Source organism: Filicampus tigris, chromosome 6 (genome assembly GCF_054856515.1).
Source record: "Filicampus tigris isolate MCC_2025a chromosome 6, RoL_Ftig_1.0, whole genome shotgun sequence".
NCBI classification, from domain to species: domain Eukaryota; kingdom Metazoa; phylum Chordata; class Actinopteri; order Syngnathiformes; family Syngnathidae; genus Filicampus; species Filicampus tigris.
The window spans coordinates 20,966,927-21,222,622 of record NC_141222.1 but is presented as its reverse complement, the minus strand read 5'-3'; the positions used below and the strand labels follow the sequence as shown (position 1 = coordinate 21,222,622).

General features: G+C 40.0%; 14 protein-coding genes across 37 annotated transcripts; 6 read left to right on the top strand and 8 right to left on the bottom strand.

The window, feature by feature from the left end:
• Positions 1 to 352: 352 nt before the first annotated feature.
• slc25a4 (solute carrier family 25 member 4) lies at positions 353 to 6,090 on the bottom strand. Of its 2 annotated transcripts, none has more exons than XM_086034749.1 (4): positions 4,879 to 4,987; positions 3,315 to 3,801; positions 1,039 to 1,179; positions 353 to 868 (listed from the first exon to the last, which is right to left on the bottom strand). In XM_086034749.1, the coding sequence occupies exons 1-4, from the start codon at positions 4,909 to 4,911 to the stop codon at positions 711 to 713; spliced, it is 819 nt and encodes a 272-aa protein (XP_085890875.1). In that variant the 5' UTR covers positions 4,912 to 4,987; the 3' UTR covers positions 353 to 710. The 2 variants fall into 2 exon arrangements, with proteins under 2 accessions (XP_085890875.1, XP_085890874.1); XM_086034748.1 differs by lacking the exon at positions 4,879 to 4,987 and adding an exon at positions 5,775 to 6,090 and having other exon boundaries at positions 375 to 868.
• Positions 6,091 to 14,489: 8,399 nt separating this feature from the next.
• acsl1a (acyl-CoA synthetase long chain family member 1a) lies at positions 14,490 to 60,091 on the top strand. Of its 7 annotated transcripts, none has more exons than XM_086034731.1 (22): positions 14,490 to 14,508; positions 18,508 to 18,713; positions 51,085 to 51,291; positions 52,580 to 52,694; positions 52,773 to 52,837; positions 52,926 to 53,027; positions 54,049 to 54,148; positions 54,239 to 54,414; positions 54,582 to 54,614; positions 54,750 to 54,801; positions 54,874 to 54,947; positions 55,311 to 55,388; positions 55,717 to 55,851; positions 55,947 to 56,081; positions 56,735 to 56,830; positions 56,900 to 56,972; positions 57,069 to 57,157; positions 57,788 to 57,904; positions 57,995 to 58,138; positions 58,216 to 58,317; positions 58,430 to 58,501; positions 59,350 to 60,091. In XM_086034731.1, the coding sequence occupies exons 3-22, from the start codon at positions 51,097 to 51,099 to the stop codon at positions 59,488 to 59,490; spliced, it is 2,094 nt and encodes a 697-aa protein (XP_085890857.1). In that variant the 5' UTR covers positions 14,490 to 14,508; positions 18,508 to 18,713; positions 51,085 to 51,096; the 3' UTR covers positions 59,491 to 60,091. The 7 variants fall into 7 exon arrangements, with proteins under 7 accessions (XP_085890857.1, XP_085890856.1, XP_085890861.1 ...); XM_086034730.1 differs by lacking the exon at positions 14,490 to 14,508 and adding an exon at positions 18,194 to 18,298; XM_086034735.1 differs by lacking the exons at positions 14,490 to 14,508; positions 55,311 to 55,388 and adding exons at positions 18,194 to 18,298; positions 55,172 to 55,249.
• On the bottom strand, positions 30,381 to 33,175 carry helt (helt bHLH transcription factor). 2 transcript variants are annotated; one of them, XM_086034747.1, is made up of 5 exons: positions 33,073 to 33,175; positions 32,753 to 32,830; positions 32,245 to 32,349; positions 32,055 to 32,151; positions 30,381 to 30,998 (listed from the first exon to the last, which is right to left on the bottom strand). In XM_086034747.1, exons 2-5 carry the CDS (start codon positions 32,777 to 32,779, stop codon positions 30,484 to 30,486), a joined length of 744 nt encoding a protein of 247 aa, XP_085890873.1. In that variant the 5' UTR covers positions 32,780 to 32,830; positions 33,073 to 33,175; the 3' UTR covers positions 30,381 to 30,483. The 2 variants fall into 2 exon arrangements, with proteins under 2 accessions (XP_085890873.1, XP_085890872.1); XM_086034746.1 differs by lacking the exon at positions 33,073 to 33,175 and having other exon boundaries at positions 32,753 to 33,034.
• On the bottom strand, positions 32,753 to 69,141 carry primpol (primase and polymerase (DNA-directed)). 8 transcript variants are annotated; one of them, XR_015087322.1, is made up of 16 exons: positions 68,953 to 69,141; positions 67,188 to 67,447; positions 67,012 to 67,106; positions 66,275 to 66,413; positions 65,377 to 65,524; positions 65,244 to 65,298; positions 64,910 to 65,037; positions 63,723 to 63,885; positions 63,545 to 63,645; positions 63,377 to 63,463; positions 62,723 to 62,831; positions 62,567 to 62,643; positions 62,409 to 62,455; positions 60,104 to 60,333; positions 41,810 to 41,954; positions 41,378 to 41,701 (listed from the first exon to the last, which is right to left on the bottom strand). XR_015087322.1 is itself a non-coding variant. In XM_086034739.1 (16 exons), exons 4-16 carry the CDS (start codon positions 67,359 to 67,361, stop codon positions 60,112 to 60,114), a joined length of 1,545 nt encoding a protein of 514 aa, XP_085890865.1. In that variant the 5' UTR covers positions 67,362 to 67,447; positions 67,527 to 67,587; positions 68,317 to 68,405; positions 68,953 to 69,141; the 3' UTR covers positions 55,513 to 60,111. The 8 variants fall into 8 exon arrangements, 7 of the variants coding, with proteins under 7 accessions (XP_085890864.1, XP_085890863.1, XP_085890865.1 ...); XM_086034739.1 differs by lacking the exons at positions 41,378 to 41,701; positions 41,810 to 41,954 and adding exons at positions 67,527 to 67,587; positions 68,317 to 68,405 and having other exon boundaries at positions 55,513 to 60,333; XM_086034738.1 differs by lacking the exons at positions 41,378 to 41,701; positions 41,810 to 41,954 and adding an exon at positions 32,753 to 32,830.
• A 1,392-nt stretch (positions 69,142 to 70,533) lies between these two features.
• On the top strand, positions 70,534 to 74,366 carry LOC147146210 (T-cell ecto-ADP-ribosyltransferase 1-like). Of its 4 annotated transcripts, none has more exons than XM_086032235.1 (5): positions 70,534 to 70,687; positions 71,003 to 71,144; positions 71,331 to 71,403; positions 72,515 to 73,191; positions 74,094 to 74,366. In XM_086032235.1, the coding sequence occupies exons 3-5, from the start codon at positions 71,350 to 71,352 to the stop codon at positions 74,170 to 74,172; spliced, it is 810 nt and encodes a 269-aa protein (XP_085888361.1). In that variant the 5' UTR covers positions 70,534 to 70,687; positions 71,003 to 71,144; positions 71,331 to 71,349; the 3' UTR covers positions 74,173 to 74,366. The 4 variants fall into 4 exon arrangements, with proteins under 4 accessions (XP_085888361.1, XP_085888362.1, XP_085888360.1 ...); XM_086032236.1 differs by having other exon boundaries at positions 71,003 to 71,179; XM_086032234.1 differs by lacking the exons at positions 70,534 to 70,687; positions 71,003 to 71,144; positions 71,331 to 71,403 and having other exon boundaries at positions 72,313 to 73,138.
• LOC147146209 (neuromedin-K receptor-like) lies at positions 73,821 to 80,816 on the bottom strand. The gene is made up of 5 exons (XM_086032230.1): positions 79,502 to 80,816; positions 78,484 to 78,672; positions 78,249 to 78,399; positions 76,995 to 77,191; positions 73,821 to 76,897 (listed from the first exon to the last, which is right to left on the bottom strand). The coding sequence occupies exons 1-5, from the start codon at positions 79,876 to 79,878 to the stop codon at positions 76,669 to 76,671; spliced, it is 1,143 nt and encodes a 380-aa protein (XP_085888356.1). The 5' UTR covers positions 79,879 to 80,816; the 3' UTR covers positions 73,821 to 76,668.
• A 2,284-nt stretch (positions 80,817 to 83,100) lies between these two features.
• LOC147146208 (N-acyl-aromatic-L-amino acid amidohydrolase (carboxylate-forming) B-like) lies at positions 83,101 to 90,607 on the top strand. Its single transcript, XM_086032232.1, has 7 exons — positions 83,101 to 83,274; positions 85,919 to 86,145; positions 86,728 to 86,920; positions 87,094 to 87,187; positions 87,386 to 87,493; positions 88,707 to 88,819; positions 88,931 to 90,607. The coding sequence occupies exons 2-7, from the start codon at positions 85,919 to 85,921 to the stop codon at positions 89,123 to 89,125; spliced, it is 930 nt and encodes a 309-aa protein (XP_085888358.1). The 5' UTR covers positions 83,101 to 83,274; the 3' UTR covers positions 89,126 to 90,607.
• On the bottom strand, positions 90,604 to 96,344 carry cldnd1b (claudin domain containing 1b). Its single transcript, XM_086032237.1, has 5 exons — positions 96,230 to 96,344; positions 94,536 to 94,862; positions 93,658 to 93,762; positions 92,808 to 92,945; positions 90,604 to 91,442 (listed from the first exon to the last, which is right to left on the bottom strand). The coding sequence occupies exons 2-5, from the start codon at positions 94,819 to 94,821 to the stop codon at positions 91,222 to 91,224; spliced, it is 750 nt and encodes a 249-aa protein (XP_085888363.1). The 5' UTR covers positions 94,822 to 94,862; positions 96,230 to 96,344; the 3' UTR covers positions 90,604 to 91,221.
• Positions 96,345 to 97,201: 857 nt separating this feature from the next.
• glb1 (galactosidase, beta 1) lies at positions 97,202 to 119,358 on the bottom strand. Of its 3 annotated transcripts, none has more exons than XM_086032228.1 (16): positions 119,217 to 119,358; positions 104,982 to 105,151; positions 104,669 to 104,819; positions 103,784 to 103,844; positions 103,607 to 103,701; positions 103,300 to 103,480; positions 103,173 to 103,231; positions 102,576 to 102,697; positions 101,674 to 101,714; positions 101,489 to 101,601; positions 101,339 to 101,413; positions 100,337 to 100,426; positions 99,425 to 99,538; positions 99,009 to 99,140; positions 97,809 to 98,048; positions 97,202 to 97,695 (listed from the first exon to the last, which is right to left on the bottom strand). In XM_086032228.1, exons 2-16 carry the CDS (start codon positions 105,011 to 105,013, stop codon positions 97,444 to 97,446), a joined length of 1,758 nt encoding a protein of 585 aa, XP_085888354.1. In that variant the 5' UTR covers positions 105,014 to 105,151; positions 119,217 to 119,358; the 3' UTR covers positions 97,202 to 97,443. The 3 variants fall into 3 exon arrangements, with proteins under 3 accessions (XP_085888354.1, XP_085888355.1, XP_085888353.1); XM_086032229.1 differs by lacking the exon at positions 119,217 to 119,358 and adding an exon at positions 111,104 to 111,149; XM_086032227.1 differs by lacking the exon at positions 119,217 to 119,358 and adding an exon at positions 106,416 to 106,621.
• ccdc86 (coiled-coil domain containing 86) lies at positions 106,740 to 109,699 on the top strand. The gene is made up of 4 exons (XM_086032231.1): positions 106,740 to 107,655; positions 108,493 to 108,622; positions 108,717 to 108,791; positions 109,301 to 109,699. Exons 1-4 carry the CDS (start codon positions 106,910 to 106,912, stop codon positions 109,469 to 109,471), a joined length of 1,122 nt encoding a protein of 373 aa, XP_085888357.1. The 5' UTR covers positions 106,740 to 106,909; the 3' UTR covers positions 109,472 to 109,699.
• Positions 112,717 to 117,684, top strand: LOC147146205 (uncharacterized). The gene is made up of 3 exons (XM_086034779.1): positions 112,717 to 112,847; positions 113,899 to 113,967; positions 114,044 to 117,684. The coding sequence occupies exons 2-3, from the start codon at positions 113,931 to 113,933 to the stop codon at positions 117,379 to 117,381; spliced, it is 3,375 nt and encodes a 1,124-aa protein (XP_085890905.1). The 5' UTR covers positions 112,717 to 112,847; positions 113,899 to 113,930; the 3' UTR covers positions 117,382 to 117,684.
• Positions 119,359 to 119,651: 293 nt separating the features above from the next.
• rnf24 (ring finger protein 24) lies at positions 119,652 to 183,950 on the bottom strand. 3 transcript variants are annotated; one of them, XM_086033113.1, is made up of 9 exons: positions 183,713 to 183,950; positions 178,337 to 178,435; positions 168,415 to 168,679; positions 156,676 to 156,772; positions 132,901 to 133,050; positions 129,769 to 129,811; positions 128,877 to 128,918; positions 126,072 to 126,151; positions 119,652 to 124,285 (listed from the first exon to the last, which is right to left on the bottom strand). In XM_086033113.1, exons 5-9 carry the CDS (start codon positions 133,041 to 133,043, stop codon positions 124,144 to 124,146), a joined length of 450 nt encoding a protein of 149 aa, XP_085889239.1. In that variant the 5' UTR covers positions 133,044 to 133,050; positions 156,676 to 156,772; positions 168,415 to 168,679; positions 178,337 to 178,435; positions 183,713 to 183,950; the 3' UTR covers positions 119,652 to 124,143. The 3 variants fall into 3 exon arrangements, with proteins under 3 accessions (XP_085889239.1, XP_085889240.1, XP_085889238.1); XM_086033114.1 differs by lacking the exons at positions 178,337 to 178,435; positions 183,713 to 183,950 and having other exon boundaries at positions 168,415 to 168,690; XM_086033112.1 differs by lacking the exons at positions 156,676 to 156,772; positions 168,415 to 168,679; positions 178,337 to 178,435; positions 183,713 to 183,950 and adding an exon at positions 142,051 to 142,702.
• On the top strand, positions 161,957 to 182,922 carry smox (spermine oxidase). Of its 2 annotated transcripts, none has more exons than XM_086033110.1 (7): positions 161,957 to 162,080; positions 168,486 to 168,720; positions 169,871 to 170,097; positions 172,415 to 172,588; positions 173,671 to 174,406; positions 182,058 to 182,218; positions 182,676 to 182,922. In XM_086033110.1, exons 2-7 carry the CDS (start codon positions 168,513 to 168,515, stop codon positions 182,820 to 182,822), a joined length of 1,653 nt encoding a protein of 550 aa, XP_085889236.1. In that variant the 5' UTR covers positions 161,957 to 162,080; positions 168,486 to 168,512; the 3' UTR covers positions 182,823 to 182,922. The 2 variants fall into 2 exon arrangements, with proteins under 2 accessions (XP_085889236.1, XP_085889237.1); XM_086033111.1 differs by lacking the exon at positions 182,676 to 182,922 and adding an exon at positions 180,132 to 180,216 and having other exon boundaries at positions 182,058 to 182,209.
• A 446-nt stretch (positions 183,951 to 184,396) lies between the features above and the next one.
• On the bottom strand, positions 184,397 to 231,828 carry fbxo41 (F-box protein 41). Its single transcript, XM_086033951.1, has 14 exons — positions 231,720 to 231,828; positions 217,878 to 218,616; positions 215,948 to 216,177; positions 208,481 to 208,685; positions 204,050 to 204,123; positions 201,690 to 202,075; positions 197,056 to 197,294; positions 195,957 to 196,072; positions 195,624 to 195,776; positions 194,679 to 194,774; positions 194,469 to 194,587; positions 193,432 to 193,590; positions 192,013 to 192,128; positions 184,397 to 191,236 (listed from the first exon to the last, which is right to left on the bottom strand). Exons 2-14 carry the CDS (start codon positions 218,424 to 218,426, stop codon positions 191,174 to 191,176), a joined length of 2,505 nt encoding a protein of 834 aa, XP_085890077.1. The 5' UTR covers positions 218,427 to 218,616; positions 231,720 to 231,828; the 3' UTR covers positions 184,397 to 191,173.
• Between the last annotated feature and the right edge of the window lie 23,868 nt (positions 231,829 to 255,696).

The window sequence follows — 255,696 nt, the reverse complement described above, 5'->3', positions numbered from 1 at the left end:
GATAGCTAAATGTAATTGGCATATTTGAAAAAACACAATCAAATGTAGAAAATGTAGATGTAATTGTATTATTAAATTAAATACTAAGGCCTTTTTAAGACTGCTAGCCAAAATCCGATCCGGTCACAAAGCACGTGAAGTCCGATTTTTGTGAGACTGAAGCCACATTCGGGCGGTAGTTTCATATTTGTCTTAACAGCCCAAAAATCTGATTTGAAGAAGAAATGGACTTGAATCAGATATGAGATATGAATAGCCTTAATCATAAATTAACATTTGAATTAAATTTTATATTTAAAAATGTAAATGCCACTTTTTATTCGTTTGACAGCAAGCTAAATAAGGTCATATTTCCAAAAGCAAAGTGTTCATGTAATTAAAATTAAATGTACATTTAAAATATAAATAACACTTACTGTATTCATTTGACAGCAGGTTGTCATGGCAACAAATGGTGAGAAACTGCAAATCTTTATTCTTGTGACATTTGCTAGTTACAGTTGGCCTTAACTTGGCACTCCGTGGCCACTTTATTAGGTACACCTACACAATCCAATCACTTGCAACGTATTGTATTGTGCAAGTGTACCTAATGTTGTGATCGCGGAGTTTTATGTACAGAATCTTTTCGGGGCTGCCACGCGTGGAAAGACCTCAATTTAAGACTAGCGAGCATCCTGGAGGGTTTCTATGGTGACGCGGCGGTGGGCCTATGTGTACTTCTTGATCTCGTCGTACAGCACAAGCACGAAAGCTCCGCCCATGCCTCTGATCACGTTGGACCAAGCGCCCTTGAAGAAGGCTTTGGAACCTTCATCCTTGAGGATCTTCCTCCAGCAATCCATTGTGCCCTTGTACATGATGTCAGCTGCACGACATGAAATAACAGCAGTCGTTTATGTTATACTCAAAAGTAGGCGTTAGAACCTTAAAACAGCCACTGGGCTCCTTTTCATGTCATACACAAAACAATTTGAAAATGATTACATTCTACTCATGTTGTCTCGCTGACACAATTTCAGTTAGCGACTAGCTCACCTCCTTTGCGACCAGACTGCATCATCATACGACGTCTGACGGTGTCGAAGGGGTACGACACCAGGCCGGCCGCGGCCGTCACTGTCTGGGCGATCATCCAGCTGACCACGATGTGTGTGTTCTTAGGATCGGGAAGCATTCCTGTTGGCGGGACGGAATTATTTGCTTAATCACCACATAGCCTCAAAATCGAAAATGCTACCTTTACATAGATATGAATGCTTATTTTTGATCCAGAGAGGTTTATTTTACTTACCGTGGTTGCAATTTGCAGCAATGTAAAAGTGCACTATACTGTATCATAGGAGAGCTGTTTCTAATATACTCCTTGCCACGTGACCCCCGCAACTCACTCCCACCCCTTACAAAAACACATCTATTTAAAGCGGAAGTCAACCCAAACATTTTTTTCAAGAATATGTTCTATGCAGGCCCACTAGTTGAAACAAGGCAATATGATTAATATGAAATACGAGTTAAGTCGCAAAATCCATCCGTCGCAAAATCCATCCGTTAGCCATCTCTGGGGCATCATGCCACGCTCGCAAGGACTTATGGTAACTGCCCCGTGGGCCAATGATTTTTTTTTACTTATGTTAACCACGCCCACAAGAGTGTATGGTAAATTAGAAGCTGGTAAAGACAGTCATTATAGTGATGTTAATCCATACAAAATCGATGTTAATCTTGCTTAAACTTGTTTTGATGTATTGTTTATATTAGTTTATATTTTGTCACTTCTGTCGACTGAAAATGACATCACAACTGCTCAGGGCTTAGATAACGACCAATCACAGCTCACCTGTTTTCTGAAACTGAGCTATGATTGGTCGTTATCTGAGCCCTGCGGGTGTGTGATGTCATTTTCAGTCGACAGAAGTGACAAAATGGCCGCCCCCAGAGATGGCTAAAAACGGGTGAATTTTGTTGCTTAATTCATATCCCAGAAACACAATATTAATCAGAATGCTGTGTTTCAACTAGTGGGCCTGCATAGAACATTCTTAAAAAAACTGCATTACATTGTGTTTTTCTTTGAACTATTATTAACCATTGTTTTAACTGGGGTTGTGCATCCCTCCAATAAGATATGATTCAATACGTATCTCGATACATGGGGTGCAACACGATTCAAGGGCGGTTTGATTTGAAAGTGGAACAATTTGATTCGTTATGGCTCAGTTTGAGAGGGTATGATGCAATGACTTTTTTTTTGTCGTCATTTTACATACATTTGAATCAAGTACCGTAAATGTGACATTTTCCTTATAAGATATATCGCTCCAATGAAAGACAATTTCATACGTATTTCAAAGATTCGATTCGATGCACTCGCATCTTTTAAATCAAAAAGTGATTTCCCAGTTTTTGTTACACCCCCACTTTGAACTTTCTACTCTTGAAGTTTTTAACTATTGTTTTATTGATGTACAGCGCCCCTGAGGGTCTCCAAAGGCGCTTCCCCATAGTAATATTTTTGTTCCCTTAGATACAGGAAGGTAAAGTCTGATCAAAACTACAAAACTAAGCTATTTTTGTTTTATAAGGGAAGGTTTTTTTTTTTTTATACTTAAAGAAATGTTAGTCTGCTTAATGACCACTGTTAAGGTGTCCATGAGGCAATTTTACATGAATTAGTAATTTACCACTCTATAGCACAATTATGCAAAGTTGTTACCCTCTAACAGACAATTGTAATTGCACGACCGAGCGAGGGAGTGGTACGCTAAATTATTTATTATTATTATTATTTTTATCTAACAAAGCAGTGAAGTGGTGATTTACAAATTAGTGTAGTTATGCTACCTAGCAGTGAAGTGCTACTTTAGTCTGTACCTACACAACCCAGTGAAGTCTACATTACAAATGAGTGTAATTGCAAGACCTGAAGTGCTAAATTACAAATGAGTGTAGTTGTCCCATCTTGCCATGACCATAATTGCCTAGGCAGCATATCTATAAGAAATTGTAATTAACCTTTTGACCACTAGGTAGAACATTTTAATTTGCTAAATTGACTCAACTTAAAACCCAAAAGGTGTCCACTGGGATACATTGTGTGGTTCTTTTTTTAGTCAGGTTGCGCTAGCGACTCTTTTTAGAAGCGGCTATTCTATCCCGTCGATAAACCGATAATCGGTTAAAATTTGATTTTGCATTACGGAGCACAATACGCATGTGAGGTTAGGGAGGAAAAATGATCCCTGCGAATCTTCGAGGCACAGCTTCAGTCAGCTATGTGAAGCGCTGCAGAGACCCTGTGTAATTTTCCTTGCCTTTAGCTGTGTCAAAGCAGCCGAAGTACGCGGCCCTGTAGATGATGATGCCCTGCACGGACACGTTGAATCCCTGGTAGAGCCCCTTGAGGCCGTCCGTCTTGAAGATCTTAGTGATACAGTTCCCCAGGCCGGTGAACTCCCTCTCGGCCGCGCCTTTGCCGATGTCGGCGGCCAGTCGCGTCCTGGCAAAGTCCAGGGGGTAGACGAAGCACAGCGAGGTGGCGCCGGCCGCGCCGCCCGACGCCAGGTTGCCGGCAAAGTAGCGCCAGAACTGTGTCTTCTGGTCCACGCCACCCAGGAAGATCTTCTTGTACTTGTCTTTGAAGGCAAAGTTGAGGGCCTGGGTGGGGAAGTATCGGATGACATTGGCCAGGTTGCCCCTCCAGAAGGACAGAAAGCCTTGCTCCTTTGGGATCCGCACCACACAGTCCATGATGCCCTTGTACTGCATCTCAGCTGTGATCTGCTTACTGGCATGCTGGACCTGCACAAACAACAAATAGCAGTATGATAAATGTAATATTGCTTATTCTAATCCAGACTAATTTATTGCTTGTTTGTTTCAGCGTACATGGGAAGAGGACCTTGAAAAAAGTAATCACATGAAATCGCAATTGGAATATCGAGGGCCAAAAAATTGCAATTGTGCTAATGTTCTTATTCGTTCAGCCCGACTCCACGCTATGAGCTCCTGTAATCCTGTAACATAGATCACACTCAAATGTTGCTGTTGTCCAAATCCAAATTAGTGTTGAAGTTCCAACACCCCAGGGACTGTCCAATTTGGAAATGGGGTGACCTCTTCTGGGGGGGTTTCTCACATTCTCCAGAGCTAGCAATTGCACCACAAAAAAAAAAAAAAGTAAGTATTTTGATGAAAGAATGCGCTATTTTGCAGTGAAGTGGTAAATTACAAATGAATGTAGTCTTTTGTCATAGATAAAACAGACTTGCAGTAGACTAGAACAGGCTGAAACATGCGGCAATGTGGCGGCCATGTTAGCAGGAGAAAAAGAATCCCTTCAAATATAATTGTAAGTAATGACGTTAGCTTAGCATCGCCGAAGGAACGCAGCATGTCATAATGGACATGTTCATACTGTATCTGTTGTTTTTACAGGAGCCATTGTGTACATGTCCCTAGACCATTACACAGATGTTTTTATTGGGGAAAGCCCATACCTTTGGCATCTAATTGTAACGGAGGTGAGAAAGGAAAAGCGCTAACATCATGGCTTATGAACTCCTTCCAGATGCACGCCGTTATCTTCCCCCAAGCAGCAACAAGGTCAGTTTGGATAAACTTGAAACCTTTTCAAACTGCTTTTTTAAAAATTAAATATGTTTTTATTTTCAGGCCACAGAAAGAAAAACATGTACAGATCCATACTCTAATTGACAATGTGTGCTGCCACTATGAGTGCAAATGCTATTTTTTGCAGTTGCCCCCGCTCCATTTCCTATAGAGAAAAATATGACATAGTATAAGTACGTTATTGGCGTTATGTATTTTGATTCTTCATCTTACAAAGACATTTTGAATACGTGCATGCTTCCAAACCGTTTGGTCCCTTTCAGTCGCCGCTGCTCGCATGCATGCTTGGACAGGAAGAACAAGTCCTCCACCACTTTTGGGATGACAAAAAGAAACACGGTGAGCTCAGTACAACATCACTGACCTCTATTTGTCACCTCCTGTCAGTGCAACGGCCGAGTGTCCCAATATTTTTGTCCACGTCGTAGAGTCTTCACCACTGTCACTCGAGAACCGTCTAAGTATGAAGTTTCAGCTCGCCAGTTAAATTTAGCTCTTCACTTTCGATGCTTATGCTTTAGTCGGGTTCTAAGTTCAAGTATTAAACTTTGGCTCACAGACGTGTAAGACGGGCCCTTCAATGGGGACGCATACAAATTAATGTTTGGCACCGTGAGCGCCAACAATGCTCTGCGTTTAAAAAATAAAAAGTCAGGGCTCCATATTTACACGTATGAAGTTCGCAAGTTTTACACACAAATTAAAATTTGGCAGCCGATATTGCTCGATTCACCTTTACGCACGTATTACGCACACAAACGTTGATTCGCTTCAGAAGCTGTTCTTGTTCGATTCACTAACTTTTAAAAAAGATTGGATCATGATTTCAATCGTTGTTCCTACTCGATTCTCTTGACTTTTACGCACGCAAAACGCCTAAAATACGGTTGATATATCCTCCTTATTGACACGCATGACGCACATTTTGGCTTACGTCATCTACTTGTACGCACGGGAAGAACATTATTTCACTAGTACACTTGCTCTGCCAACATTACGCACCAAAATTTGGTCGATTCATTTCAGCACCTGCTCCATTCTGACGCGCATATAGACGCATGTCACCTCGTTCCACACATTTTCACGCTTGCTCTTTTGCGCACCACGCCGAAGCAGCGTAGTGATCGTGATATTTTCATTACCTGTAGTAAGAGTTTGACTCTTTCAATGGGTGCCACGGCCGTCTTGGAGATGGCGGCGGCCACGCCACCGGCCAAGAAGTCTTTCAGGAAACTGATCACCGCGTCCGACATGGCTGCACGCTTTCAACAAACACACGCGGCTCCTCCAGGAAAACCCGACGTCGCGGCTCCAAGTGGACGTTGCGCCCCCCACGCGTGTCCTAATATATGAGGGGATGTCGTGTATCGCGAGAATTAGGAGGTGATGGATCTGCTGCCCGTCGAACCCGCACACGAGGCTGAATAAATATCCGAGGTTGAAGTTCGCGAGGAAGTTTAACGACGTGCTCACATCAAAGGGACGTTTAAAGGACACGCGAGGGTATAAAAGTCACGTTCACTTAATACGTGCAAATAATCTTCAACATGCAAGAGCTGTTCGAAAACAGACAACACTTTATGTATTGTCTTTAAGTCTGTAGAGTTGGGAATATTTAGTGCGTTTTAATATTTTAGAAAATGTCTAAGATGTATTATGTATAGCTTTATATTTTGTATATAACCGACCTTTTAATGTAGATAGAGAAATAGAACATACATTCACAAATATAATTAAACAGTACAGGCAATTGAAAAGCGTGAAAAACGTGTCTGTCTGTCTCCAAAGACTAAGTCTGTGTGTTTTTTCTATGGCTTTTAGTAGGGACGTGACAAGAACATTTTAATATTTTTTTCCCAGAAAGGTCAATACCACTGGAAAGAGTTCAAATAAAGGAACAAAATTGTGTTTAAATTTTGTCACCATGTTAAGAATTAAGGAAGTCATTTGCCTTGTTGCCCGCCTGCTGATGCGGTTCTCTGCCTTCTTCTTTCCGGCTGAGTTGCACCCGCAGGCGAGTTCAATTAAGTCCCCGAACATGAGGACCGCATTCACCGCGACACTGCTCGTTACCTTATTTCTCCTTTGCACCTGTATAGGTGAGCAAATTGTCACTTTATTTACTTCAGAAATAAAAATGGCTTTTTGGCTTCAATTTGCTTTCTTTACTGTCCCTTTAAAGTTTTGCGTACCTAAATCAGCCTTTTTATTTTTTTATTAAAGTTTACCGTCTATCGTCAGCAAAAGGGGTGTCCATCAGTGACGGACAGACAGACAGACCAGTCGGTTGTTCAAACGGAATGCCCACCTCTGCTTATTACTGTCTTGGCCGCCCACCCGCATGAGGCCATGTGTGATTCTACAACCTTAACTGAAGTCAACGAATATGTGTGCCAAGGGTGTCATGGATAAGATGCCGAGCCAGGAGGAAAGGTGATCACAAGGCAACACAACGGCCAAGCTCAAGTCACCTATCTAATCATTAACACTAGATGCTTGTTCTGTAATGAGCGTGCGTCTGTGGTTCTAAAAAGGCTTCACATCCATAAAATCCAAAATCATTCAAAGATTTTCATAGGTTGAAGTGGCCACAAGCGGTGATGTCCACATTAAGTTTGGTGACAATTGACTGCCGTTTTTGGACATTAAGCTCTTTTACGCGAAGTGTTTTTGACTAATTGAGGATTGCTGACTGAGCCTGCTGTCAAAGGGAGGCCTCTAACGACTACACTTCAAGTTAAATACAATGTCACGTTAGTCAATTTATTAAACTTGTTTATGTTACAATCTGCAGTATATTAACCCATTACCTGATGAAACAAATGAATAAAAATGTAATAACTCAATTTTTAATAGAGGGACTATACTAAATAAATACCACAAAATTACCGGTAAATATTACCGGACTCTTATATGATTATGTCAATGCGGTGTGGAAAGCGCATCAGACCGAAATGCTTTTCACTAGACAGCCACAAGGTGGAACTGTTTACCAGTCCTTGAATTTCCCACATTAGCCAGTTGGCGTCACTGAAGAGCTAAGAGGCAACTCTCAAACAGCCGCTTTTACTGGGTGACACGTTAATACAAATAACACAACTCTTTATTCGGCCTTGGCGTGGAGGAGAAGCCCACTCGGATTGGAGAAACTCCCCCTACCCACCCCCTCCGTTATTTCCCCCCCCCGTCCCCCCGCCACGAGGTCAGAGTTGAAGCTCAGATGGCAGACACAGAAGGTTTGGTGGGGATTGAGCGTCCCTCTCACGTGAGCTCTTCACGCAGCCGGGCGGGCAGCAGGCTTGCTTGCACCTGCTTCTTGCCTCTCATCTTGCGGCTTATTCCTAAACTCTCTCCACTTGTTGTACATCCAACATCATCAACAATTTATCTGATCTCATTAAAATGTCCAGCACCGTCAATTTAGCAGCTACAGTATCATCGCTGAGGAGCAGTCACACATAAGAGTGTAGATAAAAAAGACTACACACAAAGTCTACACACCCCTGGACAAATTTGTGATGTAAATGTCAAGACAAGTGATTTCAAAACAGTTTCCGCCGTTCATCAAAAAGCCGACTAGAACGATAATTTTATTTCGGGTTAATCAGAGGTATTTCAAATGGTAGCAAATGTGTTCTGACCCGCTTTTATAACAAGTTTAAATGTGTTGTATCTGTACACTTGTGCAACCACATTATCTCAGGTGTTTATTTTGAAGTCCCTTTGAAAATATTTCTCTATTTTTTTTCACTTAGGTCACATCTGACATTTGAGCAGGGGTGAGTAAACTTTTTATATCTACTTTATGTTTTTATTGTGATGCCTGATTCTTTTAATTCTAATATTTGAACAAATTATATCATTAAAATGTTGAACATCTGTTCAGTATATTAAGGGTGTCCACGCAACCACTTTTCATATTCCCTAAATTCCCAGCTTTTTGTCTGTACTCCACATTTACCAAGTCATCATTTCTAAATTACAGATTTTATTGTTTTAAGATAATCCTTCAACATTTCCCCCCCAATTCAAAGCATTCCAACTTCAAACTATTTGTTTCAATAAGGATGTCTACGGAACTAGTTTTCATTCCCTAAATGCAGCCTTTTTCTTTTTTTTAATATTCCACATTTTCTAAGGAAAAATTCCCAAATGAAGAGACATTTTACATACAAACCTCCTCCTTCCGGATTTCTCAATCAATTCAAACCATAACTTCAAATTGTTCAGCTCATTTGCTTTCCATTCTTAGGTTACTATGACATTTTTTCACATTTTTCAAGACAAATTTCCCTAATTAATAAAGATTTTTTACTAACCCAAATCTTGCAGACTAATAACTTGATTCAAACCATTTTAACTTCAAAATCTTAAGCCGATTCAGGAGATCTTGGGAGCTATTTTTCAGATCTGTACCTGTCAAAATTACACATTTTTACATAAAAAAAAAAATCCCCAATTAATTGACATTTTACATATGTATCTCCTTTCACATTTACCTTGCGATTGAATCCATTCCAACTTTTACGATTTTCCTTATGTTAGCACATAGCTATACTGCTAGTGAAATATTGTTGTTCATAAATACAGGGCAAGATATACAATTCTCTTTAATTGCGCTGATTTTAGCTCATTTTATTAATACTACAAAGCCACTCTTTTTCCAAATTCATATACTCTACATTTCCTACCTTTCACTTTTATTTACAGCATTTCAATTGTTGTTGTTTTTAAAAAAAAGTAATAAAAAAGCACGATAGACACACAGTGTGTGTGTGTGGGTGTGTGATGAAGATTTTGGGTTGGGGTAAAAAAAAAAAAAAAGAAAGTCATTGCTTGATAAGATCTGTCAGTTTGAGGGAGGGGGATCACGGAGGGGATTTGCATTTTGAGTATGAAGAGCTGCAGGTGTCAGACAGTTAGAAAACACCCCACGACCCTCATCAACATTCACTGAAAGCGCCGCACATCCACTACAGCCACTACTACGACACATGTATAAGGCAACAAAGTGAGCGTGTGCGCGTGCATTTGTGTGCGTCTACTCAGAAGGATTACTGGTTGCAACTTCAAAGTGCGCATGGAGCGCATTTAGAAACGCATTTGTTTGTGTGCGACTTCTGAGGTGCGCATTTTGAAATTGTCAATATTTCTCTTTTTTTTTTTGACATTTGTGTTGAGAATTGCTACCTAGAACTTGTACTCCCTGAGCCGACCCCACGCTGCCTAGCCCATGTGATAATGTGTGACGTCATTGGTTTCAACTAGATATGTGTGCAAAGGGTGCAGATGGATTGGAAGATGCCAAGCCAGGAGAAAATGTCACGGCGACACAACAGCCTAACTAGAATCAACGACCTAAATACCTGTGCCAAAAAGGCCTAATCCAACAATAACATGTACTTTGTAATCTCCTCAAGTGATGTCATCACATCTAATTTCATCTCATCATGCGTCATCTAATTTTGGCTCATTTCAACTGATCACATCCAAATCTGTTTCATCTGATTTGATCGTCATCTCCATTTATAAACTACGTCACTTCATTTGAATTTGTCTCATGGCGCCTCTTCCTCTCCGATCTTGATTTCTCTCATTTCGTATTGCGCCATCTACTTTGTAATTTCATTTTATTTGGTCAAAAGTAACATCTCTTCTGTTCTCCTCTCAACCCAATGTATCCAATCACAGCTCATTTTTTGGAATGAATATCAATTTATGTCATCTAATCTCATCATTACGTAGTAGGCCCTTGGTCTCTTAAAGGATTTGGCAGCGGATTATATTTGACATATCAAAGCAAATTCAGCACTGGTTGGATTTTCTTTATTTCTCTACGAAATTCAGGATCTGGAGGAAGACTCCCAACCAACTGTGCTAATGTCATTGTTTGGTATCTTCTGCTTCAGCTTCCTCTGTAGAATTTCTATCCCATATCTTGAACACTCTCGGCTTGTTTATCGCGCCGCAACGCTCAATCCCACGGCTCTTTGAAGACGACTCGTGCACATGGCCTCAAATCCAAGAGGCAGGCGGGGAGGCTGACTGGAGCTGGAGCTCAGGGCCAAGGAGATTATTTGATTATTTCTCTTCTCTTGGCCTCTTTCCATGCAACCCCAAAGAAGCCGTGCGCAGACAAGGCGTGTGTACCTTTGACACAAGATTCAAACCTCCACCGTATGAGGGCGGTGCCACGGGCAGAGCAGCTAAGGTGCCGGCACGCACGCACGCACGCACGCACACACACATGCACACACTCAGAAATCCCCATGACCAATCAGGAAGAGTTGGAGACACACAGTCAGTGGGGGGACAGATTGATGGACATGCAGGCAGGAGTGGGGGTGGAGGGAGGGACTGAAAGAGGAAGTCGGTGAGAAACCAGGATGAAAAGAAGACAAGAAGATTCAAGGGAATTCTTTTGGATTTTTGCTTTTTAGAAATGATAACTGGGAGACAAAATCTTGAGCTGAGGGGTTTGATTTGGATGAGGGTGTGGGTTTGGTTTTGGTTTAAGGATGGGGTTATGGTTTGGTTAAGGGTTAGGGTTAACCCTAATCCTTGAGTGAATCTAAAACCATCCCTAACCCCTATTGCTAATTTTGGAATAAATATTGACATTATCATCATCGGTATTGAAGAATATACTAACCTTGCACTTTAGCACCCACGAATCAAGTCAATTTCATTTATGGAGTGCAAATTCACAACACAATATCAAGGCACTTAACACATTTAGCAGATCAAGAGCCACGCTCTTCGTACAATTGTATACTGTGGTTTTAAGAAGTCTACACACCCCTGCTCAAACGAAAGGTTATTGTGATATAAAAATAAGAGCAAAATAAAATGTTTTCATGGGGGGGGTAAAATAAACAACTGAGATAATGTGGTTGCATAAGTGTGCACACCCTCTTATAACTGGGCGTGTGGCTGTGATCAGAATTAACCAATCACATTCAGATTCATGTTAAATCGGAGCCGGTCTATTAGCTTTTCATGACGATAAATAGTTGGGTTTTTTCTAGTTTACTTGAACAGGATTTAGGTCACAATTATGGTGGAAAACTTTTGCAATACTTTTTCTTAGCCTCCATTTTTTTTTTTTTTTATGTCGCAAAAACATGGCATTTGAACAGGGGTGTGTGGACTTTTTATATCCACTGTATTGTAGATGACCTGGTGACAGAGGCAAGGGAAAAGTGCGATGGAGGGACAGAGCAGATAGATGGAGGACATATACAGACAGAAAACAGGATAGCGGGGTTGAGCGACCGGGGGAGGGACAAGAGAACCATGGGCACAACAACACTCGTATCAGCAACTGTAATAGTCCCATGATGACAGCAACCACAACACTCCGCTCCCTATTCACTTACCTTCAACACTCCTTACACATGCATTTTCTTTTTAGAACTTAGTTTTGCTATTACATTGCCGTTATGTGATCAGTTTACTAGTCCGTGTGTAATCTGAAAGGAACCGCTCAATCAAGTCGAGGTGATGCAATCACTACTTTTCACAAGTCAAACTTTTCCAAAGGTGCAATCAACAAGGGCTTAAAAAAAAAAAAAAAGAAAAAGTCTTCCAGTCCCTTTTGTGGTCCAATTTGTCAGTTTGTCAGGGTTCAAAAGTCTCTCTTTACACAGCAGCTCCGTGACACTGTGTAAGCACGTACGCACACCAACACCACTAAATTGGATGAATTAGACAAAGTCAACGCTGCTCACAGTCCATCTTCAGGATAACAAGATCAGTCCCAACAGGAGAGAAAGGTGGAATCAATGCGTGCCTGTCAGACTCGAGAAACAAAAAGTGTGGCTTGTAAATACACTTAACGGGCAATTTATTAGGTACACTTGCTCATTAATGAGATCCATTAAAACAGCTGAGTGGAAAGTTCTACCTTTAGAACCTATATTTTTTTTAAGTACTCAGTTTTGATTCACACTGTCAGAGTGGTATTCATTAAAAATATGTTGAGGCTATAAAAAAAAAACGTACTTTGCAACGTTATGATGGTAATAAACAAAAACAGTATTATGAGAGCTTTTAGACATAATTCATTCAGACGTTTTTAAAAATGGAACTCGGCATGTAATAAAAATAATTGTTAAACCCAACGTCAACATAGACGCAAATACATACTTTACGAAGTTACTAAGTACTCAACGTATAATAGATATATTGTTTTTTGAAAAGTAACCAAAGCAACTCAAAATGTAAATAAGCAAATGTTTTTAAGTGTTACTAAAGTAACATACATAATTATTTTTTTGTTAAATTTGCTAAAGAAAAGCAGCATAATAATACTGTAAATACATCTCTCTTTTAAAAAAAAAATATTAACGTAACTCAAGGTATAATTTAATAAATATTTTGTTTCTGCAAAGGTTCTTGAAGTAATTTAACATAGTAAATATTAAGGTAAAAACACATTTTATTTTTGAAAATGTAGTAACTCAAAATATAAAGAAAAGCATAAATGAAGGTTATGTTTTTGAAACAAATGAGAAAAAAGGAGAAAGAAAAAGTCATTCACATATAATAAATGTGTATTTGAATTAAAGTAACCACATGTAATAACAACAACAAAAAGAATGAATGGTATATAATTTTTAAAAAGGTTATTTAAGTAGCTCAGCAAATGCTTTGTTTTGAGGAAAAAGATTCATCAACAAATTGAAAAACAATTAAAAACAAATAAATTTGCTCTGAAAGTGCTAAATTAAGAAAATGCAGTTAAAATTGGGGAATTTCAAACATGGAACTATTACCTTTGTAAAAGAGGGACTAAATGAATGAACTAACACATAATAAATAAATACATATTTTGTATTATTATTTTTAATGTGACCTAAGCCAGTAAACATACAATAAATACATGTATTACTTCTTCACAAGTTAAGAAAAAAATAAAAAAATCATCATTAAAAAGTTGCATAAGTACTGTTGAATATAAAAGCAGATATACAATATTTATGCGCTACTTTTCATCACCAAGCAGAATCAAATCCGGTGAGCGTTATTATTTTTGTGTACACCTACCTGCTGCTACATCTCTTGAGTTTGTGCAGGTGTATCTTAAATTGACTTCACTCTTTGGAAACATCTAAAGAAATCATTGTAATTTACATATTCCAGATGGAAAAAAAAAAAAAAAACCATCTAAATTGCTTCAATTATGATGAAAGCCTTGTACCAAGTGACCATTTGCATGTGATTAGCAACAATTAGCGGCTATGAAAGTTGCTCCCCCCGCCCCCTCCCGAACAAAACCTCACTTGTTCCCTGCTGATGTTTCCGTCCTCTTCACCTCACGTCTATTTTCTTTTCACACAAGCGCCTTCGAACACTTAGCAAGAAGAATTCCTGCGAGTAATCCGGTGGAGTGCTCATAGATTTGCAGCCCCCTCAAGGTGATGGGCCCTTCTTGCGGAGTGAGTGAGGGACATTCGAGGTATTCTTCAGGAGCCCTCTCCAACGGCTCGGGACCACTCAAGAATGCATGGTGGACACTCTGGACGAGGTGAAGTAATCTCATGCGGAGGGAGTTCGTAACGGGGCCACACTTGTTGAGGGTATAACCCACACTGGCTTCTTTTGTGCTGCTATTTAAATGCGCGCGGGGAGATGTCCTATTTTCTCTTTTCTATTTTCTCGACGTTACAAGTGGCAACCAACAAGCATTTCAATAAAGAAACTCAAGTAAAAGGGAATGTTTCAAACACTATGACTGTCACAAAAGCAGCACACTGGACATGATCTTATGACAAGTTTTGTTTCATGCAACAATATATTTTCATGTACAGGAGTATCTTGACGTCCGAGTGACCCAAGCCCGAGATGAAACTTCGCATAGCAAGTGGCAGAAAGGTGAACATTTCTTCAAAAAAGAGGCAAAGTGTTTGCCTCAAGCGCTTTATTGACACTTCCCGTTGAAGTTTACTGTCAAACTAAACCTAAAACAGACAAAATTGCATCTTGATAATTTTTTATTATTTGATTTATTTGGAGAGTTTGCTTGTTTAAAAAAATGTCACGGATGAGCAAATGAAACTAGCGTCATGTCACCGTGTTATAACTAGGGATTAATGATTAATCGAAATCAAATCAAAACCGTGATGTACAGGGACCGGGCCGGCTCGTGAATAGCCAAAATATGTATATAATCGACGTACATTGAAATTCAGTGGCAAAAAAGTGTATAAGCCCTCCCAAATTCTTTAAAAATGCAGATTCAATATACTTATATTTTCCACAAAAAAGTGTGGGGGGTATATATATTGAAAAATCGGCACATCTGAAACTGCAGTATTATTAGTCATTATTCACGGAGGATAAAGAATATATGCCTGCGATTAGTGTATTGTTATATTCTCGGTTGCTCCACCTTTTGAATTGTTCGCTATCTGCCAGATTGCTGCTTATATCTCAAATTTTCACCCTCAAGACAAAGCAAAAAAAAAATAAAAATCGTCCGAATCACAGTTTGTATCTCGAAAAATTTGGAAGGTATGTCACTCATATCTCATACCAACATTGTTTGCTATATTGTTTAAACATATACTGTTAATTATAACAATATTAGTGGTTTTACTGTTTTATTCAATATTCCACTCAATTATAATGAGAACATTTAATGAACATGCGAATTGAAAAAATGTGATTTAATTTCCAATTTTCTTCTGATTCTCCAACTTCTTAGTCGTTTCACTTAATCCAACAATCACAAGGTTGCGGAGCTGTTCCGCGCCATGACTAACGTGATACTGATCAATAAATGTCACGTATGTCAAAGCACAAAGGTGATGTCTTCATACATGTCCGCGTGTTTATTAAAATATACCGTGAAAACCTTAAAAGTCTAGCAGGCGGCCTGATAAATCAATTTGCGTCCCTGGACAATGCATCGCTGACCCTTTGATTGAGGGATCAGCCGCCGTTTGTGCGTCCATCTTGTGTTGATGGCCGGAGAGAAGGCCCGATTGACCCCGTGACCCCGTGTGTGTGTTTATGCCCTGCGCTCCCCTTGGCGGGTTAATGAGCGCCGGCTGCTGGGGGCATGCGGGGCCTGGACTAAGTGAGACGGCCTGGTGACTGCCCTCCGCAGCCTCACTGTGGACGTTACCGTGTCCGTCCTCATTTGGACGACGTAAAGAATGCCATAAAAAGTCTACGCACCTCTGTTCAAATGCCATTTTTTTGTGATTATAATCAAATAATACCAAAATAAATCATTTCAAAACTTTTTTACACCACTGCTGTGATCTACGCAATATGGTTGCATAAGTGTGCACACCCACTGATAAATGGGACGTGACTGTGGTCAGAATTAGCCAATCACATTCAAAGTAAATGGGAGGCAGCGCACACCTGTTAGCATTTAAAACACCTCTGATTAATCCCAAATAGAGTTCAGATGTTCTAGTAGGCTTTTTCTAACTTTTTTTTGTGTTCCAGACAAAGTCTGAAGGTTTTTTTGCTAACACAAATTGCTATTTAGAACTGTTCACAATTCCCTGCATCTTGAGTAAGGTCCTGATTCCAAATGAAGAAAAACATCTCAAAAGCATGATGCAGCCAATACAAAGATCCACTGTTGGTATGGTGTGATGAGCAGTGTTATGTTGCACCAAAAACACCCTTGAAATGAATGTTGTCATCATTCAAGTTTTCAAAACATAACTAGCGATGGCTTAAAAAAGGAGAAAAACTTGGTTTTGTTTTAAAAACAACAGTATAGTTAAATTACATTCCAAGGAAAAAAATATTTCCAGAATGTTATCATTATTATTACTTTTTTTTAAATTTGTTAACGTTGGTTGATTTTGTTTGTTATCATTTTAATTAAAACTAAAATAAAATGTACTTTTTATTTATTAACATATTGTATATCATTTAAATCAAATTGTAAAACTTTCCAAAAAACTTGCTAAAGTAAATCAGCCTATCATACATTGAATATGTAAATGCATTATTTTGACTTTTTTGAGTGAAGCGAGTCACTCAAATGAATTAGACGTCAAATTAATTCATAGTAGTGATTGTATTCTCTTTTTAAAATTGGCAAATTCATTGTAATACCGTAGTTTGCCTTTCTCGGGTAACTGTTCGTCAGTAACCGAAACAAAAACAACTCTCACTACGATGCAGTAACAAGTAAACATTATTACCTCACATACTGTATGTCACTATGATTAACACTAACTATTAACACTTACACTCTCGGGTGTATCATAACAGTCTCAATACATAATGTCTACCGTTTTTCTTAATTGCAATACGGCCTCCGCGCATTATTAGATCAACACACAGCAGACACACCACATTCCCTACTCCCCCCCCCCCCCCCCTCCCTCCCTCCCTCCCTCCCTTCCTCCTGTGCCAGTGTGGACGTTGGTTAACGTGAAGAGGGGTAATGAATTTTAAACTGCAAGAGTAACAGCTCCCAGACATGCGGTTTCAGTGTGCGAGCAAGGAGGCGAGTGGGTGGGCGTGTGTGCGTTTGGGATTTGTGTCTATGTATCTGTGAATGTGAGTGTGTGTGTGTGTGTGTATGGAGGATAAAGACCTTGCAAACGGGCCTGGCTTAGCTGACAGGTGACAAGGGTGCTAGTGAAAGGGGATTTTGTAATACCAACAGTGGGCAAGCGAGGAAGGGACGTGTGAAAAGGGAGAAAAAGAAGACTTTTCTTGAGCCGCCGAAGGAGCAGAGAAAGGAGGCCCGGAGGCTTTTGCAAGGCCCTAATCAAACCGCTCCACCGTCTAGCGCGCTCATTTTCATTCAAAACCTCCAAATGCTCAAATGACGGCAATGGGATTGATCCCGTGTGTCAGCGCCTGTGTGGTATTTCCTTTCTCCGCTTTTTCCGCCCCATCCTCAACTTTGACATATCAGTCAAGCCGCCCTACAATACGCAATACAAGCCACACACGGTCTAATGGTTAGAAAGTGACGCTTAAATGTAGTTTGGCAGCACGTTTGCCATTAAGGGGACTTGCTGAAACACAACACGACCTCACCATCAATCACTCATGTAACTTACGTGAAAATCACCATATTTGGTCACATAAGCAGGAGTGCACTATTTTCACTACGAGGAAGTTGAATTGCAAAAATGATGACAATGATAAAAGGTTTATAATACACTCTTAAATCTGCTGGATCTAAGTAACCCAAATTTGCTGAAAAGCTAACGCTAAAGCTAGCAAAAGGGACTGAGTCAATGCTGGTTTAGCTGTGCAGCCCCTGCACATTGGATTGAGGATTTGACACAGAAGATTTGGATCCAACAAGGGGTAAAAACTACTCAAATTGATCAATAAAGTTACCAAGAATTAGTTAGCAAGCTATCAGTATAGCTTTGGTTAAAAATAATACACATTTTATTACTTATACTTTGGAAGAAAAAGAAGGAAGAGAAGGAGAAGGAAGAGAAGGAGAAGGAGAAGAAGAAGAAGGAGAAGAAGAAGAAGAAGAGGGAGAAGAAAAAGAAGAAAAAGAAGAAGAAGGAGAAGAAGAAGAAGAAGAAGGAGAAGAAGAAGAAGAAGAGGGAGAAGAAGAGGGAGAAGAAGAAGAAGAAGAAGAAGAAGAAGAAGAAGAAGAATTCTTCAAAAAAGAGGCCAAGTGCTTGTCAAAAAGCTGTTTGTTGCCACTCCTGGTGTAAGTTTACTACAAAACTAAACATTGTGTATTTAACCAAACCACATAACTTTATCTTACCAAAGACTGGTAGCTTAATGTTATTACAGCAAATTGACATGAGAGGCCTAATGAAACTATCAACAGTGTTGCAGTTCTGGCAATATTTACGTGGGCGCTCGCCGTGCGTGATGTAAACAAACGTCTCTCCAACATTCTACTCTATACAGTACAACAGTGTTAACAGTGGAGATTCCTGGGCCATCAAAGCCACACCTACCCAGGCTTCGAACCTGCGCCGCCACCATGTCACCGGCGCGGGAGTGGAGCGCTCATCCTCCTAACTAACGTACACTCCCGAAGACCAAGATGGCATCTGTTACACTCACCCCAGGAAAGCCTCACTCTAATCCGGGTCACGGCACAAACTCGACAGGTGAGAAAACCGAAACGTGCAAAACTGAGAATTGGTGACAAAATAGACCTTACTCATAAGGTGGCCCCGTTTTGGCGGCCAGTGAGCGCAACGATCAAAACACTTGTTACAGCGATATTTGAAAGTGAACAAACAATTAAAACATTTTTTTTTAACATTTATATATTTATTTACATTAGTTTGTACTGGCCCCGAGTTTTAGAATATGTTGACGGCTGGATGGCTCAGTGGGTAATACCACTGACTTTGGACACAGGTACACAATAAATATTAAGGAAATAAAAATAATCCAAATTAGGTCAAAAAGTAAATGACCCAACTTTTTGGGCTTATTCATTCAAACCCCAAAATTGGACCAAATGAATAACCTATAAAACAACAACAGCAGCAAAAATGGGTTGTTTTGTACAAACCCCCAAAATTGCCTTGCCAAATTTTGGGGGTTTTATAGAAAAACCCCCCATTGGTAACCCGTAAACGTAAAAAAAAAAAAACACAAAAGAAAAAGAGGCTGTTTTGTGGGTTTTTCATTTGACAGGTTAATTAAATAACCCCAAAAGTTAGGTCTGTCCCTTCTTGATCCAATTTGGGTTATTTTTGACCCAACTGTTTTCAGATCAAATGTTTTTTAACCGTAGCTATACTGATAACTTGGTAACCAATTTCTTGGTAGCTTTAAAGCGGAAATCAACCCAAACCTATTTTTTTCAAGAACATGTTCTATGCAAGCCCACTAGTTGAAACAAGGCATTCTGATAAATATTGCGTTTGTGGAATAAGCATTAATCCGCCTGTTTTTGGCCATCTCCGGGGGCGGCCATTTTGTCACTTCTATCTACTGAAAATGACATCACAACTACCAATCACGACTCATCTTTAGAAAACAGGCGAGCTGTGATTGGTCGTTCCCTGAGCCCCGGGTAGTTGTGATGTCATTTTCAGTCGACAAAAATGACAAAATGACCGCTCCCTGAGATGGCTAAAAACGGGTGGATTTTGCTGCTTAACTCATATTCCACAAACGTAAAATTAATCAGAATGCCGTGTTTCAACTAGTGGGCCTGCTGGGTACATATTCTTGAAAAAAATGTGTTTGGGTTGATTTCCCCCCTTTAACTCATGATTATGGGTGTTTTTTAACCCCTTTTTGAAAATCTCAACCCAATGCGCTGGGTATAAATAGCCCAACATTGTCTCGGTCCCTTCCTATTTCATCTAATTTTAGTTATGTTTGACCCAGCAGTTCTGAGAGTATAGATTTGTTTAATATATAGAACCGTGAATGAAGAACCGAGTAACTGAGTTAACTCGGGTTAAATGGCCCTGCTGTGCCCTAGTTGGTCTAAAGGGAACATTTACTCAGTCAAACAGTGACACCCCCACACCTCCTTCGCGCAGCCTTGTCACCCAGTGCCGGTGAAAAGGAGAGCAGCGAGTGCAGATTAATCATGGAATGACTGAGTATTTGTGTGGTCCTGCTATGGAAGGACGGGGAGAGACCAAGAGAGGTGGGCTCCATCTCAGCGAGTCAGTGTGTGGGAACCACATAGGGAGAAATCCCCGGCTGATCCCGAGCAAGACACTTTGTTTTTTTTTCTCCCTTTGCGATCCCACCCCTTCTTTCCTTCGCTTTACTATGTATCCATTTTTGGGGGGGTTGGAGGTGGTTTCATTTTTATTCATAGGGTGGAGGCAAGGGTGTCCAAAAAGCAGGGGGCAGCGTATGTGTGTGGATGTAGTAGGTGCGAGACCGCTAACAATAGCAGCAGTGTTGTTTGGCGACTTGCAATCCAGGATTTTTGGACATTCTTCCCATGTCAGTATAATCACTACTGGGAGGTAGCTCCATTAGGGATTACCATATCATTAATAGCAGCCATGACTTTTGTTCAAAGGCCACTTGTGTAATGTTGCCTTGCGGACGACGCCTAATCCGCTGAGCCGCAGCTGTAGGAAAGCGCCAGGGCCCCAGTCGCCGAGGTCCTCCCGCCGTCACACGGGAGACGCGCCGTCATCTCCATGTCCATGCCAGGCGCTCAAAGACACGCACAAGCGAGCGTCAAATACAAAGTTCCTCCCACAGAGGAAAGAGAAACATCCATTTGACACTTTGCAACTGATCCCTCATTCTCCTAAAGGCAACCGCCACCCCCACCACCCCTCTCCTTGACCCCCTCCCACGAATCCCCAGCTCTCTTCTCAGATGGTGGGCCAGATTAGGAGGGCGAACAATAACAGTTTTCAATGTAAAAATGTGCATCTTGTTAGTGCTTTTTTTTTTACTCGTCTCCACATCGCGGAGACGGCGAGAGAAAAGGAGTTAGCAGCCATTCACAAAGTTATCTGTGCGTGTCTTCTCCACACATGCCCCGGGACTTGTTGTGCAGTGATAATCCCACCCCGGCTCCCCCCACCAGATGCATTGTAAAATGGGGACTCTCCGGTTTACATCATCACTGGAAAAGGTTGTTTGCAAATTGACAATAATGTCATTGTTTGTTGCTTTGTTTGTTCGTTTCACTCCAATAGAACAAACCGTTCATTCTTTTGCCAAGCCGCATTTGATTTTCTAAATGGGAAGGAACAAAAAGTTAGTGTAGGTAAAATTGTAAAATGCGATTGACTGACAACTAGGGCTGTCCCGATTTTTGCGTTAATTAAACTTAAATTTGTGTCTTTTTTTTTTAACTACAAATCTAATAACATACATATTGAAAAACTCAAAGTGTGTATGGCGATTAAATTTTTTGTCATTGCTTTATTGTACTGAAACTTTTTTAAGCCATTAATCCACTACAGATTGGTTTGTATTTTGCAACAAAATAAACAAAGAAATGAACAAAAATAATTTGTTCTAGGGTTATCACCAGCATAAAACATCTATCGACTTCAAGGGCAATTTTTTAATTTGAATTTCACTGTAAAACAATGGAACATTTGACCTTAATTTTGACAGCTCATTTCACATCTAGCCGCTGGCCCTGCGGCTAGCGCTAGCAGCTAATGTTAGCAATCTCGTTGCACTGCCTGGAATTCATCACCTCAACAGCATCTAAAACAGGCACGAAAAGAAAAATTTAGGTCATTTGAATATTTACGTTATCACATCAGTATAAAAAGAAGTTAATCATCGTCAATAGTAAAAATATTGAAACACAGCAGCAACCACCTCTTCAACCAAACCACAAAAGTCAAAGAAAACATTCCTTCGTCCCCCTACTCTGATCCTGGCTAAAGTGACGTTACGAATGAGACGATCTGTCAACTTCTGCAAAGGATCAGTTCATGTTACAAAGCTGTGGCAAAAAAATAAAAAATAAAAAATCTTTTTGTACACAACATATGTGTTTATATAATATACAGTATTTGTGTATTGCACAGACATATTTAAGGTAGTATTAATGTAATGTTTACATTGTAGACAATGGGCGGTGTGCCTTATGAAAGGATCCAACAGTGGTTGGCAGAGTAAAACGAAGGCGTTGCCAAGTAAAGGGCGCAGCATGTGCTCGCCTCTCCACAAGTCTTTGTTTGTATTGCTAATAGCTACCAATGCTAGTGTAACAAAAACAACAACACCCCTTTTGTGTATGTGCTGGCTGTGCGCAGAAGCTGAGCTTCTGTGAGGATTCTTGAGGCTCACTCACTACTAAACATTTTCACACGTAAAATGAGTACACATTTTGAACCCTGCCCGCCAAAAAGAACGAAATGTAATTAGTATAAAAAACATGTTGGTTAAAGTTTAAACATTATTGTCTGTGTTGATTTATTTTGAGTGGGCAGTGAATTTTATACTGTTTTACGAGTTGTACACTACTAAGAAAATGGATAATTGGGCTTAATTTTGACATTTTCACTCGGGGGTGTACTTACTTTTCTTGCTAGCGGGTTAGACATCAATGACTGTGTGTAGAGTTATTTTGAGGGGGGAGTAAATTTACAATGTTTTGCGATCAGTTTGCCCCATGTAAAGGTCTACTAAAATATTTGTACTCCCTTTTGCGAGATCCTGTTTTCACAGTCATGATGCCCCTCTGAGTGAAGCCATAACGCCGATGTGGCCCGTGACCAAAATGAGTTTGGCACCCCTGCTCTACACTCTTGATTGCCCGGGTGATGTGCGTGACTTTCACAGGGTCGCCCTTGCATGTGTCGTGGTGCAACATGTTGTCATGTCCGACACGGGCTGCCTGCTGAGAGGGCCGCAAGTCAGGTCAGCGGGGGGGGGGGGGGGGGGTGTCTTTGACCGCTTCCCCCCACCATCCACCACGACCATCACTGCCAAAAAACAGCATTCCTTATCTTTTAACGTTACATTTGTTTATTTTTCCGCCGCTCAGTGTGAGCATACGTTACCGTCTTCTTTTCCTTCCGTCCATTGATGGAACGGAATCCTCCCTCTCAATTAAAGCGCAACACTTAGCGGCAGTCACACAGAAACATTTATAAGCTGCATCTTTCACTGGGGTTCATTCAGTCACTTGACTGCCAATCTTACTTGTCTCCCCTCCGGACTGGTGACTCACAGGGTGACCTCAGGGGGCGACCCGCCAAGCCCCCGGGGGCGCCCCCTAGACAAGGATATATACGCCGAACCAGCCGTCAACCGGCCGCACAAAAGAGGTGGCCGTGGCACTTTTGGCCTCTCGCTAGCCCAGCCAAGCGCACGGGGAGCACATTAGGACCCCAGGGTTTTATTTTCCCTTTGGCCCACTCGGCCGTTGCGTTGAGTATGTCAGGTGCCTGACCACACCGCACACACAAATTGTACACGGCCATTCAGTGCAGCAAAGACTTTCAAGTTTCATTCTGCCGATTGACGCTGTCACACTTCATATGCTCTTCTCACCACTGAAGCGTGATGTTTTTTTTTTTTTTTTAAAGGGAGTCGACATAAGCAGGGATTCCTAACTCTTTCATACGTATTTACGTATTACACGCGTACATATGTCTAATTTCTTTCTTTTATGCTAACTTTTAAAAAATTTGACAAAAAAACGATCAACATTTGATTGAAATGTACACGTTCGGTTGTAATGTCAAATATGACATTTAGCATTTAGGAGTTAGCATAGCTCCATTTTCACTGGCTCAAAGATACTTGGACAAAGTGAGGTCATCGCGTTCAGTTTTTTTTCAATACGACTCAAATAGTGACACGTAAAAATGATGTAAAGACGACTAATATTGCAAAACATACAGTATGCATATACATATCGTCGCTGTCCTTTGAAAAACACTTATGTCCAAATTTGGGGGAAAAAAAATATGCGATGTCTGTAATGCGGAAACACCATTCATGTAAAAATAAGAACATTGAAAAAAAAAGTGTTTTTCACAGGGCAGCGACGATATGTAATTTTATTCTTTACTTTTATTGCATAAATTTTTAAGAGTTGTAGTTGACGTAAAATGTCCTAAATACATTTTTCAACTGATTGATTGGTTTCCATGTCTGTTTTCATGAGAATTTGTAGAATTTTGTAGAAAAAGTCATTTAAGATCAAGTATAATGTGCAAAAAAAGACTTTGCAAACATTTATAACACTCATACCTGACCTAACCCCCAAATTATGCCTTGTATTTTTTTCATGTCTGTTCTCATGAGAATTTAGTAGGATTGTGCACAAAATAGTGGCAGAACTAATTAGCAGATTTTTAAAAACATATTATATTTGAAAGTTAAAAAGATTTTATTGTTAATCAATTTTATACCAAAATTGTTCTATCAAAATTATACAACCTAATCACAAATTATTGAAAATCTGGAATAATTTTTGTTTGATGGTGTTGTAATTGACATGTCTGTTCTCATGGTAACTTAGTGCACAAAAAGTCATGCGCACTACAGTATAATTAGCAGAAAATACTTTCTTTGGACTTTTTGCACAAGTTTAAATGTGTCATTATGAATTCATTTTATGAAAATTATCATCTCGAACCCTGAATTATTGTAATCGTGGTATTTTGTTTTATAAGAAAAAAACATTTTGTGGTATTTTTAATTGATGTTTCAATTCTCAACATGTCATGCGAACTACACCAAAATGACTAGGAAACAGACTTACTGTTCCGCAATTTTATGAAAACTACTTGCCATAACTAACAAAATATTGAAATTATGCCATGTATGTTTTTCACTTAAAAACTACCATTTTTTGCGGTATGTTTGTATATTATCATCAAACGACTGCAAAACGGTCCAAATGGCACACGCAGGTGGGCCAAAGATGCCTGTGCAAAATATTTTGGGCAATTTCTTACTCAAGTTCTCAATGCAGTGCATGTTTGACTTTAACTGTGAAGGGGGCAACTACTAAGTTTAATTTGAATACATTTTACAAGTTGGACTTGAATGTAAAAAACAGTAACATTAAACTTTAATATGAATGCTTTTGCAATGTGTTCTGGTTCGCATTGTAGACATGCACAGGCTTTCGCTACTGCAACTTACTTTTGCAACATGAATAAATTATTGATGTAATGGCATTAGGCTTGAAGAAAAAAGGTCTCAATTCATAAATTATGGAGCCATCCTGTGAAATTACTCACAAGGCCTTGTCATGTATTCGCTTCTCCTTCTTCTTCATCTGCACACAGGAAGACCAACAAATGCGTGGCTCTTTTGTTTAAACACCATGCCAAATCACCTGATTTTCTTCGTAATGTCACACTGTGCGTGCAGCTGACAAAAGTGGGCCTTATTGTCTCGCGTCGACATACGCAAACGCACCCTCGCAAAATTCGCTTTTTCAACCTTTTGTCTCGACAAAAACAAAGGAGCGCACTTTGGCTTGGCAAATGACGCCTTAATTGTGCAAAGTTAACAAGATCGCTCTGTTTTTGTTCCTCATGAATAACAAAGCCCACGGGACACTTTTTGGGCATCTTTGTGTTGCCTTCAAACCGGGGATTCTTAAACTGTGGCGCGGCCACCGTTGGGGGTGCTCGAGCACTCTCCTATGGGTGCGACAGGATGGTCTGCTTGCAAAGTACATTTACATTGTTTTTTTTTTATAACTTTATAACTATGCAATAATCAAATTTGAGAAAAAAAATGCGAATAAATGCTCAACATGAATTCAAGACAATAATTTTAAAAAATATGTAAAATACTAATTTATTTTAAAATTCAGAAAAACAAAGATTCAAAATTAATATATTAAATGTAAAAAATGACCCAAAAATAGAATAAAAATAAATAAATACAATTAAAAATTGATTAAATATAAAAATTGTGAAATAAATAAATAAATATTTAAAAATATAACACAAAGTAAAAATAATAGAATATCAAATTAAATTAAAAAATAAAAAAGAGATATTTTAAAATGAGAAAAAAAAATTAAAATTAAAAACATGAACTTTTTTTTTAAAGACATGATTAAAAAATACATCAAAAACAAAGATGCCAAACTGAAAAACCCTGAAATACCTGGGTCAAATTTTTTTTTTCAAATTACTGGCGCTCTCAAGTTTCTAAATATAGTAAAGCTTTGACCTCACACGTTTGCCATTTAAACAAAACACTTTGTTTTGACTTTTTTAGGAGGAGTGTGAGGGGTGTGCCAGCTCTGCTCCGGGGATAACGCAGGGGGTGCGCGGCTTAAAACATTTGGCAAAGGCTGCTTGAAATCATGGCTCCTTGTTCCCATACAAACAAGAAAGAGGAATAAATGCGAGGGCGTGACAGAGACGAGCGTCCACAGTGGGACATTTCGTACAGTATTCAACATGTGTTCATTGATACCAGAAGATGCCTTTGACCCCCCTCCTGTAAGACACCGCCACTTGTATGGCCCCATTCACTTCTGCCTCCGATATCTTGCTCCTAAATAGAGGTAGTGTTGAATCGGGGGCAACTTGGATGGATTTGCATAATCTGATGGCATGGCGGTGGGATTGCCGAGCGCTTGCCAAGTACAAAACAGGTGACGAAGACTCTAACGCAGCGTGGCCCCCTGGCATCAAATTTTTTTAAGTCATTTAAATGATCTGCTTGGTTCACTTGTAACAAAACAAATGTGGGTTGTTGTTTTTTTGTGCTTAAAGGTGCATGTCAGCACAGGGAGGTGACCAGTGTGTTGTTGTTGTTGTTGCCAACAGGGCCTCATTCATTCATTCGTTCATTCATTAACGTCTGCACTGCTCTTACAGTGAGCACGGTGCCAAGCAAGGCTTCTCTTCTGATGGGAAAACTGTTGCTCGTGTGCCTGCCAAGTTTTGGCATTATTAGCCCAAGAGGGGGGAGAGGAGGTGGAGGGGGGAGGTGGCATCGGGGGGATGCGGGGGGGAATGGGCGGGGGAGGTGTGTTAGATAGGGCTATCTAGTGTGGGAATGATCTCTATCCTCTATCCGATCCCGCCACCCCCCCCCCCCACCCCCTTTTTTTTGCTCCCCCGTGTTAAGCCTCAGATCGGATTGTGAGGTGCGTAAAGGCGGCCAATGCGATGCCGATGTTGCGCTCCGATTAACTGTTGGACTTCTCACAGCTTGCATATGTCCAAACAAAAACATCTTTGTACTCACAATGATGCGGGCAACATGAAGTACTACACTAGATAGTTGTGTGGCTGTGAGAGGGATTTGGAGGACGTTTCTATTGAAAAAAACTGGGCGGGAAATCAGAAAAGTGGAATTTTTTGTAAACAACGCCCAGGTCAATTCCTTTGTTTTTGTTGTATGTTGAAGACATTTTGGTTTCATTTTGGTGAATATGAGGTAAAAGTTTAGAATTCCAGCTTTTATTTTGGTATTTACATCAAGATGTGTTGGACAACTCAGGACAGAGCACATTTTGTTGGAAGCCTGAACATCAGCTTATGACGTTATCAGAGTCATAGCGTTCAGTTAGTTAACGTTAATTGAAGTAAAATGAATAAACCGCCTTTCATCTTAAATCGTGCTTCATTCGACTTTATTTTAGCATGTGTCTAACCTATAAAATCAAAACATTAATGTACAATACATTTGATATTATTTATAGTAATACAGATTAATTCATTGCTCTTGCTTGTTAAAAAATATATAAGAGGGACCTTGAAAAAAAAAAAAGAAATCCCATTGTTAAGGGGGGGAAGAAAAAAAAATCACATAGACTATTTTTCAAAATTGTTTGGCCCCAGCGTGCAAAGCATTTATTTTATTTGAGCGTGCAACTAGAAGTTTTTTGGTCAAATATTTTCCACACGCTTGAGGCAATATTGATTTGAAATAGCTACACGCGAATGAAATTGGTTAATCGCTGTACTTTCAAAAAATTCTCATCAAAGAAAAAATCGAAATAGTACGAGTTGAACCGGTTGCGGTATCAATACCAAAGCCAAACGCGGCGCGGCCGTGCGACAGCGCCTCCGTTTACATGACAATAAATGCAATTTCTTTTTATCCGTTCTCACTTTATTATTATTCATGTGATGTGTGTGAGGCTTTTTCGTGTGGATGAACATGCCGAGTCCCCCGCCTCACTTTGTGATTTTGGTCACCATTCATCCGCATGCATGGCCACTGTCTTCTTTTGGGGTTGGGGGGGGCCTACTTAATGCCGCTTAACGTGTTTTATTCAAGCATCCAGGCGAATGATGCAAGTTTATTCATATGCATCCATCACTGAGCCAGCCACCCCGAAATCATTCTTGTGTACACATATCAGCATGTGTAAACAATAACCTCCTTTTATGTCTTTTATTAATATTGAATGTGTCTCGAGATGCCACATGGGGAGATGTGGACTGTTTCATGTCTTCAAAAAAGAAAGAGAACAAGAAAAAGAATTTTCTTGTAGTTTCCTGAAGAGAGAAACTTTGATTTCATGGTGTTGATGACGTTTCTTCGCAGTCATTCAAGGATGAAGCATGATTGTTCGCCTTTCAGTCATCACTCACAATGAGGCGGCTCTCCTTTAGCTGTTTAAAGCCTTTTTAACATCTAAACGCCGCGCATACAACTTTGTTAAGAGAGCTGAGAAGAAATGTGTTATTTCTCTTCCCGGGGCCATTTCTGTACTAACTAAAGTGGAGACACTTCGCTTCACTGTTTGGTCATTGAAATATTGAGATGAAATACTGACATTGCTGATGTGACGCTTTCTTGTGCATTACTATCAAAACCATCGCTGTGTGAGGTGGACATGACATTATGCAAGAAGTAACATGACTCAAAAGAATAAGAATCATTGAAACAAACTAATGGTCACTTTTGAGTGACACTGGCATATGAATCCTACAATACAGTATTTGTATTTTACTTATTGTGTGTGTTGTGGTGTACAAGGGTACCGCATCACAGCATGAGCTGCTTCTACACTGCTGGGTTAAAAAATAACCCAATAGTGGAAATGAAATGAAAAATAACACAATAGTGTTTTTTAAACAGCCCAATATGATTTATTTTTTAACCCATATTGTGTTGTTTTTACATAACCCATATTGGGTTATTCTAAAATAACCCAGTGTCGGTTCATTTTAACCCATATTGGGTTACTTTTTTAACACGACTTTTTTTTCAAATAACCAATATTGGGTTACACCCTGCGCTAGGTTAAAAATTGGACAAAACAACCCAGAAAGTTGGATTAAATTGACCCAAGTTAGCAAGTCGGTCCAATGTTTGACCCGCAGCTATTTTAAGGTTGTAACCCAATATTGGGTATTCAAAAAAAAAAATTGACAATAAAAAAATAACCCAATATGGGTTAAAAGTAACCCTCCTCTGGGCAAAAACAAAAAACAAAACAATATGGGTTTATTTTTTAAAATAGGTTATGTTAAGAAATAACCCACTATGGGTTCGAAATAAATCATATTGGGCTATTTGTGTGTGTTATTTTTAACACGTACGGGGTTATAACCCAGCAGTTGCACGTGCCGCCCCATCATGAAAATGTAGACGAAAAATGAACCTCTTGCAGTCTTATTATAAGTGGTCTGATATGTCTGATAAGTCACTTAATTAAAATGTGTTTTATTTCCTTCATTTTATACTTTTTTTATTTTTATACTTTTTATTTATTTTTTAAAAATTGTATTTCATTTCCCACACACTGCACACAAATGCGAAATATATATTTTTTTTTTCTTCAAAGTCACTGTTCTGCGCTTATTAACACTGCACCTCATTCCAGACTTGCACTGGCCAAAAAAATAAAGCCCTCAGTCTCAACTCTGCCCAACGCAACTTACTACACCATAGATCAGTCTCTCACAGTGGAAGAAAGGATTCAAACACTGAAATTTTATAATGAGCTCAAATAGTCTTTTTAAACCGTCAAACAACACCACTTAACTAATTCATCTATTTTTTTTCTTCTCATATTTACATGATTGTTGTTGTTTTTTTTGTTATTGTTGTTGGGATGTCTATGTCGTACTTTGAGTTTGTCTTTTTTGTTGTTGGTTGTTCATGTAGTATTAGTGGACAGTTCTTGATTTCGCTCATGGGATGAACAATCCTATCTATCTATCCATCCGTCCGTCCGTCCGTCCGTCCGTCTGTCTAGCCTGCTAGCTAGCTATCATTTGTACAGCTATCATGTGTACAAAAATGCCAAAGTACCATCCATCCATCCGACTGTGTAGCCTGCTAGCTAGCTATCATTTGTACAGCTATCATGTGTACAAAAATGCCAAAGTAACAATACATTTTCCCCAAAAAAATTTATTCACATCATGTACACTTTACAAGTTCCATCTCATCCTCCACATTGATATAAATAAAACTACAACAAGGCAACAAGTGTGTGTGTGTGTGTGTGTGTGTTAGTGTGTGTTACATGGCGTGTTGCGCACTGTGCAAAGCGAACGTGTTGTGGTGCGCGTGGCCGAGCAAGTTGAAGTAGTGATGATGCTCGAGTCCTTGCACCGGCGACAAGTAGCCAGCGTGCTGCTGCGCATGCGCCGCACTTAACGCCACGGCGGGCGGGTACGAGATGGCCGGCCCGCGGGACGAGCCGTGCCAGGTCAAGTGTCCCGGCGGACTCTGCTGCTGCTGGTGTTGCTGGTGCTGGTGCTGGTACAGCGTGGCCTCCGTGGGGCTGTGTAGGCTCGGGTGCTCCGGGGACGAGTGCAGCTGGTGGCCCAGGTAGTCCGACGCCTCGGGGCCGGCGGAACCGAACACGGGCTCGGTGACCGCGCGCGATTTGGACTGCAGGAAGGCAAGGATGCGCGCGTACTTGATGTCTTTGGTCTCGGCTCGGTCTTCTGTGGTCAGATAGTGGACCAGGTTCTTCATGCACTCGTGGTAGCCGTAATGGAAGTAGTTGGCGAACTCGTTCAGCAATTCGCCTGCAGTGACGCACACACAACAACTTTATTATTAAAACTATCTCGTCAGATGTTCCGATGCGTAATAATGGACGTGGAAATGTAAATTCAAATTCACTTTGTTGCCATTTTCAGTTTTTTTTGTCCCGCATTCTGCATACTGACTGTGATATTTTGGTGCGTAAAAGTCGTTTACCAGCTCAACGTATGTAAAATGTAGCGTTTTTATTACATCCTTATGTGGTCAATTATTTTCTGTGCTTTGTATTCCACGTACAACGTTTATCAAGAGTGGTCTATTTGCGGGCATTCGTGGTAGCCGAAGTGAAAGTAGTTAACGAACTGAACCCGCATCGAGTTGGATATTCTGATGCGTGAAGGTAGCAGTGGAATAATTTAACCCAAATTAAAAAAAAACGACAGCCCACCCTTCTAATATATCCTCTCGTTCTACTTTTTAATAAATGTATGACTGTTTTCTCAAGTTTCGATCCTGTCCATGCAATATCTCCTCTAAAACACTGCAGAAATATTTTAGAATCAAATTGTCATACTTTGGTACATTGAAAAAAATCGTGTTGAATTTAGTCAATTTTATCTCATCAAGTGGTTGCAGGAAGTAAGCGCATCTGGATCTAGGGGAATCTTTCATTTGTCATTTTAATTATTATTATTATTTTTGACATGCGACCGTAGCAGTCACACCCGGTCACTTCATTAGGTACTCCTGCACATGCATGACAACGTTGATCCACTATAAAAAAAAGAACCCCCCCCCCAAAAAAAAGACTTTAAAAAGATTATTTGAGTTATTAGTTTAACATCGTTTCTTGTTGTATATTTTTACTTTGCTCTCAGCATGAAGTGCAAAATATACAGCCACAATAAACATATTGTTCAAATGAATACGTCTCTGAAAAAACTGATTATAATCTACTTAGTTCTCTTTTTTTTTCCTTGGTTGTGCTGTGTTCGTGCATATTCAATAAAACTAAGTTACGACAACTAACGTGCATGTTAGTGCTGTCTTATTTGTCATTTTGAAACTAAAACGCCCCCATCGAGTTTTCTACTCACCCTTTTCTCTCCCTCTTGGGAAATCTGCAGAGTGGAGAGCCCTCAAATACTGAACTGTCATTTCCAATATCTCAGCCTTCTCCAGCTTCCCAGAGTTCTTTAGGGGGAAGGAAATGACATTATAACATGCAAATATTATAACCAAAATATCAATTTACACCTGTGATCAAATCGTCATCATCATCAATACCTGCTTGGCCAGCGCCATCGGTACAGTTTTCCCCAGTTCGTTTAGGCAGCGATTGATACGATCCCGTCTTCGTTTCTCAATCACTTTGTGAGAAATGGGCGTTCTCTGCAAACATAGACATGAGTGAACCAACACATCTTTAATGAAAGGTGTTCTTAGTTCAAAACAGAGAACGACATCCACTTGGGAGAGGAACGAAAACGCAGCGATATGCGCGCCAGGCTGCGTTACGCACAGCTTCCGGCAGATTTTCTGCTTCAATTACGTCATCAAAACACAAGTAGACTCCAGTGGGTGGATGAATAAAGTATATTTAGCACATTTCAAGGGATTTGTAGTTGAATGTGGTGATGTAATCTGTAAATACGTCAGCGTGTTGTTTGAACGACGCGATGGAGTTGCGCACACAAAAGCGTCAGTTGAGCGCCATAAAAATAGGTGGAGACAAAGTTCAAGTAATACACATTTTTTCAACATGACATTCAAAAGGAGAGTGGCACGTGCTTACCTTTCGTTCCTTCATTTTGGATGCCATAGAGAGGAAAATCTTGTTGTTTTTAAAAGGTCTTCCAAGGTGCAGTTGCAGCTTGCAGACAGACGCGATTGCCGTGGAAAGAAGAACGAAATGTAAGCAGTAGAAAACAAGGCAACCCCTTATAAAGGGGCTCATCCAGGGGGGATTCACGCTAAAATGTAAATTATTCCACGCAGGGATTAGATGGGGGACCATGCGTGCACGCTGGGCTAAATGTGCGTTTAGGATCAGTTGGAGAAACAGTTTGGGGGGGAAGAAAAAAAAAGAAGACGAGGTGGGCTAGGGGGGCTAACCTGGCTTTGTTAACCCACGTGGCTGCTTGAAAGCCACGTGATTCGTCGTGGGATCCTATTTGCATTGTCGAGGGTGAGGCGGGAAACCTTGGAGCGAGAGAGGGAGGCTTTTGACGCACGTGCACGAGCGCGCGGCCAAAAACAACCAAACAAGAAAGAGAAAGAAAAGAAAGAGAAGAAGTCGTCTGGGTTTTCCTCACACGACGGCCTGTTTAGTCGTCTTTCGTGTCCCCCACACACTCTCTCTCTCTCTTTCACACACACCCACGCACACGCACACACTCCCAGTGTCATGTACGGCCTGTCCACTGCCATTAGACTAATTAAGTAAGCTTTTAATAGGCTGTTCCGCCAAGTTTAGGGAAGACCTTTTTTGGACACCCCCTTAGCGTCACACGATTTACTCTCGTGTTGTTGTTGTTTGGACCTTTTTCTTTTATTTTTCTGCCTGTTCTTTTCTTTCTGTGGCGAGGGCAGGTGCACGCATGCTTGCCTTGCGGGGGCCTGCTGGCACACGAGCGTGGTCCGCGTCAAGGCGCACGCGAGGAGCCGCCACTGGAGACCCCTTTTTGGAGGGGGCTCAATTTGTATCCTATTATCCTATAAGAAAATGTCTATTCAGTGCCATGAATAGTTTCATTGGCCTAAATTTTAATAATGCTCTGCGAAGAAAGGGAGAAATAAAGAAGAATGCAGCTGGTGCGAGCGCGCATTATCCGCCGTCACCTGCGAGATGGATAGCCTGGAGACCCCTATTCATTTGCCTAATTTCGGTCAACTTAACAAACTTTGGGAGAAATTATACTGCCATTGTTGCGAGGGGTGAGGCCTTCTGATCGAATTAACAGCGTGTTTTGATCCGGTAAATGTCATTAGAAAGCGAGAAACAATCGCGTTTCAAGGCGCCCGGGGAATGCGCCAACGCGGGGACGCCGAGGCGCAAAGTGCACAAAGGCGGCTGCTGAAGGCCCTCGAAGTTTTTCCCCTCTCCAAACAAAGGGCATTATTTTATACTTGAATACATTTCGTACAACAATTGGCTGTTTGCTTCAAACATATCTGCAGCAGCAAGGTTAACAACAGGTTTATTGTGTGCGTGCACCCGGACGGCTCTCATGCGCCAAAACAAGGCGGCTCGCATGCAGTCTCGCCTTTTCACGGAGCTTTTCATGCCCAAAAAAAACAAAACAAAACAAAAAAAAAAACTTCGCCCGCCAAGCCGCTTGTCTATATTTGATCCCGCGAGCGATGTCAAAGAATTAAAATAAAAAAAGATTGAAAAAGAGCATGGGGAGGTTGTGAAAGAAAAGCCTCAGCAGACGTCTGAAGAGTTTTGGAGAGAGCTTCTTTTCGGGGAGCACCATGGAGAGAAAGGCGCGAGCGAGCGCGAAGAGGGCATAAAATCCAATTACTTGACTGTGCACTTGTTTAAAAACACCATTTTCCCTTTCTTTTAATGTGTTTGTACTTGTTGCACCCGTGTGTGTGCCGCACAACTTGAAGCTTCTGCTCGCTTTGGTGGAAAACGCCAAAGCACTAACGCGCCCCCAGTTTCGTGTGGCGTTGTCACCGCAACACTTTGATGATCACTTAGTGAACTATTGTATAGTAAACTAAAAAAAAAAAAAAAAAAAAAAAAAAAAAAAGGAATTTCCCCAAGGTATATTTTACAAGGACCGCAGCTGTAAAACCATTTGGAACTGCCATGCGCTGCCATATTTACAAATGAAGTTAGTCAATGTATTGAAAGTTTATTTATCCCTCTTTTAAGAATTAATACTCATAAAAAATGAAAAATACATTCTTTTTTAATACTGATATAATGTAACTGTGATAAAAGCAGCTCCCCTATAATAGCTGCCAGTTGACACAGAAGTTAATTGGAACGTAATGACACATTTTTAAGAGTGATTTTCTCATCTTGCAATGCACCATTGGTCTATTATCTCACAAAAGCATAAAACAATTTCTCAAACTATAAAATCGGCATACAAGCACAATGACAACGTGGCCAAAACATTAAGAGTGATATCCCAATAAATAAATCATGTCACCTTTGCACTATTACGTAGAAAAATATGCTACGGATGAAATCTAACATTTGTTGGGGGTGACGCCGGAGAACAACCTAATAGTGCGATGTAAGAGTAATTGCACCACTACTACAGTAGGTGGCAGTGGTGCTCCCATTGTCAGCGTGTGCGCAAGGCACTCTAAAAACAGGAGCCGAGTTGTCCTATCATAGTTCCAACCCCCCTACAAAAAAAAAAAACATTTGCACGTGCTCATTGTAGCCATTAATCCGAACTTCCTCATTTTCAATAAAAGAAAATAGCATTTTATTCGTTTTTGTTTTGTAAGTTGTAAAGTTGTCTACATTACGTTTTTTCTTTTAGATTACTAAGGTAGGATACAATGATATGAAGGGCTGTACTTAATTTTTAGACAGAACGTATTTATAGCCACGGTGGAGAGTTGGAAGGGCGTGAAATGTTTTCTTCTTTCTAGCGGGGGAGTAGCAGAAAATAATTTCGAAGCACTGGTGTAAGGTGATAAAGTAGGGGAAAGACACGGACTTGATTGCACAATATGTTGAAATAGTTGATATGGTTATCACATCCATACATGATAAAAACACTTACAGGAGAATTTTAATGGAAGTCTCCATGCAAGCTGTTGGGTGACGGACTAACAGAGTAGTGTGTGTATGTGTGTGTGTGTGTGTGTGTGTTGTCTGGCGTTGCTCCATGACCCGTGGTGACCCCTGCCCCCCTTCACGCCACACACACACTCGTCATTCTTTGGCTCGGTGCGCCACCCTCCGCCTGAAGAGAGTCACGCCACACAGTCCCCATTGAGCACAGCACAGACAAGCACGAAATGGCAACTTTACACGCTTCATGAAGATTAGAATTCAGTCTATGCCACGAGTGTACCAAAAAAAGATGTTCTATGTGGTTATTATCACAGGATTAGTTTGCTTTCATTGCATTTTTGACGGAATCCATCAGTATCAAAGGACTGAAGAAACAATGTCAACGACATTAATTAATGTGTTAAAAGAAAGATCGTGATATGATGCTGTTTCGTACAAGTAAATAAGAATTCAATAGGAAAGTAATTTATTTCAGTATGTCAAGTTAAAAAGTGAAACTCATGTTGATTCATTCAACAGGAAAATATTTCAGATTGGCCATTTGGTTTCTATAGTCTTGTTTTGTTGTGGCTTATGTCATCTAATTTTTCGGGACAGTGAATTTGTTTTTCTTTTTTTTTTTTTTTAGCTGTAAGCTATAACCCTAAAATTAAAGAAATGAAATATTTCACTCCATGTTGAATGAATTTATAAAACATATGGGATTCACTTTTTAAATTGAACTATTGAAATACATTTTGCACAATATTCTAATCTATTTAGATGCACCATACACGCAGTAACTACTCTTGCTCAAACTCTTGTTTATAATTGTGGCTGCATGGCAGTCCTTTCCTACTGCATTACATCACACTGCGTACATGTTTCTAATATTCTGACCTGCTCATATTTGCTCAATATGACATCAATCTGGATGAAAATGCTGGTTTATTTTACAGTTATGTCAATTTGTCCAAACACTTTTAAGCCCTAAATGATAGCGCTCAACAGAAAATGGTGCTGACTCCCGAGTGGTAACTTAACATTTTATTATATTGCTTCATTTCAAATAAACTGTGGTGGTGTATGAAGGCAAATATTATGGAAAGTCTTTCACTGTCCAAATATTGCAGGATAGAACTTGTGATGGATAAATACAGCTGATGGATGGATACTGAAAAGAGACGTTCAAGTGTTCATTGACGACAATGCTCATTTTGCGCCAATTTCAAAATACAATGGACAAATTCTGGTAGAAAAAAAATAAAAATACAGAGTGATAGAGTGGTGCAGGAAGTGTTGAGGCATATACGGCAAACCGTTTAAGTGTTTATTGGATATCCTTGATGGCCATCTTAATGTGGAAGTCAACGCAAACATTTAAAAAAAAAAAAAGTTCTATGCAAGCCCACTAGTTGAAACAAGGCATTCTGATAAATATTGCGTTTGTGGAATAAGTGTTAATCCACTCGTTTTTAGCCATCTCTGGGGCCGGCCATTTTGTCACTTCTGTCGACTGAAAATGACATCACAACTGCTCACAACGACCAATCACGGCTGAGATTCAGAAAACGGGTCAGCCGTGATTGGTCGTTGTGAGCAGTTGTGATGTCATTTTCAGTTGACAGAAATGACAAAATGGCCGCCTCCTGAGATGGCTTAAAAGAGGTGGATTTTGCTGCTTAACTCATATTCCACAAACGCAATATTAGTTACAATGCCGTGTTTCAACTAGTGGGCCTGCTGGGAACATATTCTTGAAAAAAATGTTTGGGTTGACTTCTGCTTTAATGGGCTATTTAGGACAGCTTTGGCAAACTAGTATGACAGCTACTCAATGCTCATTTACAACGCAAAACTGCACTAGTTGACATCCACACACTACGCAAGTAGCAACTACTGGTGAAGCATTCCATGTTAAGTAATAGAGTTTGTGTGGTTTCACTGCTAGTACATTATGCAATTGCCAACTAATGCACAGTTTTGCCTCACTAGTAACGTGTAGTCCTACTGCAGTAGTATGCCAAAGCTGTCCTATCAATGAGGACAAAGAGCATACTAGTTCATGGACCTTAACCCGTTATAGCGCACTCATTGAAATACTATGACAGTAAAAAAATTAACTTTAGTGTGTTATCCGGGGCCATAACCAGAGTTAGAATAAATCTTTAAAAAACAAAATAATTAATCATATTAATAATTAATTAATAATTCAGATCACAGTCATGTGATCTGCGATGTGGGGTGATCTCTTCTGAATGGTTGAGTGAGGGCCACATGGTTCTTGACCTCACTGAGGTACAAGAGGGTGACCATTTGCAAAGGGTGCGGAAATGACCAAAAATAGTCACTTGGCCTGTAAATGGTTAAGATGGATATCGACTAAATGCTCACATGGCTTTATGGAAAACCATTTGAGCATTTAGTCCATATCAATGCTCTCAAATAAGTGCTCAGACCGTACTAGTACATGGAGATCACGGACAGCAAATAAATCTGTGGTGTCCAAACTACGGCCAACTGCGGCCCACAACTGGTGCAATTTTAATTGGCCCACATCGAATTCCAAAAATATGAATTGAATTGAATACGTCCCACATATGAAACTTGCGCTTGAACGCATTGCACTTCTTAGTTTCAACACTACTGTCTTGAACAAGGCAGTTCCCCGCCAAACATGAAAATTCAAAAGCAAAATACCAACAACGACCAAAAATGAAACACAAACGGACGATTGCGAGGGCAGGAAATTTCAGATATGGTAGGGAAATGAATTTTTCTTCACAGAAGATGTCTTTTTGACTTGCAACACAACTCTTGCAGTGATGAAAAAGGAAAATGTCATGTTGACACTTTGAAACAAAACATACAACTAGGGCTGCTCGATTAAGCAATTTTGAACCGTAACCGAATTTTCTGGATAAAACAATGTTAAAAACGTTCAAATCGGCACGTTCAATTTTGTTATTTTTAGTGTATCTAAGTGTAGCCCATTTGTACTTTCTGTATTGTATTGTTTGTACATTCTCTTCGTATTTGTACTTTCTGTTACTCTTCTCTTCGTATTAAGATCTCTGTTTTCCGGTGGTTACTTCCGTGTTTTTCATGTGGTCACGTGAGCAGCGCGTTCAATCCAATTGCTCAAGTGCGGAAACGTCCGTTGGCCGAGGAGAAGTTGACACACGTGGGGGATTGTTTGCTGCATGAGCCGACTGCTGAGTGAGGAAGTGAAGTGAAGTGGAGCGTATGCTCAACTGACGGATTTGGGCAGGTCGATGGGGAGCTAGGAGCCCAGGATTGAAACTTGGAAATTGCCTGGAATAGAACTGAACCATTCTGAACCATCCCTGCTCTGGTCGGGCTGGTAGGAGGCTGCATTTTAGCCTGCCGAGACCCTTCATTGAATTTAAATTGACTGGCATTTTGAGTTCAAAGAAGGAAAAAATAAGTTTAAATAAAAGACATTCAAAATACTTCATTTTTCATATTTTTTTTTATTTTACAAAGAAATCATAATCGTATTCGTAAAATCGCGTTTGAGAGAAAATAATCAGGATTTTCTTGTTAGGCAAAATCGAACAGCCCTACCTTCACTTCTTACACCGGTGTTGAAAGAGAAGACAAAGTTAGGAGAATGACAGCAAGTTTGCAAGGTTAACAACAGTATGTATTTAACAGTCTTTATAGAAAACCATTTCAGCATTTGTTGGCTGTCAAGGATATACCGTTCAAGGTCATGCTAGTCGCAGCCAGCACAACCTTTGTTCTCGTACAAGGACTTAAAGCTGGATATCAAATAAATGCTCAAATGGCGTTCAATGCCTTCTGATTGCTTCCTGGTTCTTTCCTCCTTCCTTGTTGTGGTCGCAGTTGTGGTCTGATGTGGTATGTGACGATGTTATGAAGTGGGCCTTCGCTCAAGTTCAGACAAGTCCAACATGAAGCATCTCTACATCTACATTGCTATGAATGATACTTGAGGAATCTGCACGTGAGCATCAAACAAAAGAACGGAAGCGATTAACAAGAGAACTACTCACACTATGCTAAATGTTTCCATCTTTCAAAACAGTTCCGCTTTTTGTAATATTTTGCATATCTATAGACACTTGACAGTAAAAATATCAAAAGTAGCATTCAGGATGATGTAGTTCACTTCTACACCCTGGCAAACAGCAAGCAAAATAACAATCGTTTTTACATACAAATCATCTGTCAGTGTCATTTTTTTTTTTGCATCAACTCCGAACGATGTCATTGTGCTAAATTAGCGCGTCAAAATGTGACTTGTGAGTCAACTTAGTAGGTAAGTATTTATTTAACGGTAGATGAGGGTCACGTGTTTGACAGGAGAGAATGCAAAGTTTAAGGGGTAAAAACTAAAGAACACAGCAAATACACAAACATAAAAGGTTTATGAGCAAGTTTATCAAAATGGATCGTTAGAAGCATTATATGGTGTGCCTTAAAGTGGGCGGCAAGTGGAGCGCTTCATGACGAGCCTCACCAATAGCAGCTTTCCTCTCAACTTTCTAGCAACCGCGTGAAGTAACGCGGTTTCTGATTGGCTGATTTGCTATGATTTTAACCAGTAGCGTCTTCTTTCTGAAGCGTCATTTTAAAGATTGTGCGGCTTTCAGTCTGTCACGGGTCAGTACAAATATTTATCCGGGTAAGTGCAATGTTTATCGTTTTTTCTAAACTTGCTTTGCCGAAGTACTAGTTGTCTTGTGTACCGGAACTATGTTATGCTCTCCTCTTTTCATGCTCTTTGGTCTTACGGTTCTCAACATGTCAAAAAGTCTTTATTTCGTTTTTTCTTCGTGAACTTGTGCTCTCGTTGTTTACGCTGTCATGACGGCGTCCGCATGTCGAGATCATCGCTACGCATTAAACACCGCGTGGAATTGAATCTAGTCGAGGAAAAGATGAGTTGGATGACCATGCATGAAAGAATTACGACTCCTTCCACAAGTTTTGTTATAGCGCTTTGAAAATGATGAGCAGTCATGGGCTCGTTCTGTGTCGGGTCAGCCCAGTTGCCAGGCAACCGTAAAACTGTAAAAGCTGCATGCAATTCAGCAGCAACGCACTGTATTAAATCACGACAGCTGTATTAACTTGGGAAGCTTTTTTTGTGATGCAGATACAAGAAAATTCGGGTGCAACGCTTGGTTTATGTTTCAAAAATGAAAACATAGCATGGAAAAATGTATATCAAATCCACACACAGTGGCAATGGATGTTGAATGTGCAAAGTAAACAATATAGGACATAATACCATATGGTACTCATCTAGTGTGTTCACTGATCTATTTGTATTTAGCAAGAATATATATGTTAGGTTTATTGTGATTTCAGTGCAACATTGGTCTATGGGAAGAAGTAGAAGCTGTCTCTGAGTCTCGTTTTTTTCGGGTCCTGATGCACCTGCTAGGCAACAGGTCAGGTGGGTGGAGTGCACTCTAAAAACAGTTGGCTTAAAAGTAACACAGTTTTGGATAAAAAAAAAAAGGACAGATCCACTAATTGCGTCAATTTGGCCCACCTTGCATTTTTTTGTTCAAAACATGTATGTGAGGCTGGTGGTGGTAGGACCCAGAAGGAGACATAAAAGTAACAAACGTTATTAAAGAATCAACAGTAACAAAGAAACTGAAGACCGGGCGTGGCAGCGGCTGAGTGCTCAAGACTTGGGGCTGTGAAAGAACAAAGAAAGGAGTCCAAACAAAGCGCTTGGGGAAACCCGGGAAAGAACTCTCAAAATTAACTGAAAATCACTAGTACACGCTAGGAGTAACATCGAAGTGCAAAAGATATATTAAACCCAGCACAAGGAAACAACTCGAGATAATGATTTGCCAACACCTGTTCTTGGGAAGTGACAAGACGTTCTGGAGAGGAGTGGAAATCTGACCGGAAGCTAAATATTGGATGTGATGAGTGATGGGGCAACAGCTGTGAGGAGCTCGGCACACCTATGCACACCCAGCCCTGAAAACAAAAACTTGCACAGGAAAGAGAACTACTTCAAAATAAAACGGCATAGCAAACAATTCACAACAGTACCCCCTCATCAAGAGGCAGCACCTGGGGCCCTACCAGGCTTGTGAGGGGAATTCTGCGTCCCGAAAGAGGCCAGGGTCCAGAATGAGCGAAGGAGACACCCACGAACGCTCCCCAGAACCTAAGCCTCCCGGTCCACGAGGTACTTGAAGCCTCGACCACGGCGGCGGACATCTAAAATCTTTCGGATGATATAGGCCGGATGATTGTCAATGAGAAGGGGGACACATCAGAAGGGTGGCAGGAGGCAAAAATGAAGTGTTAATATAAAGGATTTAATTAAAGGAAAACAAAGAGGCAAACAAGGCACTGGGAAAACAAAAATGCCTAAAGCGGAAGTCAACCGAAACATATTTTTTTTCCAGAATATGTTCCCGGCAGGCCCACTAGTTGAAACACGGCATTCTGATTAATTTTGCGTTTGTGGAATATAAGTTAAGCAGCAAAATGCACTCGTTTTTAGACATCTACGGGGGCGGCCATTTTGTCCTCGTGATTGGTCATTGTGAGCAGTTGTGATGTCATTTTCAGTCAACGGAAGACAAAATGGCCGCCCCCCCCAGAGAGAGCTAAAAACGAGTGGATTAACACAATTCCACAAACACAATATTTATCAGATTGCTCTGTATCAACTAATAGGCTTGCATAGAACATATTCTTGAAAAAAAAAAAATGTTTGCGCTGACTTCCACTTTAAGTCCAAAAACAAAAACGATCAAAGAAACTAAAACGCTCGGAAAAAGGACTCCGATTTACTGACGAGACAACAGACAATTGACAAATCCCAACAAACCGACAAAGACTGAAAGAAAGCAGGCAACTAAATACAGATAAGTTGACGAGACAACGAGGAAGACCTGGACAAGACACATAGGATAGGAGGGAGCTGATTGGCTAACACCTGGGACTGGGATGACAAGCACAGGTGGACAACCCAACAAGAGACAAAGGAACAAAAGGAAAAACATGAAACGAAACCCAAAAGACAGATTATGACAAAACAGCTCAATTTTCAAGGTTGTTTTGTACAAAACTACCAATTTTTGGGTCTAATTGACCCAAGTATTGGATGGGTCCATTTGTGACCCAAAGTTGTGTTATTTTTAACCCAACTGTTTTCAGAGTGTAGGTGTTGTCACTTGTGATGGAAATGCTATCCTGATATCCTTATCTACGGAGTCCCTTGAGGTGACATGGCAGAAATAAATAATAATGCAATCATTGCGTATAGGCGAGGGCACACACGTCACTTTAGATGCGCCGTATTTATCAGATGTTACGCTAGCTTGGTCAAACTTACAGATTTGACTAGAGATTGAAGTAGATACTTGTGTAAAATAGACTGGTAAAAGAAGGTATGATTCAATTGTTTTATAAAGTAAAATAAATGAATTTTTTAGTCAATTATATACAAAGGCTTTTTACTGACTTAGCACAATAGAAAAAAACAACCAGGTATTGAGTGTTACTAAAACACTAAATGATATCAGAACTTTTTTTTTAAACTTACAAACAATTAAAAAAAAAAAAAAGGAATCACGTTACATTGCATGTTATTTCAGAGCTGGCTAGCACTGGTTTGACTTTTATGCTATCAAAACCAAAATGTGCTCCCATATTGCTTAGCTGCAATTGTGAACCAAGGTACAAAAAAATGTTGAACAAACTAAAGATAATACCTAAAAACATAAATTTACCAGTATTTGTTTTTGCAGATTATTTTTTCAACACCAGAAACAGGTGATTTTTAGGCTGGCACGCTCTCAACAATGGTTGACTTTACCACTCTATTTGTATCTTTATTTACATCATGTCGTCATCCGCGGAGGTTGAAAAAAGTGACAAGCCCATTTTGACACCTTAAGGAGAGAAAAGTAAGCTTAACTACTCAAACACAGACACCTAAAAAACGAAATCTACTTAGTTACGTTACTAACAAAGTATTCTACTTTGTTACTTTACACCACTGCTATATGCTAAGCGAAGTGGCTGGTAGCTTGATTTGACTTCATGTTGCGTTTGATGTCTGTTGGCTTGATTAGACTTCATGCTCAGTTTAATTTTTGTAAACAGTATCAGGTTTTGGGTATCCAAAGTATTTGAAGTAAGTTAGGTACCTGCTAGATGAGACTTTATTCTGGGCTAGTGAGTAGTAGCATGATGCGGCTTTATGTTAAGCTAGTTATCGGCTAGATAATACTTTATTCAAGTAGCTTCTTGAAACCTAATTCTTAGTGGTCTTTTAGGTTAGGCTACGCTAAGCTAATTGGCTAATTGCTTGACTGTAGTTGTTGCTCACACAGGTGTCTGTTGGCTTGTTGTGACCTTATCCTAAGATCAATTCCTGGTAGACTAACCAGGCTTTATGTTAAGATAGTGATCTAGATAAAACTTTCTGCTAAGTGACTGGTCGTGGTGGGATGAGATGTAATTCAGTTATAAACATTTTTGGATAGAGGCCGTGTGAATATAACAGCAGAAGTTTTCATTAGTTTGTGACTCATTTTCAAACTGTATGTAAGTGATTGGCTGCATGCAAAGCAAAGCTGAAGCGATATGGAGAGGGCGGGACAGACTAGTTACCAAGAAGATTGAATTATCTTTCTGGGGAATACAGATGTTGCTTTTAATGTGGTTGTTTCTCGAGTTCTTATCTGCAAATACTCGCTACCGGTTTTGACACGTTGTGATCACACGCAGATCTAGCTGCTGTTTACACAGTAGGTAACAGTAGCGGTAGGACAGGGACAGAACGAATTTAGCCTGGAGTCAGGAGTCAGAAAAGTCACCTAAATTGAATTAAAAGAATCATGTGACAGTGCCTCTATGGAGAGTGGCGCCTGCATGGAGAATCAGGAAGAAGTTACCCCAAGCAGTTTTACACCATCGGATCATTATGTTATTTATTCACACTATTAGATAACACACAGCACAGTCTTTGTCATCAGTCCATTGGCTGTTTCGTGGTCATTTGAGTGCATGCAGTGATACATACGAGCTTGTCTTATAAATGTCACAGTTGTTGCTTTAAGTGGATTAGGGTGGACAGGGACATTTCTGGATGATGTCTGTGTCTATTAGGGCAACAGTAAAAAGGAAAAAAAAAAACAAAAACACTAGAATCTTTTGAGAATAAGTCTTGTACGCTTGGCACTGTATATGTGGATTTTGATTTGACTGCTGATCATGAACTAAAAAAACAAAAACCCTTAAAATTAAAGGTTTTTTTTTTTTCTTCCCAAAAAAAGTACTTTATTTGACATTACTTTTAAGACGAAAGTCATATTTTCAAAATAAAAAGTTGCACTTTTGTATGTTTTTAGACAAAAATATATGGGTGTTGTTTTGCTTTTCTAACACTTGCGGGGTTTCATTCAATTTTCAGGCCCTCCTTAGATGTATTATATATATATTTATATATTTGCACTTTTACTTGTAAATTAAAGACCAGAAAAACCAAGACTTAATTTTGTCATTATGGCCATTTTCTGTGTACTCTCTTGCAGAGCTGGACATCGTCTACCCTTCACTAAATTCCCGTCTGCATATTTAGCATCCCGCCGTGTCCAAGTCCACCCCTCGTCGGAGACAGCCAATCAGTGTCGAGCACTTAATTTACATGTCACGCGCAGGCGCCGCACAAGCATTCATGCCGCTAAATACAGAAAAAAAAAAAAAATCAAATAAAAACAACAGGCACACATGCACAGCGTGAATCGGTGAAATAACAATATGGGGGACCAACGGGTATACAACACTGTTTTATTTATTTATTTATTTGGCTGCGTGTCAGGAGTGTATAAATATGCAAGAAGGGAAGGCAACGGTTAGATGATGATCTCGATCTCTTGTATGTATGGACAGGGCCTGATTCACTTGTTCCTTCGTATTACTTGATATTTATACGTCGGGCTCACGCGCTACCCTCATCGAAATGAATGCTTCAAGCAGTTTTGAGGCATTTCCCAGTGTAATGTGACTTAGCGCCAGAGTTGTCTCTTTGACCTCATGCGCACTGATGCTGTGTTGGTAGCAAATGACAAACGCCCGCCCGACCGCCAGCCCGCCCGCCCTTTGGCCCACTTAACAAATCTCGTCCTCCCCCTCCAAGCCCGTATGCCAAGTGTCTTTCTCCTCTCTGGCCATGTGACTGGAGGTGTACAATTTCATGTAGGAGGTCCTGACCCGCAGCGTGAGCATGCCGCCGCCAGTGAGAACTGTTGCGGTGAGGCTACAGTAAACCGCTGCCTCGCAGCTGACGTGCAGCGATACCAATTCCCCCCCCCACTCTCTTCTCCACGCTGCATATGACACATGGCATATGATTTGTTATTTGTAGTCAACAAGCAGCGTGAGGATTCAGTGACAGCAAGGCCCGCCAAACTGGTTTTCCCCACCACAGCTTTATACAAAACTGATGGGATAACTTGGGATGAAGTCAGAAGAAAAAAAAAGTACTAAGCAAACACTACCTTATTTACTCAATACAAAATTGAGTTTGGAAGTGAAGATAGTTTCCAGCTTTTTGGGGCGACATAAAATGGTGGAGCAAGCCAAATGTTGGGTAAGGCAGAACAAACGCAATTCTGACAGAACATTACAAAAATAAATAAAAATAAAAGAACACAGTTTGAGTGATTTATCCTTTTGAGATGGTTTCTGTTAAGTCGTTTTTGCATTGTTTAGCTAACCGTGAGTGGGTTTTTTTTGCGCCGGCTAACTCCTGTCGCATAGGTGCCTTCTCTTTGTCCCATAAGAGAGCTTTACTGACCCATAAGTCAGGGGGTGCCCGTTGCGTCATTCGCGATCGACAAGTAGCTCGCGAAGGGGTTGTCGGTCCGTGGCAAAGCGTGGCGTTATCGTAATCGCTGCCAGCCTTCCCTGTTTTATGCGATTGATATAAGCATTTGTGGGCCATTGATAAAAACATTAAGTGCAAGTACCGTTCCAACATGACTGATAGCGCCTGTCTGGATTCCAGCCCTGGCTGTTTCCAAGTAAATAAGATGTACACTAGTCGTGTTGTGCAATACGGTTCATGGAGTTACGCAAGGAACGCCAAAATAAGTTTTACATATAATGGTGGGGTATTTGAATGTCTTGTGTTCAAAACAAAAGTGGGAAAGCAAAAATCGGGTCCCCCCCCAAAAAAATCATGTTATTTTTGTGTTTTTTTTTTTTAAAAGAGCAAATAACCACCAATTAACCCTTTCGTGCATAACGGTTACTACAGTGGACAGCTATTTAAAAGTTGCTTTCGCCTATATTATTAATGAATCAAAATTTTCAAAAATATTTGTAACCCTTTCATGCATTCATTATGATTTAATGTTATTTAAAATATAAATATATTTTTTTTGGTTGAATTAATATAGGCGAAAGCAACTTTTCAATAGCTGTCCACCGTAGTGACCACTTTGCATGGAAGGGTTAATTAGGTCGGATCTTGTAGAATGCAGCCATATGACATCAGCCTTCCCCCGCAAATCTACCCAGACAGTAGTTTTGACCCCCCCGCCCTGTTTCCTCTTTGTCATATGACCTGTCAAACAACCCACCGCATGCGCATGTGTTTCAATGTCGCAACTTCCTGTCTCGTGTTGGAAACGCACGTTTGCGCATGAGCTGAGCCCATCTTCATGCGTTGCGTCGTTTCCTATGACCCGACTGCCCTGCTGTCCCCTCTCCCCCACTTTCTGCTCGAGCCCGTGTGGGTGGGGGATGGCTCCATGGGGTGACCCGCAAAGGCGATCTGTCATTGGCTCGCCGTCCTCCCGGGCCAAGTATGGAGAGTGGAGGTGTCGGCCGTTGGCAAAGTACCTTTTGCCTCCAATAACGCTCGGCCAAGAATGACACTGATGGAATGTGCTCGCAAACTGTAGGTCAGGGTACAATGACACAGTGACTTTCATATTGGCGAGAGATGAACTCAAAGGTCTAAAACTTTTTCCACATACATAATATCAGCATTTCTCGAAATCTGCGATAGTGAGCGCTTCTCCTTTGCCCTCCTTTGCCAAAAGAATCCGTCCAATCGCGCAGGTGGGCCGTATCAAGATGCTGATCACACACCTTGATCAGTGCACAGGCGCACTGCCCACAATAAAAGGCCACTCTGATAAATATGACATATGGCATAAAATTCATTGTGCAGTATAATTTCACCCGTAGATGGTAGACTGTATATATTGCGGTAAGGTGCGTCGATTTCAGTATGGGTCGAACTGTTTCTGAATGGGTACCTACAGTAAAGGCATGCTAGCAGGTATTTGTGTTCTTAACGCAAAACAGTCAAGAATGCTACTTCAAAAAGATTGATTGTACACAACTGTAATTATAGCAAAAAATAAAGATAAAAGCAGTGTGACAATACAATGTAAAATTTGAAATGAAACATGACTGCAGTGGAAAACACCGCTAACCCTTGTTCCTTCACTTTGCTCAAATAAATACATTTACCATTAAAGTGAAAAGCAAAATCAATACATAAAACTAGGGGTGTCCAGAGCCGATCACATGATTGGAAATTGGGGCGATCACGGGATTCTTGGCATTTTGGCTGAAAAAGATCCACTTTTTATTTATTTATTTTTTTTAAATAGCCCGTTAGCCCGTTTATTGTGTTTCCCATTATTATGGCAAAGTTATGTGGTTTGAGATACACAATATGTATTTCTCTTTGTTTTACATTTAGTTTGACAGTAGGCTTCAGATGGGGGAGGTAACAAACAGCTTGAAGCCTGTTTTTTTTTTGTTTTTTTTTTGAGGGGGGAATTCCTCACTATCTGTCTAACGGCTGCTTGGTCAAAAAGTCAGTTGAGTTCAGCGCCACCATCGAGCACTTGAATCTCGAGTAAAGGCAGATTTAGGCCAAACAATCTGGAAAAAAATTGAGAACGTTTTTGTTTTTGTGCACGGATTATCTCAGGCCTTTATTTTGGACCTTATTGGCACAATTTGTTGTGTTCTCAAAGCAAAGTCAGGAACAAACAAGGTTGTTATAGAGGCGGCTGTACAGAACGAGAAAGAAATCCATCTTATGCTGGTCCTCGGAAGGTTGGGCAGTGACGTTGGTCGCGTGTGTGCGTTTCTGTTTGGGAGGGGAGCTAGGGGGCGTGTTTGCGCTATTCTTAGTGTGAGAACCTCAGAGGTCTATTAGAAGTCACCGAGTCCTCCCTCGTAGAAACCACTGAAGTTCTGGAAAGAGTTGTTACCTCTCATTCACTACACCTCGCGGACGTGTGAGTACGGTGATTGATTTTGTTGCCGTGTTGAAGCGCATATGGCCAATGAATGAAGCTGTGATCCGACTCTTGTCAGTAATTGTGGTGTTTGTTTTTGAATTGTCCTAAATATAACACACAACTTGGGAGAGAGGACATTACTTGCTATTTAATTTATTGAGGTATGAGCTGAAATGCTATCAGACAAAAAAAAAAAAAAGAAAAAAAAAAAAAAGGTAAACATGACTTTTTCCCAGCACGCACTGGTCCCATTGGTCACGATAGCAGCGTTTAATTATAGAAGTAGGTGAGAAGTCAATTGTTTCTACCGAGGCTGTTCATTTACCCCTTAGCATGTGATGTAACAGTGGGTTGTCCAAGACATTCGTACGCTACCGTGGAAAATTTTGGGGGTCTGTTAGAAATGGCATTATTTATGAAAGAAAAGCGCAGTTTGTTTTCAGTCAAGATAACATTAAATTAAGCAGAAATATAGTACATTGTTCATGTTAAAAAAAAATTCTTTGAAAAATTTGGATATTTATCAGACAATTCCAGTACCTGGATTTGATTCCAGGTTGTAAGTTTGTAACGATTCTCAATTATTATTATTTTTTTGATAAAAAAAAAAAAAAAAAAAGCATGGTTTAAACAAAGGCGCGAACAGTTATTTTTGTGATGAAATCGTTTGAACTTCTCCGTTTTTTCATTTCAGAATCTTTAAGAACTTTACTGTAAATTTCTCAATTGGCTGTTTTTAACCAGTATATTAGTATCAAACCTATGAAATTGAATTTTTCACAAGAGAGCATTATTTCTGCGAACATCAAATAAATGCAATACAAAAATGCAGCAGGAGGATGAGGGGGACGCAAAGAAAATCTAAGCAGTCTACAAAAGCATGTTGAATGTAAACTAAATATTAGCTGGCAATTTGCATGAGCGTGTTGAGCCACGCTTTTAGTTCCGGTTGAACTTGTTGCCACAGTATTTGCATTTGGCACATTTTTCTGGTTTACTGAACCAATTCTGACTTGGGTGTGGTACCAGGTGACGGGTGGAACCAAAGTTCCAGGCACCGCAGGAAGGTGGGACACCATCAACTCTTTTCCGTGTATCTCCACTTCTAATCTCTGACGAGCAGTATCGATTAGCGCAATTTGCGAGTTTGAAGTACACACTCCCTGTATGGTGTTCCGGTCCCACTTGATTTTCGATGCCCAACACTACCCCTAACCTTAACTGTACGCTGGTAGCCCTTTGCAATTCCACCTGGCAGTTTTACCTGAACGAAAGGTGCACCAAAGTCAATTTGATGCTGTACTTGAACCATTTGGAGTATCGGCGTAGTTTTGGTCTCTTTTTGAAGAGAACAATTTTTCGGAATCTTTTTAAGAGCTAATGGCACTGAATTATGGAAGTTTGAATACATAGAAAACCGTGGGCCGGCCTTCTTTTATGTATTATATTAAAACGATTCTGACAGTTGAGGAGAAAAATTCAAAGTGTTGCCTTCAAAAAGAGACCAAAACTATGCCGATACTCCAAATGATTCAAGTACAGCATCAAATTGACTATGGTGTACCTTTCGTTCAGGTAAAACTGCCAGGTGGAATTGCAAAGGGTTTTAACAGTGTTTTTACACATTTTTGAACGGTAGTATATCAAGACTGACAGAAATGATTTCTTTCATGCATCTTTATGTTGGATTATCCTTACCTCAGGCTCATCCAATTTGCATCTGTAATGAGGCGTGCTTATAAACTGCAGTTCAAAGTGTAGTTGGACTGAACTATACAGTAAAATTGTGATTTAATTTCTGAGCAAATCTTGCCTTTGTACACATTTTGTGCAAGTGTTGGAGTAACAGTTTGAACTCTAAAAACTTAAGGCAAAAGGTGAGGCTTACTCAAGGGCAAATCTTGTGAGGGCAGCCCAGCCATACAATATTTACTGGAGATAATGGTGAGCATTCATTACAATTTGCTTTAGAGACGCCGTTTTATTTTGAAAATATCCGCATTGCATTCAAAACAGTCTTTGAAATTTGCGAAACAGTTGAAATGCAAATGTTTCTCTAAACTGCAGTGCAAAACAGCCATGCAGGCTCAGGAAGTCCTGAGACAGCTGCGGCTCCCGGAGCTGGACGACCTGCGGCAGTACATACGTGGACTTACCACCAACACGCTGTTGGGCATGGGCGCCGTCGCCGCATTCACCACCTACTGGCTCTCCACCCGGCCACGAGCCCTCCAGCCGCTATGCGACCTCACCATGCAGTCCGTGGAAATGCAAGTATGTGCCGGTAGTCTCTTTTCCCAGCACGAGTTACAATCAAGCCACAATAGAGGTGTCAAAATCAAAATGATCAATCGACAAATCGTTACTTATCAAATTAATCGACAACTATTTGAATAATCGAGTAGCCATTGTTCAACGTGAAATTGTCCCAACTCTGATGTCACCCTCTCAACGGTAATTAATCTGGGAGGTCGGTAGTCCATGACAGCAGACTGATTATTTTGGGGTTTAATCAAAGTAAGACATTTGCAAACATCTGCTTTTACTTTTGGTGAGTACAACATCAATCCCTCTTGTGCGATATTGCTTATTTGTTTGGTTGTATTTTTAACACCAAGCAATAGCAAATAGCTATTTTCTTGATAAATAGTGATTAAAAAAAAAAGTTTTCTGCAAAGTAATATTTAAAGTAACATTTTATCGGACAGAATAATCGATTCTAAAAATAGTAGCAGCCGTAAACTACAATGAAACAAATGGTGCCGTCTTGCGTGTTGGAAAGTGTGATAAAAATCCAAAGTAGTCCTGTTTGGTCATTTATACATGCATACTACATTAGAGATGGACCGATATGCTTTTTTCAGGGCCGATACCGATATCGATTATTAGTAGTCAAGGAGGCCGATAACCGATATTTGGAGCCGATATTCATTTTTAGTGAAAAGGAAAACATTGGCAAATCTAAAGAAAAATGTACTCCTAACTTTGTTGTAACCTCTTTAAGCATGTTTATTGAACAATGTTTCAGATTTGCAGAATGGTGATTTAGAAAAAAAAAAAAAAAACATTATTACAATACATTTTTGACAGTATACATCTCTTGTTATAAAATTCTAACAAAACGTTTGGGGAGCGCCCAGGATGGTCAGCATGTCTTAAAAAGGATAAAGCAAAACTTAAAACAATAGCTCCATGTAGTTTTCCACAAGAAATAAAAATGTCAAAATGACAGAAATGTTAACCTTTCGCATAATCTTTGTTTTGATTTCCACAGTTTTAAATTGATTTATTATCTCCCAGCAGAATTTTAAAAAAGGCCGATGCCAATATTCGTCAAAAAGCCAAATATCGGTGCCGATAATCCCCATAGTACATAACAATTTTAATTCATTAATAGTAACTATGGCATCACCGAAACTTTTAATCATACAAATTGCCAAAGAACGCGAAAGCAAAATAATCCTGCAGAGCTGTTGCTGTGCACGGCAAAACTGGGGTAGACTACTACATTCCCCCCCCCCCGCATTCATCCCACATGGAGGTTGTGTTTTCTCTCGGCCAGAGTGAAGAACACGCGAGAAGGTCGGCGCTCAACAACAGCGACGAATACATGACGTGCTACTACAGCGATGCGAGGACGATATACGACGGGTTTCTACGAGGGCTCAGAGTGTCAAGTGAGTTGTCTTAGCAGCTAAACGCATTGATCGCCGATCGGACCGGCCCGTAAATATAAGCGCCGCTTCCCCTCATAGATAACGGACCGTGTTTAGGAGCGAGAAAACCAAACCAGCCTTACGAGTGGCAGTCCTACAGAGAGGTGAGGTATCTGCCATTAGGATGCAATCCGAGTCGGAACGAGTCAACGTTAATTCCAGAACTTTGTTTTTTGTTTCCGTGCGGCAAAGGTTGCAGAGCGGGCCGAGAACGTGGGCTCCGCCTTGCTTCACAAGGGTCACTCTCATTCGGGAGACAAGTTCATTGGGATCTTTGCCCAAAACAGACCAGAGGTAAACATGCGCCCACGTTGTTCGCCTTGAATGTAAACCACAGAAAAGTGGAGCCTTCCTTTATTGGTGAACCGCCAGTTTGTTCATTTCGACGACTTGGTCAAGCTGCGCTGAGCAGACGGGGTAGAAACAACCGAAGCACGTGGCTCATTTGCATAAGACACGCAAAGCTGACTCCGCAGTACATTCTTGTGGGGGGTGATGCTTAGCCGACACAAATGCTTGTGAGAAATATCCGGAGTTGTCTATGCTATCGCTTGGTAGCCTCTCTGCTGGTATAGCACAAAAAAAAAAAAAAAAGTTTTTAATTGACTTTTTTAATAGTATGTGTAGGGGATTGGTTATGAGGCTGAAGGGGATGCATGTTGCCGTTCCCAAAGAAGATCATCATTATTTCAGTCTTCGTACTTTGTGTGAAATGTTTGCCGGTGCGCCGGGAGAGTTTTTCTCTCAATACATTTTGGGAACCGCTGCTTTGGATGAGCTCAAGGTTTGAACTTGAACTCTGGATTTTTGTGTGACATTTGAAAAGTTCAGTTGAACCCCAAATTGTCATTTCAGAGGCATTCAAATTTAGAGGTTCCACTGTACTACAGTCAACGATCAGAAGCTTTCACCCACATTTATAAGCTAAATTCTAATATTTGCTCCATGAAATTCTATTCATGTATTCCCGGCAGTCTATTCTCTTCATGTCGCAGTTTTCCTCTTGGCTGCACTGCTTCCAGTATATGCATTGGGATGTTAGATTTTTTTTTTTTTTTTTTCGGGGGGGGGGGGGGTCCAATCACATTTTAGCATCCACTTGCTGCCAAGTCATTCAAATCTGACAAGCGCCTTCATAATCAGGTGTTATGGATGATATAACTTAAACTATATGAGCAACGGGTTCAACTAGCAAAACATCTGTCGTGATCGGCACTCGTGATTTTTTTTTTTTCCTTTACAATTTTACATTCCTGCAAAGTAGTTGGGCTTTTTTGTCATTATCACACAACTGATCACGTTGTTTTTACTGTAGTGGACCATTTCCGAGTTGGCTTGTTACACATACTCCCTCGTAACCGTTCCGCTGTACGACACACTCGGCGCAGAGGCCATCGCTTTCATCGTCGATAAAGGTACATTCAGTATCTCTGCGATGCCAGCGGCGTGCGACCTGGGGCGGGGGGCAACGACGATGGCGATCTTATTTGCCACGTGTTCTCCAGCCGCCATCAGCACGGTGATCTGCGACGTGCCCGAAAAAGCCCGGATGATTCTCGACTGTTTCAAAGAGAAACAGCGAACGGTGAAGACGATCGTGGTGATGGAGCCGTTCGATGGCCAACTGGTGGCCCGGGGACAAACGTGCGGAGTCGAGGTTGTGAGCCTGAAGGAGTTTGAGGTTAGAATATATTTGACTAATGTAGTCTCTTTTTTGTGCCCAACAACTTTGCACTGTCATTTGGATATGAGTTTGTTTGAGAGAAGTCATTGTGGCCATTCTAAGATGAGACTGAGACTTTGCAAATTTGACATTTTTCCTCAGTGTGCATTTTCACTGTTTTGCAGGACTTGGGTAGAGCCAACTACCATGAGCCCGTGGTGAGTGCAATGGGGGGGGGGGGGGGGGGAAATCCAGTTTAAAGGGAAACTGATTATTAGCAACCCATATTGTAACAAAGACTAGAATCTGTGCCTGTTCGGTTCGGGTTTTTATCTTGCGTAACATGATTACAGCCACCGAAACCAGAGGACCTTGCGCTTATCTGCTTCACATCTGGAACTACAGGTAAATACGGAAAACGATTGTATCCATAACATTTTATTTTTTTTTAAGATATTAATACTTTTGTGTTTTCAGGAAACCCTAAGGGTGCAATTCTCACCCACGGAAATGTCATCTCAAACACTGCATCCTTTCTTAAAATAACAGAGGTAAACATGTTGTTTCACTGATATGAGGAGTGGGGATGAATCAAGCGTTCGATTATTTTCAAATCCATCCCCGGACTACAAATGTGAGCAAGATGGTACCTGGTTACTTTGACCTGCTCCTTCGCCTCCTCTCCCGTAGATCATCTACAATATATGCTTCTTTTTTTTTTTTACGCCCCCCCCCCCCTTTTTCATCTTCACTCTTCTTCTGTGTATGGCATCAGGGCAAAATCCAGGCCACTCCCAAAGATGTGCACATCTCCTTCCTCCCATTGGCCCACATGTTAGAGAGAGTGGTGCAGGTATGCCAAGCCCCCGTTCACTAACAATGACATGCATGTGTTTTGTGTGTATTCTTGACAGGTGCACTGCATGTTGGACTGCCGTGATGTTCTCATATCCTATCTGCCCTTAGCTCATATGCTTGAGAGAGTCATTCAGGTATGCCACTTACAGCTCACACATATTTCATCACGAAAACAAACGTTTAATTTGAAGTTGGTGGAGTAAGTATGCCGATCTGCTTCCTTCCTCACTTTTACAACAGTGCGGTTGTGTTTATTAACGCTAATATTCACTGGTTTGGATTCTTAAGATTCGGACTGTATGCTGGAATTTTTTAAGTTACCCACTAAGGTCATACTACTAGCCAAAAACCTTCACAATTGTGCTTGACTGCTTTTTCCTACACTTAACTCTCGAATCACTTCAAGAGCAACGTATGACACCTGTCTGGATGAAGCTAACCGCTTTAAACTTGCTCCATCAGGGCGTCATCCTCATTCAAGGTGCTCGTATCGGATTCTTCCAAGGCGACATTCGGCTCTTGATGGACGACCTGAAAGAACTGCGGCCGACGTTTTTCCCCGTGGTGCCACGTCTCCTAAACCGCATGTTTGATAAGGTCAGTCCACGTTTCGGATTTTCTTGTGTTTTGTTTTTAATCGGACCGGACACTTGCAATAGAAGCTCTTACGCAAAAACGTTTCCTCTTTGCAGATATTTAGCCAAGCCAACACGCCGCTAAAAAGATGGATGCTCGATTTGGCTTTCCGGAGGAAGCTTTCGGAGCTGAATAGCGGCGTGGTCAGGAGGGACAGTATATGGGATAAGCTTATCTTCAAAAAAGTACAGGTAAAAGGCAAAATACAGTAGCGACCCACTTCAATTTGGTGGTTACGTTCCAGATCATAAGTGAAACCCCCAATATAGAAATAGTCTATTTAAATGCTGTGTAGACATGTTTTTATAGCATTTACAAAACTTTTTTTTTTCAATGCCTTAAACACAATTATTATGTATCTATAGTAATACAAACACATAATATACTGGGAGCAAAAGCAATAGATAACACAAATATATTGTACCGATCCCTCAATGTGTTTACAGTAAACAATCCCGTTTCTTCCAAACGATCAAACTCATCATGTCACAATATACATCATTAATCATGTCCAAAGATGTACATTCTAAAACACAGGATGACAGCAGATGACAATTTTCTACAAAAATGTAGGCCGTGCTGAAATGCAATACAAGTACTTCCTGGTTTTTTTTCCTGTTTAAATTTACGCCCCAACCTAAACAGGTGTGCTGCCACCTAGTGGTCGACAAAGGAATTACACCGGATATAAACAAGAGTTTGACCAAAATGGTTTAATTTACTGAAAATAAAAAATCCTCGAACGTTTATTATTGCTAAATTGAGTGATAAGTCAAGTCACATGACACGTAGGCATGGCACAAGTGTGAGGTTTAGTGTTTCTGACATTCACGTCCTTTGGCAGGCGAGCCTGGGTGGACGTGTGCGGCTGATGCTTACAGGAGCTGCGCCCGTGTCACCCTCCGTACTCACTTTCCTACGAGTTGCACTGGGGTGTCAGGTGATACGCATAACAACAGCACCTCTTCAATTTCCTATTATTGTCAGTGACACTCTCATTTTTCCTCAGTTTTATGAAGGCTATGGCCAGACAGAATGCACAGCAGGATGCACCATGTCGATGCCTGGTGACTGGACAGCTGGTAACTACCTATTGAGAATCCCCCCCCGTCCAGGGCAATGAACATGATCGGTTCTAGAGGCAAGTAATAGTAGTGTGTATTTTATACTATTTCTAGGTCACGTCGGACCTCCTCTGCCCTGCAGCGGCATCAAACTGGTAGATGTGGCAGACATGAACTACTTTGCAGCCAACAACGAAGGAGAGGTTAGAAGTCAACACAATCCATTCTTAACGGCGGTTGAATTTCAATTTGTGCAACTTCAAAACACTTTCTACTGAGTTTTTGAATCAGATTGATTTTTTTTTTTTTTTTTTTAAAACATGTATCCATCCAGCGATGTTCTATAGCCATATTCTATAAGGCTTGTCCTCGCTAGATTTACTTTTGGAAAGATTTTACCATACCGCTTCAAAAATACACTAACTTAATTTGCCTCCTTTTAGACACAGCATTTTGTATTCTAACCCAAATTTCATCAAAAACATTTATTTTTGCAAATCAAATTAAGTGGCACTGAACGTTATTAATCAATATGTGTTAAATATTGCGCTAAAACCTCCTGGCTAGCTCGCCACTTTAGTAAAATGTACGTGGGACAGAATACTTGCGTAACCTTTCAGCCACAATACTAATATTGAGCAACATGCATGCTAACTAGTGTCAGAAGACTATTTGGCTCACTGAGTTTTTTTCAAGGTTATTGTTAAGGTGCGGCAGGCCTTCTAAATCAAACTGTGAGTATAATGTCGCGTTTTTGATGCTCTCTCGGGCTTGTGTAATGTTGTGACTGCTAATCAACGTTAAAATGCTGTCCTCCTCTAATCCGTTGTTAGGTTTGTGTCAAAGGACCAAATGTCTTCCTGGGATACCTGGGAGACCCCGAGAAAACGGCGGAGGCCATCGACAAAGACGGATGGCTCCGCACGGGGGACATTGGCAAATGGCTTCCAGTAAGCGCAGGACTTTTGAGATGTCCGCATGGAAGGAGGAGGATGACGAAGGTTCCCTTTCATAATAGCGTCTTACTTCATTTCTGCCAGAACGGCACTCTGAAGATCATCGACAGGAAGAAGCACATCTTCAAGCTGGCTCAAGGAGAATACATCGCCCCGGAGAAAATCGAGAACATTTACACGCGCAGTGACCCGGTGGCGCAGATATTCGTGCACGGTGACAGCTTACAGGCGAGTGGTTCTTCATTCTTCCGAAACAAAACAAACACAATTTGTTATGTTGACTTGATCTTGTTGTATTTGGAAAGGCGTGCTTGGTGGCGATCGTGGTGCCTGATCCTGACTTTTTACCCATTTGGATCAAGAGACAAGGCATCAGTGGCTCCTATTTGGAGTTGTGCAAGAGCAATGTGAGTTTATTTTGACAACAGACTTCATATAAATGTTATTTTGCCGACACAATACCCAAAACACTCCACCCCACTTTCTGCGCACGCTAACGTTTGCCGTGATTGCTGGCAGGACGTTAAGAATGCCATTTTGGAGGACATCCAGAGGCTGGGCAAAGAAGCTGGACTCAAGTCTTTTGAACAGGTGATCTGTGCAATTTTCAGTTGTTGATTGTTTTGGTAATCAAGAATTTTAAGGTAGAAATGTATTTCAATAGTTCAATTAAAAAAACGTAGCTATTTCATACAGACTTATTAAACCGGGAAAAAATGTTTCAGAAGGACAATTCCTGCATTGCAAATACTTGTATGTTTCTGATGTAATGTTTATTCTAATTTCTTCAGAATTGTAGGTTATTAATTGTAATCTGTAATCATCAAAATAAAAAATAACATAAATCATCAAATATTCCGGTTTATTAAATCACCAATGAATCCAGGCAGTATTCATAGCACTGGACCCTTTCCACATTTTGCTTAGTCTTATTTTTTATAATATAAAAAAATAGGAATATTTTTTCCAACTCAAAATTCTATGCACAACACCCCATTATGAAACCATGAAAGATGTAATGTTGAAAAAAAGGAATAAATAAGGAATCACGTCTGTAATTATTAAAAAAAAAAAAAAAAAAGTAAAAACAGTAAAAATTGGCAACATTTTTCAGGTTGTCAGCATGCTGTGTGTGGAATTTCGAGGGGAACAAATGAAATTAAATCATTTCGGAGTCAGGATGTATCACGAAATGTGGAAAAAGTGAAGCTGAAAAGTTTCTGGATGCACTTTATACCATCAAATTTCACCTAGAAAAAATTATCTGGTGAAAAATTACATTTTCCACGATATCCTAATTTGAGATGTACCTGTGCATCAACAGAGGTCATTTCAAAATGTATATTGGATTAAGTATAATTTAAGATCCCCTCTCTGTGTTTAAATCAAATAATTGACTTATCAATATAGCCTTAACATTTTTCTCCCCCCCCCACCAGGTGAGAGACATTGCGTTACATTCGGAGATGTTCTCTGTGCAGAACGGCCTGCTGACACCAACACTCAAGGCTAAGCGAGCAGAACTTCGGACTCATTTTAGAATGCAGATAGATAAACTTTATGCTGGCGTTAAGGTCTAAGCAGATGTAAGTGGAAGGTTACAATTGAATGGGAACATGTTTGCCAGTGACAATCGGGACATATTTTGTTGGTTGGAGCTCAGTTTCAAAAGCGTACCGTTGTTCTTTGTAACACAAAGCGTCCCTCAACAGGGTACCAAATCAGGCGAGTGGTTTTATTTAAGTGTTGGTTTTATTTAATGCACAAGTGTAAACTGGAGGTCTCAAAAGTTTTGTCATGTGAGTGGATATTTAAACGAAGTCATTTCATGTGAATAATATTTGAATGGTGCCTATAACAAAAAAAAAAAAATCATATTATTAAATATTGTTTGAATATATTTGCATTCCCCCGTTTTTCAACCATGTAGCCTGGTGAGTTTTACGCAGGTGGGGTGTGGTTTGTTTATGTGAACACTTCACTTGGGAGCACCAAATAAGCAGCACTTTTAATCCTGCCTTTGTCACATTACTCAGTTTAAAGGTGACTCGTGATATTTGGAATTGAGACCCTGCCAGTTCAAACCATATTGTGTTTGTATAATAATGTATAAAAGACTTTTGTGCCGAGTTGTGAGTAAAATTGTGACTTGAGATTTCAATAAAGTGCATCTGTAACTTCTCTTGGACTCACGTCATCTTCTACCGCGACTGGAAATCTTGCACGCAGCCGAGCAGCAGCTCATCGGAGATTTCGCTGCTGGTCAGCTCAAAGTCGTTGAGGCAGTCCGAGAATTCCTGGTCATCCTCAGTGCCTCCTCCCCACAAGACCGCCGATTCATGATTTTGAGCCGGCTGCTTTGGTGCTTGGCTGGGTTCAATGTTGCCTGCCTCGTCCATCACGTAGGCCTGGTCCTCCTCATCCTGTCAGGGAACACGGGACAAAATATGAACGGTCAGAATGCTGAAAATATGAGAATGATGTGATATTTTCTGGGAAGTAAAAGATGACATTTCTTACACTAGTAATCAGGCATTCATATGAACATTTACCGGTAGTCCCTTGGACAACTCTTGATAATTGAAGTACAGCGGTGCCTTGCGATACAAGTTTAATTTGTTCCGTGACCGTGCAAAAAACACATCTCAAACCATAATTCCCCACTGAAATGAATGAAAATACCATTAATTTACCCCCCCAAAAATGTTTTTTTTTTTTACCATATGCAAAATAATCCCTTTAGAATATATATATTTTTAAATAATTTAAAGAGAAACAGTTTGCAGAGCATCATGACTGAATCATGCAATCCCAATTAATTGCAATATTACTACTACTGTGACTCCGACACAGTTATAGGTCGTTTTTCATAGAGGATAAAGAACGTATGCCTGTGAGTATTGTTATATTACCGGTCTAGATGTGCTATTCAACCATCAGTTCAAATATCCCTTGCTTAAAGGCTTCTAAAACAGCCACAGATGCTAACTTAGCATGTGGATGGCATTTCTCATTAAGGTAACATTTATTTTTAATTTAAATAAGTAATTCTCTTATATTTAAGAGTGACAGTGGCATTAAACATCTTGAAGCCTATTTTTGAATGAAAGGTTCACTATTTGCCAATTGTTAATTACTGTGAAGTGAGTTGAACGGCGGTAACTGCCACCACAGAGTGCTCCTATCTCAAGTTTGTACTCATAAGTCAAAGCAAAAACAATCGTCCGAATGACAGGTCGTATCACGAAAAAATCAAAAGTAGGGTCACAATACAATAGAATTGTATTTATATAGCGCATTTCACAACAGCTACAGCTGTAGCAAAGCACTTTACATACAACAACAAAATAATGCAAGTAATTAAATTCTATTTTATAGTTGACTGTTCTCAATGATTTTGAATGATTAATAGTACATTCATAATTGACATTTATGATAATTACTTATAATTCTATAAATTCTACCAGCAACCCAAGTGAGAATATGCAATACAGTGGTACCTCGACTTACAAAATAAATTGGTTCTGGAAGAAATTTCTTCAGTAGAAAATGTTCTAAGTAGAGAAGCGTTTTCCATGTAAATACCCTAATCCGTTCCAAGCCCCCCCAATATTCAGACATAAATGTTTTATAAAGCATAAAAATGCATCAAAAGATGTAACAAATACATGTTACGATTAGATTACTGCACAATAAATGAGAGTTGTGCATAATGGAAAAAAAACTAAGAATAAGAGTAAAGAATAAAAATGATGGTCGTTTTAATTGCTGTCCTCATCGCTTTTTGCCCTCTTTGGTCCATGTTCTCTCTCAGAAGTGCTTTTTGCCTGGCATTTTGTAAAGATCTGATTTAATAACGTGGCGACTGTCGATACATTACGGTCATATTCTTTGACGAGATCAACCAAATGCATTCCTTTTTCATACTTTTCTATTATCTCTTGCTTTGTTTGTATGGACAAAAAAACAGATTTTTCTCCTTTTTTTCTTTTCCTAGTTTCTAATTCACGTAAAACTATGGGAACACCTCATGGCCCGAGGGACGAATGACGAGGACGCTGCATAGACATGTCTATCATATATCTATCTATCTATCTCCCTGTCTATCTCCACACATAGACACATACGGTAGAGGTCCCTCTTAGCCAATGGGATGCCAGGAAGATGCTCGGTAATAGCCAATGGCAGAGCAGCTATGAGTATGTTGCGTTCAGGAAAGTCCGGAGCTGCGAGTTGCACCCCATACTTTTACCTTTCGTATGCTGAAATTTCTTTCGTAACAAGAGGCAATATTTTCCTGTTGAGGCGTTTCATAACTTTTACATTTCGTATGAAGAGACGTTCGTAAGTAGAGGTACCACTGTACATAAAACAGATGCTTGGACGTATAAATTCAAGAATTATCATTGCAGTCATCATTTTGAAATTCAGCTTGAATAATAATGAATGGCTATTGGAATCATGTCTTGCAGATGTCAAAAATGGAACGTTTACTAACCAGCATCAAGATGTAACTGATGCAGATCTCCTGTGGCAATGGGTAACCTGAAACATGATTACAATTGTATTAATTAAATAATTATGCCATCGTGGTAGCCGCATTCATTCATTTCTAAAAACGGAAAAATATGTGTACTGTACTGCCATGCAACCTACTTGAGGATCTGAAGTTCCTGCACTCGGGATCATGACACTTCTGGTACCACACTTCCTCCTTGAGATCCACCACAATCCTGCACACGGAGAAGTGACAAATCAGAGCGGCCTCTCATGGGCAGACGGGTTATCGGGGACGTTAGTGACTAAACGCACATGATGTTGTTGCTTTTGTGAAAGCGACCCACGTTGTCACACCAACGGTACTTTGCGATGTCATAGACTAGCAGCTGCTCTGTAGCAAAGAAGCTCCACCGTCTGATGTCTGTCGAGATAATAGATGGTCAATGCAAGGACAAAAATAGACCACAGGAACAGGTACATCAAAAAATAAATAAATCAATAATTAAGTCCTTCAAGTAGTGAAAGAATTGTTTCAAAACTTTTATTCTAGGTACAATTTTATTTAACTTTTATGTCCAATACATTTTAATTGAACCATTATGCTGAATTTTTTTCTTATATTCAAACTGTGTCAAACTTTGTAATGTTACAATGGCTTGCAATAATAATAAATATCCTTTGTATAAATGACACCTTTTTTAATGAACATCTTATTCATACTACACTACTGAATTGTAATGGCAGTCATGATGGTGGTGCTTGGGAACTGAATTAGTCTGTTCCAGGGTCAATTTATCATTACATAAAACCTTAATCCAATGTACAAACTTTGTTACATTTTACTGTCACACAAGAGTAAAAAGCAGCAAGTATGCCAGAGCTGTGAGTCGCCACAGATGGAAAAAAAAAAAAAAATTGTCAAGTATTCTGATGATGAATAGGATTAAAATGGGGAATCATATTTACTTCCTTGTATGGCCTCTCCCCTCACCACCGTCAAAACAAAGTCGTCCACTTCTCGGTGAGGAGAAGTCAGGCAGCCCGAGAGCAAACCTGTCAAAATAAAAATGGTCCATTGTGGGTCAACGAAACACGAATATTGTGACGCCACAGCATGACTCCACTTGTCCTCACCTGGTTCAAATGGTAAACCATGCTGGCTCTGAACCCGACACGCGGACCGACACGCCTGAGCGTCTGGGACTTCCCACGTTAGAATTCTCTGGCCTGTGAAGCTGATCGCAAATACCAATAAGAACGGCCGTTGAGTGTTGCAGTTGATTTGGTTTACAGTAAATAGATTTCAACATACCTCACGTTGCACACTAAAGACGCCAAGAAGACACTTTCCTCTGCAGAAACACCCTTGGTGGCTTTGGCGATGAACTTGTTATCGTCCGCCAAGGAGAAGGCAGCATTCTTCCCCACTTTGGATGACTTGTAAAGACGGAAATTTCTGTTCTTGGTGTAGACTCCTGTTGGGTGTCATTGAAAGAAAAACACATTCGGTAGTACCTTGACATAAGAGTGGTCCATCTTAGGAGTCGCTTGGTTGATTTTTTTTTCTTTAAAGAGGTCAACCCAAACATTTTTTTTTTTCAAGTATATGTTCTATGCAAGCCCACTAGTTGAAACAAGGCATTCTGATAAATATTGCGTTTGTGGAATAAGAGTTAATCCACCTGTTTTTAGCCCTCTCTGGGGGCGGCCATTTTGCCACTTCTGTCGACTGAAAATGACATCACAACTGCTCAGGGCTCAGGTAACGACCAATCACGGCTGACCTGTTTTCTGAAGCTGAGCCGTGATTGGTCGTTATCTGAGCCCTGTGCAAGTTGACAGAAGTGGCAAAATGGCCACCCCCATAGAGGGCTAAAAACAGGTGGATTTTGCTTCTAAACTCATATTCCAGAAACGCAATATTAATCAGAATGCCGTGTGGGCCGGCTGGGAACATATTCTTGAAAAAAATATGTTTGGGATGATTTCCTCTTTAATTGCATGGGGAAAAAAATGCTCCAACAAGGGCAAAATGGTGTTTAGTAAACTCATAACAAGTAGCAGCAAGTAAAAAATTCTTCTAAAAAGCTTCGTCTGATGGAAGTCTGCTAAGCTTAATGCTAAGGCACGATGCAAAATGCCTTAGACAGGCTAACAAATCTAGCATCTATATCACAATGTTATAACACTTTACGCAATGCATATTTGAACACAAACAGTGCAGCAACCCATGTAGATTGACAATGTAACAGTACTCACTGGCATATATTATTTAGCCTCAGCAAATAAAAAGTCTAATATTACTGAAGCTTCCCGAGCGGTTGTGACAGTCTTCTTCATGTATATAAGTATGTGTGTGTTATACTGCCTCTGGGGGCCAAGGCACGCACACCAGAGAGAGCAGCACAATAAATGCATGAATTAAATGTGTAGAAACAAACACACATTATTATATTATTATTATACAGAGAGAGACAGAGAAAACATGGTGTGTCTTACCGAGGTCAACAAACAGAGCATGGTGGCCATCCTTGTTTTTCACGTGTAGGAAGCTGAGGTCAGTGTCTTCAGTTTTCTGTCTTTTGGCCTGTGAACTTTCACTTGTCGGCTCAGCATGCCTTCTGCTGCTATAAAAGGACACTGTGATGACTGCAAATGATAATGAATGGTCCTTGTTTTACAATGGCACCAACATACCGAGAATTTTTCATACATTCACTGACATTATGACTTTACGTATGTTAGCCAAGGTTGGCGATATCCGACGGTGGGGAACATAAGGTTCAAAACTAAGGACCCCTTGTACATAACTTCACTAAATTGAAGTACACACCCTTCTTCGGTGCATCCATCGAGGACAGGTTGAAGAATGGCATGAATGAAGGCACCTGGAAGCAACAATAACATCATTTCACGTATACCGCATACAGCCGATGATGACAGCCAGCGTACTGCGGCCAACATACCGACATGAATGTTGTCTTTGAAAACCGCATTTTGGAGATTGAAGATGAGATGACGACTGAACTTGTCATCCGTGCTGGAGTCCAGACTGAGGATGTTTGTCGTACAGCATTCGACCCCATAAACATTCTTCAGCTTTTGACAAACATACTGTCAACCAAGAAAGACACATTTGAAAAAATTATGGGTGATACACACTTTTGCATATGAAATTAGAAATACCTCTATGTAAAACACAACACACAAATGTGCTGTACTAAACTGAACACTCAGACATTCAAAATTGAGCATTGTTATCTTTATAATTGTTGATAAAGATCTTGTATTGGATCGCTTTACAGGTAGCCAAAATGTTGTGGCAGGTGAGCGTGTATGGATTAAGAAATGTTCATTTTCCAGATTTTAAAAAGAAAAAAAAAAAAGAAAAAGAAGAAAAAAGCAATGTCTGAGACTATAAGAAGCCATCCACCCATTAGGGGGAAAGAAACGACATATACTGTCGGTGCATCTCAATAAATGGCAAAACTATGATAATGTCATCAATTTCAGTAGTTCAATTCAAAAAGTGAAACAAGTATATTATATATGGTAGATTAATTAAACACAGGGAGTAAAAATATTTAATGATTTTATTATTTATCATTTTGATGATTACAGCACAAAGCTAACAAAAACCCCAAATCCACCATCTCGACAAATTACATTATTACATAATCATTCATTTTTAAAATGGAAATTGGCCAGGAACCAGCCTTTTTATTAAATCTGTATAAAAACATGATCAGAGTTTGACTTTTTTAATTGAACTACTCAAACGAATAAACTTCAACGATAATCTGATTTACTGAGAATTATTAACCGACACGCTTAATAATAAATATATGTTCAGAAATAGCCAACCTGGATCAACGTGGCCACCATCTTTTTGCCATCGGCCTCTCTGTTGGAGGGCTTGTGGAACTCCAAGTCAAAGTACAGTTTGCATACAGTGCCCTCTGGTATCACCTCGTAGCAGTGCATCAAAGACTGCGTGTAGGTCCTGAGGGCGAAATGTAAAAAAAAAAATAAAGAATCAACCATGACTTGTATTCCAATGGAAAATGAAAATTCAAAAACGTTGACTTAATAAGAAGACATGATGGACGTTTTTGAGAGAAATATCATACACGTCAATCGGACACTTCTAATTTATTTGTCCAAGCCACGCAGAGCCGCAACATAAGGATGAAAGAGCCGCAGAGCCGTGGGTTGACAACCCCTGGTTTAGCTTAATGCTAACAAAAATGAAAAATGAATTTAAATAATAAACCTGTTTCACATTTTTTAAATGAATTACTGTAAGAAACCTTTCCACCATGTTCATATTTATTGAGATCCATCTATATATGCAGTAGGGCGATCACTAACAAATTTTTTTTGAATCAATTATCTTATCAATTATTCCATCGATTACTTGGGGAATCAACAACAAATATCTGTGCAGAAACACGGAACATTGGATCCGGTCATCATAAATGTGGTTTTGAAATGATTCATTATAGTTTCCAGGCATGCATTTTGTGTGGACCAATTTTTGTGGTCAACACAACCGAGTTGTTCGACTTCTTCCCCAGCCCTAATAAGCAGGACATCTTTACCTGTAGTAGTGCCAGAGTTCATTGTAACTGGTCACCAGGAATATCCTTTGACCCTGAGGAGCCTTCTCCTTTTCCAATGCAAAGACATGCACAGGCTGAGGAACAAATGGACAAGATAGAAACCTCCTGTTTAATACGGCTGAGACCAAGAGGCTGATTCTATAAAGTACCGGTACCTCCTTGCAGCTCTGAGCAAAGGCGATGGCCACACTTTGGCGGTGGAACAGTTTCCAGACAGAGGAAGGCTGGCACGGCCAAAGCCGTGGCTTGTAGCGCGGGATCACGGGATTGTGATGGAAGGTCTCGGCCAACTGCTCCACCTTCTTTAGACGCTCGCCCCACTTCTTCATGCTCGCTGGCGTATTCCTCCAGCTCTAGGAACGCTGCCGACGCATCTCCAGAAGGAACTCTAGGTGGGGACAAGCGACACTTTAACCTGCAAACATAAATCCTGACTCTTAAAATAATGTCCATGACAGACCAAAGACAAATGTTGTTGTTTTTTTTACTCTCACCTATGTTTTTGTATTTATATCCATTGCTGTGCTGTTCTCATTCGATATATGAATATTCCAACTACAGAACGAAGAAACAAAGCTGAAGTCTTGAATCTTAAAATTAGCTTTGTATTTCGTAATGGTCTTGACAATGGACCTGATATTGGGTTCAGTTGTAAGTAATTTTCACGTTGTCTGATGGTACCACGGTGCGTTACCTTGCCATTGACCTTCGAACCGTCTGAAAATGCCTTACTTGTTCACTAAGTTGAGGGACCGCTACACAGATAGCTATATAGAGCAATAAATCATTTTCACATGTGTTTTGTTATGGTCCAGTTGAATAGGTACCTAACATACCTAGCTTCAAACATGGTGCTTACGGCAACTTGCTTTGGGGCTGCTTTTTTCAGCTGGAACAGGGGCTTTAGTCAAGGAAGAGGGAATTATTAACGGTTCAAAACCACAGTCAGTGTTAGCATAAAACCTATATAGGCTTCTGCTCAAAAGCAAAAAAAAAGCCTACTAGAGCATCTGAAATGTATTTGAGATTAATCAGTCACACTTTAGATGGTGGCAGGTGTGTGCTGACTCCCATTTAACATGGGTTTGAATGTGATTGGTTAATTTCGAAACAGCCACATCCCCAGTTACAGTATAAGAAGGTGTGCACACTTGTGCAACCACATTCATTTTATTGATTTATTTTTAAATTTCCCTCTAATAAGGGTGTAATGTTTTTTTTTCTTTCAGTTGAGTTGTACAGGTTATAGGTCACAGTGGTTGAAAATCTTTTGAAATGATTTACCTTTTATATCATAAAAACCTGGCATTGAAACAGGGCTGTGTAGACTATAGACAAACTTTATTGCCATTGGGGGTAATTTAGTTGTCCTCCTAAAAACACACATATACAGTACATAAAAAATATTACCTACAAAAACAGAGGCTAAGAATAAAAATTTAAAAAAATATTCACCAAAACATTTTAACAAAGGCAAATAGATATGTTCATTTTTTGTGTTAAAAGGTGTTGCACTGCATCATATCTCTGTGTACCTTTTGGATCTCTGCGGTAATTTAGCAAATTACCTGTGCAATAATAAACAGCGTTGTTAAATAAATCTCTCTCTGACGGTGTCAAACTGGGAATGACGTCATACTTGAATATAAAATGGAATTATACAATACAATTTTATTTATAGAGCGCATTTCATAACAGATAGAACTGTGCGTCGCAATGACCACATTAGCAACCTTAATTACCAAAAATTAAAAAAAGCGCCCTGAAATAACATTTGACGACCAACAGCGGCCAGTAACACAGCGACGTTGTATTTTAGGTTTGACATTTAGCACCAAACTACTGACACAAGTTATGTCCTTATGTTGTGGTTGCCGTTATGTCACACATTGACCGTAAATGCCTGTTAAGATAACTTACCAGTGGTTACGGTCCACTTGACAGTCTGACAGTAGGAAAATTGATATTAAGAACTGCACGAGTGTTTGATATTAGCTGTTGTGACATGAGTTTTTGGGAGTGAGTAGGGGAAAAGACGTAACGTCAAAGATATAACAACAAACGCCGACCATTTTTGTTTTAGATTTTGGCGCGGCTGTAACCGGAATTACGTCACCGTTTATCCGAGTAACGTCTGAATAAATAAAAGCTATCACTACAAAATAAGAGAGATTCTTTCAATTTATGACCTATGATTCCTCAGTACAGTATACAGTACTATTTTCGTTGAAAAAAAAAAATCAATGAAGCTTGAGTTAGATGAGACATGAAATGCAGACAATATTGATTAGAATGCAGTTAAAATATTTCTTTGATTAGTAAAAATGCTATGACAAATAACACCGATCAACACATATTTATTATCCCTACATCTTCTGAACTGCCTTTCTTTTCTTAAATCAGAGATGCAAGTAACATTTTCTGCATTAAATTTTTCTGCTGATTCCAAATCCGCCGTATTTTTTTCTCAAACACACAGGTTATCAATAACCATAATATAACATGTAATATTGTCAAATATTTAGTAATATCTATGAATTAAAACAATAATAAACAACAGATCGATTCAATTTAGTTGAAATAAAATCAAGCAAGTTGGACACTAGTTACGTGAGAAACCTGGCTGTAACAAATTTAACACATTTCTTCAATTTGTTAAAAATAATACTATTACGCTAAAATAACAATACTTTTCTCCACACATAGATCAGAAGAAAAAAACTAGGAATGATATAATGAAACTCAAAATAAATATATAAAATAATAATAAACAATTAATAGGACTATGTGTCATATATAGTGAAAATAAAATCAAGTTGGACACTTTAGTTGCATGAGTGTAGGCAATGTAAATCCACTGAATATTGAAAATATTTAAAAAATTGCCTACCTCTCATGAGTTACGGCTCATATTACAAAATAACAGCCAACTACTCTTTACAAAAAATAATGATCAAATCTTATTAACAAACTCATAAATTAATAAACGTTGGAATAATCTAATAAAATAATGCACTTGAATGTATACAATAATAATAATAAACAACAAATAGCATTAGGCTGAAAACCTAAGTCCTAAATAGCATTAGGCTGAAAACCTAAGTCCAATGTAAATCTAATGAATCTGTAGGGTTTTTTTTTTAAATCTCTAATAATTATATCATATTACTACCAGTACCTAATAATTTATTATTTACTTTTATCTGATTTTTTTGTATTTTTAAATAAACGAATAACAAAATTACAATACATTCTTCAGATAATGGATGGATGGATTCAATTAACATCCTCAAAATTAACCTAAAACCTTGAGAATAACGATAATATCAGAGTATAACATACAGTATGTAAAATAATGAAATGTACAGCATATCAAATTAAAAAAAAATGTATCAAACATATACTGTACATGCTTGCATGAGGCGTCGATGGGGTATTGTCAGTGCAGCCGTGACCCCCCGCTCCTCCCACACACAGAAAAGTTGGGCGTCAAAGTGCACAAAATGTGAAGCTCAGCAGGCCTGTGCTGTGCTGCGGTAGCCACAGAAGGAAGGAAGTGTATTGGAGGTCAGGAGACGAAAACTCGCAAAAGGAGGAATCATCCCTTTGTCAGGCTTCATCTCAAGGGAAAAATATCATTCTGCAATCTCATCAGGTGAGTGCAGTGTCTCAACAGTTTGAATGTCTTTATCTTTTGCATTGACTGTAAATGATTTATGGACAGTACGTTCAATGTTTTCCGATGGAATAAGGGGCCAGTGTAAATATTTATTGCTTAAAATGAAGTGTAAAGAAATGTGCATTAAGTCAAAGATATATCTAGTAAGGAAAGACAAAAAAGTGGAAAATAGTAGTTTGGAATCTGAGAATCATTTTCAGCTATAGTGCAGGTTGCCATTGTTCACATAAGCCAGTAGCTCCGGCAAAGGAGACATAACTGCTCCTAATGGCATGTTATTTCCTTCCACAGGAAAGGAAAAAGGAGTTGCCTCGGGTGATAAGGTTTTTTTTTTTTCACTTCCATCCACACTGTTTTAGCAGAGAGATCCAGCCCCCTTTTTACTCTACATGTACTTGATTTTGTGATTCTATACCTTTACGTTCTCATCGAGGTGAGCTTCTTTGCACATTTCTACCCATCGCTGCAGTAAGTGTACACGAGCTGACGTGATCAATGTTGTGCGATGCTCAAGAGGGCTGATAAGAGTCGCCTGAGCTCACTTTGAAGGAATTTGAGCAAAAAGCCAAGTCGAGCGGTGATCACACTTCCAGAAAATACATTGTCTTCTTTTGTGCAGATACTAAAAAGAAGAGAAGATGACAGGCGTGAAGAAAGAATTCCTGGTGGTCTTTACAGTGCTGTACACCATGGTGAGTTGCAAAAGAGGACATTCATTTCAGTTTCATTTGGTCAAAATGTACAAAATACTCACTCGTTCCCACACAGAAAGTGAAGCAGGGAAACTTTATTCCCATCACATTATGACTTCATAAATTATTAAAATAAATGGGTTTTTTTTCAGCCTCCCCCCTAATATTACGTTATTTTATCATCAAATCATTAGTTTAATATGAGTAACATTCCAATTTTGTTCTCATAGTATTTTTTGTGGTGAAATATTTTTAAATCTTGTAAAACGGGCTTTTTTGGGTATTGGGTTTTGGATTATGACTTTATTCAACTAAAACACAAAAACAGTATACTTTATATGGAAATATTTTAACATAATTATGATAATTTCAAAACATGACTTTTTATGGTATTACCGTGGTGTATTGCGATATGGGTAATTTGAATTTTCAATACACAAGCTGTCAACCAAATTACATTGCCTTAACAACGGACCACTATCTTTATGCTAACATACTGTATAATAGAAAACACTGTTGACATGCAGACAGTTGGCATCAAGTGTCACTTTTTCACAACACTTTAAAGCGAAATCAACCCAAACACATTTTTTTCAAGAATATGTTCCCAGCAGGCCCACTCGCTGAAACACGGCATTCTGATTAATATTGTGTTTGTGGAATGCACCCCTTTTTAGCCATCTCAGGGGGCGGCCATTTTGTCACTTCTATTGACTGAAGATGACATCACAACTGCTCAGGGCTCAGGTAACGACCAATCGCAGCTCAGATTCAGAAAACAGGTCAGCCGTGATTGCTCGTTACCTGACCCTTGAGCGGTTGTGATGTCATTTTCAGCCGACAGAAGTGACAAAATGGCCGCCCCCGAGATTATTCTCTTATTCTTATTTTAACTAGTGGGCTTGTATAGAACATATTCTTGAAAACATATGTTTGGGCCTGACCTCCGCTTTAAGTAATGCGCGTTTGCAAACAAATGATGGAACAGCAAGATACTCACAGAAATACATATACATTATACAGCAGTGACCCCTGGTGGCCAAGGCAGGCATACCAGAGGAAGCCGCACAATGAACAAAATATGAGTGCTTATGTTCACTTTCCTTGTAAGGTGAGTGCAGCGAAACGACTGGACATGGCGCCGAACGCTGTGGACAACTTATACAAGGGCTGTCGCGAAGACACCATGGAGAAATTAATCCGTTCCGATGTGCTCCAACAAGAGCTGAGCAAAGATATTGGCTTCAAGGCAGCGTGGAGCGACAAGTGTTCCACGCTCCTCCCGGGAGGCGTGAAGGAACACACCGCCGCCCTCTTGGCCTTTGCTAACGGCGGCCAAACGTTCAAGAAAGCCTTCAACGACGCGGTGGAGACCATGGGCGTCAACGCCAGCACCTACAAGGACCACTTCCACTATAAGTCCCTGCACTTCCTGCTCACCGACGTCATGAATCTGGTGGAACCGAAGACGTGTAAAAATGTTTACCGAATGACTGAAACTCATTACGAAGTGGAAAAGGGCGCCACGGTGAGATTCGGACGATTCACCACGGTCCAGTCGGACGTGTCCATGAAGGAGGATGTGGAGGACGGCGTCTATTTCAACATCACCACGTGCTTCTTTGTCAGCCTGGAGGGCTTCTGCGGCCTCACCAAGGACATGGCCATCTTGTCCCCCGCCGAGGAGTTCACGGTGGAGGACGTCAAGCAAGGAGGCGATGGCGACTACACTGAGGTCATTCTGAAACACTACAAACTCACGTCCACTCACGACTGTTACACATCACGGTAAGGCCGGGGAAATGCATACACATTGCAATGAATGTACAGTGGAACCTCCATTCAACGGATCCTGAACCAACAAACAGAAAATAGCGTCCAGTCCACTCAAAATGCCCCATCTAAGGTAGCCGTTTAAGGCATGCAGTTCCAGAATTGCCGCTAATTGGCCACAGCGCCAGTAAATGGCACTAGACTAGTCTGTAGACTAGAGCAGGCTAAAACACGCGTCAATTGGTGGCCATGTTGGCAGGGGCGACTTTCCCACCAAAAGCAGTTGTGTCTAAATTCATAGGCTGGGTCCTCCGTTGGCCCAATTTCTCGGCCACATGCCGTAACTTGACCGCATGCCGAGGTTCACTTCCACGCATGGAGGACTTCGAACGCAGCCTTTAAATCTGGCCTCCGTTTCCATGGGGACGGGCCCTGAGCGAAGGCTGCTTCAGAGCACACTATATTGTGCCGCGCTTCTTCTACGCTTATTCGTTAGTGAACGCATAGCATGGCAGTACGTTCAGTAAAGTCCCTGCCCCGCCTATGAATTTGGACACAATGACTCAACATTCCATTTCTTAAACCCCCTTTCTTTAAACCAACAGTGCCATCTAGAGGAGTAAAAAAAAAAATACAACAACTGGTTCATGAAGCATCCTGAAATTTATTTTTCCAACATCACTACATGAGAGTATTGGAGATGATGATCAATTAATTTGAACAAAAAATACCAAATACTATTTTTACAATATGTAACAGTATGACTCCTTGTGCAATGTTTGTATTACACTGCCCCCTGTTGGCCAAGGCACGAGAGGGAGGAACACAATGAATTGAAACATGAAATGATCATTATGTACAAACATTTATGTGCATTCTATTTTTAAAAAACACAATACTATCTTTTGTGTTTGCAGGGCCTCAGCAGACAGCGCCGCCCAGTGGCTGGTGATGGTGCTTGTGTCCTTTTTCCTATTTGAGATACTCAGCCGTTAATTAGCACCTTAGCTCATGGAAGAAGCTGCTGTGAGGCATTTACTGTGTGACCAATGTTGTTACAAGCTTATATATAGACGAATCACTGTTTGCATTTGAGAATGAATAGCACTAGTATGTTTGTGATTCTTTTCTTGCACGAAAATGCACGATTGCTCTTAAAAAGTGTATTCATAAATGTAACTGACAGACCATCTTGATTACTAACATTGTGATGTTTTATAGGATTTCAGCAACATTCACTCACCTTTACAATAATAATACCGTAGTTTGGTTTTGATTGGTACAATCAGAAGTATTCATTTACTAATATGCTTATTGGTTTATTGGCATGAATGATTTTTCTCAATTTTGCAATTGCGATTTAAGAAGTGATTTTTTTTTTCACGATCCTATTCACATGTATTTTTTTGGGGGACAAAAACAAGGAATAAATAAATCTGTATTACAATAAACAATATCAGATTTATTATACATAATTTTTGGGACCTTATGCGTGGGGGTTACGCCACAATAAAGGCAAATAAACCATGAATTAATATTAAAGATAGTTTATTTATCTACTTCAATTAGAGTTGTGAAATTATTTAACACTTTGGGTCACAGTCTTTAGGCGTTCACTATGACAACTTGACAAAATGCAACCAAACAAGTGTGGCGTAAACATGCGTCATCTCCCACGCCGCTTATCCTCTACAGGGTCGCGGAGAGGTGCTGGAGCCTATCCCAGCTGACTATGGGCGAAAGGCAGACTACACCCTGAACTGGTCGCCAGCCAGTCGCAGGGCACACACACAGACACAGTCACAGTCACTGAGTGGGAACCGATCCCACGCTGCCCGCACACAACTCAGGCGAGTGTACCACTACACCATCAGCGACCCACTGGTGTAAACATAAGTCAGTAAATCAAAAGTCAATTTACAACAATATTGCAAACAAATCTAGGGCTTTATATCATTTCAACTTTTCATGTTTCATGAAACAATGACGTTAAAACATGCGGACTGCACTTCTTGAGAACTGAACTTATATAAACACTAAAATGAATAAATAAAATATACATATATATGTTTATATATGACTACAAATACAAAGCATGCTTTTCTCAATATTTTATACAACATATGTACAATAGGTAGCCCCCCCCCCATAATTTGCGCTTCAGCATTCACCATCTGTTACTTTGCTTTTTACACTACTTTACAGCAGGGGCGGAGCCATGCTAGCCTGTTATTGAGGCTAGTACGCTAGCTAATACTATTAATATTATGACATTCGAAGCCTTTCAATGTCAACTATTAAAAAAATATATATATTGCGTGCCGGCCAATTAAGAGCATTCTGACTGATATTTCAAGGCTCACATAATATTGTGTTTAATGACTATGTAAACAGAAACTACCAAATGAAAGCTTACACTCTTCTTTCAGCACACAAAAAAGGTTGTTTCTACCTTATTCCATTTTTTAGTAAGCAGCAGTAGAATATGGGTTGGTTTCACCCAATCACAATTTTTGGAGCAAAAAATGCAGAAAACAAGCTTTCTGCGAGAAGATATATTTTATAGCAACAGTGACTTTTATGATAAATTTTGCTGTAATGATGCCTCATACACCCGAAGAATCAGAATTTCTTCTAAAAATATACCAACACCTTATAAATATAACAAAAAATAATATATCTACAAATATCACTAGTCTAACAATTTTACATTTGACAAACTACAAACTATTTGCACACTGTAAGTCGTAGTAGTATCTAGTAGTGTGTGCGCGTGCATCATGCCATGATGTGTGTGTGTGTGTGTGTGCGTGCGTGCGTATGTATTGACATTTTGTCATCGCTGCTACTTCTAATTTTAAATAACCTCCGTCATCTTTTCTCTCTTTTGTGACACTTGGAGTTTGGAGTTGATTTAAGATGGGAAACACTTTGATCACTCACAAACTGGTTGTAACGGTCAAATTTCCAAAGGTCCGCCATGTCAAGTGTCAAGCGTTGTTTTGACACACAGTGACTTTGTCCAAAAGAGGCTCAATGCTATCAACTGCTGGCCATAGTTAGTGTTTTTTTTCTTTTTTTACTTTCCAAGATTAATGTTCAAACCAGATGGCCGAGACTTTTCTCTGTGTTTTTCCCACAAAAAACGTAGTTGACGGCAACTAACATCAATGACGCACCTCGTTGGGATTGTCGTTGATGGCGGTGCTCAAAGAGCTAATCCCAATAAAATACATCTTTGTTGTTGTTAGGATGACAACTTTTTGTCTTCAAAAAAATGTCAACTTTCTTCTCATAACATTGCAACTTTTTTCCCTCGAAAAAAGACAAATTAGTTATTGTAAAATAACTTTCTCAATAATTTGCAACTCTTCGCTTTAAGGTGGCTATGATGAATTGGTTTAAGGATTATGAGAGGAGTTTTGGGAAACGTTTCTCCCCCGGACCCAAAACGTTTGACAACCACTAATAAAACTGGAGAGTACCATAACGCTAACTGCCTTTATTGTCTGGCTGCGGTTTACACTTGGACCTACGTGTATTTCCATGCGAGCACACACTCTTGTCCTGGCTAAGGATGCTGGTGTCCACGCGCGACAAAGTGCACATGCTGCTCTGGCGGCCCGGGCGGCGCCGTCTGTTCTGGAGCTCCAGCTCGTCGTAGCTGGTCACCCGGATGAATGGACACCAGCGGAAAACACGCTTGAAGCCAGCTCGAAACCTGATCCAAGGTCCACACCCCGATCCAGTTTTAGTAGGCTTCTTAACGTGAGTGGTTTTATGGGAGGGGGGGGGGGGGGGGGGGGGGGGTCACTCACCTGCTATTGAGGCAGCAGTAGATGATAGGATTGTACATGGTGGAGCTCATGGCCAGCCACAGCACTGCCAGGTAGACCTGCTGGATGGACTTCAACTTGCTCAGACCTTTGTTGAGGCCCGTCACCATGAAGTAGACATGATAAGGCAGCCAGCAGAGGGCGAAGGTTACCACAACAACCATCATCATCTTCACAATCTGCAGTGAGGGGAGAAGGAAACTCCGCTGAGACCAAGCCAGAACTGCCAAGCTCAACACGGAGATGACGTTCGTCTCATCGCCACCATTGATGGAAGTCCGGCACATTATGCCAGCTCTGTTTCCTGACATGTCGCCAAACGCTTTTATCTTCATGGGCTCAATTTCGCCAGCTAATTGTGCCTTTGATGGTGTTTGTTTTGAGTGATGAGCTTTAAACTATTGCACCTGTCTCCATCTCTATTTGTGGGCACTGATTGATCACGTTTCTGATGTCAATGAGGCTGAAGCTTAAGTTCCTACCGGCATTAAAGGTGAGTTGTTTTCAAATGAATGTCAGGAAATGCGTTCGTTTTTCCCGTGAATGTTTCTGCATTTTTCATTATTTATCAATAAAATGTTCTCCTTTGGCATTAATCCTGCAGCTGTCTAGATAGAGTGTTACATCACGGCACCTGTGATTGCCCTTAATCCTCATATCAGCCTCAGTCAGCGCACAACCATTGGGGATGTCAACCTTAAGAGTTCACTCACATTGGTGGGATTTTCCGTCACATCTGTGTGTCACCGAGCGGACTTGTGCAAAACTTTAGCATTCAAGGATTCACGCAAAACTTTGAAGGAGGGAGGGGCATGGGTGAAGGGGACCTCATACAGTGGGATTGTTAGTTCCATCACCTGCATCTTTCTGCGCTCATTTAAGCGTTACAATAGTTAGCAGAGCTGGGCATTACGTCTATGTGACCGACCGGTCCGTCTATACGTCACTGCCGGACGCCCATTTTGCTGACGGTTGACGAATGACGGGAACATTTTTAGAATAGACCGATTAAGCTAGGGCTGCTCGATTAAGCGATTTTGAACCGAACCCGAATTTTCTGGATAAAAAGATGTTAAATGCTGCAGACGGATGACGAATAACGGACGCTCAATTTTTAGTCATATGCCCATCTTTGCTCGTTTGTCTGTTCTCCTTTGAAGAAGTCCAATCCAATGAGAAAAACTTTAGTCATAATACAAGCAAAAGGACAAGAAGTAGCTAATGCTTTTATTGCACCTTCCTTTTCGCTCGCAGCTGTCCATGATAGTTATCCGATGTGTCTCCGGGGATCTCGCCTCCCCATAGGGTCACACCAATGATGGAGTAAGTGATGGCCATCACCAATAAAGGGACCACATAGACCAGGACAGTCACAATGATGTGGTACCTACAAATGCAGACACAAATACAATGTCAGACGTAATCTATCAGTGATAGAACGACGCGGGATGCTCGTTGCTCGTTGGCTCACATGAAGGGGTCGTCTGCCATGCGGGGCCAGGCTACGTAGCACAGCGTCCTGCGGGGCAGGGCTCGAATTGTGGAGAAGTAGCCGAGGGGGAAGGCCAGGACTACGGCCAGACTCCAGATGGTCACGATCACGGCGAGAGTGGCTTTGGCTGACAGACGAGGCTTTAGAGGATGGATGATGGCCATGTACCTACACGCTCAAGCAGAAATTAAATACTTTTTGACACTCATATCTCTAGGTTGATTCTTTAGGATTTCATACCCTTACAGTTTAGAAACAGACATTATTTAACCTGGAAAAGGTACAGTATAAACTGTTACATAAGGACAGGGTTAATAGATTTACATTCCACCTTGGAGGACAGGGCGCTCAAGGACCAAAGTTGGACATGCCTGAATTTAGAGCTTTCCCTCCTCCAAAACATCCGATTCAAATGATCAGGATCATTGTCAGACTCCTGGCTGATGATCATTTGAATTCGATGTGTTGGAGGAGGGAAACATCTAAAACAGGGGTTTACAATCCTGTTCCCCGAGGGCCGGTGTCCTACCTGTTTTCCATCTGTCCCTGCTGCAACACACACCTGATTCAAATGATCAGTGTCGTTATCCAGCTTCCGCAGACCTTTGGTGAATATCTGTAGCATGCAGGGAGAGTTGGAAAATAGGCAGGACACCTGCCCTCGAGGAACAGGATTGAAGACTCCTGATCTAAAACTTTTGCAAGATACCCACGGAGTTTGACACCTGTGTTTTGGAGCAAACAACTTGCTTGCTTTATTGGGCTAACTAAACATTGTTGCCATAAATGTCAATAATTTATATTTTAAAGTTGTTTCAACTTTGTCCACCCCCCCCGCCCCAAAAAAAAAAACGATCAAAAATGGAAATTGTGTGGGTTTTTTTTTTTATATCGTACAGTATGGCAAAATGCGATTGAATGCAATTTAAGAAATCGAAAACGCTATTGCCTCTACCCGAAACCGTGTGCCAGTGGAGGTGCCGTCTATGTGCTGTACCTGTCAATAGCAATCGCGGTCATCGTGTAAATGCTGGCGAACACCGCCGTGACCGGGAACAAGTTGTGGAAAGTACAGTAGAGCGCCCCGAAGTACCACTCTCCGTGGGCTGCGTAGATGAAGTTGACGAGCGTGTTGAAGGCCGCCGTGGACGCGTCGCACACCGCCAAGTTGAGCAGGAAATAGTTGGTGACGGTCCTCATCCGCTTGTGCGCCAAGATGATCCAGATGACTACCGCGTTGCCCAGGAGAGCCACGCCAAGGACGGCGCAGTAAGCCAGTGCCCACAGCGCCACTCGCCACGCCGGCTGCACGAACTGGTTAGCCGGGGGGCTTCGGCTGGACACGGAGGCGTTAGGGTCGGAGCCGGATGACATTCCTGCTGGAGGATGCTCACTTGTAGCTCCACACAGACGACAAGACACATCTGGCGCATGGCGTCCTGATGCGGCCACTTAAATCACGTTCACTCCACCCCTCCCTCAGGATGGGGTGGGAAGCTCACACACTAAAATGATCCTTACACTTATACACTCTGCAGTGAAAAGACATGTCTTGTACATTTGACACACCTGAGAAGAGTATTGTTAACAACCCTTCCAATTTTGATTTTTTTTTTTTTTTTAAATGTACATGCTGCAGACGTGCCCACTAAATGCACTGAAACCACGACCTGATCAACTGTCAAGCAAATAGCACACATCTTTCCGATGCCTAAACATTCTTGCATGTCCGAGTTGCAAAAATATACCCGCCTAAAGCAGACATGTCCAAAGTCCGACCCGGGGGCCAAATGCGGCCAGCGGTCAAATTCTATTTGCCCGCAGCCTCTGTCATAAAATTAATCATTTCTAGCCCGTAGCCTCGTTGACAAGTGTATAAAATAGTCTAAATGCAATTTCACATTTACACACAAGAGGGCAGCAGCACTCCGTCCTCTTCTGTTTAGTCAAGTCAAGTCAAATTTATCTACATGGCCCTTTATCGCAAGAAAGTCTCAAAGGGCTTTCTTGGTCACACGCCCACATTTGACAAAAATAATCTCTTTGTGGTTGTTTCTTCCACGACAAACGCACCATGTTTTTGTGGTTCAATAAGATGTAATACAGTACAGTACATTGTATGTGAAGTTTCCAAACTGGAATGGGGGGTTACAGTTTTTCCCGGTCACTACACTGTGTGGTACTTAATAGAGTCGCAGGCACATTATGATGGATGCTTTTGGCTGCGCCGCATGGTAAGTAGCGTGACTTAGTAACTCGCAGTTCCGCAGGTTAACCACTGATACAATGAAGGAGATAAAATTTTAATATAGTGCTGGGGGAGGAGTGAATCATTCCGGACGCCCATGTCTGTCACTGGGCGCATTTTAGTCATGACCCCCCCCCCCCCCCCCCCCCAATAAATAAATAAATAAAAATCAGTGAAACTTAAAATGTGAACGCTTTACCTCGGCAATGCAATAGTACAGGACTTGTTTTGTTTATTCAAAGAGTCCCCCCTACCCCAAAAAATTGGCTAAAAAAAAACAAAACAAAAAAAACGACAATTTTTATCTGTTATAAAGGACAAAGCACTGTAAACGGGCAAATATTCTGCCTGTAATTCATATCTGAGTCGGACAAAAAAAAAAAATCCATATCTGTCAGGCCCTAAGCGCCAATGTCGATGTGCTGCACGTCACACCACATCGACTAGCACAACGCCTCACACCAACACACTTTTCACACTGAGTGAAAAAAAAAAACAACACAAAAAAGGTCAAAAAGTCCATTTTCCTCTCAGCAAGACCTCATTACTTTTGGGCCACTCCCCACCTCAAATGCCACCGTTCTGTTCCCCTCCCTGGACCTCCTGCTCCCATAGCTAAAAAGGTTACGGCCTCTGAAGTTCATTCACGGCATTCCTAATTCTTCCTCTATGTCACATGAATAAATCAGGTGTCGTTTAATCTCAATGGGGGCCTGCGGGTTGAGGACGTTTGAATGGTGTTGCATGTTGAGAGCCATTATGAGTGAAAAAATTAGGAGCTACATTTCTGCAACCCCAATGGTGAACAAATTCATTTGATCATTCATTGACAGTGTCAATTATTTGTTTTTGTAAAGGCAGAATCTTTTAGACTACTAAAGTGTCTGTTGCCATCTTCTGGTCAGATTATGTGTCTGTAACTAAGCACAGTACAGTTCTTGTAATTGGTTATGTGATCTCCATTCATTTTGACCCCTCCAATTCTACTTTATTTGCCAAAGCACAGGCTGTAAACAATTTTTTTTTAATTCACCCCAAAAAATCCACAAAAATGTAAAATGAATTCAAATTAAACTGATTGAGAGAAAACTTCATTTTGTGCGTGCACGGGGGCAAGCAGATTACAATCAAGTGCCTACGTCAAGGGGATTACAAGTCTAAATGGAGGAGCGGACTGGTCACAAGAGTTCTGCATGAGACATGAGGCGGCTTAAGGTAAAGTTACGAGATTTTACATTTTCTTTTCATTTGGGGTATACTGTAACCTCTAAATATGAAGAATCCTGAAGTCCTTACAATAGAGTTTTTAATGAAGAGTTTCATCGGGAATATCTCTCAGAAGCGTCACGTATAAAGTCACATGAGACAACATCGTACTGTCACCAGAGCTCATTCCAGCACGCATCAAAAGGTGTGTGTTTTTTTTTGTTGTTTTTTTGCACTTCATATTCCTATAGTAAAATTATATTGGGGTGTGAGGGGCAAGCCTGTTTTTCATGGAAAATGCATTTTGAAGGTTGTCATTTCCAAGGTCGTCAAGATTTTCTCAATTCTTGGGTCCATATCCCCCGTGAATAGTTGGGGGGTCCACGGTATAGTTTTAAGTTGTAATATCACCAATCCACACTAGATGGCGGTCATGTCTTAGTAGCACTTACACCGGGCCTTATACTGGCCTATACTACAATGTGAGTAGAGTCCTAATAATCTTTTGGCGGATTTGGAATGACATGCATAACAAACAATACCTGAATAATTGGCCCATTTTGTGCGAGTTGTTTTTTGTGAAAAAATACACAAAGTGGGTTTTTGCACTTAATGATGGTTTGCTGTTCAGCAGTTTTGTGCTGTCCTTGAATGGTCATTTTTATGCATGAAAAAAAAAGAAAACAAACTAACAAACAAACAATAAAAACACAGTATTTGGTTATTTTTTGATTTTTCAAATGCTGTGTTGCTGAAGGCTGGATCTTCTATACATACATTGAACATTAAATATATTATGATAATCAAAACGTAGCCGTCATAATTACAGTACTGTGTTTTAGTGTTAATGGTGTCTACTGTCTTATTAATTGATTGTTTTTCCTGTCTTTGTCATTGTATGACTGATTTTTACTGCATGAGGGGCACTTTGTATGCAACAAAGTGCATGTCCGTAGTTTGTTAACACAATATTTGTCCATGACAACCACTTTTGCATTGTCTTTACGAGTGACTTCAGGGCACACCCAGAGCGGCTCCTTACTGGCTTCGATAGGAGACAGTGAGCGTGTACTTCCTCTTACATCACAAAGTGAAATGTGATCTGCGAGAGGAGGGCCTTCATAACCCACAAATGGGCGGACTGGATCACAGAACTGTAACTGGGGCTGAGACTCTGCTTGTTTTTTCTACCACCATGCGAACACCAAATACATTATAGCTCCTGCGCGACACTAGTTGGCGGAGAACGTTACACGGAAGAGTAACAAGTCAACAAAACTCTGCCATTGGTTACGAAGCTGGGTGTTGGCAGACAGGTAAGGCAAATAAGATGCAGTATTTTGCAATGTGACAGGAAGACATAATTCTACTGTATGGCATTCTACACTAGTGTTGCTAAATGGCCGAGTCAGCTGGATGGGGTCCAGCTCAAAACACTCAAACAATTCCAGCTGTTGTTTGGAAGTTAGACATGATGAATGTAGTATAGGATTATTTGAATCGCTCTGCAAGATGTGACGCGTGTCTATTGAGGGAGGCGGGGGAAAAAAAAGTGTTTTTTCTCATAGTGAGATTTCTAAAAGAGCAGCTGTATGGTTCCCCCCCCCACCCCCCACCCCCCCGCTGGTGTGCACTGTCGATTTTGGAACAGCGAGCAGTGTGACTTGACAAGGACCAGTTCGATATGCTTTTTATTTTCAATTCAATGCAAGGCATGCATAACGGTGTTGAGCTCATGAGAAAAAACATGTTTTTTTAAATATATATATTTTTTTTATCTCATAGGAAATAACGGGACTAGAATTGGTTCCCAAGTGAAACCGGCGTCATAAATCCGTTACTAATACGAAAGGCCTGTGGTTCTCAAAACTTTTACGCCAACTACTACCCAAGGTTATTCTAGTTAACAAAAACTAACAAAATAACTGAAAGAAAAAAAAGAAAAAAAATATTTTCATTAAGGAAATAAAATAAAAAAATAAGTGTGCTTTAAAAACAAAAAATATAACTCACATTTATGAAATAAATAACGGTATAATTCTAGTGAAAATGTCCTTCGTTTTCGTCATTTCATTTCATACATGAGCTTTTGGGGTTTACTTTAAAGGTTTTTATTTTTGTAGTATTGTTTGGCCAGACAGGTGAAAAATCTTCAAAACACACTGATAAACCTCCAATCTGTGTTGACCACGATCTCTCCGCATTGTCACTTAGTCATTTCATCCATATTGTATCGAGCAGCTAGGACATTTCTGCAACAAATTCAATTTCTACTTCTGCGGTTATCAAAACTCTTTGCCGCCACTCTTCATTTCCCGTGATGGCGTCACACGATAAAAGACTAAGGTGAAAGAAAGCAAAACACACTTGCACACGCAGCTGAAAGGGATACTTGACTAATTTTCAGCTGTAAAAGGTCTTACTACAATCTACTCGTGAGGAGTTGCTCTGAGTGACGTTTGGCAGGCGTGGCAGAAAAGCTGAGTCTGCATTATCCTAGACATACATATACATACACTGCACTTACAATACTTGCATTATACAAACACGACATACAAGTCTCAACTGTAGGATCTCTCTTCGCAATGCATAGATGAGTAACCGGACAAACCACACCGTCCTTCAACCGCTTTCTCCGGGTCACTCATTAAAGTCAATGGCTCATGCCAACAAGACTTTTGCACCCTGACACCTCTCGGCAGCAGCACGGCGGACGAGTAGCGAGCACGTCTTCTAACTTTAAGGTTTAGCGTTGAGGCTGGAATGTCTGTGTGTGGGGTTAACGTGATTTCTCCGTGCTTGCAAAGATTTTCTCCAGATGGTTACCGCCCACATTGCAAAAACACTCTCCGAGCTACTTTTTTGTTTTCTATGCTTTGTTTCTGAATGTCGTTAACTGTCGTGTTTGTAAAGCATTTTCGGTGTTGTGTCTTTGCTTGTGTATTAAATGTGCTATATAAATGAAAGCTGCCTTGCCTATTTTTTTCAACTGATTTTCAAAGCATGAAATAAATGATAAACTACTTCACATAACAGACCGTTAAAGTCGAAATAACAAAAAGGGACTTTTGACTTTTTCTGTCTCTCAAAAGTTGCAAAAATCTAACAAAGTATTCGATTCGAACTTTAATTGGACACTTAATATTTAAAGCGGAAGTCAACCCAAACATATTTTTTTCAAGAATGTGTTCCCAGCAGGCCCACTAGTTGAAACACAGCATTCTGATTAATTTTGCGTTTGTGGAATATAAATTAAGTAGCAAAATGCACTTGTTTTTAGCCATCTCTGGGGGCGGCCATTTTGTCTTCTGTCGACTGAAAATGACATCACAACTGCTTACAACGACCAATCACAGCTGACCTGTTCTCTGAATCTGAGCCGTGATTGGTCGTTGTGAGCAGGTGATGTAATTTTCAGTCGATAGAAGACAAAATGGCCGCCCCCAGAGATAGCTAAAAACGAGTGGATTAACACTTATTCCACAAACGCAATATTTATCAGAATGCCCTTTCAACTAGTGGGCTTGCATAAAACATATTCTTGAAAAAAATATGTTTGCGTTGACTTCCGCTTTAAAGTCACATCGTTGTTCAAAAATAGCTTCTGACAAAGGCTTCGCTTACTTCACTTCCAGTCACTCTCTCATTCTGAAAGAAAGTCGGAGGTACTGCATGAATTCATTTTCAGCTGGCTCAGGACAACAATCACTGACCTCATCACAGAGAGAGGCACATTCCACTTTGTAATTATTTTGTGCGAGACAATACAAGCAAGTGCTACGTGTTGCACATGCAACTTAACGTTCATATTTTAATGTTTCAAAGTTGTCTTTTTAAGTTTCATTTTGCAACACATGGGATCTATATTTTCTCTTTTTTGTTCTTTTTTCGTCTGCTTGTTCAAAATATATCACCCCAAATGTTAGTAAGTGAGCAGAACCTTGCGTTTCCTCTCGACAGATGGAGCACCTCTCTTTGCCACCGCTGTCCCGCGCCGCCATTTGCGGCGGTACGCACGGCAATGAGATGACGGGGGTGTACGTGGTGCAAGAGATGGAGAAAAAGAAGGTGGACAAGATCGGCTCTGTGTCTGTGACGACGGTCCTTTCAAATCCCGAGGCTGTTAAAGTGTGCCGACGGTACATGGAAAAAGATCTCAATCGTTGCTTCACAGATACTTTGCTGAGGTACGGTCAAATGGGAAAACAAAAATTATAATTTTTGTTTTTTAATTAATAAATATTAAATTTAATATTTAAAGCGGAAGTCAACCCAAACATTTTGTTTTTCAAGAATATATTCTATGCAGGCCCACCAGTTGAAACAAGGGCATTCTGATTAATATTGTGTTGTGTGCGGAATATGAGTTAAGCAGCAAAATCCACTCGTTTTATAACCATCTCTGGGCAGCCATTTTGTCACTTCTGTCGACTGAAAAAGACATCACAGTTGCTCAGGGCTCAGATAACGACCAATCATGGCTCAGCTTCAGAAAACAGGTGAGCTGTGATTGGTTGTTACCTGAGCAACTGTCAGGTCACTTGGATGTCATTTTCATTCGACAGAAGTGACAAAATGGCCGACCCCTGAGATAGCCAAAAATGGATAGATTTTGCTATATTCTATAAACGCAATATTAATCAGAATACTCTGTTTCAACTAGTGGGCCTGCATAGAACATATTCTTGAAAAAATATATGTTTGGGTTGACTTCCGTTTGAACAGTTTGGCACTGCTAAAACTTAAAACATTTGTGTTTTCGGGGTCAGTGCGCCTCTAACGGCCTCCTCACCGTACGAGTTGAAGCGAGCTCACGAGCTGAACGCTCTGCTTGGGCCCAAAGGAAGCCCACAGGCGGTGGATTTTCTGTGTGACATCCACAACACCACCGCCAACATGGGCCTGTGCTTCATCTTGTACAGCTTTGACTGGGTCACACTGCACCTTTTTAAATACATACAGGTAAACAACACACGCAGACACTGAGCGAGCAGTGTTGTTTGTTCAGCCTTGGTCTTGCTATTTTCTTCTATTTCAAGTGGCATTTGCTTGCTAGTAAATATAAATGTGTATTTTAGATCCACAACCCAAATAATTACAAAGTCAAAAAAGTTGCGATATTTATTTTCACTCAGAGTAAAACATCATTTGGGCCCATGAGAGCAATCCAGTTTGACACACCGCTTCCAGAGGCCTACTCACTTGAAGCTGTGGCCAAACATGGATTCGGTAAGTGTGTGCGCTTTAATGTGTTAAAATGTCCACGCCTCTATAAGAGCCATAATTCAGCAATCCATTATCAAGTATCAACTTTTAGGGAACTCCATTAATTTTCTAGAGTTGAAAATGTTTTAATTTCATGTATTTCATTTCCTGCGCTATAACAGTTTTAAACAATTTTGGTTCTATTTCTCTTGTCATGAACAGCGTTGGAGGTCGGACCTCAACCCAACGGAGTGGTCAGAGCAGACATTTACAACATGGTGACGGAAACGCTGGACCTCATCATGGATTGGCTTCAAAAATTCAATTCCGGTGAGCTCACCTAATTTAATTAGGCAAAAAAGAATTAAGAAAGAAAAAAAATATTCAAAATGAAAATCAGAGTCAGGAATTCAAATAATAGAATTAGGAGAAAAATATGTAAATTTACAAGAATAAAGTCAAAATATTAAGGCAAAAGTAAACTAGTAATATCATGAAAATAACTTAATACTCTCAAAATAAAATTGCTGCATTAAGAGTAAAAATTGTAAAGTTGCGAGAATAAAGTTGTAATATTAAGACAAAATTGTAATAATAGTAAGAAAAAACATTCATAGAGTTTGGAGAATAGTTGTAATATTAATAGAAAAAAAGGTTGCATGTTACAAAAGTCATAAAATTACCAAACCAAAGCAGTCCTAAAATTAAATTAGAGTTATTAGCCTAAGAGGGAAAAAAAGTCATAATATTATAAGACTAAAGACCTAATATCTCAAATGTTGCAACACTGGTAAAAAGAAGTAGTGATATAAAAATGATGTTCTGAAAGCAAGGTTCTATTTAACAGAAAAGAAAAATCGCAGTCACGAGCGTGAGAAGTGACTTTTGACTTTTCCCTGTTAGGTGTTGCGGTGAGTCACTTATATGATTTGTGGTAAAGTCATAATATTAAGGGAAAAAGTCACAATGTTGTGAAAATAGCCTAATATTTTGGGGTATGAATAACTTCGATCTTGACCATATTAATTAATAGCGTCATGTTGGCTCAAAACACTTCTGGTGGATGATTGAATGAAACGAAAATAATGACATTTCAGCCTGTGTGCGGTTCATCAAATTGTTATCACGTCATAGTCTTCCAATGACTGAAACACACTTTTTTTTTTAGGAAGAAATGTGTTCTCATAATATTTTGACTTTAATCTCATTAATCTTATTTTTCAAATAAATATTACCACTGGTTTGTCTCACAGGTTGTATAACATTCGCCTAATATAGCAATAATTGCCATACACTAACAGTATCAATTAAAAAAAAACAATTTTCTCGCAAAAAATACATTTTTCTTTATGACTATGAAGATTCTGAGTCATCTAGGTCGCGGTAATCTGCAAAAGTTCAACTGAGGCAAACGGAATCCTCTTGTTTGTTGAATTTGTTATTTTTTCTTGCTTCAGAAAACACTCAAAAATGACAACAACACTATTAGGCTAACAATATCAAACGCGGATTAACGTCAAAGTGACGTCATCTATTTAAACAGGAAGTACGTTCGAGGGTGGTGAAGTGGAGGCCTTTCGTAAAACCAATCACCTCGACTACCCGAGAGATCCGACTACCAACGAGATCACCGCCGCTATTCATCCCCAGCTGCAGGTACGGCACAGCTTGCTACCTAATTTGAGCTATTACGAACCAAGATTACAGCCTTATTGATTCCGAAGGTCTGTGCTCATTTCCAAGTACATTCCCTCTCTCGCTGTGCAGGACAACGACTTCAAGCTCCTCCGTGCCGGAGATCCCATTTTCCAGTCTTTCAACGGGGACATAGTTAAGTACGAGGGAGAGGACACCTACCCTTTCTTTGTGAACGAATGTGCATACTACGAGAAGAAGATTGCCTTCCAATTAGCTTGCAAGATCAGTATTAGCCTCCCATCCATCAGCGTGAAGAAACACTGAGTTGAATTCAAGTCCAACATTTTCTTTGCAATAATATGTTCAATGTACCTCAGTTTCAGTCGACAGCAGAGAGTTGTAGAATGTTGTCATTTTTTGAGCTCCTATTAAATGTTCTTAAAGTCAACCCAGACATATATTTTTTCAAGAATATATTCTACGCAGGACCACTAGTTGAAACAAGACATACTCATTAATATTATGTTTGTGGAATAGGAGTTAATCGACCCGTTTTTAGCCATCGCGGGGGGCGGCCATTTTGCCACTTCTGTCGACTGAAAATGACATTTTCAGTCAACAGAAGTAACAAAATGGCCGCCCCGAGATGGCTAAAAAGGGGTGGATTTTGCTGCTTAACTCATATTCCACAAACGCAATATTAACCAGAATGCCTTGTTTCAAGTAGTGGGACTGCAGGGAACACATTCTTGAAAAAAATGTGTTTGGGTTGATTTCCCGTTTAACAACCGAGACCCACCACACAAGGCCCTTTGTGTCGAAAGCAATTAGCGGGGCCAAAGTCGCTGAAGTCGCCATGTATCTAATCATCTGAATGTGTGAAAACGCAACACGTGCGGAAACGCACACCGCGTAAGGCAATGTCCAGCATTGACGAGCTTTGTTTTAAAGGCAAAGAAAAGAACAGTTTTGCAGCGAAAGAACTTGGTAGAGTCGAAAGTCATCCGACTGCAGTGTGTCTAGCTTCACCTTTTGTACTCTACCAGTTTGTCTTTACTGGCCCAAGGGTGTTAAATGACAATATGATGAACAACTATGGTACCCTTTAAAACTTTCAAGCAACCTTTCCTGTTTAGTCGAAACACGGCTTTTAAAACAATGTCATGTCATGATCCCAGACCAAGTACCGCACACATATTGGCCCACATTGTGTTTTGTTGCCTAAAAGGTAACGTGACACACCAGACGGTTCGTTAATAAGAGAAGAGCCGTTGGGATGCAGGACAGCATATCAAATAATGTGAAAGGTGAAAAGACCAAAATTGTGTCTGTTGCACGTTACATTTTACTAGCTTGACAAGTCAGACATGTTGGGGAAGTAGCACATAAAGCTTTCTGGAAAAAAAAACCACAATACAGTAAGCTCCCTCCAGAAATTTGAACGACGTATGTTGGTGTCATTTTTATGCAGGTGCCAGTTTCATTATTATTTTTTTCTTTTACTGCAATCAAATCTGTCCTGGGTGATTGCTCAATGATTTTTCACTCACCAATGAGCCTTTTATCACCTGAAACTTTAATCAACACACAAATTCCAGCAAAAACAGTCAGCTGGAGATTTTTTTTTATTTTTTTAACTGAAGTCAAACTTTGCTTTTCTTGTATACGAAACTCAAACTGATTCAAATGTGAATGTTATGTGAATGATTTCTGTGACAGATTTTTTTTTGTTCATCAGAAGTCCACTTTATTTGAACAGAAGTGGTGCGCTTGGAAATAATTTAATAAAAGACTGACATATGTTAACTGCATAGTCAACATTTATTTTGGACCCAAAAAGTACACCGACGTCACAGCTTTTTTTTTTTTTCCACGTACAAAATTTGATCCTCTTTTAGAAGATTTCTACAGAATTGACTACAGTTGGGAACACTCGACATTTCAAGTGGTTTTATCAAAAGTGAATAATCATGGTCACAAATCAGTTGAAACCATTGAGATTAACTGCAATAATAAACAAGCGCAATAGAAGTGGTTACAATTCAAGTGAGTGACATTTTGTCAACACGACACACGCAAGCTGGGGTGGGACGGACTTTGAAACAAACGGCTGAGATGCCTTGAAGCATTGAGCAATTGATGATGTTAAAAGAAAATGTTAATGGCAAGGTGAAGAGCAGCAGTGCAACTGGTGGCAACTAAAAAAAAAAAAGGCAATCTCCACGGCAACACCACAAGTCATAAATAATACAGCATGCGCTTTTAGAGGAAAGGCTACACAGATGCAATAAAGTAAAGAAGCGATACCACAAATGGATGCTGTGTAACGGCTATTGTCAGCACTTATGATGATCGGCTACAAACTCTCTTTGCTTTTAGAGATTTGTAACCGTTCTCGGCCGCCATTTTAGGCCGCCATTTTAGGCCACCCTGTAGGCGATCATGCGCGTGTAGTTCTGGCGGTGGCTGCGGGCCGCCCACAGAAACAAGGCGGATGCCATCATCTGCAGCGGGAAGGAGATGAGGGCGAGGTAGAGGGACCAGCCCAGCGACAACTCCACCCGCTCGGGCGGTTTGGCGTACTGGTGGAGGAGATCCACGCCAGCCAGGAAGCAGCACACGCTGCCCAGAGAGCACAGAGCTGACAAGGAAGAGGAGGGATGTCAGCGGTGGGGACGCCGCCACATTGACTGTCCAATTGTGGACATCTTGGGGGGCGGGGGGGGGGGGGGGGGGGGGGGTTTGCATTTGCGTGGTTGGGCACCTCACACACGAGAAAGGTCGTTGCTGTTTTTTGCTCTTGCTTTCATGAAGCTGTTACTGTCCAGTTCCGTATGGAAAGCCGTCTGAGCAGGTATTTGATATCTTTGAGATCCATCTTAACTACTATTACTACTAGTACTCTCTTTGTCCTAACTAGTAAGACAATTTAGCCCACAAGTAGAATGACTGTGTCTTACTAGTAATGAGACAGACTTCTGAAATAACACATTTGCTCAAAATACTATTAAATTAATTAATGATATCCATATATACGTGAAGGAAGACACTGATCATGTAAATTATTTCCCACAATAATTACCACAATAATTTAGCAAGGTACGAAGCATGAATATTAATATACAACACTAAGTCAAGTCAATTTTATTCAGGGCGTGCCAATTCACAAAATAATTTCTCAAGATACTTTACATAATAAGCAGGTCAAGAAGCACACTCCTTATACATTATACTGTAAGGCTCTAAATATATTTTTGTATTTGTAGAGCAATTGTGCGAATCAGTGACTTCATTTGAGGAACAACTTTATAATTTTGTGGACCTATTTTTTATTTTTTTGCAGGTTAATTCGGGCGACTTGAAGGGCTTTATCAAACGATACAAATATGACAATATTGACTTTATTTGACTTTATTTCTTCTTCTACCAGCATAAACTTCCACAGAAATATTAGGAAAATGTTTGTTTTTTTCAAATAAGAAAATATGTAATTCGTCTTAGAAAAATCTCCCTTGAGTAAAAACCGTGTATGTAAACACTATCTTCAATAAATAAAAAAATGTCAAAGTTGAGCAATTTAACATGATGAAATGAGCACGTAGGAAGCACGTAAATCATGTCTACTCTAAAGTTTACAATGTGTACAAATCACTACTTTTTACACCGTTTAAATGTGCACCATTTCTTTGACTCTTATCATAAACAAAACAATTAGACAATGATTAAAGGTCATGTTGTCTATTTCCTACTGTGAATTTAACCAACTAGTCATTTTGGGGAAAAATAGCCATTAGAGGGGTTTAAAAAGTCAACAAATATATACATACCAAATATTACATACCAAATTGCTAAGCTGGCAAGACTACTTTCTGAAAACCAGCTCCTCTCTATTTGCTATCATGTTGACGTGCAGTGCCCAAATACATTGAAATCAATCAATCAACCGAATGAGATTGCCCGACTTTCGGTGACTTCCCCGTGTGTGCTGGCGGCGCGGCGCTTTTACCTGCGAGAAGATGTAGCACTCCCACAGCCAGTGTGGGCGTGAAGCTGCGGCACAGGCAAGCGCAGACGCCGACCAGGCCGCTGAGGAACACCAAGGCCAGAGACACCAGGGGCAGGAGAAACTGGCACCTCCACAAGTCTGCACCAATATTTAAATCATTATATCTCCAGAATGGGAATTGTATTATTTACTATATTACGACAGTTGAACGCCCACTTTACTGCAGATGTCCAAGCCATCATTTGTATTGTTTTTTTACAGTAGCATACAATTCTCTACAGGCGAGTCAGAATTTTCAGACGTACGCCTTCAGTGTAGTACCACTTTATGCTGCAACATGCCAGGCAGCACTGAGGTCAACTGGAAAAAATGCAGCATAATTGGCAGCAAGAAGAGGCAGAGAAGGTACCCAACCACCAAGTTCAAATTATAGTCCTTATTCCCACAGAGCAGAGAGAACTGTTTGGGTGTGTTGCTGCGCCACTTAAGTTAAAATAGCAGTTGCCTGAAGGTTGAAAATTAAATTAACATCTCTGCTAATTATTATTAGCTTGTCTATGGCGTATGGCATTATATGTTAACATTAAGCTAAAAGCCTTGCCTTAGTAGTAGTAGTTTTTTTTGTTTGTTTTTTTTTTAAATGGAAAACTTAGTGGAGGTTTATCCCCATTATTTTCAAGAATTATTATATCAACATATCCTTGGGCTCGCACTGCGAACGTAACAAGGGTGGATTAAACTTGATAAAATTGTTATGCCACTAAAATAATATTAATCGGAAACCGTCTAATGCACATATCAAATTTTTGCTCGCGACAGGCCGTGTCTGTGAGACGCCCTTGTTGCTTACATGTCCTTAGCAGGTCCTCTTCACTGTGGTTTCCAGGGTGTTTGTACTTTGGCAAGAACTGCTGAGGAAGAGTGAAGCGCTTACACTGCCTCTTAAACTTGGGATCTAAAGAAAATAAAAAACAGTCCAGACATATAATCACCATCAGATATTGACTCGCGGGGATATGACACGTGCAGATATGCATGAAATTCCTTGGGTGGCATTCTTGGATAGTCTACAAGGAGTGATTCTTTGCGGACCACAAGAGCACGTGGCATAATTATTAACAGAGCTGGGCATCGCCTAACCGCCACCGATTTCCCGTCTGCATATTTAATCGACCCACGTGGTCCCAGTCGGTCCGAGTCAGCCAAACGACGTCAAGAACGGACTTAACCTGTACCACGTCACGGGCAGGTGCCGCATTCCTGACATGCAGCCAAGTAAGGAAAATAAAAATTAAAAATAAAACAGTGTTGTGTACCTTGCGGTCACACAGACGCAATGACAAGTACCCCATATTGTTCTTATTTCACAGATCACCACGCTGTGCGAGTGTGTGTCTGTTGTTTTTGTTTGATAGTTTTTCTTTGTTAGGCGGCGTGTCTGCTCGTGCGGCACCTGCGTGCGATGTGGAGATTACGTTCTCGATACCGATTGGCTGTCGCTGACGGGGGGTGGGCCGGGTCCACGTGGGTCGATTAAATATGCAGGCTGGAATGCGGCGGCGGTTAGGCGATGCCCCACTCTGATTAATGTCACTCTGAAACGTTCTTTTGCCGTATGGTTGTTGTCCTTTCTCGCAAGAACAAAAAATACTCATTAAGCTTATCCAAGTAATTTTGACCGTAATACAGTGACCAAGTATGTATAAAGCAAACTTTAAAGATTGCTACCTGGCTCCTTGAACCAGTGGGACTGGCTGGGCACCAGGATGCACCACCACCACAGTCCCATGGTGCCATTGAGGCCATACAAGTTCTCGATGGAAGTCTTTTCGTCGAACTCGCCGTCAACAGAGTCGTCTCTCAACAATGAGGCGTTGCTTGCGTCATGTGGGCCCGGTGGGCTGCTGTACTGGTACCAGTGCTGGGTTCCCACGGCGACCGAGAGGTACACTGCGGCTAGCAGGCTCAGCACGGAGCCGATGACCAGGGCTGTGGCATAGCGGTTATCCACCATGGTGTCAGCTCACTGGTTCAACTGCTCCCTGGTAGAAAACACTAGAGGAGGTAGACGAGAGAAGGAAAAAAGAATACAGAAATTAAAAAAATAAATAAAAGATTTGTATTGAGTGTGCATGTGCACTTAATTCTTCTCAGTTATTTTCGCAGTCTATTAACACCCTCTATTGGTGGAAAGTTGACATCGCCGTCAATGATATTTGACCCGTTAGGGACACTTTAAATTTGGCATTGTTTTTTTCCAACGGATGTCCTTCTTGAAGGATTGCGTGCGTGTGTGTTACTAGTACACTTGTACGACGACACTTGTAGGTGATATTTCACTCAAGCATCGTGGATGCGTTGTGTTTGCTGGTGTCAAAACTGATCCGCGGACCCGAAAAACAACAACATTCGGAGCAGAGTATACAGCAGCCCGGCCCACCGGGAAGTCACCTGAGGGAGGCTACAGATGACTCACTGCGGGCATGACATTAGGACAACTGTGGCAGACTGAGGTGTGTGTATCAGCCAGCCCACCACCGGCCTGGTTGCTTGTGACGTTAGTCCGAACGGAATGATGTCGCTTCCAACGCAAATGCAATGATTTTTATCAACTCCAAATGCCTCTGAATCTGTGCTGTACAGCACTGTACATCTGAACAACTTACATTGTTTTTTCATTCTAAGGTTTTAACGATTTTTCTTCTATGCCTCTTTTGTGTGTAACATTTTCTTATTTCACTTCGGAATTAATTCAGTAAAAAATAAGAAACATCATAATCATATATTTCCAGGTGTTTAGCAAGGTTTACAATGAGATCAACGTTTTGAAAATAAAATAAAGATGGAGAAAGTTATAAAAGTTTCAAACTCAGATTTACCAAAAACCAAAACGAAAACCTTAGAGGTTGGCCAGGAAATAATCCTTACAGCACTGGAATCGTCTTTTTGTGTGATATGACCGCATGTAAATAGATTGATCATGCAAAAAATTACACACATTATTAGGGCAACAGTGACGCAAAACTGAGCACTAGTTGACAACTACGTACTAACGTACTACAAGTACTTGTGTCATTATAACCTTTAACTGGTTGGTTACCAGTTAGCATCACTGTTAGTATTGGTAACGTAAACTACTGCCGTTTGGCCTCACTCCTAACATGTAGTTATTCTACTACACGTGCTAGTGCGTTTAATGATCATACGAGGACAAAGAGCGTACAAGTACTCGAATTTTAAATCTGGCTATCGAAAAAAAACAGACGCTGGTTAGCAACTTGGGTTAACAGTTATCTTTTGCATCGCTAATCACCGATATCTGCAAAACATTCGGTTCATTATCTCACAGAAATCAGCGCTTTATCCGCTTAAACTTTTTTTTTTAACATTTGCTGTAAAAAAAAAAGTATCGTATTATTTACCTCATTTCTGGCCAAATGGGCGGTTTCTCTCGTTCCGGAAACGGGCCAGGCGTGACAGAGGCCGACCTTTCTTTTTCTTCGCCTATTACGTTAACGCTGACAACATGTGTGGAAGCTAACACTGCCTGCTAGCGGAGAAAATTATATTACACCAGAGTTTGCCCATCTCCAGGCGCGACTAAACGTTCCGTCATTTCAGCAGTTAAATTCAAAATGTTGAATTCACATAAAGTATTATATAGATCAATTAAACACATGGCAAAATGCTTTTCAGAGGGCCAACCCTCACCTAGTTTCGTTATTATAAATAATTGTAATAGTCCAATATTGATCGACATATAGTGAATTTGGGGGTTTCCTTACCTGTATGCTAGAATCATCGAAACAACACAAAAATAAAATCATGATTTAAAAAAAAAATTGAACTACTGCTGTGCTGAAATACACTTGCCACAATATTCAAACTTATTGATATGGACCCGTATACAGTACTTACCAATGTAAATATTGTAGTCCACAGTAGTTGAAACCCACTGGGCTCTATGTTGGCCAATTGTGTCCACTTCACTTTATATTTTTCTATATAAAAATTTTTGCCATGTTAATGCAAATGTGATGGAATGTGGAGACTTCTGTCAAATTCAGTAAATTCCAACTACATTTGAAATAAATCAATAATATACTCAAATTGCACCTTTTTGTGTACCAAAAATGGCTACTAACAAGCTGAAAGGGTAATAGTAAAATTGAAAAAGAGAGAACTCTCTCTTATTCAATATAAACAACAGAGCACTGTAACATTATATATAAGTTATATATATATATATATATATATATATATATAAGGTAAAAATAGTTTGAGAATGGAGATATAAGTTGTTAGCATTTGTATTCCAAAAACGATTGTTATTGTTTATGGTGAAGTATCCACAATTGTTAAGTACTCCGAACAAAAGAACAACTAAAAACTGGTGCAGTATAATCCTTCATTTTTATTAAAAGTCAGTGCATTAAAAAATGGCCGCAGCACAAATAAAATTTAAAAAAATTTTTAAAAAATCAAAAATTAAACTAAAAAAACATCGGCCATTGTACAATAACATGTAAAAACGTTTATTTCCCTGCTTTAAATCAATCAAATCAAGTGATGTTTTTCAGTAAGATACTGCATGCTGGACATGGCGCACATTGTGTAACAAAAACTTCCCTTTTCGTTAAAGCAAATCTGTTCGAAACATCGGCCGGTGTTGCTTGCGGTCGCTCTGCACTGTCGCATTCAGGATGGGCGTGGTGGTGAACTCCACCGTGCATGGTCCTGAGAGGCACGGGGCCGCCTCCAGCTCCAGGACTGTCACGTTGTTTGGGGCGTCAGTGCTGAGGATGCTGGCCGGGACGAAAAGAGTCAACTGGGGGCCTCGTGTCGGCCAGTAGCGTCCCAAATTGAAACCGTTGATCCAAACCTGCCCCTGTGGAGCAAAAGAGAATTCTGTTTGAGTGAGATTGCAAGTTAGCAGCCCACGTACCACACGTTGAGAATCAATGACATAAATGACAATTGAAATCATGTAAGTAAGCGTGCCTTGTGCCATTTGGGCATGCTGATGTAGGTGTCCTGAGGTAGATCTGGGATGCCGTCGGGAATGATGAAAGTTCCTCCGTAGAAGGCGGGAAGTGACAGGGCAGCGGGAGGAAGCGGCCCGGTCGACGTGGGCTTCGTTTCCCAGAAGAGACCCTGGTTGATCGCTTGGTCGATACTGAGGCTGTACATGGTCCACTTTTTGAGCGCGACATTGTTCAACGTCAGGTTGCTCACGAGACCCTGCGCAAAGAGAGCCCGTGTTAGGAATCAAGTCATGTGTGTGTCATTTTCTACTTTCGAATTACCGTGTTAACTAAAAATAGATGCCTGCTTAGTCCTATCAAAAAATAATAATAACGCAATGGTCTAGCAAACTCAGTTCGTTGACACGTTTTCTCACCAAGGTTATTATAGTTAGAAATAAACAAAAAAAATCAAAAATTGAAAAAAATAAATAAATACATTTTTGTTAATGAAATAAAAACGAGTGAAAAAACAAAAGCCAACTGAAACTACATTTCACGTTTATAAAACTAAATAAGACTAACTAGAATTATAGTGAAAATGACCTTCCATTTCATCTTTGTCAATTAATTTCATATGTGATCTTTCAGGGTTTATTTTAAATGTATTTATTACGGTTATGTACGGCCTTACAGAAGAAGGAAGGTGGAACGTTCATTTATAGTTTACTTTACTAGATTACACAATGCTAACTGTGACCTTTTTTAAACTTTCATTCAACAAATACTCCATATTTGAAAATAAAATTATAAAACTAATAAAAATAAACTAAAATTACCAGTAAGCATTTTTGAAAAAAATAAAAATGACCAAACCCACTCTAAAATCTAATTAAAAGAATTGGAAAAAAATCAAAAACAGTCAAAAGGAAATAAAATGAACTATAATGAAAAATTATTTTCAAAAAAATGAATTATTACAATTCTAAACTATTTTTTGCATATACTGCCCCCAGGTGGCCAAGGCGGGCAGACCAGAAGAAGCAGCACAATGGCCATTCGCATGATGCAGTATGTCAAAAACTGTTTTGAATTATGTCATTACTGCATACTTTAAATGTACCACATAATGGAGTTCTTTTTTCTTCATTAAATACACATTGCAACAGCTTTTGTTGGTTTGTTTCGAGGACGGCTAGAAATAATAATAATGGCATTTCGATAAACAGTTACAAACCTTAAAGTCATTGATGTCTTTTCCATAGTTGATTCTGCCCATGTTCTCCACCAGAACGTCCAGTTGACTGCCAGCTTTGCCTGTCACGTTAATGCTGAGGACTTTGTTCCTCTCTAGAATCCCCGAAGCCACCTAGAAATAAAATCAGCTTGATTATGTGTGCATTTATTCTGCTTAATAGAAGTCTCAAGTTTAAAGTCAACATAAGTATAGTACAACCAGGGTTACTGTATAATATTTTTATTATATCTAAGTTTATTATATCTAAGTTTTGAGTTCTTTTTTTTTAATTTGGTTCTTTTGCCCCAAAAATGTGTGGTTTTAATTTAGTTTCTATTTTGAGTACAATTTGCGGTGCCTATTCCCCTGGATATTGTCGATTCACTCTATAATGAGACAATCAATTCCTGACTTACCCCGTCCACAGACACATACGCTCGGTCATGGACCCCGTTCAGCGGTGACGCCAGCGGCGTGGGTGTACTACAATTCACCGGCAGCTTAGTCCTGTATAGCACATAGCCAAACGCCTACAGGACAGGACAAAGAGGCCATTTAAAGCAAAGACACAAATATCCAGAAAATCACCCATTATCCATGCTCAGAGTGATTTTTGTTTTTTTTAAAGACAGAAACCCATTTTTTAAAACAGCTTCTGTAGTTGGAAGCATGATCTCGTTGACGTGCTCTACTTACACCAACAACACGGCTGCAAATCAAGACTAACTGTGACCGGCTTAGCATGTAATTTTCCTTTTTTTAATGTGCCTGTGCAAGCACACTTTTCATCAACGCATATTCTCCTGTCCAGACTTCTGACTTACCCACCATGCGTAGCCAGGAAAGGAGTGTGAGGTTGTGATTTATTGAATTCTGAGGCTGTCTATAAATTCTGGAGCATGGAATTTTCCTGAGACTTGTGAATGTCATTAAAATCCATTAGAAAACATATGGTGTGTCATCGGCGTGTCATCACTCTGGCTAACGCTAACACTTTGAAGGAGAACATGTGTTTTTTATTCTGCAGGAAATAAATCCAATAAAAGTAATTTTATTAGAATATTGTGCTTATGAATGAGTGCAGTTTGGAGGTCATCTGTGCCTTTGCACTCCAGACTGTTCAGGTCACCATAATAAGTAAGACAAATTCCAGAAGCATGGGAAGAAAAATTAGTTTGGAATGATGTCATTGTCATTTGCTTTTTTGAAAAGTGACGAGGAAAACAACAAGTCAGAAATCAGATTTTTGTGATTTCATTTTAAAGGCCATATCGCCCTGCTTTAATATTAATATCGACAGTCAGATTAAAGAATGAGGGGATACCAACCTGGTTGAGGTCAATGAATGTCTGAGGGAACATGCTCTCCACTGGACCAGAGAAGGAGATTGTCTCTAAGGCTTCTGACACCGTCTGGAGCTGTCGTAATAGAAGAAATTTCATTTAATTAAAGTAAAGAACGTTTTTCAACAATTAAAATAGAGTGGTACAGTTTAATTTGTTCCATCATTCCAGACGACCTGGCCACCGGTTCACTCGCTACCTCGCTATAATTGGTCCCACACACACGGCACTATTTTGGAATGTTATCTTATATACTTGTTCAAATTTGTCAGGATTTAACAACACTTTTCTCTGTGTCCAATTTATAATTCACAGTGTCTTAAATCATGCAATTAATTTCATTGTGTTGCTCATTCTGGTGGGGCATTATAAAACTGTACAGTCATGCATATACAAATGAAGACTAGTAGGCTACTTCTTATACTGTACTACTTTAAGCAACTCAGTAGGATGCTGTAATATTACCGGTCCAGGATATATGCCTGTAAGTATTGTTATATTACTTGTCTACATGTGTTTATCTTCAAATATCTGTTGCTTAAAGGGTTCTAAATTCGTGATTATTGATGCTAACTATTAGCATGTCAATAGCATTTCCCATTTTATGTTAGCATTAAGCTAGCGGGCCGTTCTTATGGTAATGCGTTTTGGTGGTTTTGAAAAAAATGTGTAATTGTCTTTGTTTTATGTTTAGTTTGACAGTAAACCTCAACTGAGAGTGGCATTAAAACGATTGAAGCCTCTTGAAAAATTCTTAACTATATTCCAAACTGCTGCTCGCTACAACCTTAACTTGCTTCTTCTTCTCTTAACAACGTTCCTTAGGCTATACTCCTTCTTGAAATAATTATTGCAGTAAAGCCAGAGAAAGCCAACTTCAAGTTTCATGTGAGTTTAGAGTTAAAATTCCAAATGATGCAACCCTATGGAAATTGGACTTTAGCGGTTCCACTTAATTAGCAGGAGATTGTGGCATTGTGTGCCTACCTGCTGCATTTTAACAGCACCATATGCAAACTTTGGACTTGATGGCGGGATGAGCCCTTCAGGTATTTTGCGGTACTATTAAAGAGAAAATATATGAGTTGCTCTTCATGTCACATGAATAATAATGCGATGCTATTCATATGTACACACCATTTTGATAACCTCCCGGATTGCAAAGTACTTCTCTGTGAGGTCCCCGGCCTCAGTGAGCGGAGCATTGTAGTCATAACTTGTCGGCTGTGCGGTGTAAGGCGAATTGGCACCTGCGGGGGGTCAAACGTGATCAGACGGCATAAAAGCTGTGTTATTAATACAAAAAAAATATCTATACTGACCATTCCAGTATCCAAAGTTGGTCCCGCCAATAAACATGTACCTGTCAGGAGACAAAAGATGATTTTCAAGACTACAAAGACTCCAGACCAGACGATACGTTATTGTAGGCATTCATGTTAATGCTATCATACTTTTTTCCCCCTCAAATTGCTTATTTGCTCATATTAATATTATGCTATTTAATTCTCATAATATTGTGTCCATATTTGCAAAATATTGTCACAATATGGGACTCATTTTTTGTGATTAGTTTTTTTTTTGTTTTAGGATTGGCATTTACAGCTATATTTTCATAATATCTTTACCTTCACAAAATGACTTTTTTTTCTCGAATTGTGTCTTTATTCTTATTCTCTTCTTACATATTTTGGGGAGTTACAGTAATTTCTTTTCACAAGCATAAATTCGTAAGGTTTTGATTTCTCATAAATTACTTTTTTTCCCCAAATTGATGTCTTTGTTGTCATAATATTCTATCTTTTTCTCATAAAACTAAAATGTTTTCTCAAAATAGTACATCTGTAGTCACTTATTATTTAATAGCATGACATAATGACATTTGCCATGTTATCAATACAAGATACGGACAAGTATTCAAAATATAAGCACTTGTTCTCCTACTCTGTCTAAAATCTCATTTTATTATGACTTTCTCATCAAAACGTTTTTCTTGCACAATTACATCTCTGTCAGTTTGACCTTCATCTCTGTAATTAATATTGTAATTCAATGACTTTATTTTAATGCACGTATTACTTTGTTGCCCTGATACAACATACAAATTACAAATCCCTTCGGTGTCTGTTCGAGTCTAAAGCTCAATTGGGTTTAAATGTGGATTCACACAGATTCGCTCCCCTCAATAACAAAAAAAAAAAAAAAAAAAAAAAATGGGACTCACAGGTTGACATTTGCACCCATGGCCAGGATCTCGTTGAGGGTCACAGCCACATTTATTGTCGAGGCGGTAGAGTGAGGCGAGCCCCAGTGGTCCAGCCATCCGGTGTAGTACTCAGAGTTCACCTGGTGGTGCAGATAAGGTGAGGAAAGAAATACGGTGAGTCTCGCTTAAAAAAAAAAAAGGAGGATTAAAATACAGTGGTACCTTGACTAACAAATTTAATTCATTCCATGCTCATAACTCAAATCACTCTTATCACAAATCTTTCCCTATTGAAATGAATGGAATGCCATTAATATGTTGCAGCCCCCCCAAAACAAAGCAAAGTTTTATTTCATAATAAAAATAGAAATCTACAGTGTTGAACTGTATAAAACACACCTGTAATAACTTCCTTAGAAAGGAATCTCATAGTTTTCATGCTTTAATTCAGTGCGCATCGTGCTACTCCTTCTAGTGTGCGCGTCAATATAATAGATACTAGGGCTGGGAAAATAAACGGCTATCTCGACTAAGTTAATCACAAAATCTGGTCGACAAAAAAAAAAAAAAAACACCACCATATGACTAAGAAAGAGAAACAAGGTAGATGCTTGCCAAAGGTCCATGAGGTTCTGCGTGTCGTTGCACTGTAAACGCTGCGGACACATTGGAACCTGAAATAAAGGAGAAACACACCATCAAGACACTAGTCGGCCCTCTCACTATCCAGCCGCTAACCAACCTGGGCCGAAGTCGACGGTGGCGTATAAGCCTTGGATGGCGCCACACTTGAGGAAGCCCAACGAGGCGCCATCGGTGGTGAACAGCACCACCTCCTCGCCCAGGTAGAACCGCATCAACTTGTAGAGGTGACGCATGTAGTTGTAGTCGCACGCAAAGTAGCTGCCGTATTCATTCTCCACCTAAACAGGAATCAATCCCACACTTTTGATTATTGGATTCTTACCAATCCAGTAATCGATTATCATGCCCGTCCCTATTGATCGTGAGTTTTCATAGAAACAGGCGACAACAAGACGACAACCCACCTGCACGCTGATGATGGGGCCGCCATTCTGATAGAGGAAAGGCTTCATCATTGGCAGCACTTTGCCCATCCAGCTATCCACCGCTGCTATGTAATCTGAAACAAACAGTTTATAGTGTGATTAATGCTATGTGATTCAAACAAATACATAGATCCGTGAGGGTTTTAGGATTTTCACCTGGATCTGAAGAGCGCAGCACAATGTCTTTCTTGTTGAGAAGCCAGGCAGGCAGTCCTCCCTGGCGGACACATTTGTATATTTGTATGTAATTATTGTAATTATTATGAATGATCGCGGCATAAGGTACACAAATAGGTGAATGGATTCAATACGAATGCAACAAGTGATATGTCTAAATTTGTTACTGTCAGAGAGGAAAACATTGAAGAATGTGAGCATTATGATGATAGTGCTAGTCAGGGTTTGGCATTTGTAGATTTTTTTTTTCTTGAAACATATCCCCCATTATTTGCTGAAAATCTCAATTTTGTGTTTTTGTTCTCAGGGCCAACACAAAGTGTTACTTTGGCACCTGTTTTGTTGGCAATCCTTGCAACTCATGCACAGTGAAAGTAAAAGTTTCTGCTTAGATGCAGCTACTAATGGCCCATCTAGTCTACTTTTCTGTTACAATTTGCCCATCTTCCCTAACATTTATATGTGTATGAATACCAAAAGGTGAGTTTAATAACTTTAATACAAGTGCTAGTGCGCATAACGCGCATGTATGACGTCACGTTTGTGCGAGCCTGTTATTGAGATTGTCCATGTACCTAATGATGTGGCCAGTGAGTGTATTGTAGTGGAAATGGCAAACATCTTCCATCCAAACATTTTTTGATAGCACGGATCTTCATTAAGGTTGCACCTGTGCTCCACATTCCAAATCCATGCATGTTAGGTTGTTTTAAGTCTCTATTGTCCATAGTTGTGAATGTAAACACTTGTCTATGTACCCTGCAATTAGCTGGTGAGCGGTCCAAGCCAGGTTAGGGTCCAACTTAATCTCAACCCCAATTAAGTGAAGCACAATAGTAAATGGATGGAAAGAGTTTCTCTCACCATGTCCCACTCGGCACAAATATAAGGACCCGGTCGAAGGATGACCAGTAGGCCGATATCCTGAGCCAGCTGAAGGAAATATTTCAAATCTCTGTCTCCGCTGAAGTCGTATCTGCCTGGAGAATCCTCATGGAAGTTCCATGGAATATAGCTGTAACAGGAAAAGATTGCAGCTGAAACATTACAAAAAGATCAAAGCGTGATTCTGGAATGGCATATGAATCCCATCAAAATAAGTTGTGTCATTTTTACAGCATTTCCATTGACACACCCCATCAATAGCGATATATGAGTCAACGACACGGTCACATACGTCTGGATGGCGTTCAGGCCCGCCATGTACATCTTGAGCAGCCGGTCCTTCCAGTAGGCCCTGGGGATCCTGCTGTAGTGGATGCTGCCCGAGATGTAGCGGAACTTCTCTCCATCTTTGCGGAAGCAGTCGTTCTGGTAGTCCACGCTGAAGGACGGAGGCGTGGCCACCTGTGAAGTGTGAACACAAAAGCAAACACCTTTTATTGATGCTTTATTGCCACACGTGCTCACAAGAGGTTTGGTTAAACGTTCATAGTTTTTTTTTTTTTTTATGACATGTCAGCTGTGTCAGGCAATCAACACAAGACAGTGAGTCATGATAAATATGAGACATACTTAAAAGTGACTCTTTAATGAGAATTGGACCGCAAATAATCTTTCCCCATTGTAATGAATTAAAAATGCTATAACTTCAGTGCCAGCATAAAACAGCACATACATTCAGCCATCCATTATTCGAACTGCTTATCCTCACGAGTGTTTCTTTTTTTAATTGGGAGAGGGGGGTGGCTGGTGTTTGTATTGTGTTTTATGTTCAACTTGCAGACTTTTGTAAGACAAAGCTATTGTGTCTTATTTAAATAGACAGTGTGTGATTCTCATTGTCTTATGTTTAGTTTTACAGAAATGTTAAAACTGGAATTGTTAAACAGTTTGAACCAAGCACTTGGGACTTTTTTTTCCCCACTCTGCCAAACTACTGCTTATTGTGAAGCTCGCTGGCACCATCTAGCGCTCGTAATGCTATTTAGCTATTAGCTCTCGACTCTAGACAAAAAAAAAAAAACCTTCGGAACGAAACAAATCGGAGCAAATTGACTTTATTTTCATATTGAATATTAATTATAATGAGAACGCCATTCATTCTATGTTTTGTTTTGAAAAGGCATTTCCAACCTAATGTATGAAAATCTGATAAAAGTGCTGATAGTATATTTATACATATACACATATACATATATGTGTGCGTGTGTATATGTATATATATATACATATACACACACACATATATATATATATATACACACGCACACACACATATATATATATATATATTACACACACACACATATATATATATATTACACACACACACACATATATACATATATATATATATATATATATATATATATACACACACACACATACACATATATATATATTATTTTAAGTGTGGCATGGGAACTGGATTTTTATTACTTTTTAGGATTTACTGTACAGCGCTCGCGCGGTTCGTTATGGTCACTTGCGCGTTTCAGTTTACGTACAGATTTGGGTTACGTCGCCGCCACAGGAATGTAAAAACAAATCACTTTGAAATACAGTAGTGGTCAGTGCGTACACTTTTAATCAAGTTCTTTTTAGTTAAAGTGACATATGTGACGCGTATAAATGGGAATTTATTCGAAAAAGCAGAAGGCTCTTTTACCGACAGTCCGACGAGCAGCAACAGAAAGCTTGCGAGACCCAGCAGCGACATGACAAATCCTCGCCAAAAACTCTTCTTCTTGAACTACATAAAAGCGTATGTTTTCTCTTTGTTATGGGCTTGAAAGGGTTTTACTTTTATGAGCAAGTTATAAGGAGGAGTCATTATGCGGCATCTTGTGGTGCGGAAGTTCAAATCACGTGATGCCATATTTGACATGCTGTAATGACGCTTTTTGGTCAAAGGATGGCAGCATTGCATTAAAGACTGAAAATTGGGGCATCGTTTCAAAGCGAAGAAAAACGAGCTGTTTTTGTAAAAAGATTGGTTTGGGATATGGTGTGGATGTATTACATTTTGTGGAAATGTTTCTCTACAAGTACCTTTGTGTCATTAATTATTATATTCTGAAGAGTATATTTATTCGCGGCTGCAGCGTTGGGCATTTCTATGCAGTTCACCCTCCGACTGAAAGGTGACGGTAGTGAAAATACATGTTGTTTACAATAATACGGAAGTACGTAACCACTACCGAGTCAGCTCAGTCCTCACACGTGGGAAGAGAGGAGCCCTACTGTTCTAGGGAAACAATGTCGAAAAGCAATGCTGTGAACAACGCTTCTAAAGCGGGACACGTAGCAGAGGATCCATCACCCATGACCACGCGGACCCGCAGCGGCCGCATGGTGCGTCGCCCTTCCGTTCTCCAGAGCTGTGAGACCCCGACGAGGACTCCCGTCAGGAGGACCAGAAGGTCCGTCATCCCGGAGCAGAATGAACCGAAGCAACAAGCGCTGGAGCCGGTCGAGGAGAATCCCGCAGTGAGCGTCAGCCCGGAGACTGTGGAGGAAAAGCCCGTAGTGTGTGTTGAACCGGAGACAGTGAAGGAGAAGCCCACAGTGTGTGTTGAACCGGAGACAGTGAAGGAGAAGCCCACAGTGTGTGTTGAACCGGAGACAGTGAAGGAGAAGCCCACAGTGTGTGTTGAACCGGAGACGGTAGAGGAGAAGCCCGTCGTATGTGTCGGACCGGAGCCTCTCTCAGACGCCGCAGGGGAGGTGGACATAGCCGGCCAAGTGTCCAAGCCCGCCCCAGTAGAAAAAGCGCCTGCGACCCCTGAGACTAAGTCGCAACCTCCGAAGAAGAAGCCTCGCCTGGGGACTAGTGTTAAAGCGACTGTGGTTATTCCACTGGGGAAGCCAAAATCAGGACGAGTGTGGAAGGATCGCAACAAACAGAGGTGACATTGTATTATCATTAACATTATTATTGTTATGCATTAAATGTTTACAAAACATCTGTTAGACACCTTCAAAAAAGGCATGCCATCCAGCAGTTTAGTCAATAAAATTAAAGCTGGGTGCTTTCTGTAGTTGAGTATATAAGCACCTGGTACTCTCTGGACAGCAGTTGAGTAAATGAATTTCTAGCACTTGCTCAAGTTGAGTAAATAAACCCCTGCGCACTATGTTATTTTATGACTTTTTCAAAGCTGTTTTGTGGATTAACCTGCTACAGAATTTTTTGTGTGTGCGCCAGAGTTATAATAGTTTGGCATTTTTCAATTTAGATGGTTTTTATTTTGTTTTAGCTATTGTTTTTTGAATGCAGTTAGTTTGAATTCGTTTTTAGAGTTTTTTTTTTATTAGCTTTTATTTGTTTTAAATGCTTTTTTAGTTCAGATTTTAATAGTAATAGTACTAGTTATATTTTTTAATATAATGAAGTATCTATCGAGCGCAAGAAACAAAAGGTTACAATAAAACATAGTGTAATAAAACATAGTAAATAAACTACAATTTGCAAACAACTATTTGACCTTCGTTGTTGTTCAAATACAATAAAACCCAAATAATATTTCAAATCAACCATGAAAGCTCATATATGAAATTACAGACAAAGGACATTTCCACTATAATTATAGTTGGTTTTAGTTAGTTTTATCATTCTAAAAAGCAGTTTGTTCTGTTTTCTTTTTAACACTCCCGTTTTTATTTCGTTTTACTTATGAGCATTTTTTAGTTACTTTGTTCATTTTTGTTAACTATAATAACCAATGTCTTGCTTGTGTACTTAGGTTCTCCGCGTTGGTACGAGACACATCACTGTGCACCTCCTGGGAGAAGAAGATGCAGGCCAAGCGAGAGAAGCAGCTGGTTCAGAAGTACACATTACAACTGAAAGAGCAGAAAGCCAAAGCGAAAGAGGTATAAATGAAAGAAATAGAGATGAATAAATATGAGCAAAGCATTTGCGCTCCATCTTATTCACTCTCCTGTGCCCCGCCCGCCGCCTCCACAGGAGAAGCGGAAACGGCGAGAAGAGAACTTGAAGCGGCGCGAGGAGAACGAACGCAAAGCGGAGGTCGTGCAAGTGGTACGTGCACACGTTAACTTCGTGCTAAATGTCACAATGATTAGACAGGAATTCAACTCACATAATTGATCTGAAAATTATTTATGCCATTGAACTAAATAGTAATGTCATTCATCAACCCCCTCCCCAAAAAAAACACCGTCGGAAATGTTAGTGATGTTTTTATAAAAAGAAAAATAGCACAGCATTGTACTTTATAAAATACATCCAGTAATAATATAATTAAATCGAATTTAACAGTTTGCTAATTAATGCAGTTGCAGTTTGCAATTGTGTGGAACTGAAAACTGTTCCAAATATTGCGGCCCTCTGGTATAGTTAAATAAACTACCGGTAACCAAAATATTAGGAACACCTCTCACTGTGATGAAGTGAAGTTATGCAGCAGTGAGATGCTGTACCGAATGAGGTGTCCAGTGAGTTTAAAATTAGGTTTCATATTGTACAGCATTAGGAGTGTGTCATTTTTTTTTTTTTTTTGCTGGATTTGCTTTTTTTTTTTTGTTCAGATCCGAAACACAGCAAAGCTCAAGAGGATGAAGAAGAAGCAGCTGAGGAAAATCGAGAAGCGCGACACACTCACGCTGCTGGAAAAGTCCAACAGCAACCAGAAGAACCAAAACCAGAACAACAACAAAGTCAAGCGAGCAAAGAAAAACAAGACCGAAAATTTGACTTGAAGACTTCTGGCTCCATATTGTTTCTCTCATACTGTCGCTTAACAGAGGATTTATGTACACAAGAGCTTTTAAGCCTTCTTCCTAACAGTGGGAAGCAAAACGTTTAAAATATTCTGTACAAATAATGCAGTTATTGCTGTGCAGGTCCTACAAGTTTGGTTTCAGCCTGTGATTTTTTTCCCCCATTTGCAGGACTTTCTATTGAATAAAGTATTCCCTGAAAATTCATGAATGTTTTTCCATTTGCCAGAGTATATCAGAAATACACAGACTTCAATTTAGCAATAAATAGTGAATATGCAACTTTTTACCACCTCAAGCAATATTCAAACATTCAGTACGCGTTAAATTGCTGAATGATTTGATTAAAATGTATTGCGCGGAAGTTAAAATGTGGACATAAATGCTTGAAAACAAAAAGTTCTATTGAGATTAAATTCATTATAAAATGTACTAACAAGTTAAATACAACTGATTTGTATTAGAAAATGTAATATAATGGATTTGAAAAAAAAAAAGAAGTTTAAGCAACTTGCTGTACCAACTTCGGTTGAGACCCCAGCTAACATACAACTTGGTGCTGTGCTGGTATAGCTAATGAAGTATTCAATCGATGTACACTTGATCGCTGTTAAAGTCGCACAAAACCCACACCAGCACGCGTTACGTCACGTCATACCTCAGCGTAGTCAGTCATAGAATTAAACCCTGCATGTTTTGCTTGTTGGGGATTTGTTTGAGCAGCTTCAACAAGGGTTGTTTAGACAACAACAAGAATGCATACAGGAAGTTCCGTAAACTAAGCAGACTCACATTCAAAGCAGTAAGACTTTTACGTCATGACATGAATCATTGTTATTGATGTTAAAATAGAGCCTTTTATTGTTTTGCCTTTTTATAGGCAGAAAACACACCACTAACGGAATAATGGGAGTGAGATAGTAGGTAGATTAGTATCACTATGAAGTGCCTTTGGTGTCCCCATCAGAATCAATCAGTCATCATGAAAAGATTTGCATTCCAGTCCAAAGATAAGTCTGAAAATGTATTTTTATACTTTTTTTTTTTTAATTTCATGTAGTCCTACCCGATACATAATTTTGACCTGTCCCACCATAGTTTTTGATTATAGTTGTTATTTTATATTACAGTACGTTTTGACTTTTGTTTTTAATGTTCTGTTGGTTTTAGTTTGAAGAGCAGACTTGTTAGTTTTTATCTTCATTTTTTTAAATTGTGTCTATTAGATATAGATAGATGTAGAACGGGAGAGAGAACTTGTCATGTGCAAAATAAAAATAAAAGGTCACTAAGTATTGTGTAATAAAGTAAACTACAATTTAGACACGACTGTTTGACCTTCCTTCTTTCGTATGGACGTACAGCAATACCGAAATAAATACAGTACTTTTAAAATGAACCCCGAAAGCTCATGTATGATATTAATTGATAAAGACTAAAGTGAAGAACAATGTTGCTGTAATTATAGTTTTGATTAGTTTTACGAAAAGTCAAAGTCAACCTAAGCACATTTTTTTTTCAAGAATATGTACCCAGCAGGCGCAATAGTTTGAACACAGCATTCTGATTAACATTGCGTTTATGGAGTATGAGTTAAGAAGAAAAATTCACCCATTTTTAGCCATCTCCGGGGGCGGCCATTTTGTCACTTCTGTCGACTGAAAATGACATAACAAATGCTCAGGACTCAGGTACCGACCAATCACAGCACACCCGTTTCCTGAAGCTGAGCCATGATTGGTCGTTACCTGAGCCTTGAGCATTTGTTATGTCATTTTCAGTTTTAAAGAAAAAAAATCAATGACTTCCATTTTAAGATGTCGTTTCAGTTGGTTTCACTTTTTAAAAGCCTTTTTGTTTTTGTTTCATTTCGTTAATGAAAATGTTTTTTTAATTTTAGTTTTAGTTATTTTGTTAGTTTTCGTTACCTACAATAACCTTGTGTGCCTTTTTACATGGTTTTATTATCCACAATAAGGTATTCATAAAATTAGCAATTTTGATCATGTATAATCTATTTACATATGAACATTTAGCTTGCGTCCCTGAAATTGTTTTACACCCTGTTGTTACCCCTTTAAAACAACAACAAAAAACATTTTCTTTCGTGAAATCACTGCCTGTATTTTGTTTTTCTTCAATAGAGGCTGAAACTGGATAGTTACAGAATAAATATTTACATTTGTGTTTTGTGACGAGTGGTCCTATCGTCAGCGCGTCAAAAAAGAGACTTCAAGCTGTTTAATGCCAATCCTAATTGATTTTTACTGTCAAACTAAACAGGCACACCAGAAGGAGCAGCACAATTAACTGAATTGCAGCATTAAATAAAGATGTACACAGTGTTTAATTCTTTAGATTCAATTTAATTGTGATATTACTCTATGTTTTGATAAAGTACAATATTATAGAGTGCTATTTTTCATTATAAGCAACACAAACATTGAATTTTTGCGGGTGGAGGGGCTGGAATACATTAAACTCAAGTGACAATTTGGTGTTTTTGTTTAACTTTATTGTTTAATATCATCGCTGTCCTGTGAAAAACACTTAAGTCCATTTTTTTTTCATTTTTCTTATTTTTACGTGAATGGTATTTCCGCGTTACAGACATCGCATTAACGTGAAAATAAAAAAAAAAATCTCAAATTGGGCATACATCTTTTTCACAGAACAGCGATGATATAATGTTGATGTAAAAAAAAAATAAATAAAAAAAAATCAAAGACCAAAGAAGCTGTGGCTGTAATGGGATTAAAAATAGTAAAACTCACCATTATCTCCTGACCTCAACCCAATTGAGAACCCCTAAACAGCACCTCAGGGAACCAGATACTAAGAACTTCCAATTTCATATGTCAGTTATCATTTTTTCAATGCAACAAAAATGCAAAAAATTCCATCAGAACATAGCATGGGTGAGTTTCGCCTGACCAGTGGACAGCGTCACAGTGACGTGCGTGTGAATGCATCACGAGGTGTGAACAAATGAATGGACGGACGTGTGATATAATGGATGACAGGTGCGGACAAAGGCGTCCCCACCTTTTTTGCTCATTCCTCAGATGTCTTCTTCTGTGGACAAGCGCCTTGAGACAGTGATGACGGCATTGTCAGCGGTGTGCTGGGACACAGTGCTATCTTTGTACGCGCCTGTTTGCTTTACAAAAGGGCCACGCCACGATGATGCGTTGATGTAAAGACAAGCGCAAAGGTGAGCAAGGTGGAAGGAATGATCATCATACATCTTCTCATGGCTGTCACCAAGTCTATAAAGACGCAAAAGTTAGACGCAACGAGACAAACGAGGCCCCAACTGATCGAAGACGCAGAAACGCAATCAAGTCAACACTTTGTAAGTACGATTTTTTTTTCTGTCAACTGATGAACGACTAAAAGTGTTTAATTTAGCATTTCTGCTACATTAAGACATATTTCTATGAATAACAATTATAATAATGATTAGAACTGGTCATTGTAGCAATATAGATGCAATGAAAACAGAAGCTGGAAAAATAATCAAACACTGAAAACCAGTTACGAAAAAAGTCTAAAATATACAATTTAATACTTGTATACTTGAGTGTGAGAGGTATACATTCTGAGTTTATCTGACTTGCAATGTTAAAATGTGATTCTTGTTTAGTATCCATTTTTTCACATTATATTGATAATGTATTTTCTCCTTACAGTAATACAGTATAAAAATATTCTCAAATAATGTAGATTGTTTTCATATTATAAATGTATTCTTTCCCTTCATAATATTCCACCCTTATTATAAAAAAAAAAAAAAAAAAATTCCACTCGTAATATTGTAACTCTTTTTAGTATTGTGTGATTTTTTTTTTTGGTTCCCTTCTAAAAAATGGTGACAATTTATTATCATAATGTACATATTCTCCTCACAATACTGCCATAAGTTTGAAGCTGCTTTCCTTGTATTCTTTGTAAGTCTTGCATATTTTTCTTTCTGGTAATATTGAAACTTTACTGGAGTATAATTTTTAATTTATTCTAATACTATTGCAACCTCACTCTCATATTTTGAAAAAAGAGTACTATGGCTATTCCTCTTTATAGTATCTATTTTTTCTTGTAATATTCTGACTTTATTTTTATTATTTTGATTTTTTAATTTTCTTTTTACAAGTTACAGCTTATAGAAATGTGTTTTACTCCGCTAATTTTCTTTTCATACAATGTGATATTTTTCTTCCAATATTATGACATTATTCGTTTAAAATTAAACATTTTAAATAACATTAAGACTTTTAGGAATTTTTTATTGTAACAGTACAACCTTATCGTCATTAAATTGAGATATTGTTGTTCTCATAGTATTTTCTTTTCTTTTTAGTATGTACTAAAACGAATGAACTATAATCTTCTTTCATTGTTTTTAGATTTTTGTGAGATTTGTTTTCTTGGAAAAAGAATGCTCTTGCTCATCCTGCTCCAACTCCTGATCATCGGTAAGCCCCTCGTTTTCTTTCCTGTTCTTCACATCTATTGAGGATGAGGCACAAACAAATATTTTGTGTTCCATAGTATCCACAAATGCCGAAACTACTACGACAACACCAGCTGCCCTCATCACGGCCAATGCGGCGACTGGCACAGCTGCAACCACAGCTGGCAACGCTGCAACTACCAACGCTGCAACCACAGCTGGCAACACTGCAACTACAAACGCTGCAACCACAGCTGGCAACGCTGCAACTACCAACGCTGCAACCACAGCTGGCAACGCTGCAACCACGACTGGCAATGCTGTAACTACCAACGCTGCAACCACAGCTGGCAACGCTGCAACTACCAAGGCTGCAACCACAGCTGGCAACGCTGCAACTACCAACGCTGCAACCACAGCTGGCAACGCTGCAACTACCAACGCTGCAACCACAGCTGGCAACGCTGCAACTACCAATGCTGCAACCACAGCTGGGAATGCTGCAACTACCAACGCTGCAACCACAGCTGGCAACGCTGCAACTACCAACGCTGCAACCACGGCTGGCAACGCTGCAACTACCAACGCTGCAACCACAGCTGGCAACGCTGCAACCACGGCTGGCAACGCTGCAACCACCAACGCTGCAACCACAGCTGGCAACGCTGCAACTACCAACGCTGCAACCACAGCTGGCAACGCTGCAACCACAGCTGGCAACGGTGCAACTACCAACGCTGCAACCACAGCTGGCAACGCTGTAACTACCAATGCTGCAACCACAGCTGACAACGCTGCAACTACCAACGCTGCAACCACAGCTGGCAACGCTGTAACTACCAACGCTGCAACCACAGCTGGCAACGCTGCAACTACCAACGCTGCAACCACAGCTGGCAACGCTGCAACTACCAACGCTGCAACCACAGCTGGCAACGCTGCAACTACCAACGCTGCAACCACAGCTGCCAACGCTGCAACTACCAACGCTGCAACCACAGCTGGCAACGCTGCAACCACAGCTGGCAATGCTGCAACTACCAACGCTGCAACCACGGCTGGCAACGCTGCAACTACCAACGCTGCAACCACAGCTGGCAACGCTGCAACCACGGCTGGCAATGCTGCAACCACCAACGCTGCAACCACAGCTGGCAACGCTGCAACTACCAACGCTGCAACCACAGCTGGCAATGCTGTAACTACCAACGCTGCAACTACAGCTGGCAACGCTGCAACTACCAACGCTGCAACCACAGCTGGCAACGCTGCAACTACCAACGCTGCAACCACAGCTGCCAACGCTGCAACTACCAACGCTGCAACCACAGCTGGCAACGCTGCAACTACCAACGCTGCAACCACGGCTGGCAACGCTGCAACTACCAACGCTGCAACCACAGCTGGCAACGCTGCAACCACGGCTGGCAACGCTGCAACCACCAACGCTGCAACCACAGCTGGCAACGCTGCAACTACCAACGCTGCAACCACAGCTGGCAACGCTGTAACTACCAATGCTGCAACCACAGCTGGCAACGCTGCAACTACCAACGCTGCAACCACCAACGCTGCAACCACAGCTGGCAACGCTGCAACTACCAACGCTGCAACCACAGCTGGCAACGCTGCAACTACCAACGCTGCAACCACAGCTGGCAACGCTGCAACTACCAACGCTGCAACCACAGCTGGCAACGCTGCAACCACAGCTGGCAATGCTGCAACTACCAACGCTGCAACCACGGCTGGCAACGCTGCAACTACCAACGCTGCAACCACAGCTGGCAACGCTGCAACCACGGCTGGCAACGCTGCAACCACAGCTGGCAACGCTGCAACTACCAACGCTGCAACCACAGCTGGCAATGCTGTAACTACCAACGCTGCAACTACAGCTGGCAACGCTGCAACTACCAACGCTGCAACCACAGCTGGCAACGCTGCAACTACAAACGCTGCAACCACAGCTGGCAACGCTGCAACTACCAACGCTGCAACCACAGCTGGCAACGCTGCAACTACCAACGCTGCAACCACAGCTGGCAACGCTGCAACTACCAACGCTGCAACCACAGCTGGCAACGCTGCAACTACCAACGCTGCAACCACAGCTGGCAACGCTGCAACTACCAATGCTGCAACCACAGCTGGGAATGCTGCAACTACCAACGCTGCAACCACAGCTGGCAACGCTGCAACTACCAACGCTGCAACCACAGCTGGCAATGCTGTAACTACCAACGCTGCAACTACAGCTGGCAACGCTGCAACTACCAACGCTGCAACCACAGCTGGCAACGCTGCAACCACAGCTGGCAATGCTGCAACTACCAACGCTGCAACCACGGCTGGCGACGCTGCAACTACCAACGCTGCAACCACGGCTGGCAACGCTGCAACCACGGCTGGCAACGCTGCAACCACCAACGCTGCAACCACAGCTGGCAACGCTGCAACTACCAACGCTGCAACCACAGCTGGCAATGCTGTAACTACCAACGCTGCAACTACAGCTGGCAACGCTGCAACTACCAACGCTGCAACCACAGCTGGCAACGCTGCAACTACCAACGCTGCAACCACAGCTGGCAACGCTGCAACTACCAACGCTGCAACCACAGCTGGCAACGCTGCAACTACCAACGCTGCAACCACAGCTGGCAACGCTGCAACTACCAATGCTGCAACCACAGCTGGGAATGCTGCAACTACCAACGCTGCAACCACAGCTGGCAACGCTGCAACTACCAACGCTGCAACCACAGCTGGCAATGCTGTAACTACCAACGCTGCAACCACAGCTGGCAACGCTGCAACTACCAACGCTGCAACCACAGCTGGCAATGCTGTAACTACCAACGCTGCAACTACAGCTGGCAACGCTGCAACTACCAACGCTGCAACCACAGCTGGCAACGCTGCAACCACAGCTGGCAATGCTGCAACTACCAACGCTGCAACCACAGCTGGCAATGCTGCAACCACAGCTGGCAATGCTGCAACTACCAACGCTGCAACCACGGCTGGCAACGCTGCAACTTCCAACGCTGCAACCACTGCTGGCAACGCTGCAACCACGGCTGGCAATGCTGCAACCACAGCTGGCAACGCTGCAACTACCAACGCTGCAACCACAGCTGGCAACGCTGCAACCACGGCTGGCAACGCTGCAACCACCAACGCTGCAACCACAGCTGGCAACGCTGCAACTACCAACGCTGCAACCACAGCTGGCAACGCTGCAACTACCAACGCTGCAACCACAGCTGGCAACGCTGCAACTACCAACGCTGCAACAACAGCTGGCAATGCTGCAACTACAAACGCTGCAACCACAGACGCAACGACAAGCACCGCTGCCACGTCCACCCATGTGAGTGGCGTCCTCTTATGTCACCTCAGTGTGGCACTCCTTAAACTCTACACAATGTAAACCCACTGGTGTTGTTGATTTAATTTAAAATGTCACTGAACCCGCGTTGACAGGTCGAAACAAAGACCCGGATGATAAATTATATTTCAATGTTGTCGTTTTAAAAAGTAACAAAAATACAATCTATTATTTAACATGTCAATTATGATAACTGTGTGTGCAAGTGTTTTTATTTTTTCCCACTGTCATTTATAAATATGTATGTGTGAATGGGAAAGTATTGAATGCAATATTGTACAGATGATGTAATTTATTGACTACGCATTCATCGAGGAAAGTGAATAATAAATATATTTAAATGTGTGCTGATTGTTATGACATGTTTCAACCATTTCATCATCTGCATTATGTCAATTAATTAAATTGTGACCTATTGTGCATTTCCCCACCAACCCAACTTAAATACTATTTAGGTGGAATTTGACCCGTTTTGACATTTGATAGCACAAATGGCCTAAATGTCATTGTTTTACACTGAAATGACTTTTCCCAAAGTGACCCAAAATACACCAGTAATTAAAAAAAAAATATAAAATATATATATATATATATATATATATATATATATGAAATAAAATGACATTCTTTTGTACAGGTTCAACAAATTTGGTGTATGCAGAGGCTGTTTTGAAGCAAAATTCTACTAAAATTTATTTATATTTTAAACTGTGAAACTACATGCCATAAACGTGTGTACTTTTTTGTTAACAGCGTTCAAGAGGGAGCCTGAAACACTCTGGAGAGCTAACTATCTGTGTTCACATTACATTCACTCAGAAACATGTTCATTTTATGGCTCATGGGGGAATCTTGAAACATTGAAAAAGTAACGCAGCATAGGAATGATCATACATACTGAACATGAGGAGCAGAAGTCACACAGAGGTCAGAGGTTACCAAGTTTACACAGGTGTGAGAGTTGCACCTGTAAAACCAAGTATCTGCAATGTAGCAAATAAAAATCCACTTCACGCTGTGAAGTAAGGAGAGAAAGAGAGAGAGAGAGAGAGAGGGCGAGAGAGAGAGAGATAGAGAGTAACAAGGCACTTCTTGCCCACACCATTTAAAGGCTCAACCCACAAATATGGGTAAACTATTTTGGCGTAATTACTCTTTATAAAACCAGGTGATTTCTTTGAATTACTTTTCATCATGTTATATTTATATTAGGCTTCACACGATCAGCATTTTGGAACCGATCACCAATCAATGAGTTAAAACTAAAAAACAACAACAACAAAACAAACGATAACCGATTCGATCAGAAGATGGAGCAATCTATTTAAACAACTTGTTTATTTATTGTACAGTCGACCCTCGCGAATCGGCCCGTCCTGCCCTCGAATAGCCAAACATGAAATGCAAAATGCATTGGGAAAAAATAACAACCATTAAAACCCTAAAAATTCTCCCCAAAACACTGACAAACATTCAATACATGGATAATGGAGAGGAGGGAGGGCCTAAAAAAAAAAAAATCCGATTATTATGAAGAGAAACCTTGGATTATTAACAATGGCAGCACAGAAAGTCCTTGGAGTGAAACAAATTGTGTGTGCTTAAATGTGTTATTTTGCGAAACCATTCAAATACGTCATTGCTCTAGCACTAAAACCGATCACCGATTTTGCATAAAATGCAAAATATCTACCAATCCAATCAAATCTGTGTTGAATCTAATTTATATTTTACGATACAGTACGTTTTTGGTTCTTTAAAAAAAAAAACATGCACCAATTGTGTTTTTTTTTTTGGATTGCGGAGGGGTGTGAGTGGGTAATTGTTAATCATTCCTAATACTATGGCCTGAAAACATTAAATTTGTATGTACTCACCCAATCAGCAGAAGTTGTTGACGGTGTGCATGGGAGCTACTGGGCATCCTGGACCAGGATAGCGATGACCCGTGTACTAATGTCGCATTAAATTCAAATTCCAGTTCCCCTTCTTTACCCTTTTTTGGTTGCATTACGAAAAAAATACCACACGCAGAAAAAGACTAAGCAAATTACACCACTTTGATGCACGCAGTTTCAAAACTGCTTCAAGTTGAGTTGCAATTACGCAATATGGCCACGCGATGGGACCTTAACGCAACAATTCTAGCTATCTGGCCAAAATGGCAGCATTTTTTTGGTGGTGGGGGGTCATTTTGAGGGCAGGAAGTGGTACACCCTGGACTAGTCGGATCGCTGAACGACATTCATGATATTCATGTACAGGCTCATAAAAACGTATGCCAGATTTTTCATTCAAACAAGGAGAGCGACTCAAATCTTGGAAACTTTATTACAGTTCAAGTCAGTCACATGCAATTGCTTTCCTTTTAAAACGAATAACCAAGAACTAAGCCAAATAAAAACATGGAAAAAGAAAAAAACAAATCATAGTATTATTATTTCCCTTTCAAAATAGCAATATACAAAAATAGAGCTTACAAATACTGTACAGCTTGTATTATTATCTCCAAAAATATTCTGCTGCAGAATTCTTAGTTTTACAAACAAAACATCTGTGTTAACAACAAAGTCAAGGTTGTTATATTGGATACTATTACTATTATTAGTATTTGTGTGTTTTTCTGTGCAGGAGGGGTACCGCAAAGTTACAGTGGAAAAAAATAACAAGTGTGCTTGCCCTGAAAGCATCCGCAAAGATTCAAGCGAAATTCTGATTTGATTAAGTAATGTGAGCGTAACACTCCTCCAGTAGTCATGGCTACAATCGCTTTGCTCTCTTCAACACTTTTGTTCAATAATGCAGAAATGTTCTGTCTTTGAATTCCTTTGGCACTTAGACTGGAATTAGGATGTTTGTGATATTCACAATATAGCACGTAACACTTATTGATGGCAGGGGTACACACATACCGATAACTGGGCCTAATTTGAGCTTCTTTTTAACACTTAAAAGGCCCAATTATTGATGTTTTTAAGATGGTATGGCATGCATTATGAGTATTTTTTTCCTTTTCCAATTTACTTGGGAAACAGTTGGGAGCAACACTCACAAAGCAGGCTACACACGTACAACTCATTGGACATAATTTGAGCCACTCTTCCACTCCCAATCAAAGTCAGCTAAAGCCAAATTGTCTGATGTCTCTCAAAGATTATCCTGTGGTGTGGGGTGTGTTAAAGTGATTTTTTTTTTCTTCCCAATCTGCTTGGAATTCCGTGATAGTCATGGAATTCTGTCTGCGTCAACAATGGTAAATTTTGCTACACACAAAAGATCAACCCTAATTTGAGCCATGTGACCCCTTCTGATCAAAGTAGGAAAAAGTAGGATTAGCGGTAACCTCTCAAACATTATCCTGTGGTGTGGCAACAATTTTAGTTAGCACAACAAAGCAAGAAAGTTGTTTGCGCCAAATCATGTTGTTTTTACTTATATCTTTAATTTAGGGGACAATATAAGGGACAATTGGTTCCGTAATCTATTATTTCTTTGCTGAAAATGCGGTAAAGCCCATTTTCATGTTAGCAAAACTTAAAATAATTGCCCAATGTAGAATTTAATCGAAGTTTGTTGCCATGAAATTTTGAGTTTACTCAACTTTTTTTTTTTTTTTTAACAGTGTTACAATGTAAGCTACCAGTTAGCTTAGCCTATTTCATTTCTTCATCCTCTACCATGACTACAACAACTACTATTCTTTCTTCGTCTTCTTTGCACGTTCCAACAGTCTTTTTAGTCCTCACGGGTCAGTATTGGTAGTATGACAGATTCTGGTTTGGAGGACGAGACTCACGATTGGCATGGGAGATATATTGTAGTTATTTATGCGTGTTGTGTGTTGCACCGTGATGCAACGTTTTTTTCCCCTGTGGGGTCTCTTTAAAAAACTGGTATGTGTGTACATCATTTAAAGATCTTTTTATGGCATCAATACATTACCAATGCGAACATGTTACAGTGGTGATGATCAGTCCACAGAGTTAGCATGCGTTCACATTGAACCAAGCAGGATACATTCAAGGACGCAAGACTTGTGAACGACAAATCCTCTTAACGTTAAATCAAGTTTTAAGGAGTATTCTTGTGTAACACTTAAGTGAAGCAGTGAAGGAAGCAATGGACTTGTTTTTTTGTTCTGAAAAAGTCTAATACGCAGAGAAGTACTTGTTCCCAATTTGGTTAGATGTGCAGCAAAAGTTGTATCCATGTAATATGGCGCCATAGAACAACACTTTGTAAAGTATGTAAGCGTGTTGTGTGTGTAACTTGGGCAGCCTTGAATGTTTTATTGTGTTAAGGCACAATCAGTCATTTTCCCGGGACAATTCAAATTTTGAATTGAACAATAAAGTATATTGTTGAAAATAAAAACTGTAAATGGGAGACCAATTCAACAAAGCCATTAATGGAATTTTCTATTTACATTTGATTGGAAAGTCTGCTTCATATTTCAATTAAAATCTTAGAATACTTAAGTACATTACAACTTCAAATAACTACACTTATTTTTATGGTTCAAAATTGTATTTCTACGATAAAGGATATTTTTGTAAGCATTTTGTATACAAAGTCAAATATTTTTAAAACTGTTTAAGTGAATCAACTTTGTGTGTTATTTGTTCGAATTGTGACATTTGAGTGTAGACATGGTCCACTGGAACTTCAGGTTTTTTTTTTCGTTAACTTTTACTGCATTTCACCTTTTGGGAAATTACTGATTGTGCCTTTACGTATTTTTTCTTTTGTTTCGTTTTTTAACTGCTGCTCTAAAGCGATCAGCACTTTTAGCGGGAGCAGCTCACAACCAGGGAAACAAAAAAAAACAAAACAAAAAGCAGGGCTCAGTGGTCCAAACAAAACAAAATGGTACAGAAAGAGAGTGAGAAGCGAAAGCTCGAGAAAGATGCATCCTGTGTGTGAATGCGTGTGTGTGTTTGCGTGTGTGCATGTGTGTGAATGGAAATGCTGCTTCATTACATCCAGTGAGCGCTGACTCTAGCAGGGGGCAACTCCCTATGAACCATAAATACACCTGAAAACGCAAAACTTCTGATGCATTTTTGGTGCTGCTTGAACACATTTAGGTGGACAACATGACAATAAGTGGCATTCATGCTCATAACATTGTTTTTTTAAGCCCCAATACTTTCGAATACTGCTTTAAAAATATTCACATCATGTGAAGTAGTGTTTTTACAGTCAAGGAATTTTGGTGCCGTTTTCTTCACGAGTTAAATAAAACAGTGTCTTGTATTTAGACATTATATTACAAAGTTGTCAAATCAAAATGGACCATATTTCCTCAACTAATGACTTTCGCTCTGAATGACACCACAGCCTAATCAATGAATAAACACCACACCTCAGACTCCCCCTACCCAGGTGGCTGTATGACCTTTACTAGGATGTGGCATCTGTAAAGCTGACGTTTGTGGTGGAGTTTAAATAGAAAGCGCCGCTGTATGTAGCCCAGACCATTTCAACAGTGACTCATAAATAACAATAATAATAACATTATGTATGTCGTCACTGTTGGGCAGAAATCCTGTATGTCCAAATACAGTTAATTTAATATTTTTTCACAAATGTTAGTCTGTATTAAGTAATTCAAATTTTGAAAATAGTTCAAAGAATAAATTTATTAAGTCTCGAGACCACTTGATCTGGGTGGACTGTTATAAAACTCTGCCTCTTCCTTCACTCTGTGGGAGCCATGCAGCATTATGTCACCTCAAGATTGAAAGTGTAGATGTTTTTTTTTATACAGTAATGAGTGAACATAGTTAAGTTAGATATCTTTGAGCAAGCCCGATAAGTTAAAAATGAATCGCTGAAAGGCTTTGGCGCAAATAGGGGCACATCTCATCGTTTATTTCATTGCCTCCATCACGGCTCTTAGAATCGGTGAAAAATAATTTGGGGAAGATGATGTAACAAGTCACACAAATAAGTCTTACGAATAAAGGTCTTACCACTAATAGCCGCCGAGTACTCGCTGCAGTTTAGTAAATTAGTGCCTCCACCTTCGCCGCACAGCCACTATATGAGGAAAGATGGTCATTCATTTAGTGAAACACTTCTAGACTGGCAGAATACAAAACCATCAAAACAGTTGCATAATAATATTAATGACTAATGAGACGGCACCTTTTTTTAAATGAAATTTGGCATGTGTAGGTCATTCATTTCAAATAAATGGACTGTGTGTGAAGCAATCACAATGTATGAACATTTCCTAACATTTACCTAAAGTAGTATTTTGTCCCTTTGAGAAGTTCACCAATTAAAAATGAAAACCTGTGAGGTTTTATGCCAAACATGGAAGTAATGGTCAAAACTTTGATATAAAGTATACCCTTGCTACCACAATTGCAAGCAATTAGGTTTTGAGTTTTTGTAAAGTGCTTGTTAAATAAAAAAATAAAATAAAAAATAAGAGTAGAGTATTTAGCGTATTGTAGATCTTCGGCTGCTGTGTTTGTTGTCGCCCTGCTCTTCGGCTGGTGTCCACAGAAAAAAAAGTGCTTTGGTTAAGAACCACATCAACGTTCTTTCTGTGTCCATGAAGAAAGCAAAAAGGTTAATCCAGTTGATGATCAATCCAAGCCATCTGAGAAAAATACTTTTTGATGAGTCGACGTGAAGATAATGTCCGCAGACTCACAACAAATTGGACCTGTACAGCTGACTGTTACATTTGTGTGAGTGTATATCTACTGTATATATAAATATATATATATATATATATATACATACAGTATATGTATATGTAGTGTCACCATCATGTTGGCTTCAGGTCCACTAGACAAGGTTCTCGACACCGGGCAGAGGCTGCTGGATCGGCACTGGAGGTTCCGTAGTGCCGGCCTGCTGGGCAAGCTGCAAGACGGGCATGTTGCACAGTGGGCACACTTTCCTCACCTCCAGCCACTTAATGAGGCATCTGGCACATAGGGAGAGGAGGTCATGTAGACTTGGTTCGAAGAGGAAGGTTCAAAGCCACCAGAATGGGCATGTACAGACCTATTGCAGGTGAGCTGGAGCCTATCCCAGCTGTCTTTGGGCGGGGTACATCGTGGACTCAACGCCAGTCAATCAAAGGGCATATATAGCCAAAACATCCATTCATATTCAAGGGCAAGTCAATACAAAAATGACCTTTATGTTCTATGTGCCTCCACTAGTCTAAACATAGTATTCTGCTTAATATTGCTTTTGTGGAATATGAGTTAAGTAGTAAAATCCACCCATTTTTAGCCATCTCAGGGGGCGGCTATTTTGTCACTTAGTGTCAATGGAAAGTGACATCACAGTGGGTGAGTGATCAGATAAGGAACAAGCACGGCTCCCCTGTTTTCTGAAGCTGCGCCATGATTGGTCGTTATCTGAACTCTGAGTAACTGTGATGTCATTTTCAGTCGACGGCAAGTTCCAAAATGGCCGCCTCCTAAAATGGACAAAAACAGGTGGATTTTATTGTTTAACTGATATTCCACAAACGCAATATTAATCAGAATGCTGTGTTTGGACTAGCGGTTGACAGCAAGTGACAAAATGGGCTGAGATGGGTAAAAACAGGTGGATTTTGCTGCTTAATTCGGATTCCACAAACATTAATCAGAATATCAAGTTAAGACTAGTGAGGCATAGAACATATTATTGTAAAGTTTGGGTTGACTTCCTCTTTAAGGCTGAACGATTTTGAAAAATAAACCCACAGAATTTTTCTCCCCTCAATATTACAATGAGTTTTTCCAAGGTCCTCTTCCTGTGTATTTTTTTAAACAAATACAATAAATGAATCCGTATAGTCACTGATAGTGTAGTGGTACGCGCGCCCGGAGTTGTGTGCGGGCAGCGTGGGATCGACTCCCGCTCACTGACGGTGTCTGTGTGTGTTCCCTGCTAATAGGATTGCGTCAGGAAGGGCATCCGGCGTAAAATGCTTTGCCAGATCAATGATGCGAATCGAGCGTGCACTTGATTCGCTGTGGCAACCCCTGAGGGGAAAAGCCGAAAGGATAACAACAAAAATAAATGAATCTGTATTCCAATAAACAATATCAGATTCATCATACATAAATGTCTTACACCGTAGGTGAGGCTTAAGCTTACATAAGGGCAAATGAACCATGAATGAATAGGAAAGTCTTGCATCCGTTGAACTTGTGAGTTTTTTGCAGATTCTCCGCTTGAATTACTTTCCGCGATGTCTGGATAGCCACCCAGAGCTGCTGTTTGGACACACTTGTTGAGTTTGGATGCTCACTGAAGTCTCATTAAGGCTACTTTAGAATCATACACGCACGCACACACATGCTTACAATAAGTGGCGGTCACTCTGGAAGCAAGTTAGGAGAAACTAGGCCAAGGGAGGTGCCATGCTGATATAAACAACACCATTGAAAGGGCGCAGGCTGTGTACGTGTGTGTGCGTGTGTGTTCGTGTGTATGTGGGGCAAAGTTAGCTCGGTCAAGTGGGCATGTACAAAGTACTCAGCGGTGCCCTACACTTGTATCTGTGAAAGTTTGATTTTGCAGGAGAAACTACCATAATCATTCACTTGCTTATTCCTCGCTAGTATGCACCCAAGCTATGTGTGTGTGTTTTTTCCTTTTTTATGAGGCAGTTGACTCCTGTTTGGGGCTCTTGAACTTCATCCCAAAACCGCATATGTGTTCTTCCCTGTGTGTGTCTGCATGAAAAATCGACAAAGCTTTGCACTTACTTCCTATGGAAGGCATGTTTGCACGGACAAATCCCCAGCTCATCTTTCTGCTTGAACTCCTCCAAGCACACCGCGCATATCTGCAAAAGAGCCAGAGAGGAGACTTTTTTTTTTTTTTAGACACACTTTCTTTTCCAGAGGACATCAAACAGCTTTGCACCCTCCCGTTTGGCTCGATGAAATAATTAGTGGAAAGAAACCCTCCAAAAGCCAAATGAAAACAGACGGGACAGATCTGGAAAACGGTCGGGGGCTCACACTGTTTGGCACATGTTCGGTCAGCTATGACCGCGGCCACTGCCATGTCTAAAATGTGCTGTTACAAGGACTGAAATATCTTTAGACAACAACAACAACAACAACAAAAAAGAACACTCTTGCAGGTCATCTGGCCCTTGCGGCATTAAACGTACTGTGAAATCATCAGTCAGTCACGGCTCATTTTTTTTTTTTTTGGGGCTTGCTAAAAACTCTGCACTGCCACAGTGTAGGATACAACATGCTATACTTCTCCTTAAGAGAACTATAAGGACATTGTGGACAGAACACATTTTATACCTCTCAGGAGCTTTGGGCAAAAGTGTGAGCTAAATGTCAGGATGGGATGTAATATAACAAGGACACACTTTCAATAGGCTGTTCTTACTAAAAAAAAAAAATTAAAAAAATCTTCATAGGTTGCATTTTTCTACTCAATTCTTGATATTGTGTCCTGCACAATGAAGCTGAAAGGTTCAAATTATATCCATCCATTTACATATAATATATGAATTACATTCTTACTGTATATTCTTCTGCACACCAAGAACAATTAGTGTTTTTAATCATTAAATTTGCACTTGACAGTATTTCATTTACTAGCATTATTAAGTATAATGCAAAGAATTAAACCATTTGTGCTCCTTCTGGTGTGTGAACCATGGCCACCAGGGAGCAGTATTACACATACATAATACTAGTATATTAGCGCACCCCTAATATGTTTATACAGGAGGAAGACAGTCACAACTGCTCAGTGAGACACATAGCACCATGACATCGATGCTAGTTTTGTTAGCGCATTTATGCTGTTTTGCGTTGTGTGTTAGCATTAAGCTATCAAACTTTTGTCACACAGGTTTGGTAAATACTCAACGCTGTATGGTAGTAAACAGCTTGAAGCAATTATCTCGCCTCTTTTTTGAACAACTATTCACTATCTGCCAAGCTGCGACATGTTGTGAAGTTTTTACTCCTCAACTCAAGCCCCCCCCCCCCCCCCCCCCCAAAAAAAACCCAAAATTAATCAGCCAATTTCTTGAAAAACGGAACGTATAGCGGGTCATTTGTACATCGAGGTGTTGTTGTTATACAGCTGGGTAGTAGTCCATTCTCAAGAACCAGTGTTAAAAAAACATGGGACAAATATATTTGAGCACATAGTCACTACACTTACAGCAAGTCAAAATGTAAGAAAATCAGGAGTTGAGAATTTAAAATGCGTCAGTCGGACTCGCACAAAGTGATTCTGTAGCCTTCAGACGAGAGATACAAATGATTTCTTTATGGAGGAGTAGATTTCAATTTATTTCTGCTGAAGAAAAGTCACCCGCCAAACAATTGTGTCTTGTCATAAAAAAAAGGAGTCCGTGTGGAATGTTGTTATTTAATAAGAGGCAATCAGGGAAGTGATTTTGAGATTTATGAACGGGGCTGTAATGCCATATTATGTGACGTGAATTCTTTCCATAGTCTGCAGTAATCTAGGCTAATTGGTCGAATGATGCAATTGTATAAATGTGCATACAAGTAAAAAGATTCCCTTGTCACCATTTCCGAATCAATCAAAACAAAATAAGATTGAATGCACTGCAGACTTTCACAGTGTGGGACCCAAAAAGTTGGTAGTCTACCACCAGTGTTTGTGGGTGTGCGTGTAACATTGCCTATAGTTGTTTTATCTGTCACTGAGCTGATTCACAAACTGCCAGTTTTCTGTCTGTTTGCGATAAGATGTACAAGAAACTCCTGACGCTTGTTGTGACAGTTGGGCACGGCACGACAAGGCAGAAAATATGAATCCATGATGCCCAAGTGCAGATGAACAAGAAATGTTTGAGGGGACGGCACCCTTGGCTACATTCAACATGGTATTTCCACAAATAGTGACCCTTATTCTAAACAGATGCAGTGTCTCAAATAGTCACTGTGTGCAACATCCGCATGGAAAATGGACGACACCCTTTTCCCAGTCAGGAAAAAAATGCGTAGCACCGGTAAGTGTAATTATCTCCGTCCATAAATAAAAGCCTCCACAACTGAGTAAATAAACTTGTGGAAACATGGTCAGTAAAACATAATGACAATATTGTTTTGACAGATCATAGTTTGACAATTATGGTCAGTAGAGCACTAAAGAGAAGATGCACTTGTATCACATTAATGAATAACTAATTTGGCACAGCAGACTAATTGTCCCCTGTGATGTGCATTCTGTGCTAACAGAACAAAGTTGTTTTTTAAAGTATTGCAGTGCTGTGCAACTCAAATGCCACAATGCGCTTCAGGGCACAGCTTCTTTTTTTTAAATCTTACCCCTTCATTATAAATCATTTTCCTTCAAATTAAAGTGCATGATATTTTGTACGAAGTTCTGCATTACAATACAGCGCTATTAAAACAGCACATAGCTCATGTGCTATGGATTCTTAGTTAAAAATCATTAAAGCTATCAGTACACGGTGAATGTTTGACTTAAGAGGATGTTTTGATGACAAGCCTGTGTCATCAAGTGATCGAACGTAACTAAGAAAGGAGAGAACTGACCTCATTCAAATTTAACTCCTTCACCTTTTCCTTTTGAATGACCTGAAATGAAGATCAGAGAAGAAAAGCATTAGTCACTGTAGCACTGTTTAAAAAGTAGGTTACCGGTATTTATATAGTGAGGGACAAATATGTGTTTTTTTTCATCAATAATTGCTTCATTAAGGTGAGCTTTACTTCCACCAAGCAAAAGATGTTGTTTTTAGGGCTATCACTAACTAATCTTTGTAGAATCTATTATCCTTTTGATGATTACATTGATTACTCGGGTAATCGCCTAAACATGGTTCCGGCTGTCACAAATATAGTTTCATAATGATTCATTATAGTTTCGAGGCAGGCATTTTAGTGTCGAACATTTTTTTGTGGTTGACACAGCCAAGCCAAAAAAAACACCAACAACAACAAAAACTGGGAGTGATACAGGAGTGCTACATTTCTTTTCTGTATAAATCTGTATAAAAATGCAAATGGTAGAATTTGTCATTTCATCGCAACTTGAACTACCCGTCACAGAATACAAACAGTAGAGTATGTTTGATATGTATGTTTGTCTCGTCACTTTTACACCCGTTTCCAACAGCGCAGTCAGTTTGAGTGAGTGAACACAAAATTTAGCAATTGCTATTTGGGATCTTAGAAAATCAAACCCTCTCTTTTTGGCTTCATGCTGAAAGCCATCTACTGCCTCGTTCTTGTCAGAGCACATGCTGATGATTGCAGAACCTCTCTCTTGCTTGCCACAATTTTGTCAGACACACAATTACAAACTGTATTTCTTTCATTCTGTCGAAATATTTCATAACCCATGTGATCCATGGTGGCGGTTTGAACTCCACTATTCACTATACATTAGCTGTGTGTACTGTTTTGAAGTGACCTCAATGCTTACTTGTTTGTATGCATAGAGCTCTTTGTGCGCCTGGTGCCGTAACCTGGGGAGACGTAAAGACAAAACATCTTTCCGATTAGCCAGTTACCTCCACATTGTCCACATCTTTACTACATAGATCAATCAGAGATCCTGGGGGGGGGAGAAAAGAAAAAAAAATTGAATGCCTTCGCCTTGTCAAATACTTGCCTCATGACACCAATTCTAAATATGCTACAGGGATACCAGATGATAGCGAAATACAAAGGTGCTACATTTTGTGCGAGATCGCACAACTATGAGAAGGCGGTTGAGAAGGTTGTTAACTGCATTTGCGCTCATGAGACTCATCCCTGAATCATTGGCACCGGATCAACCAATTACAGGCTAGGTCAAATCCTAACTACTGTTCTCTGTTTGTGCTCAGAAAATGCATTCAAAGCAGTGACGTGTATGATTCTACTTCTTACACTTATAAATAGCTTAAAAAAAAAAAAAAAATCCTAACTAATGCAAACATTAAGGGCAGAGCCCCGTTTGGCTTGAACCTCTCGATGTAGATCTTTATAAACATTGCCCAACAAAATCATCTGAGTGTGGAGGGAACAGGCACAGCACTTAAAAGGAACGTCTAGGCTACGAGAGTGACAACAAACATGGAGGACAAGGGGGAAGGATGAGCGAGAGAAATAAGAGAAATTCGTAGGTTTGTAAGATTTACCTCCATTACAAGTAACCTTAACCTCTCGCAGCAGAGTGAGAGGGATCTGTAAAACAAGCAGCACAGTCTAGGAGAGAAACTGACATTTTTTTAATTAAAAAAAAAAAAAAAAGAGGTCAGCAGATAAAGATGCAGAGACTCCCAAGGGTCAGAGACGGGGGGGTCAAGGGTGACTTTCCCGTGGGTCTCTCGATGCACGTCTTATAATGAGACTTCTAAAGGTATCACAGGTTTATTTCCACCAAGCAGCAGAGATGTCTTTGAATAAGGCTTTAAAAAAATATATGTATATTTGTTGTCTTATGGCAAGGAAAGAACATCATACATTGTTGTATGTCCTCCATTGTTGATGTTAATTCATAATGTCACGTTTTTGTTGAATATAGTGACATGTTACACTCTATCATACTAGTTCTGTTTTTCAATTAAATTCATTTGACGGTGCCTTGACAGAACTGCACAGTACTGCCCGGTAAAACCCGGCTGGCTTCCTCCTCTCTTTAATTTAGTGTTTGAAGACACCTGGGTAGTGTGACTGTGATGTAATCCAAGCAAAATGTGTATATTATTTAAAAAAATAAATAAATACATAAATAAAAAATAAAACATTTTGGTTTGTCTGTTGCAACAAATTGCATGATGCTTTGTGAATACATTAAGAAAATGCCACAACCACGAGCACTAGTGCATTCAGTGACAAAACCTTGCTGGCTGGCACACACTTTTAAGTGTGTGAGCTCTTGGGGAAGAAGAACAATAAATGTGTTAAATCTACAAAAAACACTGAGGGGATGTCTACTATATACATTTGGCCACAGTCGCAGTCACAAAAAAATGTAATGCTAGAAATTGAAGATTGTTTAGTGCATCTGTACAAGGACGATCATTTTGGGAGACTGCATCTTTAGATGCTTTTAAATGAGGAAAAAAAAAATGCATTTTTTCCCCATTTGAAAACCTCTAATTTAAATAATTTTGGATTAAATCAGCGTACTGCATCAAAGTCATATTGTATACTCTTTGAGTTGATTTAGAATGGTCTGTGGTTTGTGGACCACGCCCAAGGAACTAACACACTGAGGCACAAATGGGGCGACTCCACACCTAAAAAAATGAAGAAATAAAGATGCCTTTTGGATTAAAGGTGAAGCGTCTTGAGCAAACATTGAATGAATCTACCTTTGTGGACATACAGTAGTACCTTGTGTGATCTGGGCACTGCTTTTGTCTATGGAAACGCACCAACAGCGAGTTGCGCAACATCAAGCAGAGTAGGAACTAGGCAGCGCAAAGTGGCAGTAGGTAAAAATGGATTAAGACGAGATACTTTGACGCAAAGTGCCATGATCATCATCATGCAGACAAAAAGGTTTTGATGGTTATTATTACTTTTTTTTTTTTAATCATCATTGAAAAAAAAACCTTCTCCAAACTGTGCTGTTGAAATTATTTACACCTACAAACACAAACCAATTAAATACAACCCAATTCTTTTTTTTTTTAAATGAACAAGTAGACAAAATCTGACAGATAACACATTTCGAGTAGTCGATTTCCAAGCATATATAGAGAACCGTTGCTGCTCTGGCTAACATTGTCCTTCATCTAGTGTTCTCCTGAGATTGATACCTAACATACAGTATTTAGGATTTCATATCAATTACTTATGTAAGTTGGACTATACACTTTTCTATTTCACTTAAAAGGCCAATGAAACCTGGACCACACTGGATCCCTCCAAGAAGAACTAACAGCGCTGTGTTACATGTTGCAATATTTGTGGAGGTGGCCGACCTTATGGTTGCCAAGGTCGACTGTTTTGCAATATTTGTTTCTCTAAAAATACATTTAGGGCTCTATTTTCATAGCCGCACATGCGCTCGGTGTAAAAATTGTGGCATCTTCATTTTCGTTCCGGGCCAACTCTAGTTTACCGTGTTTGGAAATTTTCGAGGTAGAAGGCGGGTCTGTCTCTAAGTCACCACTTCACAGCGGGAAACTTTACATCATCCCCAAGTGGAGATCTTCTTTTAGCTCCTTATAAATGTGCTTTGCATGCGCTGATCTCATGCATGTCCTCCAGCGAGTCCATTATGCTTCCACGATGTCGACCGCGTGCCTCTCATGAGCTGAATTTAAAGCGAATGAGAGGAACCACTTCGATTGGTGGGGAATCAAGTGTGCTGTGTTCACTCCCACAACGGCGCAAACACCCAGTTTTACCTGCGCGTCTATGAAAATAACTGAAGAAAGAAAACTCCACTCATGCGTACAATTACATCACCCTTTGCACTAGACTTGCTCAAAATACGAAAATAGGGCCCTAATAGTTTTTATTTACGCTATTGTGCATAGCAATGAGGCCATGTAGCATACAGTCCACAATGTCCAGTTAAACTGATCAAGCTAATAAGGTGTAATAGTGCTTTTACCTTATTAAGTAGCAGCAGAAGAGGAGGCTGAGGATGAAGACAAAGATGGCTGTCCCAAAGACAACAATGTAGATATTAAGGGGCAGGTTCTGGAACCCTATATTTGGCATCCTGAAACTGTAGTGTGAAAAATCGGTGCTCATGGATGTTCTGGAAAGCAAGAGAGATCACGATTAGATGCCTCACAGTTCATACTGTATACAAGCAGACCAGTAAACCCAGAGTGACACATCAACAAATCAAAACAAGAAGTGGAACTAAAAGGTCACTGAAGTTAGTTTTACTTTCAATATGAGGCAGAAAATTGGGTTAATCATCAGCAAAGGATGTTGGTAATGTAAATACTACTCTAGAGAGTGCCTTATTTTCAGTATTTTAACAGTATTCGTTTTTCAAGAAACCAGACAAAGGATCCGATGTCTACCATCAATATCCATCCATCAACTTTCTCGACCGCTTGTCCTCATTAAAGTGGAAGTCAACCTAAACATATTTTTTCAAGAATATGTTCTATTCAGGCCCACTAGTTGAAACAAGGCATTCTGATAAATATTGCGTTAATTGCTACCTATTACAGCTGAATTTGGGCTAGAAGTAGGATCCAGGGCACGTATTGGCAAACACAGTCACAATGACAACGATGGCCAATTAAGTCCCACATTAAGATGTACTTACCACAATTCCACCATGCTGCCCCAAGTCAATATCAGTAAACTAACTCCTTCAAGAATGTCGGGTTGTGGTTAAAACGCACACACACAGAGCTAACTGTATATGTCAACAGAAACGGCAGCAAGTGAATAGAATTACACATAATTAACCATAACACAACATGAATAATAAATTAATGACATAACATGCTACAGGCAAGAATATTTTGTTTAGTGTGTAAAATGATGCGTAGTCTCCCACACATAAGCAGGCAACAACACACAATAATCCATAAAGTCTGCACAAAACAAAAGGTGGCTGTGGTCCAGGAGCTCTTCCAGAATCTAGGAAAGGGACATGTCTGGACATGTCTACTCCTACTTGAAGGAGGAGTATAGCCCAGGGATAAAAAAAAAACGTAAACACATAAAAATTCACTCCTCGTGAAAGTGACTGAAGACACTCCCCCTTTGCCAACATCATGACAGAGGGACATTTTGTCAAGTTAAAGCCATGACATGTGATCAGATTTTTTTGTGTTGACCGAAAAATTTCATAGCTTTAGGGCCATTTCACTTGCACCCAGTGTTTACATTTGTCCCTCTGAGGGCAATTTCATTATATTCCAGAACAAAGACAAATTTGACACCACAAATTTAATCTTCGATGCCATTGTCATCACAAAAATGCGACCATTCATGGAATCTCAATACAAGATCAACGAGATTGGACTGCTCATGGACTGGCATGGCAACTTTATTTAGTTTTCACAAGAGACCAGAAAAGACCACACTTGCTAATAACATTTACATGTACCCTTCAGGGAGATCTGCACTGACCAATGCCAATGAAGTATAATCCCAAATGTAGAAACTCAAGACTTAGACAATTACTGCCACCACTGTGGCCAAAGTGGGCGGGAAGTGTAAACACAGTGAGGCCAGTGACATTCTAGAGATGCACCACTGTGAATAGACTCAAATTACTTGGACCAGGTTCCTAGATAAAATGTCTAGGCCATGCCTGGAAAACCAGGTCAGTCTTCTCAGAGGGCAAAACAGGCTAATAGTGCACAAAGTTAATACAGAAATTGAGTGACGGGGTACTTTTTAAAGGGTCCCAGACCACTAAGTGGACTGGTGCCAACCTTGTAAGACTATTGACAGCACTATTCTGTTTCCTTTATGTAGGAGCACAGGTTGTAAAATACACATTCCTGATCACTGACGTTATGCTTAACATTTGAACTGAATAATATAGTCAGGAGAAGAGAGGACTTTACAAGCGCCTCGTCAGGGGCTTGTATCTCTGTGACTTGTTCGACTCCATGACAAACTAAATACCCGTTTTACTCTTCTAAACAGTGCTATCTCACTCTTACCGAAATACAGTCAGCTATACTTTTTGTGAGCTCAAACACCACCAGGGAGACACATATTCTGTCTGAAAGAAATGCCCAAGCTACATTTTGCAGTTCAGTTTGCCTTAGGTACTGGTACTACTTTCATCGTCGGCTTTTGTGGTAATAGAACAGGCAAACCAGAAACACAACATTCCTAGCGCAGGCGAGCCTTTGATATGATATGATGAACATTATTGACAATTCTACTGTAGCTCACATACTAGTTCAGGAAAGCGAAAAAAGTAGGGACCAAATATCTCATGTGCTATTGTAGGAAGTATAGGTCACTAGGACACTGATCATACTTCAAAAAGTGGCCATAAATCTTTGCTGCTATGCTTGTCATTGCCAGGTTGGCGCCAGTGAAGGAAGTCTTCTGAGACTTTGCATTATGAGGATGCAACTTGAACCATAGAGCAGAATCAGTCTTCGGGCACATCACATCATCTTGATCAAGACATCGAAGTCTGACTGTAAACAAAGAGCATGTCTGCTTTCAGGTGTCAATTCCATCACAAAGGCATTACTGAAAGCACTGCACAAACTTAGGGGAAATCTAATTTCCATTTGACATTCCGACTGGACCCACAGTTGGGTTGCAAATACATTTTCTTTAAAATAAAATAAAAAGGTAACATAGTCCACACAGATCCAATGTTTTCTTAGTGTTATGAGACTTTCACATTGCGTTTGTTTTGTTCAGTGTCCACCACAGGGTAGGGCGCAAGGCGCACGGCGCTCAAGATTGCCTATTGTCGCTGGTTGCTTAGTGACTGTACAATAAGTGGCCCGGTGACTTTTAGCCCTTTTTGGGTTGTGAAGTAGACTGCATCTTGGCAATATGGTTTCGAATGGTTAAGAATACCCACCTACATAGAGGCACCGTCGTGCCTCTGTTATGACCGTTACGCTACGTCCAAGGGAGAAAATTGACTTTGTCCCACCATTCTGTGTTGGAGCAATTTATACAGAATAATGGCATGGGAAACAGGTGCAAACTTGACATTTTTAACAGGCAGTGTAAAGAGGTTTATATTCCTGCAACTGCCCCTATCAAATGTTCTTCTCTTGGTTTGTATCATGTTCCCATCATTTCTACCACCTTGTGTTTCTCTCACTTCAAATGTTTCACATTATTACATAACCACACTTGTGCATCACATTCACTGGCATGAGCAAGTGCAGGCACAAGACTCTTCACAGTCATCCCATACCCGAACCCCTTCCTGGGATATGACTGTCAACGACTACAAGGCACCTCTGCCAAGATTTTATTGTCATGAACTACTCAGTTGTTTCCACTAACAGTCTAAATACAGCAACACAAGATTACATTACTGAATTGTATCAAACTTGACAATGATGCCAGAATGCAAATGAAGACACACCCTTGTGTGACTCACTGTGTTATCAAATCATCATGCAGGATGACGACTGAAGACTTCCAACACAACAAACACATTCCACTCCGGTATAACGTCTCAAAGGTTTCTTTAAAGTGGAAATCAACCCAAACATATTTTTTTCAAGAATATGTTCTTTGCAAGCTCACTAGTTGACACAAGGAATTCTGATAAATATTGCGTTTGTGGAAGAAGAGTCAATCCACCCATTTTTAGCCATTTCTGGGGGTGGCCATTTTGTCACTTCTGTCGACTGAAAATGACATCACAACTGCTCAGGGCTCAGGTAATGACCATTCACGGTTCAGCTTCAGAAAACTGGTCTGCTGTGATTGGTTGTTACCTGAGCAGTTGTGATGTCATTTTCAGTCGACAGAAGTGACAAAATGGCCGCCCTCAGAAATGACTAAAAACAGGTGGATTAACTCTTATTCCACAAACGCAATATGCCTTGGTTCAACTAGTGGGCTTGCATAGAACATATTCTTGAAAAAAAGATGTTTGGGTTGACTTCCCCCTTTAACACTCGAATCATGACCCACTGCTACAAAAATAACATGGCTCAGTCAGAACCTATGGATATAACATCACTTTGGAATGGGGACCTGCACAATAATTTGGTCTGAATTAGTCATTTTCCCAAACTCTAAACATAGATTTGTAGGAATATCCCCCAAAACACAATTGATGTTTCCACCTACGTCCAGAGCAGTTCATTCACAAGTAATAGCTCCAACGAGAAGTGGAAATTTCCACTAGCAGCCAGGAGCACCATGAGATATACACATCTGAAACCTAATATGTTAAGGGCTGGACTAAAGACCGGGCACTCAGAGGCAGAACAAGGAAATGTGCAGCAGGTCGCACTGTTTATTTGATATGTCCACACTTATGGCGTGATGTGGCTTAGAGCAGAAGGCAATACAAAGGGCGATTGCTAACTTCTCATTGAAAACACAGTTAGGTCGAGTGTTAACTGACTCTGTACTAAATGCGAATAAATGTTTTTTTGCGTGGCTGTTAATTCATAGAAATTGCATCTTGAGATGGGAATAATAGTAGAATAATTTGCCATTAATCAATCGTGCAGGATTGATTGTAAATTAATTGTGCACAAAGAAGTGAGGCAAAAATGAGATTCTTCTTGGTTGTGACCAGAAGACGTGCGTCTGCTTTTTCACTGAACAATTTTTTGGCCTACAACCACACAGACGGACCTCCTTATACTCCATTAAAACGATAGTTAACACCAGCAGATGTGCAGCATAACTGGATTATTTAAACATTTCAGTCACATTCTCTTTAACTCTTAAACTCTTCATGTGCACATTTTCATTTGAAGAGTTCAAACTCAAAAGGCCATCAAATGCCATTCGGACAAAAACACATTGTTCAAAGGTGCATTTCCTAACCCTGACAACTAAACAACTTCAATAAAAGTAAGATTTTTTTTCCCCCAAATTAGCATCTTAATTGCTTTATACATATTAACTTAGAATAGCCTACAGAAAATATGAACCTGGAACCAGATACAAAAAAAAACATTATGTATTTTTTTATTAATAAATTATTATTATTATATATTTTACTCAATTTACAAAAAATGCTTTTCCATCAGAAGTCATTTATTATGCTCTTTGTTAGAACAACAGACACCCAATGTATTGCTTTAAATGGATAGACGATGTTCGGGTGTTCTGATCTCTTATTATTATTAATTTTGAATCCTTAACAGATTCTTTTGACATACAAGGTCTGATTTGATACTATTCATGCCATTGATCGCAGACAAAAAACTAATAATATGCCATCGCCTTGAAAACTGTATATTTTCATAAAGATGAAAGCTAGTGAATAATGCTCCTCTAAAATCGAAACACTCAGAGCAACTATAGCTCATGTAATATGTTATGTGTGAAAATATGAAGTATACAGTATATCAAAATGAGGCTAGGCAAGAGCCTGAATAGAACCACCGCAAAAAAAAGAAGCCATGACCTTTGCTAAATTTGCGCTTCTGCTCTCCCCACCCCACTTCTCAAAGCAAAGCCCACCATTCCATGCATGGCCCCTTATAGTAACACAAGATGGCGCAAACAAGAGGAACTGACACACACAGCTGTCTCTCAGCTATTTTTTTTGTAGAGGGTGGTCACCCTTCCACACAAACCGAGTTGCTTATGCGCATGGTTTAATGTTTTACTGCAAATTGTGCGGTTGTAGAACTATCGAGTTGGACTAATTCCCTCTCGCGTCATGAATGCAAGGTCATGGTCGCTTTAAGTCAAATATACTGAGAAGAAAGAAAAACAAATTGACAAACTTGCCCACTTACGTAATGAGCCAACTTTTAACTGTAGTAGTACATTACTTCCAGGGTTGTGGTTGGGACCAATAGAGTCATCACTACTGGTGGAGAAACCTAACAAGAAACACCAATAAATAATATTAAAGTGTCAAGATAAGTGGGAGTATTGATCAGATCCAGCACACATGTGCATGTTGCTTCCTGTATAAAAGTAGAGGGAAACTGATTATACAACATACCATATATGTCGAAACATGCAGGTTATGTGTCAAGTGTAAGGTTTGGCAATGGAATTTATTTCCTGACCTGAGTAATTTAGGATTAAACTAGATTAACTAATGATTACTCAGTGTTGCAACGTAATAGAGGTATGCTGTATCATTTCTGGTACAACACTGAAATGCTGTAAAATTCATAGTGTGGCCTGGCCACATCATTGCGAGATTTACCTCAAACAACAAGACAGCAAACTGGGAAGCATGATGATACAATCTAGGGAGCTCTCATATGGTTTATTACTCATCTACTGTATAGCCAGCAATAACCGTAACCTCACCGCAATACTGTGTTTTCATTGGATCTTAGCGAAAATCAATCAAGAACATGAAGAAATGAGAGCCTGAATGGAGACAGTAACATTGTTGTTTTCAAAACTATTAGCACATTAAAAAAAAAAAATGGTGTTTTCATGCTCCAAAAGCATTTGTCGTGTAAATAAATGTCCAAAACCACACATTTTGTTTATCAGTTCTCGGTTAAGGCCAACAAACAACACTGGTCAACAGCAAATTTTAATCGCGGATGGCTTTATGTGTTCATAAATGTATTTTTGACACTGATTTAAAAATGTCTTCTTTTTTTCAAGCACATTAGAGTTTTTGAGATATTTTCCTTTTCTTTGTTTGACCTATAAATGCTTGCACAATATAGATTTACCATGTGTTGTAATTCATAGCTATGACGTTTCCGGAAAAAAACAAAATCCACTGGTTGCTGAACCTTACCCTTAAATCATAAACATTACTAAATATATTACAGCATTCCCCTTGGTAGATTTCAAACTGTGAAGTCAAAATGAGCTCCAAAATGCAACACTGACCCCAGATATAGATCAGCACCTGATGGAAGCAAAATATTCAATGTTCTAGATGTGCAACATGAGTCGATTAATAGACAACTAATCGAAGTGACAACTATTTAGATCATTTATTAATCGTTCGTGCAAAACTCAGAACTGTGAGGCATATTTGCCAAGCACTTGTCCAACCGTGCCATCTAAAACCCTCATGTTTTCATCAATTACTTTGGTGTAAGACTCTCTTATTGTTTACTCCTGAAAGCAAACAACGATGATATTTAAGAATATTTGCCAAGTTAACAGGCTTGGAGGCCCGTCAGCTGGGATAGGCTCCAAGTCAACGAGGAAGTGCTGTAGAAAATGGATGGATGGATTGATGGTGTTACAGTATTTATAGAGCAGCTCAAAAAACACTGCTGGTATTTCTGCAGCACTAGACGCTTTACAGGAACCATCAACATACCAAAGCAACATTTGCAGCAGTCTGCTAGAAACAGAGTGTGCTCCGAGAACAGCAGCACCTTACTGAGACACTATGTGGCACCTACATGATTCTGTCTTCAAACTCCCCCATTTGACTAAATCACTGCGGAGGTATGAGATAACTGACTTTATTAGTGTTATGGTGACAAGCCACCCAAGTCCCAATGTACCAATTTCCACTATTGCATGCTGTATCATCATACTGCCAATCGCTGCCTTATTAAAAAAAAAAAAAAAAATACCATGTCTGTCATAAAACTAATTCATTTCCAGGGACACACGGTGCAACATTATGCAATAGTAAGTTGATATTGTTGAATTCATGTCTTATGTGCGATGTTACACCCATCAGCAGCTGTGAGATGTTGGGTTATGTAATATTTTGTCTTTATCTGTCCGCACAGCTCACAAGTGATACAAGCTCAATTATTAGCTTCTTGTTCACACAAATGCTACAATGTGTTTGATTGCCATGATTATAAAGAAAAGAAAGTGACACAAACTGGGGCAGTGGTATGGTTTGATCTTCGGCTTGGCGACTGAAGGGATGCTGGTGTACGTTGACAAAAATCAGGTCACAAGTGCATTTATCTGCCGAAACATCCAAAATACACCCACAGGCTACAATGTCAGGTGTGTCGGCACTCAGAAAAATTAGATTTGATTTAAGAGCGTACTGATAATTTCATAGAATGAATCTAAAATCATAAAATCAAAATGAATATGTGCGGCAGTTACTGAACGTGCCTTCTTGGGCCATTTCAAAACAGCAAGTGGTGATTTTGCTTTTGGGCAAATCTGCCTAATAGTCACTTGTGCTGCATTCCATTACATTGTTGCAAAATATGTTTTGCATGCTAGATTTAATGAAGATTTACATTACCCATGAATGTTCCTTGTTTATATGAAACCAGCAATTGATTTTCACCCTACTCTAGGGTGGTCTGTGTCGCTCACCCAAAGTCAAGCAATTGATTTTCGACCTACACTGGGGTGGTCTGTGTCTCACCGGGATCGGCCCCAGCTCACCCACGACCCTGAGGACAAGTGGTATAAAAACGTCACATTTTGGCACGCATGTTCTCCCTGTCCTTATGGATTTTCTCTCACATCCCCAAAGCTTCCATGTTAGGTTCAAGTAAGACTTTAAATTGTCCAAGATGTGAAACTCCACATTAAAGCGACCACGTTTCAAACCTCTAACATCTGAACCGTGAGGCAGATGTGCTAACTAGTCCACAGTGCTGCCTTAACACGAAGGCTACTAATAACGTTGAAAATAAAGAATTGCTACTACAGCACATGTACCCCACCGTTATATGCAGGTGTACTAAATATCGTGTCCAGTTTGTGTGTGGGTCACTATGACATGATGGTGAAAATGTCATTCAGTCACGTAGACAAAAATGGAAACGAAACCGTTTGACATTTGACCACCAGGACAATGGCCCACATAGGAATGTTACACACAAGGTCGCTGGTCAGTGCAAGCTGACATCTTTAATTAGTACGCAAGTGTGACAGAATCTTGTCGAAAAAGACGCGAGAGCCCCGGGGCGTAGGCTCGCTTGCTAGCTCAATTATCCCCTTGTGGTCAGCACCTCGTTAAACAAAAGCGTGGTTGCAGTCCACGTCAACAGAAACATTCGAATCAAACACAGTCATTCATGGAGATGAATAGGTGAGCGTTTTAATGACGTCCAATGGCATCTTTTTAAAAAGCTCGGTAGCATCGCTGCTCGTTGCCAAGTGACGTTGACTAGCTAGCTAGTAGTAATTATTATGTAAGTGAATGGGGGACGAGAAGAATCGTCCACTTACTCACCAAGCAGGCACGTCCCAAAATCTCGCTTAATTCTTCGTTTTCAGTTTGTCCGAAGTCTGGAAGTTGAGGTGTAACGCTGACGTTAAAGGGAAAAAATAAATAAAAATAAAAATCCTTAATTGAAATTGACGTCGCCCGATGCCGCGGCTAGGGGGAACTTCATCACGTACGCCCAGCGTTGTGCTGTTTACGGTAACTTAAAAAAAACAAAAACAAAAAACACTCATTTAAAAAAAAAAAACAGGGTTCCTCAATAGCTGGGTCCGAGTTGGGAGGCAACGCTGTTGGGAAAAAAAAGGTGCACAAACGCGTAGAATTGGATGATGCGTTGTCCTGTTTTACGTGTCGTCTCCGGCGTAAGGGGGTGCTTTTCCTCAAATCCACTGGAGGACTAGAATGGCAGACGATTGGCACGGTCCGCACGTAAACGTGTGTTTGTTTTTGTTAGAGCGTCTACCACCACCACGAGTACCTCGACCCACACGTCCTCTTCCGATACAGGCCAGCTCACAAGAAGAGAAACGCTTCTGGCTCGTTTCGAGGACGGCGTATCTGCGGGCTACGATGCCAACGCTGGAGGATGAGGGAGGGGACACGGTTTTGAAGAAGTGGACGTAACCAAAACTACTGGCGTCTATCAGCCAGAAGGGGCCGAGAGTGTAGTTTGGAATCAATGCGGCATTCAAATTTCCTGGGAAATATCAGCTTTTATGCAGCATGATAAATGTGACCTAAGCAGTGAGCAGTGAGGTCATCAGACAGGGGCGTTGCCAGGTATTTTTCAATGGGGTGGCCAGGGTGACACAACACTTGATTGATGAGTGGCTTTACGTGCACACACACATCATTCACATTCTTGTAACACACTTGGTAACACAACACTTGACTGAGGAGTAGCTTTACACACACACACACACACGCACACACACACACACACGCACACACACACATCATTCACATTTTTGTAACACACTCTGTACTCTATCTATCTATCTATCTATTAGGAGTGTAACGGTACACGTGGGCGTATTAATACGTTCCGGTATGGCATGTTCGGTTCTGTCCACTTGTGTTTGGTTCGGTCCACTTATTAGCGCGAATTTACGCACGGGCGCTATTTGCGGGAAATTAGGGCAGCGGCACTAAAGGGGAGCCAGGATGCCAGAAGCTGTGATAAATCATAAATGCATGGATAAATGGCATTATAATGGCATACGCAAACAAGCCAGAGTTCGAAGGTCCCCCGTACACTGCGGTCTCCTGTTTGGGAACATTCTGGCTTTCCTGTTAAAATCGCAGATGGGGAAAGGTCCGTTTATAAGTCCCATAATAACATGTAACATAATAGCACTTAAAACGACATCATCCGACTTTGAATTTTTCTTAGACGAGGAAGCGAGCAGTATTTTTAGCCAAAAACAAAGTACAACAGCTCTGTTCTTCGTTCTCCGCTGCTCCACTCACTTGCTGCATTCATGAACCTCAGAAACATCACAACTCAGCAAAACACAAATCCGACCACAACACAGATAACCCAATTCGTTACAATATGATGTTAAACGTTCAAAGATTTCCATGCCTAAAAAGTGTAAATAATTTCATAAAGACTTTAAAGTTACTGTATTTCATTATAAAAAGAGTTTTAATACAGTTAGCAATAATTGTTACTGTTATTGTATGTATTTTTTTTCATCACAAAAAGTGTATATGTACTGTAATGACAACTTGTCTTTAACTTGAATGCTTAGATGTGTCATAGGCTGTTGCTGCTGAGTGTTTAAAAATTTCAGTGTCTTAATAATTTACAAAATTAAGAGACCTTTATTGTTAATGTATTTTTTATTCTGGTGTAATTTCTTAGAACGTCACGCGAATGGTTCGCTTTTATTTTTTTCTTCTAAAAAAACATGTAGGATTTACTTGTCATCTTTTCAAAATAAATATATATATTTTTTAAAAATCTGTTTTTTTTACCGAAAATATACCGAACCGAAGTTTCCAAGAAACCGAACCTAACTGTGATTTAAGATACCGTTACACCCCTACCTACCTACCTACCTACCTACCTACCTTTCTACCCATCCATCCATCCATCCATCCATCTATCCCATAAAGATAGAAGTAGTCATCCAGCATAACAGACGGGCTGACGGATATACAGTATGTCCGGAGTAAGTTGCATGTCCGGAGTAAGTTGCAAAATTCTCCGTTCCCACATGGTTTTCATCAAAGATCAGACGAAAAAATATGCTTAGTGCGTCAAGTACCTCCATCATAGCCAAAATTAAAACAAAAAAATGAAGCATAGTAGGCCTAAGTGTTCATCAAAAATGAGACAGAGATTTTATCCATGAAAGTATATTCAATATTATTTTTAAGTCACCATAACATAATGCACAATTTAAAAATTAACACTGCGCTTAAACACAGGAAACAAATTTACCTAAAGGATTTCATTAAAATGTACTGCACATAAAAGTTACATGTAAAATGTAGCTAAACAAATGTTTAAAAAGAGCCATTTCTTAAAGGTTAAATGTAAATGTATTGAACTAAAAAAGCGAAATACAACTGAACTGTTCTTAGGCAGTGGTTCTTTCCTGTACCACTGGGGAGAGCACAACTAATGGCGCACACACCACACATTTCGATTCACTGAGCTAAAGCTATTATTTGATTTTCAGAGAAGCTCTATTACTCTTTTCATCTATAGACTTGTACGTCACATGAACTGACATTTGAAGGTGTCAACTCCCCTTTTGCCAGCTCCCAACACCTCACCACTTCCTCCTTCAAAAATATGAATGCGGTATCCAGGAAGCCACACTTTGGCCACCCAGCCTGGCACTTTCCTCCCTTTGAATTGAGTGGAGGAGCGCGCCCATTGCCCAATAAACGTCACCGTGAGCGCATGTGAATGAGGTGCAAGTGACAGGGCCGCTTTGTGAGATGTGTGCGGGAGCGGGAGTGCCATGTGACACTCTTGAATGGGTTGCCAGGGGTTGGCCAGGGGGGAAGGATGGCAGCGTCTACAAAGCCCCATTGAAGGCGCGCAGACTGTCTCTGCTCTTCCTTCCCCTCCATGGAGGAGGCTGCCGCTTGGTACCTACTTAAAGGAGGGATTCTTTGTAAAGAATTGGAGAGGCGAGCACTATTATCACCATGGTACACTTCCTTCATTCCCTTATATACTGCCATATCCTGTCCAATAGTCCAATGACGAGTTTTCTACTCATCACCTCAGATGACTAATGTTGACGTATGCCTGGAGTGAAATGAGCTTCCTTTGGTAAATAGATACACCACAAACACAATTTCATTTTAACACGGCGAAGACTGAATTATTGGTTAGACTCAACATTTCACTGAATCAGGTGAGTCAGATTAAGGTGGGATCTGTGATGGCTGGTCAATACAGGGTGGTAAGGCACCACGCCACGCACGGTGGTCTTCACGTGACAAAAATTTACATTTTGATGATGAAAGAAAAATATTTCCAAATATATGGAAATGTAACCAAATGAAATTGTTACATTTTAAAACATACCCTCCTCGTATCTCCTTTGGCCTAATTACACTTCATTTATTTTCAATCTTTTATCTATTTTTTACGTTTTGTTTTTACAATGCAATGCTATTTGTCTTTATTAATTACACTACAAAATATGTTGGGTGAACTCAAAATTTCAAGGCAACAAACTATGATAACATTTTAAGTTGGGCAACATGTTTGAAGTTTTGCTGCTGTGAAAAATTGGCTTTCCTGGATTTCACAACAATGAAACAGTTTACAGAAGAGTTGTCCCTATTATTGAACCCGAACTTCAAGAAAAACATCTTGCTTGGTTTGTTGCGCTAACGGACATTGTTGCCATAAATGTCAGTCATTTATATTTTAACGTTTTTTTGAAAGTAAATGACTATTTTAGGCCAAAAACACCAGTTGAGTTCTTTTATACAGTGTATTATTTGCTTTTTTACTTTTTTTCCAGTACTCATACAGTAAGTCAAGACATGGTACTTCAAACTCCATCCATTCATCAGTTTTCAGGGTTGCGGGTAAGTGAAGCCTCTCCTAGCTAGATGAAAAGCGGTCAACTCCCCGAATGGGTCACCAGTCAATTGCATTTCACATTTACAGACAATCCTTCACACTCACATTCATATCATCACTGAGTGGGGAATGTACGTTGCCTGCATGACAGTCAGGTGAGTAAATCACAATAGCATCAATGACTTGGGAATTCAATTAATCCAAGTCTGTTATTATTCACAATTTATCATAGGCCTAATTATCAAGAAATATTCATAAACAAGTTTTAAGAAAACGTGATGAGAAAGAAAACTATGGCTTCTTCAATCATTTATCTTCAATAGCATCCATAATGGGCAGCACAGTAGTGGTTAATGCGCCTGCCTCACAGTTCTGTGATTATGGGTTTGAATCTCAGCCACTGGCCAGAATTTGCATGTTCTCCTCATGCTTGCCTGGAGTCAGATTTTTCTAATCAAATAAAAATGATCAAATGTATTCTATACATTGATGGTGAATATACTCAGTATTTATGTTTTGTAACTATGTTTTGAAATGGGCTGTAACTTGGTTGCAAACCAAATTGTTGACCAAGCCCCCCACACTTATGTATTTTTGCTTCCCTCTAGTGGTTAATAATAATACTACATTCCGGTACTGTTGTCTTTTACCAGTTTATGGTTTAACTTCCAGGGGAGTTTTGAAGATTTTAATATTGAAACATATTTGATTTAAACCAAAAACAATCAAGACGTGAGGTGTTCAGTTTTAATTAAAGATGCGTTACAAAAAATATGACATTCTCCTTTTAGAAATTAAACCATTTTATGTATTGCTGTATGCATCTCCATTTTCAAGTGTCCCTAAAATAATGGACACCTGCCTTTGCGCACTCCTTGACTTCAAACTTTTTTTTATCTAAGTAATTGAAATTATATTTCAACTGTACTTTTTAAATATCTGAAATTCCTGAATTGAATGTGTACATTATGCAAATTTGAAAGAACATTTTAACAAAACGGCACCAAGATGAAAAGATTGTATCAGATATTATCTTGCAATTATTATATTATTTTTGTGATTACATTCGCCATAAAATTAGCATGAAATACAGGTTTGTCAATACCTATATATTAAAAAGCTTGTGGTTTAATTTCAAGAGCAGCCCGGTGGGGATTAACATTAAACAAGAGGGACGGTGTCAACATCGAACAGAAAGCTTTCTGTGTGCAGCATATAGTCATTATTGTAAGAGGTAGTATGAAAAGGCTAGGAATAAAAGCAGAGCTAATTTGTTAACAGAAGACTGCATTGACACAGTAAATGTAGTAAACAAAGGAGGTTTATGCAAATAACAAATAACCTTATCTTGCATTTATTATATTATTTTTGTGATTACATTCGCCATAAAATTAGGATGAAATACAGGTTTGTCAATCCTGTACCTATATATTAAAAAGCTTGTGGTTTAATTTCAAGAGCAGCCCGGTGGGGATTAACATTAAACAAGAGGGACGGTGTCAACATCGAACAGAAACCTTTCTGTTTGCAGCAAATAGTCATTATTGTAAGACGTAGTATGAAAAGGCTAGGAATAAAAGCAGAGCTAATTTGCGAACAGAAGACTGCATTGACACAGTAAATGTAGTAAACAAAGGAGGTTTATGCAAGGGTTGAGCTTGTCCACAGATTTACATTGACAACATACAACCAATAAAAAAGACGTTACCATTGTACGATATAGTACAGTGGAAGTACAAATTTCCCTGTAGGAAACAATGGAAATAGAAATAATCAGTTACCTAATGCACGATAAGCTTGCCCATTAAAAATGTTGTAAAAAATGTTGCAAATTCCAACTATGTGAAAAGTGTACAAATTGTTGTGTTTGGGAAATTCATGACCAGTGGTCACAAGGGAAAAGAACTGACTTATTTAGAAATGAATATATCTAATAAGGGCTTATGTTGAAAGGACTATTTGTTCATGAAACGATTAACTGTTTTTATCTTATGATACAGTTTATCACAAGATGCATTTCAATCCTTTAATTGAACTGCACAGCAACACGCACTTGTATTATGTAGTATATAGTATATACTTGTTACCAGGGATGGTCACTTGACCCTATTTTGCCAGTCTGTCCTACGTCCGCGACCTGGCTACCCTTCCGTCATCGTCCCTCCATTCTTCATAAAACTAATCCTCCAACCCCGTCCGTCCTCATCCTTTTAAAGCATTTCCGTCATTACATTTTGTCAGCCCCCGACACCCCCCCCCCCTACGCCATGGAAGAGATGCTAACGGCAGAGGTTTCATAAATCATAAACATTATTTAAAGATCATTATCTGGCTAATTTCCAAATCACATCCACTTAATCGGCTGGAAGTATCATGAGTGGATTGAATTGTTTACAAAAGTTTAAGAGTCACTCAAAATAGCATTTAGCTGTCAACACAACCATTGTCGGTCGCCAGACTACAGAGCCCGCAAAGGGACATGACAAGAATATTTAAGATTGTGTTTTTAAAAAAAAAAAAAAAAAAAAAAAAAAGGTACGGAAGGGCAGAGGTGGATTTTAGTCCATCCCACTAATCGTCTCTCATGCATGCGACGTGGTCGCGAGGCGGCCAAAAGTTCATCTCCATTTACTCTGCGAAATGGGAAAACGACAAAAATTGCCTCCAACCGCTTCAAATGCGCCACTAGTTACCCACCTGCGCGTACTTACTCACTTGTATACGCCCTGGCAGGAACGCTGTGGACTGCACACGTTTGGTCTGCATGAAGAGGAGAAGAAGAAAAGGGGGGCACATCTATCTATCTATCTATATCTCTATATATAGATTTTTTTTACTATATATTTATATATATATATATATATATTTATATATATATATATATATATATATATATATATATATATATATATACTTGTGCTGTATTTGTGTGTATAAACATGTATATATGTATATATATATATACATATATATATATATATATATAATATATACACATACATATATATATATATATATATATATATATATATATATATATATATATATATATACACACAGTATATGTGTGTGTGTGTGCGAGCGTGTGTAATGCATTTGTTTCATGCAAATGTGGAATACAGTATATGATTACTAGCCATATACAGGTACTGTACAATACACTTTAACGATACGGTGACCTGTAGAGGGCGGCGTTGCTTTTCAAGTATGGGAAATTAAGTATCCAGACCCCATGTTTTGTAGGTTTTTGTGACATAAAAAAAAAAATGACCAAGATGAAATCCTTTAAAAAATAAAATAAAAATCTGCTGTTATTGTGATCTTTAACGTGCTCAACTCAGTTGAAAGAAAAATATACATTAGAAGGGAAGTACAAATAAACAACTGGGATAATGTGGTTGCACAAGTATGCACACCCTCTTGGGATGTGGCTGCGATTATTGGAAGAAAGAACTCATGCTTAACTTGGCCCCAGTTTAGACGAGGGCATGAGCAACCACTGTGGTACGACTGGTACGGCTCAAGGATGACTGCTGCCTGTTTCTAGGCCAATGGCCATCCTTGTACATGAGATAAGATACCGAAACTGTCACGAGTGAAAATATATAATAAAGTGTGCTTTCAGCAAACGTTGACTCCCACTCTCACAGTCATTGTGTCATTTGTATTTATTTTCCTCAAAATATGGCAATACAATGTGGATTTGGAATGATCTTCCATTAAATGTTAGGCAAGCCCCCTCTCTATCCACTTTTAAAACTCGTTTGAGGACACATTTTTATTCTTTGGCTTTCGACCCATTATGAGACTGACACTGCTGTTTACTGGTGTCAGTTGGGTTAAAAATAACACAATTCTGTGTCAAAAATGGACCAATCCACAAATTGGGTCAATTTGATCCATCTCCTTGCATTGTTTTGTACAAAACAGTCCAGTTTTTGAGGTTGTTTAGTGCAAAACTACCAATTTTTGCGCTTGTTTTTTTGCAAAAACAACCCAGAAAGTTGGGTCAAATTTACCCAAGTAGTGGATCGGTCCTTTTTTGACTCAAAATTGTGTTATTTTTAACCTAACTGTTTCACTCTAAAAACTCTGTAACAATTCTGGGTCAAAAATGGACCTATCCACTTGTTGGGTCAATTAACCCTAACCCTAACCCAAGTATCTTTATCTTTTCTGCAAAAACAACCCCCAAAATTGGTAGTTTTGACCAAAACAACCGAAAAAAATTGGGCTGTTTTGAACAAAACATCAAATTAATTGATTTGTGTTTTAATTTACTGCTTTTGTGAAATGTGCTATATAAATAAAGTTGTATTGTATTGTAAAAAAAAGTGCTGGCTGCTGCTCGATCTGCGCAACGCTGCAAAACACAGTTGTAAAATATACTGTAAGATGTCTTGTTTATAATAATTTTGCACTCACTCAGAGCTGGGAGCGGTGAGTATTGTCTAAGTTTCTTCTTATCTACTTGTTCAAAGGTGTGTGGTGCTGTGTGTGAAGGTCCGAGTAATCTATTTTCAAAACATAGCACACTATATATATGAAAATAATGTAGTGGATGTGTTGTCATGAGTGGGACATGCATATCCTATATCCCATATCCTAGTTTTGTTCAAAACAACCCCCAAAATTGGACTAATTTGTACAAAACAATGCAAGAAAGTGGGTCAAATTGACCCAATTAGTGGATCGGTCCATTTTTAACCCAACTGTTTTTCGAGTGTAGAAAATTAAAGATGGTGTGAGTGTGCGCACATACATATTTCATTCAATATGAAAACTGATATTGATTCTTGAAAACGAGATTAAAAACCCATAAAAGATTTTTACTTATGCCCCTAAAATTTCAGGTTAGGGGCCACTGTGCTGCTAGTAAAAAAAAAAGTATGTCTGGAGGCCTGAACTACAACAACTCCAAGCTGCCAGCAGCAAGTTGAAGTGGAAAGGACCAATACTATAACATTTAGTTGCCTTCATTCTTTTTTAACACATTTTTCGAAATCGTTTAGAAATCTTGCCAGACATCAATCACGGCCAGTCACATTATTCCCACGGTGCCCTGAAACGGGGCCGGCGGGAACATCGTATAAATGGAGCTTAATCGGACGTACAAAATGCCTGCAAGCTTGCAAGTGTCGCAAATGAAAATATGCAACATGAATGCACATCACCCAGCCAGTAAGACAGTCGGAATAAACAAAATTAGCACAGCTGCACTGTATGTTGTGTAAAAGGAGACGCGCATGTGCGCATAACTGGGCCAGCTCCCCCACGGAGACACATGGCGCGGTGGCGATCGGATGACAAACACGGACGACGAAAGAAGAGCCCAGTTTGCCGAGCTGACATGGGGCAAATTATGGAGGTGTGCCGCGCTGTCACAAAATACACTCACACATGAACTTTGAAAGTAGAAGCAAAATACAGAGTCTCTCCAACGTCTCTAAAGGTGTAAATCAGAAGTTGAACGTCTGTCATGCATGATGTCACTCTAGACTGCACGTGCAGTGAGCATCTGGAAGGATTAATCCCACGTTGCTTGCGTTTTACTTGCCTTTTTTTGTGATACGATCACAAAAGGATACAAGTGATGCTAAGTGTTGGGTACTTGATGTTCAAATATATTCTTGCCTGTGCTCTGGCTGCGACACTTGATTATATTCACAGAGGTGTCCTGAAGCCACCACTTTGATATCCTGGCTACATCCTTTGGATTGTTGTCCTGCTGAAAGATGAACCGTGGCCTCAGTCTGAGGTCAAGAGCGCTCTGGAGCAAGTTTCCATTTTGGGAGGTCTGTGTAGCCTACATTGCTTCTTCAATTTTTGTTTGTATTTTTAATAAAAGAGAAAAAAATCTCAAAATATTTTTTTACATTATGTCATTATAGAGTGTTGTGTGTATTGTGTATAATTATATATAATACATTGTGGAAAGACTGTGTAACAGCGAAATGTGGGAAAAGTGAAGAACTGACAACTTTCAAGATGCACTCTGCATTGGTTACGCTTTTTGATGCTTATCATGACCGTTAAGAATGTTTAAAGTCACAATACAATGCCCCTGTCACGAGTCATTAAAGAGTAGTTTGATTTGATTCCAATTCTATAGAGTATGCTTTTATTTTACAGCCGTTAAAATGTAACATTGAACGGCAGTTATGACTGTTAAAATCAGAGCTGGGCATTTTACTACAAATTTAGCGTCCGTTATTCATCATCTGTCTGCAGCGTGGGTATCCTTCCGTTGTTCGTCATTCGCCTTTTTTTCCGCGGGGAAAAAAATCGTATATACTATAGGGCGGTCAGCCTCTAATTTTAAACGGGCATCCGTCTGCAATTCCAAATAGACTTTCACTATGATAATTTTCGTATCGTGAGATTCATATCGTGATATTATCGTATCGTGACATTTGGATATCGTCACTGTCAGCGGCCATTTTGTCACTTGCTGTCGACTGAAAATGACATCACAGTTGCTTAGGGCTTAGGTAACAACCAATCATGGCTAAGCAACTGTGATGTCATTTTCAGTCGACAGCAAGTGAAAAAATGGCCGCCCCTTCAGATGGATAAAACAAACACAATATCAATCAGAATATCAAGTGTAGACTAGTGAGGCTGCATTGAACATATTCTTATAAACATTTTTGGGTTGACTTCCTCTTTTAAATATTGCTTGTACAGTTACTAAAGGTCTTGTGACAATGGAAGTTTTGACTCTCTGACATGTTAGATAGCAGATAGCACAAAAAGTACTAACATTTGTGTTGGGAAAATTGTTTCTTTGTGGTAGTAATGCTTCTTGCCATTAAACATTCTCCCATGGGAAAGCCTGTTTCTAACCCTTATAAGTGGTCCCACTTGACATTTGTAAGGAACATGCGTTTGTGTTGAACAGCAGAGATGAGTATGTGGGTTGTGCCCATGAAAGATTTGCCAAATGTTCTCTGCCAATGCCCACAGCTTATTTTGCGGTTGTCGTGTAAATTTAAAGAAAGAAGACATATTGGCAATTTAACAAGTTATGAGTTGAACAATCAGGAGCCTTCAGTAACATACTGAAGAAGTTCCATTCATAGCTGCAACAGCCTGTCCTGCTGTGGCATGGCATTTGATTCTTTAGCCAGCATTTGTCACAGGTCAGCCAATACAAAAAGCGCACTCATTGGCACTGAAAAAAAAAAAAAAAAAAGACAATTTTTATGGGGCAAAACCTACATACTCAGCTCTTTTGCTTATTCCAGAAATGTATGTTCCTTACAAATGTGGAACCATTTAAAAGCGGAATAATCAGGCTTTCCGATTTATAAAATATATTGCGAAAAAGCATTGGTAAAACTAAAGAAATAATCTACCAACCCCAAAAAATCCTTGATTTTTGTGCTATGTTTATTTTGAATTTCCACTATTTTCCTAAGGAGAAAAAAACTGTCAACCAGGATCATGGAAAACCCAAAAGGACCATTTGTCATTATTTTACCTTATTTTGTCTGTTTTGAAATTTCAATGCAATTTCATGTATACATTTCATCCAGATTTGTGTGTTGTGTATATTCAATTATGACTTGCATTGTCTGCATTTATTGTCTGCACCGGTTACAATAACAGCACCAGGGTGTTGGCCACTCATCCCTTTCCTGGACTTCTAAAACAATCTACATGTACACACTCAGCAGGCGCCGATGTCCTCTTTTTTTTTTTTCATATCTCCACTGTTGTACCACCGGATGACAGAATACAGTACGCCAGGACATATTGTGTCCTTTTTTCCGCCCTTTTGAGGTTGAAGTTAAGTCAGGAAGCTATATTTATTATTGCATCCTCCTTTTTCAAGTCTATCTCTGTCTGCCTGCTACTTACTAAATACTTATGCCACATCCATCATGTCACTTCCTTTTTCCTTTACTCCATTCCGACTCACTCCTTTATCTTTTGTGGGCTCCAAAAATAAACATGTTTTGTGCTCTTCTGCAGTGACCGACTTTTTTTTTTTAAGCGCGGAGCAATAACCTGATTCCGGGTTAACGATGGTTGAGCATGTAGAAATAGGCACATATTTGTGAAAATAGAGTCTAATTTGGCCAAATAAGACAGAATTCCTTGTTAGAGAATCACAACAGATCTCAGAACTGTGAGATGTGTTGCGCAATCTGTGACCTGGCCTTGAGCACATGTGGGTTTACAGCAAGAGAAAGGGTAAAATAAGGCGATGACATACAGTAATGTGATAACGTCTCAGGATTATGTATTAGCTTGGTCTGCTTTACAATTACAATGTTGATCATTTTCCAGATATCATGTTGAGGCGTGTGTAATGACTTTGGCAGCGTGGCAGCTGGTGGAGAGGTCATGTTTTTTGTTTTTTTTTCCTCAGGAAGGGAAGTGACAATCTAGTTCAGAGGGATCATCTTCCGTTGTTGTATAAAAAGACATTCTGTATGAAGCTGCTGTAATTACGATTGATCAAATGCCCAATTCAACCCAAATTAAAATACAGTGTTGCCTTGACATGCCAGTGAACCGACTTACACGTGTTTTGAGATACAATCTGTCATGGGATTTTTGTTTTTTGCTTTAACTTGAGAGCGCAGCCTTGAAATATGAACGCTGTATGGTGGCATTGAACTTAAATCTCTTCACAATAAGCAGCATTTTTTCAAATGGTTCAACATTCTTTTCAAAAAGAGCCTTCAAGTTGTGTAATACCCCCTCCCAGTTGAAGAGAATTACATGTTGTGTATTTAAAAAAACGGACATTTGAACGTAAACTGTGCATTCAATATACTCCTAGTGATATATTCTTCATCCTCTGCGGGGAGCTGAGATATCGCTACTGTACAGACGTCCACTACAGTACATCTTATACTGCCACCTGCTGGCTAAGGCAGGCAGCAGCATAGTGGCTCTTCAATTGATTCAAGGTATGACAAAACTATTGAATTATCTTTAATTCAATTGATGTCATTATTGCATGCATTTATGAAGCACAATATTATAGAGTGATATTTATCTCATTAAGCGGCAAAATGTTAAAAATCTTGACGTCTCATTTATTTCCAAACGCTCGTATTTGGTGAATCCCCACCTAGTATGCAACTCGTCTCTCGCTGTGCCTCACTCCCTGACATCTGGATTTTGGCCGGTTTTACTGTCACTTCCCCTCTTTCCTCCCCACCCTCCTTTTCAGTTTGAAGGAGCGGCACGAAAGCGATGAGCCAAATTAGGCTGTTGCTGTGAAGACTTGACATTGACCAACCGGGACAAGACCAGAGAAGAGCCATTTCCCTGAAGTCTTGGTCTATCTGTGGCACTTCATTCCATTAAATCAACTTTCATGCTGTTTAAACTAACATTGTATGGCATCATTAGTATGTAATTACAGTTGGCCCGTTGATTTTTGTGAGCTATGGGCCTGGAAGCCCTTTGAAACTTGTTTGTCATTAAGGGCTATATAAATAAACTTGACTTGTCTTAACTTTCAGATTCAAATGAATACGTCTGTTTTTTAGTAGGGTAAATAAAAGCTAGCTAAATACAAGCTTTTGGAAATACAGTGGCTAGTCCTCCACACTGTAAGAAATTTCTGTGAAATTAACATTAATATGCCATAAAATCATGTCATCATGAATCTGTAATATGAATAACAATGAATCAGTGTATGAATCAGTGTATATTTGAAGGCAATTTATTGTAAAAAAAACAGAACAATGAATAATTACAGTTTTAAAGGATTAGTTTTAAACTGTAAAATTTACAGGTTGTTCTGTAATGTGTTTTACACTCTGCTGTATTTTTACAATATTATCCTGCCAACCACAGCCGCCAGTTTTTTTTTTTTGTTTTTTTTTCATAAAAACAAGTGTTTTTCCTACAGTGCAACATCCCACACATCACATACAGATGCCTCCAAAGTGCTTTGACACTGAACAGAATCTCACATGAATGAAAAGTTTTCTACCGTAATCAAACCTCCTCTCGTTTACTGGCAGTGGTGGCGCACTCAGCGATCCGCTCTAGAGCTTCCGTGCAAATTGCTGGTTGCTGGGGAATGGCTGGAGGTCATGAAAGGCACTCGGAGCAAGCTGACTGATTTCCCCTCTTCCCCGTACAAACCAAAACATCAATGAAAAGCTACTTTCTTCCCCGTCGCACCACAGAACGGCAGGGAGGTGGGAAAGCGTGGACAATAGTCAGCCAACACTGGGCAGACTCACAATGCGAAGTCTCTGTGAAGCGACAAACAGAGAGGCCTTTCTCATGGTCCAAGTGTTGCACCAATCACGCGTCTGAATTTATCTCCACTCTAATTATGTGGAGAACACATGCAAATTCACGTGCCGGCCACATCACATTAGATGTTAAGTAATGGAAACAACGGAGAACCATGTGATTGCCCTCATAAAAAAGGGGACAATACAGTGTTGTGATTGTGTCTTTGGAAAATTGCTGACTAAGGTATGAACAGTAAATTGACATTACTCAAACTTTTGGATGTAGCCTCAACTGTAGATAGCAAGTATGCTCCTTACCTCCACCGCAGGATTGTGTGTATTTATCTACTGTCTCACCTGTTTTCTGAAGATGAGCCATGATTGGTTGTTATCTGAGCACTGAGCAACTGTGATGTCACTTTCAGTCGAAAGCAAGTTCCAAAATGGCCGCCTCCTAAAATGGACAAAAACAGGTGGATTTTATTGTTTAACTGATATTCCACAAACGCAATATTAATCAGAATGCTGTGTTTGGACTAGCGAGGCTGCATAGAAAATATTATCATAACCAAAAAAAAAATTGTGGGTTGACTTCCACTTTAAAGACAATTGCTGAAAATATGTGTACGGACTGAGAATTATGTAGTTGTGGATTATGGAGATATGGCGTTAAACTGTTATTTGATTTCTCCCGATTTTTGGTGCACAGCTAAATCAGGGCCCAGTGAAGCACTTGGGCGTCTGGCCTCCCTCAGTATAAAAGAACTAGAGCGCCTTTGCTCACATTAGCAGTTATCCAGCCCATATTGAAATGTGCAGTTAGCCAGCTAGTTATGCATACACCCCAAAAAATGCATCTTCTTGGATGTCTCCACTAGCGTGGCTGCTTTAGAGCGCCTCGTCGTCAACTGCGAGTGCACGCATTTCACGATGAGAAAGGTGTAAGTGCCAGGAGGGGGAAAAAGGCAGAAAGGGGGAGGGAATCCAAATTGACAGCCAGCATGAAGACATGGGTTCCGTGCTGTTGTGGCTGCTGAGAGTGCCTCGTTGTCCGCAGTGTGGAAAAGCCCCACGAAAAGATGATGGGATATATTCTTGCCACAGGTGGCTTTCAGCGGATAGATTTTTGTGACTCAAACATGTAGTTATGTATTGACATTAGTACAATGCTAGACAAAGTAAAATCCATTTATCCTGGTTGTATAGATGTACAGTATTAGATTGACCGCCTTGAGTGGACACGCCCACAGCTTCCAGATGCTGTGAGAGGATGATGAGATGACGAGATGAGTTTGATATTTCACTATTTTGAAATTTCCGTGTTCACGTTTCTACTTTTATCGATTAGTTATTTTCTCTGTACTATGCAGTGCTGTATTTACCTTTCTGTGTCACAATGAGATAGTTTGTCAACAAATTACAGCGCAAATGAGAAAAGTGAAATGTGATTTTTTTTTCCACATTCATGAAGGTGTAACTTTCAATTTAGCATACTGAGTTTGTCATCAAAACTAGAGCAGCATGTGACATCGTAACATCCCTGCAGAGTACACAGTTATGACTAACCTGTTTGACTGTGTTATCTGCACACAATGACACAAAAGCTTGTCACTGATGACACTGTTATATTTTTATATATTTTTTTTTATTTTTATATTTTTAATTACAGTGCAGTCCTACTTTCCTTCACTTCTTGATCTAATGCTTCATACATTTACAAAAACATGGAGGTGCCAAAGCATTTGCAACTTGTTCAAAGAAATGAGAAACTGCTTTTTTTATGTGCGCCAGTGACACAATGATGTGAAAATGTAACTATTAGCTTTGAGAAATTCAATTCTGCTCTGAGAAATGTACCAAAGCGTTTGGGGGAAAAAAAAAAAAAGAAGTAAAATCAGCCCATTGAAGTTATTTGGACGGAGCCGAGGTCATTTAATTTTACTCTCCTTACCAGACTGATTTGCATTAGGTCTGCACACTGATGATACGAAAAAACAAATAGCCTAATACAATCATCCCAAAAGACAATTGTTTCAGTTGGGGGGCTTGCCAACAGAGCCTTTTATTTGGCCTTTTATTCTGGACCACGGTGCGTCCTTGTAACAAAGGCCAGACTATTCCCAGGACAGGATGGGAGGCAACCTAGCGAGATAAACTTTTATTGAGTCACACCCAGACCAACTCTGATGACATTTAAGAGGTGCAACGCTCCAATCATGACCCCCCGTTGATGAACGGCTCTGAACCTGTTTAGACAAAACAACTTGGGATGGCCTTTCGGAGTAGCGTACACATAAAAAAAAAAAAAAGTCCTCTTCCTGGAGGATTTCCTGCTCGACCACACAAAGCGGTGCCTCATGCAAGCATCATCATTCTATTATAAGATTGTGCATTCAATAAAGAGCTATGTTTAAGTGTTATTTATTATCATCATCTATCTGTCTGTTCATTTAAAGTGTTGGTAGTCTATGAACATGTTTTGAATGCATTTGAGCAAGAGCAACACCCAGTTGCCATGAGACTGAAATCCCAACTTGTAGGTAAGGTTTACTTTTTGCAAAGAGGGCCGGATCCGGTGAGGTAAAAATGTGTGCGTGTTGACCATTCAGCTTCAAGTTGCTTTTTCATGGCATTTGTTACCAGTCACCTTGTCGTGGTTTGCATGTTTCGTCTGGTCGCGACTCTTGATATTGAATTCCTTGAAAACAGCCACAGTCTCTTAGCGAACTTAGCAGACACACTTGTTTTGTATTTCAATGAGAAAATATGACAATTTCCACTTTTTCAGGAAGCATCGCTCTCTCTGTCAACTTTCTTTTTCTTCACTACAGTCTCAATTTTAGAAATGGTCTGGAAAGGTCACACAAAGGTCATGCAGCAAGGTCTTCACTCTGACTCTATAACACAACTTTGAGAGTGGTGTGTTCGGAGAGAGCGTGCTTGGAGCGTATTTCCGAAAGTGCGCGAGAGGGCAGCTACAGGTCTGCTGCCATCTGGTGGTGAAATATAAAACAGCTTTTTTTAATGTTTATTTTGTCCTGTGGTCAACACTACTGACGGGCCACTCATTAATTTTATGCCAGAGACTGCGGTCCGGTAGACATTTTAACTTGGGACATGCCTGCTTGAGAGAGTTGCGTGTTGCACGACGGTGGTTCAAAATTTGAGACTTAACTTTGCTTGAAAACTTTGGTTCAACCCCAAATTCTACTATCTCAGAGGAATTTAGACTTATAGGATAGCTCATGGACGATAAAGTGTTGCTGATCCAGTTATGAAGACTTTCCATGTACACTCTGTGGCTGCTGCCCTGCAGGTTTTTAAGCTTAACAGTTTCAGGTCACATCAGGCCTGAATGATATGGATTGTATTAGCTAACTCGGAGCTAAGATAGATAGATAGATGGATAGATGGATGGATGGAACACAAAGTTTTAAAATGTAGACACGGTTCCTTTATGTCAATATTTATTACTAAAAATGTTGATAAAAGGATTAAAGTTGATAAAAAAAACAAACCAAAAAAAAATCTAATTATCAACTATGGAATAGTGTTACTACAAATGTCTTATGATGACTAACAGAGATATATCGCAAAATAAAATGTATTTAGTTGACTTAATCTTTTTTCTATTTATTTAGCTAATGATTACCTGTTTTACTCTAAGGAATAAAAAATAATATAATAAATAAAATAATAAAATGAACAATAAATATACAATAAAAAAATTAAAGTTTGTTATTTTACTATTGCTGTGGCTCAACATATGAATAATCTTCATGAGATTTGATGGTTTAAGTCACAGATTGTCCCAAAAAGTATTAAGGCTTCTCTTTCAGAAATGGGAATGAAATTGTGTTAACATGTACAAAACAGTGGCGTTTATCTTGCCTGGCCAGGAGCTCAGCAACCTCTCAACCTTTGATGCAAGAATCACCCCTGCTGTCGTAAATTACAATTTATTTCATAATGCAGTTGTGCTCATAAGTTTCATATGCGAGCAGAATTTGTACAATAATAATATAAATATGAGTGATCAGGGTATTTTTTTTTTTTTTTTTTTGTGCAGAGAGGCATGTATTACACCTGAAGCTGTTTGTGGCATCCAAACACTTTTCCTGGCAGTTGATGCTGAACTCTTTGTTGGTTTATCTGATTGTGGCTTGGTATCAACAGAACCACAAAGTTTACACGTTTGAAACATATCATCGCTGTCATGTGAAAAACACTTATGTCCATTTTTTTCAATTGTCGTACTTTTACGTGACGGGTGTTTCCGCGTTACAGACATCGCATAAATGTGAAAATTAAAAAAAAAAAAAAAAAAAAAAATCAAAAATTGGACATAAGTGTTTTTCACAGGACAGCGACGATATACTAATTGGTTTTAAAATCTTTAGATATCTTTTTATATTATTTATGGATTTATAAAATACAGTTAAATTTTTTGTATGTAAAGTGCTTTGTTACAGCTCTATCTGTTATGAAATGCGCTTTATAAATAAAATAATGTATTGTATTGTATTGTATTGTCCATCTCAGGGTCTTGTGCTGCCACTTGCTGTCGACTAAAAATCTCCCCTTGTGAATGTCACATGAACAAACCCAGAAAACAGGTGAGCCATGGCGGTCCTCAGTTGGATAAAGTTCTTTTAATGGTGATTTCGGTGTGGTGTATTATACACAGGTGCGCGTTATTCTTGGGATTTTATGGTAGTCCTATGAATTAAAATGGAAGAGAGAGCATCAAAATATCATGATAGTATGGGTATTTCAATGTGTTTTTAAACCCTTGTATGGTGTTCGTACTTTTATTACTCAGCTGTGTTAATAGGTCTGGAGGCCCCGCTAGAGTTTCGGGTTTTCAAACCAACACAATCAAATAATTTTTCTGTTAAAATACTCAACATGTTTACTACATCACAATTGCAAGTCATATGAACAGCAAACATTGTTAGTAGTTGCCCTTTACCTTAATTAGATCACATTTATTCATTAATCTAGTACTCCTTTTATAAAAAATAAAAATCCCATAGAGCAGAAGGTTTCAGATATGCATTGGGTCATTTTTCTTTTGATAAAAACTGAACGTGGGTCCCACAGACCCGAACACCATACAAGGGTAAAGCACCTGACTTAAGACTAAAACAAGAATAATTGCTTTGAATGAAAGAAAAGTTTGCTTTTCGGTTTTCATTAGACTTTTAGGGGGCCCCGGAAGCTTGGGGGCCCCAATCAAATGCCTGTTTTTGCCAAACGCCAGTTTGCCAAATGCCGCACACAATTGTGTGATCACACATGGCTTCACCTGACCACCATCCCCGCATGATCATATTTTCCACAAAATTGCTATTAATTCACAAATTATGTAATCTAAAACTGTAACAGTTAATATGCAAAACAAACAAACAAACAAAAGTAGAATTTTGTGTTTTTCATGTTCTTCTGTAACACTGTTTGTAGATCTTGATATGTTCCTAATGTCATCTAGCTGACAGTCCCCAAGGGGGGTTTTGTTTGCGGGGGTTTGTTTGTGTTTGCTGCGAGCACATGAATGTGCGCGCGGAGGGAGGTGACGTCACCACTCGTTCATGTATAACCAATGAGGAGGCAGCGGCTCTGCACAAAACTGGCTGCTTCTGGTTTGCACACATAAATACAAAAGCGGACCTGGTGTGGAGGAGGCAAATCATTGGCACAAAGGCGAGCCGGCGGTGCCACAGCGCGACGTTTTAGCGGCGTAAAGACGACGAGACGCTCGGGTAAGTCCGGCTTGAGACACGACACGTGCGCTCCTCATTCTTTAGTTTATATTTTTTGGCGACCAGCATGTGTCACTTGACAGAAACCAAAACAGAACGCTAGTTTTGTTTACCGCTGCGATCGTTCGTCCAAGTACCGCAAACAATCTCACACCGGTATCACACACACAAAATGACTTCTGAGTAGAAAACTGATGACACTCAGTCGTATGTTTTTTTTTTTTCTAATGAGTTATTGAACTGTTTGGTTCCTAGCTGTGCACGCGCGGTATATTTCTCTTACTGTTTGTCTGCTTTCCTTTTTGAACAAAATGCTCTTTGTGTGCTGATGATGTGAAAACTCAGTGCACTTGTTGTGTTTGTGCTCCACTGCGGCATCGCAGCTTCTGCGTGACACACACGCGTGCACGCACACAGTGTCATCCCCTCACTTTTCTGCCACGCTTTTCTAGCAGCTACAGTCTATAAAAACTACTGATAAGATGAGATTTTTGTTTTATCTGGACACGTGATTAAGCACACCAGCATAGACTGATAATGATGAACAATTCAATGTATTATTACACTGAATCATACAGAGAGATGTTTCTATTGGTTAGTTTCGCTATTTACTCATCCTACTAAAATTGCACCGATATTGTACACCGATACTCATTGTTGGGAAAGTTAATTTTCCTACGCAAATTAGTTAAAAGTCCAGCTCACCAATTTTAAAATGAACTTGTTCAATTCATAGTTCATAATTGATTTTTGTAAACTAAGTTCATGATTCCAAAAATGTAGTTCATAGTCAGAGCTGGTCACTTTACCCTTTTTTTGCCGGTCCATCCTCCATCCACGACCTGGGTACCCTTCTGTCATCATCCCTCCGTCTTATTATCGTCCTTCAACCCCCGTCCGTCCTCGTCCTTTTAAAGCTCTTCCGTACATATATTCTGTCTGTCCGCCCCCCTGTCGCTGACCCCCCCCCCCCCCCCCCCCCCCCAAAAAAAAAGAAAGATGCATGATATTATTTCAAGCTCATTAGCTGGCTAATTTGCCGTGCTCATCCACTTACCATTTGGGAATATTGTGAGTGGATTGAATTGTTTACAACTGTTTAACTAAGGACTGGAGATAGCCGGGGGATGTCACGAGAATATTTAAGATTGCGTAATAATACAATACTATTGGGTTTTGTTGCCCGTTTTCACTTTTTAATTGCGTTATTTCGCAATAAAAATAATTATTGCAAAATAAGGCAATGTTATTGTAGGAGGAGAACGAACGTCTTCCACTCTGGGTCATAGCTTTCAGTGTTTATTTTTCCCTCGTCAGTGAAATGGGCGTCCACTACAGGACAGACTATGCCTGTGAGAACAATACTGCAGGGAGGGAACGCACATGAAAAAGAGCACTCCAGTGTTCTGCAGGCTTAGCAAGGCAGTCTTAGTTTTTAAAAGAACAGAACACAACACGTCAGCCAGTACTTGACCCGGTTAGGGACGATTACAAGGACGGCTGAAAACCTACCTCCGCCCTTGCTTAGTCCGTCCTTTTTAAAGGAGTTCTCGTCCTCCGTCCGACCGTCCACAAAATGGGTGTCCGCCATAGTACTTTAATCCCCCAAACCAACCCTCAACCCCCCCAATGCTAGCTGTTATCCTCTGGCATACTGGCATTTGCCCATTGTTGCCACCCATTCAGGCCACACTAGTATCCAGGTGCAGCCATCACCCTACAATCTAAAAAAACAAAAACAAAACAAAAAATGTACTATTTTAATTTTAAATGAATTACAAGACTACCATCCTAAAAATCAGAGCTGGGCATTTTACTAAAAATTGAGCGTCCGTTATTCGTCATCCATCTGCAGTGTGGATATTACCCTTCCGTCGTCAGTCATTTGCCTTGTTTTCAGGGGGAATATAAATAGTACCCGCCTATAGGCCGGTTCGCCTCTGATTTTAAACGGGCTTCCGTCAGCAATTGCGACGGCAAATTTATATAATGCTCCTGCAATAATCTACGCTGAGGTACGAGAATACAATTATGTAAGGAAGCAAAGCAAACTTAAATGATCCTAATAAAGTCACGGTATTAAAAGAATAATTTTGCATTTCAATACTAATCAAAATAAGTTTGATCATACAGAGAGCTGTTTCTAATTTCCTTATTTCAGAAAAATATTAGAAGCAACTCTGCAAACTACAACCAGTATAGACCACAATAGACATATTGTTATTACTGCCAAAAAAAGCATTAGCATCTTTGCAAAGGAAGCACATTGCTAATCCAGTGATGAACACCTTTCATAAATCATCAGGGATGCGGTGCACAAATGTTCTGTACTGTATGTAAATAAATCGGATTGGATTTTTGATCCGCTAAACACATGTGATTAAACTCCTAAAGGTTTTTACTCTCTTACCATCTAGGGCTGCACAGTGTTGGAATTCTTTTTCTTTCAAAAACAGCATAAGAAAACAGGTGAGCCGTGATTGGTCGTTACCCTGGGTAACTGTGATGTCATTTTCAGTTGACAGAAATGACAAAATGGCCGCCCCCTGAGATGAAGAAAAATGGCTGGAATTTACTACTTAACTCATATTCCACAAACACATATCAATAAGAATGCCTTGTTTAGACTAGTGGCGGTACAATGAACATATTATTGTCCCCCCAAAATTGGGGTTGACTCCCTCTTTAACTAATTAATCACAATAACTTATTAAAAAATGATGTTAGGTGCACAGGCCTAAGTTATCAGTCCAGCGTGGATGCCACGGCGTTTGCCAAAGAAAATGGATGGAATTCTACTTAAATCAAGTATGAGTATATTGTTTCTTTGTAGTATTGGAACCAATCATTTGGGTGTTAATTCAATCATCCATTCTGTGTACTTCTAATCCTCAGTATAGTCGCAGGTGGGCTGGAGCCCCTCCCAGCTGTCTCTGGGCGAGAGGCGGCGCACACCCTGAACTGTACACCAGCCAATCGTAGTTGTGTGCTAATTGTTTGGATTAATCTAATGAAAAAATCATACCAAACTGAAAGTAAAAAAAAAAAAAAAAATATGCGCTCCACTATGTTTGTAATGTTGTGGTGAATCCTCAGTTGGGGTACAGTGATGAAGTATGCGTGTTTACATGACATTCCATCATCCCTGGGGCAAAAGTGTGGAATGTCTAGCCTTTGACACAAAGCTGCTGAGATTAAGCTGCTTTTTTTTTGGTTCTCGCTTGATGTAGGGAAGGACATGTTTGTTGTCGTTATAAGCGGGTTCTCCAAAGTGACCGCAGACGGGACTGTGGATGCAGCTGGAATTAAACGGGCGAGACTGAGGAGAGCAATTAAGTTGTAAGAAGGGCCGACTGTGCTCTTTTAAAAATCAAAAGGCCACTGGCAGATGTATTGTAGATTGTCATTTCTAGGTCAGTGGTAGCACCCCCCCCCCCAACCCCCGCCCCGCCTCCTTACGCCACCTCACCCTGAGCTCCCGATCCACCCAAGGCCGGCCCACACATTAATCTGCCGTGACGGTGTAAGGAGTGTGGCGCCTGTATTAACCAGCCACAAATTTACAGTACAACTGAGAGGATGTTTTTCTTTCTCAGTCTTCCTCATTCATTCACAAATGTACGTTTCTCAAAAAGATCAGCATACCTTTTAATCACGAAAATAAATGATCTAAATAGAAATGTAAGCTTTACCAGGCAAAAGAAGATTAAAGTAAAAGCTATTAAATGTATTGTGTATCATAGTGGACAATTGTTGAAAATTAAATAGTCTGTTGGATCTACAGAATCCATCAATGCTATCAAATTAAATTACATATCAATGTCCTCTTAGTCATTAGCAATACTGTATTGTGATAATTAGGGCCCGATCGATTAATCGGCCCATAGCTCTTTTGAAATAGGAAAAAAAATCTGACTTTTTAAAAAAAATCTAATTGTTTTTGGGATACTTTTGTGCACATTAACACATTATCAACATATAACAAAGATTGATTATAAAGTCCATATATAACAAAGAACAAACACATTCTAACATTGCACCCACCCCGCCCCCAAAATCGGCCGATTGTTCTGACTAAAGGACAATGTATTGGATAACAGTCATAGGTTTATTTTATTCATTACATATCCTTTAAGTTAATCAGTTGATCATCGGAAATTTTATTGTGCCAAATATCGGAATTGGCATCAGCCTAAATACCGGCCACTTTCTGGCCACCGGCAGTGATGCACTTTAACTCACTGCCAGACATTTTCAGACCCTTTTTTACCCTAACGTTTGAAAAAAAAAAAAAAAAAAAAAAAAAAAAAAAATCAATAAATTCCTGGGATTTAATGGCTGGGCTGTAAAAAGACAAATAAATTCGTCAATGGCAGTGAATGAGTTAAGTATTCAGCAACTGCCAAATTATTTAAAAAAAAAAAAAAAAAAGCAACTTGTAGTCTGAAAAATACAGAAATTAATTCTCCTCCAACCCCCCTCCCCTCCCCCTATTTCGTTACGGAGGATTTCAGAGGCGTTTGAAGTTCTCATTCCATGGTTTTTAGAAAATTACGCAAAGATTGCGGTCATTTGACCCGTTACTACTTTAATGTCTGTTTTCTCTTCCAGTTATGTTGCTCAGTGCTAATTGTGAATAACAAGGACAAATGTAGCTGATCCAAGTCACTGTCAGTCATTGTCACATAACTTCTTCCCATAGAAACGGCCACCCCCCAGTAAATCAGGCTGACCCACTTCTTGGGAGATGGTAATGGCACCATGTCACAAGTGTTGAGATTAGTGGGGCGAACACATAATTGTGCTCGCTGATGGCAATGAAAATAATGTCAAACAGGTGCTTCTGCAGATTTACATGGCTCTGTGGTGTGACACGGGTGTTTTCGCTTGAACTCAGTAAGCACGTGTTCAGCCTGCACGATGCATGCTAATATGTCAGCTGTCGCGACTGACACCTTAGTCTGTGTGTCTCGCATCTTGAAAAGAGACAAAATGTTCATATTTCTGTTTTGTTGATTTATCGAGTAATAGTTTTTGTCACACGCAGCTGTTCTTCACTCGTGCTTTCAGCCTTATGCGCTAGAATAATATGTTTTTTGTGCCAATGTGCCTCGGCCACGTTCGTGATGTGAAATTGCTTTTTTCTTTGTGTGCGGTCTTGAGATCTGACAGAAATAGAATAATAGGACTTTGGGGGTCATTTCAGGACTTCTAATAAAATAACAGGAAGTTGTTGGGAAACAAACTAATGTAATAAAAAGAGTTGTAAACGTGGGTTACATCCTGAGTCAAACCAAGTGGCAGCTCATTTTATGTCATGCATCATTTCATTATTCCATTACAATTGAACTGTGCTTTATCTTTAACTGAAATGGTTGACGTAATCTTGTGATAGGCAAGTTAATCAAATGGAGAAACAGTTATGGATTGCACTAGAGCCCTAATAAATACTTCATTTTGCCAAGATATTTTGGAGTTATATGCTTCTCAGTAGCAACGTGACAAGTGGCCGCCATCTTTGTGGAATTTTCTTTAAAAAACAGAATTTTCTTTAAAAAAAACCTGGAATGAGTACTGGTACTTCAAATGATTCTAAAATCATCCATAACAAAAACATTCAGGAACAAACAATTGACTGCTGACATACATGACGTATTCTACTGCCCCAACTGCTGTTCTCACCAATTATCTTCCATTTGTGCGAGTTAAGTTTTTAGGGCAAGTGTCGGCAATTGAAACATCTCAGCAATTTTGACCCATCTCGAACATTCGACCTGTCCGAGCAATTTGTAGATATTTTTAAGTAAAACTTGTCATCCAACGGGAGATGGGGGATTACCCCCCCACCCCGAGTAGAACACGACATGAAAGGGTCAAGCAGAACTTTGAGAAATAGTTATGCTGTTTTACTCAAATTATTATTAGACGGTTTTTGACCGTATTTTATGATACGAAAACACTTAACAAAAAGGCCATTTATTTTCCAACAGAAAAAAAAAAGTATTTTGCTTTCATCTTCAGATTTTCTAAATTCTTTTTGCGTTGTACTCAGGTTGAAGTGGCCATTCCACTCATACTTAACATTTTGACAGATTTGGAAAATCTTGTCACGTTGCTAAATTTAGACGGATCGGTTTCAGGAAGGCCTTTTTATGTTGCCCACTAAACAAAGAAAGGTCAGTAAAGGCTCACGAGGTTCATATGGAAGAAGTTCAAACGCCTTCAAATATCTTTTGAGATGATTAGGAAAGCACATGGTTTCAAAGTCTCTAATTAGTCCTCTAGAATCTAGAATTAGTCCAACAGGATGTTGGGATTGTTGGAGTGCATTTACCTCATGACACCTGCTGAGTCAGTGTGGCTGCTTCCTTTATTGACCAACTTGCATTCATCCTTTCCAAACAGCCCAAATTGCAGAGGAGCTTGGACGGCATGCAAAGTTGTGAAATCTCCTCAGACGGCGCTGATGATCCTCTTAGTAGCGGCCTGCGCACTCCTCGGCAGCCTCGAGTAGTTGTGATCGGCGCTGGCTTGGCCGGCCTCGCTGCAGCCAAGGTCCTGCTGAAGAGTGGCTTCACTGATGTTACGGTCCTAGAGGCCTTAGACCGCATTGGTGGGAGAGTTCAAAGTATTAAACACGGTAAGAAAGGCAAAACATAATAGTGGCTGCTGACAAAGGCAGATCTTGTCTAACCCAACCACTCAATGCTACCAGATAAATATAAAGGATTATTATCATTGTCTTTTTATGTTGTAATGTTTAAAAAAAAAAAAAAATAGAAAAATCAGCCCCCCCATCAAAATATTTGTGCCACTTTTAATTAAATCGTCTGACCGTTTAATCAGTTGGGCCCTAGTTCTTGTCCAAAAACATTTTCTGCCGCTATTTACATATATTTTCACTGTGTGTTATTTTTGACTCAACCAAAAACATGGCGTGATTGTTACAAAAGAAGCAGATTGTCCTTTTTATGATAACAAAGAGAGGAAGCGTGACAAATGTAGGAAAGATTGGATATTTGAGAGGCAGTTTTTCACTTTTTCTTCTACAGGTACATATCGTCGCTGTCATGTGAAAAACACTTATCTCCATTTTTTTTCATTTTCTTATTTTTACATGAATTATGTTTCCGTGTTACAGACATCGCATTCAAGTGAAAATTAAAAAGGTTAGGAGATAAGGAGATAAGTGTTTTTCACATGACAGTGACGATATGACATTATAAATATAGTCAAGTATTATTGCAAACAATATACTGTATTTACTGTATATACTTTATTGGATATACTTTATTGGAACAGCTTGGCTGCTGCTTGCTGGGTGTCGCTCCATATCCGGAAATGTATCTGTATATTTTTTGCAAACGCTCACATGCATTTCAATGACACAGACTCTACACGCTTCACTTTTTCATCACTATACATTACATTATACATTATTACATTATAAAATTATTGCAATAGTTAAATATTATTATAAAACACAATATATACAGTATGCTGCATATACTTCCTTGGTTCGGCTTGACGGCGGCTGTCTGGATGCCGCTTCATACCTGGAAATATTTTTGTTGCGAAATCGACAGTCGGAAACTCGTTTTTGGACCCCGCACGGCGTGTGACAATTTAGTCAGGGTCATCGGGCCTCAGGCTACCCACACAAAGAACAACAATAAACCTGTCGAACACGACACTGTATAAATGCCTTTTCGTGATATGCAATATAAGTGGCATTGAGGTGTCTTTGTTTTTTAATTGGTCCATTGTAATTCCTATAAATTGTCTTGCAGGTGAAACAGCTTTGGAGCTTGGAGCTACTTGGATTCACGGCGGCAATGGGAACCCGATGTACCACCTGGCGGAGGACAACGGGCTGCTGGAACGAAGCACAGATGGCGAGACGAGCACAGGGCGCATCAGCCTGTACAGCAAGAACGGCGTCGCTCACTACCTGACCAATGTTGGCAAGAGGATCCCCAAAGACCTGGTGGAGGAGTTCAGTGACCTCTACAATGAGGTGGGAGGACAGCAGTAACACATTATGTAAACACGACTGCCATCATCAGATTTTAACGTTGCGTTGTTAATTCGGCTTACGTAATCAACCCCTTTTTGTGTTTGATGACATTGCTTGCCTTTGTAACAATTCGCCTGCTGCCACATAACTGTCAGGTGTAAAAAAAAAAAAAAGGTTAAATAATAATAATAAGAATGGATTAATTCAAAATAATAAAAAGTTTTTAACTTTAATGATGGCCTAATTTGAAGGCGATTAAACTTGATGTTTGTTTTAAAGCAAAAAAAATTGCTTACAAGTATGAAAGTAAAGTTGACTACTGTAAAACCTAAAAACAAAACACTTGTCCTTTACTCGTCTTCTTTTCTGGTTCTCCTTCCCTGGTGCGACACAAAAATATGACTATAAAAGCAGCGATTAGAGTAACAAATACAGCACAGGCCAATGCTTGAACCTGCGATGTGAAGCTTTTGTCCCCCCCGCCCCCACCCTCCCTTCTGATTCGCAGTGCACTCACAACAACATTGAACAATGTACATTTGTTTTTCCCCGTTGCCAACCTGCCCATGGCTGTTCTACTGCTACACACACAAACACAGACTTTGGCAAAAGCGATCATGTCTTGTTCCTGCTCTGAATATCGAATAAGAGCCCAATCAAGCATCTTTGTCCCGGTTGCGGGACAAGACTTTAATGACAGTCAACGCTTTGTATTTATTAAATAATATATCCCTTCATTGTTCATTATGGGTGCAGTTGCATTATGCCACATCTGGAAAAGCAGTTAAAAGTGACACACAATTATCACAACCACACACACCCTCACACAATGTTGTTTTGAATCCTTTTTCCCCTAACCCCTCAGGATTTTTTTTTTTTCTTTTTCTTTTCAAATGTCACACACCAAACCACCCAAATGAGATGTATCAGGTTGGAGTCAAGCATGTCAGGAAAGCCATAAAAATAAAACATGTTTATTCACATGAAGTGCAAATGACAGCACAGCAGTATTTTTTCTTCTTCTCCTGACATATTTCAATTCTAGTCATAGAAAAAAAAATAAGTCAAAGTGACAAACTTCCACCCAACCGGACATGCCCAAATACCAGGGTAGTGTGTGTGGAGAAGATATCCCTAACACTGAAGATACAAGACGACTCCTCTCGGCATGCGGGACCAAGTGGGATATTATCACCATGTCTTTCCACATTCTTGTCCTTCTGATTTGTAGCCAGAGTCGATGAGCATCAGCGAGGGCGGCTACATCCAGTAGATCATATATGGAGAGCGTCACCTTTTCAATCAACTCTGCCTTCACCACAACAAATCACATTGTTCTAAACTTCCCTCATTTAAAACTGCGAGAGACCTAAATTTCCTCCCTGAGTCACGACTACGCTCTCAAACCAAAGGGTGTGATCCACGTCCAAGATCACTCTTTAATCCGTTGCATGTCAAGACGAGGGCGGCACGGTGCTCGACTGGTTAGCATGTCCGCCTCAGAGTGTAGAGAGTTCCATTCCAGGCTTTGGCTTTCCCGTGTGGAGTTTGCATGTTTCCCCCGTGCTTGCGCAGGTTTCCTACGGGGACTTCGGTTTCCTTCCACATTCCCAAAACATGCATGGTAGGTCAATTGAACAGTCTCAATTGTCCCTAGGTATGATTGTGAGTGTGGATGTTTGTCCGCGTGTGCCCTGCGACTGGCTGGCAACCAATTGAGGGTGTACCCCTACTACTGCCGGATAGGCTCCGACTCCCCCCGCAACGCTCCGTGAGGATAAGTGGTTCGGTTAATGCACGGATGGATGTAAAGACGTGTTTTCAATGGGCTAGTAAAGTAAAAGTGGAACCCGGGAACTCATAGTTTTGCAGTTGAGGAACAAAAATAATGGTCCTCCGACCCTTTCCGTCCTCATCCTTTTAAAGGGCTTCTGTCCTTAGAGTCCCCCCAGAAAAAAAAAAAAAAGAGTATTACAGGATATGTGTTATCTTGGTGTAATTTTTTTATCTCAGGAAAAACCTGCCACACAGGGATGTGTAAACTTTGGATATCCAATGAAGTCTGTGAATGTGGCTTGCGAATGACTACTAAGCGGTCCCCACCGAAATCAGTTGAGAGCGACTCGGGTTCACCCACGGATGGAGAAGGTTGAGCAGTCTCCTGGAACGCTTTGGGTTCAAGTGCCAAGGGTCCAGTGTAATGCAGTTCACTGCTGTGGTCGTCTTTCCCGTTTGACCTCTGTAGTCTGCACATCCTTCTTCCTCTTTTTGCAAACTGATGACTATCTGTCTCATTTGCCTCCGTGCCTTCCTTTAGGTGTACGAGCTGACTCAGGAGTTCTTCCAGCACGGGAAGCCCGTTGGCGCCGAAAGCCAGAACAGCGTTGGCGTCTTTACGCGGGATGTGGTGCGCAAGCGGATTACGATGGATCCTGATGATTCCGAGAGCACCAAGAAGCTCAAATTGTCCATGCTTCAACAGTACCTTAAGGTGTGTGTGTCGAGATTGTAAATGTGGCATCCTGGCGGGCATTACCACTTGCGGTCTTCCGCAGCTGCGGCACAACCCACAGCTGCTGCGCACTAATTGAAAATCTATTTTGAATACATTGCAAAAGTTGCCATTTGTTCACGTCTTAACAAGTGGCATTAATGAGCTTTTATATATAAAAAAAAAATTAGGAGGGTTTTTGTCATTCTATCTCAAAGCTAGTAGTTATTTCATAGTGAAGTACGTTAGTTCTATTTTGAAATCTCTTATAGTTTGTTAGCATATATGCTCCATGAGTTTCTCCTTACTTGTAAAACTGCAGCCCCTTAAAAGTTGCAAGTTTCATCATACAAATGGTATTCGGGTAAGCAATATGACAAGATTTCCCAAAAATCACAGTCTGTCAAAATGCCAAATGTACGGTATGGTAATGAACCAAGAAATTGGAAATTGGATGATGGGTTCCGGAGAAATTGATTTTTTTTTGTGTTGGGGGGGGGAATGGCCTTTTAGGGGAATCTTTTTGAGTGATATCGCACACAGAAAATCTTGTTCAAAACACGTAATTAGATTAAAACGATATAACTTCATTATTTCTCAACATTATCGTTGACCGTTTTGTTTCGTCTTCTAATTGGGGAACTCCCTTCTCCGATTGGGTGACAAGTTTCACTCAAAAATATCCACCAGTTGCTCATACAGGCCAAATTCTGAAATGTCAATGGATCAAAATTACCGTGTTGTTTCAAACACAGACACTTGCCCTAAAAACTCGACTTAACTAGCGCAAAAGGGCAGATTCTTGATGAGAAGAGCAGTGTGGGCAGTAGAACTGTTCATGTACTTCAGCAGTCAATTATTTTTTGGAATTTGTTACGGAGGATTTCAGAAGGCATTTGAAGTGCTCATGCCATGATTTTTTTTTTTTTTATATCGTAAATTCCACAAAGATGGCAGCCACTCGCCACATTGCTAATAAAACTTTGTTTGATGAATGTTTATGACAGGAGGACCCAAAGCAATTGAGTATATCTCACAAACGTGTCCCAAATTAAGAAACATTGTAAAATGTCTTTCCTTAGGTAGAGAGTTGTGAAAGCAGCTCGCCCAACATGGATGAAGTGTCTCTGAGTGAATTTGGCGAGTGGACCGAGATCCCCGGCGCGCATTACGTCATTCCTGCAGGCTTCAACAAGAGCGTGGAGCTCCTGGCCATGGACATCCCCCCTCACACCATTTGCCTGAGCAAACCAGTCCGCTGCATCCACTGGAGCTACTCGGCCCAGCGCGGCGAGTCGATCGTCAAGGGCGACGACGCAAACCGGGACAGCAACCACAATCGAAACAACAGCGGGCGCCACAGTCCTCTCAAAGTGGGGCACCCCATTTGCGTGGAGTGCGAAGACGAGGAGTGGATCATGGCCGACCACGTGATCGTGACGGTTTCCTTAGGTTTGTTGAAGCACAACCACGAGGCCATGTTCTCGCCTTCTCTACCCGAGGACAAGGTGCTGGCTATTGAGAAGCTGGGCATCAGCACCACGGATAAAATTTTCTTAGAGTACGCCGAGCCATTCTGGAGCCCCGAGTGTAACAGCATTCAGTTTGTGTGGGAAGACGAGGCCCAGCTTGAACAGCTGACCTACCCCGAGGAGCTGTGGTATAAGAAGATCTGCAGCTTCGACGTGCTCTACCCCCCGGAGCGCTACGGCTACATGCTGAGCGGCTGGATATGTGGCGAGGAGGCCCTCTACATGGAGCGCTGCGATGATGAAACTGTAGCGGAGACGTGCACAGAGCTGCTCAGGCACTTTACAGGTCAGAACAGCCACAAACTAAATGCATTATTCCTTGCGTTATGAGCACATGTAAGATTGTCAGCCATCTTGTCTCCATCGTGTGGATCCCCCATTTCCAAACAGAACGGGTTGGTTGAGTTAGTACACATTGTACTTTACCGACCCACTTTTCAGAACAACTTTGTATGGGGTACCAGTTACAGTAACTAAACACACTGCTGGCCTTTGATTGGTCTATAGAGAATGTCCACTTCTATGTGAAAGGAGAAGGGATAAAAGGGTGTCATTTAAAAAAAAAACAGTATTGATTACATTAGAGACGGGAATAGATGCTATTTGTAATCGTTTATTTTCAGTTATCGGCGCTGAGCACTGTAGCGTTTGTTGTTGTGTGATTTATTAACAGACTACACACGAATCACACAATTCTTGACGGAGCCATCCCACTTACCTAACCTGCAACGGCGTTGAACTGAACTGGCCCGCTTGCTGAAAACAAGGCATGGGCCGGTATTTCATTTTGACGACATAACAGTGAGAAAAATAGTGTGGTTTCATGTTATAAAGCTATAAAATATATTGTTCTGAAATGTTGAGTAAATAACGTTTTCCATCGCAAACAGTCCATTGGTATGTCAGTAAAAATCTAGAGAATCTAAACTGATTTGAATTGTTGTTTTAAAAACAGTCAAATTGTAGTACAACAGTAAACATACTTATTTCCCAGAAAATGAGCATTCTCAGCTACTTCTCTTCTTTGTGAAATAATGAAAATGATCTGGTGTTAGCCATGATAATTAGCTAATCATCTGCCTTAGTAGCGAGTCCGAAGTAGTTATTTCACCAATTGCAGACATGCTTTCTCGTAGCTGGGTGTAAACATTGATTTCAAGTCACCAAAGACGGCGTTATAGTACTATATATTAATGAGTGGTGGCCGTTGCCCTCGTAAATGTGATATACTTCCTCTACCAAAATGCGGTACTATCAGTGACTGCTCCCACCAACAACAGGTGGGGAGGGGTCGTGTAATGTTGCCTTTACTTTAAAAAAATAAAATAAAAAATAAAAAATCTCATACTTCTGATGGAAATGTTTAGCCATTTTGAAACTGTGACTTTTTAAAACAACGGTATATCTCGAAGCCGGTAAAAAGCCCACGCCTACTGGAAATGGGGTTCCAAAATACTGTAGCATCTGATGGTCCACATGAAACAATGAAATATTTGTCCTGTGTCCCAAAATATGCATGTGGTAGCTGTTAAGGGTAAGATTGCTCCATGTCATCATTTTGAATTGATATTTTTAAATGCACTGTGAGAAGATATTCATCCCAAGGTCGCTGCAAGGCCACCGTTTCAAAACAGTACAGCTACACAGTCTATCTACAGTTCTGTGTGCAGATTATGGCCCGTCAAATCAGCTGAGGCAGCTGCCTTCAGTTCTTAGGTTCATGGTTTGGCTCTTGGCTCTCTCCTTCCTATGTGCACAAGTGCTATAAAAATATGACTGGATGGACCGCAAGCTGATTTCCGTCATTAACCATCTGAGATTGACTTCCAAATTTACGTTGAACTGAGCTGCTAATTCCATTCAGGGGCAGCGTGAAATCACAGGTCAGTCAGCTTTGTGACTCACAGTAACATGAAAACACGGCAGCATCATCAGTGACGAGATCAGGTTGTACAATAACAATATAAAGTACATGAGTGTTGACTAAATGACTCATTCGCCGTTTGTCCAGTAAGAAGTGTGTGTCACTACCTCATCAAGGCCAAAAACTGTGTGGCAGATAAGATGCCGGCTTGACTTTTCTTGATTGTTCACTACATAAATACAAGCACATTTGAGAGACCATAAATAATGTCAATAGAAATAGAGAGGCCCAACTGTCATAAAAACTCGTAACTGCCCTGGTAATGTTTTGAATAATATTTTAACATTGTTTACTCTCACAGCTGTGGAAAAAAATAAAAAAATCGAAATAACCGCTGCATAGTATAAAATACTACTTGCTCATAATCTGAGCATTTGAAATGATTTGTGACAATAGTTTTATCAAAAGGAGGAGGCTTGCTGTAGACTTGTTGACTTTGTGCACCGTGCTGTTTACACACACGGAAAAAAGGTTCACTGCTTTATAAGGAAACCTAGAATAGATCATTTGTGTACTCGCCATTTAATATGTTGATGCGGTGGTGAATAATGTAGTGCAGGGGGAAATGACTGCCTGTGCCTGGCAGATGAGTATCCTCAAATTAAGACGAAACATAGCTCACTTTGTAGTGTACATTTAAAGACAAAGTCAACGCAAACATTTTTTTTTTCAAGAATATGTTCTATGCAAGCCCACTAGTTGAAAGAAGGCATTCTGATAAATATTGCGTTAATGGAATAAGTGTTAATCCACTCGTTTTTAGCCATTTTGTCTTCTGTCGACTGAAAATGACATCAGAACTGCTCACAACGACCAATCACGGCTCAGATTCCGAAAATAGGTCAGCCGTGATTGGCCGTTGTGAGCAGTTGTGATGTCATTTTCAGTCGACAGAAGACAAAATGTCCGCCCCCCAGAGATGGCATTTCGCTGCTTAATTTATATTCCACAAATGCCAAATTAATCAGAATGCCGTGTTTCAACTAGTGGGCCTGCTGGGAAGATATTCTGGAAAAAAATATGTTTGGGTTAACTTACGCTTTAAGGGTATTATTGATGTCAACTTGTGGCCATTGTGTGTACGCTGAACCATTGATGGCGGCAAAGCATCTAAAACGGACAATGGTATTCCGTTTGGATTATTTTTTTATTATCGTGGTCTATAACAACACAATTAATAACTAACAAAGCATCAGCACCACACATTTAGCATTCACGCAATCATGAACCCATGTTTCATAAACGACTGTATTCAGTAATTAAAATTTTCAACACTAACCACCTACAAATGAAGCTCATCAGTACTACAGTATTATCTTGTAATACCTTTAGCATGCTAAAAATCCCAAATAACACGCTAGCACAAACTGATATGACATCAGACATTCGAGCACACAGATACTTTACAAAAAATGGTAAAGGTCATTCCATTCGACTTTTGGCAAATACAGACAGCAATAAATGTTATGGAATACAGGTCAATTGTACTGCTGTACGGAGACAACACAGGCTACTAGGAGGAGAGAAGCAAAAACAAACTCACTCTCACAAGGTGCATTCAAGGACGGCCAACGAAACAGGATCTTAAACGCTGAACGAGCAAAACACTCTCAATGACCCAAATCCAACATCACGATGCTCCAAGATGGTGTTAAATTAATTCTCTTATAGATTTGGCCTGAGCAAAAATAACAGCAAATAGGCGAGCTTTTCGGCAGAGGGTAAGTTTTAAAAAAATAAAATAAAATTGTATGAGAAGTTGCAAATGCCAAACCGGGTACAGTAGATGCTTGGGTTTAGCGTATCTCGTTCATCATATAGCTACTGTGCCATACGTTCCATTTTCAGTTCAATGGTTGGCACATTTTCTCTTCCCACCCTTCTTTGATAGGATCTGGAAAAAAACCCACCCAAAAAGTCCATTTAGAAATTCAACCTATTGTCATACAATGAAGGTTTAACATCCTATATTGGCGACTTTTGAGGCATTTTCTTCTCAAAATTGTGCTCTGTTCCCAGTTCTCCGACATTTACTGTTACTCCAGATTTAACATGCACCCTAGGCGAACGTTAGCGCGACCCGTGCCAGGTTGTACGCAGAAATGGAGAATGACTGTAGTTTCGACTGGGTAAGCAGCTGCAGGAATAGGTTAATGCTGAGCGAGAGCTCAAGCTCTTCCTGTCATGAGGCCAGCGGGAGTCATATGCTGACTGTCAGCTGCACACATGCTCCTCAGTCTCGTCAATGGGGGTTAATTCCGTCAGGAGTGGTTTGATTACACGTATACTCACCAGTAGCTCACCGCCTACAGAAGGTCACCAGTCAAATAGATGGAATTAGCAGATTGGGCCTCGTGGTGACACACTCTGATTCGCATCTTCAGTGTGATCCTGAAGTAAAAGTACAAGGATGACAGTAAGGCATTGTAAGGCAGCTTCATTTATACAGCACATTTCATGCACAAGGCAACACAATGTGAAAATGTTTTCAAAAAAGCTTAATCAAAAGGTATGGGGGGTAAAAAGCCAAGTTTTTCTACCAGGATTTAAAAACATTTGCACTCGCAGATGACTTCACTTGTGTTGTCATCTTATTCCATTTGCGTGTCGCATAACAGTTTAAATGCCACATCACCGTTTTTGCTTTGAACTCTGGGCTTCACTAATTGACCCGAGCCTGCAGAAAGTGATTTTGACAAAAAGGATAAGGCTCATGATCAAAATGTCAGTTCGAGTAGCTCACCTGCAAGCTCTCTGGGAGGTGCAAGTCAAAACAAGCCGATTGAAATGACAGAAAAGACAACAATGTGCAAGATATCAGCAAATTCTGTGAGGAAGTAAGAGTGCGAAGGTCATGGACTGTGGGGTTGCCAACTTCTCTACCCGGTAAAAGGTTGATGATATCGGACTCAGATAACTTCATGGAGTCATTATGGTATAGCAGTACTAGTAGTAATAATGTAATCTGGTGGTGTGCGAATATCTTTCATGGTACGCAGTTCAGTAAATACTAAATTCTGTTTGGTTTAAATTTGAGTTTTTAGAGCTTCGAGTTTATTTGTATTTTTTCAAAAATGCTTTCTTGTATAGTTTTTCTTAGTTTTAGATTTAGCTTTAGTTTTTTTTTTTAAATATGCAGAGTTTTTGTCCAGTACAAAATAAAAATAAAAAAAGGTCCGTAAAGTGAACTGCAATTCTCAAACGATTGTTTGACAGTTCTTCTGTGCAGTTGTACGGCAATACTGAAATAAACACATTTAAAATGAAACCAGAAAGCTCATAAATGATGTAAATTGACAAAAACAGAGAACGAAGGACATTTTCACTGTAATTATAGTTAGTCTAAGTTGTACGTGATAAGATGTAGTTTCAGCTAGTTTTTCAATAGCATTTTTGTTTGTATTTTGTGATTTTTTTTTTTTTTTTCAATTTTAGTTTTAGTTATTTGATTAGTTTCCATTAACTGTTATAACTTTGGTTCATATTATGACCTTATTCAATACTTTGGTTGGCTCCTGGGATCGACTTGCTTGCACTACAGATGAGCCAAAACCTTGCTACTAACGGAAGCCCTCATGCTCCTCCCAGGCATAACAAAACACATCTTTGTTACCCAGTTCGAAGAAAGCAAAGTTGTGCATCTGTAATTTCGTTTGATCATCCATCGTGCTTGCTTTTGTCTTGGGGCACAGAAGAACGCACTGAAGGTCCATTGTCCACTCTGAAGGCTCTACTTCTGTCTCGAAGTACACTTTTTAGGTGATGTCCTATTTTAAGTGTAAAGAGATTTGTTCCGACGAGAAATGAGACAAATTTCAAATGTATGTTTTTCTTTTGTTTGTTTTTTTAAAGCTTGTTACACCAGTATCATGGCTTGTTGCAAAAATGTGATAAAACGTTTAAAATACACGTTTCCTAATCCCTTTGATTAAATGAGAGCACATTTGTGCTCTCAAGCGCATCAAGAAAGTTGTGAACTATGAAAATTATGAACTAGTTTATCAGATGAATTAAACATAAGAGTTAAGGCTTCACCTATGGTCAGCAAAGCCTTCTTTCTCATGCGATCCGCAATCTTTCCATGCAGCGGGAAAAAATTCCCAACTCCAAGAGATGACAAAGGCAAGTGCTGACTATGGACTAACAAGCGTTCTGATAGGCCGAGGTCAGAGGTAGAGGAACTACACTACACCTGCACTCCCATTGTCATTAACAGTAGCTAAGTTTATTGAACTTTCCATGCTTGCCAAGCTAAAAAATGAGTATACACCAACACAGGAGAGACTAACGTTTCTTCTAACGATGAGTTTAATAATCGATTAATCTGGTGATTACTTTGTCGATTTAATCGGATTAAATAGCAACTTTGAATTTCCATCGCTTTTTTAAAAAATTTGGACAATAAATATTTGGACAATTTTACATTCAAAAAGCTATCTAAATGATTAATTGATTAGCATTTGATAATTCATTAGTTGTCTATTACCATATTCTCTGGACTATAAACCGCACCGTTATATAAGTCGCAGCCACCCTATTTTTCTTTTTTTTTAAATAATGAAAAAAATATATAAACCGCACCGGGTTATAAGCCACACCTATCATTGTTGAAAAATGAGATATTTACTGCATTTACAAAACCAAGCGAAAATAACTAGCACTTATCTTCATTTCACTTCACTATGCCGCCTCCAACGTCGCACCATAGATTCATTGACGCTAAGCTTGCGTGCAGCAACGCGGTTTATTTCTTGGATTGCAAGATCGATGGACTTCAACTTAAAACTTTCATCATATGAACTTCTTTGTTTTGGTTCCAGGATGAAAGGGCATGGATTTGAAAATAACTGTTTGTATTTTGCCTTCCGTGTTCTATCTGCTAAAGAAAAAGTAGCATATTGTCGCTCTCCTGTGAAAAACACTCATGTCCAATTTTCGATTTTCTTATTTTTACGTGAATGGTGTTTCCGTGTTACAGACTGATCACATTCAAGTGAAAATTAAAAAAAATAAATCCCAAATTAGACATAAGTGTTTTTCACAGGACAGCAACAATATTCTTTGCATTGATTTTTTTTCTTCTTAGTTTTGATTCTAATTCCGGTTAAAGCGCCGCTAGCGGTGGTAGAAAAATCCACAGAATAGCCGCATGGTTCAAAATTTAGGAAAAAAGCAGCATCTTATAGTCCGGAAAATACGGTAATTGATTCATCTATTTACTGCGCTGTAGAGCTCTGCTCTTCTTCTGTGGTGTTTTATGGAAGTGCACACGGGCCCGCTCAACTCGTGAGCTCTGTGACGTAGAGAACAAGAACAAAGCTGGAATGAAATTTGTGGCCAGCACATTTAGTAATCGATTTGTACCAATTGTATCGATTAGTTGATGCAGTGATATTATTGTACTTTCAAGGTAAATACAACTGAATTGTACTTAATAAATGTACTGTACTTGATTTAAAAAAACAAACAAAAAAGCCATTGTAACATTATGCATAGTTTGAACATTTAATTCAGTGATTTGTGGTAACCGTACCACATTTGGAAAATTGCTGTATTAGAACAACTGTGAAAAGACCATGTTCAAGTGTAACAATTAAATGATGTCAAACAACAGGAAAGGTTGGACGGGAAAGCAACAATTAAAAAAAAACAAGGCTTTCCGAATAACAAGCTTCAGTGAATGAAAAATCCTAAATCAAAACAACACTGGGCAAAACACACTGCAATTAAGTAAATGACACTTGAAAATAATGGACGAAACTAAATGAAGTGTGAAAATCAAATTGTCAGATTAGGTCTCTGAAATCAAAAGGGAGTAAAAAAATCACCACTTGAAGCAACCAGCCAACAGGAACTCTAACACAATGTGATAACAAGCCTCAAGCAAACAAACTACGAGGCATTTAAATCAAATCCGCACTCTTCAAAATAATAAGGAGTCCAATCTAGTGGATGTCTACAGACACTAGATCATGCATAATGATGCCACTCCTAATTTTCTTTTCATCCACAGGGAACCCTGACATTCCTAAACCCCGGCGTATCCTGCGCTCGTCCTGGGGTAGCAACCAATACTTTCGAGGGTCCTACTCATATACCAGGGTGGGCTCCAATGGCGGAGACTTTGAGAGGCTGGCCATGCCGCTGCCTTACGCCAACAGCACCAAGGCTCCGGTAACAGTTGCTAGACATGTTGACAGTCTTGGTTTTTGTTTACTGAAAAAGTGTATGCTGAAATGGTAAGACATGTACTAGATTCGTGACGCAACTTTTTGTCATTAGTCTGTCATGCCAACTCGGCGTTTAAATAATGTTGTAATGTTTTTGAAGTTCGAGTGTGATTCACATTTTAGTATGGCAAACAATAAGATGCTCTAAAGTGCCAGCAGACTATTCAATGTTTTGAATAAATAAAAAAAAAAAACAGCAGTGCTTTGTGTGAATGTGAAGAAATAAGATGGTTTTATGAAATGTAAATGTCAAAAGAGACACACACACTGTAGTATTTTTTTTTTTTTAGGCAACATAGCACTACAGAATAGAACAATAGAACAAAACAGGGCCCAAAATATGTCACAATGACACAGACGCCACTTTCGCTCTAAACACCACTCTCGTTTTCTTTGCGCAGGCCCTGCAGCTCCTGTTCGCTGGCGAGGCCACCCACCGCAAATACTATTCCACTACCCATGGTGCATTGTTGTCCGGACAGCGAGAGGCCTACCGTCTGGTGGAGATGTACCAGGACTGGCACACTGCTGAACACCACAAAGCCTAATAAGGAAAAATCAGCAGAAAAACAAAACAAAAAAACTGACTCGTGAGGAAAAAAAAAAAAAAAACTCTGGTGGGCATTAATACTTTTGGTAATGTTTTTACTCTACTGTAGATACAAATCATGCCACATTTTACGTCAAGTGAAATGCTCAAAGGTTACCAATGGTGCTATGACATTTCTTGTCTTTACCACTCAAAAATGATGATTTTTAATACAAAAACTATCATTTAATGTCTTTAGTAACACAGCAACTGTGATTTAACCTGTTTTTTTTTTTAATGTACTGTGAGTGCCTTCTGTATCTAATGTTGTTTTAAAGAAATAAATAAATAAATATATATATAATGAAGAACTTTTCAAAAAAAATAAAAGGTTCTTTGTCATCTCACAAGAACATTCTGTCATCATTGTCATGAAGTTTTTTGGGTCACTAATCAGTGTGGAGAAGAAACAAGAAAAAGAGCAGACAGCTAAAGTTGATGGTGAACGCTTTGATCAACAACCAGTATTCTGTCAATTGATACTCCACACCGAAGAGGTAGATGGGTAATGTAAAAGTGCACACCGACACAGATTTATTAAAGCTAAATTATGGGGAGGTTTAACTGTAGCTACACAGAATTATGACGGAACTATGGGCACAATTCTGAGTTTACATCAAAATGACGTCACAAGTCAAATTGGCGGTCAAATCGGTGACAACAAACTCTCCGCTCATTGAAAAGCATTGAACTTTGAACTCATTTGATTTGTGAGTATTATTTTGATTTCAAAATGTCATGAAATGTCGTTTGACTACTGTAACAATCTGCCTGCAGAGGCAAAAGTGCAATTTTCACACAAATCGGACGTAATTGGTCTAACGTTAGATGGATGAAAGAAGTGCTCACCACAAAGTACAGGTACTGCGGTCTTGGTTAATATCCATTCCGAACCGTCCAGTCCCAGTCTCTTCACTCCTTTTACCCACTTTCTCCGACGTTCACGGTCCATACAGTACTATGGAATGATCATTTAATTTCCATCATGTTATGGTTGGGATATCCAACCGCACAACAACTTCTAGGCATGATATTCTGCTAGCTTTATATGCTAGTCACAGGCAAAAGCAATACAATATGGTGGGTTGTTTTCACAGACTTAGGCGCCTTGCATTGTGGGTATTACCACAATGCCCGGATATTTGGAATTGTTCATTATTAACATGCACCCATAAGACCAGTCGACCTTTTTGCTCTTCTTAATTGAGACCCTCACATTTTTTATTTATCTTGTTTGATTTTATTTTTTTTATATTTTATGTTCTTATTTGCCGTTTTAACTGTTCAAATTTCTAGATCAATATGTGGCTTATTGGTTTGTACGTGAATTTTCTGAAGAATTTAAAAAATAAATAAATAAAAAAATACAAACATTGAAAGAGCTCCAAGAAAAAAAATAACATTAAGACCAGTCATGACCATGCAGTCGGTCAGGTCACCTGAAAATAATCATCACAGTGTCAGTTACTTTAAAATATCATTTTAGCTTTCTACCACCAAAGCGAACGCAAATAAAACCCAGAGAAAAGTCGATACTTTAAAGCGGGTTTATTGATGACAATAAATGAGAGATAAAACCATCTATTGCCGTCATCATCAGTTTTGATAACTTCAACAACATATATATTTGTTTTGCTGTCATGGATGAAGTTCATGGATGCTGTTAGCAAGACATACATGGGCTGTGTCCAAATTCACAAGCTGTGTCCTCCAACGGGCGCATTTTTCAGCCGCATGATGTCACTTCCGACGCAACCCGACGACACGTGGTTGGAAATTCTAAAATTCGCAGGCTGGGTCATTCGACGCCTTCAAAAGCTCCTCCTCACGTAGCCTCCGTGGACCGCATAAACCGTGGCGAATTTGGCCAGGCTTAATGTGGATTTGGACACCACGTGCGCTCGAGTCGTACCGGAAGGGACGCCACACGGCCGAAAAATGCGGCCTGCGGAGGACCCAGCCTGTGAATTTGTACACAGACTTCCACACAAAAACAAAACAAAACAAAAACAAACAAACGGCACACTTAATCGCCCGGATAAGTGTTGAGGTAATATGCAAAATACGATTCAAGATAAACTGGTAGAGTACAATCATTCATACGTGAAACACAAGTATGTACAGTTTGTACAATTTGACGATAATGTTGTTGCGTGACATTTCGTTCATTAGTTGAACAAAACAAAAAAAAAAAAAACTGGCTGACATTTGCAGAGGCAGAACAAGCGGATTTTTTTGGCACCTGTCTTCTGCTTTTTGCAGACCATCTTCAGCCGGTCTCACACGCTAGTGTACAAGTATGTGTGATGCAAAATCCCAAATAAATATCATGTTTTGTAACGGTGTGCATAAGGTCATATTGGCAATGAACTGAAAAAGCACTTGGCGATTAATGGAAGATGCAAACTCGTACTATGCTTCACTTCTCTGTGGGCCGATGATCATTAAAACAAAAGTGCATCTTATTGAGTAAAATACTAAGAAACAGCCCAACATTTAAAAACAACACTCTTCATAAACATCTGTATTATATTTGTATATATATACTATATGTCTCTATATTCTTTTTTTCTCTCACTAGTGCAACAACAGACAATAGTCAACTAAAAAGAAATGTTATCAAACTGCAGGCAATTGAAGCTGTTGAACGTCACATTTCTTGCCACAGTAGCAGAACATTTAAAAGGCAACTTAATGATGCTTCAACACAAACATGCCAACATTATACATGTCGCTTTTTTTTGTAATATATATACATATATAGAAATAAATAGTGGCAATATCATCTTTTTCTGCTTTAAATAATTTCCTTCTCTATGTGAATGGTGCACATTTAATATAAATTATCTAAGACACAATTCAAACACGACTGATATACATCATATAATTCTCTAATGTCTTTCGCTCAACTTGAGAATGCTCACACAATGTAAACATCAGCGCCTTTCACCACCTTGTGATGAAATGTTGCTGCTCTTCTTTTTTCCTCTGATTTTTCTCTTCTTTTGTAATCAACTTTATGTAGAGTAGCTGACAGCAAAGGCAGGATTGTCGAAAATGTAAAAACAAGTGTATCATATTTCTAAACCCATGTTCTGTCTGTAGTGTTGTACGATGATGTATGATTGTGATATATATATATATACATAACATATTTTTTTCAAAAATCTATATTATTGGTCAGTCCACACAGATGGGTGTTATTTTTACAAATTATTGACCAATCAAAAGTGTTGAAAATGGCTTGCTCTCTTTCATGATGAAATGCTACTGGTTGAACAAACCTTCCATTTTTAGGATCTCCTGAAAAGGGTTTGGATCGATACCAGTGATATATATATATATATATACTAGGACCCAACCAATACTGATTTTTTGAGGCCGGTGCAGGTTTTGGTATTTGGCAGAATAACATTTCGATAACCAATTAATTTTCAAAATGTATAATGAATAAAATAAGTTATTTTTTGGTCCCTTAATGCTTACAGCAATAAAAAATAGGCTATTTTTGGCAGGGGGGTGGGGAAGGTCTGAATGTCATGTTTGTCTTATGTTGTAGTGTGTTAATGTGTAAAAAAAATAAAAACCACAAAGCTCGGGAAACAGCAGCCTATTTTATACCGATTTTAAAAGCTCGGTTAAAAGACCAAGATGAAATTGCCCAGCGGATTAATCAGTCAGGCCCCAAAGAATACTGCCATATTTCCTCAAATAGTGACTCCGCTCTAACGGATGCGTCACCTCAAATAACTGTCCTCCCTGACAGGAAAAATATTTTTGTTTAGGCCGATTGGAACAAATCCCATTTCTTAAATGGTACTGGTAAATTATCACAATATCCATTTAAAAAAATATCCAAGTTAAAACAGTTTCTTAAATTACAACATTATTTGATTTTAAGAATGTGTCTTCATTAAGGTCGCGCGTGGGTGGGCCTATCCCAGCTGACTTTGGGAAAGAGGTGGGCTACACCCTGCACTGGTCACTAGCCAGTTGTGGGGCATTCAAATTAATTATTATATTATGAGTGCATTTGCACTAATAAAATTGTATTTTATTGCAATGTTAAATTATCACAACATACTAGTAGAATAGTGACTTATTAAAATAAAATTGAAATGGTAACATGTAAACATATGTCATTTATCAAATTATTTGTAAATTTAAAAATACATTAATGAATTTGTACAAGTAAAGGCCGCCTCACTGCTTGGATAAAACGCCTGGTAATTGCTACAGTTGGTCAATAAACATCCCTGCCCACTATTTGAGGAAATAAAACAATTTGAAGATCCACTTAACATTGAACCCAGCAGGAAAAAGAAAATCCCTGAAAAAAATCCCTCAAAGTTTGAAGATGACTTAAAAACGTTGGCCGGTGAAGCACTGAAATGAACGCGTCGTGATTTAATGATGGGTTAACCTTTGCGTGTAACAAAGCAGGCGTACAAGCTGGAAAACTAAAGTTACATGCACTAAATGTGACACCTGCGATTAGACGTTTCCTTCTTTGACAAACGTGTGTGCCTAAAAGCGAATGTGAGATGCTGTCAGAAGCTTTTGTTCCAAGGCAAGCTTCTCTGACTTTATATTGCACTTCGAGCAAATCTATGGAATACGATGGATATAGCAGCAGAAGAGAAATGTACTTTTTAGGTTTGGTCCTTAGTAGGCTCCACAAATGCCATTACGATGTACTTTTTCCTTTTACCTTCACATCCTGGAAACAACGCTAATGGCACCTACAAGGAGAGTCGTGTCCAAAGTTATCTGATTCTAAATCCAGAGTCATCCCATTTATTTGCAGTATAGATGGATCTAAGTATTGCTAGCCTACACGCTCAACCACATTCTATTGACAGTTTTCCACTGCTTGGTACCCACTTGGCTTAACACAGCTCTACCTGCTTTTGCCGTTTTTCCATTGACAAAAGCAGGTACAACCAGGCTTCCATATTGTCACCCTCCTAAAAGGTTGGCCAATAAGTATTTTTTTTCAGTTTTTCCAGAAAACACAAAAACTGAACCAAATACTGATTATACTACTGCATGCATGAATAATTTCATTTCAGGGGTAGAATTGAATAATATGTTAAACGAAGGATGTAGTCAGTTTTAGCACAGGTGGCCAGCATCCTGGCCATGTTTAAGGCGATTTAAAAAATGTTTTTGGTCCAAATGTGACTTATGCCATTATTTTAAGAGGATGATGAGATGTGAGGCGTTAAGCACATTATTGAGCAACTGAAAAATAGTGGTTAACTCAGTTTTTCTTATTTTTATGTTTAGTGCAGAAATGGCTAAAATTAAAGAGTTTCTTTTTTTATATATAAATTTTTTTTTAATATAAAGGCAGCAGTCCTTTATTGCACTTAGCCTGATTCATCAACCAGTGGCGGGTCATCAATAGAGGGCGGTATGTGTGTGTGTGTGTGTGTGTGTATATATATATATATATATAAATATATATATATATATAAATATATATATATATAAATATATATATATAAATATATATAAATATATAGATATATATATATATAAATATATAGATATAGATATATATACAGTGTATACGGACGATCTGAGTGGCTTGCCCCATCCAATATGGCCACCACATCTACATGGTGACCATCCACATAGTGTATCTGGTTTTGTCTTCATATTCAGTGAGTGTCACTTTGAGTAGAACACGGTGCATGGGCTGCATGGATAAGAACAGGTATGGTGGATTTGGTTTTGATTTTAGTCTCATAAAAAAAAACTACGGAAAGGCTACACTTGCCGCTTTTGCCAGCTAGCTTGAGACATTGGCTGGGTATTGGATACTATGTGATATTATGGCGGAGTGACTAGTTTCTATGGCTTTGTCAGTGAACCGTGATGATTTTTCTGACGGGAGTTTGAGCCCCAACTTGAATAACTTTTATTTTACAAAAAAAAATCCTCATTTGAATGTCATAAAATTATTTAGTTAAAACTCAACTCAACTTTATTCATACAGCACTGCGCAACAACCGCAGTTGTAACAAAGTGCTGTACCTACATAAATGACAAAAGACAACAATTAAAACTCTAGTTGTCAGTGGCTCAATTCAAGATTCAAGATTAAAATACACGCCGAAAACGCCCTCATACTACTTAAGTGTTTTCACTCACAATAAAGTGAAATCCAAAATAACATTGTGTCCCTGATGGGCTATTACACATCAAAATGCCAAGTTGACGTAAAAACCACATTGTCCGCCTCATTTTAACTTCTGATGATTCTTGACCACAAATGACTAAAATGAACACGTGCTGTCGTTAGCTTAGCAGTGCTTTAGCGCTGTACAATGCAGTTTTATACTACACAGTGTCCACTGATAAATTGTGGCACTTAATGCTGAGAAGTTAATACTAAAGAACCTCCTCCTCATCCGTTGTTCCTCCGTATTCTGGCTGATAGATTCAATGTGGTGTGGGTTTCCCAGTATGCAGAGAAAAACAAAGACATTTTAAAACGGAGATAAGTCGAGCCAAGGCCAGCTAGTGCTGTGCAGTGGAGAACTGTGCGCTGTAGCAAAGTAAAACAAGTATGTTTTAAAAGGCGCTGTAGCAAAGTAAAACAAGTATGTTTTAAAAGGTGCTTTTCGTGTGAATGCTGAGAGACAAACAATCACACATTCAAACATTCAATATTTTCTTGCGATTATATCCATCCATGAATTTTTCATTCCGCTTGTTGTCATTAGCTGACTTTGGGTTAGAGGCGAGGTGCTAGGCTACTTGCCAATCACAGGATGTTATGTTGCACACGTTTGCCTGTGAGTGGACAGCAAATGATTGACACTTCATTAATCACACCTTCTGTCTCAGATTGGTTGTTTTTCTTTGGGTGCTGTGTTTAAAAAAAAAATCTAATTAGGCGTACAAGATGAGGCCAGGGATGGTTGATTTCTTTTCCGCCGAATATTTCACTCATGTGCTTTAACAAATATGACAAAAAAGTTTTTTTAATTGCAAACATTCTCTTCGATTGTTAATTTTAAAGTTGATCAAGAAAATTAAATCAAATGCCCTTCCATAATAGGCATTGCTACGGTATGCTGTAATGCATTAACCTGCATTCACATCCCCATTTCTTTGGCATCTCTCAGCATTCACACAATTTTTTCGGGAATTGCACTCAGGGGCTCCTCCATTTATTACGATAGTTCTGTTCCTACGTGGTGACGTAACCCGATTTTGTACACGTCGGAACGTGCCGTAGTCTATCACAAACCTACGCTAACGCAGTAGTAAAGTTGTAGTTAATGTAAATATTTGTATGAAAATCCCTTCTGGGCCATAAATATAAAACAAGCCGAAAAAACGGTAAGCACGCCGGTAACTGAGCGTTCTTTCATGCGTGGCGTGATCACATATTCTGACGGCGCCTCGTATGTAAACCGAGGACCCTCTGAATTCTTGCTCAACAGATTTCAATCCTGCCTTCGAATTATGAACGCGGTTGAAAAATCCAGCAGAAGGCGCCACAAAGAGGAATTAACACTGTGACACATCGACACCTGCAGTAGGAGCGGACCATACTCTGACGTGTGATTAGGAGGACATGAAATATTCCAACATCAATGGCACATCGGATTAAAAAAAATCTCACCGCAATGAGGGCAGACACGAATGGCACCGCTTTGGAGATTAAAATGGATCCTGCGTGCTGTTCTCTCTGTTCGCCTGATACTTTTTTTTTTTTTTTTTTTTTAGCATCAGGACAAAATTAAACAATATCCACCGTGAAAGCAGAGGGCGGTCAAGGAAATACATGACAGGCAAACCAGGAAGTAGGCGCAGCACGCTTCTTGTGCAGGAAGTTGAAGCATGACATTTCAATTCAGTCGCAAGCCTCGGGCCCAAAATTTTGTCCTAAGTTTAATGTGACCCTCGGGTCCACATCAAGCGGTGTGCAGGTGGTCTGGTGACCTGGCTCCGAGTGTTGCGACAATGACAATCCCACTCCATGACGCAATGTGATCCGAAAAGCAAGGAATTGTTTTGTTTTTTTAGTGTCATCAAGAGCAGCAGATGAGTCCACCCGCAACAAGCAATAAGTGTCTCCTTACGCATGAATGTGCCCATTGAGCCTCAGTACGGGTTCATCAAGGCGGCCCAGTGATACATCTGCACCAGCCGGGACATGTTCGCTTACTCTTTACACACACACGCCCTCTCGCACACACACACACACAAAGAGCAGCGTCTTTTTGAGTGATATGGCGCCACCATGGGGGTGGCGGTGGCATCTCTCCAAACAATCGGCATGAAATGATGTTAGCACAGACTGTCCGCTTTCACGTGGAGGATTTTGGAGAAGCCGGGGCGTTTCTTCAATGCCTGCAAGGGAGAAGGAGAATTAAAAAAAAAAAAAAAAAAAAAAAGATTTCTGGAACGCAGCACTAGGAGTAACTGCTAGTTGGTTTGTCGAGCAAGTTAACAGCCAGCACATTAAGATGACTACGGGGAGCGCATTGCACTCTGGACAGTGTGTAGTCGGGAGTAAAAATAGATGCGACTCAACTGTTAGTCATCATGTGTGTGTACAGTTGTGCAGGTGGGTGCTGAGCACATTCAATAAATGGAATATTTAAAGGCCCTGTAGAGTAAAAATAAATATGTTATAAATTTGACACACCACACAGAAGAGTGTTGTGGAAAAAACATGCCAAATTTAAATACAGTGGAACTTCGAATTAATGCACTAATTGGTTGAAGGGCTCGTACATTCGAGCCGATTGCGGTGGGTGTGGGGGGCGGACCGACGGAATGTAAGGACGGAAGCGCTTTAAAAGGACGAGGACGGACGGGGTCGGAGGATGATCATTTTTATGAATAAGGACAGAGGTACGAGGTCGGAAGGGTAGCCAGATCGTGGACAGAGGATGGACCTGCAAAAAAAGGGTAAAGTGCCCACCTGTGTTATTAACACACCTGTGAACTGTTTTAAACTGTGAAAGCTTCCCAATATGTCTCCTTTGAGTGGGCTATTGTGCCTATGGTTCAAATTAAAACTAGAAGAGCATAGTCAAGGACAACCAGAATGGACCTCATGAGACAGCTGCGGCATTTTGCAGAACATTCTAAAAGACACGAGTGATTCCGTTGATTGTTACCTGGAGCTTGTTAACCATCTCATCAAACAGTTTCCTGGCTTCGGGGCTGTTGGGGTCCTCAAAGTAGTCTTCAATACCAATCTGCACCACGATGGACTTTAGGTTGCGGCACACACCTGCACGCAAAGGAAGGAATATTAATTAAATGAAAACCGATAATGATTTTGTTGCCAAATTCTTGTTCATATATAGACTATTTGTTGATACATGTGCAATACAGTATAGCTGTTTTGCTTGATACTCTTGCTGCAGTTCAGATTCCAATATGCCCGACAGCATTGATACCAAAGTAATATTTGAATGTTTTAAGCATACAAGAAAAAAACACACAACAAAGTCAACAGAAAAGAAGGGTGTGGTTGCCTCAATTCAACTTTAGAGGATTACCACGTCCTGGATGACTGAGAAAATACACAGCCAAAGGGTGTGTGTGTGAGGGGGCTAAGTTTTAGAAAGCATATTGGTTTTTTTTTTACTGATATTGTGATAGTAAGTTAAAAATTACTAAGACAAAGTAAGGCAATACTATTAGGCGAACAATATTGTGTTCATGCAAGTACACTTAGCAATTCACTTCTGCATAATTACTATTTAAGATTTATTTATTTATGTACAAATGACACTTACACAGCTGCTGCTTAGTCTGCTAAATCTCATTGCTTGCAGTTGTAACTTTTTACATGGACATTTGATACTTTGATATTATTCTTGCATGTTGTAACTGTCCAATTTGCTGATTAAAGGGGAAGTCAACCCAAACATATATATTTTTTTCAAGAATATGTTCTATGCAAGCCCACTAGTTGAAACAAGGCATTCTGATAAATATTGTGTTTGTGGAATAAGAGTTAATCCACCCGTTTTCAGCCATCTCAGGTTGGTGGCCATTTTGTCACTTCTCTCAACTGAAAATGACATCACAGTTGCTCAGGGCTCAGGTAAAGACCAATCATGGCTGACCTGTTTTGTAAAGCTGAGGCATGATTGGCCATTACCTCAACCCTGAGCATGTCATTTTCAGTCGACAGAAGTGACAAAATGGCCGCCCCCTGAGATGGCTAAAAAGCTATGTTAATCAGAATGCCGTGTTTCAACTAGTGGGCCTGATGGGGACATATTCTTGAAAAAAATGTGTTTGGGTTGATTTCCATTTTAAAGCTGGAATTTCAAGGCTCATATCTGTCATATTTTGCCATCAAGTGACAATATACAATGGAACTGGACTTTTATGTAGCAGTAAATAAAATAATTGTAAGGCATTACATGTAACATGGTGAATCATGGAATGGATCGAAAGAAGTCCTATAAATGTTTTCTAATACCGAATCATACCTGGTCGCCATCTGGGATATGCTGCAGCTTACGCAAGTAATGACTAATTTTATGGATGGACTCTAAAATAGTTGCTTTGCAACTCACTGTTGAAGTGGAGCAGAGCTTTGGGGGTGACTGGCGTGGAGGTGAGCACCAGCATCTCCAGGCCCTTCAGACCCTCCCTGCAGACCTCTGCTGCCACCTCCTGGTTGATTTCACTGACGTGGTCCAACTCCAGCACTTGTAGGCGCATGCAGTTCCTTGCTAAAGAAACAGGGGAACATCAATTTGTGCATAATTTATTTTCACTCCCGACGACTCATATTGGAATGATTAAGTGTGGTCCCATACTGTGGCTCACAGCAGGCTGGTTATAACGGCGAAACCACAAAAATGTGTAATTGTCTTTTAGGAAATGAAAGATGCAGCCAAGTGCAACTCTAACAGCCGGGGTCGTGTGTGTATTACTATGCTACAGTATAAAATGACTAAAAATAGCATTTCTTATTGCTTTGGAGAGTCTGTTCTAATTCCACTGGAAGTTTCTACCTACAGTACATTTGAAAACAGATATCTGTACTTTTTACTCCTTGCTTTGTCAAAATAGGCTAATTACTTTCTTCAACCTCCGGAGATGATTACACAACATAAAATAAAGACACACATAAAAGATAGGTCAAGTCAATCCTGGTTGGGCGCTTGACTTATTGAGATCTTATGATGTGGAAAAAAACTGCTAACAGCAGCAACATGGAGGAACGTGAGCCCAGAAGTGTTATTGATAATGACGATGACGCAATAGATTTGGAGAAGCCAGATTCCCCATCCATAAAATTCCCTGCTTTTTGTGTTCTTAATATTCTCTATTTAATCTGAAAACACAAACAGGAAAGTTGTATTTTTTCAGTTACTTATTAGTTAATTCACCTTTTTTTTTTTGTTTGTTAAACCGTTCATCTCGTTAGCATAGCTTAAAGTCAAGCCAACACTAGGCAGCTCTTGTTTAAAAAACAACAACCGACAAGTTATAGTTAGTTTGCAATCTTGAAGCTGCTAGCAAGATTTGAATGTAGCCTCACTTCACACCTTCGCCTTGAGTTTGACATCCGCGCAGTAGCTGAAATGGCTCCAGTAACACTTACCTAGTGAGGCCAGGCCCTGAATTCCACATCCAGCTCCCCCTACGCCGAGCGCACGGAGATGTGGCCAGCATCTCCCTATGGTCTGCAGGCATCTGTTGCTAAAACGAGCCGGCTGTTGGCTGAAAGTGCCGAAAACAACAACAAAGTCACGTTGGGTTACTCCATAATAACCTCATTACAGTATCCCCTGTTTTTCAGTGCCATATATACCATGGGTGTAACGGTGCCACCTGCAGGGAGATAATGTCTCTACAGCCGGCACCGAGGGCCCAGATAACCTCCTGGCCAACTGGGTCTGTGGCACTCCTGAAACACACAGCAATACACGTTTTACAACATTTGAAGGAAAATGTGATCTTGTCAAGATCGTACAGCAAGAAACTGGATCTCTCCCTCGCAATGACCTCTGACCCCAAAGAGACTTGGAAGAGCATTACTATTTCTTGAAAATAACTTTTAGGACGTGACATATAAGCACGGAGAGTATTGTAGTGAGTCAATGTAATGACAGGGTACCATTACCATTAGTGGTAGCGATGAGCATGACCAATGACAGCTGCTCAAATGATGCGGAGGGTCATCAAGCAAAAAGCAAGCAAAAAAAGTCGCCAGTAGTGCATTGATTATGATACAAAAACAGTTGCGCAAATGATACAGCAAATCGTCACACAATTTAACGTGACCAGTTGTCAGGGTTATAATAGTTTTGTATTTTTCATTTGAGTTGGTTTTGATTTAGTTTTTACCTTGTTTTTCTAAATTCAGTTAGTTTTAATTAGTTTTTAGAACAAGTTTGTTATTTTTTATTTTTTTAAATGCTTTGTTTTGGTCTAGTTTTTTCTTAGTTTTAGTATTAGTAGTTTTCTTTTAATATATGGAGTATTATAATCGTTTTTTTTTTTTTCAAAGCATTTTGGTTTTCATTTTATTTTGTTAACAAAAATGTTTTTTCAATTTTAGCTTGAGTTACTTCGTTAGGTTTGCGGAACTGTAACAACCTTGCCAGTGGTGCAGTAATTATAATACATGTGCAAATGAGTCCTAGGGCACTTTTAAGTGTCCAGTGGTGTGGAATACTGATCGACAACAGTTACGTCAAATATGTCAAAATACTGAAGCTACAACAATGAATAAGGTAATGATGCGAAGGCGTACCTGTATGTGACGGCTTGCAGAGCCCGGCAGTAGCAGCTGGCCAGCCAGAGGGAGCGGTCGGTCAGCAGGTTGGGACAATGCGAGATCTTGAGGATGAGCAGGTTACTTCCGGTGGCCTTCAGCAGCGCCTCCAGACCCTCCTCCAGACACCCACTGACATGGAGACATCAGGTTAGCAGATGCTCACCATTTGCATTCCTTCAGGAAAAATCTGGATCTTAAATGTTCCTGCAATGTGTTGAATGTGAAAACAAGCACAGAAGCTGAACAAGAAACTCTCCCCAAAGTGTTCAGCTTTGAGAATTTGACCTTCTCTGTTTTTCTGCAGCTCACCGTGTGCTTTTGAGGTACTCCTCTTTGGTTTCCTTCTTTCCGCGCTGTCGCGGTTTGAGGTTCTGCAGGATGAGCGAGTGCGTCTGAGTGCACCACTGAGACAACGTTCCCAGCAACTAACAAACAGAGAAAGACAGCAATGATTTGCGACGACAGAAAAGAGTTCTTTTAAATACCCGCCTTCAGTGTGTCCCTAAACACCCCAAAATATACACCTTCCTCAAATGCAGGAAAGAAAAAAATCTTACATTTATGTTTTTTTCTACAGTCAACAAGTCCATTTTTAACTCAACTTCAACCTGAAGTATAGCGATCCAATATTAATTATATTTTGGGGTTTTGCCCCCTTAAAACATTTTCCATAAAATACATCTCCAAAGAATATTTGATGATTAATAATATTGGGCTTTGAGGTGGGTCAATGATTGGCAGCCACAATTATTTCCATGTGTTGGTGTTCTGGTATCGTTTACCTTAAAACTTCAATATGGACTACTGGCTTTCAGTATTGTTACGTGTCCACCAGGTGGTGCAACCATTCCCCATTCAAAGCATGCAGCAAAACACACACCTTATAAGCCCTTTTTACACTGCACTTAGTGGGACGCAGCGTACCGTCGACGAACCCGTTCATTGTGTATGCGGTGGGGGGTCGGGCACCAGAATGGAGCATTGCTGGGGGGTGCGGCCCCGAATTGAAAAACATTCTATTGGAGAGCGCCTTCGCCCTGACATCAGAGAAGCGCCTCCAATAGGAGAGGAGCTGTCGTGCAATTTTTGGCAGACTTATTTTTGGTAACGGCATGACAACAATGGAGGAAATCTATACATGCGGTGTCTGTGTCTCAAACTTTGGGACGCACGGGAGATGACAGAGTAACATGTTTAAGAAGACCCTGCTGAAAATTTCCAAGTTCAAGCCATTAGCCATTAGTAAAGGATGCACCATTCCCTTTTTTCAAAGTCAAATTTAAATGATATTCATTCAAGATAGCCAAAATTACTTTTAAAATTAAAATTGAATTAAAAAAAACAAAAAAACAGGATGTCGCAAAACAGGAACTCTCAAGGGTTAAATTGACAACCAAACGCTCTTCACCTTGGAGGAAACGCGTGCGTTCTCCAGCAAGACTCTGGTCCATACGGCCGGGTGGCGGGCCACAAACTTCCAGTCTCTGCAGACTTCTGCCGCTCTCAGCAGCGTTTTGGTATCCAAGTAGGTGAAGATGCAAAACAAACCGGCGCGCATCTTCAGTATCTCCGGACTGATCACCTCGTTAGATTTGGAAGGGCTCTTCTCGTGGCGACACGGTTTGCTGTAGACGACTTCACATCGACCTATGGACAGAGAAACGTTGGGGGAAAATTCATCTATGAATCGACAACTGATCGATTATCGAATTAAAGGGCAACTATTTTTGATTGACCTTGATTCATGCTATCAGCCATAAAACATTTGATTTCTCCAGTGCTTTCAACACCATCCAGCCCACCCTACTGGGAGACAAGCTGGAGCGGGCGGGGGTGGCCCACCACCTCACCACATGGATCCAGGACTACCTCACAAACCGGCCACAGTATGTGAGGACACAGGACTGTGTGTCTGACGTGCTCCTCTGCAGCACGGGGGCCCCACAGGGAACTGTCTTGGCTCCCTTCCTGTTCACCCTCTACACCTCGGACTTCAACTACAACACCCCTACCTGTCACCTGCAGAAGTTCTCTGACGACTCTGCGATTGTCGGCCTCATCACAGGCGGAGATGATCGGGAGTACAGAGAACTTACTCAGGGTTTTGTGGACTGGTGCCAGCAGAACCGCCTCCTGATCAATGCGGGGAAATCCAAAGAAATGGTGGTGGATTTCGGTAGGCGCCAGCACTCTTCACCTGCACCAGTGAATATCCGGGGAACAGATGTTGAGAGAGTCTCAACTTACAAGTACCTGGGTGTTCATCTGAACAATAAACTGGACTGGTGCGACAACACAGACGCCCTCTATAGGAAGAGTCAGAGCAGACTCTTCCTACTCAGGAGACTGAGGTCTTTTGGGGTTCAGGGGACACTCCTCAGGAACTTTTATGACTCGGTGGTTGCATCGGTCATCTTCCAGGGAGTGGTCACCTGGGCAGGCGGCGTCTCGGCCCGGGACAAGAAGCGGCTGGACAAACTGGTCAAGAGGGCCGGCTCTGTCCTGGGCTGCTCCCTGGACTCTGTGGACTCGGTGGGGGACAGGAGGATGTTGGCCAAGCTGTCATCAATGCTGGGCAACCCGGACCACCCCCTCCAGGGCACCCTAACAGCACTCCACAGCACCTTGAGTGACAGACTGTTACACCCTCGCTGTGCAAAGGAGAGATTCCGCCGTTCCTTCTTGCCTGCTGCTGTCAGACTCTTTAACAAGAACATTGTGTAGTCTCTACGAACTGGCGGTCATTAGTGCAATTGTGCAGTCCTGCACCTGAGCTCATATCGTGCAATACCCAATATTCCCCACTCCTGTAATACCGTGCAATACTCAACATTCCCCACTACTGTTAGTCTAGTTTTATTTTTATCCAATGCTGTTCCTTACATTTCACTACAGCACTGCAGCACTGTCACTTAGAGTATTTTTTCCTCTGTACTATGTACAGGCCGAAATGAGTGTTCCTCATATTTTTTATGTAGATGTAGGTTGGTGTGTATACACATGTGTACATACACAGGTTACTGCGTATATCTACATAGGTTTGATTCTAAATGTTTGCCGTCAATGTTATACATTAATGGCCACATTATGCCGCCGCCCCTGTGTGACCTATATCTTTGCTACTGTAACAATGAAAATTTCCCCACTGTGGGATCAATAAAGGCATTCTTATCTTATCTTATCTTACATTTTGAAAGTAGTCACCACTACAAAACCAATCTTAAAAGTACACAAACAAATACTGGGCAAATACTTTCCTCACAACAACCGTTGACAGTTCGTTTGAAGTGCTTGAGGAGTTGCTAAAATTGTGTCCTCCAAAAACGTGTATATTTTCAATGATTAATCATGTGACAAATGTGTACGATGGCTTGAAGAACCAGCTGTGAGAGATGTCGTCTCGCCATGCAGAGGAGACGCACTTTACTGCCTAATACTGTGCGATGTTATACAGGTGAGTTATTAGGCATATAAATTTGGGGGGTTTCAATGACATGCAGGACAAACATTGTAAAAACTAAGAAAAAATGAAATCTCTGAGTGAGTTGATTTTTTATTTTTAATAATTATAACAGAAAATAAGAACACAGTATCACAGTATAGGGACTGCGCCGTTTGTGTTGTTTGAAGGTTTCTAATTACAGTAAGATTGGTGCCAATTTATTGTAGTAAGCCCGTCTGGCGTTTTGTATATTTATATGTTAGCGTTATGGCAGATACTCAACAAGCAAGCACTTTTCCCCTCTTAATTGGAGACTAGTTTTCCATCTTTTGAACTGCATGCACTCTTAAAAATACCGGTACTAGAAACGTGTGGTGTAGTTCCGATTTTGTCTCGCCTCGTATGCGCATTGAATGAAGAAAAAAATGCAGGAGCTCATATATTGAAAGGAAATACTCATAGATTGGGTTTAAAATACCTTTTGTGAAGCTATTCCTGGAACCTTTCTGACACACCTCATATTTTTAGTCCAGGTCTATAATCATACAGTTGACATATTTTATTTGAGTCATGTCATTGGCCAATGTGTTGTATGCACCAGATTGTGCTGCATTTGCAACAGATGTAGGGACGCTGTAGATGTATATAAGTGTGAAGGTATTCATTTGCAGAGTGATTCGAACAGCTTTGTGTGTGTGCAGCTAGCGAAGAGCAGAGCAAAAATAAGCATCAGCATTGATGGGAGATCGCTCGGAGGTGACTCATCTTCATCTTTGGCGTCCAAGGCCGTCTGCTCTAAACCATCAGGCCTGTGAACCGCCACTGACACTCTCGCTTCCTCACATACACACAAACACGCACGCACACACACACACACACACACACACATACCGCCTACACTTACAACTGCCAAATGAACTAAAAAAAAAGCCAACAGTATGTTATATGCTAAGGAAAGAAACGTGCAAACACGCATATAGATAAAGTGATCTCCTCGGAAGGAACTACGTCAGAGCCAGTAACATGTTGGGTATGACATGGTGTCATAAAAGTTTGTCATATAGGGTTCCTTTCCGTTTGCTTGCACATTTTGAGTCATGGTATCGCATTGAAAGGTGTCTTAAACTCAACCCATCATGACTGACTCTTCCACTCAGTTTGGATGTGCTATGCTGGAAATAAATCACTAGGTGTCACTGTGTCTTTAAAAAGATACCAATTAATTTCCCCTATAAACAGGAAGTCAAGTCCAGAAAAAATATCTGGCAAATTTGAGTAATTTGCAGAGAGGTATTTACTGGATTGGATATATCCTAGACTGGTCAACAGCCAGTCGCAGGGCACATATTGAAAGACAACCATTCACACTCACAATTATGGTCAACTCAGAATTTTGAATTAACTTAACATGCTTTGGATGTTGTGGGGATGTTGTAGGAAGTAGGAATAACAAGAGAAAATGCATGCACGCAAACACCAGCAGGATTTCCTAAAGCAAGATTTGAACTCAGAACTGTGAACGCTGATATGAAATGTCAATAAAATTGAAAAAAAAAACGTAGCCTACCTTTTGCTCAGTCATTACTGATAATAACGTAACATGAATGAATATGTCGCATTTTCATAATGCTGAGTAGTGTTGCCTCTCTTCAGCGATGTATACTGCTGTTAGCATTTTTAATTTGCTATGCTGCTACTTCCTGTTTTGTTCCCATTTTGTTAGCTTGTTTGTGAAGAAATGATTTAGATTTGATTTTTGTCACTTTCTTGCATTTGAGTCAGTCTGTTTTTTGACAAGAAGTACTGAGTAAAGATGTACTTTAGCCTGCTAGGTTAGCTTCTCGTGCTAGCCGCAGCTGCCATGTGCTTGTCACTTGGGATCAAAAGGTGGAGTGTTTTATGTTTAACATTCCATTAGTGCAGGGATTCATGGATTTGTGACCGAAGATACATTATTTGTGGTAGATAAATTAATAATTTTGGGACCAAAGAAGTGAAATTGGGTAATTTCCCACAGCACAATGGTTGGGAATTACTGCTAGGGGGATTTCATTCACATGGCGGTACGATTAATGTGTATACTTTGAAGAGCTTTTAGCTGTTAGTTAGTTTTAATGAGTTTTTAAAGCGGTTTGTATTAAAAACAACGTTTATATACATTTTTTTTAATGCTTCACTTTAGTTTAGTATCTATTAGATTTAGTATTACTTTTAGTTTTTTTTAACTTTGTAAATACAGTAAAAGGAGTATTTGTCAGTCAAGAAAAAAAAGTCACTTAGTATTCTGTAATGAAGTAAACTGCAATTCTCCTACGACTCTTTGACATTCCTTCTTCTGTTCGAGTGTACAAAAATATCAAAATAAATAATTTTGATTTAAAATCATCCATGAAAGCTTATTTAATTGACAAAGATAAAAACTAAGGACATTTTTGCTATAATTATAGTTAATTTTAGTTAGTTTGATGAACGTAGATGTAGTTTGTTAGTTTTCTCCTTTTTTTTTTTACAAGTGTTTTCATTTTTATTTTATTCAGTTAACAAAAGTGTTTTTTTTTTTTCAATTTTAGTTATTTTCTTAGTTTTCGTAACCTTGTTACCTGCGTTAGGTCGATATCCGGCCCTGCCGTGGTAAGGATAGGGCGCGCCCGACTGCTGCACTTCCGCCACCGCTCTCCTCTCCTGCTCCCACATGTCCACTTCGGACTCGGTTGTCCGAGAACCCACGTCGGAAACGTCTCCCTCCTCGCCCTCGGTGCTGTTCCTGTATGGCCGGCGCTGCCAGTTCTGGATGGCCTGTTTGCGGAGACCCCAGTTCCTCCCCCCGCCGCCGCATCCAGGGGAGCGCTCGTATGCCACCTCATTCAGGCGGCACTGCATGTGGTAGTACTGAGCCTCGGGGCACTCCTCCATGGGGTGCATCTCCACACTGTCGCTGTCGTATCCGCCGGAACCCTGTGAGACCGACTTGATCCGACCCGATGCACTATAATGACAAATGACAAGATAATTAGGGAGGATTCTCAACATAGTATGATATCTTTAATACTGTGCAGGGAACTAGTTTTCAACATGTGGTAAGTCTCCACACTTGAATTCAGCCGAAATGCTATCTGTTAACTCTTTAATGTTGCCCAAAAAATAGGGTCTGTGAATTGAGATGATCACTTACTACCTGTTTGTTTCCTGATGGGAGAAAGGGAGGTGTCTATTTGCGCCACCTTTTGAGGGAGAGCTACTATTTGAAGAAATACATAAACTTCAACTATACACAGCGAATTACACTGGTCAACAAATGTTCAATTTGTTTTAATCAAATAAAATTTTCTTGATTTTTTTTTTTTTTTTGCGCTGATTCCGAGTAGGCCCTCATTTTTTTCTCAAGATCATCAGATTTTCATTTGTATAATGATACTACTACTACTACTACTACTAATAATAATAATAATAATGTAATACTGTATAGTAATATATTGAGTAATTTATGAATTAAGGGTTAGTTAGGTTCAGCAACAGGTGTATTTTTTTTCTTAAACGTCATAGGTATAAATGAAACAAAATCACTATTCCGCAAACTTTTATAGGTCAAAGTTAAAAAAGAAAATATCTCAAAAACCTGATGTACTTGGAAAAAAGAAAGGGATTTTTTAAATATGCATCAAAAATACATCAACAGACACAAAAGCCATCTCTGATTAAATTTTGCTGTTGACAAGGGTAATTGATGGAAATCAAAAAATAGCAATCACTTGTGGTGTTAAATTGACGCAAGACAGGCTTATGTTGGTTGTATAAATAGCTGCTGAGGTCACAGAACAGTTGCACAGTTAGTCCAAGACGAGGAGCTCATCACTGAGACAGAAGGCTGTCGGACCAACCGTGTGTCGCCGTGACTACACTCGTGGCCAGGAAGTGTGTGACGTCCCAAAAGGAAACATTTGCATCCCAACTGGCGGCTCAGTCGGACCTCACGCAGTGACTGGCTGTCAATGTGTGAACTAACACAGTTTATTCCCAAGATATCCGTTGGTACAGTCGCACTCAGCTAACAGAGGAAGACAGGTGTTATTGAGGCAGATCGAGCGTCGCATGTCTTCATAAATGACAGATTGGGTTTCACCAGGAGGAATGACGTGCACTCAGGCTGACATCACATTTTCTCCAGGCAAAAAGCAGACATTGAGCCACTTTATTGATGTTGTATTTTTTTAAAACTCGCAAGAAGTGAATACTATAAAGGAAAAAAAAAATTGGTTCTAGAAAGAGCGTATTTATATATACACATATGTATGTATACACACACACACAGCATATAGAATATATACAGTATATAAAACAGTCCCTATGAGGAAAAACATTTAAGTGTGAATTAAGTGGATTATTCTAAAAAAAAATACTTGATAATTGAGGAGAAGAAAGGCATTTATGAGAAAAAAATATGGAATTGTATAAATTAAATTGCTAGGAATAAAATCATAATAAAGTTGTAATTTCAGGAGAATAATGTTAAAAAAACAGCCGTACGTTTTGAGGTCAGTCCGAGTTGAGTAGTTTTATGTTATGAAGAAAAAAAGTCATTTTACAAGATTGAAGATGTATAAAGTTGTCATTTTATGAGAATTAAATGATTATCATATGTGAAACCACATGAATACATTTGTATTTTTTTTTTGCGAATAAAGGCAACAGGCTAGGCCACAATGAACGTGCCAGCAACTACGGACCAATGATGGACGTCTTGTAAGTACCGCCTTTTTTCTTTGATTTGTTGTTTTTCCTGTTTGCCTGAGCCAGAGGCGGCTGTTTTTTTTTGTTTGTTTTTTTGACAGATCATATTTATCATGTACTACTGTCTATTCATAACAACTGTTTTAACAAACATAACAATCACTGTTTTACTTTTTCTTTGAAAACTGAAAACACCCCTTTAAGAAAACTAGAAGAAACAGCTGCACCTTACCCCGTACTCGGGGAGGAGCGTCTTTCAGATGCTTGGTAGATGCCTCTTGTGCTTCCAGAGATGCTGGAGTTTCTCTGCAGACAAACATCAAGAAGTCCATTGTTCATAAAACATAAAAATCTGTGCAAAAATGTTGTATTAGTAAGGCGTTAAAGTGTATTTTGCCGCGACCTATGCTCATGAATGCCGGGCTGTGTGTGGGCGGGATACACCTTTTATGCTCCTGCTGTGTCTTTAATTGCTTCCCCGGTGGCTAGAAAGCTTTAAATACAACTAAACATGAAATCATACGGTTGCATGATAATGAACAGCAGCCTCATTTGAAATTTTATCACAACATAATGCAGGCTGTGCTAGCTCATGTCCTGTATTACAGCTGAGCAGTATTACAAGCAAAATATCGCATAATAGCTAGAGCGAATCATTGTTACTTAATTATGAAATCGATTCCTTGATGAGAATCATCCGAAGATGGCGCTACAGGAGCATGAGTGCAGCGTTAGGTAGGCTACATCATGAAAACTATTTTTACAGTGTGAGCACAATCTGACCTTCACTCTGGCTTGCCCGAAGCTGTTTGTGTGCTGCCGGAGCTTTTGGATTTGGATCTACTGTACAGTACACGAATGTGAACCGCTGCCAACTGCAACAATGTGCGAGCATTAAAAAAAAAAAAAAAGAGAAAAAAGAAAAAAAAGAAAAAGAAAGTCCTCTGTAAATATAAAACGCAGCCTGCCGGTGGCCTCGTGCCCAGTGCAAAATCCACATGGCTGACTCCAGGTCAGCTAGCAGTCACAGCAGAGCAGGTCAAAGCTTTTATTAGGCGGCTGACAGTGGTCCACCTGCACCATTTAATGGAAGAAATGCATCAAAAAGTTTGCCTGCACAAAATGATCATTCACTTTTGATTGCGGTATTAATTCATCGATATGTTTATCATCTTTGAACTGCAATGCAGCATACTGAGAGGCCTCTCATGAAGGTTGCAAGGTATGCATAAAGACATGTAAATACATTATTTAAATGACATCAGCCAACAACAAAAGGTTAACTAAGTGCGTGAGAGCACAAATGCTCAAGTACTACTTCAAAAAATACGTTGCTCTCCAACTACCACCATAATGAGCAATATTAAAATAAAGTAGCATAGTAGGTCGGTGATATTTAAAAATTTAATTGACTATTACTGTAAGCCACAGTAACATTTTGTACGGTTTAAAAGTTAAAACTGTGCTTGGACATAGGAAAAAAACTGTACTTAAATAATGACTGAATTAAAATATATTGCACATAAATGCTAAATAAAAATTGTACCTCAATAAATGTTTGAAAATAAACCAGCTCTACAAGATTAAATGCAAATGTATTGTACTTAAAACTTAAATAAAATCCACTATACTGGATTAAAAAAAAAAAATCAAGTCCTTGTAATGTTATGCAGTTTGAACATATAATTTGGTGATACTTTCATATACCACTAGAGGGAGCCTGCGTACCACACTTTGCAAACCCCTGGTTTACACAAGGTTGAGATTTTTTTGTTTCTGCATTTGAATTCTAGTCAAAATTACATTTTTGTTCTTGTAAAATTCTGATTTGTTTTTTGTAAGATTACAATTTTTTAAATTACTTTTTTGTCATGTCATAACTTTATTCTAGTAAAATAGCAACGTTTCCTTCAATGTGGTGTTATTCTAGATTGAGCCCCCCCCACCCCCCCTAATACGAAGATTTTACTGTCATTAAAAAATGTGTGTGTTTTTCCTCATGAAATTATACATTTATTAAAAAAGAAAGATTTATTTGTGGTTGGCATTACGTCTCCAATGCGATAGGGGGCGCTGTTGTTTATGCCATGACAGTTTGAGAGTTAGCTATGTGTGACTGTGGGTGTGTGTGGCTGGGTGGCTTCTCTGGGCTTTCCTTCACACAGCAACAAGGGCCAACCATCCTATGACTCAATTCTTTGACTTCACATCGAGTGTCTAAATTTAGGATGAAACACTTGAGGTACATCTGAGTTTAGGCGAGAGACGAGCGCACATAAGGCAGTAAAACCTTAACAGCTCACATGTGGTATTACAAAAGAAGAGTTGCTTTGTTTCCTGTGACTCAACTGAGTCTGTTTGATACTCCCTGTAAAAGCCTGATTTTTACCGCCTCTTCCAAGTTCTTAAACAACATGGAATGGAGGTGAAAATTTAAGAAATTTTTGATGCTCTACGTTTTCAGGCATGTGACCCCAGGAAACATGCTTTTTTTTTTGTACGCACTGGAAGATAGTGCAATCACACATCCACTACAGTAGGTGGCAGTGGCGCTCTCGTCAGAGTGTGCGGCGGGTTAATAAAGCTATTCGGCAGAGTTATATTTCTTTTTTGTTTCCTTGAATGTTAAAAGCAATATAATGTGATGCAGAGGTGTACTTATAACCATTATATAGACAAATGATACTATTTATAGTCGTGGCGGAGAGTTGGGCGGGGTCAAATATTTTTTTTCCCCTATGGGGCGGGTGGGGCTAGCGTAACAGAAAGTAATTGATTAAGCACTGTTGTTAAGTGAAAACAAAATGTTGAGGCTGTGGAGTATTGGACGGACCTAATGCTGGTTAGCCGGTCCATGAGCCCACAAGTGGCTAAGGTCTACTAGCATCATGCCAATTCGCAACGGAGCCACCCAACTCAGTATTAGCCAGCTCCATCCGTTACATGTGGCATAACAACCCCGGGAAAATGCAATTTTGGGGGAGTTTGTAGGGATAGCTTGATGGGTAACTGTATACTGAGGTGGTGAATCTCGGAACCTGACTTTCACGAAGCAACTATTTTACGCGGGCGGATAAATCCTTGCTCTTGTATTACTGCTTTGATGTGGCAATTAATGCGTGAGAGAGGCTCAAGATGGACACGCTGTTTAGTGGAGGGCAGATCTGTAGCATGTTACATCACATCGAAAATCATATCACATCTTTGAATGAGAAGCAAGAACTGGTTTCCACGGAAACGCATCCATCTGTGCAATAGAGCAGGTGGCCTCTCTCTCTGTCTCTCGAGCCATCTCCGCAGAGATTCGGGATGATGATCTAAATAAGTGACATGCTTGGCTGTTGTGTTTTAATCAATGTGGGATGAGATAAATGAGGTTATTTTATCTATCTCTGGTAGTATTATATCTTTAATCTTGTAAAATTCTAACCTTTTCTCAGAATAGTACTTTTTGTTCTAGAAACATACTGACTTTTGACATTTCGACCGTATTCTGGTAAAATGATTTATGTTATTCAAGTAGTGTTTTTTTTTTTTTAATCTTGTATTTGTAAAATGTTATTGGTGTAAAATTACAACTTATTTAAGGTATTTTTTTCTATTAAGATTACAATTGTATTCATGTAAAACTCAACCTTTTTTCCTTGTAATATAACATCTTCACTCATTTGGACTTTATTCTAGGAAGCACTTTGTACAGTACAGTATTGACTACTGAATTTTCGAATCAGATTATGACTGGTAAATTTATTGATTCAAGTAGCCGACAAAATATAGAGATGTATAGATATTTTTGGCAGCAACCTTTATTTTTCAGGATTTTTTTTTTCAGGTACAAAAAAAAAATCTGGTAAACTTCTGTGGGTTTTTTTCAAGTGATATTAGCATTTTTATATTTCAACAATTTATTCTAGATCATATACATCTACAGCACATACACTTTAATTGCATTCAAACAGAATAGCACAGAGCTATTTCATTTTTGCCAAACATTTTGGGTAAGGTCACTTTTATGACTTCATGAATTATTAATCAGAAACTAATCGGGAACATGCTTGGCATCATTTTTAAAGAAAAAAAATCAAGTTTGGTGTATACAAATAATACAGTGTTTCCCAACCTTTATTGAGCCAAGGCACATTTTTCACATCGGAAAAAGATCCACGGCACACCACTTAATAAAATGATTCACAAAAACTATGTAAAAAGGTTAATTGTGTGACTTCAGTTACTTTGTAGAAGAACATTTCATTGGTCTGCCTGCTACTATACGTGATTGGCATAGATAAATTAACCCCAAAAAGTTATTCGATTTATTTTTGTCAAAATTTACCATGAGTAATTTCCCGCGGCACACCTGAAGATCTCTCAATGCACACTAATGTGTTGAGAATCACTTAAATAATGTAAAATAGAAAAATAGGAATATGTTAAACCAAAATAAACAAATAACGAAAAATAGATTAAATTGCGTTGAGCAAAATTGCATCCCATAATACCAGACAGGAGGACTTTGATGACTTCAGTTGTAGCACACCCTGGATTGGCCAAAGCCAATCAATCACAAAGCACAAACAACTATTTACACCAGTAGATTCGAACCCTATGGGTCAAACCGGCTAACCACCACTTCACCGTGCTGCCCTTGCTAATCTCTCCTTACCTGGCGTCCGTTGCCCTTGCCCTGGAGACTGCAGCGTCCCAGGCTTCCGTTGGGCGTGGTGCCGCAGCTGCTGATGATTTGCAGTTGCTTCTCGGCGCGGTCGGCGCGGTCCAGTAGCTCCTCGATGAACTGCTGCAGTCGAATTTTGGCGTTGGCCTCGCGTGCCGCAGTCTCCTGCAGGAACTGGTCAATCTGGGCCACCTCCCTGAGAGCAGACGAGAGAGGAATAGCACCGTTATATTTAACACATTTTGTACTTTCACGTGACAACCTATCATTATTGATCGTCAATGTACCTTATTTGTAAAGGTGAGATCCAACCAAGCTTTGCGAGGAAAATGAGTGGAATGTTATACAATGGCCAATTCAATCACTTGGCCTGAAGCCGATTGAAAAACTGAAAGGAAAATGTCCCAAGAACAAGCAGGAAGTCAAGACAGTTGCAGTAGAGGCAGGTGGAGGAGGGCTGTCACTATCTCATCTTTTTAGAATCAATTATCCTATTAATCATTGTATCGAATATTTGAGTAATCACTTCAAACGGTTTTAAAGACTGAGTCAAGTCAAAAATTGTCTTTACAATAATATGATATCTGTGGCCCAACTAGTCTAAGTAACTAGTATTCTGATTAATCCTAGAACACTAACGTCGGGTGATTTTCACCCACAATTTTTTTATGTGATATTTTATATTGGGAAACTAAAGAAGACAACTTCCAATTTGGCTTACAGTGTTGTACCTTTACATAAATTTATGGAAATTGTATTTTATCAGGGATATTTTATCGAGTTAAATATACCCGACATTAGTGATGGTGTTACTCATTTTAACATTAGTATTCTAGGGTCAGTATTGCGTTTGTGGAATATGAATTAAGCAGCAAAAATCCACCTGTTCTCATCCAGCTCAGGGGGCGGACATTTTGCCACTTGCTGACGACTGAAAATGGCATCACAGTGCTGCGCTTACGAACGTCACATGACCAAAGCCAGAAAACAGGTGAACCGTGATGAGTCATAACCGGAGGTAATCGATCAAATCCACCAACATTGCATTACACCACCTGTGCCACAACTTAGACCTGCTTTCACCTGATCTAAATTGTAGTCTACTTTCTGTTACCAAATTGTCAGCTGCGCCTGTCAGTGAAAATAGGACCTGTGATGTCAAAATATGGCTGAACCAGATACTTACATACATTCTAAAGAATAAACGACTGACTTTTGAAAACTTGTTGACACCTTTTATTAATTACGTCAAGAATATAGAAGTGATATGTGGATGAAGTTTTCTTTTTTTTTAATCAGGGTACACAGCCTGTGATTTTATGTTATTGAAGTTGCTGAATTTGAGCCAACTGTTGGAAGAGGAGCATGCTCTGTTGTTTGTTGTTGATGTTTGTTTGTTTGTTTGTTTTTAAATTTGCGTTATTTCACTTTTGAAAAGACATTGTTGTAAAAAATGAAACACATTTTCATCACACTGATGTACTAGATGCACTCTTTACTGGTGAGTGCACATATCTAAGTACATAGTGGTAGTTTTTCGCCTGAAAAAAAGTGACATTCAGAAAATGAATGGATGGATGGATGAATGTTTCTTTGTCATTGAACGCAGTAAAAACACATTGAGGACCGAATGTGACCTTGACTATTGTCACATGCATTTACGGCCGTCCTTTGGCACCAAGAGACAAAATGTTTACGCTTTATTCCTCCCTCTTCCTCATTGGTTCAAAAAAACTGAAAATTAGCCTCCGAGTATGGCCAAGCCTGATTGCAGGTACGCTTATGCAAGAGTCACGCTAATATCCCTTGAAATTGGGGCGCTCTGGGCTAAAAATAATGTGCCATCGGGCTTTGATAACACCTCTATCGTCATTTTAAAATGAGTACTGGAGATCCGTTGGCACAAAAGTGAAGGAAGCAACAAGTGAATTTGTCAATAATTGCTCAATTGGCTCAATTCATTTGCATAAAGACATAAGATCAGCCTGTATGTCAGCTATTTGTTCCCAATCGGCGAACATGATTCATATCTATGTGGAAGACTTTGACATGGCAACAATTGAGACGATGTGACTGCCTGCGTGTCTGCGTACGCATGTAAGATAAAGACCATTTTAACCACCTCGACTGTCTTCCCCCATCTGCTGTGTGCGGCTGACAGTCTGATTCAGTTGCCTCTCTCAAACAGTTTTTAAAATAGACCGGGCAAAATATTAGGCACACCCGCAAACTATAACGAGATCCGGATAACAAATTGTGTCTTTTCCGGTCAGTTTTGATTGACTCTGTCAGATGCATTGCATCTTCAAGGTAATTCGTACCTCGTTAGTTGTGGGAGTCAAGCATTCATCCATCCCTCTGGGGCACGAGTGCATGGATACAAGGATTGCTATGATATTCAGTGATGTTTTAAAACAGCTTCTAGTACACACCAACACTTCAGCTTGTTGACAGCAAATTTACATAATTTCTTGTTTAAAACTACGTTCCAACCAATAAAAGGTCCCATAAATCAGTCATACCAGCAAATATTTTTCAACGTCTCCGACGGCCCGCTTCAGCCGAACAAAGCATTGTGAACTACACGGATCATGATACTTTGCGCTGCTGAGCTGAGCCAATAGGAGCGCATGACTGGCCAAGCCTATTTCTTTGTGAATGCTGTTATTGTATACAAAAACAGAATATTGTTTTTGACATCTCTAGCTGGTACTATGTTGTTTTGTGTGACTCCACGGTTTTAACTGGCTTCAACCGGTAAGTGTGTAACGGTGCAGAATAGGAAGATGCAGAGCCACAAAATAGAAGGTCACAGAGAAATAACGGCCTCGCTCAAGTGACCCACCTAATTATGTGTGCCGAAGAGGCCTAATCGAACAGTTTTGCTCAACCGGGTAAGACCTTTACTAGAAAAAGTAGTCACATGACACGTATTTGAAGGAGACTTGCTCAAGGCTTACGCTTTTTTTAAACCCACAAAAACACACACAAATCACCTCGGACATAAACCCGCAAGGTGAAATGTGTTTACATGGACAATTGGAGACGAATAAAGGGGGTCCACCATCTTATTAAAGTGGTTACACTTCCAGGTGTAGATTTTGTGTGTGATTTTGTATGTTTTTCATTTTTTGGCATAGGAGAGGAAGTTGGAGAACCAGCAGAAAAACCCACCCAAGCAATCTCCACACAGGAAGGCCGGAGCCTCGATTTGAACCAGAACATCAGAACGATGATGGAGATGTGCTACCGCTAGTTCACAGTGCTGTCCAGAATAAGGACATGTTGTTCCCAATTAAAATGAATGTTTATAAACACTTGTGGAGCAAAACTATAAGTCCCAAGAGGGCTTAATTTACAATTCTGGATTTCTGAAAAGAGATTTAAAACCGTATTGATTATGAATAGCGTCCAGTTCTACCACCTATTTATAGCATTGCTAACTAGCGCTTTGTTTGCTGTCCCCTTGTCAGAGCTCGTCCGGTACAGTGAGACACCTCACTGTAACAGACCTGAATAATAAGGCATGTGATCTTCTGAAGGAGGGATTCTCTTTGAATGCTAATTAAGATCCTTACACAGGTGTTGCCGACCCTCTGCGCAAATTCACGATGACGCCTCATTAATATTTAACGAGTGCAGATGATTGACTGAAAGGGTCTGAATGAGATATGAAGCTGCGTGAAAAGGAGCTTCAAGCGCATCAACTCTAAGGCCAGCCATCGGTCGGGCCCGAGCAGTAAATGACAGACATACAAAAATACACAAAGAAGAGTTTCACAACATTGTGGCTCTGTAATCTGCAGTAATAAAGAATATATGCCTGTGAGTATCGTTACATTGTCGGTCTACATGTGTTTCAGTACCAATTGTGCTCAATCATCCGTTGCTTAAAGGGTCATAACTACTGCAACATCAATGCTAGTTTCATTATCCCATCTATGGCGTTTGCATTGTGTGTTAGCATCAAGCTAGCAGGCTTTCGTAACTTGCGTGGGCTGGTTAAATATTCGAGCCAATGTGTGATTCTCTTGGTTTTATGTGTAAACTTTAACTGGGAATGGCAATAGCAAGCAAGCACTTGGCCTATTTTTTTTTGAGGAACTGCTCACTATCTGTTGCTTGTGAAGCTCACTGCCATTATTTAGCGCTTGTAGCCTCAATTTTTGCACACTCAATCGGCCAAGCGATGGCAAGATAAGTCAGGTCACTCGTAAGTTGAGGTACCGCCGTATACTGTAAAAAAATAATCAGCAGAGGCGTAAACAATGAACCACAGTGAAGAGGAAAGTGCATGTATTTTCCTGGACTGATCTAATAAGTTTTGCATACGCTGCAAGATAAAATGCATGCTTGGATACGATCATTCTTTTATTTACACTACCTCAGAGCACAGAATAATTTATCAGCGTTTAGTTTATTCCTCACATTTATGAATTCCGCCGCTCGGGGGACTTTGCGCAAGTGTACTGTTGTCGCCTAGCAACTCACATTTTTCGTACTTCTCACCTCTGATGGTCCGCGATTCTGTTAAAGCTCCATGACATGCAGTGACTTTTAAAAGGCTGTGTGTCCGTTAAGGAATGCTTAGTCATGGACTCAGTCGGACGCGCGCTGACGGTCATGCTCTTTTTCCATCTTTGCTGTGCTGTTCTGTACTTTAGAGTGTGAATGATCTTACTGTTTGACTGCCAGCTTCTCCCCGGAGAGAAACAGACAGAGAAACTGTGCACAGAGAGAGAGAGGCAAAACCGGAGAAAAAAGATTGCCTACTTTGCATAAGCATGGATTATCTTAGAAAAAGCAGGATTCCTTGTTTTGGCACTCATTAGAGTATAAAGGTGTACCTAATAAACTGTCCAGGGAGAGTACAGGTTTAAAACGAACTCATTGTAGGATATAACCATCCTGTTATATTGAGACTCATATTGAGCAGCAGACAAATCTTTTTTTCCCCTTACAAATCCATTCATCCATTTTTTATTGTACTTTTCCTCAATCGGGTCATTAATGAGCTCAAACCTATCACCAAAGACTTGAGGTGGGAGGCGGGGTCTGTCCTGCTCTGCCAGCCAGTAGCACGGCACATACGAGACACACTCACAAGACATAGACAAAGAGGCACATTAACTTTAAACCTATTGTCCTGTCATTTTGGAAGAGACCCAAACTTTGGTTAAAAAAATACAATATTCTTCAAAACAAACTTGGATGGACTGTCATCGGCAGATCTCATAAGACTTCAGTTCAGTAAGCATGAACAAATATTGTAACGTGGGAAAACGGTACACGCGTCTCTGTCCTGGCTGCCCAGTAAAATATAGCTAACGTTTATTACTCTAAAAAGCTACAATTTACTATGCTGTCATTGATTAAAATGGTATAATACGGCCACAAGCTGCTCACAGGAAAAGCGGGCATCGTAATTTACATTTCAATCAATGACAATGTAATAAATTGGATTTTTTTGTGTGTACTAAATTAGCATCTGAACATGATTTTGGTTGTGTTGATGTTGGTACGCAATGCTATATTTTAGAAATATAAGCTACGGTATATTCCCAACTTGAACTATGTGTTGTTTGGCAACTCAAGCAAGATGGCATTTTTATAATTTCCTCAAAAGTAATTCCACCCGACAGCATTGATATATAGCTTGTAGTTACTGAATATTTAATAACCCCCTGTATGGTTTTCTATATATGCCGGAACTGCCAAACACCCGTCACATTCTTATGAATTAGCGCTCTCACGAAAGTGAGAAGACCGAAAAATGGTGCCGCCCCATAAGCAAGCAAATAGATGCAACATTTTAAAAATATATATATTTAGAATAAATAACTTGAGATTTAAGTAAACAGCAGCTGATAAAAAAAAGTTATGTCATTTTTGGTTTAGTTCACCTTTAATCTACTTCCGCATGTCATATAACGTTATCATGCACCCATGTTTAATTAACAGATTTTGTTCTCTTTCTGGGCAACATAGAAAATGCTTCTTTGGATGTAATTCAGTACAAAAAAATCTTCAAAATAATTCTGGTCATACTTAGTCCATAGTCATGCTGTGGGAGAATTTCAAACATTTTCATCAGAGTCATGTCCAAAAATGACATCCATCACCACACGGTGTGATTCATGTCCAACCAAGCCTTCTATTTACAGAACCTGAAAACTGAGCCAACACATGAAGCAGCCCAGTGAAAAGGACAATCAGACAAACGCCACATGGACAAAAGTATCGGGACACGCCATTTTTTAGGAGTAAAATGCACACTCTATAGGGTTGAAGTATGGAAATTGGCGTGGATGCAAAGGTTTCTTGCGAATAATACAATCCAGCCTCCCATAAAAAAATACAATTATACTTTATAAAAATACTGAGGAATAACAGTCAAATAGAATGCAAAATAATTCAACAGAGTATGCATCAAGGTATAATGCTTCAATTCAATTCATCCTGATGCTCCTTCTGGTGTGCCCGCGTTGGCCACTGGGGGCAGTATAATCAGCTGACCTGTTTTCTGAAACTGAGCCGTGATTGGTCCTGAGCCCTGAACAGTTGTGATGTAATTTTCAGTTGACAGAAGTGACAAAATGGCCGCCCCCAGAGATGGCTAAAAACACGTCAATTTTGCTGCTAAACTCATATTCCACAAACGCAATATTAATCAGAATGCTGTGTTTCAACTAGTGGGTCTGCTGGGAACATATTCTGGAAGAAAATGTGCTTGGGTTGATTTCTACTTTAAGCTGAGACTTTTTTAGGCAGTCGTTAGGTTGTTTTGAACACATAAAACATAATTGTTTTCTGTTGACTTTGATATAGTGAACTTCAACTTAGGAGTCTTTCCTTTTCCTGTGTCAATTGTATATAGTGTATTATGTCAATTTACTGGCTTCATTATCTATATTTTATTTATATATTATTTATGTCTATATTTATGAATACGTGTATCACAGCCTTTTATTGTTTTTGTTCTATTTATTGTATTGTTTGTAAAGTGACGTGAAGTAATGCTGTCTTCAAAGTTGCTTTCAGTCTAGAGCAAAAAGAATTGGCCTCACGCTTCCTATACTTTCGTCCGCAAATGGGATTTTTGATGGGTTCTCATTTCCCACGGTGAAAGAGGACACAGGCTGCAGAAAATCAATCTGCTAATGAAGGCTGATAGAAAAGGATTGGGACAATGTTGCGACAGTAATACAAAAAGCAGCATTGTGCACATTACCCAGAAATGAATTATTTAGCGTCACACCTCTCTGCGCTATGTTCAAAAAAGCAAGCAATGAGGTTTTAAAGGGTTGTACAATTGCGATTCTTTTACTAGTAGTAGACTCTGGGACCTTGAATGCTAAACGCGAGTTATGCAACCTATAATTGGGGAAGTAGGGTTACGACATCAAATAAGAGTGGTGATGGATTCAAGGTGTTTTACTGCATGTGACCGAGTCTTACTGTTGCTTGTGGTTGAGTTCTGCCTCCTTGTTCACCAGGTCCTGTTTTAGGTTGGCCAGCATTTCCACCGAGACATCCACCTGCCGGGAGAGTTCCAAGGCCTTGTCCTCCAGCTCTTGTTTCTCTTGGCTGAGCCGCTCGCTCTCGTGCTTGGCCCGCTCCAGCTCGGAGCTCTTTCTCTCCAGCTCGGCCTGGAGACGGCCTACGCGGGCCGCTATTTTCTGCTCCACCTACAAGACGACAGATGTTTAAGTCGCATTTATGTATATGAAACCATAGCGTCGGGAATTACAAAAGAAAGATCACTATTGTAAGTACAGTACATCTTACAATGATATAAGACATAAAACTGTTTCAGTGGTGTTATAACCGATGGCGTTTGAAGTAAGTTACATTAAAATAACAGTACATAATTGACATTTTGATCTGTTGCGTTATGGCAATGAAATTGCTCAACACTGTCGCCAACAGCAACTTCTATAGGCAGCAAGACGGCACTGGTACGGAAACAGGTGTTCAGAACATTGTTGTGACCAAACTTTTGCAATGCATTTTCAGGCTTTCAATGAAACCTCTTTTATGGGGCTGGGGAAAGAAAGTCGGCTACGTTGACCACAAAAATGTTGACACAAAATTTGGGCCGCAAAGCTTCGCCGACGCAATGTTACGGCATCCAGACAGACATTTCCAGTCCATAAACAAACTGTATTGTACTGTATTCAAACTATGCACGACCGGTTCGCAGTCTATTAGCACCCTCTATTGGTGGAAAGCTGATACTGCAGTCAAGTGGTCGCCACAGCGGCGATGTGTTTGGCCCAGTTCAGTTTGGCACACAAGTAATTACTAGACTATTCGATGGAATAATCAATAGGACAATCGATTCTCAAAGGATTCGATAGTGACAGCCCTATTCTTTTAGTTATTGTTTTTGGGGAGTAAAAAAAAAATCTATAGGGTTTAAGTCTGGAGGTTAACTTGGATTAAGTTCTAGTTTGGGGATGTTTTCGGGTCACAGGCTTTATGCAGTTCTTGCAATTTTCAGCTAAATATGAAGCCTTTAGTTCATTCGAGGCCTGTTCTGTTTCAATATGTTTGCTTGCCAAAAAATGTAAATGTAAAATGTTTCTTTACAAATACTGCTATCCTCCAAATTGTGCATCACATCCAGATGAAAATGCCAACAAATAAAATGCTGATTTCTTGTCTCAGTCATCTGTTCATTTTTTCCTAGTCCAGGCCTACAGCAAAGTTACACTAATTGGTCACATTTTTCCGATATATTAGGAAGGAACTGCACGTCACTGAAGTAAAACAATGCATTGAATAACATTTGACTTAGACTTCAATCATATGTGGATAAAAAAAAAACAACAACAACTGATATTTGCCAATAGACATATTGGATGAGGGTGGATTTACCATTAGGCAAACACAGGCAATTTCATGAGGGGCCCAAGATTTTAAGAAGCCCCCAAACATCTCATTAAAAACTGGTTTCAACCTATTCCAATATGACACTTGAATATACGTAACCGGGGCCATCGGCCAAACACGCTTGCCAGTAGCACTGCTGTCACTGTCAGCTGACAAGGATGCAATCGAGATGAAGAGGAGTGTAGCACGAGTGATGCTTTTCATCCCCAAGATCTGATTATTAAAGCCATCAAAACGCTACACTATATTAAGAGTTGATTTATCTTCTTCTCTATTACAGTAAAAGGCTTGAAATGATTTGTTTGTTCGACAATCCTCAAGAAGGGTTATTCATCTTGTCGACCATAAACATTCATATTCAAGATCTTAGCGGTACACTCATGTGGAGGCTGGTGGCTTTGCGCTGGGCCCTCAATTGACAAGGTCGGATATACCCTGTCCCCAACATCAAAATTGCCTTACTGGAATCAAAACAAAAGATGATCCCGTTTACCTCTTCAGAAAGCTTCTCCATCCTCTCATCCAGCTCAAGACGCTCAAACGCGCGCGCCTTCAACCTGGCCAGGCCTTCTTCATAAGCCGCCTCCACTGCGCTGGCGGCGACGTTAGCTGCTACGGCCACGGCTGTACTGGGGTTCCCATAGGGGCCGGGGTCTGTGGATGTCATGGCCGTCTTCATCAAAATCTCCCCCAGAGGAAACTCCACATTGGGGATGTACCTGGCCGAAGTGTTGGAGCTCGCCGGCGTCAAACTCAGGTCGTCCACGCACGGAAGTTCGCGGCAGGGGAAGCGGCGCTCTTTCAAAGCCGACGGCTGCAGCGGCTCAAAGGGGTCGTTATTGTTGGGAGGCGGCAGGAGGGCTCCCTCCGTCACGAGGGGCAGCAGGGCGGCCGCGTCGCAAACGCTGTTGGACTTGGAGAGGACGTAGAGGGTCTCGTACGTGTGGTTGTACTCCAGGTGGGCACGCAGGGACGACAGGCTTCGGAAGCGCTTGTGCTCCCCACAGCGAGGACAGCGGTACGGCAGGTCCAGAGAGGCCATGCCGTGCGGGATCTGTGGGGAGAGTTGGACGGCGCTCACGCAACCGGACGGTGGCGCCGGTGGGTTAGGGACCCATCGGATGCTCTCATGGTGACAACGGTAGCGGGGGTCGATCAGCAGGGTGATGACGGATCTCAGTAGTTCACATAGTGGCAACTCTCACTTGGTCTTTTCATGCCATCGTCACTGTCTAGAACAGAAGAAAACACAATAGCAGCTTGAGAGAATACAGTAAACCCCCCTAAGTTGTCTTTTTTTCGTACAGTTAATAACACTATTTTGTTTTAAAGCAACACTGTGTCATATGTCAGTTTTTGTTGAGTATGGCGGCGCCATGTGGACAAAAGCGGTAGTGTTTTGACAAGCGTCAACCACATTTTCCATGCGCGCCAGCGCGTACTGTGGTGAAATCCGGAGCTCTCGCTGGCCTGCAAGTTGGACTGAAATACATTTCTATTTCCAGTGGCTGTGTGAAAGATGAATAGCAATGAGGTAATGAATCTAATTTTGTTCAAACAATACTTTTTTGGGGGTTGTTTGTTTTGGGGCTTCTGCCATGACACCAGAAATAGCGCGTAGACGTTCTAATTGACTTCCGTCCTTATAGAGAAAGAAGGAAGTGAAGTATGCCGTAAAGCAATTCAGGACATTTGTCTTTTTTTTTTGTGTGCCAGGGTTGCTCCCATCCTCCTCAAAGTTGCTTGGTGCCAGTAAAAACGATACAGGACCCCCCCCCCCCCCCCCCAAGTCATGACAAAAGTCCCATTCAACTACTTGTAAGTCCATGTTTCATCAAAAGAGTTGTGAAAAAAATGTATTACGGTCAAAATCTTGCCCAGTGCTGCTTTAACACTCATCTATTTTTGAGTGTATTTCCACTGTTGGCCACTGGATGGCAGAACACTATCTAGTATGAGACTAGTTGAAAGAAATATGAAAACAGGAACTATTTCAGCACAGCTAGGTTTGAACATCATTTCATGTCAGCCGCTGAAATCCTATTTTTTATTCCTACAAAAAGCAACAGCCTATATTCATTCTAATATACAGAGCTCGGCATTTTACTAAATTTCCCGGTCCCTTTATCGCCTTCCGCCTGCAGCCGGGGTACCTTTTCACCGTCCATCTATCTGCCTTTTTGTCCGGCCGGACCAAATAGTAATTGACTATAGGCTGGTCCGCCTATCGTTTCCAACGGGCTTCCATTAGCGTTTCCGTTGACCTGGCACCATCTGGTGGCATATTGGTGTTATAAAACCGTTGAAGTGAGATGAGCAGCTTCATTTAAACAAAAGTAGTCTATTGCCACTTGTCTTGTGGCATTTCTAGGCAATTACAGTGCAGTCTAAACCTTTTGATAGGACGTCAATTGTATGCGGATTTTTGATTAGTCCCAATCAACCCTTTCGTTATGTTAAATTGTCCTTCGGTGTGAGTGTGAATAATTGTCAATATGTATACCCTGTGGGTGGCGACCGGACCAGGGTCTAACCGACCCTCGGCCAAAGTCAGCAAGGATAGGCTTCAGTTTGCCCGCAAAGCTAATGAGGATAGCCGCCATAGAAAATTGATGGATGAAACTTCTACACGTTTATCGCAATTAACATTTAACACTTAGATTTGTACAAACCTTCCAACTAGTAACTACAGTACGTCTACTCTCTGGGTGGAGTTATTGATTTGTAAGACGTCAAGAAACATGAAACCTGTGTTTCACTAAACCTACTTTGCTATTACAGTCTGTCATGTATGGTGAAGTACTCAAAGGACAACCAGGGGAAGCAACAGGAAATGGATCCATTACTGAGAGTGCTCATGAACGCCAGTAAGCCTTCTTTGTCTTGAAAGACTTAAAGGGCTCTCTATAATCTAAATACAATCCTCTAATCAAGCACTGTGTTGATTAATAGGTTGAAAGCAGTCTTGGATGCCAAGGTACTCAAAATAATTGTTTATACAATTTGCAGCTGTGTGTTCCTCCACCCGATATGCTGGCTTTGGTTTTCCTACAACATGAATAATCAATGATACCGTATAAGCAGTACCAAACTATTGGAGTTCAGACCTCAACCAAGGATCAATTTATTGCCATTTATTGCATCAACTATTGCCAAGGAGGACTTATTCAATTTCAGATTATTATTTTTTTTTGCCTTTAGTATCGGTGGTAGATATTGGCAGCCTCCACGAGTATACAATACCTTCAAATAAGGCTGGTATAGGCACCGAAACTGATACCCGTTTCAGTACTTGCCTAATATTTAGTCACTTTACAGCAACTTTAACATTGTTACCAGTACATGGCAGTACTGTACTGACATAAATAGCGAAAATATACAAGTTATTGATGCCAACCCAAAAAGATTTGAAATTGCCTACAGATGCCACAAGCACTTTTTTTTTCTTTTTATTGGGCAAGGATATGGGTAACCTAAAACAAATAATAATAAACTTCACTTCAACACGTTCTGTTGGCATCAATATGGCGCCAAAGCAATACTTCTATATGACACATGGCTTTGGCCGAAGTGCAAAAGCAACAAATTGTCAGACCATCCACAAATAGGCAAATTCCCAAATGCTGAACAGTACATATTTACAATTTAGGTCAGCAGGTGAAAGTGGAGTTTACGGCAAGGAAATGAAGAGAAAAAAAGCACAAACCAATGCATATGGATGGAAAAAACAACCACTGTGTAGGTTAAGTCATCTGAGAGATTATTAACATGCTGTGGTGGGTGCTGCTGTTGTGGTTAGCAACAACGTTCAAATGGGATCCGCATGAACAATTTCTCAATTGATGTCCTTTCTGTCAAGTGAGATAATTACACTTGATAGGAAAAAGATGTGTCTATTTGTGCGATGGCGACCATTTGAGGTACAATGGCGGTCCATGTTTTCACATTACCCATAATACAAGCGTTAAAGATGAGAGGGCCACCATATGTTACCGTTGTGAGATCTTCTCACCAAGTGGCCAGAAGCCACTTCGATCTATTTAGAAATCTGGTGAGGCTGCAGAAAATAATGAAATAAAAAGGAGTGCATGGGCAAGCTGTGCCTACTCATGATAGATTTTTTTCCACAAGCACGACAACTTCTGCAGGCAGTTGGCATCCCCGTCTGCTTCACAACAATATCAAATGAGGCAGGAAAATGGAAGACGATGAGGATGGCCTCCTAGCCACATGTTGCACCTAGACATCCTGTCACTTATTATTATTTTTTTTTTTTTTTACACATTTCATTTTATACTTGTTTATCCGGGCCTGGGCAGCAGGCTGTGTAAAGATCCTCTTAGAATTGCAGTAATCACCGTTTGGGGTGCCCAAAGACCCCTTGGAAAGGTAGAAAGAAAAATGACCCCCGACATCAGTTTCATAAGTTGATTTTTCTATTGTAACTACATTAATCTTCTGAATTTCTTTCAAAAACAAGGTAAATAGAACACAAACATCCGGCAAGGCCAATCTTAATTGGGATCAGTACCACACTCCCCACTCACCTGCTGCACATGTCTGACTTTTAATGCAGATAATAAAGAACCATTCTAATCTAGATTTATAACATTACATTTTTTTTTTTCCACCGCGATCCATGTATCACACCTCAACAACGGGAACTCTCTAACGGACTAACAAGCGTCTTCTTTTTCTCTGATGGCATAACAGTCAGCCACGGCCTCGAGTCTCCTTTTCCAAAGGCAGCCAGTGTGCGCCAGCAAGTGTCAAACACGAATAAACAGTAAAAGCATGGAAGCGTTCCGAGCTTGAACGCCTGAGAGGAGTCTCCTGTAGAGGAAGATTCAGCTCTCGCAGCGGGATTGCGACATGTCTCGTACAAAAAAAAAAAAAAAAAAAAAAAAAAAGAGAGAATCCTTAGTTGTATTCATTCGACGGGAAAAACAACATGTCAGTCATCAATTTTCAAACTAGATGTCATGAAATGATAAGTGCTTGCGATGATAGAAGCAAACAGCCTTTAACAGAATCAGAATACAGTAATCCCCCACTGATTGGCCGTTTGCAATTCACAAATTTACCAATGTGCGTGTTTTATTTCTCTGGAACCTATCCCTTGCCAGCTGTTTTTGCGCTTTTTCTGAAATACTCTAAGATGCCAAAGCCTTCTCGAAACAGGAATTGGTGTGAAGGAAGTATGCTAAGTGATACAACTTGACTGAGAAATACGCTTTGAATGTCAGGGAGTTCTTTCGTTTAACCTGGATTGTTAGTGGAAGTCACATTCATTCCAGCACTACCTATAAATCACCACCAGGTGACAGGAACACTTTACAAATACCTGTTACATGTTTGTCAGGCATCATCAAAGCGCAGGTAGTTTTACTTCATTTAAGTTCTACATGTACTTCTCTTTAAACTTGCATGACAGTGGGATCGTTTCAATTTTAGATCAACTTGCAAGTCAACCGGAATATTTTGTGTTCCACTTTGCAATGTAATTTTGTTGGAGCCATTTTACCATGACAGGCCGTCAAATATACTGCACCTCTCTAATGGAGCCGAGTAACCTTGCGCGACTTATTGTCTACTAAAGCTGCTTTTTAAAAGGCTATTTCCTGCCTGGTAAATATTCTCAGCACAACACAGCCTAGCATGACACCGCTGCAAATTACAAGCACGGGTAATAAACACGTTGTTAAATTAGTACCTCAAAAATTAACATTATTATCGTTCTAAAGATCTAATTGCTACACAGCTCATGTATTGGATGTAATTAGGTGATTATTGGTCAGCACTTAATTGGGCCAAATTTGATCAAAGTCAGCAAAGGCCAGACTATCAAATGGCTCTGAAAGATGGTGGTGTTGGGTGTGTTAATAGCGATTATTTTTCTCGGAAAACGGTAGAGGTTAACAATCACATATCCTAAATCTATTCCTTTAACTGTATGGTCAATACTAAGTTGGGCCAAGTCAAGGATTATGGAAGTTTGCCGGAAGCTTGTTCTGTTGCCAGCCACAAAAAGAGGAGCAACTGTCTGTGTTCATTTTATGTGGACAGTGTCTCACAAGTTATTGACCCCCAAAATAAAAAAATGACAAGAAGAAGAGTTTGCAAGAGTTTGTTTTCTCCTTTTTTTCTTTTCCTTGTTTTCCTTGATTCACGTAAAACTATGGGAACACCTCATGGCCCGAGGGGCGAATGATGAGGACACCGCATAGACATCTATCACATATATATCTATCTACCTGTCTATCTACACACATAGACACAAACGGTAGAGGTCCCTCTTAGCCAATGGGATGCCAGGAAGATGCTTGGTAATAGCCAATGGCAGAGCAGCTATGAGTATGTTGCGTTCAGGAAACTCCGGAGCTGCGAGTAGCAGCCCATACTGTATTTTTACCTTTTTCGTATCCAGAAATTTCTTTCGTAACAAGAGGCAATATCTTCCTGTTGATGCGTTTCGTAACTTGAAAATTTCGTATGAAGAGACGTTCGTAAGTAGAGGTAGCACTGCACAATGTTTGACTTGATTCCCGCTTTAAGTCAGCGAAAGCAATAGTTTATTCCTTTGTGTCTGGGGTGTTTAGTGCACATTTGTTTTTCTTGAATGTGTGAAAAGGAGAGCGAATCGCGCCTGCCCTTTGCAAACCAGCGATATTGCTACATCATGATCAAACAAGCAGCGTGCTACCATGCACAAAAATAAAAGGTGCCAAGACTTGTGTTGTAAGAGGTGTGACACGAGCATCATCCCACACTTAAGAAATTGAGCTTTTTCCACTGCACTCCCGCCGTATATTCACAGTCCAAGCTGACATTGAAATGCATGCAGGTAAACAATAGCGGGGCATATGCACTACAAAGCAGTCTGACAGCACAAGCCTTTGACACGTTGCCACACTCAAGTATAGAGACATACAGTGTAAGCTACACAGGAGGTTAGCTAAAAGCTCCACGAGGCCTGTGGCCTCCTGCGTGAGCATGTCAAAGTGTTTTAGCCCTGCCGAACGCAACGGGACTCCCGTGACAGGACAAGTTCACTACCTGAGGCTCCTCAACTGACAGCCCAGGGCAGAGTAAAAGCACTCGTGGTAAATTTGATTACAGGGAGCTTGTTACTCCACTTTGGCACAAAAACATTGTAAAATGCCACAAATAATGGTTGACCAGAAACATTTCCCCGTACAGTACTGATTTGTACAACACTCAACACGCTGGTTAATTTCGCAATGCTAATCTATTGTCATCCATTTTCTATAGCGCTTGTCCGCATTACGGTTGCGGGGGGAGCAACTGAATCGAGTAATTGATAGACCCCGAAAAATATTTACATTAATTGCCTACATTAATAGTTCAAGCTTGTGTGGCCTAGTTCGAAATATACCACAAAAAAATGTAATATCATTTCACATTTAGCCTATCTTACAACATAACTCTGACTCTTGTGTTTTAATGATCTGCCCATACAACCAGTATGAGTATGTTATATTTTGACAACACTTGGTGCATTGTTCTTCAACACACCAAGAATACATATTGCCCTAAGTCCACTATCTCCATCTGTTTTCGTTTTTGGTACAGATGAAGACACAAGGTTGAAAGAAGCCCATTGCTTGGCTGTTAGCTTTGTTTTTGAATTTAGCATGCTTAGTCCACACACGGCGGGAACACTTTCTTCCTCTTCTTCATTTGTTTTGACAGTGAGCAATAGTTTGAAAAAGCACTACCGAGGCCTCCAGAATTCAGTAATGTGTCACTTTTGGACAACACAACAAGAATGCTAAAGCGGCACTCACTGCGGCTCTACTGAATCATTATTGGCAGAGAGGTCAGGGAAAGGATGGGGCAGTGAGACTGAATGACTTCCTCCAATGAGAGCTGGCAGCCACAATCATAACAACCAATAGCCTCCCACCCCCACCCCGGTTGCCACTGTCTACTATTGATCCAGACAAGGGTCCAACGAAACAATTATACCCTCGTGCGCAGACATTAACAAGGCATGCGTAACAGGGGGGAGCCCCACAGGTCACTGTTGTGTGAACAGTAGTGGAGGTATACAGTACACATGGGTGTCCAAAGTACAATCCACAGAGACAACATACAGCCTGCTCCGGACCACCAATCTGGGCCGCCAGTTTGCAATATGAAGAATCCTGTAAAATTGCTTGTGGAAAAATAGCATTGTATTATATTGTACTTTATGAAAACTGAATAATGTGGAATGATAATGAATAATAATTATTGAAAAATGTGGAACGCCATGGAAAAAATGTCAAATCACACTTGATGATATTGAACGATATGGAATGATGTGGAATTGTACATATTGATATAGAAGGATCTTCAATGATATTGGTGGAAATGTGCAATATGTTGGTGAAAAATGTGGAATGGTATTGAATGATATTGAATGACATTGAAATATATTGAATGATGTGGAATGACATGAAATGATATGGAATGGTATTTAATCATGTGATTAGCTGAATTTATATTGGTGAAAAATGTGCAACATGTTGGTGAAAAAAGTGGAATTTTTGGTGTGTGGAAATTGTGGGAATGTTGAAAGTCATTTCCAAGGTGAATAGAATGAGCTGAAATTTTTGACTTTAGAATGAGAACAAATTGTTGAATGTGTGAATTGTTGAATCTCTGGATGAAAAATGTAGGATAGTGTGTAATGTGGAAACTTTTCTGCGTCTGAAATATATCACACTGAATGGCAAGGTAAACTGAATGAGTTTAACATTTTGAATTTCGAATGGGAATGAAACATCTGTTTTTTTTTAATGTGCTAACCCATAACTCTAACCCTTCCCATTGGAAATGAATGCAGAGTTTTTGGGTGAAAAATGTGAAACTAGGGGAAAATTGTGAGGTTTTCGAATGGGAAAAATAATAACCAGAAAAGCATGATTTTTTTTAAATATGCTGAAATCGGAATTATGTGAATTGGATGAATTATATGGAAGTAGATGCATGTCAAAATGGACGGAAGAAAAATAGGAATAACATATATGTAAATGCTTTTAGCATTCACACAATTCATTAGCACATCTATGGTGTTTCGTATTCTGTATTAAAATTAAGCTGGCGGACGTCCAGAAGACAAAGTTATGTGACTTGTTCAAATACATGTATAATTCATTCTCTTGCCCTCTGTTTTATGTTTAGTTTTACAATAAAATCAACTTGAGTGTTAATGGACAGCTTGAAGCGAGCACACTTGGCTTCTTTCTCTGAAGAAATTCTCACTATCTGATCTCAAATTTTAACAAGATGAATAAAAACGAACAAAATTTCAAGGCGAGATATTTTCACAACTTAAAACCTACTTTGGAGTCATCTTAATATCATTTCTGTAACATGGTTTCATCAAAATACTATGAAGATCAAGAATTACAACCCACTTATCATCCACTTGAAAGAACTCGTTTTTTGGGGGAGGGGGGTCCTGTATCAGCCACTGTGACCATGACACCACCACGACAACAGCGGGCGGAGCTACGTCATTGTGACCAGGTGAGCGGCTACTTATTGTCAAGAGGAGGAAAGCAAACCTCCACAAATACTACGTCAAAACATTGATTGCATTTTTACTCATGGAGACAGAACTTAATCATCAATTTTGATTAAAAAAAAAAATTTATACTCAAAATAAAGCCTGTTTGATTTTGCTATCCTAGGACATGTAGTTACTCAGATATTGCTATTCAAAAGACAACTTCGGAATCTCAAAACCAACCACAGGTAAAAAACGTGTACTTCTTAAAAGACACACAGACACACACACAAAGTTCTGTGTTTAACATTGGCGACACAGCCTCCAGGAAGTATATGTGAAGCAAATGAGGCAGACAACGGCTGCTGGGATAAGTGGATGAATCTCTGAGGTCTTCTCTCGTATATAGCATATCCCAAGCCTGAGAGGACGTGATATGCACGATGGGCCATTCTACTGAAATGCTGAGCACTGCGAGATTCATGTGTGAAAAACACATTACGACAATACAAAACATGCAAACCTCGGATGTGATCAAATAATCAGATGTACACTGCATCCCTGAGTACTCGCGATTCGGCACTTGCAGACTGATTTATTTGCAGATTTTCAAAAAATACAATTTTTCAAAATATTTTAGAATATTTCCTTTTTGTTTAGTTTTTAGAGTGGGAGCTAACCACCGTTTTCATAGAAAACACTATTGGGGTTTTTTCCAGTTTTGTTTTTTTCTTTTCAATAATTTTTGGCTTTAAAAAAAATGTTGTTTTTCAGTGCCTTTATAATAAGTGTCAATTATACACAGATTTTCACTATTCGCAGGGCAGTCCGATCCCACACCCAGTCCCCACTGTACATAAATAATTTTGAGGAAAATATTATTCTGATGACTGCACCGTTTGGGTAGAACGACCCATATATGGCTATGGAACACTTTGGAACAAGAACAGGAGAGACATGCAGGAAGAAAACACAACTTGCCAGTTGTAGGTCATTTTTTCCCCTCCTGCTTGACAAAAGGGAAGACTATTCAATACGTTGCATAAGTGACATTTCCATATTAGCGTCAGCATTTTTCTATTCATAGAGACTTTTGGACTTTGAGAAAAGTTGACACGGCCAAAGGCCAGGATAATGACCCACATCTTTGATCGGGACGCTTGAATGAACACCATTGCACAGGCTGTCCCAACAATATCACAACGGCTATGAGCCAACGTGTACAAGTACTCACATGCAGTCTTTGTTGTTGTGAGAGAATCGATATATATAGATAGTGTCATAGAAAGTTACAATTAAATTTAGATTATTATGACAGGGGAAGAATCAGGATGACATATTTTGCCTATTAAAACAACTCTCATGAGACATTGAAGGTGGCAAACCATCAATCCGGCTAAATATTGTTGTATTTATCTACTGCGTATCTGTGTTGTGGTCCTTCACTGTCAAGCTGTAAAATTGATGGACTTTTCATCTTGTGGAGTTAATGACACACACGACTTAATGGATTCCCCCGTATACCAAACACACACTCATCTAGCACATCACAGCCAGAAGAGGGCAATCTGATTTTCTGAGAGCATAAAATAGAAAATTAAAACGGTCAGGATTTTTAGGGCCTATGACCGATAGAGTAGTCTGTACAAATGTGTGTGTAACATATACGGTGCTCAGCATATGTCAGTACACCCCCCCTTGAAAAAGATTTTATTCAATATCTCAATGAACAATTTCCAAAATGTTGATAAAATATTTTTTTGTACAGTATGTGTTCAACTCCTAACATGAAAGTAAGGTTGGTAATATAATGTATAAATTAAAAAATCTTAAATTTAATCAATTTAATGAATGCAAAATATCAATACAGCCCACAATAAAAACGACTATATCTAGTATTTTGTATGCCCTCCATGACTCTTATGGACAGCAACATGTCTGCTAGGCCTGGAATGAACAAGTTGTCAGTCTTTTTCTCTGGCTCTCCTTATTTGTGCAACATGGTCCTTAATAGATTTGTTAAGAAAATGACTTTTTATGTGTACAAATGATCAAATCTTGTTTGCATTCAGTGGACCACATTTGTGGGAGTACTTTGTAGTATAGTATCCCATGGAAAATCTTGATTCTGAAAGGAAACTAAAGGTGTTCTTACAAACCTGTTGAGGTGTACTCATTTATGCTGGGCACTGTGTATACTGCGTATATTTACATAGGCTTGTTTATGAATGTTTGCTGCTAATGTTATACATTAGCGGCTACATTAAGCCGCCGTCTCCGTGTGACCTATACCTTTGCTGCTGTTACAACGTAAATTTCCCCATTGTGGGACTAATAAAGGCCATCTTTATCCTTATCTTCTATAAACTGTACAGCCAATCTTTTAAGTAACATTTTAATACCCACTTGAAACAGAAGTAAACCACTATTAAAACTGAAACATGAGTACTAACAACCTCTAAACACATAGTAAGTGCCTGGGAGTAATGTAGCTATACATGAAACTAAACAGAGCTTTGTATATCTGTTTCATTTTTTTCCCTCCTCTTATTATTATTATATCATATTGAAAACCCAGATATGAAATGCTTGAATGCTTTACAACATTGCAAAATTTCCGGTTCTGTGGTCACAATCAAATTTTTCCCATTTTATCCTTCTGTGGTACCATCATGTGCATATTTTTTTTTTTTTATGAGAAAATGGGGACCGCTATTTGAGGGAAGCATTTAGTTCTCTAAAGCAGATGCATCCAGCCACTAATTGGGGTACGATGTCTATTAGAGTACAGTGGTACCTTAAGTTACCAATGACCAGACAAAATGCTAATTAGGTAAATAGTGAACAATTCATCAAAACAGAGGCTTTAAGCTGTTTAATGCCGCCCCCCGTTTAAATTTACTGTCAAAGTAAATATCAAACCACAACACAGCATAACCTGACGAATAGCCCCCACTAGCTTACTGCTAACATATCATGGAAATTGCCATTAACATGCTAACACTTATCATCGCTAGTGTAGTCTTACAACTGTATAAGCAACTGCCATTTGAACACAAATGGTGTACCAACACATGTACACAGATAATATAACAATCCTCAAAATGTTAAGTCTTGGGCTGGTAAAATGAAGGACTACTTTACTCGGATTAAACACCTGCAGGACATTTGGAATACTGATTCTCCAGTCACACGGATAAACATCAGCTGTCAGTCAAGACGTGACCGATGGAGAGTCGGGTGGACAGTTGGAATATCATACTCCACGGATCAATGCAAGAGTAAACAAACTCTCTTTTCTTATATGTCTTGCAATACCCTGGCTGCTGTCATGAAAACACATTCACGTCCATTTTCTAAAGTGCTAGCCCCGATTAGGCCGGAGTTTTGCCGATTAAACACTGATCTAATCGTACTTTCTCATGAAACGGTAAATGTTGTTCATTACATATGAGCAGGAAGTATGCATGGCTGACAGAACCTTATTCTGTGTGAATGATGTCCTTATCCATCCTCTCATTTGCCCATTAAGACGCAACGCCTATAAGTATACATATGTTCATATGCATCCTAAAGAACAAAGTAATGTTAAAAAAAAAAAAAGTTCTCCCTGTAATTCATTTATTCATTGTTGTTAGCATTAAGGGACCTCCGCCCCCAAAAAAGTAATATTATATATATATATATATATATATATATATATATATATACATTTATTTTTTTATTTTTTTTAAATAGCCGGCCAATTAATAAGTCATCTGACCTTAAACAATTCGTAGCGGCCGGGCCCTAATTTTCACAACAACTGTCATACTGTGCATGTATGCATTATAATACTGCAGTGCAGATAAAGGTACTCACAAATATGTTCACACTACCACACTGGAGTATGTTCCATCCCATCTCAGTGTGATGGCAGCATCTTTTTGTTGTTTCTCTGCTTTCTACAACAGCAGCAGCACAGCATGCACATGAGAGCACCGGTCCAATTTGTCACGCGTTGTAGTCACACGAGTTTGCCAAACTCTTGCACTCTTCTTGCCTCAGTCAGCAGTAACATTTTTAATAGTGAGTTGGAAATTCTATTTTCACAAAGCTTTCAATGAGAATAGATTTCATGCAACGACAGCACGCATCTATACATCACCCAGCAGCTCTAATGATACCTTTCCAATTTATTCTGAGTAATTCTCATGGAAACCTAACCTGTTTACTATATTAAAAAAAAAAAAAAAAAAAAATCACCATCTTGGCTTCTTATGGAAATTTACAAGAAACTTTCCACTTCCCCGCCCCTTTGCAACAGAAGCGTGTTTTAATTCTGTGACGTAATTAAATATACAATAGGCTTTAAATTTGGATGTCACATGCACAAATCCCAACGTATAAACATGTGTGCGCGCCCATTGGCCATTACGTCTCCAGCCTTACACGTAGGCCAAGCATAGGCTGCCTCATTGATCACCATCACACATGGCAGCCAGGCAGGTAGGCAACGGGCTACATAACATCATGTGGGCGTGGACCAACCCGAACTAGCAGCACATGACATTTCTTGTAGCGTAAACGGTCGAGGGCCCTGCTGTGCTAAGGTGCGCGGACATGGGGTGCAGCTGCAGAAAAGAGCCATGCTTAGTTCAACACCCCCCACCCCGTCTCCTCCTCCTTTTAGCTTGCCACCGCTAATCCGGGGACGTCAATTAGCCGCACGGGATGCGCCCACGGCGCGTTGAATTGGCCAACAAACACACGCGCGCGCACACATTTACACAGAATTTATTTATCTTGGGTCCTTATAAAGATTGAAAAAAGACTCACCTCGCAATGTCAATCTTCTCGTGCTCATTTTCCCTCCCTTTGCCGCTACGGAGCAAGGAGGAAGCGCTCCAGCCCTCCTTGACGTCACAAGGCTGCAGCACAGCGAGAGAGAGAGGGGGGGGAGAGAGAGAGAGGGGGGGGGGAACTCAAGAGGAGAGAAAAGATAGAACAGATGCAAAAAAAAAGAAAGAAAAAGACAAAACTGAAAACTAATACACTTCTCCACCTCCCATCCCCGCAAATTGTGTAAAGTGACACTGTTAATTACAGGGGTTCTCAAACTGGGGTCTGCAGACGCCTGGGGGTCCACAAATCCTAGTCTGAGAGTCTGCAAAATGTTTAGCAATAAATGATGCTGTATAATTTTGATATCTTTCCCTATTGAAATGAACATCAATGCCATTAGTCCATTCCAGCCTCCCTCTCCCTAAAATCAACACAACGTTTTGTATTGTGTAGTGTGTTTCTAACAAGAAGATAAGCACTCTATAATATTTCATAAAAACAAACATGCAGTCATAACATTATGAAAAAAAAATTAAACCGTTTTTGACACATTTTTCTGGCTTCAATTCGATATACAGGGAGTCCCATAAAAATGTACACAAGCACACTTTAGCAGTTGATAATTGTTTTTTTTTTCTTTGCAGATTAAACCCAGTGGACTGAATCATTGCAGCCGGATTAAACCGAAGAAAGGAAATTCATAAAATGCTACCAGAAACATGAAAGTTCATATACCAAGAGAATGGTTTCATCATGAGTGTGATTACACTACTTGTCAGCAACTGATGCTTATTTATTTAAGTGGCGGTGACAAAACAATAAAATGATATTTGTAAATTCTGCTACATTTTGAAATATACAGGAATTTTAATAAACACATACTTTACAATCATTTAAAGTGTGCATACATTTTTGGGGCACTGTACATAATGCTGCTCCTTCTGGAACAGCATATTACAGACATACAGATATACAGTACATGGAGGCGTCTCAGTTTCTCAGAATATGTCTGTGATAATTACCGGTATTATACAATACAACCTTGATTTAAAGAACTAATAGGGGGCAATTGTCGTCAGTTAAAGCCAATTGTCTGTTAAATTAAAGTTGACTTTTTTGTGACCTAAAAACGCCCAGCACAGTACAAACTTATTGAAAAAAAAAAGATACAAAAAACCTTGAAACTGTCGAATTTTTTAAAAAGTTTATCCAAACTTACCCCCCTGTTGCTCGGGGGGTGACAATAGCGACTAGTCGCTTTCAAGAGCCGCAAGGTTGGCACGCTTTCTTTATTCACCTCCGTTACGATAAGATGCTTTCAAGAAGGGCTTGACAAAAAACAACTCTATACCGTACCGAAATTGGTACAGTATAGCAGGTTCGAGAGATGTAACAACGTGCAAACCACACCTATAGATATGAATAGGTAGCTAGGACACGCCCCTTTTGAGCTGCGTGCCTACTACAACACTAACCTAATGGCCATGTTTTTCATTACCTTTGGTGGGAACATCGCCCCTGCCAACATGGCTAAGCACGGCTGTTCGCAGGCTCTCGGCTGCACTGTCCTGTACACACAGTATGCGACAACAGCAGCCAATTCTGAAACAAACAAACTGACAACTACAAGTGAGGCTAAGCGGTTCAGAATATGCGTGGATGGATGTTTAAATGTCTTCATCTAACCCTCCCGCCTGGCAGCGTGATTATCATCATCCTTCTACTAATACTACTATACTAGGGCTGGGCAATTAGTCAGAATTGAACTGTGATTTCAGTGTGGGCTTCTCATGATCATAAAGACATCATAATCTAGATAAACGATAAATGTGCCGAATGGTGCAGTGTGTCCTTTCAAGTTCCTTCGTTGTGAAAGTACCCTGAATGCACCTCTGTTGCTTGTGCGGCAAGTGTGTGACCAATGTTATTCTTCCCTCCCTGAACGTGCTTTAAGATGTTTAATGAAACCCCAGTGAGTGTTGTCCGTGAAACTAAAAACAATACCAAAATAATGACACACATTGTATATTTAGATACAAGATACACTTCATTTTAGTGCTAATGCTAGGAGTCAATGTAAAATCCCATCGACAGGCTAATGGAAAATTAGCATCCAGTTCCAGTATTGATATTCCTTCAAATAATGAATATTCACACGCATATGCTGTAGGCACACGTACAGGAAGATAAAAAAATATATATATATCCAATGGCATGCATGACACCTCACTGCTCCTAAGAGACTAAGGAACAGTCGCTATTTAATTAAATGTATTGTTTTGTTTTTATTGCTTTTATTTAAATATGTTATAATTTCACTTTTGATTGTTGAATAAAAAACTAAGTTTTAAAATAATGAATAATTATGTTTATTGATCGTGATTTCAATATCAGTCAAAATAATCGTGATTGTTTTTTTGTTTTTTTTAGATAATCACTATCACTCCTCTGGATGCATCCAAACTCTGCTCTTTCTAACTTTGCCTCCAAAAGATCTAACCTTGGCTGTTTCTCTGATGATCACAAACCATCATTTGGCAATTAGATAAATACCCGGCAGGAGCAGAACACAATGTTACAATGTCTGACAATAAAAGAACAAGGAATTAGACGGGGTCAACAGTTAGAGAAAAGAGGAGGAAGAGGAGTGAGGCTGCATGGCGAGGGACTTGGGAGGCAAAACAGAGGAAGAATCAGAAGAGGCCGAGGACAAATGTGCATTCTTGATGAGAAAGAGCCTCAATCATGGGTTTGGATTGAGAGATGAACTAAGGACTTTGAGTACAAACCTGGCTTTTGCAGGTAATCCATGGCGTTTGTCTATTGGATTATGCTGTTGCTATTGCTGGCTATATGTGTGAACTGTTTTGAGAAAAGCACGTACTGTTTTGTAAATGTCAAATATGATTTGAGAAATGTACCAAAGTGACTGAGAAAAAATGTAAATGAGGTTGTCTTCGTATGTAATATTATGCTATTATTTGCTTTGTTATGCAATATTTTGGGAAGGGATATTGTTATGCTATGTTAAGTGGCATGCTACGCTATATAATATACTATACAAAGTAATGTTATGCCATGTTATCTTATACAGTACTACTCCGTGCAATGTTATGCAATGTTAAGGTATATTATAACTGGGTTATCTTAAATATTGTGGTAGTAGGCAATGTATCATACTAGTAATCCCCTTAACAAGGCTAACGAAAGCCAAAATCACCATTTAAGGGGCACAAATCATTCATGTAAATGGAAGAACGTAGCATTCCTTCCAGTTCAACAGTCCAATAGTATCCTTGCTCAGAAAATTTCCCAACTTATTGTTCAGAATCATACACTCAGTAAGCAATGAATCCAAATGAGAAGTACCGGACATTTCCGACTCAGACCTTATAAAAGTGGCCAGCAGAGGGCGACAGCACTGTTTGTAAAGAGTGATTTGGAAAGAATGGCAGCACGTGTTAAATCACCTTGAACATGTCGTCTCAGCGATTCAAGCACAAACGACAGATGGATAGATGGATAGATGGATGGATGGATGGATGGATGGATGGATAGATGGATAGATGGATAGATGGATAGATGGATAGATGGATAGATAGATAGATAGATAGATAGATAGATAGATAGATAGATAGACAGACAGACAGACAGACAGACAGACAGACAGACAAATACTGTGCATGGATGGTTGGATGGAATTGAATAAATGGATATAATGATAGTTAAATGGAAAGATATACAGAGAGGTGTGTGATTAATGGATAGAAAGACGTGAAGATTGGTAAATGTGCGGATGGGTGGACGCATGGACAGATGGCTGGACGAACAGATGACAGACTACAGACGATAGATGATAGATAGCAGCATGTTGCTGTTACACTTCACTCGTGTTAGTATTCAAACGCACTTACAGTGTCCAACACGTCCCCCCCCCCCTCAATTCTCTTGAATTTTTAATCAATTCAGTTCCACCTTACTCCAGTCCAAGTGATTGCGAGCAGCTGTACAGAGCATTAAGGTGTCAAACGGGCCCTAATTCATCACACCGCATCGACTGTCAAATTATTCATGCCAAAATGTCAACATTCCTCTCGCTCGTATTCCTGTTGCCATAACTCTTTCCTAATTTTCCAGGTAAAAAAGTGTTCTTTAAAAGGTATGTAAAGGTATGACAAATGATGAAAACCAGATCGGCTTGTTTCCTTACATTGTTATTGCCCACTAATTAATGGCTACCGTATTTCGTCATTAAGCGGCCAAATACTTGGCTCGACTAGTACTAACATGCTGTCATTTAAATACAGTAGCGAAATAGGCCCAAGTTTTCATCACAAACAAGACAGAGGTTTTATTCCTAAATAAAATTATTGTAAACTATTATTATATGTTCAAGCCACTAATGATCTTCTGACTGGACTCACTCAGAAGAGCATCAAACAGCTGCAGCTCATTCAGAACACTGCAGCTCAGGTTCTTACTGGAACAATGAGATCAGAACATATTACTGGAGTCCTAAAGGCTTTAAACTGGCTCCCAAGCAGCTGTCGAATAGATTTTAAAATGTTGCTATTGGTCTATGAATCACGAATGGCTTAGGTCCTGAATACATTAAAGAAATGCTCATGGAATATACAGTAAACCCAGTAGGGCTCTGAGGTCTACAGACTCGGGTCTATGCTGGAATAATAATAAAATGGAATAAGATGCCAACTGAAGTTAGCCCAGAGTGTAAATGCTTTTAAATCCAGGTTACAAGTTTCATGTTACATGTCTACATGTTTCCATAGGTGCTTCTGTTTTGGTTAGCAACACAGTTCAAATGGGCTCTACAAATTTACTATCCCGATTTCCTAATGACTTATTTTGAGGAAAGGCTGCCATGAAAAAAAAAAAAAAAAAGCTTTGTTTCCAACTACCGTACTTGTAAAATGTATTTTCCTTCCCAAATGGTCAGTGTTGAAATGGTAATCATCTTGTCAAGAACATTCATTCCCTTTAATCCCAACTGCCGACTTCAGCTTTAAAGATGCCACGTCTGCTGTGCAGGCAGTGGTTGTTGTGGTTTCCTTTTCTACCGCGTCACAAGTACAGTAGCTATCAGTCATAGTATGATGATGATTACCACCTGCTGTTTGTTCTATTCCAGCTGTGGTGTCTATCAAAGTGGATGACTCCCACGGGGCTTAATTGGAGCATGGCGTCTAATAGAGCGAGGGCCACTATTAGAGGAAATTAGCATGAAGATTCATTTGGACTGTTGTGGTATTATTGGGTCTTTGCTTTTATATATATATATATATATATATATATATATATATATATAGATATAGATATAGATATAGATATAGATATAGATATAGATAGATAGATAGATAGATAGATAGATAGATAGATAGATAGATAGATAGATAGATATTAGGGATGCTCCGATTGATCGGGCACCGATCATGATCGGCCGATTTTCATGAAAAATTACGTGATCGGAATATTCGATCAAAACCGTTTATTGCCGATCAAAAACATCCGTTCACCCGCAGCTCATGCTTGGCTGTCGTGAGACGAAATGGCCAAAAAGTTTATTTGTTAAATACGCGACGACGTCCCTCCGTCCAAAAGCATCACTCGCCCGCCCGCCCACGCCAGTTACATTGACTCCAATTGAAACGCGCCGCCAGAAAGGCTCCCTAACGCAGCCGCGACTCCGCTGCGAGCAGAGGGGAGGGACGCAACACAAGGCTGCGAAGCATGAGCTGCGGGTGATCGGATGTTTTGATCGGCAATAAAAGGCTTTGATCAAATATTCCGACCACCGCAGTTGGTGTGAACATAGCATTGTCTGCTGTGTGTGTGGAGTTTGCGTCTTGTAATACTGTACATGCCATGAAACGTTACCTCGCGCGGGGAGCATGGCCAAAAGTTTCAACACAACCAACTTAATCCGACATTTGAAGAACAAGCAATTATGGGAGACTATGGTGAGTTTACGAGGCTCAATGCATTGAATACAGTCAAGGCGGACACAGCGCAGTATAAGTGGCATTATTGCCACAGGGAGATTAAAAGATTAACAGTGACTTTTTTTCTCGTTGACAAATGCACACGATAGTTTGTCTGCACAAGACAATAAAGTTCCTGAGTCGTTTCAATTTAGGAACTCATTGAATAGTTTATTCAAGTGAAGCCTGCATGTGACTTTTTTTTCTACTTTTATTATATTCTGAACCATGCAATGTTTAGGTGGCATGTTATTTATCTGACTTTTTGCAAAATTAAGTCTTTTGAGACTGCCGGTTATTTTGATCTGTTAAAAACGATGCTACTAAAAGCTGGTAAATTTAAGTTTTTCAGTTATTTGTGTGCCAGCAACGGTTTTGTATTTCTTCATGCTTTTGAAAATATATATAGATTTTTGTCAAAATGACGGCAATAATATGGCTGGGTTTTTTTTCAGATAATATTGCATAATAGCAGTCACCATAAATAAATGGAAAAATATACAGATATTCCACGTGATTGGAATCGGTATCGGCCGATCTCACTCATGCATGATCGGTATCGGTGTCATAAAACCTGATTGGAACATCCCTAATGTATACACCGGTATATATATTTCAAAGTGAAATGATTCGATTTGATGCACTCACATTTTAGAAATCAAAACCAATTTTTCGATTCAAACCGATTTTTTTTACACCCCTACGTTTTACACTCCCCCGCCTTATGGAGCAAACACTACTTAAAAAAATAAAACAAAATTATATCCAGTCTAAAATCTTTCTGTCCAACGCTTCACTTTACAGATGCCATGCGTGACACAGGCTATTTTAGCATCTAATAATCATATAGATTATGCTAACCGATTAAGTGTAAAGGATGCCCAAATCACATTTTTACATCTAATTTGTGCAATGGTGAAAAAAAAATCAATTTGGTTGACACTGAAAGGACTTTTGATGGATGCTAATGAATAATTTTAATCACTTCAAACCCAAGCATATTCTGATACATTTCCATTATTTCACAGTAACAGCTGACACGAAAAGAGCTTAAAAAAAAGCATTATCCATCTTGAAAAAAAAAAAAAAAAAAAAAAAAACTAAATCCAAAGTTTCTCCATCAACGTGCACTCCGTTGCCGCCCTCCGCAAGCTGCACTCATGCAGTCGTGACAGCCCAAGAGTGACACACAAAAGCTTTAAGAACTCTTTCCCTCAGGAGGTTTTGATAGGATGAATATGACGCTGGGCCACGTCAAAAAAAAAAAAAAAAAAAAAAAAAAAAAAAAAGGAGCAAATTTAGACCCAACACCTTCCCTCCATCCCTCCCTCCTCATTCATATTTATGAGCGGTGACTGGCAAAGTCATTGTTGGCTAATTACAGTGTGGTGAACCTTCATTGTCTTTAGATTGGTGAAGACTGAGACATGCTGTGCTTTGCTTTGCTGCACTTGTGCAAACCTCTTGCTTCCATGCAGATATTATTGTTAGTGCTTTGTGTGATAGACTACAATATACTGTGCATGCAATGCACCCTATACATCATAAAGACTGAAGTTTTTGCTGTTCAAGCAGAAAGAGGGTTTTTTTTTCTCTTTACAAACAATTGGAATCACAATTGAAAAAGCAATTCATTTGCTATAGGGCAGTAACCGACCCCCCACCCCCCACAAAATAATCGGCTTTCCAAGTACCATATATAGTATAATAACCGACTGTGAAAAACATTATCCTTGTATGCCAAAATATTTATCCCAAAAAACAGAGGTTGTTTTACAAAAAAAATATTTAAAAAAAAAAATATTTCCAAGAATAAAGTCCAATTTATCATATATAAATAAAGTCATAATATCACAAGGGGGGAAAAAAACAAATCATTTGATGAAGTTGTAATAGTATCGGTGAAAGAGCACTCTAAAAATTAAATCGAAATATTCCAAGAAAGTTTTTTTAATCCAAAACTAAAGACGGAACACACCAAGGAATGTAAAAAAAAAGATAACAAAAAAATAAACAAAATTATATGCAGTTGTTACATTGCATGAAAAATAGTTCTCATTTATGACGAAGTCGAAATATAAGAACAAATGTAATTTTACAGGAATAAAGTCAAAATGTCACAAGAACTTGCAATTAAAAACAAATGAAAACAAATAACCCACAAAATAACCCCCGATAATGGGCTGAGAGATAGCAGCAGTTCGCTGTTGCAACCCAACCAAAAAACTGGTTGTTTTGTACAAAATCTCCCAAATTGGGTTCTTTTGTGGGTTACTCATTTGACCCTTTTTTTTAAATGCGTAATCCAAAAAGTTGGGTCGCCCCCCCCCCCTTTTTTTCACCTATATTGGGTTATTTTTAAGACAGCTGTTTGCAGAGTGGGCTGTTTTTAGAATATGGCATGTTTTTTGGGTTCTTCATTTCACCCATCTTTTGGGTTACATAATAACCCAGTTGGCTCGGTTCCCTTTCTGACCCAATTTGGGCTATTTTTGACCCAACTATTTTTAGAGTGGTGAAGCCAAAAATACCCGTGGAAAACCAAAGCAGGCATGATTGTATCTTAATGTACTTAACTGTACTTTATTGCATCAACACCAGTCAAGATGTAAGGCAGTGATGGCTATTAACAGCAGGGGGCACTAGAATAATGCAAGGTTCATATGACTAACCAAGGAAAAAGTCAATGGGAGAAATGTTTCTTTTAATCATCACAACCAGTCATACCCCTAAATTTGAAATGTGAATAATTTAAATGATATTTACCGCAGTTTGTAACTCATTGAAAATACAAAAAGGACCTTGCGGACAATTAGCATTTGACTGATTTGGCGCTGATGCTGGAAAGGAGTCATTAAACCAGGTGTGTGCACTTATGAATACATTCCAATTACAGAAATCCTAAAGATTCAAATCCAGTTGGCTTCCCACTACCTCAGAATAACAGGAAGAATGACAAAATGTCACCTCGGATGACAATTATTCTTATTAAGAGGACAACATGGCATGATTTGGGCTTAAAAATCATCATTGACTGTACATCACTGCAAATGCAAGTGAGCATGTGCGCGGACACTCCAAACATTCCAAAACCTATGACAGCATTTGTTTCATTATGGCACTTGACAGTGTTACGAGAGATTAATTGTATTATTATTTAACCCAGTGGAGAGAATTGCATGTGTGCAATTTTTTTTTTCTCAGTTTGGTCCAAGCGCTCTTGACTGAAGGCGCCAGCTTTTATTTTTCACTCGAGCAGCACAGTTGGAAGTAGATATTGTGTTGGCTGTGTCTTTTTTTAATGTACTTGTGAAATTTAAATGCAATAACAAAAGCAAAAATGTGTTTAGTTAGATGCCAGTGCATCTCAGGGCAAATCGGGGTTTTTTTCTTTCATTATTATTATAATAATGAGTGCAAGAGATCCTTTTTACTTCTTTTTTATCATGTGTACAGGTTGCATTTAAAAAAAAAAAAATGGATGGATGGGGACCTTTTGTATTGCACGCTGCTCAGCATATGCATTCAAAGCTATTGTTGAGATTACCACTGAATGGAGCCATTAATGTGCCAGTGTAGTATAATAATAACATGCACGCTTGTTAGCGAAACCCACGTTTAGAAAAAAAAAAAATACAAACATGACAACATTTCTCTCTGCATTCTTAGCTTGAGCCACGGATGTTGCCATAGTAACACAAGTATGTCTTATCAAGTACAGCCCTTGTGATTTTTTTTTCCCCCCCCCACTGTTCACTGTAGGTATGACAACACACAGGCCGTGGAGCTGTTGCATTCATTTCCATGTTTAATGGCGCTCACAGCATTCGCGCGTTGCCTTAACCTTTGAACCCGCCCCGTCACGCCGCTATTAGCTCATGTTAAATTAGCCTGGTAGCACTCTCGAGGTTTTCTATGATCTATAAATAGGCTTGAAGATTAGACTTTATATGATGGTTGAGCCATTTACTTTGTAGGATGGAGCATATCCAGACAATTTCATACTGAATGATAAAAACATTTTTATAGTGTAGAATAGGGATCATGGAGTGTATAATTGTGCATGTCAATTCATTTGACTATTGTAGAAAAGTTCACTGGAGGTTAAAAAAATCAGAAGGCTAATCCCAATTTAATTTCTATAATTTTGGATTTTTGTTTGATGCAAGATATCAATCCAACCAATGGATATCTGAACACAAACGGTGGAGCAACTGTAGACAGACTATATGACCATCCTCACAGGCATATTCTCTTCCTCTCAAGGCACCACTGTTTCACTTTATGAATTACAAACTAACGAAATAATGTTTTCCGTGACATTCACTTTTTTTTTTTTTTAGATACAACTTTACATTGTGTTTACATTCACATATTCATATTTATTTAATGTGTTGTAGCGGGAGTGATCATTCGTGCCCCATGCGTTGCCCCCCTTTAACTTTTTTTTTTTTTAAGCATATTTTGTTGTTTCCTTGGCAACTTAGGCTCAGCTGCCAAACACAGCATAGTAAGGACACAGAGAGGCAGTGTACAGTGGATTTGCTCTCTTGCATTTGGGGCAAATAAGAGAAAAAAGTGCACACATATAAATACACATCTACATATATACATATAAGTACACATATATACATATACACACATATGTGGGGCAGGGGTCATCTATTTGAAGAGTGGCTTCACTAACTCATGTGGATGACACACCTGGAGGTAATTAGCACCTATTTGTGGAAAGACGATCATTCCGCAAATGCAACGTTTCGTTAGAAAGTGCTATCTGCAAAGTGCAGGATTTTATTTCAACTCGGTCATCACTTTGTGGCTGCGACTTGTTTATGCGCTCGCTGACTGGCTTGCTCACTTGCTCTTGTTGGAATTAATGAAGCCGTTTGATGCGAGGCCAACGTGAGCCCAAACGAGAGGAGTGGACCATCCAGGACACATGAAAGCTCTTCAGTGCATTTCGGTCTGGACGCCATGCGGGCCTGCTCAGGTCATTTAATGAAGGAAGCAACAGATAAATACTTGCGGCCACGCGTGCGTCTATTTTCGAACGCTTCATTAGAGTTGCGGGTGAGCTCGGGGCAGAGTACACCGTGGACTGGCTGACAACCCATCATAGTAGAGACTAACATTAAGAACACATCCAAGAGTTTTGAGACTCCACATTTAATATATTGTTCTGTATTATTTTTCATTGAACCATAAAAACATGGTGCGATTGCCAAGGAATAAGCTGACTGACACGAAAACAGAAAACGGCCGACATTAAAGTAGAGAGTGCGGATGTTTTTTTGCTGTTGTTTTAATTTTTTTAAGTTTTTATTTTCTTTCATTAATAAAAATGTTGTTTTTTTTTTTAATTACTGTATTCCATTAGTTTTTGTCAACTAAAACAACCTTGATATTGACACCGATTCACACTCACATTGACAACTTTGGACAATTGAGATCTTTAATCCATTCACTGCCATTGACGTATTTATTTGTCTTTTCACAGTCCAGCCATTCAATCCCAGGAATTTATTTATATTTTTTTCAAACATTTTGGTAAAAGACGGTCTGAAAATGTCTGGCAGTGAATGAGTTAATGAATGTAATGCTTTTTTTTCTTACATCCTAGCAGGATGCCATAGTACATGATCCAAACTCATTCTCTCGACTATGAGTCGGATGTTGCAGCCACTGCCTTAAAGTCAACGCAAACAATTTTTTTTCAAGAATATGTTCTACGCAAGCCCACTAGTTGAAACAGGACCTTCTGTTAAATATTGCATTTGTGGTGTTAATCCACACATTTTTAGCCATCTCTGGGGGGCGGCCATTTTGTTTTCTGTCGACTGAAAATGACATCACAACTGCTCGCAACGACCAATCGCGGCTCAGATTCAGAAAACAGGTCAGCCAAGATTGGTCGTTGTGAGCAGTTGTGATGTCATTTTCAGTCGACAAAAGTGACAAAATGGCCGCCGCCAGAGATGGCAAAAAGCGAGTGCATTTTGCTGCTTAATTTATATTCCACAAACGCAATATTAATCAGAATGCCGTGTTTCAACTAGTGGGCCTGCTGGGAACCTATTCTTGAAAAAAAATATGTTTGGGTTGACTTCCACTTTAAAAACCGGAATGCCACCTTGAATTCTCCATTATGACAATGGAGCCCAGCTGCATAAATGAAAGACCGCAGCTCTCTGTAGCAGGTCTCCCACTCTTTAAGTGATTGTCCATTTGTTCGTTTGTAATGATAATCTCAACTGCTACCACAGGCGGCAAAGCGACGAGTCCATAAATTCTCTTTTTTCTCGTCCGGGGGGCAGGAAGCAGCGCGTCTTCCACTCATCATATCAATCTCTCTCCTCCTTTTTACAAGTCACCAGCGTCAGCGGTGCCAAGAGAGGCACAAACAGAGAGCGGATGGATGAGTAGGAGGAAGGAGGAGCGCCCAGTGATGGAAGGATCGGCAGCTCTTCATTTATCCGTGGGACGATAAGAGGAAGAGCCCCAGCTGGGATGGGGTTAATATTTCCCCAGCCTGAAATCATGGAAGGGAGGGTTTCTGCTAGCGAGCCACCAGTGGCACAGCTCTAGTAGTTAATGGTTACACGCAGCATCCTGCCACTCAGACGCCATTTTGGCTAGGTGACAAAGGAAGGCCTTGCCCGTGTCCGAACGCCGTCGCCATCCATCCCGAGGGGTGACAGGGAGCACAAATGCACAAATACGCAGACGGCGGGAGGCCAACGCTGATGCTGTAAACATGTCTTGTTAACAGGAAGCAGACCCTATGCCACTGCTGCCGCCGCCTTGACTGACAAGCCCAAGCGCCTCTCGAAATCGCCGCTAAATTGTCTTTTTTTTTCGCACCCTCTGAATAAGCAAGTGTACTGCTGACTCTCCCGAGCTGAAATAAACACGGCGCTTAACACATTTCCTAAGACCACCTGTTCCTATTTGTCTGCGAGCATCCGGCGTAGTGGTGTGCTTTAATGCAGACACTTTCGATTTCAGTCAGATCTCAGAGCGCATAATCGGTCAACTCAAAAGATTTTTCCTTTGCAGGAATTTTTCCAATTAACAACAATTTGGCATGACTTCATAAATGGCAATAATATTTAAACCTCTGTAGGGGATGCTACGCATATTTTTTATTCTTGTTATGAATGACAACTTTAAAATATCAATTTTTCGTGAGGCCCCAAAGTGAGTCAACTTTGGTGAAGTATGCACACCTTCTTACAACTGTTTGTGCTCAGAATTTACCAATCGCATTTAAACTCACGTGAAACATGAGTCAGCGCACACCTGCCTCCATTCTAACCCCAAATAAATTTCCGATGTTCTAGTAGGCTCTTCCTGACATACTTTTCTTTCCAGCCAAGGCCCGGAGCTTTTGAGCTAACCCTGACCGTTATTTCTGAACAGTTTATAAGTCATTCCACCATGTCTGAGATCACAGGTCCAGTTGTGAGTTGGCAATCATTATGATCATCACATAATAATCACGATAATCAGTGATTACAAGAGAGCCTCTATATTGCCTGGTGCTAGGCGCTAATAACAGTTTTGGATTTAACTTCTTAAGAAGCGACAAAAGCACCACGCACACGCACTCCCCCTCCCCCCCCACACACACAAAAACCACATTTAAATGTTATTTCATACAGCGCTGCCAAGACAAGGGAATTAGGCAGCCTAGAGAAAGTGTTTTGATTTTTAAATGTGTGCTGCTGATGTGACTCACGCATATGAAAGGAGCATTTAAAGAGGGGCTGGTGGGGGGTTTGAAACGGGTCTCTTTAGACTTCCAACACTCTACAGGTTTGAGATCAGAGGCAGACCTCGTCTGATCGACGAGCTGAGCTTTTAGACCTGCGAAGCAGACTCGCTGCGAAACATCATAGCCTGACCCCAGCATGGCTCCCATACACTCGACACGGGGGGGAGTGGGGGTGGGCGGCATGGGGGCTGGGGGGCGGGCCGTCACTCTCTGCGCGGTCCCCACTGTGACAGCGACAGGAGGAAATGGCGGCCCACCACAAGAGAATCACTGGAAAATCACTTATATATATATATATATATATATATATATATATTAGAGCTGCCAAAGTTAAAGCATTAACTATATGGAGAGTCATTTACATTTTATAATGCACTCAAAAAAATGTATTCAGGTATCTCAGTTTTATTTACTTCCTGTGACAGCTGACCTCTGCTCACTTTGCAGACAAACTTAGGAGAGTCACTGTCGCAAAGACAGACTTTTTATTTAGTTTTACTTAAAAAAAAAAGTTGCTCGACGGCTCATTGGCGAAATCCAAAATAATTTGCGCACTTTGCAAAGCCAAATTCAAATACCGTTGGTTGTTCGTCTTTGGTGTATCGTTCAACAGTTGAATTTTAATGGAGAATTGTATTAGAATCAAACAGATTAGAACAATCTTTGAATCTTGGAATATACTTTTCCACATTAATTCCAAGATTTTCCTCAAGTAAATATAGTTTCCAGGTTTCGTAAAAAAAAAAAATTGTAATTGAAGAATACAATTAATCGCGATCAATTATGTAAAATTTTACGATTAATTAGTTTACTTTTTTTTTTTTAATCACTTGACAGCTCTAATATATATACATACATACTTGAGTAAATGTAACAGGGTAACGGTAAACATTACCACTCACCTCTGACCACCACTATTGAAAATGGATGGACATCTTTATCTCAATAATCACAAGTAAATACACAATAATATGCTTTGATCATTTAAGACACTTCTTTGTAAAGACATACAGTTGGAAGCAATTGTTATTATTTTGCTTCTTTCATTTGATTTCCGTATGATTTAAATGACTAACTTAACTGAAGACCCAACAAAATGTCAAGATTCATAAGCGCATTTTTCTGACGCTTCGGGCGTCTAACGAGGGCCACTCTGCATAATGTCAGGGTTAAAGCTATTCACCCGATATACATTTTTTGACCTTAATACGCGTGTGATTTAATTATAGTGGCGCATTTACAAAGCCTGTCTTTTTTAAAATGCTCCTTTCACCACCGAAGAAGTGAAAAATGTTTCTCCACCCACCAGCAAAACAGACGAAAGAGCAACAGAGCACCGCAGAACATACATGCAGTACATGATACGAGTCGTCACTCTCAAGGCTACTGTATAGTTCTCTGTGCGTGTCCATTAACCTGTTACAGACACAATTGTTAGCATTCCGAGGCTTTTTCGAATGAGAATTCGTGTGAGGCGCTAATATTCAAGTGGCCTCATTTTGCATACATTTCATGGCGCGGCTGTACTTGATTTCGATGCTTAATTTAGATGCACCATTTGCATGAAGCTGGTTGAGCGCATGCAAATGGCTGGCCAGGCGCACTCTGTGAGCTGGATGTGTGCAAGCCCACTCACTTCGGTACTACGGCGGAACCTCTAAAGTCAAACGCTCCGCAGGTCCAACTCTTTGGAATTTTGATCAAAAAAACAAATTAACACCCACCCCCCACCCAAAACCGAAATAAATCACATTTTTGAAGAAAAAAAAAAAACATTTGCAAATATGCAAATCCGCGGGTGCTAAACCACAGGTCCACTCCGCTGCACTGCAAAGATTTATGAAAACTAATTTTGAATGAATATTCATGTTCAACTCAAAAGTTGTTACTGGCAGCTAAGCTAGATAAAATCCTTCAAATCCTTCTTGAGGATTGTTGTCTGAAAGGTGAATCATCATTTTCAACTTTTTTTCCCTGTAATTGTTCAGAACATAATCAACACTTAAAGGCCCTGTTAAGTGAATTAACAGGTTATACATGTTTGAAGACCATTTCTGATAACATGTGTCAAGACTGAGAACTATGTAGAACTCAATTGTGGAGGGGAAAAAAAAAACAAGCGTGAAACCGTTTTCCACCATTTCAGTTTCCCTGATTTTTTGTGGGTTGTGGCTAAAACGGTGCCCTGCAGTGACACACTTAATCATCAGGCATGATCTGGTTTTGTTCGAGCTTATCTACTGTTTTTTTGGCTGTGTCACGTCACCGCAAAGACTGAAAGACTTGTGATAACATCAAACACGTTTCATCTTGTCGTAAGGCCAAGACTCGGAAAAGACAGATCTAAAACAGCAGGAATTTCCACCTTATACTAAACGATCGAGATGACGGGAGCGTGCTGTGACTCTAGTACAACTCTGAAACTTCCTTCTGACTTACAATTTTTGATAGCGCTTTTTGTCCCCTAGTTTTTGCTCTTTTGTGTTTAACAGTTTTATTTGTTAATTAATTAATTTTTTTTGGGGGGGGGGGCCCAATAAATCACATCCATGCCCTGTTAGTGTTTTGGGGTCCAACTTGTCACGAACCGGAACATGCTAACGCATGCTAACGCCCCAAAAATATGCCTTCCTTTTGGATAGTCCACAAACGTAGGCGCTTTTGAGCGCCCTTGGTGTTGGCTGTGAGTGCACTTCATGGAGAGAAAGGCAGAAGAGCGAGGAAAGGGTAAAAAAAAAAAAAAACAAGCCTGACGTGACAGCCAGCATGTTACCAGGCTTCCCGATAGTGTGGCTGTTTCAGAGCGCCACGTTGGCAGCCACGAGTGTGCGCACATGACAAATAAAAAAGACGGAGGAGAGGAGAGGGTAGAAATGTCCGACATGGACTGGGACTCTGCACTGCCGTGGCCGCTTAGAGCGCCTCGTTGTTGTGGCAAGAAAAAGCCCCGCAATGATCCAGTGGGATATACTGATGTTTTTTTTAGTGAAAGCATAAGAAAAATGCTAGACAAAGTAGCATCCGTTATGACAATGAGCTAGCATTTAAACAAGAGTGTGCTGACTTTTTATATACAGTGTATTCCTATACAGTACAAACTAATACATTCAAAAACAACCTCAACCAGACACACCGTGTCACTACTTTCCGAGCACTAAAACAGAGATGCATATTTCCTTCAGTCTTGCTACAGGTGAGCCGTCATTAGAGAGAGAGAGAGAGAGAGAGAGAGAGAGAGAGAGAGACTGTAGCTGTGTTTGGCCACACGGATCATCCCTTCCCGATGCCGGAGTGAGCCGCCAGTGAGACACAGGCGGCGGCTGCTACTGCCAGTGACACGGCTGTCACAGACGCGCGCCTCATTACCGCCGCCGCAAATGTCAAAGCACTAAAGTAATCACTCACCGCTAGGCCAGACACGCGGTCACGCCGCCACGTGTTTTTACAGGGAGAGGGTTAACAACGGTGCACGGAGAAAGGCGTCCCTTTCGCCGTCTTTGGTGTAAAGGCAGCGTGCGGGTTGGCCGCGTGCTCGTGTGACAGCAGGCAACAGGTTTTTGAAGCCAACTTCCTTCAGAGTCATTACTGTCAATCCAGGATGCTTTTAGCCACATGTCACCCAGTGTGCTGTACAACGTATGCGCCCAAAGTAGTTCTCCTCATTATATGTTAAAGCTGTGAGGGGGAAACTTCATTGAAATAGGTTATATTTCTACTCCAAACAACCAATTGTGGTGTATTTTTGGACACAACAGGTGTCATCTATTTACTCATTCACTGCCATTGACGTATTTATTTGTCTTTTCACAGTCTAGCCGTTCAATCCCAGGAACTTGTTTAATTTTTTGTTCACATTTTTTTTCAAACGTTAGGGTAAAAGAGGGTGTGAAAATGTGGCAGTGAATGAGTTAAAATATGCTGCCAGCATCAGTTATACAGTGGTACCTCGGGGGGAAAAAAATGAATATTCGCCATTTGAATTAATAACATAAATTACAGAGATTGTAAAGAATTTAAGAGCGTGTGCATTATTATAAATTCATTGTGGCTCCTTCTGGTGTGTGCCACTTGGCCACCGGGGGGGCGATATAAGACAGTCATGCCAAGCCAAAAGAAGAAGACTTTCACAACTAAGTGACTCAGTGACCTGCGGTAATTAGTAGTTTTTGCATGATGGACAAAGAATATATGCCTGTGTATATTATGTAGCTTGTCAACACATGCTAATGCACCATTTGTTCTCAAATACTCGTTGCATAAAGTATGAGAGCGCTAGTACTTAATCCATGTGTTTGCCTTTTTTGGAATTGTTGTGAAGTGTGTTGAGTTCACTGCCACTAAATAAAGCGCTCTCGAAAATCTCGAATTTTCACTCAAAAGCCAAAGAAAAAAAAGCTGAACGACGGATGGTATTTGAAAAACAGCGGATAGGTCGGGTCACGTGTATCTTGAGGCACCACTGTATTTATAAATAATTTGTTTATATTGAACTTAGATAGGTGAATTCACCCACATGTAGCAGCAATGCTGATGTGTTTCCTGACTCAAAAAACACAAGTTCTGCCAACTTTATATTCAGTACTAGGCATATGTTGTGGATTGCTTTCCAGACAGGTAATATAACAATAGTCAGTGGCATATAAAGGGTGCTTCATAAGTCTGTCACTGGCGTTTGGCGAGAAATGGAATACCGTTTCGACGTAGGCCGCATATCCGAGGGCTCCCATATTGAACATTTGTGAAAGATGTAATGAAACTTTAATTTTTTTTAATATAATATTGCCACTGTCCTGTGAAAAACACTTATGTCCAATTTTGGAAAAAAAAAAATAATTTTCACGTTACTGTGGGCAACGCGGAAACACTATTCACGCAAAAATAAGAAAAATTGAAAAAAATGGACAAAAGTGTTTTTCACAGGACAGCGATGATATAATATACTGTATTAATATTACTATTATACTTGTTACTCATTTGTTTTACGGTTGTTCTTTTAAGTTATTTATAAAGTTGAGTTTTGGTAGTTGAATAAATGCAAAATTTTGAATGATGAGGCGATGAGCTCCCTTTTTTGGCTTGAGCGCCTGTCCCCCAAAAATGTCTGTGCATCTGCACGATTGTCAGGTTATCAGCCTGTTCTCGGACTGAAGCACGGGAAGAACGTGTTAGCTCTACACGGAACGGAACGTTTGATGACATTGTGTTTCATTACAGCCTGATTACTAGTCACTTTCAACAGAAGCACGTGTTACATTGCTGGCTCTTGCGCGCACCACTTTAAAAATAAATAAATAAATAAATAAATAAATAATTGAAGCCGTCCATATCACAACTTCCCCACCGACCATCCCCAGATAGAAAGTGGATGTTCCAAGGGCAGCTGTAAATTGTCCGGAGTAATTGGATGCCAAAGAAGTCATTCAGCGAGCAAGACATACACAGCTTCCCATTCACTTGGGATGCGGCATATACCGTGAGTCCTTTGACGTGGTTGCCATAGCGATGGACTCCTTGACCCCGGGGTTGACTTGGAAGGAAAGCGAAGAAAAGAAAGTACTTTCCGCTTTGTTGTGCTTGGCCTCATCACGAACACAAATGAAGAACTGGGAAAGCAGAACAACGAGAGATGAGGAATTAAGCACTTTGAAACTGTTTGCATAACGAGCCCCTTCGCCATGCAGCGCCTTCTCTGGGTTTTAATCACCTGCGCTCTCCAGACCACCTACACCCTTCTTCATGGTCCGAAGCGGGACCGGAGGCCCGACGCGCGATCCGAGGAAAATTAATTCGCCCGGCCTGATTGCCATTAGCGCCGTGCGATTATACACCTTGATTACTGAGCCCACCGCGAGGACCATGACGGGGCCCCCGGTGCACATTTCGAAAAGGTGCGCATAACATTATGTGATTGCCCCGCAACGGATCCATCCAGAAGCGCCCCGAGACCGTATAGACTGTCTCAAGTAGGACTGTGATTATTAATTGGCACTTGAGGTGACCTGATATCCGGAGCTCCAAACACAGCAAGTGCCTCCGATCCGATCGCGCAGGCAAATGAATTCAGTCTCATTCAAAGTCATTATTGGATTATTATTGTAGAGGGAGAATTGTTTGGAGTTCAAGCATGGATAACTGGAATGTTGGACTCTTGAGGGACGACACGGGGCTGCACTTGTTCCTCTCGAGGTAGGCTTAAGATGCTGAATGGCCCCGAGGATGAGAAAGGCTTTGACTTGGAGATGGACCACTTAACTACCTTTGGTATTTACACCGGATGAGAGTGCCTGTTCACACTTGACTGATTGTTAATGTTCGAATAAGAATACACCTACATCTTAATCAATAATTGTGTCCTTCCTTGGGGATACTGAGAATTTGTGGTCATCTGTTGGTCACAGAATTTTTTGACGGGCATGGAACACATGTCACACAGTTTTAAGTGGATCATTTTCACATCTTATATACACTGGTGCCTTCAGATAGAAAATCAACCCAAACATATTTTTTTCAAGAATATGTTTCCAGCAGGCCCGCTAGTTGAAACACGGCATTCGGATTAATATTGCGTTTGTGCAACATGAGTTAAGCAGCAAAATCCACCCGTTTTTAGCCATCTCAGGGGGCGGCCATTTTGTCACTTCTGTCGACTGAAAATGACATCACAACTACTCAGGGCTCAGGTAACGACCAATCACGGCTCACCTGTTTTCTAAAGCTGAGCCGTGATTGGTCATTACCTTAGCCCCGGGTAGTTGTGATGTCATTTTCAGTTGACAGAAGTGACAAAATGGCCGCCCCCTTACTGGATTTCTGTGACAATGGCGTCAAGGGGGAACCAGTCTCTGTGTGTTGATTGCGCCACACCGCCATTCACTGGAACGAATTAAAATCCTATCCCAAGACACCACAGTAATTAAAACGGAAATTTTTCTGTCACCCGGACCATTGAGATTTTTTTGGGTGCCTCGGAGAGCATCCAGCATCATGTAGCGCTTTACCACAGACTCTTAGAGATTCAGTCAGCTCTCAAAATTCTACCACCTCCAATTTCCCTGGAGGTGTCATGGCCAAGATGTCCCAATACATTTGTCCATACAGTGTAGCAGAAACACTGATTAAGTACAAAGCATTGTGCAGTGACACATATCCTTTGGAATCTGGGCCAATCTAATCCCTCACTGTCAATTGGAAGGGTTTTCTTAATCTGGAGCCAAAGTGCTCATTTGGTGCGGCAGATAAATGCTCTATATTGATTTATCCAGGAGCAATCCTGCATCAAGCGATTAATTGGATGAGACAATGAAGAAGTAAGAACACATTTGCGCACGGTTCCGTTCGGAATACATTAGCAGCACAAGACACACAACCTCGAGTAACCCTCCTTGCCTTCCCCCTCCTTCTCCGGGCCTAATGTTAACATGTTTGCATTTGTAACACCTGGCAGAGATTTAATGGACTTGATGTGCTACCATTCACAGTGGAGGTCCGCGTCGTGAGAAATCTCAGCGGCAGACATATGCCCTTCTTGCGCGATTACTTAATGGCCTCTGCAATTATGCATGTCTACGGGAGCTGGCAACATAAATGTCAGTGGCAAGGAAAGAACTGATTTATGTCTTTTTCTCCCCCCCACACCCCCCCGCCCCCATTTTTCTCCAGGCTGGGACACGCCATTCGATAAAGACGACATCGCCGATACAAGCCACAGGGCTATATTGAGCACCATTTACAATATGCAAATGGGAATGTGAGTGCCCAAATGCAGAAATTTCATCCATGGCCAGAGTTCAACAACTCTTCAGTCTTCAAGTGTTGGGATAATGGTCACAGTGACTGCACATTGCTGCAATTCAAAAACCTCCACTAATCCATCGCTGGACAGCTTTTGCCACTAAAACAACATGCATAAATGAGTGTGCGCGTGTGTGCAATTGTGTGATGGCATGTGTGTGCCTGTGTGTGTGTTACTCTTAGTGTTGATAGACAGCAGAGGATGGAACATACAATTCACGGTGCTCCAACAGCAGTGGTGCGAAGAAACCAAGTACAAATACAGTGCACTTAAGTTTTTTTTGTTTTTTTTTTGCAATTTTCCAAAACATTCCTTTTTGTCATGTTAAAACTGTCAGCATAGCCTGACACTGGTACATGAGTAAAATGATCTATAAATAAATCAATAAATAAATAAAAATGATTTTTTTTTTTTAATGAAATCATACCACTGGGCAGCACAGCTGGGGGGGTTGTGGATGGGTGTGGGGGGCACAAGAATGAGTGGGGGTGGGGGGGAAAGTCTCAAAGTGGCCATTTCATGGCGGAGATGTGCTTCCGCCATGTCAAGACTCTGGGACTGGAAATGTCTGAGGAATGAAAGGAGCCACTTTGATTGGCCATGGCTGTAGTCGGCTGTGACCACCACCACCACAGCTCCATATCCCTCCCTCTCACAGATCGGCCGACCTGCACTTGTCTGCGAAATCACCAAAAATGGACTCTAATCTGCCTCCATGCAGAGTTACGCTGCACAGGTCATGAAATTAGAGGCCTTAGTGTTCACACTCTATTGTGAATAAGTCGCTCATGCTACCAACATAGTAGCCATGCGCCGCTGTCATGTGAAAAACACTTATGTCCATTTTTTTCAATTTTATTATTTTTATGTGACTATTTGGGACTATTTATCACAACAACGCATTTTCATAATCCCATGTCATTATGAATAAGAATTGCCATATAAATCGCGTTTATGCACGCAAGTGAGGGGCACGGCTTTGGTCAGAGACCGGACGTGGGGGCGGGATAAATCGAGTGAGGCTAGAACCAAATCTTGCTAGCAATTCAAACACTGCAAACTCAGCCTTGAAGTAGATTTTTCAGGTAGGTATATTTTACTAGAGTGTTTATCATTCGGATGACTTTGCGTGAAACCCCATCCCACTGAAAAATGGATGCGACTTCGTGGACTGTCTTTCTTATGCCTGAACATTCCAACATGCTTTTGCGTTCTCTGCTTAAAGCCTTTTGTGGCTGGGAGATGAACACACTGTGTCATTGGGCGGCTTTCCGCGGCATGATGATAGGCGCTAGACACCAGCTAGCTTGCAAGCTAACAGGCTTCCTGGGCTCTTCTCGACCACCGGATGGGCGGCGGGCGTCACCTCCTTCCTTGGAAATTGAAATAACAACGCTGAGCTGTTCTTTGTGTGGCATTCAAGGAAGGTGCATTTTCAAGGTGTAGGACTGGCTAGCTAGCTAACTGCACAATGCAGTGGTACAAATGGGCCAAGTAATTAGAACTAATAGGAATCGCACTGGATAGCCACTGTTGCGAACGAAAGTACAAAAGTTCTTATATAGTGACTTGGTGACTCGACTCATGCTGGTCGCCGACTGCGTCACTGGACACCATTTTAGCTATACCCCAAAAAGCAAGAAACTGAAATGATGAAAAACAAGTTATAGCTATATCCCCACAACTGAGTATCACGTAAGTCTCAGTCTTTGCACATTTCAGCAATTATCTTCAAATATGTGTAATGTATTTAGGCACAAAGTACAAAGTGTGAGTACTTTTGTCACCTCTGTCCAATTGGCAGGCTGCCTTTTAACACGGTTACAGTATGTTTGACACTTACCAGTCGCTCGGGGCAACCGGGGTTGTGATGCTTCGCCGGCTGAACGGCACCCTGCGAACACGTCCGACGTACCCGAGACGTGGCCGCTTGCGTCATATCACGACATGTCAGCTTCTAGGATGACACAGAGAGATCATGAATCAGCAAACGCAAGCATGAGCACTGCATTTATGCTGTGAGTATGTAATTTTTGTATTGTCCTGGTGATTAACTGGCCCCAAAGCTAGCTGGAATCGGATCTAGCTCATATGTGAACTTAATGGGTGTCATACTTGTAGGAAATTGATGTATGAACGTTTTTTATTTTTATTTTTTACTATGTGGTTTCATGGCCCACCAGCCATTGGGTCACCACCCCCAATTTTCGGTGAGAAACTAGTCTGGCATGGCCCCCTGTTACCTTGGTCACAGGGGATGGGGTTTATATATTTAACCTATCGAAAACTGTTTATAACTAATTTATCAACAAGGGTGGAGTGGGGTTTCATAGGAATCCCAATATGCTTGGGGCCCCAAGAAACTCTCTCCATTCCACCCCAAATATTGACGCCCCTGCATAC

Coding starts and splice junctions, on each gene's coding strand:
- slc25a4 (XM_086034748.1), bottom strand. CDS start 5,885: ATGTCGGACGCGGTGATCAGTTTCCTGAAAGACTTCTTGGCCGGTGGC. Junction 1,180..3,314: donor CTGCTTTGACACAGCTAAAG/GCAAGGAAAATT, acceptor TCCCGCCAACAG/GAATGCTTCCCGATCCTAAG. Junction 869..1,038: donor GCAGTCTGGTCGCAAAGGAG/GTGAGCTAGTCG, acceptor CATGTCGTGCAG/CTGACATCATGTACAAGGGC.
- helt (XM_086034746.1), bottom strand. CDS start 32,974: ATGGTCCCCCATCTAATCCCTGCGTGGAATAATTTACATTTTAGCGTG. Junction 32,152..32,244: donor CGATGGCGCTGGCCAAGCAG/GTATTGATGATG, acceptor TTCCCCCTAAAG/AACTCTGGGAAGCTGGAGAA. Junction 30,999..32,054: donor CCCAAGAGGGAGAGAAAAGG/GTGAGTAGAAAA, acceptor GCGTCACTGCAG/GCGAATTGCTGAACGAGTTC.
- acsl1a (XM_086034731.1), top strand. CDS start 51,097: ATGCAGGCTCAGGAAGTCCTGAGACAGCTGCGGCTCCCGGAGCTGGAC. Junction 53,028..54,048: donor TTGCCCAAAACAGACCAGAG/GTAAACATGCGC, acceptor TTTTTACTGTAG/TGGACCATTTCCGAGTTGGC. Junction 57,158..57,787: donor CAGCCAACAACGAAGGAGAG/GTTAGAAGTCAA, acceptor ATCCGTTGTTAG/GTTTGTGTCAAAGGACCAAA.
- primpol (XM_086034738.1), bottom strand. CDS start 67,361: ATGAAGAAGTGGGGCGAGCGTCTAAAGAAGGTGGAGCAGTTGGCCGAG. Junction 67,107..67,187: donor TTGCTCAGAGCTGCAAGGAG/GTACCGGTACTT, acceptor TTTGTTCCTCAG/CCTGTGCATGTCTTTGCATT. Junction 63,464..63,544: donor TGGTTTACCATTTGAACCAG/GTGAGGACAAGT, acceptor TTATTTTGACAG/GTTTGCTCTCGGGCTGCCTG.
- LOC147146210 (XM_086032233.1), top strand. CDS start 72,362: ATGCGCGTTTGCAAACAAATGATGGAACAGCAAGATACTCACAGAAAT. Junction 73,192..74,093: donor CACGACTGTTACACATCACG/GTAAGGCCGGGG, acceptor TTGTGTTTGCAG/GGCCTCAGCAGACAGCGCCG.
- LOC147146209 (XM_086032230.1), bottom strand. CDS start 79,878: ATGTCATCCGGCTCCGACCCTAACGCCTCCGTGTCCAGCCGAAGCCCC. Junction 78,673..79,501: donor ACCGCGATTGCTATTGACAG/GTACAGCACATA, acceptor TTGAGCGTGTAG/GTACATGGCCATCATCCATC. Junction 77,192..78,248: donor AGCTGCGAGCGAAAAGGAAG/GTGCAATAAAAG, acceptor CCCTCACTGCAG/ATTGTGAAGATGATGATGGT.
- LOC147146208 (XM_086032232.1), top strand. CDS start 85,919: ATGGAGCACCTCTCTTTGCCACCGCTGTCCCGCGCCGCCATTTGCGGC. Junction 86,921..87,093: donor ACCTTTTTAAATACATACAG/GTAAACAACACA, acceptor ATTTTCACTCAG/AGTAAAACATCATTTGGGCC. Junction 87,188..87,385: donor TGTGGCCAAACATGGATTCG/GTAAGTGTGTGC, acceptor TGTCATGAACAG/CGTTGGAGGTCGGACCTCAA.
- cldnd1b (XM_086032237.1), bottom strand. CDS start 94,821: ATGGTGGATAACCGCTATGCCACAGCCCTGGTCATCGGCTCCGTGCTG. Junction 92,946..93,657: donor AGAGGACCTGCTAAGGACAT/GTAAGCAACAAG, acceptor ATATTGGTGCAG/ACTTGTGGAGGTGCCAGTTT. Junction 91,443..92,807: donor AGTGCTACATCTTCTCGCAG/GTAAAAGCGCCG, acceptor CTTCCTTGTCAG/CTCTGTGCTCTCTGGGCAGC.
- glb1 (XM_086032227.1), bottom strand. CDS start 106,466: ATGTCGCTGCTGGGTCTCGCAAGCTTTCTGTTGCTGCTCGTCGGACTG. Junction 101,414..101,488: donor TCCGGGAGGTTATCAAAATG/GTGTGTACATAT, acceptor TCTCTTTAATAG/TACCGCAAAATACCTGAAGG. Junction 99,539..100,336: donor CATTCATTGACCTCAACCAG/GTTGGTATCCCC, acceptor CCTGTCCTGTAG/GCGTTTGGCTATGTGCTATA.
- ccdc86 (XM_086032231.1), top strand. CDS start 106,910: ATGTTGTTTACAATAATACGGAAGTACGTAACCACTACCGAGTCAGCT. Junction 107,656..108,492: donor AAGGATCGCAACAAACAGAG/GTGACATTGTAT, acceptor TTGTGTACTTAG/GTTCTCCGCGTTGGTACGAG. Junction 108,792..109,300: donor AAGCGGAGGTCGTGCAAGTG/GTACGTGCACAC, acceptor TTTTTTGTTCAG/ATCCGAAACACAGCAAAGCT.
- LOC147146205 (XM_086034779.1), top strand. CDS start 113,931: ATGCTCTTGCTCATCCTGCTCCAACTCCTGATCATCG. Junction 113,968..114,043: donor GCTCCAACTCCTGATCATCG/GTAAGCCCCTCG, acceptor TGTGTTCCATAG/TATCCACAAATGCCGAAACT.
- rnf24 (XM_086033113.1), bottom strand. CDS start 133,043: ATGAGCACCGATTTTTCACACTACAGTTTCAGGATGCCAAATATAGGG. Junction 128,919..129,768: donor AGCTCTATGCATACAAACAA/GTAAGCATTGAG, acceptor TCTTCATTTCAG/GTCATTCAAAAGGAAAAGGT. Junction 126,152..128,876: donor AGGAGTTAAATTTGAATGAG/GTCAGTTCTCTC, acceptor GCTCTTTTGCAG/ATATGCGCGGTGTGCTTGGA.
- smox (XM_086033110.1), top strand. CDS start 168,513: ATGCAAAGTTGTGAAATCTCCTCAGACGGCGCTGATGATCCTCTTAGT. Junction 170,098..172,414: donor TCAGTGACCTCTACAATGAG/GTGGGAGGACAG, acceptor GCCTTCCTTTAG/GTGTACGAGCTGACTCAGGA. Junction 172,589..173,670: donor TGCTTCAACAGTACCTTAAG/GTGTGTGTGTCG, acceptor GTCTTTCCTTAG/GTAGAGAGTTGTGAAAGCAG.
- fbxo41 (XM_086033951.1), bottom strand. CDS start 218,426: ATGGCCTCTCTGGACCTGCCGTACCGCTGTCCTCGCTGTGGGGAGCAC. Junction 216,178..217,877: donor TGGAGAAGCTTTCTGAAGAG/GTAAACGGGATC, acceptor GTCGTCTTGTAG/GTGGAGCAGAAAATAGCGGC. Junction 196,073..197,055: donor ACGCACGCGTTTCCTCCAAG/GTGAAGAGCGTT, acceptor TCTGTTTGTTAG/TTGCTGGGAACGTTGTCTCA.